The 288,358-nt window shown below is 36.7% G+C and overlaps 5 protein-coding genes, 4 non-coding genes and 3 pseudogenes across 11 annotated transcripts; 9 read left to right on the top strand and 3 right to left on the bottom strand.

Moving 5' to 3' along the window:
* Window positions 1-22,905: 22,905 nt before the first annotated feature.
* Window positions 22,906-23,008, top strand: LOC132620543 (U6 spliceosomal RNA). The gene has a single exon (XR_009574987.1). It is a non-coding gene; the product is annotated as a U6 spliceosomal RNA (small nuclear RNA).
* A 10,710-nt stretch (window positions 23,009-33,718) lies between these two features.
* Window positions 33,719-33,820, top strand: LOC132620538 (U6 spliceosomal RNA). The gene has a single exon (XR_009574984.1). It is a non-coding gene; the product is annotated as a U6 spliceosomal RNA (small nuclear RNA).
* Window positions 33,821-37,575: 3,755 nt separating this feature from the next.
* On the top strand, window positions 37,576-37,681 carry LOC132620545 (U6 spliceosomal RNA). Its single transcript, XR_009574988.1, has one exon. It is a non-coding gene; the product is annotated as a U6 spliceosomal RNA (small nuclear RNA).
* An 831-nt stretch (window positions 37,682-38,512) lies between these two features.
* On the top strand, window positions 38,513-38,615 carry LOC132620549 (U6 spliceosomal RNA). Its single transcript, XR_009574993.1, has one exon. It is a non-coding gene; the product is annotated as a U6 spliceosomal RNA (small nuclear RNA).
* Window positions 38,616-50,352: 11,737 nt separating this feature from the next.
* LOC132620329 (uncharacterized) lies at window positions 50,353-57,132 on the top strand. 3 transcript variants are annotated; one of them, XM_060334995.1, is made up of 4 exons: window positions 50,353-50,754; window positions 51,943-53,791; window positions 55,020-56,169; window positions 56,269-57,132. In XM_060334995.1, exons 1-4 carry the CDS (start codon window positions 50,705-50,707, stop codon window positions 57,108-57,110), a joined length of 3,891 nt encoding a protein of 1,296 aa, XP_060190978.1. In that variant the 5' UTR covers window positions 50,353-50,704; the 3' UTR covers window positions 57,111-57,132. The 3 variants fall into 3 exon arrangements, with proteins under 3 accessions (XP_060190978.1, XP_060190979.1, XP_060190977.1); XM_060334996.1 differs by having other exon boundaries at window positions 50,354-50,754; window positions 52,037-53,791; window positions 55,020-57,132; XM_060334994.1 differs by having other exon boundaries at window positions 50,354-50,754; window positions 55,020-57,132.
* A 23,823-nt stretch (window positions 57,133-80,955) lies between these two features.
* On the top strand, window positions 80,956-81,828 carry LOC132620043 (uncharacterized). The gene has a single exon (XM_060334769.1). It carries the CDS (start codon window positions 80,956-80,958, stop codon window positions 81,826-81,828), a length of 873 nt encoding a protein of 290 aa, XP_060190752.1.
* A 25,821-nt stretch (window positions 81,829-107,649) lies between these two features.
* Window positions 107,650-109,146, bottom strand: LOC132617298 (uncharacterized). The gene is made up of 2 exons (XM_060332272.1): window positions 108,808-109,146; window positions 107,650-108,286 (listed from the first exon to the last, which is right to left on the bottom strand). The coding sequence occupies exons 1-2, from the start codon at window positions 109,083-109,085 to the stop codon at window positions 107,806-107,808; spliced, it is 759 nt and encodes a 252-aa protein (XP_060188255.1). The 5' UTR covers window positions 109,086-109,146; the 3' UTR covers window positions 107,650-107,805.
* Window positions 109,147-115,155: 6,009 nt separating this feature from the next.
* On the top strand, window positions 115,156-136,879 carry LOC132617672 (patatin-like protein 3; annotated as a pseudogene).
* Window positions 136,880-145,730: 8,851 nt separating this feature from the next.
* On the bottom strand, window positions 145,731-146,144 carry LOC132620041 (uncharacterized). The gene has a single exon (XM_060334768.1). It carries the CDS (start codon window positions 146,142-146,144, stop codon window positions 145,731-145,733), a length of 414 nt encoding a protein of 137 aa, XP_060190751.1.
* A 16,392-nt stretch (window positions 146,145-162,536) lies between these two features.
* Window positions 162,537-199,155, top strand: LOC132620040 (beta-glucosidase 13-like; annotated as a pseudogene).
* A 32,522-nt stretch (window positions 199,156-231,677) lies between these two features.
* LOC132618170 (methylesterase 10-like) lies at window positions 231,678-235,923 on the top strand. The gene is made up of 3 exons (XM_060333230.1): window positions 231,678-232,483; window positions 233,552-233,689; window positions 235,384-235,923. Exons 1-3 carry the CDS (start codon window positions 232,115-232,117, stop codon window positions 235,666-235,668), a joined length of 792 nt encoding a protein of 263 aa, XP_060189213.1. The 5' UTR covers window positions 231,678-232,114; the 3' UTR covers window positions 235,669-235,923.
* Window positions 235,924-241,013: 5,090 nt separating this feature from the next.
* On the bottom strand, window positions 241,014-248,933 carry LOC132618722 (methyl jasmonate esterase 1-like; annotated as a pseudogene).
* Window positions 248,934-288,358: the final 39,425 nt, after the last annotated feature.

Here is a 288,358-nt window from a genome sequence, read left to right as displayed (position 1 = left end):
CCAAAATAAGATACATAAGTCAGTGTTTTGCACTCACAAAGCACTGAAACCAGAGCTTAGAAGTTTGTGCCTTCCAAAGCACCCTTAAAGCATTGCATTTCGGCTTGAATATGAAGGGTTATTATTTTCCTAGACTTTGTCACAACATATAAAAATTTCCTAACCTAATTTTGAAGAGGTCGTGTTCTATTTTGTAACCTTTTTTTCCCCTTTGATAATAAAGTGTCAGTCGTTATCTGTTGATGTAGGATCACATTAATTCAAACCACGTTAATTATTGTATCTTTTTGTCATTTTCTCACTAGCAATTTGTGTCAGAAGCTTCGGAACATGAAGTTGCTGCAGGGAAAAGGATTATTCTTTGCCTTGGACAACTTGTATCCTGAAGATGCGAAAGAGGCTGAGAAGAAGAAGACCCCAATGTGTTAAGGGCGATTCACCAATCCTTATCGGGCAATGTGCTACGTAAAGTCAAACCCAGAAGCTACCTCATGAGGGGAGGATTGCTTAAGACCATATAAGGAGATAAATTTCCCATTTGCCCACCCATGTGCGACTCAACACCGCTGCACATCCAGGACTAGACATTTGGAGCGTGGACAATATAATACGAAGGGCCCAACATAAAAAATAATGAACTATCAACATAAAAAAATACGAACTAGGCTGGGTCTGGCTCTGATAGCATGATAAAGAAATGGACCTTGGGCCTAGCTTAACTCCAAAAGTTATCTCATGAGGGGAGGATTGTTTCACGACCCAAACTGGAGGGCCATGATGGGCACCCGGGCCCTACCTATCGAGCACCGCTAAACAGGCTTTCCTACCATGATCATAAACAAGAGTGGACCTCAGGGTCACCAGATGAAAATTTGCTAAATCATAAAGGAGATATGCTAAAAAAGGAATGAGCCCCAAAAGATACGCTATATAACTAACCGGACAAAAAATATGCAAGCCGACAAGGCCAATGTGCAATACTATACAACAAAAATGTGGGCCGAAGGGCCATATAAAATCTAGCTATACATGACTGTCTACAAGACTCTACTGGAGTATCTGACATAAAGAGGTCGAGACAGGGCCCGCCATACCTGTATATACACAAAATAATAATGTACCAAAAGTACAACAACAACTCCGAAATAAGAGGAGTGCTCCACTATCAGCTGAACAGCAACCTGCAGGGAGGGGGAGGGGGGATTGGGGGGAATCGTCAACCTATCTATCTGTACCTGTGGACATAAAATGCAGCGCCCCCAGAAAGGGACGTCAGTACGGACAAAGTACTGAGTACGTAAGGAGTGAAAATAACATGAAAGAGACATAAGAGAACATAAGATGAAATAAATACAACTTGTATGTCTGAACTGCATCTGTGGGCTAATAATGTACATAAATACTGTGTATGTATGCATAAGGTTCATACATACATATGCCTAAATAACGCCTGTCAAGCCTCTGTGGGGACCCCATCGTATCATACCGGCCTCTGTGGGCATCATCATCATGTGACCAGCTGATCAGGTGGTAGTGTGTATATAACGCCTTCACCTTCCCCATACCCCATGCATACATATAATACATAATATACGCGTATATAACGCCTGAGGATATATATATATATATATGAAATGCAATGCAATGCGAGAATGTGATAAGAGTACATCCTGAGTCTGTCGGAGTGACGAAAAGTCATTACACCTCCGAACATCGTTATGAGTTGGCATTTTCATCAAATAGTGACTCTATGAATCGTACTGAATCTGAAGAACTTATTGAGAATGCTATTCTAGAACATGAATCAATATGGAACATCCCTAGCTACTAAGAATTGAATTCATTATGGAGTAATGTTACGTTTACATTCCGTTCATAAGGATCATGCCAAAAAGAAGGAAAGTTAGCCTTAACATATCTCAAGTCATCCAAGTAATCCAACAACAAGCTTATCACCACTAGAGCGCCAATCCTATAACAAAGGAATACATATACAACTTAGATAGCGCTAGTATATCACGTATATCAATGGTAACTCGATTCTAAAGTGAAACAGGCAGCATTTCCCCTATTTCTAAATCATCACCACAAAGTCCACAACCAACAATTAACATAACAACCTCCTATGATCTTCTTTAAACGCATATTCACAACATTTAAGGATATACAATTGAGCAGCCCCATATATGCTTGTATACAACACTTTCTTCTTTCAAATACACTAAGTACAACAACCCCATCACATCATCAACATTAACTATTATCCCCCATAACAAGATTTTGCTCAAAACACACTAGCAATCATTTCTCAAGTTAGATTGCAGCTCAAAATAATATCAAGACCATGTTTGAACCTTTCCTCCAATTTCTTTCTCTCAAACCCTAACATAATATCACGGCCCATTTTCACTAAGTCGTGCGGGTACCTACCTTTCTAACCTCGGTAGGCGAATCCTTATCCCAACGATCATAAAAACATAAGTAAAGCAGAAGAAAATAGAATAACATAAGTCTAAATTCAATAATAATATAAAAGTGCGGAAGTACTGAATTACAACCCCCAGTATCATGATCTGGTCATACAAGAGCTCTACTAAGTACTACAAGTCTAAATAATACATAAGTATCAACATAATGTCTCGGAATAGAAATAAGACGTGACAATAAAGAGGAGTCTTCTGGCATCAGTCGTTACCATGCTCACCCTGAATAGGCTCGGTAGCAATCTCGGGAATCCGCGAGGCGAAGACATAGATCCAACATGATACTCTGCATCCATAAAAGAATCCAGCAAGTGCATGTCAGTACAAACAACACGTACTGGTAGGTATCATAGGCCGACTATGATTAGCTAGCATATATAAAGACGAGTAAAGCAGGATAGACACACAAACCCAGAGTACAAGTAATCATCATCCAAGTATCCAGAAAAATCAAGCAGTACCGATCTCAGCCTGTGTTATAGCATCTACACCTAATTGTGCCAAGTCTCAGAATATCAATCACGGATCCAACCTATGGTTATAGAAACTAAACCCAACTGTACCAAGTTCAAGATTATCAATCACAGATCCAACCTATGGTTATAGCATCTAAGCCCAACTGTGCCAAGTCTCAGAGATATCAATCACAAATTCATATCATAATCAACCAAGAGAGAGATAATATAATGCAATGCAAGATGTATAGCATCTAAGCCCGACCGTGCCAAGTCTCAGAGATATCAATCAACAGTATATAAGAACCATATTACAGAAAACCAAGAGGTATAATCCAATGCAATAATGTATGAATGATGAATGCAATGCATATGCACCGTACACATGTACTCCGATGATAGAACATCACATCTCGGCAGCACAACCCATGGGGGACCTGCAAAGTTCATGTACCAGTCACTTGGTGCACAGCCCAGAGATGACTGCATATCCAAATATAAGTCATTCCACATACATTCCAGATATGACTCGATATACAAAGTCTCAGCATAGTACCGATCACTCTGCACACAACCCAGAGATGACTCGTATCAAATGTGTCTCAATGCATCTATATTTCCTTCTCACTTTCCATCCTCAGTACCATGACAAGGCAATATCAATGTATCATGGAAATTAGTATGAATACGATGCAATGCAATATCAAATAACCAATTCAATCCCAAACAGTACCAAACATGGCACACAAGTAATATCAATAATAAGGCTACACAATAAGCCACAATGGAATCACAATTCTCATCTCAATATCAAATCAAAGTAAGGCACTGGAATATCATAATCATGATCTATCACTAATCACCAAAATCCAATGTCTCAACGTGGCAATGAGCCAATAAATAAATAGAACAAGATAAGTCAACAACGAGCCACAAAAGAATGCAACAAGTGCAGGTCAGTACAAACAACAAGTACTGGTAGGTATCATAAGCCGACTAAGACTAGCTAACGTATATAGAGACAACAAAGCAAGATAAACACATAAACCAACAAGTATGAGTCAACACGAATCTATATCCACAGAACAAGTCGTCTCCTATGTTATAGCATCTAAACCCAACTGTGTCAAGTCTCACCATAATCAATCCGAACCAGTATATCATAATAGTATCACAATGAGTCATCACCTATGTTATAGCTTCTAAGCCCAACTGTGCCAAGTCTCAACATACTCAACACCGAATTCATATATCACAATGGTATCATAATAAATCACAGAAAGCCAAATGATACAATGCAATGCAATAATGTATGAAGTGTGAATGCAATACATATGCACTGTACCCATATACTCCGATGATGGAACATCACATCTCGGCAACACAACCCATGGGGGACCCACGAAGTCCATGTACCCTCACAATTCCGAGAAAGACCTAGGAAATCGCTACCAGTACTCATACCTCGATTCCGGGATAAACATCGGACATTGGTCCTCACGACACTCGCATCCAACTAAGCGCAGATCGTAACAGTGTTTCCTTGTATATAATCAATGTATCAACAGTATATTATAAAGGATGAGAATGCGTGCAATATATGAGTTCAATGTCAATAATCAAATCAATCTCAACAATACCGCACATGGCACACAAGTAATATCAATAGCAAGGCTACACAATAAGCCACAATGGAATGACAATACTCATCTTAATATCAACCAAGTAAAGTACCGCAATATGAAAGCCATGATATATCTCTAATCACCAATCTCTGATGTCTCAACGTGGAAACGAGCCAATCAGTAAATAAAACAAGATAAGTCAACAACGCAATGGGGTTACTAGCCCCAGAATCACACAACAAGGCCCAACCTAAGAAAATATCCAACCCAACTTCATATCCAAAGGTTTACATGAATTCTCCGACAATAGCATCTAAACATACGCTTCGCTAATCGAAGTCTCACCATAAGGTAAACCGTAACCTACCTGGAAAGCCGAACAATAAAGTCTTCAATAGCCAAACCTTAGTCTTTCCCTTCCTTGGTGCCTCATGATAATGAAAGTCTAATCATATCCAAATTAGGAAATTAGAATCAAGAAGAAACATCATTCAAACCTTACGTCTACTCAAGACCCAAATCCCAAACTATGGAATGAGGTTTATGAACTAGAAAGAGGAAATTAGGAATCTACAAGTCCCATCATGAAATTAATACTCTAGGTGATCAATCTCCATCAATTATAAGCTAGAAGAACTCATAAATTACTCAAATTCGGATTCTAGGTAAAACCCTAACTTTAAATATCACAAATTGGTCACTAATAATGAAGGAATCATGTTTATATAGCTACTACTCATAAATTCCATACTTAATCAAGCTTAATCCACCAACCAATCAAGGTTTTATAATTAATAACTTATTCAAAAAAGAAACCCAAAAACCCTCTCTTATCCTTCCAAGTTCTATGGATTTAATACCATGAATTCTAACTTAGAAAAGGTAAATAAAAGAGATTAAGATTAGGGAACTTACCGTCTTGAGAATTTGACCAAACCCTCCTCAAATAGCCTCCAAGATGCTAAGGAAATGTAATATAAGGAATGGGAGGAATAAGGGCTTTCACAAGGCTTTTAAATAAGAATCTGGTCCGTCAGTCGCTTCCGCGGTCAAGCCACCGCTTTAGCGGTCACCCCACTGGCTTAGCGGTCACCAGACACTAGAAATTTCTCGTGTCTTCCAAACTTAGAATCGACACCCGGAACCATCCCGGAACCTCCCGGACACAAACCAAATATGCAGATATACATAAAAACGCGCTACAAACCCACTCATGGCCTCAAAATTCCCATCGGAGGTTTCGTTGACCGAGTTAACCCCCGATACCTCAAAACTAACTTTCCAACCCAAGTCCCAAAATGCACCCGATGCTTTGGGAACGAAGCCGAATATACACACGAGTTCTAAAAGATCATTCCGACCTCTCGAAATCAACGAATTCTTGAAAAAGGACCATTTACCAAAAAGTCAACTTTGAGTCAACTCTTTTTCGCTTTAAGCCCAAATTTCACAAAACCCAACCTATTTCTCATCCGATGACCTCGAAAATTGTATCCCCCATCCCCGTGGGTCAAATATACGTTGATATAGCCCAGGAAAGGGTCAACGGGGTCAAACTAGCCGTAACGACCAAACGGGTCGTTACACATAACTACCACATAAACTCACAAACATGGAAATAAAATGAAATCTTACCTCAAGAACTCAAGAACACTTCAATTCCAAGATCACTTCACCTTGAAGTATCCTCCAAAGCTTCTACAAGAAGAAGAGACAAGCTTCAACAAGACTTTGAAAACCTTAGGCACTTGATTCTTACTTTGATCTTTGGTTTTTGCTTGGGGAAGTGATTGAATATGATGAGAGAGGTTTCTAGAGCTTTTATGAACTTAGGTTTGGGTTAAAATGACTTAAGAATGAGGAGAGGTCGTAATATATAAAATCATCAAAATCCACCGCCATAGAGATACGATCCGTATAAAATTATACGGCCAACATACTGGCCATATAATTTTATACAGACCGTATAATGGTCCGTATTTCACCACCTCAAAATTTGCCTTCTCTGTTAAATTTTCAAATACTTAAATGCTACCAGTAATTCAAGATAGGGTCCATATCCTAAAAATATGGTCCGTATAGAATAATTTCAGAATGAAACTTGTCGAGACGTATTCTCTTCAATTCACTTATTCTCTAATCCTTCCATAACTTACCAAACATGAACTTAAACCCTTATAAACATAAGATAGGCATGTCCAACCTCGTATAACCTCGGAGACATCCCTGCTGTCCAAGACTAGGGCAACTAACATACGACGAATCTCAACGTATAAAACTACGAGGTGTAACAGATTGCCCAAGACCATATAAGGAGACCAAATTACTATTTTCCCACCGATGTGCGACATAACAATACCAAAGAAACGACTGCGGATTTGTGGAAGAAATTTGTACCAGAATTAATTTGTAACAACTAGAATGTTATTAAGGTAGCATGTGCACACTTTCAAGATTAATGTAGGTAGAACTTTACAAGATCATATCCAAAAGCTAGCTCATGAGGGGAGGAATACCCAAGACCATACAAGGAGACCAAATTACCATATGCCCACCGATGTGCGATTTAACAGTACCAAAGAAACGACTGCGGATTCGTGGAGGAAACTTGAAAATTTGTGCCAGAATTAATTTGTAACAACTAGAATGTTATTAAAGTAGCATGTGCACACTTTCAAGATTAATGTAGGTACAACTTTACAGGATCATATTAACGCTTTCAATAAATTGGTTGTGGATCTTATTCATGCAGATATTGAAGTGGGAGATGGAGAAAGTAGCGTGCACTCTACTATTTTTATTCTCATCAACTTATAAAGACGTAGTTAATTCAATGATATATAGTAAAAAGTGATTACGTTACTGATGATACCATGCATTGAATTTGAATGAATTGAGTAATCATATTAACATCGGTGATAAATAAGACCAAAGTATGCACATCCCAAAGAGAACTTTAAGGAGGGAATAGAAATTGTGAGGAAGGTAACAGAGATTTTTGTAACATTTGATATTGACGATGTTATAAGGTTTGGCGGGCCTTTAATTTTTTCGAACGTTTGACAATGATGGGATATTTATAAAAAAAATATTTTTGTTAAAAAGTAATTTAATTTTAATACTTGTAACATATTAAGAACTGCATTAGTGGTCGAAACATAAATAAATCTTATTAAAATTGAAATTATTGGGCCCGTGCATTCGTTCATCTAGTTCATCCATTGAAGGCGTTACTGTCAATTTACTTACGTAGCTAAGTAGCTGACTCAAGCAAAAGCGGCGCTTGCCCTTCTTGACAAAAGGACTTTGTAGTATAATAACCTGTGTGGTCCTTAGTTGCCAAGTCTGGAACAATATATACGTTAATTATTAGGTCCCCATATTATGCCACGAATTTCTATCCCCAAATTAATTACACTCACTCATCTTATATTTTTATGATGATTTAATTTAATGGCAAACGATTCTTGATATCCATCCATCTAAAAATAATATATTATACTCCCTACGTTCATTTTTACTTATCGATAATGGATCTGGCACATCTCTTAAAAAATAATAAAAGAAATGCGTATTTTATCATGATACCCTAATTGGTGTATAGTCTTAATGAACTTGAAAAATAATTTGGAATGACAATTTAATGCAAAGGGCGAAACAGGAAATAATAATTATATTTAGACGATATCCAATCATTTTGACCTCAATAAACAAGTCATTATACGGCAATCCATATTGATCATTCACAAAAATTATTGTCACGACCCAAATCACCACGTCATGATGGCACTAGTCCCACCGTACTAGTAAGCCAACACAAACCATTAACATCCCAAAATATAAGGAAATACAAAAAAGGGGAATTAAATCATACAATTCAATTTTAAGTAACAATCTTAAATAGAAATACTTAGAAATTGTTACAAATCTTCCCAAAATCTGACGTCACCGAACACAAGGACTACTAAGGAGTACAAATAGTCTGAAAATACATAAATAGAACTGTCTCAAATGAAGAAAGACAGAGGGTAAATGATAGAGGAGAGTCCGAAGCCATCCAGAACCATGTTGCTCACCCCGATATCTCAGCAAAGGCTATGGCGGGCAGCCTAATAGTCACGAGCTCTATTGGTACTGGGGACCGAATCTGCACACAAAAAGGTGTAGCAAGTGTAGCGTGAGTACAATAAACAAGGGGTACTCAGCAGCATCGTTGACCGACCTTTTTCGGAACAAAGGGGTTGGTTCACGATACCACAACCACACTAGTCTGCCATTAGTTCATAATACAAGATAATCATATTAACAACTAAACTCACATAACAGATGAATTTCAAGATAAGACAAGTCAGATGCCAATAATTACAACAGTATAAAGTATGTATCGGAGGCAAATGCAATGCAAGGCCTATTTCCACTTCCAGATATACACACGTTCGAATGTCAATGAATTGTGACCCATGAGGGGCTCATCAGCCCCATATATCACCGCTCCGGTAAATCCTCGGATCACGGTCTCATCATATCATATCTCAATAACCTGTCACTTAGCCGACTGATCTATTGACAACGGAACGTGCTAACGCATCATCACTCGTCCGGAACAAGATCCCATTAGATTCACAATCATATCCTCAAATCGTATGCATTAATACATATAAAGTATGAATATGGCATACATCAAGTCAAAAACGAGCATATAAGCTTGAAATCCATCATTATGTTCTCAATATCATAAAGGCTTCACCTTTTACTCCCTTTTCATTTCAACTAGGATATATGAGTGATATGCACACAAACAGATATGACAGATAATAATAAGAAGAGACATAAAGTATGGGCATCGGACCCCAAACACATATCCAAAGGATTGTACTATTCTATCAGCTAGTACCCAAAGCATGACATTCATATCAACTATAGAATTGAAATTGCCCAAATACCCATAACATGATGATCAGTATCTGAAACTAGTGCTCGTCACCTCACGAGTATATGAATCCCCTTAATTACCCCATAATCCTGTCATTAGATATATTTTAGCCAACCACACATTCAAGAAAGAGTGCAAGGTCTTAACTTTCCTGGAATACCGATTATCGAATCACAATGCCCTCTTGCTAAGCCGAACAATCTCCGAACGATCAAAGTCTAGTCAAATAGGATTATACGTTAGAATACGAGTCTATCAACACCCATATTGCTACATAAATCTAAATCCCCAATTTAAGCCCTAACATTAGGATTCCGAACCCAAAAGGGAAAAACAGTAAATTGGACCTAGAATCATGATCCTCATACTTAGTATAACTCATATATAAAAAATCATCCATAAATAATCATTAATTCATGCTCAATTACCAAAATCTCCAATTCTTAGGTTAGGTTCCAAACTCTTCCATTTCCCCTTTAATCCAAACATTCTAAGCATAGGTTATGAACCTAAATCTTGGGAATAATAAAAATACCAAGTTAGAAGTCTTACCCAATAGTCTCCTTGAAATCTCTTCAATCTTCTCCAAAATTGCTCTCAAGACTTAAGGGTTTAGAATGAATTGTCTAAGGATGGAAGACACTAAAGGCACATTCTGTTAAGCGATTCGTGCACCTGCGCACTAAAGCTCGCAGCAGCGAACACGCACTGGCGGAACCCCTCAAAATATCCCATGTCCATAGCGGCGGAGCTTCGCTCGCAGCTGCGTACTCGCTTTTGCTGGAAAATCTTCGCAGAAGCGGACCAAGGTCGAACCACCAGTCCTTCAATCCTGTGGGCCCCCTTTTGCTGGAGCGCGTCCGCAGGGGCGGGACCTCATTCGCGCCTGCGCGAACACTAGAAACAGCAAAAAAAAATAGTTTCTGACTCCCATCACCCGAAATCCCGAGACTCTCTCGGAACCTCCCCGATACAAACCAAATATGTAGACACATGTAAAAATGCACTACAAACTCGCTCGTGCCCTCGAAATTTCCAAAAGAGATCTCGTTGACCAGGTCAACAGCAAACGGGCACAAACCAACTTTCCAACCAAATGACCAAAATGTCCCTAAGACCCTCGGGAACTGAACCAACAAATGACCTCTCCACTAAACCTTCACTGGAGAAATTTACTTGGATCTCAACTTGCAAATCTGCCAGTCTAAGATAGCAACCGGCTCCTCCTCATTACACGGGTTCTGATCAAGCATCACCGAATCCCACCTAATCACATGAGAACCATCTCAAACATACTTTTTGAGCATAGAAACATGGAACACCGGATGAACATTTGACAAATCAGGAGGTAATGCTAACTCATACGCAACATCCCCAACTCTCTGAATAATCTCAAAAGGGCCAATGTAACGAGGACTCAACTTTTCTTTCTTTCTAAACCGCATTACACCCTTCATCGGTGAAACCTTAAGCACAACCCGATCACCTACCATAAACACTGAATCACGAACTCTCTGGTCCACATAACTCTTTTGCCGACTCTAAGCGGTGAGAAGCCTCTTCTGAATAATCTTCACTTTATCCAACAAATCTCTAAGCAAGCCCATACCCCAAGGCCTCATCTCAAAGGAATCAAACCATCCAATAGGAGATCGATACCTCCTACTATACAAGGCCTCAAATGGTGCCATCTCGATACTCGAATGATAGTTGTTATTGTAAGGGAACTCGGCCAATGGCACGAGTTGGTCCCAATGACCACCAAAATCAATCACGCATGCTCTCAACATATTTTTCAAAACCTGGATAGTACGCTCAGATTGACTATCAATCTTAGGATGAAATGTTGTGCTCAACTCAACCCGAGTACCCAACTCCCTTTACAAATTCTTCCAAAAGTAAGAGGTGAACTGAGTCCCTCTATCAGAAATGATGGAAACGAGCACTCCATGCAAATGAAAAATCTCACAAATGTAGATCTTAGCCAGCTTCTCAGAAGTATAAGTCATCTGAATAGGAATGAAATGAGCTGACTTAGTCAAACGATCCACAGTCACCCAAACCGAATCAAACTTACCCAAGGTCCCTGACAACCCTACCACAAAGTCCATGGCAATCCTTTCCCACTTCCACTCAGGAATGGGCATTCTCTGAAAAATCCTATTAGGCTTTTGGTGCTCATACTTCACTTGTTGACAATTCAAGCACCGAGACACAAACTTCACAATATCCTTGTTCATGCTATACCACCAGTAGTGTTGCTTCAAATCTCGATACATCTTCATAACTCATGGGTGAATAAAATACCTCGAGCTGTAGGTCTCCTCCATAATCAATCTAGTCAAGTCTAAAATCCGAGGCACACACACTCGTCCCTTGATCCTCAAAATCTCTTCTTCATCAAATCTTGCTTCACGAGCCTTTCCTTTCAACACTTTATCACTAATTTTACTCAACTTTGGGTCATCAAACTGTTGAACTCGAATCTACTCCAATAAAGAAGATCGTGCCTCCACACAAGCCAGAATCCTTTCAGGTTTAGATATATTAAGCCTAACTAAGGAGTTTGCCAAACTCTGGATCTCTCTATCCAAAGGTCTCTCCCCAATCTGAAGACATGCAAGGCTACCCATACTAACTGCTTTCTAACTCAAGGTATCCGCAACAACATTTGCCTTGCCCAGATGGTAAAGAATAGATATATCATAATCCTTGAGTAACTCCAACCACCTTCGCTACCACATGTTAAGATCTTTCTAATTGAATATGTGCTGAAGACTCTTATAATCGGTGAAAACCTCACAATGCACACCATAGAGATAGTGCCTCCAAATCTTCAAAGCAAACACTACCGCCGCTAACTCGAAGTCATGAACGGGGTAGTTCTTCTCGTGCACCTTCAATTTCATTTCCTAGAAGCATAGGATATGACTTTACATGGTAAAACCCAACCTCGATAGGTCACAATACATGGTAAAACCCTCTCCCTCCATGAGAAGAGTCAAAATGGGAGCTGAAGTCAAGGCTTTGAGCTTTCCGAAGTTCGCCTCACACTCATCCGACCACTTAAAAGGAAAAACCTTTTGGGTCAATTCGGTCATAGGAGACGCTATAGTAGAAAATTCCTCAACGAATCACTGACAGTCACTAGCCAAACCAACAAAACTACGAACCTCTAAAACTGTTATAGGCCAGCCTCAATCATGAATAACCTCAATCTTCTGTGGATCAACCATAATACCATTCTTGGACACCACGTGTCACAAAAGCGCCACAGAACTAAGCCAGAATTTTCTCTTGGAGAAATTAGCATAAAGCCTCTTTTCCTTCAGAATCCCAATAACAATCCTTAAATACCTCTCCTGCTCCTTATTACTCCTAGAGTAGATCAAGATATCATCGATGAATACAATCATAAAAGAGTCCAAATGCGGTCGGAAGACATCATTCATCAACTCCATAAATTTTGCAGGGGCATTACTCAACCCAAATGACATAACTAAAAACTCATAATGACCTTAACGAGTCTGAAATGCTGTCTTGGGAATATCCTTTATCCGGATCTTAAGCTGATGATACCCGGATGTTGAGTCAATCTTGGAAAATACTGACGCTCCCTAAAGCTAGTCAAACAGGTCAACAATTTTGGGAATGGGATACTTGTTCTTAATTGACCTTGTTCAACTGTCTATAATTCATGCACATCCTCATGATCCGTCCTTTTTCTTCACAAATAACACTGGTGCACCCCACGGGGACACACAAGGACGAATAAACGTTTTGCTCAATATATCCTACCACTGTTCATTCAATTCGTTCAACTCTGCAGGGGCCATCCGATAGGGAGGGATCGAAATAGGCCTGGTGCCCGGTCCTACATCGATACAGAAATTATTATCCTGGTTCGGCGGGACACCCAGAAGATAAGCATGGAAAACCTCTGGAAACTCTCTTACAACCCGTACCGACTCAAATGGAGGATTCTCGGCACTAGTATCATGAACATAAGCAAGATAGGCTAGACACCCTTTCTCTACCATCCGTCGAGCCTTAAGAAATGACATAATCCGCTTAGGCTCGTGGGTAACCGTACCCTTCCATTCTAACTTAGGAATCCTAGGCATGGCTAAAGTAACCGTCTTGGCATGACAATCTAAGATTGCGTGGTACGGGGATAGCCAACTCATGCCTAAAATAACATCGAAGTCTGTCATATCTAAAATCATCCGGTCAACCCAAGTCTCATAACCCATAAAAGTAACCACACAGGATTGGTACACCCGATCCACCACTACGGACTCTCCCATCGGAGTAGAAACATAAATAGGAACATCAAGAGACTCACACAATATATCTAGACCCGACGCAAAGTAAGTGTCACGCCCCAAAACCCATCCTAAGCGTAATAAGCATCTGATGCTACAAACAACACTGGAAGCACCTTATAAAATCAATAAACGTCTAATATCTTTCAATAATCTTTTAATAAATACGAAAACCAGTCATTAATAAATTGGATAAAAGAACAATCATACTTTGAGATAATCCAGCGGAAGTCAAATAAAAAACTTAGTAAATAAACGTGGCAAAATGCCGAACAAGTCACACAAGACTTCAACACACTACCCACAATATGTCAACTATTTATAGAACTTCTAAGATAATAAAGAGTATCTAAAAACAATAGGACGCAACCCGAAACTAAAATACTAAAAGTAAAGATAGAATGGTGCCCCTGGAACAATCAAGTGGGCTCACCGAATAGTCTCGAAAGCAGCAAGTTTTCTTAAGTCGTAGGCATATCACGCACCTGCTCCTCAACGATACCTAACATACCATCAAAAATAACAATGGTACGCCTGAGTACTGGGTACTCAGTGAGTGTCTAAGGGGAAATAGTTAACAAAACAAAATATGATGAATAAAATCAATAAATTGATATTAATGAAAATAACAATTCAAACCCAAGAATAAAGTAATTCAACAACATTAAAGAGTCATCAGAGAATCCATTAACGAAGAACACATTAACTTAACTCCTTACCATTTACCATGCCAAGTATCTCACTTACAAAATTAATATCACCACAAGCCACTCACAGGCAACAAAATATCAATTACCCAATACTCCGACTAAGAAGACATGGAGGATACTTGTCCTCTGGACTAGTACATCAACAAATGCACGGAAAGATATACCTCAGAGGTAAATCGTCCTCTGGACTTACACAACAATAGATACTTCGGGCTAGGAATCAACGGAGGTCAATCATCCTCTGGACTGACACAGCAATACTCGTATCGATACATTAGGATCCTTAACGGCTAATCATCCCCTGGACTAGCACAGCTTTCCCATACAGGCCCAAACACAAACAAAATATATATCATGCTATATTAACCGAATCAGCAATCATGGCTTAGAGCCAAATTCACTTCTTAAGTCATCATCTCAAAATCAACCGATGTAGAAATCTTATTCAAATCTCTTATTCAATTTCAAGTTTCATTCAACAAAAAAAACAAGTTTAAGGCCCAACCTTTAGAAAAAATGAGTTCAATCATCTAATAATGGGAAAAATGAGTTTCACAAAGTAGCATAGTTCGTATAAGATTCGATGAGGGCTTGACCCTATACACGCATGACCTTGTCTAAAAGAAATCATCTTTAATCCCAAAAGAACTTTCACCAAACAAGATCTATAATCATGTTCATATTCCAGAGGATGATTTCAAGTCACAAACTATCATCCACACATTTCAAACAAGATAACATACTTCAAAAAGAAGGGTTTTGAAAAGTAGACATACTTCAAGAAAGATTTTTGGAAATCTAGACATGCCTCAAATCCCGCTCAATTGTACTTCTCAAGATTCAATAGTCACACTACAATGGTTTTAGATGATAAATATTAGAACTTGAATCGTTTCTTCAAGTTTTCTTGGAATTTCAAAAACTAGGGTTTTTCGTAAGCCTTAAATATTTTTCTTGAATCTTATGAAAATCATTGGTGAATTCTAACCTCTTGATTTATTCTATACTACTTCAAACATCAATAATAATCTCATAAAAATCAGAAGTCTTATCTCTTAGACGAATTCCACACGCTCTTATCTCCTTTTTCTTGAGGTTTCAAGAACTTAGGATTTTAGAGAGATGATTACTATCTAGAGTGGATGAATATGGTGTGGGAATGATCAAGAACTTACCTTATATGTTTTGGGGAAGTTTTAGGGTTGTTTCCCCACAAAAGGTCAGCCAAAACGAAGTGGGAATGAATATAACGAAGTAAGGCTTTTATAAAATTTTGGAAAAATCTCTTCAGGCCTTCTGGTGCGCTGCCCAGGGCGACACACACAGTATATCTATTTTGAAGGCATCAAAATTTTGAGTTTCTTGAAAAATTGGCCTAGGGCGCCGCCCAAGCAAACAGCCAGGGCGCCCCGCACGCCTAATTTTTACACTGCACCAATGATGTTCAGTAAAATTAGTATAACTCATAGCAAAGAGCTCTGTTGGATCTAGGAGACCTACATTTGGAAAGGTATTTCAAAGAACTATAACTTTCATGAAGGAAGTTTTCACAAATTCCTAGCGGATTGTCACAAAACAGGCTTAGAAGTCAGACCTACTGCAATTTAGACGAGTTTGAGAACTCTTACGAACTTCTCTATTTGGTTTGACTTCAAAACGACTGCTTATCACCCAAATTCATCCTAAATTGACTAATATAGCTAAAGTATCATCTTAATACTAGTTTTTACACATACACACCTAACTCAGGTTTACGGGATGTTACATTATCCCCCCCCCCCCCCCCCTTTAGGATCTTCGTCCTTGAATGAAAGTTATGGCCTAAGATTTTCACTAAACCACAAGTCTTCAAAATTCTCGCTAGTGTTCCTTTGCATTGCAAGCTATCTCAAACAAAACTCATAAAATACTCTAATAATAACCATATGGTCCTCACAGAGACTCCCACAACTACACCAGACATGCTTAAGCATGGAATAAGGGATACACATGTAGTCTACCTCGAGATTTGACGATATTACTCTTCCAATCGTTAACGGGTTCATCTAGAACTATAAGCCTAACTATTTCTTATTGGCAATCTAGAATTGGATAACACTTGGAAAGGTAGTCTACCCCAAAAATTACATCAAAGTTTGTTATTTCTAATTCAATCGAACCAGCAGTAGTCTCACGATCCTTAACCACACCATATACTCTTATATATCCTAGAGTTAATGTCGAGGACACTAGCATGGGTATAAAAAGATAGTTTTAACAATTGTTTGGGTTGCACACGAAAATCAAGGGCAAAATATGGTGTCACATATGAGAGATTTGAGCCCGGATAATTCAACAAATATGCATCAAAAGAGCAAATAGTTAGAATACTTACCTTGAAACATCAACAATCACACCCTACAATCACCACCAACACCTAATACAGGATTCCAAGCGACTCTGTTCCATCTATCAAAGTGTACATGACAAACAACATACCCTTCGTAGCACTATTGTTCACTAAGTTGGAAACTGCAACACGAATTAATTCCATCTCCACGAGGAACAAATTGACGAACACGTCAGAATGATCCTAAAGGAAATTCAAGTTCTATAGCACAATCTCGAATAAAGAAGAATGAGAAACACTTATAAATGCCCTGGTAGTCTTTCGATCATGCAGGTGATCAGGCTACACAAGGAAGACTCCACTAGACACAGCTCCACAGACACAGACACATCCTAGGACACGTCTAAATCTAGGCTCTGATACCAATCTTGTCACGCCCCAAAACCCAACCTAGGCGTAACAAGTATCTGATGCTATGAACAACACCGGAAGCACCTTATAAAATCAATAAACATCTAATCTCTTTCGATAATGTTTTACCAAATACGAAACCAGTCATTAATAAATTGGATAAAAGAACGATCATACTTTGACATAATCGAGCGGAAGTCAAATCAGAAACTTAGTAAATAAACGTGGTAAAATGCCCAACAAGTCACACAAGACTCCAACACACTACCCACAATCTGACAACTGCCTATGGAGCTTCTACGATAATAAAGAGTTTCTAAAAATATCAGGACGCAGCCCAGAACTAAAATACGAAAAGTAAAGATAGAATGGTGCCCCACGAACAATCATGTGGGCTCACTGAATAGTATCGAAAGCAACAAGTTCTCTTAAGTCATAGGTGTATCACGAACCTGCTCCTCAACGATACCTAACATACCATCAAAACAACAATGGTACGCCTAAGTACATGGTACTCAATGAGTATCTAAGGGGAAATAGTTAACAAAACAAGATATGATGAATAAAATCAATAAACTGATATCAATGAAAATAACAGTTCAAACCCAGGAATAAAGTAAGTCAGCAACATTAAAGAGTCATCAGAGAATCCAACAACGAAGAACACATTAACTTATCTCCTTACCATTTACCATGCCAAGTATTTCACTTACGAATTCAATATCACCACAAGCAACTCATAGGCAACAAAATATCAATCACTCAATACTCCAGCTAAGAAGACATGGAGGCTAATCATCATATGGACTAGCACAGCAACAGATGCACCGGGCAACATGCCTCGGAGGTTAATCGTCCTCTGGACTGACACAACAATAGATACTCTGGGCTAGGAAGCAATGGAGGTCAATTATCCTCTAGACTGACACAGCAATACTCCAATCGATGCGTTAGGATCCTTAACGGCTAATCGTCCTATGGACTAGCACAACTTGCCCATACAGGCCCAAACACAAACACAATACAGATCATGCCATATTAACTGAATCAGCAATCATGGCTTAGATCCGAATTTCACTCTTAAGTCATCATCTCAAGATAAAGGCATTTCAAGACATAACCGATTTAGAAATCTTATTCAAATCCCATATTCAATTTCAAGTTCAAGAAACCCATTCAACAACAAAACAAGTTTAAGGTGCAACGTTTAGAAAAAATGAGTTCAATCATCCCATAATGGGAAAAATGAGTTTCGCAAAGTAGTATATTTCGTATAAGGTTCGATGCGGTCTTGACCCTACACACGCATGACTTTGTCTAAAAGAAATCATCTTTAATTCCAAAAGAGCTTCCACCAAACAAGAGTTATAATCATGTTCATATTCCAGTGGAGGATTTCAAGTCAAACAGTCATCCAAAGTATACATACTTCAAGAAAGAATTTTGGAAATCTAAACATACCTCAAATCCCACTCAAACGTACTTCCCAAGATTCAATAATCATACTACAATGGTTTTAGATAATAAAGATTAGAACTTGAATCGTTTCTTGAAGTTTTATTGGAATTTCGGAAACTAGGGTTTTTCGTAAGCCTTAAATCTTGTTCTTGAATCGTATGAAAATCAATGGTGGATGCTAACCTCTTGATTTATTATATACTACTTTAAACATCAATAATAATCTCACAAAAATCACAAGTCTTATCTCTTAGACGAATTCCACACGCCCTTATCTCCCTTTTCTTGAGTTTTCAAGAACTTAGGATTTTAGATAGATGATTACTATCAAGAGTGGATGAATATGGCGTGGGAATGATCAAGAACTTAGCTTATATGTTTTGGGGAAGTTCTAGGGTTGTTTCCCTCAAACAGTCGGCCAAAACAAAATGGGAATGAATATAACGAAATTAGGCTTTTATAAAATTCGAGAAAAATCGCTTCAGGCATAAAATGGCCGGGTGCGCCACCCAGGGTGACGCGCACAGTATATCTATTTTGACAGTATATCTAAGTCTACAGCTTTATCTTGTCAAACTTGTCCGACCTCGTCTGCTCATCAACAATCATAGTAGGATGAACCGCTAGCCGTATAACAATACCTAGAAGAGCTATACCCAGAGTAACAACACCTGAAGTAGGGACTCGAAGAGCTAGAGGAGCCACGGTGGCGGCTGGCCGCGCTCTTCGAATCCTAAAACCTACGATTGCCTACTAAAGGGTCGGTGCTCCTTCCTAAGTCTTGGATCCCTCAGACAGAGCCGGTATCATGCCTGCCTGAGACATCCAATCAAAGTAGCTCAGAAGGTGGGCCCTAGCATCCTGGGGAAACTCGGTAGGAGGGTGAATTGGGGGATCCTGACCCGGTACCTCCACGGGCTCCTCACCTTCGACCTGGTCACCCTCTGGATCGGGAGATACCTCACGAACAAGATCATAAGTGGCTACGGGAGCTAGTGCTCGACCCTGATCACCTACTACGACTGACCGTGTTCTCACCATCTGTGAGAGAATAAAACGAGGAAGTCTTAGAATACATTATAAGTAAATAAACACAATAACGAATAAAAGACTAGAGTTTTCCTAAATATACTATAGCCTCTCGAAGATAACGGAGCGCTTCATACCCATCCACGAGACTCTAATAAACAGTGTCCTTATATTGGTGAGATCGATGAACCTAGCGCTCTGATATCAATTTGTCATGACCCAAATTACAACGTCGTGATGGCACTAGTCCCACCGTACTAGTAAGCCAACACAAACCATTAATATCCCAAAATATAAGGAAATACTAAAAGCTGAATTAAATCATACAAGTCAATTTCAAGTCTTAACAATCTTAAATAGAAATACTTAGAAATCATTACATATCTTCCAAAAATCTGATGTCACAGAACACAAGGACTACTAAGGTGTACAAATAGTCTGAAAATACATAAATAGAACTATCTGAGTGAAGAAAGACAAAGGGTAAATGATAGAGGAGAGTCCGATGCCGTCCAGAACCATAGTGCTCACCCCGATCTCTAAGCAAAGGCTCTAGCGGGCAGCGTGATAGTCACTAGCTCTACGGGTACTGGGGACCGATTCTGCACATATAAAGGTGCAGCAAGTGTAGCGTGAGTACAATAAACAACGGGTACTTAGCAGCATCGTTGACCGACCTTTCCGGAATGGAGATGGGGGTTGGTCACGATACCACAACCACACTAGTCTGCCATTAGTCCATAATAAAAGATAATCATATTAACAGTTTACCCCACATAATAGATGAAATTCAAGATAAGACAAGTCAGATACCAACAATTACAAAAACGGTATAAAGTATGTATGGGATGCAAATGCAAGGCCTATTTCCACTTCCCGATATACACACGTTTGAGTGTCAACGAATCGTGACCCATGGGGAGCTCATGAGGCCCATATATCACCGTTCCATTAAATCCTCGGATCACAGTCTCATCATATCATATTCAGTAACCTGTCACTTAGCTGACCGGACCCATTGTTAACAGAACGCGCCAAAGTATCATCCCATCGGACTCATAATAATATCCTTAAATCATATGCATGAATACATATAAAGTTTGAATATAGCATAAACCAAGTCAAGAACGAGCATATAAGCATGAAATCCACCATTATGTTCTCAATATCATAAAGGCTTCGCCTTTTACTGCCTTTTCATTTCAACGAAGATATATGAGTGATATGCCCAGAAACAGATAAGTCAGCCAATAATAATAAGAGACATAAAGTACGGGCATTGGACCCCAACCAAATATCCAAAGGATCGTACTATTCTATCAGCTAGTGCCCAAAGCATGGCAGTCAGACAAACTATACAATTGAAATTGCACAAATACCTATAACATGATGATCGGCATCCGATACTAGTGCTCGTCACCTCACGAGTATCGGAACCCCATTAAATACCCCAAAACCCTCTCATTAGATTTATTTTAGCCAACCATACGTTCAAGAAAGAGTCCTAGGTCTCTACTTTCCTGGAATGTCGATTATCGAAGCACAACGCCCTCTTACCAAGCCAAATAATTTTCGAACGATCAAAGTCTAGTCAAATAGGTATTATACATTAGAATTCGAGTCTATCAACACCCATATTGCTACATAAATCCAAATCCCAAATTTAAGCTTAGGATTCCGAACCCAAAAGAGCAAAACAGGAAATTGGACCTAGAATCATGATCTTCATACTTAATATAACTCATATACGAAAAATCATCCATAAATAATCACTAATTCATGCTCAATTATCAAAACCCTCAATTCTTAGGTTAGGTTCCAAAACCCTTCCATTTCCTCTTTAATCCAAACTTCTAAACATGGGTTATGAACCTAAATCATGGAAACAATCAAAATACCAAGCTAGAAGACTCACCTAATCATTTTTTCTTTGAAATCTCTTCAATATTCTCCAAAATTGCTCTCAAGTCTTAAGGGTTTAAAATGAATTGTCTATGGATGGAAGGCACTAAAGGCACATATTGTTCAGCGATCGTACACCTGTGCACTAAAGCTCGCACCAGTGAACACGCACTGGCGGACAATTCCTCGCCGAGGTAGAACCCTAATATCCCATGTCCGCAGTGACGGAGCTTCTCTCGCCGCTGCGTACTCGCTCCTGTTGGAAAATCTTCATAGAGGCAGACGAAGGTCAAACCAGCAGTCTTTCACTCTTGCAGGCCTCCTCTCGCTGGAGCGCGTCTGCAGGGGTGGGACCTCCTTCGAGCCTGCGCGAATACCAGAAACAGCAAAAAATCTAGTTTTTAACTCTCATCACTCTAAATATTGAGACTCTCCCGAAATCTCCCCGAGACAAACCAAATATGCAGACACATGTAAAAATGCCCTACGAACTTGCTCGTGTACTCAAAAATTCCAAAAGAGGTCTCGTTGACCAAGTCTACCCCGAACAGGCAAAAACCAACTTTCCAATCAAATGGCTAAAATGCCCCCAAGACTCTCAGGAATAGAAAAAAATACTCAAACAGCCTATATTCGATGTTTTGAAGATAATGGAACCGACAAAATTTCAAAAAATGACACAAGTACCCCCGATGATGCCTAAAGTCAACCTAATTCCTAAAGATTCTTCAACTTAACAGCTTTCCAACTTAAGATATTTCGATTATCTCGGGAGTTGTGCCAACCATACCCACTACACAATAGTCAAAAACAAGCAAAGGGGTGGGTTCACAAGGGAAAAATGGGCAAAAACGAGAAAACAGCCAAAACGGCCTAATGGGTCGTTACAATTATACACTATCCTTTATTTATAATATTTACTGAAAATATTATTTAATAACATTAATATTATTTTATAATATATATTACATGACTCGGAATACCCGTGCAACGCACATGTCGAGGAACTAGTTCTTTTAAAAAAGAATTCTGAAAGTTGAAATTTAGACATGTGATGAGTAAATTCGAGGAAATATTTGATAAAATTGGAACGGTATAGCAAAGATTAACGTGGTTCTTTCCTAAAGATGACACACAAATCAATAAATAGTTCAAAACAAGTGATGAGATATCTGTGATCATAAATAACGTGACATTAAATAAAAAAGAAACAATTTTGAAAGTTGTAATTAAAACATGTGATGAGTTTCTTTGGAGACATCCAACATATTTGAAACGACATAAAGAAGATTAGCGTCATCCTTGCTTAAGAATGATCGACACAAATCGAGAAACAGTGGAAAACTTATGACGAGATATATGTGGCAATAAATAATGTGACATTAAAGATAAAAGAGAAGTTTTAGTGTGTTTTTGCATCTGTCCTGCCTAATTTTTGTCTAAATTTTTTATCTTTCCGGCAAATGATGATTTGTATTCGATCTTTTTGCGTAAGTGTAATGACCCGTTAGATCGTTTTGGTTGTTTTCTCATTTTTGCCTAATTTTCCCTTATGAATCCGCCCCTTTGCTTGTTTTGGATTGCTGTATAGTGGGTGTGATTGGCACAACTTTCTAGTTAGCCGAAATAGATTAAGTTGGAAAGTTCCTAAGTTGAAGAATCTTTAAGTATTAGGTTGACTTTAGTCATCATTGGGGGTATTTGTGTCATTTTAGGGATTTTGTCAGTTCTATTAGCTTCGGAACGCCGAATATAGGCTGTTTGAGTGTTTAGTCAGTTCCCAAGGGTCTTGGGGGAATTTTGGTTATTTGGTTGGAAAGTTGGTTTTGCCCGTTCGGGGTTGACTTGGTCAACGAGACCTCTTTTGGGATTTCAAAGTGGACGAGTGAGTTCGTAACGCGTTTGTATGTGTGTCTGCATATTTAGTTTGTATCGGGGAGGTTTTGGGAGAGTCTCGTAGGCGAGAGGTTGCGGATGCGCTCCAGTGAGAGGAGGCCCTTAGGAGCGAGAATCTTGTGCTGCAAAGATTTTCCCATAGCTGGAGGTCACATCGGCGAGGAATCCTCCGCTGCTATGAACCTGGGATATTTCTGGTCGTTGCGCCTCGGCGAGGAATTGTCCGCTGGTGTGTGTCCACTGGTGTGAGCCTTGGTGCGCGGGTGCACGAATCAGTGAACAGAATGTGCCTTTAGTGTCTTCCATCTTTAGACAATTCATTCTAAACCCTTAAGTCTTAAGAGCGAATTTGGAGAATATTGAAGAGATTTCAAGAAGAAAACCATTGGGTAAGTCTTCTAACTTGATATTTTGATTATTCCCATGATCTAGGTTCATAACCCATGCTTAGAATGTTTGGATTAAAGAGAAAATGGAAGGGTTTTGGAACCTAACCTAAGAATTGGGGTTTCCGGATAATTGAGCATGAATTAGTGATTATCTATGGATGATTTTTGGTATATGAGTTATATTGAGTATGAGGATCATGATTCCAGGTCAAATTTACTGTTTTGCCCTCTTGGGTTCAGAATCCTAATTTTAGGGCTTAATTTGGGGATTTAGATTTATGTAGCAATATGGGTATGGATATACTCATATTCTAACGTATAATTCCTATTTGACTAGACTTTGATCGTTCGGAGATTGTTCGTCTTGGAAAAAGGGCGTTGTGATTCGGTTATCGGCATTCCAGGAAAGTTGAGACCTTGCACTCTTTCTTGGACGTGCGGTTGGCTAAAATGAATCTTATATGAGAGTTATGGGGTAATTAAGGGGTTTCTGATACTCGTGAGGTGACGAGCACTAGTATCGGATACTGGTCATCATGTTATGGGTATTTGCGCAATTTTAATTGTATAGTTGGTCTAAATGCCATGCTTTAGGCACTAGCTGATAGAATAATATGATCCCCTGGATATGTGATTGGGGTCCGATGCCTGTACTTTATCTCTCTTATTATTATTGCCTTTCTTGTCTTATTGTATGCATATCATTCATATATCTTCGTTGAAATGAAAAAGGAAGTAAAAGGTGAAGCCTTTATAATGATGGATTTCATGCTTATATACTTGTTCTTGACTTGTGGTATGCCATATTAATACATTATATTTATTCACGCAAACGATTTGAGGATATGATTGTGAGTCCGATGGGATCTTGTTCCGGACGAGTGATGATGCTTTAGCTCATTCCGTTGACAAATGGGTCCGGTCGACTAAGAGACATGTTATTGAGATATGATATGATGAGACCGTGATCCGAGGATTTACTGAAGCAGTGATATATGGGCCTCATGAGCCCCCCACGGGTCATGATTTGTTGACATTCGAACGTGTGTATATCGGGAAGTGGAAATAGGCCTTGCAATGCATTCGCATCTCATTCATCCATACTTATATACTGTTTTTGTGATTATTGGTATTTAACTTATCTTGAAATATGTTTGTTATGTGGGTTTAGCTGTTAATTTGATTATCTTTTATTATGGACTAATGGCAGACTAGTGTGGTTGTCGTATCGTAAGCCAACCCTCGTCTCCGTTCCGAAAAGGGTCGGTCAATGATGCTGATGAATACCCATTTTTTGTTGTACTCGCGCTACACTTGTTATACCTTTTTGTGTGTAGATTCGGTCCCCAGTACCGGTGGAGCTCGTAACTATCAGGCTGACCACTAGAGCCTTTGCTGAGAGACCGGGGTGAGCACCATGATTCTGGACGGCTCCGGACTCTCCTCTATAATTTACCTTCTGTCTTCTTCATTTAAGATAGTCCTATTATGTATTTTTCAGACTATTTGTCACGACCCAAATTACAATCGTGCGGGGACCTACCATATTACTTTTCGATAGGCGAACCCTTACCAACCCAACCCCTTCGTAACATTGTTTTAAAAATGAATGCAACAAGTAATTGTGAATGGAATAAACATTACAAGGGCATTTCTTTAATAATATAAAAACAGTTTAACTTTCCCAAGGATCTACTCTAAACTGGTACAAGAGATTCTAAATTACAGGGGGATAACAAACAAAAGATACAGCTTTCGCCTTCGGAATGAAATGTACAGAAGGTGTAGGAAGACATCCGTCGATGCGCTAATGAAACCTTCAAGCAACAACCTGAAACATACCTACACCCCAAAAGATGTAGCAAGAGTAGTATCAGTACACCACATGAACTAGTAAGCATCATAGGTCGACTAAGATTATTTTACGCATCACGATATAAAATCAAACAGAATAAACAGATGAGTATAGTCGCAACACCCGTTATATCCTACTCAGAACTACACTGTTTTGACTTAACATGCTTATAACTCACTACCACGCCAACAACATTAGGAAGTAGGGACCAACGGTCAACAATGATCATATTAAAGAAGGACTCCTAAGCCAATTTAACTACATTAATTCATACAGAACAGAACTCAACCTTCCTACCAACCAACACCCGGTGGGACCACTAACTCTTTACCTTATTTCCCTTACTTTAACACACTCGAAGTTCAACAACTAGACTCATTCAAACACTTATTCCACAATGGATACCAGACTCAACCCACTCATCAAATATCAAGTAAGAACCATAAATCATTGCAGTCAATGATAACAAATCAAAATACTCCCCAACCACTTAGCCACGCTAATGTGGTTAACTCAACCTACCTTCTTTTATTTATCACCGGACTATGAGTTTAATTGTAAATGCCTCATCTCCACTATCATGGGAAAGTCAATTGTACTTACCAGGATAATCATGGCTATATGCCATAAGACCGACTCCGCTCTGCAACAATACAATTATGAACACACAAGTATAATGTAATCAATGTTAATATTGTATCCGTACACACATGCTAAATTGTAATGTTTGACCTATTAACCGTGACCTGCAGAGGACCCATGGTGTCCATGTACCACTCGCTCCGGAACTAACCTCGGATCACGATCCCATAACTTGGCGACATCCTCACCCCCGTCAAATGTGCCTTTTCATACTTATATTATCTTTCTCATCACAATGTATTTCCATTCCACAATAAATAAGGAATGTGAACAATTAATTTATCAACATCAAGAATACAAGTCACCCTATCACGAGTCACAACAAGCCTTAAGAAATCACCCTCCTAACAATGAGGATACTCTACGAAGATGCATATAGTAAGAACACACGTCATCATGCAACAGCCATACCCAGACTCAGACTCGACTCGTCAGTAATACGAATAAGGAATCACCCAGAATCAAACAAGAAGTAAATGCTAACGATTCTCGCATGCTCAGTACATAGAATAATGACAACATGAATACTCAAAGAGGACACCCACAATTTAGGAATAGGTCTCCCCCACCCACGGTACAATAAGACCCTAGTTGGCCAATTTGCTAATTGCACATACCCGCCCTCTAACTGTATCAATAATAATCCATAACCACTACTTGATCCCCTTTCGGCATTCAACCACGCATCCTATTTCACTTATTTACTTAATGGCACATCGCCCACAGAGATCAGCATTCATCTTAGCCTAAACAATGTCCGTTCGAACTCCATGTTCGAAGATCTCATCATGCTTTCTCCCGTCAATTGTATAACATATATACGATTTACTAATCAAAGTCTAACTCAAGTAAACCCTAACCTACCTTGTTTCCGAGCAGCTATCATAAACGTTCATGGAGTATCCACCATCCCGCCTTGGAGCCTATAACCGTGATAGAGAATTATTTAATGAAGATGCCCGAAGGATGTTTGGAGAGTCACCTTTCCCTAGTCCCGAAGTGTGTTACTTTGGGAATACCCTAATAATGATTTAGAAGAGGGGTTTGTGGATAAAAGTTGTAAAATCCCGAAATAAGATTATTAAACGCGGGTTTTGGTCCGCACATACCATTGCAGCGGACTGATCCTCTACTACAGCGGGATCGCTATGGCGGTCAGTTACCCGCTGCAGCGAGAACATACTCTCCGAGCCCATAACTCTTTAGCTCCTAACTAATTTCAACTACGAGTAAATATTACACTTAAAGCTTCCCCGAGGACTATTCTTATGACGATACCTTGGATTTTCGTACAAGGGCTGCGCAAAGCCTAATAACGACCAGGCGGGTCGTTACACTATTTATACTCCTTAGTAGTCCTTGTGTTTGGTGACATCAGATTTTGGGAAGATTTGTAATAACTTCGAAGTATCTCTATTTAAGATTGTTAAGACTTAAAATGGACTTGTATGATTTAATTCCGCTTTTAGTATTTCCTTATATTTTGGGCTATTAATGGTTTGTGTTAGCTTACTAGTATGGTGGGACTAGTGCCATCACAACTTGGTAAATTGGGTCGTGACAGTAAGATATTAATATGTATTAGTAATTTCTTCAGGAAAGTGTTTCACCATGGTGAAACATTCTGTTTTATGATGGTTTTGTTCTATAACATCGTTATTCTAGTTAAAAGTGGACCATGTTCAATAAGGGGACTGCAAAACCAAGTAGGATGTGATGCATGTATGTCCTACATTAAATAAAAAAGAAATTTATTTGAAAGTTAGTAATTAAAACACGTGATGAGTTCCTTTGAAATTTTCATGATAATATTCATTTGATGTCCCATGTATTCCTGCCACTTTATGTCATTTACGTTAAAGAGTAATTTTAACATACATATGTTATCACACAACTATGACTTTATTCGAAGATTTTACTTAAAAGAATGGTGAAAATTTTAAAAATATAAAATAAGTAATTAACACTTGACTTTTGTCATGTTAGTGTTTTAATCTGCAACCAAGCATGTGTCCTTCTAAAAATATTTGGCCTTAACCCCATCAAATTGTGATGATAAATAAAACACAGGGTCAAACACTTCCTCATGTTGGATCGCATTTACCACACATATTTCTCACATGACCAACTATGTTACACTTTGAAGAGTGATATCAATCTTGATAGGAAGAGTCTAAGTCAGGACAAAACAACCGAAATAAGTGAAAGGAATATACAACATGAATATCATCTGTAAGGAAGTAGTAGGTGAGGTACGCTTCATTACATATTTGTACTTCATATACAAAATTAAAACAAATAAACTTCACATGAGTGTGATTACTTTTTGATTGTTCATCTTTGTAGATTTAGACGATATCCAATCATTTTGACATCGGCAAACAAGTCACTGTATGACAATCCATATTAATCATTTACAATTGTACTCTATCCTTTATTTATAAGTTTTACTCAAAATCTTTTTTTAATAATATTAATATTATTTTACAAAATCACATATTAAATGACTTATAATATAGGTGCAAAACGCGTGCCGAGAAACTAGTTCTTAAACAAAATAGAAAGAATTTTGAAAGTTGAAATTAAAACATCTGACGAGTTCATTCGAGGAAACATTAGAACGATATAGCAAAAATTATTGTGGTTCTTGCTTAAAGATGACACACAAAAATCGAGAAGCAGTTCAAACGTGATGAGATATGCGAGCATAAATAACGTGAAATTAAATAAAAAAGAAATAGTTTCGAAAGTTAGAAGTAAAACATGCGATGAGTTCCTTTGGAGACTTCAAACAACTTTGGAACGACATAGAGTGTAGCGACCCATTTGGCCGTTACCGAGCTTTCCTTAATTCGTATCCTAAAACCACCTTGATCAGTTGTGCCGTTAGTTTTACGTGGGGGATTTCTGTTTAAGTTGACCCGCAGTCGAAAAGAAAATTAAAAATCGTGTAGGGCCACTGGGCCCAGTACTTCGGTACAGCGAGGGGTGGACCGCTGCAGCGGGTCTGCCCCAGTGAATAGTTGCTCGCTATAGCGGGCTGCTCATGACTAAAGCTTTCCACTATAGCGGATCTCACTCCCGCCATAGCGGAAGAGTCGGACTTCCTCGATTTCGCCCCTGCGGTCGATTGTTCGCCAAAGCAGTGGCTCGCTATAGTGGTTGATTGTTCACCACAGCGGATGACGCTGGGAAGACCTAGTATTTAAAGTTCATTTCGGGATTTGACCTCATTTTTCACCCATTTCTCAATCCAAACCTCCATTTGGGGCATTTTCAGAGCAAATCTTATGGAACCTTGGGAAAGGTAACATCCAGACCTTATTTATTTCATCTCCCTTGAATATTTTCCTTCATTTACTAAGTTTTGATTATAGGGTTTAATAAAAATGGTGATTTCCTAACTTGCAAAAACCCTAGGAAGGTAAAATGGGTTTTTATTACTTAAAATCATGGAATTTTCGAAGGAACTCTTACATTCCTATTCTAGTTTAATTAACCAACCCCAAATCCTATTCTTCCTCTATTTTTGCAAATGGGTTAAGTCTTGGGCTTCTTGAAATTGGGGATTTAAAAGAAGAATGCTATTTATAACTTGTTTTGGAGTAGATAACCATGAAATCTAGTTTATTAGTCAATGAAAACTTAGAAACCCTAATTTGAGAAAAAGTTTCGATTTTACCCTTGTGGGCCCAGAGTGTATTTAGATTCTCTAGATTCTTAATGGGTATGAATACCTTAATCCTTGACACTTTCTCACTCGGACTCCTTGCTATCCCTAGACCTCTCCGTCTCGGCTTCATTTTCAGAAATGGAAGATGAAGATCAAGTGGATGTTCGCGGCACCTGCTCGGCCTCGAGGTAGGTTACGGCCTCGGACTCTAGGTAGGTTACGGCTTACTTGAATTTTATGGCTTACTTGAATTAGACTCCGATTTGGATTTCATACATGTGCAGTAGAGATTGATGGAGAAAGCATGCCTAGGTCTCCGGAGATGGTGTTGGGATGGATAGTCCTAGGTTGGGACTGTTATGTGTGGCTTATTGCCTCGTGATTCTTGTTGGGTGTCTTATTGGTTGTGAGGGTTATTGATTGTTTAGCATGACTAAGTATGTACCACATTGTTGAGTTCTATTGATGATTTTAGTTTACCTTATGGTTAGACTTCGGTCAGCGAAGCATATGTCGGGTTAGTGATTGTTGGAGAAAGCATGTTACGCCTTCGGGTATGTAGTTGGAATGGATTACCTAGGTTGGTATTGTTGTTTGATTTTCTCTTGTTGCCTTATTGTGATCTATTGGCTTGTTGTCATGTGTGTGTTACAAAACTTGATCCTTGGTTGCCTTACCATGATTGTAAAACCGTATCTCTCATTTATTGGGTATTATATTATTCACGCATTCATACTCATGTATTTACATCGGGTTGCACGCCGCAACACATATATACATGTATTTGGACCGGGTCCTACGTTTCGCAACATATAGTGGATCGGGTTCCATGTTCCGCAACACATATTGGATCGGGTTGCACGCCGCAACGTATATTCGCCATTGCATATGTAACGACTCGTCTCGTCGTTACTGTGATTCCCAAGAAATTCGCAGCCTTGAATCTTAAAATACCTTCGGATCGTTATGCTCTTAAAAATCACAGACTTGATAGGGCCAGTAGTGCGAATCGCGTGTAAAATATTGACTTTGGTCCACTGGGCCTAGTGAGGCCGTTATAACATTAGCATTTCAGCCCCAGCGCTTGCACAACAGCGGTAGTGTGCTCCGCTCTGTGTAATTTCTAAAGGACTGCCCCAGCAATGCTCTTACCGCTAGAGCGGTACCGCTGAAGCGGATCCCAGACCACAAAAGCAGCGACGAGTAGTTATTTTCGTATTTAAAAGCTCATTACAGGATTTGACCCCATTTTTCTTAAAACCCTAAAGTTCAGCCGCCTCTAGAGTCTCTTTGGAGCACAAACCTGGATCTTCTTGGTAAAGGTAACCCTCCTAATTCCTCACTTTTCATTTCTCTTCACATTGTTGATTTGTTTTTAAATCCCCATCAAGAAGCTAATAAAAATGGAGGATGCCAATACATGAACTTAGGTGAATAAATGGATAGCCCATACTCTAGTAGCTATATTGTTGATTATAGCTCTCATGCTTATGAGTCTAGAAGGATTAATAACCTAGATTTCTCATAGATGTCCTCAAATTGTAGATGGGTTTCCTCCTTTAATCTTGAAATTGGAACTTCTATAAAATGGACTAAAACTGGTGACTTGAATAAGCTAGTACCTCCTAGTGGTGAGTATTAATTATAGTTTTAAGGAAAAGGAATCACTTAGCATTAAACGTCTAGGAAAATCTAGTTGAATCTTATTTGCAATTCGTTCTTGTTAAATTTGAAATCTTATATGACCAACCTTAAATGGTGATTCTTATCTCGTTGGGGTCTCTTGACGTTCCAAGGCCTTTCGTTGCGGAGTATGACATGAAGTACGGGTTGAAGGTCAACGGATGTTTGTGGCACCCGCTCGACCTCGAGGTAGGTTACGGCTTTCCCCTTTTGGTAGACTCCGGTTAGACTTTCATATACTGATATAGATGAAATGGAGAAAGCATGTAAGAAATTCAATTAATTTAAACCCCTCAATTATAGCCAAACACAATTAATTAACCAATTAATCAAACAAATAGGCACGGCTAATTATGTAAATGACTTAAATTTGTGATTCTAACCTCAATTGACTTTAAACCATGAAATTGGTTATTTCAATTACAGCCATATTTGACTAAAAATTGATTATTTCAATTGTAGCGGCAATTAATTGCATAATAAACAATTTATAAATATAACCACAATTAAACATTTAATTAATTATGATTAATCTAAAAATTGTAATAAAATTCATATTGATTAAAATTTTGAGAGATGATGATTATTTATTTAATTAAATTTCTTGAATTAAAGGGAGTAAAATACTTGCTAATTAAATCTTCAACAATTCTCCACCATTGATTGAATAATTATTTTAAATTATTTCCTGATTTAACCTTAGCAAATGCTTTATATAAATAATAAAAAAATATGTAAATTATTATCAAATGATTTATGTCATATATTTGAAATTATTTTTCAAATGAAAATGCCAAAATATTATCGAATTTTTTTTTATTTTATTTTTTGCAAAATCAACTGGATTTATAAAAATACATATTTCATTCCGTTTGAGATTCAAGAACCCTGGGTAATTAGAATAAATTATTGGAGGTCAAAAATTAGGTGTCAATAACAAGTTGATATCCGAGATTCCATTAGCTTCCGGGGATCTCATCGAGTTCATTACAAGATTTCTATGATTTCTCATTCCAATAGAAGTTGAACTTAGTTTGAGGTTGTATTTCATCTCAAGTTGTAATTTTAGAATGCTCTTGTACAAGTCTAGACCCTGTTTTAGAATTGGTGTATCTATAAAAGTATTTTCTTGTTATTTTATGTTCTTTTAATATAAGTGTTTGAAACTTATTGTTTCTTTAGGACTGTGAATTTAGAGGGCTCAGTTGGAAAGGGGTTCGCCTACTAGGTGGGGTTGTGTAGGTGCCCGCATGGCCCGTGATTTGGGTCGTGACATTTTCTCACATGACCAACTATGTTACACTTTTAAGAGGGATATCAATGTTGACAACAAAAGTCTTGGTTAGGACAAAACAACCAAAATGAATGAAAGGAATATACAACATGAATATTAACTGTAAGGAAGTATTAGGTGAGGTAAGCTTCATTACATATTTGTACTTCATATATAAATTTAAAATAAATAAAAAAGTTTCACATGTGTCTAATTACTTTTTGATTGTTCATCTTTGAAGATTTAGACAATATCCAATCTTTTTTACCTCGACAAATAAGTCATTATACGACCATCCAAATGTATAATTCACAAAAATTGTACTTTATCCTTTATTTAAAAAATTTAATCAAAATTTTATAAAATACATATTACACGACTCGTAATATACGTGCAACGCACATACGGCAAAACTAGTTCTTTTAAAAAAAAATCTGAAAGTTTAAATTCAAACATGTGATGACTTAATTCGAGGAAACATTGGATAAAATTAGAACGGTATAGAAAAGATTAATGTGGTTCTTGCCTAAAGATGACACATAAATTGAGAAGTAGTTCAAAACACGTGACGATATATCTGTATCATATATAATGTGACATTAAATAAAAAAGAGAAATTTGAAAGTTGTAATTAAAATATGTGATGAGTTTCTTTGGAGACATCAAAAAATTTGGAACGACATAGAGAAGATTAGTGTGATCCTTGCTTAAGGATGATAGACAGAAATCGAGAAACGGAGCAAAACATGTGATGAATATTTGTGGTTATAAATAATACTCCCTCCGTTCCAATTTATGTGAACCCATTTGACTGGGCACGATATTTAAGAAAGAGAGAAGACTTTTGAAACTTATAGTTCAAAATAAGTCTTGAATATTTCTGTGGCCGTAAATCATTTATAAAGTGAATTTGTTTTCAAATTAGGAAAGAGGTCATTTATTTTGGCACGGACTAAAAAGGAAATAGGTTCACATAAATTGAAACAGAAGGAGTATGACATTAAGATAAAAAGTGAAGTTTTAGTGTGTTTTTGCATCTGCACTGCCTAATTGATGTTTAAAGGTTTTTGTCTTTTCTGGAAATGATGATTTAGGTTCTATTATTTTTACATCAGCTATTAATTTGTATTAGTAATTTATTAGGAGAGTGTTACACCATGTTGAAGCATTTTGTTCTATGATGGTTCTTTTCCATTTCATCGTTATTCTCGCTGAAGGTGAACCATGTTCAATGAAGTAGCTGCAAAACCGAGCAGAATATGATGCATGTATGTCCTACAAACCCAACGAGAAGGATGGCAGTAGTGGGGATTTTCACCCGATTTCGTTCTTGAGAATTCCGTCCGTCGTCAGAGTCTTGATAGCGTGTGTTAACGTACAGACTTATTTTGCTTTCCTCCAAGATTACGTAGTTTTTGTGTGAAGAGAAGAACGCCCAATCACAAGTGGAAGAAGTTTGTGGTCAATCCAATGTTGCTTTGCCTATAGAATCGGATGAAGAGAATACAAAAATCAGTAGGTCATTCAGCTCTTGCATTTTCAAGTGCTTAGGTGGAAGAACAATTTCATGCTATCTGAGTTACCAGAAGCGTTACAGTGAATTGTCTTGTGGTCATATAAGAAGTAATATAGTAAATGGTGTTTCTCTTGGTGGAGGGCCTTTGTATGATGATAAATAGCAAAAATTAAACCAAAAGCAGAAGGGGAGTGTTACATCTCAGAAATCTCGGATTGTTGCCTTGTGAGTAGACTAATGCGAACTTAAGGTGAATAAGAAGTACTTATGAGATTAAGGAAAGTATTAGATAACTTAAAGTGCATATCATAAGATTTTGAAGTCATATAAATATGGGAGATTATGTTCGTTGAAGGAAGTGACATGTAAGTCATGTTTGGGAAGGTCTCACTATGATTGAGCTAATATTTATTTAGTAATATCTTGAGGGGCTGCTATAGGGCTTATTGTATGGTTAATGAAGTGTTATATAAGTGCCAAGAAGGTTCAACGAGGATTGGAAGTCAAACGAATCAACGAGAGGGAGTTTCGAAAATAGTGGGTTATACGACCACTTATACGGTCCGTATAACTTTATACAGTCCATATAATGGTCCATATAACCCTTCCAGAGAAGGCCAATCCCTGTTGGGATTATACGGTCACTTATACGGACCGTATAAAGTTATACGGACCGTATAAGTGTCCGTATAATCTCGCCGGGCAACTTTATTTTTTTGTTATAAATAGATGACCCAAGTTCTATTTTTCATTTCCCATATTCTCCACAATTCTTGAGAGCTCTAGAATATTCCTCACACCATATCAACACAAATCCAAGAGAAATCAACGAACAAGAGGCAAGAATCAAGATATACATGTGTTGGAAGACTTGCTAGGGTTAGTAGACTTCAAGAATTGCTTGGCTATCGAAGCTAGGGTTTTCATACAAGTTGATAACTTGCTGCAAAGCTCATTCCTTTGAGATAAAAGGTTAGTTTTCATGCTTATTCCATGTTACTAAGAATGCCTAGTTGTTGAATAACTTGTGTGAAAGGAGAGTGTAGAAGATGAGACCTAAATGTAGATTTCATGATATTTTTAAGTAGTAAACTAACTTGAGTCATGATTCTTAGTATGCTATAGATATAATCTTTCTATGAAGCGTATTAATGATGACAAGGGAGTGTTGTATAAAAATTGCACAAAGGGTGGATGTGAAGTTGTTGATGTAAGTGGAATGTGAGAATTAATTTTGAGACTTAATTGAATATGACTACTTGATTATGATATTGTGGATGTTATTATGGTTGTTTGGGAGTTGTTTTGCGACATGGTGGAAGTCGATGAAATAGGGGAAATGTTGCCCAATTTTTGTTGGCTCATGAGTTATTCTAGTTTGAATTTAAGAGTGTCCTTAGAACTTAACCTTGGCATGGCTCCTTTTAAATGTAGATTTCTCAAGCCTTGACGGTGAACGTTAGACAGTTGAGAAGACAAAGAGATATGTAAGGCTAACCCTTCTTTCTTAAGGCATGATCCCATCATTGTATACCTTCATGTGAATTCCATAATGTCTTCCAAGATGACTTCATTCATAGAATCACTAAGGCTCATGAATCTTAATGATCTCATGATACCATTGGTCTCATCCTATAATTAAGAACACCGAGCTTATATGGCCGGGTATGATATCTATCGCACGTACACCACTGCAGTTGGGTACAGATAACACTGAGCCTTGGTGGGGCCGGGTATGTATAACACCGAACCTTGTCATGGTCGGGTATGTAAGACACCGAACCTCTATGGTCGGTTATGATACTACTATATGTATAAATGTATGAAATGGAAGGTTCCCATTAGAAAAAGGGTAAGTAAATACGATGAACGTCGCTAGAGGTATAAATGGCTCTATCCTCCCATGACTTTGCTATCTTATGTTATTTCTCATGCTTTCATTATGTTATAGATTATGCTTTACATACTCGGTACATTATTCGTACTGACGTCCTTTTGTTTGTGGATGCTGCGTCATGCCCGCAAGTGGACAGGGAGATAAACTTGATCCCTAGGCTGCTTATCCAGAGATTGCTTAGAGGAGCTCCATTTGATCCGGAGCTGCAGTTGTGGGTACTATTCTTTTGTGTATATATGGGCATGGCAAGGCACTGTCCCGTCCTTATGATGATGTTTCACACTCTTCTTAGAGGCTCGTAGACATTCATGTATAGTAGATATCCTTTGCCTTGTCGGCTCATGTTTTGGTATATTATTTTGTTAGCCTCGTCGGCTTGTGTATATGTATATGAGCATAGTTGTTGACATTGATATAAAGGCGTTTTAGCCATTGAAATTGGCACTATTGAGGCATAGAATTGTTAATAGGTCATATGGCTCACCTAGATATGAATGTGAATGTACGATGAGAGGTGCTCGGTGGGTTAGCTCCGGGTGCCCGTCATGGCCCTCCGGTTGGGTCGTGACAGGGAGACAGTCAATTTGAAGTTTGTTGACGACATATATTGTCTCCCATGACCAACTATGTTACACGTTGAAGAGGGATATCAAAGTTGACAACAAGAGTCTTGTTAGGCAAAACAATCAAAATGAATAAAAGGATATACATCAGGAATATCATCTGTAAGGAAGTATTAGATGAGGTACATTTTATTACATGTGTGTACTTTATATATAAAGTTAAAATTAATATAAAAGTTTCACATGTGTCTAATTACTTTTTGATTGCTCATCTTCATAGATTTAGATGGTATCCAATCATTTTGACCACAATAAATAGTTATACGGCTATCCATATTGATCATTCACAAAAATTGTATGTTATCCTTTATTTATAAATCTTACTCAAAATTCTACTTTAATAATATTAATATTAATATTATTTTACAAAAAAAAACATATTACATGATTCGAAAACACGTGCCGAGGAACTAGTTCTTTAAATAAAAATGAAAGAATTTTGAAAGTTGAAATTAAAACATGTGATGAGTTCATTCAAGGAAACATTGGATAAAATTGGAAAGATATAGAAAAGATTACCATAGTTCTTGCTTAAAGATGGCACACACAAGTCGAGAATCAGTTCAAAACACGTGCTGAGATGTCCGTGATCATATATAATGTGACATTAAATATGGTATCTCTTTTGGTGGAGCGCATTTGTATAATGATAAATATCAAAACTGAAACCAAAAGTAGAAGACGAGACAAACAATTTGAAGTTTGTTGACGACACATATTTTCTCACATGACCAGCTATGTTACACGTTTAAGAGGGATATCAATCTTAACAACAAGAGTCTTGTTCGGACAAAAGAACCGAAATGAATGAAAGGATATACATCAGGAATATCACCTGTAAGGAAGTATTAAATGAGGTACACTTCATTACATATGTGTACTTCATATATAAGTTAAAATAATTATTAAAGTTTCACATATGTCTAATTACTTTTTGATTGTTCATCTTCGTAGATTTAGACGATATACCAATCATTTTGACCTCGACAACCAAATCATTATACGACAATCCATATTGATCATTCACAAAAATTGTATGTTGTCCTTTATTTATAAATCTTACTCAAAATTCTACTTTAATAATATTAATATTATTTTACCAAAAACAAAACATATTTCATGATTCAGAATACACGTGCAACACACGTGCCAAGGAACTAGTTCTTTAAAAATGAAAGAATTTTGAAAGTTGAAATTAAAACATGTGATGAGTTCATTCAAGGAAACATTGGATAAAATCGAAACGGTATAGAAAAGATTAACGTGGTTTTTGCTTAAAGCTGACACAGATGACTAATTGAGAAGCAATTCAAAACACGTGATTAGATATCCATGATCACAAATAATGTGACGTTAAATTTAAAAAAAAAAACAATTTTGAAAGTTGTAATTCAAACATGTGATGAATTCCTTTGGAGACATCCGACATATTTGGAACGACATAGAGAAAATTAATGTGATCCTTGCTTAAGGATGAAACACACATCGAGAAACGGTGCAAAATATGTGATAAGATGTATGTGCTCTAAATAACGTGACACCAAAGATAAAAGAGAAGTTTAAGCTTAAATTATTTTCAAATAAAAAAATGTATTCTCTTTTTAATGGACTCAAAAACAGAGTACCTGATATGACAATGTCTAACCGAAGACGAAACTTAAGAAAAAAAGAATGACTTTTAACACATGCCAAAATACCATTAGAACCTATCGTCTTAAATATATCATGATAACTTTAATGACTATAAGAACATTTTATTAATCGCTAAATGAGAAAAAGTTAAACTTAATGAGTTTCCAAATATAAATATGTGTGAATTTTTTCGAAATAGATCAAAAGAGAAAGATGAATAAAATAGAAGAATAACATACTACATAAGTAGTTTTTAGTTATTAGTTAGCGCACAATAATTGTATCAAATTTAATTTGATCTTTTACAAACTTTAATTTGATCTGCGTAATAAGAAACTTGTAACAAGAAACATAACAAGTGATACCCGCAGTTAATTAACACATGTAAGTGACTATTCAATGACTATTTGGACGAACGGAAAATGTTTCTACTTTTACCAACCAAGCTACCAGTTCTTAATGTCAAGCCAAATTAAGCTAATTCGTATCACTTCTCACTTTAGGAGTAGTATCATATGACTAATAAATGCAGGACCCACTAGGCATGCCATTTTCTTTACTCTTAATTAAATATTGATGAATAGTTGACTTTTACCATCCATTTCTAATTAAGCTCATGGCCATAAGAAAAGATACAAATTAAGAGCTACTAGTATACTTGGTGAATTCTAAAAGAGTTTGGTCTGATAATTCTAAAGAAGTAAAAAAGGTCATGAAAAAAAGTGCATTTGCTATGCGTTTGTTCGAATCTGATAGTTTTTTGTTTATATTATGTATATCAAACTAGTATAGAAATAAATTTTGACGGTAGTAAATCAGATAAATTATGATAAGATTTTGAATTTACATTCACAAAATTTAAATTCTAAATTTACCTCTGTAGAAAATATTGAAATTTCAAATTTATCAAAAATAAAAGATTATATATATTTTTCTTTTGATTTATTTAAACTTTGTCGAATAGAGTAATACTTGTAACAATTAAAGGCACCAATATGGGTTGCAGTGGGATGGTTGGGATCCCTCCCCCTTAATCAGAGGTTGAATGGAAAAGATTTTGTTGGAAGTAGTACGATATTCATATTTAATCGGGCTCCAATATAGGTACCAAACACCGGATGGAAAACTAAAAAACAATTAAAGGCAAGAAATACGGATAGATAAGTCTAAAAATGCACAAACTTGTTCAAATACCAAAATTACAAGGAAAAAAAAAAAGAATATACTCCCACCGTTTCACAAACAGTGGTGTTTTTACATTTTTATTTTATTTCAAAATAAGTGATGTTTCACAAAATCAACTCAGAAGGTATTAATTTTTCTTCCAACTTTAAATAAGTAGAGTTTTACATAACCAAGAAGCCATTAAAGATCTACTTAGAGCCCGTTTGGATTGACTTATAAGTTGCTTATAAGCTGTTTTTAGCTTTTTTGAGTGTTTGGCTGGCCAGCTTAAAGTCATTTTGTGCTTAAAATAAGCTCAAAAAAATAATTGGGCCCGTTTGACTTAGCTTATCTAAAGCAGCTTATAAGCTGAAAACAGCTTATAAGCCAAAAAAAATAAGTTAGACTACCCCAATTTATTTTTTTTAGCTTATAAGCTACAAATAGCTTATAGGCATAAGCCCATCCAAACAGGCTCTTATTTTTCAAGACAGTTTGATTAAGGATAAGTTAGTAAAAACTTCTTACTTTTAAAGTGTATAAGTTTCTTAAGAGGTGTGTTCACGCTACAAATATTATAACCTTCGTCTCAATTTATGTGACACTCTTTTCTTTTTGGTCAATCCAAAAAAGAATACATATTTACATATTTAGTAACTATTTAACTCTAAATTTCCATTTTACCCCCAATCTAGCCACACAAATGTATATTGCTTATTTTGGACCATAAATGTTAAAAGTTTTTTATCTCATTCTTAAATTTCGTGCTAAGTCAAACACTTTCATATAAATTGAGACGGAGGAGTAATAAAAAGATTGAGGAATTCAAGATAAAAATTGAGAGATGTTTCCAACTATCCCCTTAGCATTAAAGAAGTAGTTACCTCTAATATTGCTCAATTCTAAAACAACATTTAATAAAGAGGGATGATTTAGTATACTCTACATTTTATTTATTAGGGCCTGTTTGGAAAGCCACCTGGTAATTGGAATTGGTGTAATTACTAGGGTAGTAATTACACAGCCTAGTAATTACACAGTAGTGTAATTACAACGACCTGTTTGTTTGTCATAACGTAATTACAGTGTAATTACAAGCGTGCTGTTTGGTTGCACAAGTGTAATTACACAGTCAGTTTAATTTTAAAATAAAATTTAATTATAAAAAATTTAAAATTAATATTTAAAAAATATTGCCTTTATAAATAATATTAAATTAGTTATTTAATAACACATTGTTTCTTGAAAATATATTAATTAATAATCATATATTTGTAACTAATATTGTAACAAAAATAATTGATATATATATTTTTCAAATTAATATTGAATTATAAAACTTAAAAGAAGACTTTTTTTGTGAGAACGTCATGGATTGGACGTTTGACAAAAAATTAATATTAATAAATATAATGCCATAACATCATTCAGATGTTTGACACAAAAAATCCATCAAATGTAAGTGAAAAATAAACAACATGCAATGTGAAAGCAAATAACTTAAAATTGAAAATATAACCTAAATTCAAAATCCAAAAGAAAAAGTTTAACATAATACTCTTATGTCAAATTCCAACATTACATAAGTAAGTTCCAATGTAGCTTAAGTAAATAATTCAAAAGAAAGAAAAAATATAAGTCTATAACCCCATTCACAATGAAATTATACTTTAATAACGTCACATGTTATATGTCAAGTTTGTTAATAACTCATTCTTTCCAATATTAAGAGGTGTAGTTTCAAATATTAGAATAATAACACGGTTATGCTAAATGAATAAAATAAAATAAAAAATACGAGCAATTACATGGAATCACAAGAAGTAAAGGTTGGGAATGAAAAGAAAGAAAATGAAAAATAAATAATATAAAAAGAAAAATACATTTTAAAAAATAAAAATAATAAAAAAGTAAAAATAAAAAAGAAATAAAAAAATATTTAAAATAATAGAAATAAAATAAATTAAAAATAAAAATGAATTAAAGTAAAAAAATAAACAGACTAAAAAGTAACCCTGTAATTACAGGGTGTAATTACACCCAATTCTCAGCCCCCCCCCCCCCCCCCCCCTTGAGAATTGGAGAGTGTAATTACACCCTGTCAATTACACCCAATTCCCACCTAACTGTGTAATTACCTGGTCAAACAAACAGGCCAAACTGTGTAATTACACCCAATTCCAATTACCTGGGTGGCTTTCCAAACAGACCCTTAATTTTTTGATGAGCGTGTTTTTTTCTGAGTAACATTTATTTTAGGATGGAGGGGGTATGAAAGAAGGAAGTGTTTACATATAACATGTGAATCCACCTTAGTTGATAGAGAGCATTACGTTGCACCACTCATTTCCGTGCTACTTGTTCTTGATTAATTAATTAATTACTACTACTACTACAAGTGTAGCCCTATGTTTATCTCCCATTTTGCCCTCCAAAAGTTATTCTCTTTTGCCCTTCACAAATTCTTGAACGCCACTTTTGGTTGGGTGGGTCCCTATGCACAGCTGTCATTAAACCGTTTCCTCAAAGTAGCCGTACACTAAAAGGGCACGACCTCATAAAAATAGATTCGCGCTTCAATGTCCCTACGTATCTTCAAAAAGGTCTTAAATCATTTTTTATTATTATTTTAAGACTTCAAATATTGTGTTTATTGTCTATTTTTATTGTTGTTTTTAAGCTCTCATTTGGTCATAGATTTTGAGAGCATATTTAAAGATTTGTTTTTAAATCTTTGTTTGATCATAAAATTTTGACATATTTTGAAAATAAATCTTCAAATCCCAAATTTGGCTCAAATCTGTTTTTGGGCCAATATTTATGTTTTGGCCTTTTCAAAACTTTTAAAAACTATTCCAAACTTTTATATTTTATAAAAAAATCTCATCTATTTATGATTCAATTAATTCTATCTACCATGTTTCTCCATTAAAGTCGTATTTACCATATTTTCAATTAAAGTAGTCTTTTTTATAAAGTGAACGAGCTAAGCTGTGTCTAAACGGTAGAAGAAGAAACCTTAGGGAAAATTGCTCTGCCAATTGTAGAAATTCATTGCGAAGATAAAAAAAATTGAAGGTAATTTGATGATCTTCTCGGTCATCTGACCTGGAAATGCATGTTCATCGTGAAGAGATTGTTCGTACAATAGATTATATTAAAGAATAGCTAGTTTCTACCGATTTTTTTCTTGCACGGATGGATCTTTGTTTTGTAATTTAAATTGTAGTAGCTAGTAACTGTGTTATTAGCAGTTGTTATTAAAATATCATGTTCTACATATATAATTTGAGATTAGCAAGTAGGTATGGTTGAGTATTCTTGATAGTTTTTAGAACTTATAAGTAATGTTTCATGTTTTCCAAAACAAAAAGTGAAATATGTTTTTGAAAAACTATGGCCAAACACACTTTCAAAACTTTCAAAACTTCACCCAAATCAAGTTTTTCAATTTTTTTTGGGGAATCTATGGTCAAACGCCAGCTAAGAATTAAAAATTCTATATTCGAATTCATTCCAAAAACTAATTAAGATGTTTATCTTTGAACACCCCCCCCCCCCCCCCCCCCCCCCCGTTTTAGGGGTCATTTAGTTGGAAATAAGTTATCCCGGTATAACTCTTCTGGAATTAGTTATTCCATCCTCTCATATGGATAAAATAATATTATAATTCAGGGATAAATAATCTCGGGATTAGTTATATTGCGATTTTATCCCAACCAAACGTGGAATAAGCTCATCTCAAATATAATCCCGAGATTATTTATTCATATCTCTTGTACCAAACTAGCCCTTAGTGTCTCATTGTTTAGTGCTTCACCTTTTAGAAGAATAGACATCAATCTTCGCGTACTAAGCAACAGTGATATTATTATTATTATTATTATTATTATTATTATTATTATTGCAACAACATACCCAGTGAAATTTCACAAAGTGAGGTTTGGGGAGGATAGAGTGTACGCAGACCTTATCTTTACCTTGAGAGGCAGAGAGGTTGCTCCGATAGACCCTCGACATAAGGACAAATAGTGCAAACAGTATGAAAAAGAAATAACGGGCGCGAATAAACCATGACAAAATACTATACAAGCATGAATAAAGTAGTCTGAAAAAAGAGCAGTAACTACCAAACTAAACGATAAACGAAGTACAAGCAATAATAGATAGTAGCAAAAATTGAAGGGCAAGAAACTACAAGAGTAAGGCAACTCCTAGTATGAAAAGTCTAAGCGCGACAACGCTCAACGGCTACTAACTTTCTACCCTAATCTGTGTCCTCCATAACCTCCTATCTAAGGTCATGTCCTCGATAAGCTGGAATTGCGTCAGGTCTTGTCTAATGACCTCTCCCCAATACTTCTTCGGCCTACCTCTACCTCTACCTCTCCTGAAACTCTCTATAGGCAACCTCTCACACCTCCACACTGGGGCATCCATGCCTCTCATCTTCATATGTCCAAACCATCTCAACTTCGCTTTTGCATCTTGTCCTCCACCGAGGCCACTCCCATCTTGTCCCTGATAACTTCAATCCTAGTTCTCTCGATCCTAGTTTTCCCACACATCTATCGCAACATCCTCATTTTCGCAACTTTCATCTTTTGAACATGAGAGTTCTTGACTGGCCAACACTTCACCCCATACAACATAGTTGGCTTAACCACTACCCTTAAAACTTGCCTTTGAGTTTCGGTGGCACCTTTTTATCACACAAGACTCCTGAAGTGAGCTTCCATTTCATCCAACCTGCACCAATACAATGTGTGACTATTATTATTATTATTTGAAATTAGATACAAAACATTCTTTACCTTTTTGAAGATATTTTAAATTAATTATAAAATTATGCATATAAAAATTATGCATTTGTATATACATATATATATCGGAAAAGGGCCTAAAATACCCTCGAACTATTGAAAATGGAGCAAAAATACCCTTCATCCACCTTTCAGCCCCCAAATACCCTTACCATCCACCTATTGGGTCTAAAATACCCCTATTGCTAACAGAATATTCAGGTCAAACACGTGGCATTTTTTTATTGGTTGACTTATAAAATTAATTAAACTAATTGACCAGATAACCCAAGTGCCCCCCACCCCCCCGACCCCCCACCCCCCGGTGAATTTTTTTTTTTTTTTTGAAAAACAAGTTGACATTTTTTTTGCACCCCACCCCGCACCCCTACCCCCCCCCCCGACGCAAAAAAAAAAAATATTTTTGAAAAAAAAAGTTTTGACATTTTTTTTGGGTTTTTTTAGCTGGGAGGGGAGGGGGGCGTAGGGGGAGGGTGCGGGGTGAAAAAAAAGTCAACTTGTGCCTTTTAGATTTTTGGGGGGTGGGGGGGTGCAGGGGAGGTGTAGGGTGCGGGGTGGGGTGCAAAAAAAATATTGTAGTCTACACTTGTGCCTTTTAGATTTTTGGTTGAAAATATACCATGTTTTTTAGGGTGAGATTTTTTTTTTTTTAGTAACTCAATTACATTAGACATTTTAATTTATCAAGACATTTCACAGTACTTGTGCTTTTTACTAGGAAGTTGAGAAGCGTAACAATATTTGTTTTGCACCCCACACCGCACCCTACACCTCCCCCCCCCCTCCCAGCTGAAAAAAAAAGTTGACTTTGCACCCCACCCCGCACCCTCCCCCTTCCCCCACCCCCCAAACCCCGCACCCTACGCCCCCCTCCCCTCCCAGCTAAAAAAACCCAAAATAAAACGTCAAAACTTTTTTTTTCAAAAATATTAATTTTTTTTGCTTCGGGGGGGGGGGGGGGGGGTAGGGGTAGGGTGTGGGGTGGGGTGCAAAAAAAAATGTCAACTTTTTTTTCAAAATTTTGTTTTTTTTCACGGGGGGGGGGGGGGGGGGGGGGTCGGGTCGGGGGTGGGGGGCACTATCTGGTCAAAATTGCAAAAGTTAATTAGTTTAATTAATTTTATAATCCAACCAATAGAAAAATGACACGTGTTTAATGAAAAGATTTTGTTAGTGATAAGGGTATTTTAGACCCAATAGGTGGTGATAAGGGTATTTTAGACCCAATAGGTGGATGATAAGGGTATTTGGGGGCTGAAAGGTGGATGGAGGGTATTTTTGCTCCATTTTCAATAGTTGGAGGGTATTTTAGGCCCTTTTCCGTATATATTTATATATATATATATATATAGATGTTAAAAATGAAAATAATATTCACATATTAACGAGTAGTATTTTGACCTGGAGGTCACGGGTTCAAGCCGTGGAAACAGCCTATTGCAGAAATGCAAAATAAGGCTGCGTACAATAAACCCTTGTGGTCCAGCTCTTCCCCGGAGCCCGCGCATAGCAAAAAGTGTACCAGGCTGCCCTTTTTATTATACGGAAAAGGGCCAAATATACCCCTCATTATACTTTGGGTTCAAATATACCCCTGCCGTTATACTATTGGATCAAATATACCCCTCATCTGTTAAAGTTGTCAAAGGTGGACATCCAGGCCTACATGACATTGACATTTGCTGAGGTGGATGCCACGTGTCATTGCGACCTCATCACCCCTAACCCATTTTACTCCTCTTCTCTATTTATTTTTCCACCACTAAAATTCTGTTCCCCTCCACCACCATTACCATCACTATCACGAGTCCGGAACCAAAATGACCCAATAAAAAACGAATTGAACCAAAATACCCCAAGAAAAAAAAATGTTACCAAAGTACCTTTAACGCATCTTTTTTATGCGTTATGTAAAAATGTGTTAACGTTTCCCGTTTATATCCGTTACTCGAGCTTTAAAAAAAATTAAAAAAAAAAGAAAAATAATTACATAATGCATCATTTTGCTGCGCTATGCTGACACATAATTTATTCGTTTACGAATAGGTTGTGTTATGATAATCAACCAAACTTGTCTACTTCTATTCTAACTTTCACTTTTTTAGTTTTACTTTTAATATCCTATAGAATTTTATTAAATTTAATATTCTAAATATTAGTTAAAGTTTTAAATGTTACTACAGTTTTATCCAACAATGAAATACATTTTCAAGAAAAAATTTAATTTTCAAAGGGCATAAAAGGCGATCAACATTTTGAGGATATTTTTGTCGTTCAATATTTAGCGTTTCAACACTCATGTTAATTAGTTTTAGAAATTTTTATAAAATAAAAGAAAGTAAGCCACTTAAGTTGGTGTGGAGGGGATATTATTTTTCTTAAGCATAAGCTAAATCTTATATATATATATATATATATATTTTTTTTTTTTTTAAATAATTATAATTATTTTCTATAAAAGAAAGTAATAAACTTAAATTGATACTGAAGAGATATTGTTTTTCCTAACCATAAGCTAGGTATTATATTTTTGTTGTCTTATAAATGATTATAATTATTTATAAATACTATATTTTCGGTTGTCTTAAAATATAATTATAATTATTTTCTAAAAAGAAAAGTAAGACACTTAAATTGATACGAAGGGATATTATCTTTCGTAAGCATGATCTAAGTCTTATATTTTTGGTAGTCTTATATTTTTGGTTGTCTTAGAAAATGATTATTATTATTTAAAAAAAATGTAAGACACTTAAATTGATACGAAGATGATATTATTTCCTTAAGCATAAGCTGAAACTTACATGTTTGGTTATCTTAAAAATAATTATAATTATATTTTATCTGAAAAGTAAGACACTTAAATTGACACCGAGAGATATTCTTTTTTCGAATCATATGCTTAGTCAGATATTGTTTTTCTGAAGCTTATGCTAAGTGTTATATTTTTCTTGTCTTAGAAAATGATTATAATTATTTTCTGAATATTATTTTTGGTTGCCTTAAAAAATAATTATATTTATTTTCTAAAAAAGAAAGTAAGACACTTAATTTGATATGAAGGGGATATTATTTTTCGTAAGCATAAGCTATGTCTTATATTTTTGGTTGTCTTAGAAAATGATTAGTGTCTTACTTTGTTACGAAAATATAACAACAAAAATATAACACTTAGCTTATGCTTTGAAAAAATAATATCTCTCGGTGTCAATTTAAGTGTCTTACTTTTCTTATAAAAAATAATTATAGTTATTTTTTAAGATAACCAAACATGTAGTTTTAGCTTATGCTTAAGAAAATAATATCATATTCGTATCAATTTAAGTGTCTTACATTTTTTTTTAAATAATCATAATCATTTTCTAAGACAACCAAAAATATAAGACTTAGATCATGCTTACGAAAGATAATATCCCCTTCGTATCAATTTAAGTGTCTTACTTTTTCTTTTAGAAAATAATTATAATTATATTTTAAGGCAACCGAAAATATAGTATTTATCAATAATTATAATCATTTCTGAGACAACAAAAATATAATACCTAGCTTATGCTTAGGAACAACAATATCTCTTCGGTATCAATTTAAGTGTATTACTTTCTTTTATAGAAAATAATTATAATTATTTAATATATATATAAGACTTAGCTTATGCTTAAGAAAAATAATATCCCCCCACACCAATTTAAGTGTCTTACCTTCTTTTATTTTACAATTTTGTCGAAACGCTAAATATTGAACGATAAAAATATCCTCAAAATGTTGATCACTTTTTATGCCCTTTGAAAATTAAATTTTTTCTTGAAAATGTATTTCAATGTTGGATAAAATTGTAGTAACATTTAAAACCTTAACTAATATTTTAGAATATTAAATTTAACAAAATTCTATAGGATATTAAAAATAAAACTAAAAAAGTGAAAGTTAGAATAGAAGTAGACAAGTTTGGTTAATTATCATAACACAATCTATTCTTAAAGCACTAAATTATGTGGCAGCATAGCGCAGCAAAATGCTGCGTTATGTGATTTTTTTTTTTTAAAAGCTCGGGTAACGGATGTAAATGGGCAACGTTAACACATTTTTACATAACGCATAAAAAACATGCGTTAAAGGTACTTTGGTAATATTTTTTTTTTCTTGGATTATTTTGATTCAATTCGTTTTTTATTGGGTCATTTAGATTCCGGACTCCGCTATCACTACAGCCAAACACGTGAAACATAGTTGGTTGACCAAACCCAGCCTTTTGTACCATAATGAATTGCATGAACTGCTCCCATCGAAAACTCAGAGCAAAATAACATACTATTTCAGTTTGCTATCTGGAAATGTACGCAGCCTGCAATCTGGAAATGTACTACAGCTAGCCACCAACCCCAAATCCATCATCGATTGAGGAAAAAAGGGAAAAGAAAAGGTCCACATACAATGGCACTTCATTATCATAAACTAAGCTTCAAACCAAGGTAACACAACACTGAACTAGATTTCATTAACAGCCCCGTAAATTAATATGCATACTTCAGAACGACTCTACGAGTATACGCAAATTATTCAAGAAAAATAAAACATAAATTGAAAATAAAAATGAAAAAGAGTCGCAATAATAAAAAGGCGGAGAAACTGACTGGAGTTGGAAAAGAGCGATTGGGAGGAGGGGTTAGGGGTGATGAGGTGGCAATGCCACATGGCATCCACCTCATCAAATTTCAGTGCCATGTAGGCTTGAATGTCCATTGTGGATAACTTTAACGGAGGAGAGGCATACACTACTAAAAAACAGGCAAAAATCGACGGCCAAAACCGACGGACTACATCGGTTTTTCGGTGAAACGGACGCAAACGGTCCGTCGCTTTTCGAAAACCGAGGGACTCTGTCGGTTATGTAAAAAAAAATGAAAATAAAATAATGAAATATAGCAACTTGGAATTGAACCCGGGTATGTCCCGTTGCATTAAAGGGCTCTACCATAAGACCACTCATATTCTTTGATCAAATAGTTACATTGATTTAATTTATACTATTTTTTTGCTCAAAACCGACGAACTCCGCCGGTTTTTTAATTAAAAAAAAAACCGACGGATTTTAGAAAATAATATAAAAAATAATTATATTTTTCGAGCATTTTTGGGCTAAAAATAACCGACGCAGTCCGTCGGTTTTCTTAAAAAAAAAAAAGATTTCAAAAAATTGTCGAAAAACCGACGGATTCCGTCGATTTTTTCCATTTGTTTTTCGTCGATTTTTGCTAGTTTTTTAGTAGTGGTATTTGATCCAATAGTATAACGGCAGAAGATTATATTTGAACTCAAAGTAGAATGAGAGGTTATATTTGACCCTTTTCTGATAGTACAGGGGTATATTTGGCCCTTTTCCGTTTATTATATTAGCCTTTAAAAAAACTAGTATTCTATTATTATTATTATTATTATTATTAGTTTTTGAAAGTTTGATAAACTTTTTTTATACCATTTTTAAAAAAAGTTACTAATTCATTTGTGGAGTTTCGGGATATAAATTTTGATGTTTAAAATGAGAAAACTAAATCTTCAAGTTAATTAATATATATACTACCGCTAAATGCCCTACACCTTGCTCCATTCTATCGTCCTATATAGTATAGTGGGGTAATTAAGTAATTTAGTCCATGAAGTGTCATTTTCTCTCTGTTTTTTCAGTTTATTTTCCTCTTTTCCTCTCTTCGTTGTTCGAGGCCATTCATTCGGGTGTGTGTTATCAGGTGTTTGTGTTACCCTGAACCTTCATCCAGTTCTTTTGTTTTTCTGCTCCAATAAAATAGAAAATACACTCTCTCCCTTTTTAATTTGGGCCTAAAAAAACATCCAATCCGCAAAAAGCCCTAGCCATAGTCATAGCCACCATCAACAAAAAATCAATTATCAGATAAATTAGCAAAACAGATTTTATTTTATTTTAGTTTTTCACTGATTATGTTCTTTTTCTCTCTTCGTCAATGAATTATCAAACCCTAATGATCGGAGCTCCACGTCAGCTATCCCTCCGGTAACTCCTCGATGCTATATTTTCCGTTCGTTTGATTTTTTTAGAGTTAATAATCAAAAACACACCTAAACTATTACTTTTCCGTGAGTTAAAATTTCATAACTCAACTATTCATTATTCTCTTTACTTACCTAAACTATCACTCCCTTTGTATTAAAACACACCTCGATGCTAGTTTAATAGATAGTTGGCCAACTTTGCATCGCGGTGTGTTTTTGATACGATGAGAGTGATAGTTTAGATAAGGTAAAGAGAACAATGAGTAGTTGAGTTATGAAATTCGCAAAGTAATAGTTTAGGTTTGAGGCCAACTCAGCATCGAGGTTGTAATACAAAGAGTGTGATAGTTTAGATAGGTAACTGAACAATGGATAGTTGAGGTATGAAACTCGCAAAAAAAAAAAAAAAAACTGACAGTCTAGGTAGATAAATGGAATGATGAATAGTTGAGGTATGAAGCTCGTGAAAAAAGCAATAGTTTAGATAGGTTAAATGGATATTTGAAACTCGCAAAAAGGTGATAGTTTAGGTAGGTATATGGAACAATGATAGTTGAGGTATGAAAATCGCTAAAAATATAGTTTAGGTGTGTTTTTTGACCATTAATTCTTTGCTCTATGAAGGACTCTGCAAAATTGTTTGCTTTATGATTTTTCATATTAATGCTTTTATTGTGTTTTTCTTCTTATTTTGGAGCTCCGAATGCCTATTTATGTATATTTGCTCAATGAACTATTTACTTTTTTTTTTTCAACTTAGCTACTGCTCCTACTTAATGAGCAATGGTTTTACTTGCGTATTTAATGCGATAGCTGAAGTATGAGGCCTTAGATCATATATTGGTAGTTTTTTGTCTGGGAGACATTGTAAATCGTCATCTTTTATCTGTTTTGCTATTTTTAGATTGTTTGTTTGTCTCTTATGCTACTTCTCTTTTCATTCCCAAAATTAGTACTTGTTTTTTCATTGAAATGATGGACTCCTACAAGTTTTCGATTGAGGTATAGTTGTACTGTTGCTGTTGTTGTTGTGGTGGTAGTCGAGGTGTTTTTATCTTCCCAATGTTTTAGTGTGCGTTTGCATGTGCCCTGCCTAATAACTGTATAAAGTTTTCGTCTTTCCTGTAAATGATGATTGATGTTCTATTTTATTTACGTCACTATTAATCTGTATTAGTAATTTCTTCAGGAGAATGTTTCACCATGGTGAAGCATTCTGCTTTATGATGGTTCTGTTGCATATCATCGTTATACTGGCTAAAGGTGAACCATGTTCAATGAAGGGACTGCAAAACGAAGCAGAGTATGATGCATGTATGTCATACAAGCCAAATGAGGAGGATGGCTTTAGTGGGGATTTGTCATCCGGTTCCGTTCTTGAGAATCCTGTCTCTCGTCAGAGTCTTGAAAATGTGTGTTCAGATACAGACTTGTTTTGCTTTCCTCCGAGATTGCGTGGTTTTTTGTTTGAAGAGAAGAGTGCCCAATCACAAGTGGAAGAAGTTTCTGGGGTTCAATCCGATGTTGCTTTGCCTATAAGATCAGATGAAGAGAATACAAATATTAGTAGGTCATCCGATTCTTGTATTTTCAAGTTCTTAGGTGGAAGAACAATTTCATGCTATCTGAGTTACCAGGATTGTTACAGTGAATTTCCTTGTGGTTGTATAAGAAGGAATCGAGTAAATGGTGTTTCTTCTGGTGGAGGGCCTTTGTCTGATGATAAATACCAAAATTTGAAACCAAAAGCAGAAGAGGAGACAGACAGTTCCAAGTTTTTGGGTGGTTCTTCCCCTCATGTAGAAATCAATCCCCCATTGCTTGACTGGGGGGAGAAGTATTTATATTTTCCTTCATTAGCTTTTCTAAATGTTAAAAATACGCATAGAGACAGCATACTGACTGTATTTGAACCTTATGGAACCAATTCTCAGTTTTACCCATGCAATTTCAGCGAAACGTCGTTGGCACCTGGTGAAACTGCATCGATTTGTTTTGTGTTTTTGCCTACATGGTTGGGTCTCTCTTCAGCGCAGTTTGTTTTGCAGACAAGCTCTGGTGGTTTCTTGGTTCAGGCTAAGGGCTTTGCTGTTGAATCCCCATATCGCATACAGCCGTTAGTCAGTCTTGATATTTCCTCCAGAGGAAGGCGGAGTAAGAATCTTTCTTTGTATAATCCTTACAATGAAGCCCTCTATGTGGAGGAGGTAACTATTTGGACGTCTATTTCTTCGGGAGATAATACCCGTTATGCAAAGGCAATTTGTAATTTAAATAAAGGTGAAGATTCAAACAATAATTTCAGTTTGCTTGGTGTTAAGGAGTGGTTGGATGTCAAGGGTGATGAGGTTGGTATCCCTCTAGTTGCAATTAGACCCCATAGGAATTGGGAAATTGATCCTGACAAAACTGAGACCATCATAGAATTAGATTTCCCTAGTCATACTGGGGGTGAGATATTCGGTGCATTTTCTCTGCAGTTGCTTAGCTCTTCCAAAGGAAAAGCTGATACAATTGTTGTCCCTCTCAAAGCAGAACTGGGCATGACATCTGCTTACAGTGAGCTCGCAGATCCACTTTCTTTGTCTATTCAAACCGTAGGACCATGTGCTGCTGATGGTACTAGTGTTGTTGCTCTGTCAGTGAGAAATGATTCTCCTTACATATTGAGCATTGTCAAGGTAAGTGAGGCTGGAGAGAACACCAAGCATTTTCGTGTCAGATATGTTGAGGGATTATTACTCTTCCCCGGAACTGTTACGCAAGTGGCTGTGGTCACTTATATTTTCCCAGCTGTTCAGTTGCTTGATCCTGTGGTGCAATCTCATGAAATGAGCATGAACTGTAAATTGCTCGTATCAACTAATGACTCGAGAACGTCTGAGATTGAAGTTGCTTGCAGGGATGTAGTCAGCATTTGTTCAGGAGTTAAATATGACTCTTCTATTGGTCATGGAGAACACTCTGATGAAGTAGAACTTGGAAATACAAGAGACATCACTTCCAGCGGCAGCATGTGGTCACCATTAGAAATCAAGGTATTGTAATTTTGATATTGGTTCTTATTATCTCTCATTTTGTGGGTTTGCTGATATGGTGAAAAATGAGTAAAAATAATTTGCCAATCTTCTAGAAGTTTCCGGGTTTTAAGAATTGAGAATTTAAGTTTTTATGTGTTTTTCCTATTTTTTGAGGAACTTTTGCAAGCAACTGGAATTTATCTGAAACTAATATTGTAGCAGGAAACTCCAACTAAGTCCTTAAAAGGATCTGTGCGTGTAGATTATAGAAGTCCTTAATTATCAGCATAAAGTAAGATTGTACCCTATAACATGTGAAAGGTGGAGACATACAATACCATATCATGTACAATGCAGCGGCTCTTCTTCTCTATTTGATCTGTATAGGATGTATGCTCTTATACTTAACGAATCAGAAACACCGGTTTCATGTATAGCTGGCATGGGTGTTCATTGTATCTCTAGAAGTTTCCTTGCCCATCACCTTGTTTTCCATTCTTTGTTTTTGGACTGGAAACCACTTTGTTACTCGTAAGGATGTAATTTCTAGTTTGGACTTTTATGATATTTGATAACCAAAGTCATCTTCAGTGGAATTCTTCTGCGAATATACTCGTACAATAACTTCTTTTTTTGATGAAATAAGATGTTGTATTAGGAAGGCATCAAGTAGATGCATGTTACATACACAAAAGAATCATGGTTAACTCCTGAGAACAAAAACTTCTATTTTAAATCAGGGAGTTAACCAGAAAACAAAAATATGGTCTCTAAGCCATATTGATGGAGCTAATGAGGTCAAAAAGGGGTAATATGTCATTTACAGGGGCTAGATTGCTCCAACTGAAAAGATTAAAAAGAGAGATTTTAGACTACTGCTTGGAGTTGAGATACCATCAAAACATCTGCGATTCCTTTCCTTCCAAATACTCCAATAACTTCTAATGATTACTAATAGCTATACTTCTGATTTATTAATGCTTGAACGAGTGTAACTCTCACAGAATTTAGCAGAAATGATAGGGAATGTCCATAATGAGCTGTGTTTACTACTAATTCAGCAGATTTGTACTTATGAGCCGAATTTATGTCATGTGAAGCTTCACTTTTTCTTAGCTTTTCTTAATCTGAATGTTTTTGTAGTGGAGAGAGCTCTCATTATTGAATTAGTCATATGCCCTGTTTAGTACAGATGTATATAGAATTAGCTCCTGATTGATGATTTGTCTATCTATTTAATCTGAAGGCCTTGGATACAACAGTGGCAGATGAGTTGGTATTGAAGAACTGGAAATCTCATGCTACTGCAAATGGCATGTCCATACTGGATGAAAGTGAAGTTGTGTTTCCAGTGATTCAAGTCGGAAGTCATCACTCTCAGTGGATCACAGTAGAAAACCCAAGTCAAAAACCAATCTTGGTGCAGCTTGTTCTGAACTCGTGGGAAATTATTGATGAGTGCAAGACTTCAGGAAGCCATTTGCAGCCTTCTCTATCCAGTAGAATAGTTGGTAACTATTCTATTGCTCCAAAGAGATATGGTTTTTCGCTAGCAGAGAATGCAGTAACTGAAGCTCTTCTTCACCCTTTTGGTCGAGCATTGTTTGGTCCAGTTTTATTTCAACCTGCAGCTCGATGTCAGTGGAGAAGTTCAGCTTTGGTCAGAAACAATCTTTCTGGTGTGGAGTGGTTAACTCTCAAAGGATCTGGTGGGTTGCTTTCTTTGGTCTTGCTTGATGAGTCTGAACCTGTACAGAACCTGGATTTCAAATTAAACATGCCAACCCCTCTTAATCTCTCTTCTTCGGGTGTGTTATATAACATGAAGGATAAATCTCATGCATGTTCTCTGTCAATGTCAAAGGAGCTTCATGCAAAGAACGTGGGCGACTTTCCCCTGGAGGTAAAAAAAATTGAAATCTCTGGAACGGAGTGTGGAACGGATGGGTTCGTAATAAATGGTTGTAAAGGTTTTTCTCTTGAACCTGAGGAGTCTATAAAGCTTGTGATATCATATCATACTGATTTTTCCGTTGCCACTATACAGAGAGATCTTGAACTGGCTTTGGCAACTGGCATACTTGTTATACCAATGAAAGCTAGTCTTCCTATTTGTGTGCTTCATTTCTGCAAGAAGTCTTTGTTCTGGATGAAGGTGAAAAAATTGCTCGTCACAATTCTTCTTCTAGCTTCTTTGTTCTTTCTGGTTCTTTGGTGCATCATACCCCAAGTGGCAACCTTTGGCTCCCATGAGTGCTTGCCTAAGAGTGGAAAAAGCTATATGACATCTGTTAGTCGTGCTGGAAAATTGTCTCGCATGCATCCCACGGAGAAACAGATTGGCAAGTTCGTCTTCTCCTCTAAATTGAACGGTTTGCTTAGATCAATTGGGGAAGGTGAGTCACTGTCAGTTGAAAGTTTCGGTACGTGTGAAGATAGTCAGACTGTTTCCCAAAATCAAAGTGTATCTGATCAGAATCTGAATCATTGTGCAGGATATAACTCTGTAATAGATACCCAAAATGGAACGGAAGTGTCATCCTCTACAAAGTCAGTAGGAATTCAGAGTTCTGATACAAATGATACCTCAAAAACTGGTAATCTCACTGTCAAAATTGGAAAAGAAAAAGGGAGGCGGCGGAAGAAGAAAAAGAATTCTGCAACTGCTTTGGTTGGAGGTTTTGATGTTTCAAGTAGTCATAGTGGCAATTCTACACCATCATCACCCTTGTCTCCTACGTCAAGTTCAACACCTAGTCGGCCATCTCCACAGTCTGCTGATGTGGATCGATCTGTTAAGCTCAGCAATCCCTTTGCTGATGTTGGTAACCATCAATGTAAAAAAGGTATACACTCCGAATTTGCATGTGAAAGGAATGTCTTGCAGACAGAGGCAACACCCACGTATGTTGGCAAAAATGCTCCTCCTCCTCCTCAAGAGAAGCCTGCTGCACCTAAAAGATCAGCCAGCAAACCTGTTCTTCTGCCTTCAGCAACCTTCCCTTGTGCTGATAAATCTTCTCCTCGCTTGATGTGTCATCAACCAGTATTGGCTTCAAGTTCTATTATTGCTCCACACTTGCGAGCGCCTGGATCTAAACCTCCAAATCAGATGGCAGTTAAAACTGATGAAAAGACGGGGATGGAAGAAGAGTTTACTTATGATATTTGGGGTGACCATCTTTCAAATCTTCCCCTAGTAGGTAGGTCAAGGGAGGTATTGGAGATGCCTCCGCGTGCTATAGAAAACAGTTCCAGTAGCTTCTTTCTAAGGGGTCCACAGACCCTTATTACCAACTACCAACAAATAACTGTAAGTTCTGACCGTGAAGGTTAATGATAATTTAGTTAAAATCTAATCTGCTGTGTATGTTACCTCATATATAACTTTTACAAAAAATGTGCATAACCACGTTTTGATAAAAGACAAAGTAGGACACAACTATTTGCAACTATAAAACAGATCAATAACCGTTTGATAATTGGGATGTAGAACTATAGACACACCTGCAAAATATCAAGTTACACGAGGTTTTTTAGTCATTTTGGAAAAATGATTAAAACTATGTTCGTGTCTTGTGCAAATGTTTGATTATGTTTCATACTTAGCAGTCTTGATATACTAATCTATAGTTTTGAGTATAATAATTGCACCATATTACATGACAAATTACTTTAATGAAGTTTTGGATCTTCTTATCATTTAATGCTAGATCATCATGTGATAGGGCGTGTTTTGTTGTGTACTCTAACGACTCCCTAATGGTTGAATTGGCATCTTTCATTGGACTAATAGATCAGTTACATGGATTGTTCACCCTTTACTTCTTTGCTGAGTAAACAATAGGAACAAGTTAACATTCAATTGAAAAACGGACAATGGTGATTTCAAAGAAGTCATACAAGGCAAGTGACAAAACCAATCACAGAAACTGGAAAAACTTTATTTTGTGCTGACACAACTGGTAATAGTTGTGTGTCTTCTTTTTGTCTCTCAAGTAGTTGGACTCAAATCCTACACTTTTGGGTCCACGTTCACCAACTTGTGAGATAAAAGGAAGCCTCACACGACTATTGTTAGTTCTGTCAGCACAAAATAAATTTTCTCCAGAAACAGCAACCTAGAAATTTCCCCCACTAGGAAGAGACTTTTAAATTTATTTAACAGACTTGAATTTCTTTTAGAATACCCATTTCCATTTCTCATTGTTTTTCTTTCTTATTGTTTTTCTAGTGTGTCTTAATCATCTGTATTCTCAAGAATAACTTCAGTTTTCTCTTTTGCATTGAAATAAGTAGGCAATTAATGCCTCTGTAAAAATAGTCTTTTCTAATGCCACTAACTCTCATAGACTACTCCTATGCATATGAGTTGTGGCAATCCATATTCTCTTCAGAACTGGCATGTCTCAACAGGGGGGAGGCGGGTTGTGGGTGGTGGGTGTCCTTATGCTTCCAAGTTACAGAGTAAATCATGCATTGTGATGATTTTAGTGTAAATATATTTCCAGTTATGTATCTGTTTGACTTTATTGAACAAGGTGGGTTAGAAGTGTAACTTTTCCTTTTTAGCATTCTGTGTAAACTTATTTCCCGTTGTGAAAACGGTCGGGGTTATTTAAGATACGTGAATTTTTCTTAATTATGTAATGGCAAGGAGTTTTTCTGGGAACTGATGGTTGAGCACTATGTTGCTTGGATCCTAAAAATTTGCCGGCACACCCATGACGGATCCTCCAAATATACATAATATTTGTGTTTTTGGAGGATCTGACATGAATGTAGCGGCAATTTTTAGAGTATCTGAGCATCATAGCTTGTACATAAGTTTGAGTCCTATTGGCTGAAGAAACCTGTCCAAGGCATATATGCATTCTGTTCAGGGATGTCTCCCTGCTATGGGCAGTCAATCACGAGGCATCTCCATGGAAGATAACTAACCATAGGAAAGTATTTGTTATATGGCTTCTTTGCTACCCTACAGCTCTAGTGACATTGTATCAATCATTCCCTTAGCCATATTGATTAATCCAGGGGCGGAGCCAAGATTCCGACGAAGGGTGTTCATATTTTAGGACAGGGGACGTGTGAGCGATAGTTTGCACACCCTTAGCCGCTAGGCTATCCTTCGTTTCTATGTCAAGGTTGTTCATTACTAGTATATATCCATAAAATTCTATATTTAACATAGGCATTCGATAATTTTTTTCGACGAAGGGTGTTCATATGAACACCCTTCAATGGGTGTGGCTCCGCCACTGGATTAATCGGACTATCTCAGGGGAATCCGGTACAACAACAACAATAACAACAGCCCAGTGAAATCCCACATCTTGGATGGCTGTTTCCGAGAGACCCTCGGCTCAATAGAAGCATAAAAAGGGGGTCAGATAAGGTTAAAAGATTTAAAACGATATTGCAATGAAATAATGCAAGCGACACAGTAAAATAGGAACGCTGGTTTTGTGTGGTGACAAGAACTAACAAAAGAAATCAGGATTAATCCCACTTTTTGTTTAACATTTCAGTCTCTTCCCTATGAAGGTATTGAAATATTCAGCTTGTCCATGTTAATTACGTTATGACATTTGTTGATGTGTATTAGAAGGTTTTGTTCTGTAGGGAACATGTCTCTTGTTACCACAACTTATTTTCCTTGTTTGATTGGTTGGTAAACTGGCAAATGCATGTATAATTCAGAAGATGGAGCCTTTCTCTAGCTTGAAGGCAGGCTGGGTTTTCCCAGCAGTACTCTTTGTTGTTTGATACTATATCCTGGAACTGAGAACGTTGTTTCGGTCAGAAACTTGGTGTTCTTGCTACCAATAAGATTTGCATATAAACGCACATTGAGTATTAATGTCTAATCGAGAGAAGCACAGTTTTCACAGGTTTACGTACATCAGGTTTTTTTTCTTTTTTTTTCTTTTCAAGAACATTGATTAAGATACATCTTAATAAAGCACCCTTTTGTGTTTATTGTGAAAATTAGACTCCCTGAGATCACGGGATCTACATGCAATCTACGAGAAAGGGAAGTGCCAATGCATGTGCGTAACTAGTGCTACCAGTCAGGGGCGAAGCTAGAAGTTTGGATACAGATTCAGTTGAATCCAACAGTTTTTGCTCAAATAATATACAGAAAAGGGTTAAGTATGTGAAATAAGCAGAAATGTCCTCTGTAAATAGCGCACTCATGCTCTTATTGTTGGGATCGAAATAATATTGCGTCATGCAGGAGCTATAAAAACAAACCTTGAACGATGATAAATAAAACAAACCTTGAACGACGATAAATAGAACGACAAAGAAAAGTATACTAAAAGAATATAATATTCTAATTGGGTTTGGTCAATTGACCTGCATATGAAAGACTAATAGTATAAAAAAAAGCATAAAACCTATTGATAGAATAAATCTCCCCTTAAGTAAAACTCTGTAAAGGATTATATTGTGGATACTTTTATGTGTTGTGTATGAGAAGATCTAATTCTCTATTTATAGAATGCCAAAACTTCTCTAAGAAATAGGATATATATATATATATATATATATATATATATATATATATATATATATATATATATAGAGAGAGAGAGAGAGAGAGAGAGAGAGAGAGAGAGAGAGAGTAGAGTCAATTTTCATATAGAAAACTTTTTCTATCCAGAAATCTTTTTTGGAGCAAATCACAATTATGGTAGAATTCAAATAAGGTAGGAAATTCAAAGCAAATCTTAACAAATCTTCCCTTGGCCTGAATTTTCTGACAAAATAGCCTCAATTTTGCATCTTCACATAATCTTCATCATTGTTGTTTGTCATGGTTAAAAATAAGGTTAAAAATATTATGGGTTAAAAATTGTTTTAAAAAATATTTTAAATTTATTTTTACAGATGCATCAGGATGTTGAAAATATGGTTGAAAATTCTTCTCTACATGTACTCTGGACAAAATCTTCATTATCGTGAAATTGGTTGCAGCTTGATTTGAACTGGTCGCATTGAACATGTCCTCAACCCATTGAACCATTGGCTAAACCATTGACTCGAATACCACTTGTTGGGATCGAAATAATATCGCGTCATCTGGAAGCTATCAAAACAAACCTTGAACGACGATAAATAAAACGATAAAGAAAAATACTAAAAAGATATAATATTTTAGTACGGTTTGGTCAATTGACTTACATATGAAAAACTAATACTATAAAAAACGTAAAACCTATTGAGAGAATAAATCTCCCCTCAAGCAAAACTCTCTAAAGGATTACATTATGGATACTTTTTTGAGTTGTATATGAGAAGATCAAATCCCTATTTATAGAAGACTAAAACTTCTCCTCTAAGAAATAGGATAGATATAGTAGTCTTTTTTCACAAAGAAAACCTTTTGTATCAAAAAATCCTTTTTGGAGTGAAACACAATTATGGTAAAATCTAAATAAGGTAGGAAATTCAAGGCAAACCTTAACAAATCTCCCCTTGGCCTGAATTTTCTGGCAAAATAATCTTAGTTCTGCATTTTCACATAATCTTCATCACTGTTGCTTGCCAAGGTTAAAAATATAATGGGTTAAAAATAGTTTTAAAAAATGTTTTAAATTTATTTTTAAAGATGTAGCAACAGAATGTTGAAAATATGATTGAAAATCCATCTCCACATGTACTCTGGACAAAATCTTCATTATCATGATATTGGTTGCAACTTGATTTGAAATGTTCACATTGAACATGTCTTCAACCTGTTGAACCATTGTAAACCACTGGCTTGGATACCACTTGTTTGGGATTGAAATAATATTGCGTAATGCGGAAGCTATCAAAACAAATCTTGAACGACGATAAATAAAATGACAAAGAAAAGTATATTAAAAAGAATATTCTAATAGGGTTTGGTCAATTGACTTACATATGAAAAACTAATACTATAAAAAAGCATAAAACCTATTAAGAAAATAAATCTTCCCTCAAGCAAAACTCTCTAAAGGATTACATTGTGGATACTTTTCAGTGTTGTGTATGAGAAGATCAAATTCCCTATTTATAGAAGATCAAATTCTCTATTTATAGAAGATCAAAATTTCTCCTCCAAGAAATAGGATATATATAGTAGAGTTAAGAAAACCTTTTCTACCAAGGAGTCTTTTTTGGAATAAAACACAATTATATTGGAACCCAAATAAAGTAGGAAATTCAGTACAAACCGTAACAAATCTCGCCTTAGCCTGAATTTTCACGCAAATTAATCTTAATTCTACATCTTCACATAATATTCATCACTGTTGCTCACCATGGTTAAAAATATTATGGGTTAAAAATAATTTACAAAATATTTTAAATTTATTTGTGAAGATGCAGCATGATGTTGAAAATATGGTTGAAAATCCATCTCCACATGCAGTACTCTGGACAAAATCTTCATTATCGTGAAAATAATTGTAGCTTGATTTGAACTGGTCGAATTGAACATGTCTTCAACCCGTTGAACCATTAGCTCAGATACCACTTGTTTGGGATCGAAATAATATTGCATCATGTGAAAGCTATCAAAACAAATCTTGAACGATGATAAATAAAACAACAAAGAAAAGTATACTAAAAAGACATAATATTCTAATAGGATTTGGTCAATTGATTTACATATGAAAAACTAATCTATATTATTTTAAAAGCATGAAATAAATGTTGGTTGACCAAAATAGCCTTTTGATATAACTATAATATTGGCTATAATTGTAATATACTATTTTCTTTTTTGTATTCGGATTGGTTTGGTTTAGGAGAAAAAGCGTGTTGTTCTAGGATTCTAATTTATTTGTTAGGCCAACATACATAATATCTGGGTGTAGGAAGATTATTAGGATTCAAAATAAAATTCTAGGAATTTTGTTCTATTTTTTTAAGGGGAAATTAAATAGGATACTTAGGAATTAAAGTAGAATAAAAAAAAAAGAGTTATCTAATTAATTCTATAAGGAGTCGAATAGCTTGTCAACTAATATTCGCACGGCTTTATTGATGTGAAATAACATCATGTTAATTTACTTGTCTAATAGTAAAATTTTCTATTAACAGAAACGTTAATTTAAGACACCAGTTAACACAACAATATAAAAATCTCGTGTAAACTAAAACACTTACATTAATGGAAATTAGGTAAAAGGTCTTTTTTTTTTCTAAATAATTTTAACGTAGTGATTAAAATTGGGCAAGAATCCCAGCTAAAACTAAACACGGTTGGTTTTTTTTTTTTTTTAATTATATATATATATATATATATATATATAAAAGTTTATTAGCCAAGGACCCTGATTATACATGAATTATTTGTCTTGGTGAGAGGGACGCTCTCCTTTTAATCGCTCGGAGAAAAATAAGTTTATTTTAATCAAATTCTTAAAATATTTTTGCTCATCTATAAAACACTTCATGACTATCTTATGAAAGCACACAATAAAATTTTAGCAATCTGCATTTTGTAGAATAGGGTATGAGTTTCCTTTTTCTATATCTGTTTTTGTGATTTGTTTAATTACATTAACTTATTCTTCATGAGGTTCAGATTCGTGAATTGATATATACTTATTTATGGATTGTTTGGATATACTACTTTTATATATGTATTTGGTGTTTTAAATAGAAAATATTATTATGTCTTACTTTGTGAACAACTTAAATTTTTTTAACTAAATATTCTTAAAACTAATTGATATTTTGATAATGTGATTATGTTTGGCAACGATTTTCAATACTTTTGTATTCGTAAATGGCAATAAATAAATAAATAAATATATGTTCACTTAGTCTCTAACATTGAATTATCTTAGTCATAACATATTTTTTATAAGGGAAAAAGAAAAAAAGGACAAATATTAACATCAATTTCAAAGGAGTATTAAGTAGATACAAGCCCAAAATATAGTAACAATATTAATGTAACTCATAAGATAAATGTATATAGTTACAAATAATATCTAATATCTATTTACTATGAGTGAGATCGATTGGAATAACGTGCAACTGCACGTTTATAGATACTAGTACTATAAAAAGGCATAAAAACTATTGAGAGAATAAATCTCCCCTCAAGTAAAACTCCCTAAAGGATTACATTGTGATACTTTTCTTGTGTATGAGAAGATCAAATTCCCTATTTATAGAACAAAACTTCTACCTCCAAGAAATATGATAGATATAGTAGAGTCCTTTTTCACAAAGAAAATATTTTCTACCAAGAAATCCTTTTTGGAGTAAAACATAATTATAGTAGACTTCCAAATAAGGTAGGAAATTCAGGGCAAACCCAAACACTTATCATGTAATAGTTGATCCAAATACGTCCTTAAGTAAACTGGAGCCCTCAATTAACCTTATTAGTTGATTAATAAGCGAAAACGGTGAAATATGCCCCTAAAGTATGCGGCATTGAACAGATACGCCTTTGTGTGAAGAAATTCATTATATATACAAACAACAACAACAACATACCCAGTGTAATCGCACAAGTGAGGTCTGAGAATAATAGAGTGTACACACACTTTACCCCTACCTCGCGCATAGAGGGGCTGTTTTCAAAAGACTCTCGACTCTAGTGTCGCAAATCAAACTAGTTATGAGAAAAGAAATACAGAATGAAGGTAATATGTCAACTAATAAGAAAAAACAGGACAAAGCATTAAAATGTGATATTCGAAACACAATAAACTAAATATGTTCAATACCAAATTTATAATCTAGATTACAACTTGAAGTCGTCATTCTAAAATCTAGAGCCCTTAAAGTTGGAACCTGACTTCGCCTACTGAATTTTATCACAAATACATTATTTCAAATGTGATCTCACGGGCGTTCTCTTTCTTGGTTTTGTTCGTAGACTATAACTCAGCTTCATTTTCTTCAACAGTTTCCCTCTTGCAGAGACCAAGCTTTAGTCCCATAATCTGCAACATACACAGACGACGTTAGTCACAACAATGTTGTATTTTAATTATTTAATGTTAACTTAGTTTCGATTACGAACTTCAAAGGAATCATTAGGATAAAAGTAAAACAATTCTCTTTACAACAGTCTAATCTCTCTCTATAAGAATCATTCTCTATAATAACATTTCACTATAACAGTAAAAAATACTCGAACAATTGACGTCGTTATAAAGAGGTTTAACTGTACTTACTTTACAAGAAATCGAGCAAAATTGATACTCTTCATTCTTTATTTTCCCTTGGCATATGACACACTTTGGAGCTCCGCCATTTCTTTCTTTTTGTTTCAGGAGAATAACCGTATGGCCGTTTGCTCTATAGGGTTGAATATCAGTAACATCTACCTCTCTTTCAATATCAGCTATTCGAACGGATGCTTTCCGACAAACTATATATATATATATATCTACCCATTAAAAAAAAAACAACAACGAATCAACTACTATAGTATTAAGACAAGATGTTGCAAATATAACATAAACAAAAAATAAACACTTTTCTTTTCAAAACAACTCAAATTTTTAAATGATGTACGTAGTCAACAACAACAACAACATACCCAATGAGATCTATTACAAGTGGGGCCCTGAGAGGATGGTGTGTTTGCAGACCTTACTCCTACCTTGTGTGAGATAGAGAAGTTGTTTCCAATAGACCTTCGACTCAAGAAAAACTTTTTAAAAAAATAGGTTTGACAAGTACAAGAGTAAAGGTTATGATGAAAACATGGTAGAAAAGAAAAGTACTAAGGAAAAATAATATCGATAACCCAAGTAAAAGGAACAACCATATTAATGCTATTAGAGAATAATATAATTCATTATGGTATTAAGCAGGCAGGTTCTATGTTCAAATTTAGCTACCCAAAATAAAAATCTCGACTTTAGATTAAGGTGGTAAGAGGCGGATGGACCTTAGTTTATTGGGTTCAACTGAATTTAATAATTTTTACACAAAAAGCGTGTTTGTGTACCCAGAAATAAATATACAAAGAAGTAAAAAAGATTCAACACACACATACTAACCCGCAAAGTTTGATGACCTTCATGTTCAGCTTCTATAGCATCCTTCCAACATAATTCACAAAAAGGTTTGGTTGTGCAATTCTTACAAAAACGGATACAATACTGATTATGTGCCTCACATGTACCATTATGTCCATAAAAATCAGCACTTATTAGAGGTTCTAGCCATGACGATGGACAAAGTTCGTTACTCCTCTCCATATCTAAGACTATCTGAACAAAAAATCTTATAGAAAGGCTTTGGCAACAAAAAGAGAAACAAAACTTATCACGTATAGTAGCATAAATATTCCAAATTAACTAGACGCTAAAATATATATAGGCATGTAACGCTTTAATCCTAATTTGTATAGGACTTTGAATCCGGGTCAAAAAAAGAAACACTAGTGTTGTTCCTTGTAGTATGTGGAAAAGGAATAAATTTAGAAAGTCTCATAACTCCCAACCAAGATGATTTTGGAAACTTTTTTTTTTTATGCTTGCAGTTAGGGGTGTACAAAGTAAACCGACAAACCGCACCAAACCGATAAACTGAGTCAAACCGAGAAAAAAACCCGACTAGCGGTTTGGTGTTGAAAAAAAAAAGGGACCATAATTGGTTTGGTTTGGTTTTAACTAAAAAAAGTCAAACCGAACCAAACCTATCCGATATTACATGTATTCATTTTTTAAAATATTTTATACATAAAAATATTTATTTGTAATGTAATTTATAAATATTTCTAAAATTTTTTAATGTTTTTTTTTATCTATTATCATATTATTCAAGTTTGAACTTAGAATTTTGAATGTCAATAAGTTTTATATCCTATGGATGTTAGTAACTCAAATAAAGTCAAAACCAAAGCCAACTCAACACAAATGCTAACAAAAGAAATTCAATTGACCACTAGGAATGACAATAATGTTGGATATCTATTCTTTAGTTTTGCATAATTGATTTAGAGAGAAAATAAATAACTTAAGTTTTTTTTTCGCTGTCATGTAATTAATACTTATTACTTATTTTAGCATGACTTATTAGTATTTTTACATTATGGTCATTTTCTTTATGACTTGTTAATTAGCAATATTTATTTTAACCGATGTTATTAGCTTTTGTTGAATATTTTAATACAATGTCATCACTCTTCTCACATTTTGTGTTATTTTCTTAAGAAACACCTTAATTATATGATTGTATCTTACTAGGACTAAAGAAATATTTGAAGTAAAAGTTATATGTTTTGTATCAAGACTATTCCGAAAAAAAAACTCGAAAAACCCAAGAAAACCGAATAACCCGAGGTTGAAAAACCCGAATTTTGTTGGTTTGGTTTAGTGTATAAATTTAAAAATCCGAAGCAATTGATGTTTAAAAAATCTTAACTAACCCGGTCCATGTACACCCCTACTTGCAGTGTCTACACTAATTTACAGTCACCTCAACTAAGTAATCAAAAACTTGTTATCTTCTACCAACATTAGAGGTGTTTATAATTTATAAAAAAATCGAATTACTGACCCGAAAATTTTGATTATTCGATATTAGTAATTCAATAATTCAATTTGATCTTCGAACTTCTTGAAATTTGTAAAATGAACTGAAATATTTATACAAAATACAATTATATATACGTGAATTTATATATGAACATACAAATTACTTTAAATATTTAAGAATTGGGAAAAGGGTCAAAAATATCCCTCTACTTTCATAAAAATTGGCTACTTTTACCCTCCGTTACAGGTTGGGGCCAAATCTACCCCTACCGTTCGCAAAGTTTCAAAAATACCACTTATTTCTAACATATTCCCACATAAGCAAGCCTAGTCATTGGAATTGGGTGACATGGATGTCACATGGCATTTAACTTATTCTATGTGGTGCCTACGAGACAATTTGTTTAAAAACAATATGGAAAATTGATTTTTTTTAAAAAAATCTGGAAAAAATGGCTTTTATTAAAAATTTGAAACTTTTTTGATTTTATAAAACCCATTTTAAAAAAAAAAATATTCTCGAAAAATGGATTTTTTAATTAACAAATCTGGAAAATGATTTTTTTAATCTGGATTAATACTGCAAAGCATTTTTTTTAAAAAGGTGTCCTAAAAATCATTTTTTTTAAAAATATGTATTAATTGTTAAAAAAAATCTGAAAAACTGATTTAAGAATAAAATCATTTTCTAGATTTTTTAATTAAAAAAAAATCTAATTTTCCAGATTTTTTTAAGAAGCGGGTTTTATAAAATCAAAAAAATTTCAGATTATTAATAAAAACAATTTTTTCTAAATCTGTTTTTAGAAAAATCAATTGTCCAGATTGTTTTTAAAAAGTTTGTCACGTAGGCACCACATATAATAAGTTAAATGCCATGTGACGTGGGTCACCTAATTCCAATGAGTAGATTTGCTTATGTGGGAATATGTTAGAAATGAGGATATTTTTGAAACATTACTAACGATAGGGGTATATTTGACTCCAACTTGTAACGGGAAGGGTAGATTTAGACCCAACTTGTAATGGAGGGTAAAAGTAGACAATTTATGAAAGTATAGGGGTATTTTTGACCCTTTACCCTTAAGAATTTTATAATTCTTTGAGTTTGTGTATTATATAATTAATAATTGTATCACTTGAAAATAATATGTTAATAATTACATGCGCATTTTGAGAAAGCTCAATTAAGTCAAATCGACTAAACCGAACCAAACTAACCAAACCAACTCGATTTTATCTGGCTCGGCTTCGGGGAAAACCAAAAGATCCAATCAAAATATGATAAAATTGAGTTGATTGAATTGATGAACACCCTTAAAGTTGTTGAAGTTTTAAAAAACACCACTTTTGTCTTTAAAACATACACCCAAACCTTGGGCGAAAAGTCATTAATAAAATAGGAAGATACCTCTTTTCACCTCGACCCTTAGATGAAATCTGAGATGGATCCCATAAGTTTGAATGAATGCAGTCAAGTACTGGTTCTGTTCTTGTCCGTGCCAAAACTGACTCTTTTTTGCTTTCCAAGGAGACAACATGTCATGACCCAATTCACGGATCATGATGGCACCTACACTATCCCCCGATAGGCGAACCATCCCAAACTATCAATCATTTGTAACAAAAGGAAGTGCGAAAATTAAGTGAATCAATGCTATTTAATAGTCTTGATAGTATAAATAAGTGTGGTGAAATAACTTAGTCTTTACAATCCCCAAAACCTGGTCTAACTCATACAAGAGCTTCTAAATACAGTACAAGTCTGAAATACAAGATAGAAAATTGTCTGAAAGTCTAAGTAGACGGAATCATAAGATAGGAGGAGATCTAGAGCTGCGGAAGTGTTTGATAGCTCACCCTGTAAACTTGAAATGGACCACCTCGGGATTAGTATCTGCACCCAAAGAAAGTGCAGCAAGTGTAGTATAAGTAAAACCACTAGTATTCGTAGGTATCATAGGTTGACAACCACTACAAACAAATGGGTAATTTGCGGAGGTTGAAAGAAAACCTCCGCGATTTACTAAAAGAGGCTAAAACCTCTGCGAATTACAACTTTCAACCTCCGCGAATTGCAACTTTCAACTTCCGCAAATTACCTTTTTTTTTTGTAGTGAACGAATGAATCATGAATACATAATATAAAGATTCAAGTCAAACACTCAATCAACTTAGCTTCACCACTTTGCCCAGTTGAATCACATACTATAGCAAAATAACCAAGCACATGTCATATTACTATATATAATAAGTGGCAATGTAATGAATTTTGTAGGCCTTAGTTAGTTCTCAACTTTCTTGTTGGAGAGTTTCCTAACCAAATGGTTTGCAATTTCAATTTTACCCTTGTATTTGATATTTATTGCATATATATTAAAGTATATTTTCAATAAATCTAGACACTTCCAAACTTATTTTGGTAATACATGATCCCTCAAATTAACTTTTTGTTACTATTATATATAAGAGCAAATGTGGGGATTTTTGTAGTCCTCACAATAATTTTTAAATTTTTTAAAAACTTTTTAATTAACTACTTTTAGGTCCTAATCTTATTTATTTAAGTCAATTTTTTTGCTTTTTATTTTTAAGGTCTACTTTTCAAAAGCTATCGAACCTGGAGACTTTTGTAGTCCTCACAATAATTTTCAAAATTTTTAAAACTTTTTAATTAATTACTTTTAGGTCCTAATCTTATTTATGTAAGTCAATTTTTTTGTTTTTTGTTTTTAAGGTCTACTTTTCAAAAGCTATCGAACCTCCTACCTCGTTTTTCATGTTCTTTGATTTTCTGGTTGGTGCTTGATATCCGCATTTGAGCCCAATTAATCCAAATAATTCGCACTGTATCGCACTTATTCGGGAGGAGCCTTCCTCCAAAGATTTTTTCCATATCCATGTTCGAACCCCTAATTCCTAATTAAGAGAGAAGCAGCTCCATCCGCTGCAAAAGTTAAAGTATGTATTTGTCTTCAAAGTTCATTAACTATGTATAGATTATTTATTTGGAACTAAATAACTTCAGAAAATTAGGATACATAAGTTATAAATGTCAAATTCTGGCTCCACATTTGATTTGAAGTAAATAATTTCATCAAAATGGAAGTTAAAGTATTAAAGGAGTGGAATGAAAATTTTGCTTTCATATAACTACCCACTTGCGGGACTACAATGGGTATATGGTGGTTGTTGTTGTTGTTGTTGTTGTACACTTGTATTAACACAAATTATATTTCTTTAGTTAAAATATCTACTTTTATATCCCGGGCCTCACATAACTAGTAAGGAAAATAAAAGACAAATGGATATATTAATACATGAATGCAATGCATTGGACAATGTCAAACCTGGTACACACACGGTTGTGGTCATTCCGTCTAGTCGTGACCCATGGGGGACTTGCGAGGTCCAGATACATGTCACTGTACCGCCTGAGGTCTTTTCCCTTTAGACTGTGACCACTCATTATACCATTCGACTTTATTGCCGAACTGTGAGACACTCATTGTACCGCTCGACTTTACCCCTGAACTATGAGATACTCACCGTACCACCCGAATTTACTGCCGGACTGTGAGAACAATAACCTTACCTCATTCCGATCCTTATACCATCTCGTATGATTCCCTTGCCATATTTCATCAAAATTTGTAGTAAATGGGAGACAAATGCAACAACATAATATCTTATGTTAACAACACTACGAATTTCAAGTATGAGTATGCTTTGTCAAACTAGGTACATATGCCAACCAATAAAACTCGGAATGGGTACCCTAAACTCACCCGGAACCCCCCGGACACAATCAAATGTGCATCTCAGTCATAAAACACGCTACGAACTCGCTCAAGTACTTGGATTTTCCAAAAGAGGTTGTCTTGACAGGTTTTGACCACGATCAACTCCTAAATGTCCAAAATCTATAATTTCATTCAATGATCCAAATCACACCTGAACTCCTCAGGACCCAAACCAAAAGCTCTACTAAGTCATAAATGACGTTCTATACCTAGTGGAATCGACAAAAATTTGAAAATAACAAAAATACCCCCGATGTTGACTTTGATCAATCTTTTTTCGTTCCTTTAACTTAGAATATCTAAAACCCACCAAAACAAATCCAAACTCACCCGATTACCTCGGGAACCGCGCCATCCATCCTTGTAAGTCCTAAACATCGAAATGAAACCACAGAAAGGGCAATTTTGGGGGAAAATTGAAAAAATCCTAAAACGACCAAACGGGTCGTTACACAATGCTAGAGCGACTTCTAACCATCAAATCCTCACCATGCAATTTAGGGGTGGGTACAATTTGGGCCAAACCAAAATCCGAACTTTTTAAATATTTGGTTTGTACATTTGGATTATGGATTGGACTTCGAATTTTATTTTTAAAATTTATGGATTTCGGATTGGATATGGATTAAGTACATATCCAAAAATCCGAAATTTTTATACCTTATATCTACCCCTACCTATATCATATGTGCCCAGTACTAATAAGTCTAGTTTCTAAAGGTTCAATAGATTAGTACCTAAGACCCTACCCATTAAAATATTAAGTTCCATATACAATTCTCTACTAAATCAAATATAATATAGGGTTTTCTTACTTCTCAAGTCTCACGTTAGTGTCACCCACGTCAGAGTTTTTTGTTATTTTTTCGATGACTACTTAGAATTTATTTTATTCATTTTCACTTTTCTAGAATGCTTTTATTTGGTATGGATTTACTATGTTGGACATGACTTGGATTTGTTAATCCTAATTTGAACTGGAAAACTTTTTTCACTGAGCAATTAAGATTTAGATTTACTATTGTGGAACTAACAAGTGAATTTCGTTCCTAATAAGTTTGCCTTAAGTCTCAAGAGTCAAATCCAAAAATCCGAAATATTCAAACCGAATAATTCAAAACCGAACTTAAATATCCAATCCAATCTGAACTTATTTGGATTGGATTTGGATTGTAATTTCTTCAATCCGAAAATCGAATATCCAAACCGAAAATTTCATATCCAATCCGATGGCCGGAATTCCCACGACCTTCTTTCTCACCGTTGTTGATATGATTTCTCATCTCATCATATTATACGAAAAGTGAGAAGCTCTTATCTTCAAAGTTAGATTACCATTTTGCCCCTACACTAAATTAACTAACTAAATAAAGTAATATCATTTTTCCCCTACACTAAATTAAAATCTAATTAATTAAATAGTAGTAATACTTTAATTACATAAAGGTGGAATTAGAAGTTGCACTTTAATTCTCCACACTTAACTCCCCTAAAACGTTATGCATTCATTACGTTCTGAGATTTTTCATTTATTCTTTGTTGTTTGCTTCATCTTCCATGTAACGTTTCACAGCCTTTTACACTATTTAATTATAGCAAATTAATTTCCTAGCTATTATTAGTATTAACTGTTTCTATCATTCATCTTCCCCATATTAACTTTTTCTCGATAACCTTAAGATAATTAAAAAAAAGGCTTTTCACAATAGTTAATGAAAGAAAATCAAAATCATTGAACCGGAGAATAGGTGAATAATAGTTCATCTGCCAGTAATTAATGTTTAGGATAATCCTATCCAATCAGATTCAAAATCAAAGGATGGTTTAACCTTATCACAACAACCTTGAGGATAACTCAATCTAATGTAGTCACTTATCTCTTGTAACATCCTTTATTTTGTACCTATAAATACATGTAAACTAAGTCATGTAAATACAAGTTAAGAATTATTCCTCTCTGAAACTCTTTATGGTATCAGGGTAGTGATCCAAATTGTTTCTGAATAATCCCTATTTTTTCTCTCTCTTTCTCATGACATCCTCTAGCACAAATAATCTTCCTCTAGCACAAAACGTTGATTTCCATCAATGGCTCTCAACTTCCTTTGAAGCTCAATGCTCAAAACTACCCCACCTAGAGAGCTCAAATTACTCCTTTACTTGGTGGTCACAATCTTATGGGCTATGTCATTGGTGCCAGCAAATCACCTTCGACCACCATTGAAAAAGATGGTAAACAAGTCTCTAATCCTGATTATGAATTTTGGGACTGTCAAGATCAGTTAATTTTGGCAGCCATTATTGCTTCTATATCCTTTTCAGTGATGACTATCATCGCTGATGCCAAAACCTCAGCGGAGGCATGGACCAAGTTGCAAATGGCGTTTGCAAACAAATCAGCTACGCGGATCTTATCCTTGGGTGACAAATTGTCTAGAGCAAAGAGAGATTCACGTCCAGTTGCTGAATATCTTCAATTTATCAAATCAATTGCCGATGAAATCTCTTTGTGTGGAAGTCCTGTTACTGATGTAGATCCTGTAGTTCACGTTTTTAGTGGTGTTGGCCCTGAATTTCGAGATATTGCTGCAGCTATTCATGCTAGAGATACAATCATATCATTCGATGAACTCCAAGACAAGTTGTTGGCTCATGAATTATATTTGAAACAAATAGATCCCACCTTTGACGTCACTCCAATCACAACAAATCATGTGCGCAAAGGTACAAATACTAGAACTCCCTATCAGCAAAAACAAAGTAATTCAGTGAAAACAAATCAATACGAAAATGCCAATGTTGGTTTTCCAACGCACTCCTCATCATATAAGTCTCAGAATTCTGCACCAAGACAACATTCTTGAGGCACGGGATCTCAAGCCAAAGTTCAATGTCAATTTTGTGACAAAATGGGGCATCATGTCAAACAGTGTTTTCGAGCACGTGACTATTTCAGGAACTTGTTTTCACATAATCCTCAAGCACACTACTCTAATGCTAATTCAGGATCCGATCAACAATGGTTGCTAGACACTGGTGCATCTTATCACATCACTAATGACCTGAACAACCTTTCTCTTCATTCACCATATGACGGTAGTGACGAATTGCACCAAACTAATGGCTCAGGTTTGTCTGTATCACATGTTGGTTCTGGTACTATCTCTCTCACTACCAAAAAGTTCCATCTTTCTAATGTTTTGTGTGTCCCCTCTGCTAAAGCCAATCTCATATCTGTATCTCAGTTTTGTAAATCTAACCACGTGTCAATTGAATTCTTCTTTAACTATTTTCTTCTGAAGGATCAGTTCACGGGGGAGATTTAGTTCAAAGGCCTACTTGATCAATCCTTGTACAAGTTTATATCATCTGTAGTTCCGAATAAGCCTGTCTGCTTCAACATTCGACTTTCATCAGAGTCCTGACATCAACGCCTTGGCCATCTTCATTCTAGGATCTTTAATTTTATTTTGTCCAAGTTTAAATTACCAGCATCTTCTGTTAAAGCATCCCTTTGTAATCCCTGCCAATGCAATAAAAGTCATCGTCAGTCCTTTGGTGTTTGTTCTCTAACAAGCAGTAGACCTCTTGAGTTATTATATTCTGATTTATGGGGTCCTGCCCCTGTGCAATCAATTGATGTATTTTGTTATTATATCATATTTGTAGACCATTACATAAAATATATCTGGTTCTTTCCTTTAAAAGCAAAATCAGATGTGTATACTATTTTTCCACCATTTCAAAAACTTGTCAAAAATACTTTTGATGTCAGGATAAAATCAATTTACACCGACGGGGGTAGAGAATATGTTGCACTCAAAAAGTATTTTCAATCTTGTGGAATAAATCATCTGCAAACACCGCCTCACACTCCATAACACAATGGGGCTGCGGAACATCGCCATCGTTACTTAGTTGAAACTGGCCTTACGTAATTGCAAACAGCGTCCCTGCCTTCTTCCTTTTGGTCCTTTGCCTTCAAAACAACCACATGCCTTGTTAATCGTCTCCCCACACCGCTTCTCCTTATCAAAAACTTTTTAACTGTTCGCCCAATTATCAATCCTTGCGCGTCTTTGGTTGCCTTTGTTATCCTTGCCTGCGTCCTTACACTAAGTCCAAATTTGATCTCAAGTCTGTCCCCTGCACCTTTCTTGGTTACTCTTTGCATCAGAGTGCATATGTTTGTTATGATTTTAAGTCTAAGAGGTACATTACTTCCCGCCATGTTGTCTTCCTTGAAAATATTTTTCCATATCAAATCCATCCTTTAGATTCCCTGTCTAATTCTAATTGGTATGATATCTCTTCTACCGAATCTTCTCACACTATAATTCCTTTCCAGTCTACTTCTTTTCCTACTAGATCTTCGTCTTCTAGTCATTCCGTTGAAAAATTGTCGTTACCTTGTAATACTTCTCCTTCAACAGAGAACACTGATCCTTCTCCTCCAACAGACAATGCTGATTCTTCTCCTTCAACACAAAATAATATTCTTTCATCTTCACATCAAAACTCTCACCCCATGGTCACTCGTTCTAAAAATAACATTTACAAACCTAAATCTGTCAACCATGTCACTAAACATCCTCTACCTGACGTACCGGAACCAACGACAGTTGCACAAGCTTTGTCCCATCCTGACTGGCGCTCTGCAATGTCTGATGAATTCATTGCACTAATAAAAAATGGTACTTGGATTCTTGTCCCTCCTAATTCCAATCAGAATTTAGTTGGTTGTAAGTGGATTTTCAGGGTCAAAAGAAATGCAGATGGTTCACTTCTAAAATACAAGGCTAGGTTAGTTGCGAAAGGATACAACTAGCGACCTGGAATTGATTTTGGTGAGACATTCAGCCCAGTTGTCAAGCCGGTGACAATTCGTGTAGTTCTTACTTTAGTTGTTACACATCCCTGGCCTCTCATTCAATTGGATGTGAACAACGCCTTCTTACACAGTCCGTTAGAAGAAGATGTGTTTATGAAACAAACCACCAGGATTCACTGATCCAGCCAAACACGCCATGTCTGTAAATTGGTCAAGGCTCTTCACGGACTCAAGCAAGCCCCGAGGGCTTGGTACCAAGCACTACGCTCATTTACCTTGAAGTTTGGCTTTCGGCAGTCACAAAGTGATCACACTCTTTTCATATATTTTCAAGGTACCACTTGTTGCTATTTCTTGGTCTATGTGGATGATCTCATTGTTATAAGTAGCAACTCATCCTTCATCAAGTGTTTCATTGAAGCCCTTGGAGCGCAATTCTCATTAAAGGATCCCCATGAGTTGTCTCTCTTTCTTGGTGTTGATGTTCATAAAACTTCAAAAGGAATTTTCATTTCTCAGCATCATTATGTTAGAAAGATTCTTCAGCATGCAAACATGGAGGGTGCTAAAGAGGTGTCTACTCCGACTGCTACAACATATTCTTTACTTAAGTCACGTTGCATCAAAGAGGCTCTTGAACCCACTCGTTATCGGCAACTGGTTGGAAGTTGCAATATTTAAATCTTACGAGGACTGCTGTAGCCTTTACTGTTAACAAACTCTCCCAATTCATGCATTGTCCTAATCATCATCATTGGTTGGCTCTCAAGTGTTTGCTATGATATCTGAAGTCTACTATTGCCTTTGGTCTCCATATTACTACACAATCTCCTTTGAAGTTTCATGCTTTCTCTGATGCCGATTGGGCCGGTCATCCGTCGGATAGAACATCAGCTTCTGGGTTCTTCTTATATTTTGGCCATGTTCCAATCAGTTGGAGTTCCAAGAAGCAAAAAACAGTTGCTAGATCATCCACTGAAGCTGAATATAGGGCCGTTGCTGGAACAGCTGCCGAGATTCAATGGGTTAAATCTCTTTTTCAGGCACTTGGTTACTCGGTTCCACCTCCCACAATATACTGCGACAATATCTCTACCATATATAAATGTCAAAATCCAGTTCTTCATTCGAAAATGAAGCATCTAGAAATTGACATCCATTTTGTCAGAGATTTGGTTCAAAAAGATGCTCTTCGAATATCTCACATCTCCTCCAAGGATCAGATTGCTGACCTTCTTACAAAGTCCTTGACCAAGAATCAGTTTCAGCTCAACAGATCCAAGATTGGTCTCCTGGATGGATCCTCAATCTTGCGGGGGAGTGTTAAGGATAATCCTATTCAATCAGATTCAAAATCAAAGGATGGTTTAGCCTTATCACAACAACCTTGAGGATAACTCAATCTAATGCAGTCACTTATCTCTTATAACATCCTTTATTCTGTACCTATAAATACATGTAAACTAAGTCATGTAAATACAAGTAAAGAATTATTCCTCTTTGAAACTCTTTAATTAATGTAGGCTGTATCTATGCATATTTTCCTTAGCATGCACATCCTAGCTTTTGTTGGTTAAGTCCTCTATGTTTTTACGGTTATTCCTACTCTATAAAAGTTGACATCAAAGTGTCAAATCACTTTTGCCCATTTTTCCTTTCTTTTGTCAGAAACAATATTTGTTGTGCATGTTTCCTTTTCTTTTATATTTAATTCTTTATTGAAATAGAGTTCATAATTTTCTGTAAGTTCATTTTGGAATCTGATAAATAATATTATTTTTTTTGTTCTTCTGCTCTAATGTTTAATAACTGAGCGAATATATCCTTTAATAATATATTAAGTTTTGATAAAGTTTTTGTACCTTTGCAGTTGGAATAATCCTTTGCAGATTAATTGTGTTGAGATTTTTGGCCTATCAAAGATGCTTCAGCTATAGTTTTGTCTTGACCCAATTATATCTGCTTAAGCATAACCAAAATAGTAGCATAAAGCAATTCACAATAAATTTATCATCTTTTAAGATCAACAACAGGAAAAAAAATTTAAAAGCACTGATAATTAAATAAATAAAAAATCACTGTCAGTTCAACGTTTGCTCAGCCTTTCAAATGAATTTTTAATGGTACATAATATAATCTCACACAGAAAAATGGATGAAGGCGGAATAGTAGGTATACAATTACCTCTAACACACATAATTGATTTAGGTATATTTGAATTGTATGTTTCCTATTTTTGCTATCACAAATAGCAAAAGAATGATTTATGATTTTGTAGGAAAATACAGATCTAGGTAAGGATGTTTCTATCTGTATGTCTCTTACTTTCGTGATTTTAAATATTATAGATTACTCTCTTCTTTTTTAATTTAATAACATATAACTTTTGTTTTTTTAGTGGTCATAGAAAGGATTATTCAAGAAAAACTAAAGTTTTTAAGAAAACATCAAACTAAAGAAAGAACTCAACATGTGCTTTGGGTTGAGAATGATTGTAAGAAATTGTTTTTGACAGAACACGCCATGCTCCTCACTCACCCTATCCTAAGTCTGTTTTTTATTGATAATTTTTATTATATTGATCATTTAAACATAAATTGCTTCAGCTTGTCCTTTCTCTTTTCAAATTTTCAATTACTCATTACACGCATGTTATAATATTATATATACCATTCTAAAAAATCTATACCGATTGATTTGGGAGACACGTGCAATGCATGTGTCTAGGAACTAGTTTGAATTTAACACATGTCTTACCATCTGTAACATGACAACTTTGTATACGGTAAAAATCGGATAGACTTGTATCCGAGGGAAACCGGAGCAAAGGATAGAACCAAGGGGTCTCGAACATAATCAACTCTGCTTCAACACCGAGGGTATTTCACCGGACACGGTGAATCCGAGCCTAAATAACACGCTCTACATGGGTCCGGAAAATCTGTTATGGAGCAGGCCACGCGTCACCCAACCGTGCTGCCACTTGCACTGACAATAGTACGGGTGTCAGACCGTACGGGCCAGCCTTATCCATTTTAGGGTTTTACTAGAAAGGCTTTTTAGCATTGTACTAAGGCCCATTGATTGTGGCCTATAAATAGAGGGCTATCCTTTCCTTTTTTAGGTTAGTTTTTATTATTCAAAAAATTGTAATCAAGCAGAAGATCATATTTATTTCTTCAAGTATTTTGGACCGGAGATAGGAAGTATTTCCAAGCCGGACCAATCCACTTCGTCGGCTAACTCTTCCTTTTCCGGTTTTGATCGTTACTGTTCAATAATATTTGCTATTACTCACTAGTGTACATTATATATATATATATATATATATATATATATATATATATATATATATTCTATAGGATCTCATATTATTAAAGCTTAGGCTCATCCACATATTCTATTCACCACTTACAAATTTAATCGTCACCCACAAACCAGGGTAAACAGTTTGGCGCCCACCGTGGGGCATAGGATAATAGTGGTGGTTTAATCTTTGCTACTTATTTTTTTCACTTGCTGTTTGAAGAATTTGCAGATTTGCATAGAAAACATATGAAATGGCCAGCAGTGGTCACTCCGGTCATGTGAACAACAATGAGATAGTTGCTAAAAATGAGAACAACAACGGGTTACGAAACCCACCTGCGGATCCAGCCGACCCAAATGCTGTCAACTCGAGAGAAGGCCTCAACTGGCAGCATACCGTCAATTAGGAGAATGCCTCCCTTCCGTCCACGAATCCTTTGAATACTCATAACTCAATTACTTTGTCTCGGGCTCAAGGCCGAAAAACACTGGATATGCCAGATGAGATTAACTTACGTTTAATATTTGAAATGTTGCAGGAACAAGGGACCGCCATAGTCGAAAAAGGGATTGCCATAGCTCAGCTTCAGAGCAAAGACGACAAAGTAGCTTCGGCAAAGCCAAAAGGGGTTACCGAACCAAGGCAGGACGAAGCACGGATAGTCGAGAGCAACGAATTCGGAGTCGGTTCATCTATCGAAGTTTTGAAGATGCTCGAGACTTTGGCAAAACGGGTTGATTCAATGGAGAAAAGAGTGGAAACATATAACTCTTATGTGGATCAAATCCTGGGAGCACCCCCATCTTGAAGGGACCGAATTCAAAGAGATACATTCAAAGGTATTTTCCTCCGAGTGCAGCCCCAAAGTTGATCCTGTAGAGGTGTCAAGATGCCGGATATTCCAAAGTATGATGGGACCATGGACCCGTAGGAGCACGTGACCTAGTACACTTGTGCCATAAAAGGCAACGACGTCGAGGAAGATGAAATAGAGTCGGTATTACTAAAAAAGTTTGGTGAAACATTGTCCGAAAGGGCATTAAATTGGTACGACCATCTGCCCGAGCACTCCATCACTTTCTTCGAAATGCTCACAGATGCGTTTATCAAGGCCCATGTCGGGGCCGCCCATACTGGGGCCAAGAAGGTACAGGCCAAAAAGGCGAATATTTTTAGGATCGCCCAAAGAGATAATGAGCTGCTACATGAATTCGTGAATCGGCTCCAAAGGGAACAGATGGAACTCCCCCGGTCCCGGAAGAATAGGCAGCATAAGCTTTCACTAAGGGGCTCAATCCCTGAAGCTCAACTGCCTCATTCAAATTAAAGAAAAATTGTTGGAATATGAGGCAGTAACTTGGGCAGATGCCCATAGCAGGTACGAGTCTAAGATTGGGGTAGAGGATGATCAACTTGAACTCCCCCCGGGTCCAGTGAATGGAAGCAGGAACTCGGAAAGGTCGAGGAGAAATTATGAACCGGAGACACGACCATAGAGAGAAAGATATCGACCATATTCTCAATCGAAGAAATCCAATTTTAGATCGGATAAAACAAGAAGCGGCCCTAGCCATCTCTCGAGTAAAGGCGATAAACGAGCCGATCGTGGGTCAAACAGTCAAGGGTTGTTATTTAGAAGTGATGCTGGTAGTTCGGTCAACAATGGAGATATACCAAGGTTATCAGACTACAACTTAAACATCAACACATCGGACCTTGTCTCGGCTATCGGTCGTATCACAGAAGCCATGTGGCCAAGACCGTTGAGATCCAATCCAGGTCAAAGGGATCCAAACGTGATGTGTGAATATCATGAGACTCATGGTCATAGGACCAAGGATTGTCGCCAACTAAGGGAAGAGGTGGCTCGGTTGCTGAAAAATGGCCATCTTCGAGAATTTCTGAGTGAACGAGCCAAAAACCACTATAAAGAAAGGGAAAATCACAAAAGGGCCGAGCCCGTGGAACCACAACATGTGATCAATATGATAATCGGAGGAACGAATGCACAACGAGGACCTGTGATGAAAAGAACAAAGGTCTCGATTGTACGAGAAAAACGGACCCGGGATTACACGCCTGAGGGTTCCATCTCCTTTAATAACGAGGATGCAGAAGGCATCATTCAGTCGCAAAATGATGCATTGGTAATTTCTATTCTTGTTTTTAAATCTCAGGTTAAACGTATTTTGATTGAACCAGGTAGTTCCGCCAACATTATCCGATGGAGAGTGGTAGAGCAACTGAAATTATTGGACCAGATCGTTCCGGTAGCTCGGGTGCTTAGTGGATTCAATATGGCGAGCGAAACTACGAAGGGAGAAATCTCTTTGCCGGTCAACATTGACGGGACTATACAGCAGACAGTATTCTACGTCATCGAGGGGGATATGAAATACAATGCTCTACTTAGTAGACCGTGGATTCATAGCATGAGGGCAGTACCATCGACATTACACCAGTTGTTGAAGTTTCCCACCCCGAAAGGGATAAAACTGTTCGTTGCGAGCAACCCGCAGCAAGGGAAATATTCGCGGTTGAAGAAGCTCATTTCGTTGCAAAGAAGCCGGTTCAAAGGGATAGCGAGCCAGTCAAAGATAAGAACGCCAAATAGCAATTGAAGCATGCGGGCTCGAATGAGGAGCAGAAGGAAACAGACCTGGGTAGTGAAAAGGATGATTTTGGTGTGCCGAGGTCGTTCGTATTACCGAATGACTCAGATACAACCAAATCTACAATGGAAGAGTTGGAGCAGATCATCTTGTTTGTGCATTTGCCACATAAAAAGGTATACCTTGGCATGGGGTTAACCTCGGAGCTCAGGAACAAGTTAATTAAATTTCTTCAAGCTAATGCCGATTGTTTTGCATGGTCCCATATAGACATGATAAGTGTACCACCAGAAGTAACAATACATAAGCTCAGCCTCGATAAACAATTTGTTCCGGTAAAATAGAAAAGAAGACCGATGGCCAAGGCCAAACATGCCTTCGTCAAAGATGAGGTAACGAAGCTTTTGAAAATTAGTTCCATCTGAGAGGTAAAATATCTGGACTGGCCAACTAATGTCGTTATGGTGCCGAAGAAAGGTAAAAAATTTAGAATGTGCGTTGATTATAAAGATCTAAACAAAGCATGCCTGAAGGATTCGTTCCCTATGCCTCACATCGATCGAATTATTGATGCGACTGCCGGGCATGAGATGTTATGTTTCCTCGATGCTTACTCCGGGTACAACCAGATCTGGATGAACCCGGAGGATCAAGAGAAAACTTCTTTTATTACTTGATATGGGACTTATTGTTACAATGTCATGCCATTCGGGTTAAAAAATGCCAGAGTAACTTACCAACGCTTAGTTAACCGAATGTTCGAAGAACAAATAGGTAAAACAACTGAGATTTACATTGATGATATGTTAGTCAAGTCCCTGGAAAAGAGGACTATTTAAAACATTTGCACGATACCTTAGATGTACTAACATGAAGTTGAACCCGGAGAATTGTGCCTTCGGAGTCCGATCCGACAAAGTTTTGGGCTTTATGGTATCAAACTGAGGGATTGAAATTAACCTGGACAAAATCAAAGCCATTGAGGACATTGAAGTGGTAAACAATGTCAAGGTAGCACAAAGACTGACTGGAAGGATAGCAGCGCTGAGCCGGTTCATCTCGAGATCATCAGATAAAAGTCACTATTTCTTCTCCCTGCTAAGAAAAAAGAATGACTTCGTTTAGACACTGGAATGCCAAAAGGCCTTGCAAGAACTGAAGCGGTACTTGTCCAGCTCGCCCTTGCTACACACACCGAAGGCAGATGAACGACTATTCCTATACGTAGTAGTATCCAAGGTGACGGTATTTCTGATCCGAGAGGAAACAGGTACACAATTCTCAATCTATTATGTGAGTAGGACATTAGGAGATGCGAAGACCTGTTATCCATACCTCGAAAAGTTATCTTTGGCATTGGTAAGTGCTTCGAGAAAGCTAAAACCTTACTTTCAATGCCATCCCATATGTGTAGTAACTACTTACTGATACGCTCAAATTACACCTATTAATGATGTAAAGCGGACGTTGTCAAATATAGTAACCCAACAAGGTTGGGGTTGAATCCCACAGGGAATATGGAGAGAAAAGAGTACTAATCGTATGCGATACTAGTATTTAAAAGCTTTAATCCTATTCCTGATAATTTGAAATAGTTGTTGAATAATGTAATTAAGTATTTTGACTGAAATTGTATTTAATGCGAAATAGAGACTAAGGTTGTGTTCCCCAATTTGATTAGATATTATGCTTCAGGTTTCAATGTGATATACTTCTAATGGTTGTTGTATGAATATGCACTTGGTCTCTTAAGAACTTCTTAATGTTTTCCAACAGTTAAGTCGTATTTCCTCTTTATGATTCTTCCGAATGTTAAAGAGTTGCAATCGAAGAATGACCAAAAATGCCAATTTAGACTTGTTCTCATCCCTAAGTTAGTCTATTAAACGAGGGTTAACGCCTCGAGTCATTGTCATTCAATGTTACCAATACTAATTTTATTTCCCAAGAAAAGTTAATATAATGGCTTAGGATAATGCTTGCAATCATCACCCAACGTTAAATCACAAAAACTGAATGAATACCAACAACCATTAAGCATATATCAATAATAGAAACCCATTCACATAATATCCACCATGGGACTCACAACCTTAGCTTTAAAATTAGCTACTCATAATCTTGACTAACAAAGAAAGCTTAAAAGTTGACATAATGTACTTACAATGCAATTACAAGGTGGAATGGAAGTGAAGTTGTTGCCTTAAATGCTCCAAAAACTTATAATATGAAAAACCTAGAGTTTATGTTCTCAAAAATGAATCTGGCTGCTGAATTAAAACCCTACATTAAGTATTTATAGAGCCAAAAATCGCGCCAAGTTTCTGGACAAAAATGCCCTTATGCCGCATCGTTACGGACCGTAACTCAGGTTACGGTCCATCATTCATTTCGTCATTTGTCCACTTGTTGTTACGGCCACCATGCGACGGACCGTAACCTGTGTTACGGTCCGTCCTTCAGAAGCGTAACTTGTGACAATTACTTGGCAACTCTCTGGAATTTTGGCTGATGTTACGGTGAGATGTTACGGACCGTAACATGGGTTACGGACCGTAACACGACATCGTAACACTGATGTTTCCATGAAAACTTTCTGGAAATTTGGCTCCTGTTACGGTTCAATGTTACGGACCGTAACATGAGTTACGGACCGTCATTTACCTCCAATTTGTCCATTTTTCAGCATTTCATCTCATTTCCGATTCTTAGTTAACCAACCCTATAAAACACAAAAATAACATAAGAAACAATGTAAAAACGCTTAAAAACAAGCAACACTTCTAGTTACAAAGGCATAAAATGTGCCGAAATTCACGGCACATTAACACCTCCAACTTAAGCTTTTGCTTGTCCTCATGCAACTACAATAAGATTCACTACTAACACACGACATTTTAGCAAAATAAGAATGACTACGGTGGTTTTGGCATGTGTTTCTAGCACGGACTCTTCAATCCAAGAAAAATATTAAGGCTCTTATCCATCTCCTATTTGTGACACAAGACGCACATTTCAGAATAATTTCAATTCACTATGCAACCTCAATTAATGACACAATCATAGTACGGGGGTCTCTATGCACATGAATTTCAACTTCCGGAAAGCCAGTTACTTTGAAACCTACAATCCTTACGCCCTCACATAGACGAATGTCCCAACACACATTTTCAACATAAATGGGACAGAAGACTAAAGAGACAGAAGAACACTCACACTCACAAAGAAATTTGCATACCATGCGTGCACATACCATAGGCTTGCCTTTATTTTCCATGCCTTCAACTTTGAACAATTTGATTGTGATCACATTAGGACTTTTTGGGCTTGTAACATTGGCTTAGGGACGGGTGGGATGAATATTTGGATATCGGTGACTCACCCTCCTCAACACTTCTTTTTGACTTCATTCACCATTCTTCCTATCATTTCCGACCCTCCATCTTCAGCGTGGATTTATTTAGAGCTTATATATATATATATATATATATATATATATATATATATATATATATATATATATATCCACGCTGAATTATGCCCCTTAATATTCACGATCACCCCCAACAGGCCTTTGACCTCATTTTCCGCATCTTTTACTTATTACCCCCAACTTAGGCTTTTAGCTTCATTTTCCGCATTTTCACTTGTCACCCCCAACTTAGGCTTTTAGCCTCATTTGCCATTCTTCAGTGTCAAGGAGGGACTTGGTGTCAAATGGGTCTATTCACAGAAGGGAAAGAAGTTAGTTCACGGTTAATCGAAGAAAAAGTCTATAGGCTCAAAATGGGAGACTAGGGATCATTTTCTGTACGGTCTAGGCTCATTTAAGATAAACAAGCTTTGGGTTTAATACAAAGAAAGCCTAAGATCACTTCACAATCAAACTTTCCTTAGAATTTACGCACGACCAACCGGGCAAGTTCTAGATTACAAGCATCATATGCAAATAGAAACTAAGAACTCACAACACAATGGCATAAGGATTGTTTAAATACTCTGACTTCATTTCCATTTGAAGATTTCACATGCATAAACACCCTTTCTTTGCAATGTCATTAAAAGAACCATACATGTCAATATCAACAACTCATTCTTGATGTACATCACAAATTATTTTTTTCGGAAGGATATCATTGAACTGTAAAAACCACTTTTATCTATGCTAGAAACACGGACCACCACCACTTAAGTCATCATTACTTTACTTCTATATTAAACATCCTAAACATGCCAGGTTCAACATACACATAGCGTTCTTCGGGAATAGAACACATAGCAAAGAATAGCCAAATAAGGTCATAACACATATTTAATAATAAAAACAATACCAACAAAAACACAAACAATAACAATTGTCCTAAACACATGCTTACTATCATAATTTGGGATAAAATACCCACTAAAAACAAAAACAATAAAAACAATATCCAGTATACTAAAACAGCAATCCCAATCAAACAATAGCAATTACCCACACCCCCAACTTAAATTCATGCATTGCCCTCAAGGCATCAATATAATGCATCAAAAGAACGGAGGGCCTCCCTGGAGCGCACTAGGCGCTCGGATCTGCAGCAGCATCACGAGGTGGAGCAGTGGTGGTGTCAGGCTGGCCAACACTGGAAGTCCCAGTCACAGTGGGTGGGGGAGAAGCATGGTGAGCTGGCTCAATGGGATGGGTTGAGCTAGTAGTAGCTCCTGCGGTGTCAGAACTCATCCGAGACTCTTGGCGGATCTTCTTCAAAGTACGCCGCTCCTCCTCCTCATTCTGTGGGCGCAAATCAGCAAATGGATCAAGGCTCTGGAGAATGGGGTCGAGGTTTTCATCATCTGGTGAGGCTCGCCTGCGCTTCCCTTTGGCCAAAGAGGGGATATCCTCTTCCAACTCCTCGTCGTGCTCTTCCTCAACCATGTCCTCGATGTCATCATCCCCTAGCAGGATCTGTACCGGCTGGTATGGGCTCTGTACCAACTCCGTGTGTACTTTAGGAAGCTGGTCCGTCGCCACAGCCACTTCCTGGGCCTTCAATTTCTGCACATCATCCTTGACAGACCGCAACTCACTTCGAATAGCGCCCAACTCCATAGCAGGGTGTGTCCTGGTCAGCTCAGTCATTCTGTTCTCAATACCATCTATCCAAGAGTGGATCCGTAGGTGGTCATCAGCCAGCTGTTCTTTGATTGGCCGCAACGCAACATCAATGGCTCTTTTAGTGTACAATTTCAGCTCAGTCATGAGCTGTTTGACCTGCCTATCTGTGCGATCTGCTTGCAGGACCACTGCCCTAAAATTCTCCCTATTGAACATCATTTTTCTCGCAAGCTCGGGTGGGACTCCCAGTATTGGCTGAGCCGATGCTGGGCTCGCTCCAATCGACGAGGTAGGACCACCCGAAGTAGGTGCGGCTGGAGCTGGCATGGGCTGTGTAGCATGAGCAGCCGGTGGAGCCTCAAAATCTGTGGGCTGACCCGCAGCAACTTCCTCAGCACCCATGATAGCCAAGGGGATAACATCTGATCCCGTTGGCCCCTCCGATGTCACGACCCAACCCCGTAGGCCGTGACTAGTGCCCGAGCTGGACACCCGTATGTACCTGTTAACTATATTCATCCATAACTAGCATAATACAGACTTATCAATACCAAGGCAAGACGTCATCTCAAAACTGTCGCATTATTTAGACGTATCACAACAACCTGCCTCCTGGGGAGTTACAACTTTTAACAGACATTATAGTACATAAGCCGACAAGGCTTTCATAATATATAAGGGAACATCCCCGCCATACACGAGCCGACAAGGCTATCATAACACATTACTTCTCAAAACATATATATATATATATATATATATATATATATATATATATATATATATATATATATATATATATATATATATATATATATCTACGCAAGCCGACAAGGCTGCCACTACGAATGGGAATGTCCCAAAACATAAGCCATATAGACACAACTGAACAACATCGATACACAACCCACACATATGTCTACAGACCTCTAAGAGTAACAACAATATCATATGACGGGATAGGGCCCTGCCGTACCCCTGGACAGAATACATATATACAACAACATGTTCTGTACCAAAATCTAGGCTCCGGAACAATAGAGCTCTCCAAGATAGCTGAATAGGACTCCTAAGCTGGCGGGTTACCAACGTGAGCATCTGTACCTGCGGGCATGAAGGCAGCCCCCCGAGGAAAGGGGGTCAGTACGGAATATGTACTGAGCATGTAAAGCATAAATACAATAAACAGGATCATACTGAAGTAAGGAGTACAGAAAAACCAGTACAATAACAAGAAACCACAAGGCTTACCTTTGAATCATAAGTCATGGTGTCAATATCAGACTTAACTCGTTATGAAACTTAATGTCATAATTAGATAATCATCTTATTCATATGCATATGTATAACGTGTCCCGGCCCTCTAGTGAGGGACTCGGTAAGTAAAATCATATCATTATCATGTATATATATAACGTGTCCCGGCCCTCTAGTGAGGGACTCGGTGAATAAATGATCATATGCCATCCTGGCCGCCATCCCCATATCATCATGTCATCATATCATCATATATATATATATATATATATATAACGTGTCCCGGCCCTCTAGTGAGGGACTCGGTGAATAATGTAGTGGATCTGTGCACGAAAACATGTCCTGGCCCGGGACTCAGTGAAGGATGAAACGGTAAGCACGAGCAGAGTGATAAGCAACCATATACATACAAATCATCTTTTGAGACTCAATAGATAAGTAGACTAATCAGCTCTCAAGTATCAGGATAACAATCATATTAAGTTGTTTCTAAATGTCATTACGAACTATAACAAGGAACGTTTCAGGGATCATGTACATGTATCAAATTAACATGAAATAACTTATGAAAGTCAAGGACACCTCTAATTATGGAATTCTTTAAGAATATAAACTTCTATACATCATATATTAGTCAATCATTTAATAGACTCGAGGCAATAGCTCGACTATCCTGAAAGTTCTAACATCAAGAAACGAATAAAAATCATGAGTCATGCTTGGAACTAGTGAGTAGAATTACCCCAAGGCTCATATTATATCTTACTTACATCTAGGACATGCCAAAAGAAAGAAGGGATAGGCTTTACATACCTATCAGCGACTATTCGTGAATCCTTTTCGCCTCGTCGCCCTTTTAGCCTATTTATATAAAAGTAACGTTATCGTTAATAACTATATTTTCTAGTCCACAATTCTATAACCCATTTCTTATTGAACATATATTTTAGTTTATATATCCTCGTTTAGGGTTTTCTATTATCTAAAAATCTAGCGAAAATCCGGCAGCACTTCCCATATACATTCGCCTATCCCAAATTTTCAATTGCTCTCCTGTTGACACAGAAATACCAACAACAACATATGGATACAATCATATCTTCAATTCCTTCAATTCAACGAAAACAACAACATATTCATATCAACAAAATTTCAACTTTAACTTTCTAATCCTTTCGCCATATAATCCATGATAACAACAACCATACTACTAATTAAACTTAATTTACCATAGCTAGTTTAAATTGGCCCCATACGACTCAAACTCCACTTCCATATCAACATACACAACTCTTGCAATTTCTTCCACACCCACCAATTCATACAAAGACTAATCATCTTCTAAAACATGTAGGAAAATATTAAACCTTACCTTAATAAATTTGGCTAAAAAAGTATACCTTGGCCGTGAGCTTCCTTCACTCTTTCTCCTCCAATTGTGATTGAAAATTGAACAATTTAATGGTGTAGGGTGGGGCTGGCCGTGAACAGTGCGCCGCCGTGAATAGTGGTGCCGTGAACAGTGCGCCGCCGTGAACAGTGCCCCCGTGAACTTCTCTCTCTTTGAGCTTGAGAGCCCCTCTCTCTAAGACCTAATTTGCAAGTTTAATTTTTAGTATAAGTGATGACTTAGTCATCCACTTATGCTTATATATTATCTTTACAAAGTGGACATGTGTCAATTTTCATGACATGTGTCCATCTTCCTTCAAGGCCAACCAAATCTCGCCACGTGTCGTGGGGCCCACTTTCGATAATTAGATTAATCATAGTTAATCACTAATCCCCACTTAATAATCTAATCATGGTAAATTAATCCCAAATCTCCACTAATATTTCCATGCTATTTGAAATTTATAAACAAATCGCGCCATGTTGATATCGGAGATTAAAAAGGTCCTTGTCGCATATTCGAAAATAATCTTGTCCTTGGATTTATGTCGATTGACTTACAAATAATCCGTCGTATAAAAATATGGGGTATAACATCCGGGACCTCAGAAGACGATGCAGATGGCATTGAACCCTGGCTCAACACATCATCCTTCCCCTTTGTGATGTCATAAATACTTCTGGCGATCACACTGTGATCGATATGGGGTAGGGGTTCTGGTTCTGCACGCAAGCATAATAGCATAAGTAGACATGGATGAATGAGTGAAGTGGCCGGCTGAGTGGCTCTCTCTCGGAGATCTGCTGCTATCAGTCGTTCGAAGTTGATCTTATACCGCGACATAATGGCAGTTACAAGAACAACCCTGTCCGGAGTCAAAACATTATTTGTCTGGGTAGGGTGGATGCGAAATAGAACAATCTGCCACCAAAAATTTGCCTCTAGCGTGAGGGTGTTTTTCCAAATTCGCGCGATGGCTGTCAACTTTGGCACCAAGGCCCATTCGGGATCTGTTGTTCGTGCAATAACTGAAGCTACCCATTTTCGGACGGAGATTGTATCTTTCTGTTCAATTTTGTATACAAACTCCCCTTCTTCCGCTGCTATAGGCTCTATATAATCCTCCCCGAATAGTATTTTATTGATAGCCGTCGGAGAGATGTCTATCTTCTTTTTCTGCATTATTACCTCGGTCATTGCCGGTACTTGACTTGCGCGCTGCCCCTTTTTTAGTGCTTTGAATACAGCAGCCCCGTACGAAGCGTAGAATTCCCGAACAAAAACCGGGATGTAAGACCCCACAGAGTTTTTCAGAAACTCTAACTTATGGAAGCGGATAGTGTCACGAATGCCTGGATAACCATCGAGCCTGTCGAAACTGATGGTCCTCTCCTCGAATATACTCCGCCTTGGGTCCTGCCCCTAATTCTTTACCAGCTCACACCCCTTGTTGTACAAATCTTCAGATCCCTGCACAGAAAACTAGAGGATCTTCTCATTCATAGCTTGCATCCGAATGTCAAGTTCTCTTCTTTCCTACTCGCGCTCTTTTTCGCGCTCCTCCGCAGTAGGCTATCTAATAGATGGTTGAAGTCGGTGGGGTGGGGTGGCAGCCTGCCGGGGTTCACTCTGGCTCGACGAACTCGACTCCTCAGCCGAGGAGGAACTTTCTGATGGTGGGTCTGGCCGGCTGGGTGCGACTGGTGGGCTGGCCTGGTAGGTGCGACTGGCCGCTTTGTAGTCCTGGCGTCCTTGATTAGATCGTCGTCGCGCAGCCTTGAGGTTACTTTGCTGGCAGCACGACCTTTTCCTTTTTCCGCAACCTTAGGTGAAGCCTTCTTTGCTTGCCATGGTTTACCCATACCTGTGTAAGGTAAAGTTAGATATAATACACGAGAAGCTATTCAATTACACAGTGTATTGGTTCAAATTATGGCTTCAATTAGCTCAGGCACCGTAACACAGTCGACGGACCGTCATACGCGTTACGGTCCGTATCATCAAACCGTAACTCAGTTTGTTCATTTCTAACACAGGGACCGTAACACAGTTGACGGTCCGTAACATAGGTTACGGTCCGTAACATCTCACCGTAACAGGACCAAAATTTCCAGAAAAGTTACTGGAAATTTGAGAGGTGTTACGGTATGATGTTACGGTCCGTCACTCGTGTTACGGTCCGTAACACCTCACCGTAACGTCTCTCAAAATTCCAGAAAGTTTTCATGGAAACCATCGATGTTACGGTGTGGTGTTACGGTCCGTAACATAGGGTACGGTCCGTAACATCCCACCGTAACATCAGCCAAATTTCCAGAATGTTTTCATGGAAATTATCGGTGTTACGGTGCGATGTTACGGTCCGTAACACACGTTACGGTCCGTAACACAGAATGACGGGCAACAGATTAACAAACAAATGGCTTGGCCAAATTTTTTCATTTTAAGCACGAGGCCAAGATTTTTGACTTAATGCTCTATGGGTATGTTGTAAAACAATGTTTTATCCCCTCACATGCCTCGGGTTACTCAGACTTCACCCGGTTTTACTAAAGTTTTCATTGGGGACTTTTATCGAACAGTTGGTGGGCAAACCGATTTAGTAATTTCACGAATGAAACTTTCAATCGGATTGCCCTCCAATTCAGTGGGAAACAATGTGCTTGTGCCCACGAATCTTGCAAATAGCACACATACCAATCCCAACCCCCATCCATTTTCAAACCCCGCACAATTAATCAATGGGAATTCAAACTAAATCAACACAGTCAAAACACTAATTTCAACACATATCATATGAATTCACGCATAAAGATCATAACATTCGTCTCGATAAAAGAAGAAAGAGAGTTAAGACATGGTGATACCTGATCGTTGGCGATGATTTGACGAAACTCGAAATGCAAAGACGGGATTTTGAACGATAACAAAGCAACTAGGTTGAGAAAGATATTAAGGAGAATGGGATATGTAGAGAGGGGGAGATTAAGAGAAGAAGAAAGGATTTAATGAGAGAAAGGGAGTTAAGAGGGAGAGGGAAAAAAAATATGAAGGAGGCAGTTCGTTTGGTTTTTAAAAAAAATTGTAACCGTCGGGTACGTATTTAAACATAACTGACGGTTACGTTCCCTGTTACGGACCGTAACATGAGATACGCACCGTATTACGTGTTACGGTCAACCATACGACCCCGTTTTATTTATTCATTAATGACCTGGCACTACAGCTGACGGACAGTAACTCGTGTTACGGTCCGTATCACCTGGCGTAACATGTTCAAAATTTCCAGTGAATGCCCAGATTTTGTATCAAAGTTATGATCAGGTGTTACGGCCCGTAATACGTACGACGGACCGTAACTCATACCGTAACACTCTTCCTCATCCTTCAGTGATTTTTTGATGATAACGTCTAAATCCACCCTATTAATTAGAATGAGCACGGTCGTATGCAAATATAATGTACCCAACTATGAGTCGGGGTCGAATCCCACAGAGAACAATATATAGGCGATTGGGAAAAGTATGAATTATCACCAATAATAGCTATGCCAAACAATAGATAATATTTTGGTTTTTTTTTCGGAGAAAATTATAACTAATGCAAAAATGTAAACTAACCTAGAAAGCAAGTAAAATGATCAATGGCCACAAGCATGGATGCAAGGGAAACTACGCTCAAGTAACGATCCAATGCACTTCATGATTTACAAATAATGGTGAGTTTATATTACTTAGCCTCGGATAATGAATCTAAATTAGCTTCTTCCGAAGACTAACTAGACTACCTAATTGAATATCCCCAAAGCAATTAGGAGCATTAAGAACACCCGAATATGGCTACAAGTGGTGTCGCCTATCCCTAGGTCGATTTCCATTGGATGAGGGTTAACGCCCCAAATTCTTGTTAATTAATCTTTCCCAATCCCGAGTTTGCCTCTTCCAAGTTTAAATCGAAATAAATGGGCAAGTCTTAGGGTTAGCTACTCCCTTAAGAATCATTCAAAATGAGATTAATTAAAGAAACAATAACCCACTTCATTAGGAATAAAATCATTCAACACATAAGCAAAACAAGAGATTCAATCCAAATTTAAACAATGTATACTTCCATAAACAAGGTTCAAGTATTGAAATGAAATACTACACACATAAATATTCAATACAAAACAAGGAATTGAAGAAAGGATTAATAAATATCTCATTAAAGTGCTTCCAATCTTCTCCTCCAATGGTATTAGTGATGAAACCCTAGCCTCCAAGTTTATGTGTTATGCCAAAGATGATAATGTTTTTGCCCTAAGCCTCTCTTTTATGCCCCATAATTCAGATTTGAAATTCTGCCCGTTTTTGCGAATCTGTCCCGTTTTTCCAAAACTGTCCAGTTTTGACAGTTTTGCAAATCTGTCCAATTTGGCCTCTTTTTGACTTTATTTTCACTTGGTTTCTTCCGATCACTTCTAAATCATATAAAACCTGTAAAATAGATGTAAATGATATTAAATGCACTATTTTCTCAAGCAAACATAGCAAAAATATAAGATTAAAGAAGAGATAAGTTGGTAAAATACCAACTTATCAAACCCCCAAACTTAAACTATTGCTTGTCCTCAAGCAATTCAAAACATACAATCTCTTTCTAAGGAATTGACTCAATAGTGCACCAACATCATACCAAGTTAAAAAGTCTACTTTAAGCACAAAAACATGACTTTTATTGGTACCAACAATTAATTCAAAACATATGAATCACCAACTTCTTCTTAGAAACTTCATTTTCCTTTCAAGTGCTCAAACACCAAGTTAATCAAAGTAGCAATCAAGTCATAACACTAAAGCTTCAAAATTTGCCTCCTTATCACAAAATAACTTTCTTTTGTTCATTCCTCTCAATTGGAAAATGGAACAATTTCACAACTTAAATTCTCATGTGCCCTCACACTTAAGAGAAAATCCCACACTTAGAAAATGTAATTCAAAACACAAATGGGATATTAAATAGAAAGAATTAACTCTCTTCTCTCACAAAGATGTTCAATTGCACATGTAGTACCATAAGCTTGCCCTTCATGTATTTCTCCACTAATATAGACACACTTGGTTCGAAATCAATTAGGACTTAAAGGGTTGTAATGTAGGCTTTTGGTTAAGGTAGGGACATAATTTGGAAATAGTGACGCAAAAACCTCCCTAAGCACTACAATTTTCAACAATCAAAGCACACTTCCTTTGAAAATTTTCCACCCCTTTCTTCATTTTTCATTTCACCACTTAGTCTTCCCATTATTCACACACTAGTTTTTTTTTTTTTTTTGCACCGTAACACCGTCGATGGCGTTACGGTCCGTATCTCCAACCGTAACTCAAGTTGTTCATTTATAGCACATGAATCATAACTCAAGTGACGGACCGTCACACCTGTTACGGTCCGTAACACCTCACCGTAACGTCATCCAAATTTCCAGAAAGTTTACATGGAAATCAATGGTGTTACGATGGGTGTTACGGTCCGTAACACACGTTACGGTCCGTAACACCTCACCGTAACGTCATCCAAATTTCCAGAAAGTTTACATGGAAATCAATGGAGTTACGATGGGTGTTACGGTCCGTAACACACGTTACGGCCCGGAACACTGAACGACGGGCAACCAGTTAACAATTTTTTTTCACCTCTTCGCCTTTAAAGTAACTCCCACATAACAACTTTTTTCAACCATCACCCCCAGACATAGGCTTTTCGCCTATGTTTGCACTTTCAACGCACTTAAGGAGGTAGGGTACCAAAAGATGGATCAATGAAGAACGACATAAAGCTTGTAACATGATTGTCAAAGAAAAGGTTACAGGCTCAAAAGGGGTTGACTAGGGAAAATATGCAAGGGTAGGATATTTAAAGCACAAAAACGGTTCAAGGAAGGCCTAACATCATTTTTCAAACCAAGTGTAGTCTAGAATTTCGCCTTGAAACTCATTCCGGGCAAGTTCTAGACCACAAATAATGCAAAAGAACTCACAAATAAACCTCATCACACATGGCTCATGAAAACTCAAGTAGAATATGTATCCAAGAACCAATTGAAACAAATGAACTAAAAAAGTCACTCATAGCCTAAAGAGACTAATTAGTGAAAGTAAGAGCCAAAAATTGAATCTAAAAGTCACAACAAGAAACCTTACTTCAATCATTTTTCTTTTTCAAAAATCAAGAATTCATATGCCAAGGTTTAAATAAGTTGGTACCAAGCAAGCCAAAAATTAGCCAAGGGGCAGAAAATCACATCCCAACACCATTTTTACTCCTAAACTACCTAACTAAGAACGGAAATAAAATAATAAAAGTGACTAATCTACAACATGCAAAAAGAACGAAATTTTCAAAAAATTTGATCAAGTTCCATTTGTAACGTTTATCCACAGACACACCAACAGTCACAAAATAAGCCCGGCAAGGGCACACAATCAAGCATAGCCAAAATATAACGTGGTACCACATGCCACCCCCAACTAAAAATATTGTAGTGTCCTCACTGCAAAATGACAACAAAGGACAGTTTTGCAGAAGCAAAAACTTAACAGTTTTTCAGAAACTGGACAGTTTTGCAGAAACAAAAACTGGACAGTTTTGCAGAAACTGGACAGTTTTACAGAAACTGGACAGTTTTGCAAAAACTGGACAGTTTCTGCAATTTTCAGCAGCTACTGGTTTGGGGCTGTCCGGAAATCCGACCTGCTCAAAACAACTCCAAAAATTTCGAAACTTTGCAGATTAGTCAAAAACCATAAGCTAAACCATTCCAAAAAATCAAATTTCAAAAATGATTTAAAATTTTTAAAACGATGGGTTGCCTCCCACCAAGCGCTTAAGTTAACGTCGCAGCACGCCGGTTACCTTTACCACTTTTCCCTCAATTTGGAAGATATGAATTTGCGCCCCAACTTTGAATCAAGATTATGATGACGCTCATGGGGCGGTGGTAGAAAAGCAAAGAGGCCAACTCTCGGGTGTCGCATTTTGCACTTCTTGGCCCTTAAGTGAGGCATGCCATTTTGTCTTCTTGGCATAGCAAACTTCAAAATAAAAACGCTTTCTTCTTTATCTCCAAAATTCTCCATTGGCTTGATTGGTTCAACTTCCATATCATCAACTAACCACAATGTTGAAAAATGGTTAGAATGTGGTCCAATGCGCTTCAATTTCAAATTAACTTCATTTTTGACATCCTCACCCAAAAATAAACTAGAGTCTTCAAAAACCATTTCATGAACTTTTTTATGCAACTCTAGTATCGTTTCTTCAATCTTGGCATCTTGCATTATTTTTCGATTGGTCGGTTGGCAATTGATCATTAGCTCTTGAAAATCAATATTGACCACTTTTTCATTGGAAACCAACTTAAAACTACTATCCATAGCCCTTTGATATTGAGCATCACATGACTCAATCTTTGCATTCAATTCGGCCTCCAATTTTTGGATAGCAATTTCAAGTAGCTCCACTTCTTGACTTTGCTCAACATGCATTTTTAGAAATTCTTCCATCATCCATGAAAAGCCTTCACGGTGATCCCCATAGACTTCAAGATGTTGAGCTTGATTCATTAGCCAATCTTGGCTCACAATATCCACTTTGTCAAGTTTTTCTTCATGGTGAGAATCGTCCAAAGCTTGTAAACATCCTAACATGGTGAAATCCGTGTTTTGGATAGTTTTATCATCTCCATTTTGAACTACTTCCCACCATTTGGCCACAATTTTCCCATATTTTTCATTTCTCCCCATAATGCCACTCAACATTTCCTCAATTTTCTCTTTTAGAGTATTGGAGATTTCTTCTTTATGATTTGGCTCATTTTTTCAAGTTGAACCACTTCTTCAATTTCACAACTCTTGTTGTGGTCACAAGAATTTTCGGGCTCATCTTGTAAATTTGAAATCTCTTCTTCAACTACTTCATTTTGAGGAATAGGCACATCCATGGAAATTGAAAATTTTTCATCCTTAAGTGATTTGTTCATTTCTAAAATGGATTGCCCGATGAGTTCTCGCTCTTCCTCCCTTTCCCGGTCAACGTATGCTTGGAGCAATTCCATGACACCTTCATATCCGGTACTTTGCTCTTCGTTTGCCATATCATTGTTCCTATCAAACTCAAAAGCACAACTAGTATTTTCATTAGAACAACTTGGGGGAGGGGAAGGAAAATAATTAGGACAATCACTCCAATGTCCATTTTGACCACCACATATATTCCAAATATTCCCATCATAGGGACGGTGCACACATCTCTCTCCCGGGAGCATTTTCACAATCTTGCCAAAAGTGAGGTCCTCCACAATATGGACATGGTCATCAAAGTATGAACAACTACCATCCAACCAATTTTCATTATATGATGCTATTTAAAAAAAAAAAAAAAAAAACTAGACAGTTTTGCAAAAACTGGACAGTTTTGCAGAAGCAAAAACTGGACAGTTCTGCAAAAACTGGACAGTTTTGCAGAAGCAGAAACTGTGCAGTTTTGCAGAAACTGTGCAGTTTAGCACAAACTGGTCAGTTTTGTTTTTTAAAGATAAAATAAAGCAAAGAAAGTTTGGACCAAAGCAAGTTAGCTTAAATCCCAAACTAACCCAAATACGCCAAATTGTTCCCCGGCAACGGCGCCAAAATTTGATACGCTCAAATTACACCTATTAATGATGTAAAGCGGACGTTGTCAAATATAGTAACCCAACAAGGTTGGGGTTGAATCCCACAGGGAATATGGAGAGAAAAGAGTACTAATCGTATGCGATACTAGTATTTAAAAGCTTTAATCCTATTCCTGATAATTTGAAATAGTTGTTGAATAATGTAATTAAGTATTTTGACTGAAATTGTATTTAATGCGAAATAGAGACTAAGGTTGTGTTCCCCAATTTGATTAGATATTATGCTTCAGGTTTCAATGTGATATACTTCTAATGGTTGTTGTATGAATATGCACTTGGTCTCTTAAGAACTTCTTAATGTTTTCCAACAGTTAAGTCGTATTTCCTCTTTATGATTCTTCCGAATGTAAAAGAGTTGCAATCGAAGAATGACCAAAAATGCCAATTTAGACTTGTTCTCATCCCTAAGTTAGTCTATTAAACGAGGGTTAACGCCTCGAGTCATTGTCATTCAATGTTACCAATACTAATTTTCTTTCCCAAGAAAAGTTAATATAATGGCTTAGGATAATGCTTGCAATCATCACCCAACGCTAAATCACAAAAACTGAATGAATACCAACAACCATTAAGCATATATCAATAATAGAAACCCATTCACATAATATCCACCATGGGACTCACAACCTTAGCTTTAAAATTAGCTACTCATAATCTTGACTAACAAAGAAAGCTTAAAAGTTGACATAATGTACTTACAATGCAATTACAATGTGGAATGGAAGTGAAGTAGTTGCCTTAAATGCTCCAAAAACTTCTAATATGAAAAACTTAGAGTTTATGTTCTCAAAAATGAATCTGGCTGCTGAATTAAAACCCTACATTAAGTATTTATAGAGCCAAAAATTGCACCAAGTTTCTGGACAAAAATGCCCTTACGCCGCATCGTTACGGACCGTAACTCAGGTTACGGTCCGTCCTTCATTTCGTCATTTGTCCACTTGTTGTTACGGCCACCATGCGACGGACCGTAACCTGTGTTACGGTCCGTCCTTCGGAAGCGTAACTTGTGACAATTACTTGGCAACTCTCTGGAATTTGGCTGATGTTACGGTGAGATGTTACGGACCGTAACATGGGTTACGGACCGTAACACGACATCGTAACACTAATGTTTCCATGAAAACTTTCTGGAAATTTGGCTCCTGTTACGGTTCAATGTTACGGACCATAACATGAGTTACGGATCCAGTTACGGTCCATAACATGAGTTACGGACCGTCATTTAGCTCCAATTTGTCCGTTTTTCAATATTTCATCTCATTTCCGATTCTTAGTTAACCAACCCTATAAAACACAAAAATAATATAAGAAACAGTGTAAAAACACTTAAAAACAAGCAACACTTCTAGTTACAAAGCCATAAAATGTGCCAAAATTCACGGCACATCACTTACCCGTTAAAAATGTCATGCATAAATCGGAGTTATCGGGTAGGTTGACCAAATGGGCCGTAAAAATTAGCGGTTATGATATCGAGTATAAGCCTAGAGCGACTATTAAATCTCAAATCTTAGCCTATTTTGTAGCAGACTTTACCCCCGTCATGATTCCCGAGGTAGAGAAAGAGCTTTTGTTAACCTCAAGAAAGGCTTTGGGTATCTGGTCCCTACATACAGACCGAGCATTGAACCTAAAAGGTACCAGGTTGGGCATTGTTCTCAAGGCCCTCACCGGTGACGTCATTAGACAATCAATCAGAACTATGAAATTGACTAACAATGAAGCCGAGTATGTGGCTATGATTGCAGGTTTAGAATTGACTTGGAGTTTGGGGACTGAAGTGATCGAACCAAAATGTGACTCTCTCCTGGTCGTGAACCAAGTCAATGGCCTCTTCGAGGTCAAGGATGAACGAATGCAAAGATACTTGGAAAAAACGCAAGTAATATTGCATCGGTTTAAAGAATGGACCATGCAACATATACCGAGGGAGCAGAACAACGAGGCGGATGCATTGGCCAGCTTAGGCTCTTCGGTTGAAGCGGAAGATTTCAATTCTAGCACGGTCGTCCAATTGATGAACCCGACAGTGGAAAATGGTCATGCCAAGATAAATGCAATGGGTCTGACATGGGATTGGCGCAACAAATACATCGACTACTTGCGCGATGAATAACTCCCAAATGACCCAAAAGAGTCGAGGTCTCTTCGAAACAAAGCGGCCCGATTCTGTTTGGTAGACGATCAGTTATATCACTGGTCTTTTTTCAGACCTCTAGTTAAATGCTTAGGACTCGGAGAAACAGAATATGTGATGCGAGAAGTCCACGAAGGAACATGGGGTAACCACTCCGGTGCCAAAGCCTTGGTACGGAAGATCATCAGTGCAGGGTATTATTGGAACCGGATGGAGGAGGGCACGAAAAGCTTTGTCCGAAAATGTGATGGGTGCCAAAAGCATAGGCCGATGATACACTAGCCGGGGGAGTTATTGCACCCGGTCTTGTCCCCTTGGCCATTTATGAAGTGGGGAATGGATATCGTCGGTCCACTGCCATGGGCCCCAAGTAAGGCTCGCTTTATTTTATTTATGACTGATTACTTTTCAAAATGGGTTGAAGCGCAGGCTTTTGAGAAAGTTAGAGAGAATGAGGTTATTAGCTTCATATGGGATCATATCATTTGTCGGTTCGGAATTCCAGCCGAGATAACTTGTGATAACGGTCCTTAGTTCATTGGCAATAAAGTTAATAACTTCCCCGAAGGGTTGAAGATCAAAAAGATTATGTCAAATCCGTATCACCCAAGTGCAAACGGAGAGGCGGAATCCACGAACAAAACTATAATTCAAAATCTAAGGAAACGGTTAGAGACGTCAAAGCAAAAATGGAAAGAAGTGTTACCAGAGGTATTATGGGCCTACAGAACGATATCAAAGTAAAGCACGAGAGAAACGCCATTTTTATTAATCTACGGGGTCGAGGCTCTAATCCTCGTAGAAGTTGGTGAACCGAGTCTACGGTTCCGGTACGCTACCAACGGGTCAAATGAAGAGGCTATGGCCGTAAAACTTGACTTAACGGACGAACTACGTGAAAATGCGTTGGTCCATTTAGCAGCTCAAAAGCAGCAAATGGAGAGGTACTACAACCGAAGTACAAACCTTCGACATTTCCAAGTAGGGGACTTAGTACTCCGAAAAATTACCCTGTACACTAAGAAACCCGATGATGGAAGATTGGGCCCGAACTGGGAAGGACCATATAAGGTAACCGGAATAACGGACAAGGGCCGTATCAGTTGGAAATTGTAGACGATCAACGACTGCATAACAACTGGAACATAGCGCATTTGAAGAAATACTATTGCTGAGGTATGGTCCGATAACCCTTGTGATTATTTTAAAATTTCTCACTTATCTTTTTTTGCAATAGTCATATCGAGATAAATTCCGAAGGTATTAGACCTAGGTCTGAAAATACGTGTTGCACTCTTTTCCTTAGCCCGGTTTTATCCCGAAGTGGGTTTTCCAGCAAGGTTTTTAACGAGGCAACAAGTACAACGTGTTACCCTATGAAGATGAGGCTAAGTGCCCGTAAGTCCGAGGTTAGATAAACACCGGAGACTGGATAGTGTTTCCCCGTTCATACTTCTCGAACAAACACTAAGGGACTAATATACCCCCACCAAGACCGAAGAAGAGCTCACTGAACAAAAACAAGAAATTAAATCAAGAGCCGAACACTTTTATTTTTTCTAAATACCCGAACCTTTCTGTATTAGGTTTCAATGTACGGGCCAAACAGTCGAACTAATGATGCCCCGGTAGTGTTGCTACGGTAAAAAACAGAAGGGATCGGGTGAAATCCGTAGTCTTGTATGAGATAAGCGTTTGAAATATGAAGACAAATACTTCCAAAAAAAGTATGTCCTAGATTTGTTCTTTTGATTAAATATAACCCTCAACTGGGGACTGTCGTCATAAGATTGACAAAGGCGAAAAGGTTGTAGTTAACTGAGCCCAATTCCCTTTATAACACAAGAGTAGGGACTGCCGTTACAAAATTGGTAAAGTCACAAAGGTTATGATACCCGAACCTAACCCACTAAAAGCAAAAAGTCGGAAGAGGGTCAAATAATTAAAGACCTCGACTTAAATGCCTGAGGTGATTCGGAGACATCCAAATTCACAAAACATAAAAAGGCCCCGCGGGCAAGCCATCTATAAGTCTTCGATCAAGAGGTAAACCAAACATAATAAAGCCCATAATTGATGAGTTAAAGATTGGCTCAATTCGGATAAAAGCTTAGGGCCAAGTTCCAGTCACTCATTTCAAAGCAAACGTACGAAGCAAATATCATAAATTATATTCGACTCAAAGATCGAAGAAAATAATGGCAAAAAGGAAATATGCATTTCATATATGGCATAGCAAACCGAAGCTTTACACTTAAGATTTTTTACATAATCAAAAACAAAAACAAAAGGGCTCGCACAGGCCCTATTTTACTCGGTATGAGATGAACCCGAGTTCTCAAAAACAGTCTCTTCGGAGCTATCCTGAAGAGCTTCCTTAGCCTTATCTTCGATCATCCTCGCATCGAGTATGCAAGCCGGGATATCTTCCATACCCCATTCAACTTGCTCGAGTGTAACCCTTCGGGATTTCCACCGCTCGTGTTCAACTAAAAGGGTAGAACGAGCCTCGGCGGCCTTTACATCTTTGCAAGCTTCCACCAGATCAACTTCGGCTTTCTTCAGTCTCTCATCTAACTTGGACTTCATGTTAATTAGAGTGATCCGAACCATATTGACAAATTCCAGTTCGTCTGAAGAGCATTGTTGGCTAGAATAGTGTCCTCGAGCTGACCCTTAAGCTCATCACTGATCTGGGCACGTGCCTCGGCCTTTTCTTCAAAAACCCTCAACTTCTCCTTCTCGCCGGCTCTCTTAGCCTCGAGCTGCCTGATTTTCTCTTTTTTTTTTTTTTCAGCATCGACCTTGACAGAATCGAGCCCTTCCCTTTGCTGGGCGATAGTAGCTTCAAACTCGCCAATTTTGGTGATAAAATCAACATTCTCTCGACTGAGATTTTTGTTATCCCCGTCCAGAAGCTTGTTCTTTTCCAAAATTGGCGAGTTTGAAGCTACTATCGCCCAGCAAAGGGAAGGGCTCGATTCTGTCAAGGTCGATGCTGAAAAAAAAAAAAAAGAGAAAATCAGGCAGCTCGAGGCTAAGAGAGCCGGCGAGAAGGAGAAGTTGAGGGTTTTTGAAGAAAAGGCCGAGGCACATGCCCAGATCAGTGATGAGCTTAAGGGTCAGCTCGAGGACACTATTCTAGCCAACAATGCTCTTCAGACGAACTGGAATTTGTCAATATGGTTCGGATCACTCTAATTAACATGAAGTCCAAGTTCAACCTTTAAATGAAGGTTCTCCCTTTTTGCCGCTTCAAGCTCGGATTGAAGATTCGGGGGAGCTGTGACCCGGCTCAGCTCATCCTCTTTTTCTCGCAAGAGAAGTTTGAACTTCTCGGTTTCCCGGCCCTAAGCATCCAGCTGGGCCTTCAAATCATCCACTAAGTGTTGGGCTCGGACGAAGCCTTCATTCACGAGCATAAAACTTTACAAAAGTGAAACAAAAAAAGTTATAAAAATCGATAAACGAAAATGAAGAATCATATGTCGGTGCTGTAAAAATGCTTACCTTATTGCCTGTATGCATGCCCTCGTTTATAAGGTATTGCCACGGGAGTCTTTCTATCTTCTCCTTGTCCGAATCTGAAACAAGAGATCTTAGATAACTAGCGACCCCCACGGGGTGAGATAAAAAACTGCAGTCCTCGGGGACGGTGACTTCGACCGACCTCGTCCTCCTCGGTTCTACACTCGGGGCAGGAAAAATATCAATAAGTTTCAATCTCAAACCTAACTCAGTAGACCGACTAGCAACCCTCGTGGTCCGAGGAATACAGAGGTGACCAAAACCTGAAGCTTCTCCCATAGCGGGAAGAGTATCGGCAAGCATATCATCGAGGTTCTCCTGTCCCGAAGAAGGAGTATGAGGAGAAACCGGAGCTGTGTCAGCCGTTGTCCTTTCCTCGGACGCAGTAGCTGGTTCGACACTAGGCGGCAGGTCGGTAGCAGTTGTAATCTCGACCTTTTGAGCCATTTCAACTCTTTGGGCTGTCTCGATCCCTGAAGTTGGGCTGGTCCTTCTAGGCTTTTTTACCTAGGGCGCTGCCTCGGGTGAGGCGTCACCTGAAATATCAATAAATTCAACGGACCTCAATGGAATCGGAGCTTGGATATACTCGGTTACTGGAGGAAAAGGAACCTTATCTTCCCCACCTATAATTGGAGTTGAAACCTCGACCGGAGCAGTCTCGAACCCGGTAGCAGCAACAACGAAGGGTCCTGATTCGACTCTTCGAATCATTATGTCTGGTTCAGTCTCGTCCTTCAGACCCCGAACATCTTCCCTCGACCTTTTATTCTTCTTTTGGCCCTTGGTTGAGGGTTTCCTCTTTTTCTTTTCAGCCGCAGCAATAAGCCAGGCTAACCCTGCTGTGTCGAAATCCTCACCCGGTGTTGCGGGCTCGTCCGCTAGTGCTAGTCGTGGTTCCACAGAACCTTTACCCAAGCTTGGGAATTGGAAGGTTAAATGAATAAAGGATGAGATAGGAAAAATATGACAAGGGTCGAAGGAAAGGAAAGATTACTGTGGTTTGCGCAACCCACCGGTCACTGGAAAAATCTACTCATGTCCGTTCTTCATGCAAATATTGACCGAAGATTGCTTCAATCCATTCGGCAAAACCCTAAATAGTGGATGAAAGCCATGCTTTGGCTGAAATATTGGAAAAAATAATTAAAAAAAAAACAAGGAGAGAGAAGAAAAAAAAAATGCTCGAAGGTACGTGGAAAAGGCAAATCTAAGAAACTTACGTTTGTTGTTCCACTTTTCAGGAAAAGGCATATAATCAGCCGGTATAATTTCCATGGTCCTAACCCGGACAAAACGCTCGAGCCAGCCTCTATCCCTGTCCTCATCAACACTGGAAAGAATTGGATTTTTGCCTCGTTTGGAGACCTTTATCACACCCCCGCGAAAGATTCACGGGCAATATAGCCGATGAAGTGTGCCAACGTGAATTCTTGGTTGACTTTATTTGCCAAAAAATGAAGACAGGCCACGACCCTCCAGATATTCGGGCCAATCTGGGCAAGGCACACATTATATGTTCGGCACATCTCGAGAATAACCGGATCAATCGAAGGCTTGAACTTGAGATTGAACGGATACGTATAAACGTATAAAAACCCTTCTTTGAAATCGGTGACATATTCGTCATCACCAGGAACAAAAATTTGTACAGGGCGGTTGTCCCAGCCACACTCAGCCCGAACTCGGGGAAGATGTTCTTCTGTGATCGACGAGGGGTAACTTCTTACATCGAAACCCAAGTCCGAAGTATGCACCGCTTGTTTTTCAACAAATTCGTGGTTGAAATTGGGCTTCCACGGTATTATGTCTTTAGCCGTCGGTTGAAAAAGTACTTTACCATGGGGTTTGGGAGCAGGTTCGGCATTTGGGGAAGAAACCGAGGATATGTTCTGGGAAGCAGAGTCGGTGTTCGTTGACACTTTGATCAAATATGAATGTATGAAGAGTAAATATGAAGTTTTGAAGGCTTGGGATGAATATTTGAAGGCTGGGCTTGAAGATATGAAGGCTTGGTTTAAAATAGATGAAGATTTGAAGACTTGATGGTTAAAGATAAGGAGATTTCGAGATCACGAAGCAGATAAAGAAAAGAAGCGAAGTTAAGAAAAGATGAAAATGAGAGGTGAAAAGTAAAAAATGCAACGGTAACTCTATTATATAGGCGAGTCACTGTGACGATTACCGAAGCCGACCAATCGAGAAAGGACACGTGTCTGAAAAATTTAATGAGATGTGATTGAAGCGACATGACCCTGAGGCAGTTACCGAAGTTGGCCATTCGAAATTAGACACGTGGCTGAAGTCAGAAGGACGTGGCGTGAATAGACGTTACGATTCCCGCTTATTTTCGAGGAAAGAATAAACTTACTGAAGAAATCTCTAGAAGAAAATTTTCCACTTCCCGTCACTTCGGTATAACTTTGGCCCGGAAAGTGTGGGGACTATCTATATACGGTAAAAATTGGATAGACTTGTATCCGAGGGAAAACGGAGAAAAGGATAGAACCCAGGGGTCTCGAACATAATCAACTCTGCTTCAACACCGAGGGTATTTCACCGGACACGGTGAATCCGGGCCTAAATAACACGCTCTACATGGGTTCGAAAAATCTGTTATGGAGCAAGCCACGCGTCACCCAACCGTTCCACCACTTGCGCTGACAATAGTATGGGTGTCAGACCGTACGGGCCAGCCTTATCCATTTTAGGGTGTTACTAGAAAGGCTTTTTAGCATTGTACTAAGGCCCATTGATTGTGGCCTATAAATAGTAGAATGCACACTAATTCTTCATCTCCCACTTTAATATATGCGGATCGTACCCAATTTGATTAAAAGCATCAATATGATCTTGTAAAGTTATATCTGTCTTCATCTTGAAGGTGTGCAAACGCTGTCTTTATAACATTCTAGTTGTTACAGATTTTTTTTGGGGGTACAAATTTCCAAGTTTCTTCCACAAATTTGTCGTTTCTTTGGTATTGACTTCACCTAACATATTTTTCGATAAAGATGGAGTCACACTTGACGGATTTGCCTCCCTCTTCTTCTCGGACTCTTTTGTATCATCAGGATACGAATTGTCCAAGACATAGAATGATCCTTCTCTTTGTGACCATGTAGTGATCTTGATCATGGATGCCATAGCTCCTGGCCTTCTAGATCTCAGGATCCGAAGGCTTTGAATACCAAATGTTAGCAGAAAAACAATAAAAAAATACAATAATTAATATGGTTCGGATTGATGTGATCCTACGTCCACAGAGAATGATCGACACTTTATTATCAAGGAAAAAGAAGTTACAAGATGGAACACCTCTTCAAAACTAGGTTAGAAACTTTTGATAAGCGGTAGAAAAAGTCTAGGACAAAATAACCCTTCGTCCCTTCCTATTTACGCGGGGGCTGTGACATTCGGTGCTATGGAGGTACTTCGTAGTGGAAAGGCACCAACTACTGAGATATGATTTCAGTGCTTTGCGAGTGCAAAACAGTGACTTCTGCAGTTTATTTTGGGTGCGTTCTGAGTGCTAATCCGTTTCGGTGTTTTCCAAAAATTTCTTCTCAACTTCACATGGCGGTAATTATTTGCTTCTTGATTTTGTATCTTGCCTCGGGCAATATATAATAACACCATAAATCTAAATCCAAGTTAACTATAAATAAAGCAAGACAGAAACCGAGTACTCTTTTAACAGATCAACAAAAGAATAACGAAAAAAGGATAGTACACACATTTGTACATTGAACAAGGGAAGTAACGTGTCATAAAATTGCATAAACCTCAATTATTTCACCGAGTATCTGGTGCTTTTCACCTGTACAAGTACCGAATAATTCTACTCAGATGAAAGTAACGTATTAAATATACTCCAACTCCTTAAGATTTTCTTCAGAAGCATCAATCGTTGGAAGTTTTATCCTAAGTTGTTCTACATTGCCATGATAGTTTCCAGAAGTGAAAACAACGTAATTGTCATCTTGGTAACTAGCCAAACTATAAAGTAGTTGTCCTGCTCCAAAGCCACCAAGAAGTTGATATGATCTTTCAGATTGATCCATAGTTACACAAATATCATCACCACAAGCAGCAAGTTCTAGCTGTGTTCTATATATGAAATCCAAAACTTCTGAAATTTCTTTTTCAAACTCATAAAATGGTCCATTTTCAAAGTTAAATTTTCTAAGCTTGCATAGCCCTTCTCCCAATTCCATCATTGCTCCTTTGTGATTTTGGTTGAAGAGGTGATGGAATCCTACTGCACATTGAAGAATTCCATGAAGTAGAGTTCGATTCGGTTCTTGGGATCGGTTCCAAAGAGCTTCAAGAACGTCGTGACATCTGCCAGAGGTGACAACACAAACTCATTTTTCAGTAACCTGTTTAATCTGTCTTAAGTTTAAACGGATTGTATTAAGGTTATTTGCATAAACTACAGTTTTCTGAAGACATTATTTAAATTCTGTTCCCATTAGTCTAGTTGACCAAATTTGTCTGCAATAAAAGATAAATTAATCCTATTACTTTTGAAGGCAAAATTTAGTCCACTGAACTAATGGGAACATATATAGTTTAATGAGTGACCTCAAAAGGGTCAACACAGGACTAAATAGCGTAACCTAACAGGTCATAATGCGATTCAAGTCCAGGCATATATTTCAAATTTGAAAATTGGGAATTGTGTAAGTTTAAAAGAAACTAAGCTAATAATTTACGAAAAATAGATTAACTTTCGCAATTTTTTCAAAAGCAAAAATAGAAATGGGAGAATGGAGACTGAACTAATTTTGACCTAAGCAAACTTTGAACACGTTATGTAACGAATTGTTTATTAATTTGACCCATCCATTTGTTACCTTTACCTGTAATAATCTCTGCTATTAAAAAGTGCCACAGCTTCTTGGAAACTATAATTTTCTGAGTTTAGTTCGTCTTCATCTTCGTCTTCCACAAAACTTCTTCGAGAAAAAAGACGGTAATTATACGATGTGGTGTTGGTCTCCTTGAATTGATGATAATATTGGTTATGGAAATCAACTTTTGAGTGTGGAAAATTAGAGAGTGAAGATAAGTTAGTGATTTTATTGAAGGATATTAGAGTGTGCTTGAATTTTGGGAGGTTGATGGAAATGTTAGCCATAGAAGGCGGCCTTGTTCCATCTTTTTCTTTGTTTCTCTATTTTATTGTGATAGTTTATTGTGGTTGACGTTTTCTTTCATTCCAAAAACCAGTACAGCCATATATTTCCAGATATTTCATTTAACAAAAATCTTCCAAGATTTCCCTTTAAATTTTCCTCTCTGTTTTGAGTCTTTTTATCAATAACCAAAAATTACTCTTGCTCCGACAAGATTAATGTAATTGCTTCTACACCGACTGGCAAAGATTAAAGGAAAAAACACTACTAAAAAAAAGGTGAATTTTTGATGGACGTTTCGTAAGAAATTGGCTAGTCGTTAAGGGATTTGCTAGGAAAAATCCATCAAAAACTTTTTCGAAGAGCTGATTTCTGACAAATTCAGTCGGAAATTTGTTTTTTTCTGAGAAGTTAAGACTAGCGGGGAAACCATGCATCAATAACCTAAAATGAATCTTTAAATTTTTGCATATAGATAAAAAAATCAGTGTGTGTGTGTAAACTATTGAATTCCTTAATTAAATATAGTATAAAGTATTTTGTTTTGAATTTCCTTAATAAATTTTCACATCCAGCACTTGAGGGCTATTATATTTTAGAAGCATAATAAATTATTAATGTGTTGGTATTTGACTTAGCACGAAATTTAAAAAAAAAATGATTTTTGAAATCTGTAATCTAAACATACCATAATACTTATGTGGCTATAAAAAGTCATTAAGCATTAATTTAAAAAGGTTTAAGTTAAAATTTTCACCAAATATAAAAATAACGGAAAAGGCTCAAATATGCCATCGAACTATCAGAAAAGGCTCATTCATGCCACTCGTTAATAGTTGGGCTCAAAAATGCCACCGCCGTTACCATTTTGGGTCATATATGCCATTATCACTAACAGAACTCTACTACTACCAGATTTTGCCACGTGGCATTATCTAAACCCTTCATTTTACGAGTGACATATATGAGCCATTTTGTAGTTCAATGGCATATTTGAGCCTTTTCCCAATTCCTATATAAACCTCAATCTTTTCTAATTTTATGTAACAAACTTATAAGGAAAAATTTTGTCCCTTATATTAATAACATTATTATTTAAATAGAAAAATTATGCTCTCTTATTTAATTAAATTGAATGGCTATAAAATTAGTGCAATAATCTTATATCATAGAAAGAAAGTTCTCCAAGTTTTACAACTTATCAAGTAAAAAGTTGATAAATAAAATATTCATGTAAAATTGGACAATCATTTTACTCTTCCAAGTGAACACACCTGTAAAATTAAATTTGTGTAACACTAATTAATAGGTATAAATTCTTTTATTACTAACCATCATTATACTCTTTAATGTAACATTAAATTCAAGAAATTCTTATGGCGATACTTAACAATTACATATCAAGTTTAAATAATCTAAATTTAGAAGAGATGAAGAGATTATTATCATAACCTTGTCATTTAATTTATTTTTAATAAGCTTATCACAAAAGAAAGAAGAACCGAACACCTTAAGTAGTTGGAGGCAGGCAAAGTCAAAAATCGCAATAAGACATCTAACAACTTATGTGGACAGAATTTTGTCATATAATTAGTTTTTTTATACCTTAAAATAGGATTACATTATATTTATATAATTCTATAAAAGTATGTTTATTAGCAAGGTATACACGTGTAACACACGTGCCCAGAAACTAGTTCAATTAAATAATAGAACACAGTTTTTCTATTTAATTAATAATATTATTAATATAAGGGACAAACTTGTCCTTATAAGCTTGTTACATAAAATTAAAAAAGATTGAGGTTTATATAGGAATTGGGAAAAGGCTCAAATATGTCACTGAACTACAAAATGGCTCATATATGCCACTCGTAAAATGAAGGGTTTAGATAATGCCACGTGGCAAAATCTGGTAGTAGTAGAGTTCTGTTAGTGATAATGGCATATATGACCCAAAATGGTAACGGCGGTGGCATTTTTGAGCCCAACTATTAACGAGTGGCATGAATGAGCCTTTTCTAATAGTTCGATGACATATTTGAGCCTTTTCCGTAAAAATAATATCGTTCTTTTTAACAAACTAAAAGAAAAAACCCATAAAATGTAAAGTAATATATGCACTTGGTCACGGTACTGCATGAATTGTGTATTTATATGCAGGCCAAATGCTAGAATAGGGCTCTCCATGACTCTCCATGACTCCATCTATTCCAACTTGTCATTCTTTCTGTCTTTCACTCTATTTCATTATCTAATTATTATATACTCCCCCCGTTTCAATTTATGTGAACCCATTTGACTGGCCACGACATTTAAGAAATAGTGAAGACTTTTGAAACTTGTGGTTCAAAATAAGTCTTGAATATTTGTGTGGCTGTAAATCATTTCATAAAGTGAATTTGTTTCCAAATTAAGAAAGAGGTCATTCATTTTGACATGGACTAAAAAGGAAATAGGTTCACATAAATTGAAACAGAGGGAGTATTTAGTTTACGTATACTGACTATTTAAATGTGTCTTTTAACATAATGTAATAGGCAAGTTATTTTGTTTTTAAGGTTACATATCTGACTTTTAATAACTGGTCATTGCAGTAAACTTTTAAGTAACTAATTAATTTTACAATATTATACTAGTATATAAAGTTACACAGGTTGATTATTCGTTTCTCCTTGGGGTGTCAGTCCAAACGACATGGCTATATATATCTTTGTGGATCATGGGCTGTTATATTTAATATTTTTCCTTTATTACCTCCTTCTTGGAGAATAATAGGTTTTTCTATAGACATTCTTTTCCCTAATGGTTTTATATTGTCTATAGGTTCTCCTGCTGTTCTAAAAACTCTTCTTCTAGGTACATTTCATGTGCTCGTGTCTACTGTGTATTGTTCTCCTGTTGTTCTTTGAAATGGACTAGAACTAGATGCACTAGATTCCATTAATTCTTTTTGGCTTATTATTGAGTCTAATTCTATTTCTTCATCACTATCTTGTATATCTTCTAATATTTTATCGAAAGCGTCTGATTTCTTTTGGTGTATATGTTCTATTCTATATCCCCAATGATCAGTTCTAGCTTCACATAATTTAAAGTGACTTATAGTTTCTTCTATTGTTAGATCTCCTAACTTACATCCTTTACATCTAAAATTTATATTTTTATTTTCTCTATGAAGTCTTTTTGCTTCTTCTATAGCTATGTCTACTTCAAATTCTTCTTGTATTAACTCTATGTTCATAAGGGTTGACTCAGTAGTTTCATTTTCATCTAGAGTACTTTCTTCTTCTATGTCTCTTTGTTATGTATAATTATAATTGGTAAATCTTATAGATGTCTCTCCTCTAGAATTAGTGTACATTAGGTGTGACTCTGGCCGTAGAATCTTTTTTCTACTAAAGTCTTCTAATTTCCATTCTAACCCTGCGTATTCTTCAGGTTTTATTTTTATAGGTTTAATTAAATTTATTCCTCTATTTCCCATTAATTCTACGACATCTTCTACTTTAATTTTAAACTTAGTATTACTATTATTCATCATTTTTCCTAAAAATCCTATGCACATTAATAAATTATTACCATTACACATTTCTTCGTATCCTTTAGTCTGTATTCCTATTTTTATATGTTTTCCAAATTCTGCTAAATTCGTTATAAAGTCTGGACTAATATAAAAAATTCCTCCATTATTTGTCATATCTACCTCTGTTATTCCGATTATTGACTTTTTCATGTCTGACTATCTATCATCGTAAATTACTATTAAGACTTTAGTTCCTAATTTTTTTCTAGTTAATCCTTTTAATCCTATTACTATTAATCCCATATGCATTAGTGTCCTTCCAGTATTTTTTATTTGTCTTAAAGCTTCTAGATTTATTAAATTTATAGTAGGAACTTTAGTTCCTATGGCTGACAACTGCTCTTCTCTATAATGTCTATATAATTGTGTTGTTCTTGAAAACTGTCCTATGTTGTATAAAGTCTTTGGATTTAATAGTTTTAATTGATTTTGTTGGAAAATCTGTATGTCTCGGTCTACATCTATTACCTCACTTAATTGTTGGTTGTTTTCCTCTGGTGTTCTTCTACTTAAAATTCTTGATAAGAAATTATTACCTACTCTATTATCTGAAAAACTTACTCTTGATCTTTCTTGCCTTTCTGATCCTCCTTAATATATATATATATATATATATATATATATATATATATATATATATATATATATATGTGTGGGTAATTTCACAAACAACCACTTAATTTTTATTTATTACATTGGAAATTACTAAATTATTCGTATAACTTAAATTTCACCTAATATTGCTTAAATATTACTGAAAGTCACTAAACTATTTTTTGTAATAAAAAATATTCAATTATACCTAAGTTCCACAGAATGTCACTAAATATTTTTGTGGAAACGAATTGTATTTCAACTTTACCCACGTATAATATAAAATGTCTGTTTTATTTCTTCTAATGACTTTCTGTGTTGCTTAAATACAGTTGAGTAATTATTTTTTATTACAAAAAGAATATAGTCTTCCTTTCGTGATATTTAGATAAATTAGGGTGTCTCTTTTTATATAATATATAATTTAATGATTTTTATACAATAAAAAATGAGAATTGAGTAGCCATCCATAAAAATAATATGACATTGTGCTTCAAACACGAATAATTGTCGGTATAGTCAAAATAGATACTTCTCCGGTCCCAAAGTAGTTGTCACATTTTGCTTCTCCAGGTACAATTTTAGAGTTAAACTAAATTATATTGAACTAAATTATATTAGTTCAATATTTTAAAATTAAAAGTTAGATATTTTAAAATTATTCGAAAATTACTACAAGTTGTAATTTTTTTTCATATTAATATGGTTAAACATATATCCTAAAATATTGATTAGAATTTATTTAATATAACTCTCGAGAAGCGAAAAGTGAGCAGCATTCTAAGATAGACCGAGTATATGATATTTAACGTCACCTATTAACAACGAATATAAATGCCACCATGAACCACGTCGTTTAACAACTTGTTATTTTTGTTTTCAATTATATCATTGATAACTGAACCAAAGGTAAGCAAGATAAGGAAATAGAGTATGAGCTTCTACCTACTTTTTAGAAAGACACTCTTTCGTGTACATGTCTAAAAGAGACTAGTCAAATGAATTCACTTTAATATGTGCCTTATAAAAATGTGGTAATGTATATATCAAACCAAAAAATAAGATCCAAAGGGCCCAGCATGCATAATCTCATCATATTTAAGCCAAAATTTACCCCTTGCGCCTTAAGACAATTATCCATAACATGCCATAGTCATAGGCGAATTTAGAATTTACAATTCAAATTTTAACTTTCTTAGCATTAAACTCATTGCATTTTTATATTACGAGCAGATATACAATTCATTGCAATTTTGATGGAATTTTTGTACATAAATTTATAATTCACGTCGAAAATAGTACTAATTTGGACTACTAAATTTCCGTCTGTCCTGGATGAGAAAATGAAAGTAAGTACATAGTCAAACTGAACTGTAAATTTTAAGGTGAGTGATAAGCAATGTGTACTCCAATCAAACCTATCATCACTCTTCTCCAGCGGCGGAGTCAGGATTTTCATTAACGGGGTTCAAATATGAAAAAGTAAATACACGAAGAAGTCAAAGGGGATTCAACATCTACTATATAATAAAATATAATTTTAATTATATATACACAGTGTAATTTTCCGTCGAAGGGTGTTCAAATTGCCCTTCCTCCCTCCACCTTGCTCCTCTCACAAAAGATTTTCCACCCCGTCTCATAAAGTAATAGATGTATGACATTTGCTTGTACATTGCATTTTAACACTTAGTCATGATTGGATAACATGCATCCTCACTTTTATAAATCACTCAACATAATACAATTAGACAGTTTAAACAACCGTTAACTATTTACCGTAGATAAAGTCAGATCAATTTTGGACAAGGAAAAAGACTGTCACGTGATAAAGTAAATCACGGGTATGGGTGGAAGATATTTAAAAATCAAGAGGACGACAAATTAAAATCACATCTGAAGAAGTCTGTGGTGGTAGCTATGCCATTAACTGTGCTCTCTTTCAATAGCACTTTGTTATATATAATGGGGAGGTTAACTTTCTTAGGTGCACTAACACTGTTAGTGACCCTTCAAGTTTTGCAATCTGGAAGAAGTGTTTGTGGTGGTAGCAATGGAAAGAAATTGGTGACAGTGTTGAGCATTGATGGAGGTGGAATTAGAGGCATTATTCCTGGAACCCTTCTTGCCTTTCTTGAATCCAAGCTCCAGGTACTTTATGACTTTTTTTTTGCTGCGCTAAGTACTTCCTCCGCCCAATTTATGTCATGATTTTTGACTGGATATAGAATTTAAACAACAAAATTAGGTAAACTTTTAAAACTCGCGTCCTAAAATATGTCATTAATATTTGTGTGACTATAAAATCATGTCATTAGGGATATAACATGAAGTTTCACTACTAGAAATAGAAGTTTTTCCCACCGAATGTCAATGGGAAATTTGTGCTACCAAATATGATTTTTCCACCGAACCAGCTCACGGGAAAACACATGGTGAGAAACAGATTCTCATTTAAACGGTGGGAAACTTCCTAATTTTTCATATGAAACGGTGGGAGTCAACACTGAACATTTTTCAGTGGGAAATTCAATGAAAAATAGAGATGTCTTAGTAGCGTTTTAGTTAATTATTTTTAAATAAAAGTTAGTCTTTTCTTTTTGGGACAAATTGGGCAAAGGAAGTACTTCTTTTCTCCTCAATTTTTGGCAAATTGTTTATAGTCTAAGGGTAAAACTTTACTGGCGCCGTGTTTACACCATATCATAGTTAAGTGTTTAGGTTCATATCACTTATAAGGCAATTAAATGTAAATTTTTATAATAAACATTAATTGATATTCTGAAAAAATGATAACTAGCTTGCTATAATAAGTTGTGGATTTTATTCACTGCAACTTAGGGCCTGTTTGGAAAGCCACCCAGGTAATTGGAATTGGGTGTAATTACACAGTTTGGCCTGTTTGTTTGACCAGGTAATTACACAGTTAGGTGGGAATTGAGTGTAATTGACAGGGTGTAATTACACTCTCCAATTCTCAGGGGGGGGGGGGGGGGGGGCTGAGAATTGGGTGTAATTACACCCTGTAATTACAGGGTTACTTTTTAGTCTGTTTATTTTTTACTTTAATTCATTTTTATTTTTAATTTATTTTATTTCTATTATTTTAATTTTTTTGATTTTAAATATTTTTTTATTTCTATTATTTTAATTTCTTTTTTATTTTTACTTTTTTAGTATTTTTATTTTTTAAAATGTATTTTTCTTTTTATATTATTTATTTTTCATTTTCTATCTTTTCATTCCCAACCTTTACTTCTTGTGATTCCATGTAGTTGCTCGTATTTTTTTTATTTTTTTATTTTATTCATTTAGCATAACCGTGTTATTGTTTTAATATTTGAAACTACACCTCTTAATATTGGAAAGAATGAGTTATTAACAAACTTGACATATAACATGTGACGTTATTAAAGTATAATTTCATTGTGAATGGGGTTATAGACTTATATTTTTCCTTTCTTTTGAATTATTTACTTAAGTTACGTTGGAACTTACTTATGTAATGTTGGAATTTGACATAAGAGTATTATGTTGAACTTTTTCTTTTGGATTTTGAATTTAGGTTATATTTTCAATTTTAAGTTATTTGCTTTCACATTGCATGTTGTTTATTTTTCACTTACATTTGATGGATTTTTTGTGTCAAACATCTGAATAATATTATGGCATTATATTTATTAATATTATTTTTTTGTCAAACATCCAATCTATGACGGTCTCACAAAAAAAGTCTTCTTTTAAGTTTTATAATTAATTAAAATTAAATATTAATTTGAAAAATATATATCAATTATTTTTGTTACAATATTAGTTACAAATATATGATTATTAATTAATATATTTTTAAGAAACAATGTGTTATTTAATAACTAATTTAATATCATTTATAAAGGCAATATTTTTTAAATATTAATTTTAAATTTTTTATAATTAAATTTTATTTTTAAATTAAACTGACTGTGTAATTACATTTGTGCAACCAAACAGTACACTTGTAATTACACTGTAATTACGTTATGACAAACAAACAGGTCGTTGTAATTACACTACTGTGTAATTACTAGGCTGTGTAATTACTACCCTAGTAATTACACCAATTCCAATTACCAGGTGGCTTTCCAAACAGGCCCTTAGTGAACATTTACACCAACCAGTGTACAATAACCTATGGTTGGAGATAGCATATTTTATTTTTTGATTACTTACTTTGTCACTATTAATGACGATCACCCGTAATTATTTTTTTAAGTAAAAATTGATAATGAAAAAACTATTTTTTGGTATAAGTGCATAAAAGCTAAACTGTAAATTCTTTTACATTATCATTGTATATAACTGAATTCATAGTCTAATGATCCTCAACATACTTGGATATGTTAGAAGCTTGATGGACCAAATGCAAGAATTGCAGATTATTTTGATGTAATTGCGGGAACAAGCACAGGTGGATTAATAACCAGTATGCTCGCAGCTCCAAACAGGGATAATCGCCCTTTATATGCAGCAAAAGATATTTCCAGCTTCTACATGGAGCACTGCCCTCACATCTTTCCTCAAAGACGGTAAACTACTATACTTATCCATGTTAAGGTAGTTGATAATCCCTTTTTTTAAAATCTCTTTGTTATGAATCAGAGGTGGATCTAGTCCAGTTTAGCGAGTTCAACTCAACAACATATTTTCGACTCCAATACTTAAACATATGCAAGAGAATTTATTAATAACATAAATATTAAGTATACCGTATCCATTTTGATATAGTTAATTCTAAAATCTGAGTTCGCCTATGCTTTGTGGGGTCTATTCATTTGATAGCTCTGGTAATAGGCATGCGTCTATGAAAATCTGTTGGCTGTAATAAAACAAATTTGCGGCTATCAAATTTTGCGTTGTTTTAGCTTTTCTTTTATGATTTTGGAAGCCAAGTTTGTTGAGGAAGTTTTCCTCAGTCGTAAACACACTAAAAATAGTGGGAAGCAAATTCAGCAGAGAGAGTAATCAACAAAACAAGATAATGTAAGAATATAATCTATGAGAAAAAATAGAAAGTGAGAGTACACACTGAGGTGCGTGAAATAAAACAGGGTCAAACCCATCGACAAACACCTGTGGTCGTCCACTTCTTTCACTTCAGCACCTAAAGTGGCCCTTGTTCCATTTAGACACTTCAGGTGGGTCATTCCTATTCCACTTAGACACTTTTTGCACCGTTATCGGAGCAAAACTAACACCAATCGTCTCTTACGTGGATTAAGTGACCAATTAAATTGTGCCAGCTCATTTAAATTGTGCCAACTCAATTAAATTGTGCCAACTCATTTTAATTGTAAATTCACTAATTTGCAAATTCGTGGAGTTTTGACCATTAAAAATTGGGGCTTTTGGGCTGGTTGGATGTGCAATGAGGTGGCGGCCCCTTTGGTGTTGGTTTTGCTCCGATAACGATGCAAAAAGTGTCTAAATGGAATAGGAATGACCCACCTGAAGTATTTAAATGAAACAAGGGTCACTTTAGGTGCTCAAGTGAAAGAAGTAGACGACCACAGGTGTCTGTCGATGGGTTTGGCCATAAAACATGGTTATTTCTTTTAAGTTTGCAGTAGTCTTTTGAGATTACCAAGTGTTAAATTTCTTATTATAGTGGTATTATATTGCTCAACTCGAATATTCTATTTTCCACACTAAAAGGAGTTGGTACCTTGTTACTCTCTTGTTCATGTTATTTTCCGTGGATATTATTACTGTGATTATCATTTCTCAACAACGTGGTATCAGAGTTATAATAAATAATGATCCACTGTCTTTTTAGTACCCCCGACTCACAATAAAAATGAGAAATGGGGGTCTGAGTATGAAAGTCATTCTTGACTCTCAAGATTGTGGAAAATTGTAGACAAAGAGTATACAAAACCCGATAACGAGAAAAATCTTCCCCAAAATGAAAAATATGTCTTGGCAAAGACAAGGAAGAAGGATCAACAAGCTCATTCTCATCCACCAATGCTTGGATGAAGCCATATTTGACAAGGTGGCAGATGCAACCACCTCAAAAAAAGTTTGGGAGATTTTACAAAATTCTTTCCAAAGAGTTCATAAAGTGAAGAAGATAAAACTTCAAATTCTAAGGACCGATTTTGAAGTTTTAAAAATTAAAGAACCGAAAATTCATTTTAAAGTATTGTTCAAAAGTGATGGCTGTTGTGAATAAATTAAGAAGGTACAGAGAGATGTATGCGTGGAACAAAAGATGCTTCAATCTTTAATACTTAAATTTGATTATGTGGTGTTTTCTATTGAAGAGTCTAAAGATTTAGACTATATGACTGTGGATCAATTGGAGCATTCTTAACAAGCCCAAGAAAAAACAATCAAGAGGAGACAAGAAGATCCACTAGAGCAACTTCTTGAAATCAAGGCATCCTTCAAAGGTTATTGAAGTGACAAGAGATATAGAGGGACCAAAAGAGGAAGAGGCCATGACGGTTGTGAAAGAGGAAGAAGTTATGTTAACTACTTCAACAATGAAGATCAAAGCTACCAAACATTCAGAGGTCGTTGACAAAGAGGAGAAGGAGGACGTGGTTACTTTCAAGAAATGAATGAAAGAAGGTATGCTCTAAATTTGAGTGTTATAATTACCATAAATTTGGTAATTACTCTTGGGAATGTCGTCACAAGGTTGAAGAAAACGCTAACCTTACTAACGATGAGAAAGAAGAAGATGAGTCAATACTGTTGCTAGCACTCAAGGAAAAAGACACGAATGATTTTTTTTCTCGTGGTATTTGGACAATGGATTAAGTAATTATATGTGTGGATGCAAAGACAGATTTGTGGAGATTAATATAATGGCGAGAGGTTATGTGTCTTTGGGAGAGAGATTCAAAATGGAGGGATCTGTTGTTATTAAATCTGTATTGCAAAAAATACTTTGAACCAGTAAGTTAGACTAATTCCTGAAACAGAAAACAGAATATGTCCAGTTTCTGCAAAACTGTAGAAAACGAAATTAACAGAAACTGAAAAATAATATGAACAGTATATGGAAAACCAAATCGAGCCCACTGAATTCACAGTGTGTCCTTAAGGAAATTATCCCCCCCAATGTACCTGTGGTATTGGAATCTTTCCTCCCAGGATAGAACGATTTACTCACCAAAATTGCGGTACAACAAATTCAGGTGACTACGAACCACTCGAAGGTAGTATATCACACGAGAGTTTTTAAGAAGTGCAGAGAAAGAAGAAGATGAATATCAGAAAATTTCGTAAGTAAAAATTCTGAGGATCAACAGAAATATATAGCCTGTTTGGGAAAAGGTTTGCAACCTTTCAGAAAAATTCCGTTGAAAAACGGAGGGAAATGTTTTAAATTAATCCGGGAAAGAAAGAAAACGGGTCGGGTCGCGGGTCAGGACTCTTTAATTAATTAAATAATTAAAATTAAAGGAAATTTGGTCCAAAAAGATTATCAATCAATCAGATCATTTGACCAAATCCGAAGTCGAGCCGAGCGACGACGACGGCGCGAGGGGGGACCCTCTTCTTGACCCTTTAGCAACACGAAGGAGTGCTTATACTTTTAAGTAGAAGAACTTTTCTTTCCACCACCTATGAGGGACAAATGCTTATTTCATAAAGCAAGAGGGAACAACTCATTTTTCCCTCCACTTCTTTTCCCTCCATTTTCCATTCAACCTATCTATTAAACCCAAAAATCCCCCACATGAATGGGGAATGGCTATAAGATAAAGGAGTGCACGGACAAGTGTGTGATAAACAAGCGAAGATTAATTGCATCTGGATAAGTAGGTTTCCCTTTAAACTTTCTGTAGTGAACTTATATCGGATATACTTGATCAATCGTTAGATGTGATATCTTTGAACCGTCGAACTTTGTTGTATAACTAGATAACATAAGTCACACAATTAACCCTCAACCATCTATGGTTCTCACGGTTGTGTTCGTTTCAGCCATGAACACCGCCTGGTTTCGTGAATGCATAGAGAATGGGCCTTTACCATCATTCCCCTTGAAGCGGCTTATACTTCACACTCACATAAGTGATTTCTAAACGTGTAGTCCTATAGACACACTATTCGGTCATGTTCTGCCAGACTTAGACAATCATTAAAAAACTTTAATGCTTTATTAACAGATTAAAAATCCTTAAGGTTTTATTCTTGTTTCTGAACATTGTCTTCATCACGAGAATGGGTTGAGTTATTTGACAATGTTGAACCGTCATTCATAACTTTGTTTGATCTCTTTGAACCTAGCTCCTGGGATCTCCAGTCTGCTAGGTAGAGTTACCGCCATGATGACTTGTCTAGGCCTTAACCCCATTCCCCTCGATAATCTTTCAACAGCCTCTCTAGATAGGCCTTTTGTTAGCGGATCCGATACATTATCTCTTGACTTTAGATAGTCAATAGTGATAGCACCACTAGAGAGTAATTGTCTAACGGTATTGTGTCGCCGTCGAATGTGATGCGATTTTTCGTTATACATAATGCTCCCTGCCCTACCTATTGCTGCTTGGCTATCACAATGTATACATATAGGTGCCAAAGGTTTGGGCCAAAATGGAATATCTTCCAAGAAATTTCGGAGCCATTCAGCTTCTTCACCAGCCTTGTCTAAAGCTATAAATTCAGATTCCATTGTAGAGCGGGCCATGCATGTTTGTTTTGATGATTTCTAAGACACTGCTCCTCCACCAATGGTGAAAACATATCCACTCGTGGATTTAAACTTCAGATGATCCGGTGATCCGGTTTGCATCACTATATCCCTCAATTACTGCGGGATATTTATTATAATGCAAAGCATAGTTTTGGGTGTGTTTCAAATACCCCAATACTCGTTTCATTGCCATCCAATGAGTTTGATTGGGATTACTCGTGAATCGACTCAGCTTGCTAATAGCACATGCTATGTCTGGTCGTGTACAATTCATAATATACATCAAACTTCCCAAGACTCGTGCATAGTCCAATTGTGAGTCACTTTCACCTTCATTCTTTTGAAGTGCAAAACTTACATCAATGGGAGTCTTTGCGACATTAAAATTTAAATAATTGAACTTGTCAAGTACCTTTTCAATATAATGTGACTGAGATAATGCTAGACCTTGTGGAGTTTTATGGATCCTAATTCCTAAGATCAAATCAGCAACTCCTAAGTCTTTCATGTCAAATTTGCTAGCAAGCATACGCTTCGTAGCATTTACATCGGCAATATCTCTGCTCATTATCAACATGTCATCAACATATAAACAAACAATGACTTCATGATTTGGAGTATTTTTAATGTAAACACATTTGTCACACTCATTAATCTTGAATCCATTTGCCAACATTGTTTGGTCAAATTTCGCATGCCATTATTTGGGTGCTTGTTTAAGTCCATAAAGTGACTTAACAAGTTTGCACACTTTCCTTTCTTTACCAGGAACCACAAAACCCTCAGGTTGTTCCATGTAAATTTCTTCCTCCAATTCTCCATTTAAGAAAGCTGTCTTGACATCCATTTGATGGATTTCAAGACCATATACGACTGCCAGTGCCACTAACACCCGAATATATGTTATCCTTGTTACCGGTGAATATGTGTCAAAGTAATCAAGGCCTTCTTTTTGTCTATAACCTTTGACCACAAGTCTTGCCTTATATTTGTCAATAGTGCCATCAGCTTTCATTTTCCTTTTAAAGATCCATTTTGATCCTAAAGGTTTATTTCCAGGAGGAAGATCAACCAATTCCCATGTATGGTTGTTTAAAATTGATTCAATCTCACAATTGACTGCCTTTTTTCAAAATGTTGAATCAGAAGAAGACATTGCTGCTTTAAATGTTTGAGGCTCATTTTCAAGCAAAAATGTCACAAAATCTGGTCCAAAGGAAGTAGATGTCCTTTGACGTTTGCTACGCCTTGGATCATCTTCACTTGGTTTACTTTCCTTTGGTTCTTCCCGCGGCCGTTTAGATCTTTCACTTGACGACTCACATTCAGTTTTATACGGATAAATGTTTTCAAAGAATTCAACATTGTCTGATTCAATTACCGTATTAACATGAATTTCGGGATTGTCCGATTTGTGAACCAAAAACCGACAAGCTTTGTTATTTGTAGCATAGCCAATAAAAACACAATCCACAATTTTTGGTCCGATTTTTACCCTTTTGGGCAAAGGAACTTGGACCTTTGCTAAACACCCCCACACTTTGAAATATTTCAAGTTGGGTTTTCTTCTTTTCCATAGTTCATATGGAATAGATTGTGAATAGATTGTGTTTTGATATGGGGCACCCTGTTGAGTATTCGATTAGTTGTAAGGATAGCTTCCCCCCACAAGCTCAGCGGTAAACCGAAACTTATTAATAAAGCATTCATCATTTCCTTTAATGTTCGATTTTTCCTTTCTGCAATTCCATTTGATTGTGGTATGTAGGGGGCAGTAGTTTGATGAATAATTCCATATTTTAAACATATCTCTGCAAAAGGAGATTCGTACTCTCCACCCCTATCACTTCTAATCATTTTTATCTTTTTATTCAATTGATTTTCCACTTCGTTCTTGTATTGCTTAAATGCATCAATTGCTTCATCCTTACTATTAAGCAAATACACATAACAATATCGAGTACAATCGTCAATAAAAGTTATAAAATACTTTTTCCCACCGCGAGATGGTATTGACTTCATATCACATATATCTGTGTGGATTAAGTCTAAAGGATTTGAACTCCTATCAATAGACTTATATGGATGTTTAACAAATTTAGATTCAACACAGATTTCACATTTTGATTTATTACACTTGAATTTAGGCAAGACTTCTAAATTAATCAATTTTCGCAAGAGTTTGTAGTTGACATATCCTAAATGAACATGCCATAAATCATTTGACTCCAATAAGTAAGACGAAGCTGAATTCTTATTAATACTGTCAACAACCATTACATTGAGTTTGAAAAGGCCTTCGGTGAGGTAGCCCTTTCCTATGAACATATCATTCTTACTTATTACTATTTTCTCACTAGCCAGCACGCATTTAAACCCGTTTTTGACGAGTAGTCCGACTGAAACTAAATTCTTCCTAATTGTTGGAACGTGCAGAACGTTGTTGAGAGTTAGCACCTTGCCGGAAGTCATCTTCAGAAGTATCTTCCCATATCCTTCAACCTTGGCTGTTGCAGTATTTCCCATAAACAGTTCCTCTTCGGGTCCAGCGGGAGCATAGGTTGCAAATGGTTCTTTTACAGCTCAAACATGTCGAGTGGCACCAGAATCAAGCCACCACTCCTTTAGGTTTCCAACCAAATTGCACTCCGATAGCATTGCACACAGATCATCCATGTCATCATTCTTCTCCACCATATTGGTTTGTCCCTTTCCCTTGTCCTTTTTAGGGAGACGACAATCTGGGTTTTGTGGCCAGCTTTCCCACAATTATAGCAATTGCCCTTGAATTTTTTCTTGTTCTGCTCCTTACTCTTTCCAAAAGGTTTCTTCCTTTTCTTATTCTTTGGTGCAACTCCTTCAACGATGTTCGCTCCCACAATCGTTGAATTTCCACGCGACTTCTTTTCAGTAAATTTATTATTTTCCTCAATCTTCAAGCGAATCACAAGATCTTCTAGCGACAGTGTCACACCCCGACTTTACTAGGGTGTGATGGGCACCCGACCCCATATTCAGAGCCGAGCGAACCCGCTGACTCACCTTACATAGATAATCCTTTGAACCTCTAAATCAGGTATATATAATAAAGCTTACTGAAGTATTTTCCCTTTTTTTTTTGCTACTCTTAAATCAAATAAAATCTGTAGCTGTGTAAAACTTATATCATAATACAAACTGACACATCGGCTGATGGAGCCGCTGACAGACTGACTCCCGATACCCACGACTCTGTCTGCAAAGTCTCTAACATCGACTCAGAAATTCTAGCACACAAGATCTGACTCGGCAACACTCCCAGGACCAAGTGGGATCTACCAACTTCACTGGAACCCCTTCTATACTAGCTTCTGCTCGTCTGGGTGTACCTGCGCGGCATGAAACGCAGCCCCCGAAGAAGAGGGGTCAGTACGAGCAATATACTGAGTATGTAAGGCATAAATAGAAACATAGTAAGAGATGAATATTAACTGTATGGAAGCATAGAACATATCATAAGGTAAAGGAATAACCTGTACATGTGAATATCATAAGATAAGGGAATAACCTGTACATGTGAGTGCCTCTGAGGGCGGATGCCATGCATGCTTATCTTTCCTTTGAAAGACATTTCTTGTTCATATATGTATGAAAATAGAACATGTCATGTTGCCGAGGCGTCGGCAGCCGATCCATTTAACCATAATTATTTATATATATCCCGCGTCCGGGCACCCCGCGTCCGGGATGATATCATGTCAAATACGGATACATGTACCGTGTGTATATCCCAGCGTCTATAGCGCTCTGCCCTTTTTCCCATCTTCCCCATATACATATATATACATATATCATATCATAACATGCAGGAGAGCCCAAAGAAAAACTACAACTCTATCGGAGTGACGTAAGGTCGGTAACCTCCGATTATATTATGGAATCATCATGGTCGTCACGTCTCACCTTGAAGGAACAATTATATAAGATGAGACTAATGGCAAATAACATAGGATAAGATCATAAATTTCATAAGACGTTGAATCATATGCTTTAAAGTTTTTGAAAGAAAATAGAATTGTTATCAAGGAGTAAAGTTGAGAATCAAGAAATAACTCAATATTCCCATATTCGTATCGAACCCATAACTTAGGATTTTCCAACATGGAACCATTCTTAACATACTCATCATAGACGTTTTCTCATATCTGGCATTATCATTGTCATTATAAGAATCATATTCGTCGTTCTAGTCATAAAAGTTTTCAACTTCTTAAAACTTGGTTTTTGGAAAAATATGGGTATTTTGGAAAACAGTTTGTAAACTATTAGGGAAATACTTATACCTTAGTGTCATAGGCTTCTAACTTTTGAAGATAAGGAAACAATGGAAACATTCGTAAACTTGCGACATAGAGATCATGCCAAAGAAGGAAGGGGTCGAGCCTTAACATACTTGTGTCGCGCCTTACTAGCTACGCCTATTCGTCCAACTTGTTTGTCTACATTCAAGAAGATTGACATAATCATTAGACTCAGCATCATACACTTGTCTTAATCCTTTAAATGAATTCATTTATAATCTGCCGAAATTTCGGCAGTATCTCCCCTGTAAATACACCATCCCCGAGATTCTAGCTCGGCTAATTTTAATCAACAACAATCCGGGAATTCAACCCGGCCAAACCAACAACAATACCAACAATTATTCCAACAATATCAACATCACAACACTATTATTCATACCAATATATTTCATAAACATCCCACACGATGTTTTTCAACATGCAACAACAATATGCACTTCCTTTCATCCCAATCAAGGAATATAATCTCACCAACACACCAACAATGTTAGATACCATTTTTATACGCATAAATCAGTTCATCCACACTACCACAACATGTTCAAAACAGTCCATAAACGCAACAACTACAACACGACACTTTATGACCCTTCCTCCATAACTATTTTCATTTTTAAAGCTTGCTAGACCTTCAAATAAATTCAAAATAAGAGCTGGAATAAATAACATACCTTAAACTTGAAGAAACTCAGCCACATCAACCTTTTTCCAACACCAAGCGTAAGCAAAAGCAAGAATAATCACCTTTCACGGACTAGTTTGGCGTAATCTTGCCAAATTCTTGATTTATTGGACTATAATATTTGGCAGAGGTGTAGAGAATTTTCTAGGAACTTTTAGAAGGTTAATTTGCTGAAAAGAACAGATTTATGGGGTATTTATAGGCCCCCTAGGTCGGTTTCACCGACCTCCCCTTGTAGGGCCCGCGGAGCTTCTCTTTGTTTTTTTTTGGCAGCTTAAGGTCCGGTTACTAAAATGGCCATAACTTTTGATCCCGATATGGTGTGAGGGCCCACGACCTATGGTTGGAAAGCTCTTTCAATTATCTACAACTTTTATTTCTTGGTGTTTTTCCAAATTCCAAACATATAATGCCGTTTTCGCCCCTCCAAGGCAGGTCATCCGAAAACGTTTTCTTAAATCGTCCTTTTGGAGGGCTTACACTCATTTTGGCTTATGGGTCCTTCTTAGGACTTGCTCAACCTCGCATGTACTACCCATATATCTCTTCATATGTATTTTATAAAGTCCCGATGTGTGGGCCCCACCTTAACTTATGGTTACGAGTGCTATCATCAAGTAACTTGTTAACCGATTTACCCCGTACGATCTCCAAATGTCATATATATACATTCTTATACTCAGATAATATAATCTTTATTCCTAATCCTTGTGTAACTTTGCTCTCCCTTGAGCTCATACTAAGTCGTCGACAGTCTTGGTAACACAAAAATTTTCGGGGTGTAACAGACAGTTCCTTACGCTTGTGTTTCAGATAGTTCTTGAAGTCTCTCAATGAAGGAGGCAACTTCTTAATCACAGCAGTTACTTGAAATGCCTCGTTGATCACCATACCTTCAGCAATAAGGTAATGGATAAGGACTTGGAGTTCTTGAACTTGGGTTCCAACAGTTTTACTGTCTGTCATCTTGTAGTCAAGCAACTTGGCAACCACAAATTTTTTCAAGCATGCATCTTCAGTTTTATACTTCTTTTCGAGTGCAAGCCATAATTCTTTTGAAGTTTTGGCAGAACTGTAGACATTATACAGATCATCATCTAGTGCACTAAGGATGTATCCTTTGCACAAAAAATCTGCATGCTTCCAAGCCTCAGTAATCATAAAGCGCTGGTTTTCAATCAAATAATTAAAATTAAAGGAAATTTGGTCCAAAAAGATTATCAATCAATCAGATCATTTGACCGAAGTCGAAGCCAAAGCCGAGCGACGATGACGGAGCGAGGAGAGACCCTCTTCTTGACCCTTTAGCAACACGAAGGAGTGCTTCTACTTTTAAGTAGGAGAACTTTTCTTTTCACCACCTATGAGTAGGGGTGTACATGGACCGGGTTGGTTCGGATTTTTTAAACACCAAACCAAACCAATTGCGTCGGGTTTTTAAATTTATACACCAAACCAAACCAATAAAATTCGGGTTTTTCAACCTCGGGTTTTCTCGGGTTATTCGGTTTTCTCGGGTTTTTCGGGTTTTTTTTCGGAATAGTCTTGATACAAAACATATAACTTTTACTTCAAATATTTCTTTAGTCCTAGTAAGGTACAACTATATAATTAAGGTGTTTCTTAAGAAAATAACACAAAATGTGAGAAGAGTGATGACATTGTATTAAAATATTTAACAAAAGCTAATAAAATCGGTTAACATAAATATTGCTAATTAACAAGCCATAAAGAAAATGACCATAATCTAAAAATATTAAGTCATGCTAAAATAAGTACGACAAATAAGTATCAATTACATGACAGAGAAAAAAAAACTTAAGTTATGTATTTTCACTCTCTAAATCAATTATGCAAAACTAAAGAATAGATATCCAACATCATTGTCATTCCTAATGGTAAATTGAATTTCTTTTGTTAGCATTAGTGTTGAGTTGGTTTGGTTTTGGATTTTATTTGAGTTACTAACATCCATAGGATATAAAACTTATTGACGTTTAAAATTCTAAGTTCAAGCTTGAATAATATGATAATAGATAAAAAACTACGAAAAATTTTAAGAAATATTTATAAATTACATTCCAAATAAATATTTTTATGTATAAAATATTTTAAAAATTGAATACATGTAATGTCGGGTTGGTTTGGTTCGGTTTGACTTTTTTTAGTTAAAACCAAACCAAACCAATTATGGTCGGGTTTTTTTTTTCAACACCAAACCAAGTCAAACCAAATCACTAGTCGGGTTTTTTTTTCGGTTTGACTCGGTTTATCGGTTTGGTGCGGTTTGTCGGTTTACTTTGTACACCCCTACCTATGAGGGACAAATGCTTATTTCATAAAGCAAGAGGGAACAACTCATTTTTCCCTCCACTTCTTTTCCCTCCATTTCCCATTCAACCTATCTATTAAACCCAACATCTATACGATTCTAATCTCCTCTAAAAATGGTGACCACAAGTTGATTAAATATGTTTATAATGTGCCAAAATTGAAAAATAATATTTTGAATTTGCTCTAACTTCTTGAAAAAAAGATACTATATTCATATGAAATATATGCATTTTTGGCTTAGAGATTCAACTAGCAATTTTATTGCTAGAGTGCATATGAAAAAGAATAGGTTGTATTTGTTTGAATATTAAGACCTTGATGCAAAGTGTTGAAGACTAATGTGAAAGATGAATCATGATATTCACACACGCAATTTGGGCACGTGAATTTTGAAGCACTCAAATTAATGGAAGAAGAGAATACGGTATAATGGATTCCTATAATTAACCATCTCAATCATTTCTCAGAAGCTTGTCTTCTTGAAAAACATGCAAGGAGGAGTTTTCAGAAGGAGATAGCGTCAAGAGTAACCAAGCCACTCCAGCTTGTTCATACCGATTCGTGTTAGCTAATCAATTCACATTCTTTTGGTAAAAGTAAATACTTCTTTCTCGTTAATGATGATTTCAGCAGAAAGACTTTGTTCTATTTTTTGAGGCAAAAATTGAAGCCTTTGTTGCATTTAAATTTTTTAAAGCACTTGTGGAAAAAGAAAGCATCTATAAAATAAAAGCTTTAAGGTCTGATAAAGGATGTGAATTCACTTCAAAAGAATTTAATGAATTTTGTCAGTCTCATGGAATCCACCTTCCTATAATAGTATCTTACTTACCACAACAAAATGGAGTTGCAAAGAAATAAGAATAGAACAATTCTTAATATGGCTAGATGTATGTTGAAAGTTAAGAGTATGCCCAAGGAATTTTTGGTCGAGGCTGTTTCTTATGCATTTTATTTGAGTAACAGGTCTCCAACAAGAAATGTGAGATCAAAGTCCTCAAGAAGCATGGAGTGGAAGAAAGTCAAGTGTCAAGTACTTAAGAATTTTGGAGAGCATAGTCTATGCTCACGTACCACAATAACGGAGAGCTAAATTTGATGATCGAAGTGTGAAGCATGTACTTATTAGCTATGTCACAAGTTCAAAAAGCTATAAATTATCAACCCAAGAAACAGTAAACTGGGTGTGAGTCAAGATGTTGAATTTGATAAATAAGCAGCATGCAATTCAGGGTCTTAGAAAGAAGGGACATATGTTTTTCTTCCATACTTTGGAGATGAAGAAGAACAAGAGACCATGCATGACACCTAAACAAGATGCAACCTCACATCCTTATTTAGAAAATTTGGCATCTCCTTCTACTCAAGAAAGTTCAAGTGAAAGGCCCCTGAGGATGAGGAATATTCAAGAGCTCTATGATGATACTAGAGAGATTACTACTTTTACTTTTTTGTATTGTCCCTTTGCTGATAGTGAATCAAAAAACTTAAATAAATATGTTACAGATAAAAGGTGTAGACGAGCTATGAAGCAAGAGATCAAGGCAATTGAAAATACAACACTTGGGAGCTAACAATTCTTCCTAAGGGTAATCATGCCATTAGAGTGAAGTGGATATACAAGAAAATAAGAATGCTAATGGAGAAGTAGAGAGATACGAGGAAATATTTGCGACTAAAGACTACAAGCAAAGGCATGACATTGACTATGAGGAAGTCTCTGTGCCTGTTGCCCGCATGGACACGATTCATTTTTTATATCTTTGGCGGCACAAATGAAATGGAAGATTCATCAACTAGATGTCAAGTCAGCATTCTTGAATGACTATCTTGGAGAGGAAGTCTATGTTGAGCAACCGTCAATCTTTGTGGTAAGTAATTATGATGATAAAGTGTTGAGGTTGAAGAAAGCTTTATATAGATTGAAGCAAGCTTCATGAGCATGGAGTAGTCGCATTGACAAGTGCTTTCAAGACAAAAGGTTTATTCATTGTCTATATGTTCTTTACATTAAAGTTCATTCTAATGGAGATAATTTGGTTGTCTTTCTTTGTGTTTATGATCTTAATTCTGTAGATGATAACCCAAGTTTATTTGAAGCTTTCAAGAAAACTATGTCTCGTGAGTTCTAGATGACGAACATAGGGCTCATGTTATATTGCTTGGGCCTAGAAGTGTAGCAAATGGAGGAAGGCATCTTGATGGAGAAAAAGTGGAGTTCACTCTTTTAAAAAGTCTTGTGGGAAGTTTGAGATATTTGACCTATGAAAGACCGGATATACTATTTGAAGCTGGAGTAGTAAATCGCTTCATAAAAGCTCCAACTTCTATTCACTTGAAGGTTGCTAGAAGAGTTCTTTAGTTACCTAAGAGAATTGACTTTAGGTTATTTTATTCTTCTTCTAATGATTTCAGCCTTGTGGGATTTTGCGATAGTGATTATGTGGCGGATATTGATGATAGAAAAAACACAACTGGCTTTTGTTTTTTCTTGGGTGATTGTGTAAACACACAAAAATTAGTGAGAAACAATATCGAGCATAGAGAGTGATCCACAGACACTGTAAGAAAATAATATGTGAAAAAATAGAAAGTGAGAGTAGCATATAGTGAGGTGTGTGAAATAAAAAACGGTTATTTCTTTTAAGTTTGTACTAGTCTTTGGATAGTACTAAGTGTTAAATTTCTCACCATAGATGTATTTCATTGCTCAACTCGAGTATTATATTTTTCACACTAAAAGCATTTGGTGCCTTGTTACTCTCTTGTTCTCATTATATGCCGTGAATATTATTCTTGTGAGTTATTATTTCCCAAAATTCTTTTGATGATCGACGTACTAAGGACAAGTTTTTTTTGAACATGTAAATATATATGTAATATGCAGGCGCAACAGCTTCGTGAATACGATCGCAAATTTCTTTGGGGGACCAAAGTATGATGGCAAGTACTTGAGATTATTAGTTGATTCAATATGAGGCAACCTTACTATAAAGCAGATGTTAACTCATACAGTCATTCCAACTTTTGATATCAAGCGCTTTCAACCCATTATCTTCACTACTGTTGATGTATAGTGCTATTTATCTAAAGGCACTTCTTTATAGTTCGTTTGGTTTGGTATGACAAGACTCATTTTTCATGAAAGCTGTTTCGCTTAGAAAAAAATATTTTTCATGGTTAGTGAGTGAATTTTTTTTTTTTAAATATAAAGTTGAATAAAGATATTAGCAAATTAAAGAGTGTTATTAAAGATCAATAATTATGTATAAGTACTACACTAATTGGAGTAAGTAATATTATGAAGTTAAAACTTAGGATAACTGTAAAGAAAAGACTTCCACTCATAAACGACAGAACTCAATTTCTACCGTTTGATCTGGTAATCAAACACTAGATATTGACTTCTTCACAAGAACTTTTTATGTTTCTACACATTGAACATGATGGTTATTGTTATTCAAATTTGTTTATAGGCCAGAGCGAATGTCTCAAAGGATGCTCTATTGTCCGACATTTGCCTCAGTACCTCTGCAGCCCCCACCTACTTCCCGGTACACTATTTCGAGACTAGGGATGCTGCAGGGAGACCGCACCCATTTGATCTTATTGATGGAGCTGTAGCTGCAAATAATCCAGTAAGTATCCATTTAGATAAAGGATTTAACTTATATACGGGTATTTTAACATGTTATAGGTAACTTTACTTGTTTTTCAGGTTACTAATTTTACTTTAAGTGAATGGTTATGATTATCTTTTAATTTAGGTGATAAATATAGTGTAAAGAATTATTTTATAATGTCAATTTGTAGAAATTAAACTCTTGGAAAAACGAATATAAGCACATGTTAAAAGTTTAACTTATATACACGAACAAAATAATGTTTTCTTTCGCTAATGGGTCATTCAAAAGATATTTATATTGCTTCGTAAAAAGTAGGATTTGATTTGTAATCATGAAGGTAAGACATATAACTTGCTATAATAGTAAATGTGACTTGATAGTGCAGATATATTACAAATGAATTGGTGCATTTAAGTTAAAACTCATATCAAAGGGTTTAAGTGATATTAGTGTAAATATTTTTTTTTTTAAGATATCAATGTGATCTATCATATATAGAAGGTTAGTTATACTATTTTACCATGTTCATGGAGATGTCAATATTTTTTAAGATATCAATGTAATTTTTTTTTTTTTTTAAGATACATGGGATGAACATGAGTGGATCTACCCATGTAAGCTACATGTTCACGTGAACTCAAATTATGTATATGTATTAAGAAGTTCACTAAATCTATAAATGTTTGAGTCAAATTCAATTATTGTCGTATTTTAACTTGAGATCATTGTAGGAACTCATAAATCTTAAATCCTAGAGCTCCCTCCGACCGATAACTAATGTTTATTATAGAAATTTAAATGTATTTATTTTATAAGTGATATGATTGTGTAAATATTCCTTACACTGTCGGTTGTCGGTGCATAAAACATAAACTCCATATCAATTACTTATGCTGAATCAATATCGACAGATTTCCATACTATACTACAAATTTATATAACTTTTTTGATAGACCCTGATGGCAATCACACACATTTCAAAAGAAATAATGATGACAAACTATCAGTATGAGGACATGGAAACAATGGACAGCAAGAAAATGTTGGTTCTATCATTAGGCACAGGTATTGGCAAGCACCACGAGAAGTATAACGCAGTGTCGGCTTCAAAGTGGAGCTCACTTGGTTGGATATACAACAATGGTGACACTCCAATAATAGATGTTTTTAGCGATGCAAGTGCTGATATGGTGGACATACATGTTTCAACAATGTTTCAAACCCTTCGCAATGAAAAGAATTACTTCAGGATTCAGGTGTAAGCACTATCTCATTGCAAGGTTCTATTTTATTTTGGTAACTGTATGTATATATTACCAGGGCAAAGTTTTGTACAAGTGAAGAGCAAAAATCCAAAAAACCTAACTGGTTAGGCTTCAGTAAAAAAAGAAACAACTAGCAATCATCTATCAACTAATGTAATTCCAGCCTATTACAACTGTTAGGAATGAGGATAGTAATCTAGTCCTCTCAGTATTCCTGCAGTTTTGACAAAGCAAGCACCTCTACTGTGAACTTCCTGGAAAATAGACCTGCCTAATTGCCTCATAGTACTCTTCTACCCTTGGAGCTGCCTTTGGTTCCTTTCAATCCTAAATGGTAAACATTGGCAAGCAGGATTAACTTATATATATTTGCTACTGCATTTTGGCCATTGGCATTAGTGACTTCCCAGTTCATCTCCTGTTGACAATCCATTGCTATTCTATGAATTCCCTGCCATCTGAGCAATGTTGTCCACAGTACACTAGAGAATGTGCATTCAAAAAGTAATGATCTATGGATTCATCCACATCCTCACACAAAGGGCACACCTTATTCTGTATTAATCCCCATTTGGCAAGCCTGTCTTTTGTATATATTCTTCTCAGAGCAACTAGTTGTAGGATGAATATGCTCTTTGGACAGCTACAATTGTTGCAAGTCATCCTCTTCACATTGACAAATACTTTCCTTAACTTGTTATAAACCTTCTTAATAGAGAATTGTTCCATGTTTAGAATCTCATCTTGTGAATAACCTGCATTTGCAAAAGTATCCCTGGCCTTAAAGATTTTCCCTACCACCCATGATGCCTGTTTGGGATGGAGATCCCATTTACTTTGCCCCTTGACATACTAAATATGGATCTATAGCCTGTCCTTTTTCCTGCACAGATTTCAGAAATGTTTGCATACTGCTGCTTTGTTTCGGGTAGCTATACACATCACATTAAAACCTCTCATGACTTTGGCAGGCAAACATTTTAAGAGAGCCTTCTTACATAGCTCATTCTCTCTAGTCCACAAGTACCTTCTACAGATACTTTCCACCTGCTTGATGATCTTCTTGGGTAAGATGAATATTTTACACCAGAATGTTTGCAGTGCAACTAAGATGCTTTTGATAAGCTGGAGCCTACCATCATATGACAGAAATTTAGCTGTCCAAGATGTGATTCTCCCCACCATCCTCTCTACTAGAGGCTGACACTGAATCAAAGAAATCCTCTTGTGCTTAAAGGTACCCTCAAGTACCTAACTGGTATTGACCCCTGCGGGATACCAAGTAATTCAAGTATCAGGTTCTGTTCCTCTACTGGAACTCCTCCAAAGAAAATTGAGCTGTTATAGGCTTCTTTAATGTTAGGCTAGAGGCATGAGAAAAGTGTTGAAAACAAGCAAATAGTAGGTTCACTGACACTAGAACTCCTCTACAGAACAAAAGCAGATCACTTATGCCCTTTCTCAACACATTTCTTTAGAAAAAGATTTCATTTTTCCCTATTTTCAGATGATAAATCTTTTTAATAACATGTATGGAATGTGAATCAAACCCATGTTTGAGTAGAAATTAAGATATCTGATGCAAATTCTTCCTTTCTTAATAAGGGTTTATTCAAGAAAGTCATAAAACAAAATTTTGGCGGCGGAAATTACAACTAAACTACTAGATAAGGCAAACTTGTCAAATAATTATTAGCACTATCAAATAGTTAATAGCACTACTACATCATCGGCACGTAGTTAAGTTCAACTTCCATATATTATGTTTGTTGATATATATTTCACCGTCCGATCTAACTAGGAGTAAGAATTGGTCGAAATATGAGTAAATGGGGGTAAATATCGGAAGCAACGACACATTTTCTATGGATTTGATGTTATTAATTTGACAATATAATCATATGTGGAGGTACTTTAATTGTAATTCTTGGAACCGGGTTGATGAATAGTTGTACTTTTTGGTTGTGAAATTTAGTTTTATTATCTACTTTGTTGTAGTCGACGCTTAGTTTGATGACGATTCATTAAATTAACCCTGTTATTTATATAATGGTCCCTGAACAGAAGCGGATCAAGGATTTGAAGTTTACGAATTCCTACTACGATCTCAAGTTAATATACAATGTATAATACTTGAGTTCACAGTAAAATATTTCTCGATATTTCGTAATGTTATTAATATATATACAAAATCTAGACAAAAGCTACTACCATGAGAACACACGCACTCCCTTCATGTTGACTTTCTATATATATTTTGGACAGGATGATAATTTGATTGGGGATGCTGCATCATTGGATATAGCAACCCCAAAAAACATGGAGACACTTGTGCAAATTGGTGAAAATCTATTGAAAAAGCCAGTGTCAAGGGTTAACCTGGAGACAGGCCAATATGAACCAGTTCATGGGGAGGGCACCAATGAAGAAGCTCTTATCCGTTTTGCTAACTTGCTTTCACTCGAAAAGAAACTAAGGAGTTGACTATATTAATTTACAGGGATGTATCATACCACCAACGGTGAGATTTATTTTAAGTTTTTTTGTTAGCTTCAATTATTATGTTCATGAATTGAAGGGTATTTATTGTAAAATCAGGATGAATCTCTCAAGAGATAAAATTTCTCGAGTTGTATAATCCCTGTTTATGTGCTAATATAAATGATTTATATACAAATAGTACAATAGAAGTAAATCATAATACAAGTTCATTATGGTTGTCTATGCACATTTTTTTGAATTTGAAATAGAACCCGGATTTAGTCTGACAAGAGCTCAATTTTCTGTCGAGTTCTCCCACCATAGACTACAATTCCCTTTATTGATTCTCCAAATCACATTGTTTCCATGCTTGGAAGTTGCCTGATGTCCAAGCTTCAATCACGGGATGGACTCTTATGCAATACTTAACTTGCATAACATCAACCCATAGAGACTTGTGTGGTCTGAAGTTTGAACCTCCATCATCTTTTGATGGCCAAAGTGTTGGAGATATCATCATCCTCCAATCTTCTAACAAACAGTACAATCTCTTGAAACAAGAGAGGGGGATTCAATCACTTCTTTCCTAGCAAAGAAATGAATAATGTCGAGAATATTAAGCAAGTAACCTAACAGCTTTGGTGAATACGTTTCAAAACCCAAAAATATTGGCGAGCAATACATAAAACTTATAACAAGAGTTTTTCACATGATCATCGAGAATAAAGAAGAAGAAATAAAATAGCCTCTCGATCATAGATAAGGAATAAAAAAGTGTCTCGATCATAAATAAGCAAATATTAAATTAGTGAATAGGAGAGATTAAACTAAAATAATTCCATCCCACAAGGTATTACCTTGAGGCCATAATTCAAATGGTCCTTTGTGTAGGTAATTTTAAGAACACAAAGATATGAGAAAACCAGAGAAGTATAGCAGTAGAAGAACTTAAATTTTATTTACTGCTGCAGGTTACATATATAAAACCTAGAAAACAAATGCAGTAAAAAAAGGAGACACAATCCTAGCAGATTCACAGAATCCTGATTTTAAGAACTATCTCGTAAATAATAGTAAAATATAGCTAACAACTACTTAACTAAGTCTTATTCAAAACTAAAGAAGTTAAAATAAATTTACTACAGTTCTAAAGCAAATTCCTAACACTCCTCCCTACTTTGGAAACTGCAAACTCCAGTTTTTTGTCTGAGAAGCTCGAATTTGCTGATTGGTAAAGGCTTAGTGAATATATCAGCCAATTGTTCTTCCGTCTTGCAGTAGACAAAAGTTATATCTCCATCTTTTTTCACTTATGTCAGGAAGAAAAACTTGATATTGAAGTGCTTAGTTTTCCCATGAAACATAGGATTGTGAGAATAGCTATTGGTGTTTGGTTGTTCACGAACACTTCAATGCTTCCTGTCAGTTCCATATGTAGATCAACCAAAATTTTCTTCAGCCACAATGCTTGATTTACTGCTGTTGTAGCTGCCAGAAACTCAGCTTCGGCAGTAGAATGAGCCACAATTTCCTGTTTCTTACAACTCCATGAGAAAATTCCCGAACCAAGACTAAAACAGTGCCCTGAAGTATCTTCAAATCATCTGTGTAACCACCCCAATCACTGTCAGAATACACAAAAAGCTTCATAGGTTTAGTCTTCTGAAACTTGACTCCATAGGCGATGGTTCCTTTGATGTACCGCACAATTCTTTTGGCTGTCTTCAAATGTACTTCACTCGCACAATGCATGAACCTTGATAGAACACTGGCCACATATAATATATTGGGTCTTGTTGCTGTAAGATACGTCAAACACCCAATGAGACTTCTGAAGTATGTTTCCTCCACCTTTTTAGCTCCATCATCTTTGCTTAGTTTCTCTTTTTGGTTCATGGGAGTAATCATCTCTTTGCCATTTTCCATGTTGAATTTCTTGAGATTTTCCTTCGCGTATTTTTTCTGGCAAAGAAAAAACTCATCTTTTCCTTGTGTAATCTCCATTCCAATGAAATAAGTCATAGACCAAGATCAGACATCTCAAAAGCTTGCATCATATCTAGCGTAAACTCATCAGTCAGCTTTGTACTGCTCCCTGTGATCAAAAGGTCATCGACATAAAGAGAAACAATAAGAATCTCACTGTTATTGTGTTTAACATACAGTGTGAATTCTGAAAGACTTCTTTCAAATAGGGGCCAAGCTAATAATCATCTATTCGACTATACCAAGCTCTTGGTGCTTGTTTTAGGCCATAAAGAGCTTTGTGTAGTCAGTAGACTTTCTCTTCTTTTCCTTCTATAACAAAGTTGTTATATCACGTATTTTTGAACGTCGGATTATTTGTAAGCTGAGGTGGGGCCCACAAGTCAAGATTTTTTTTCGGAACATGTGACAAGTTATATGAATCACATATGTAAAGTTAAACACAACTCATGAAGGACCCTTGGGCCAAATCAAAGTGGAAGCCCTCCAAACGAATAATTTTAAGAAAACGTTTTCGGGTGACCTGACTTCGAGGGGAAAAAACGGTATTATAAGTTTGGAATTTGGAAAAATACCAAGAAATAGAAGTTGTATATAATTGAATTATCGTTCCAACCATAGGTTGTGGGTTCCCAGGTGACGTCGGTACAAGGAGATATGAACGTTTTAAGGTCGAAAGGTCAGTGGGCTAGGCCCAACTCGGGGCCAACCGGGTTAGGCCCATGACAAAAAAAAAAAAGGAATGAGGCCCAAAAGAGAGAAGGGTGGCCGGCCATACAATGGCCCAAGCCCATGGATTTTATTAATTATCCATGTGATAATTAATATAAGGGACCATTAAATTGTCTTGAAACATATAGAAGTTTCAAGAAATAAGACAAGGAGAAAAACAAGAACAACAAGAGCTAAAGAAACAAGGCATTCGGCCATGCCCTTCAAATTTTAACCCTTTGAAATCTTCCTCCAAAAATTATCTTCTTGTGGTATTTCCACTAATTCAAGGGTCCTTTACAACTTGGTGTAGTTATTTTGGAAGAAAGGGCACTTGTTTCATCAAGTTGACAACTTGGTCAAGTGAAGAAGATTGGAGAAAAAGGTAAGAATCAATTCCTTTTTATTATGTTATGAAGGTTTGTTTATGTTGTAGTATGTAGAAATGAGTAGAAATTTTGGAAATATGAAAGTTTGCAAAGTGGGTGTGTATGTAAGTATGTAGCCGTGTGAGTGCATTATTGTGTAGTTAAGATGAGTTGAATTTTATGTTGTATTCTAGTTGTGGTTATGGTGGAATTTATATTGGAAATGGAAGTTGAATGAATTTGGTTGAAGTTGTAAAATGGACATGGAGCCGTGTGGTGTGGAGGAGAAAACTGGAAATGAACTAATTTTGTTTTGTATGTTAGTTGTGTTGTTGTGATCCTTATAATGTAAATGAAGGCTAAATGGTTTAATTTGGCATTGAAGTTGATTGTAGAAGAGTATGTCATTTTAGTATGATTTCATAATATTATGGAAATGAATTTGTTAAAGTATGGATTGTTGTTGTTGATTATGAATTTGAAAGTAGAAAATGTGTTGTGATGGTTTTGTTGCATATGTAGGAATTTTGGATGGAATATGGAATTGTTGAATATTGTATAGATTGCTTGGAATATTCTTGGCCTATGTTTGAATGATCTTAAATTAGTGTATAAACATGGAAATATTGATATTGATTTGAAAGTGCAAAGTTGGATTGGAAGTTGTTGCATTATTTGGAAAAGAAGACTATTTATATTAGAATGCGTTTCTAGTCGACTATTGATGTTATTGGTATTGTTGTTGGTATGGTTGCTGCTAATTTGGACGAATTTCAATCTCGGGGATGTTGTATGTATAAATGAGGTGCTGCCCAAATTTTTATAGACAAGTATTGGTTAAGATTGAATTCTTAAAGCCTTATGATTAATGTTTGGTAAATGTGACCAATTGTAGAATTTGGACAAAACGGGATTTGAATTTGAACAAGCGTAAAAGGCGAGTAAGGTATGTAAAGCTTTGCTTTTCATTCTCTTGGCATGTCCTAGGTATGATAGGCTTGAATACGAACCTTGGGGACGACTCTACTCTTAGAAATCCGCACCTAAATTTGCCCCTTTTTCATTCAGTAGAATTGAATTGAATACGTTATGAATAGTTGGAAAAAAATTGCCTAAACACCTAGAACTGCACAAATAGAACCCGACTACCTTAAAGCTCTCACAAGTGATGTTATGAAGTGTAACATACGTAAATTATGTACGCCACCTCATTTGACTCGAGGTGGGCCCACTATTCCCGGATTTTCTTATTTGTTCCGTTTGACTTATTTTGGAGTAGAATCTAAAGGAAACTCTTGGCTACTCTTCTAACTACTATATTACATTTGTTTGAATTATTTTGTTAAGTCCCATAATGTATTTTGAAACGTGAAAATGATTTCAGAAAGCGTACTTTGACATAAACCATTGTGACACCCGAAAAACATACACTACGATTACCACTTAATTTCTTTCATATGGTTTGTCATCTGAATTATGCTACTGAGTCTCCGTAAAGGTGTCATATTTTATATTGCATTAGTTTCTCACTACTCCATTCGTGGATGCCTCAATGCTTCCTTCACTGAGCCCGGGCCAGGATATGTTATCACGCGTATTCCACTGCATTGTTCGCCGTGCCTCGATGTGAGGGGGCAGGTATACATGTACATGGGTTGTGGAGTATGCTGTGCCATGTACACATATTCTGATATATGATGATATGATATGATATGACCATCTGATATGTTTGATATGTGCACATTCTGATATGATATGATATGTTACAGAGCTATTCCCCATTCTGGAGTATAATGTGTGGTGGCGCCAGTGACGGGGTGGCGACCACGTTCTGTTCACCGAGTCCCATAATGGGGTCGGATATGACATATGTTCTGACATGCATTACCTATGTTTTATGAGTAAGCATTTTTGATACTCCGGTTACTACACTTGTTTTCTGTATCCTCTGTTCAGATTATGATTCTATTTATTGTACCTTATGCTTTACATACTCAGTACATATTCCGTACTGACCCCCTTTTCTTCGAGGGCTGCGTTTCATGCCGCGCAGGTACACCCAGATGATGTGGAGTTATTATAGAGGCTGTTTCAGCAGAGTTGGCAAGCTCCAATTGCTCCTGGAGTGCTGCCGAGTCAGATTTTGTATGTGTGCTTCTTCGGGATTGATGTTAGAGACTTTGCAGACAGAGTCGTGGGTATAGTATGTCAATTGTGTATGCGGCTTCATCAGCGGATATATCATTCTGTATTATGTGTTAAATTCTGTATGATCTTAGATTTTGTTTGATTTGGAAAGCATCAAACAAGCATATTTTGAGAGTTTATTATGTACTTTATTTTTATTTGATTTAAAAAGTCTACTAAGATTATGTGTGTCCCAAAGGTCTGTGGGTTCGCTCGGCTTCGGATGTGGGGCCGGGTGCCCATCACACCCTAGTGAGACTGGGGTGTGACAAAAGCCTTCAGGTTGCTCGACACAAATCTCTTCTTCAAGAATCCCATTAAGAAATGTCGTTTTGATCTTTCACAGCCTTTGAGGGAAGTCTATTCTGTAGGAACACTACTATGTTTGTTGCCTCTACCCAAAACTTCTTCGACAGATTTTTCTCGTGCAACATACATCTTGTCATCTCCATTATAAACCTATTCCTTCTTTCACTAACTCCATTTTGTTCTAAAGTATAAGAAGCTGTAAGTTGACGTTCAATCCAGGCTTCCTCACAAAATAGACTGAACTGATGAAAAGTATACTCCTTGCCATTGTCAGATCTTAAAATATGAATTTTGCAACAACTTTCATTTTCCACTTTCACTTTTGTGACACCTCGTAAACTAAGCCATATTCATAATTTAGGACTTAGAAAATCAGTTGGGGAATGTTCGAGTTGGAAACTGCTTCAGTTCAGCAAAAATAAGGATTTATACGGCCAAAGATATTGGCCGTATTTGAGATACGGAACATACCTCTGGCCGTATCAAAACAGGTTCAGCATATTAACATTCTATTTTGGACAAGGTGGAAAAAAATCCTTAAATAAGGATCGTATCTAGAAATACAGCCCGTACTTCCAGATCGTATCGAAGCATGAAAAATTTAAAGTCATTGGAATTTGCCAACTTATTTAAATGCTTAAATATGAACCGTACTTGGTGGCCACATAAAGAAATACGGAGCGTAACGTGGTCCGTAATTATTGTTCGAGAAATTTCAGTTTCTGGAATTTTTGTCATTCTTAAATACAGTCAGTTTATACGGACAGTATATAAAAATATGGACCGTATAAATTGATCGTATAATCCCCTGACTGATTTAAGTATAGATACGGGACTTCAGTCTTTTATTCTATTTTTTCATACTCTCAAGTCCTAGTACGAAGGTTCTCTCTTCCCACCATTAAAATACACCAAGGTAAGCCTATTCCAATCATTCCTAGTGAATTCTAACATGCATCCATGATCACTAAATAAGAATTCATTATTCCTAACCTAGGGTTTTCAAGAAAACCTATCTAAGGGCTTCAAGATGAAGGCTTTTGAATTTCTTCTCCAATTTCAGATAATTGTTACAAGTTTTAGAGCGATTAAGGTATGTAGGGTTTCTATCTACGTAGGGAACATCATTGTTCTTCCCTACGTCATGTTCTTCCATGATTATAGAAAGTTTACCAAAACTAGGGTTTTAAACATGTTCATGATAACCCTAAGTATATGTACCATGATTCACTATGTTTGTATGATTAATTTGTTATTGTGTTCTTACTATTCCTATCTGGTTAATGAGAATCTATTCGTAATCCATGAAAAACCCATACTTTGCATTCCATGAATTCTTAAATGCAAGATATAAAGTTTTACGTATATTTCATGAAATTCCACATGCATCCGTGTTTTATACAAGTTATACTATGTACTTATATCCATGCTATACTATACTCATGAAATCATGTTTACAAGCCATGTTTATGAATCAAGTTTACAAGTCATGATTACAAGCCATGTTATACAGACCATTGGCCCAGATGCCAACTATATCCATGTTCATGTTTTGGGAGTAGTATAGGTTTATCGAGAAGGTTCAGATAGCCTGAAACTACGTATGCTAACGTAGGGAAGGGTCGATCCACCCAGATTCGGATGACACCTTTAGATAGTTGAATTGGATCCATTTTCATGTCATGCTTATGTCTCATACCCTCGCAAGATGTGGGGCTACTCTGCTGGTTGGGCCAAGTACCAGACTCCACGTACCTATGTGGTGATTTCATGTTGTCAGTTATACTATGGCTCTCCCACTACACACACACACACACACACACACATACGTTTTACTCACGTTATACATTTACTCATATCAGATGATGCTCATGTTCATGTTCAGCTTACAGTTTCAGTTTCAGTTCTATTATTTCATGTGCCATCTTTATTTCATTCAGTTGCTTTACATACCAGTACAATTCAAGTGTACTGACGTCCCCTTTATTTTCGTGGGGGCTTGCATTTCACGATGCAGATTTACAGGATGACGGATCAGCACGTTAGGACTCAGCACGTATCAGCTTTTGGTGAGCCCCATTCTATTCGGGGTTTTAGCTTACTTATGTTTATTTCAGTCGTGCAGGTAAAGTATGCTGGGGGCCTTGTCCCGGTAAACAGTTTAGTAGTCAGATTCATATCAGAGGTTTCATACTAGTCAGTTATTTTATATTAGATATTCAGAGTCGTCTATCCATTTTGGCTCATTATTATTATGTTTATTCAGACTATTCCGCATTATGATATTTTCAGACTTATGATTTATGGTCCCACGCTTTACTTAAATTATGAAAGTTCATAGTTTATTCCTCATCAGTTCATGCCCATGTTGAGTCAGCAAGCTATGTGGTTCGCTCGCTCACATGCAGTCAAGCATCGAGTGTCGTGTTACTCCCAGGTCGTGGTTCGGGGCGTGACAGGTTTGAACTTCCAGAAAATGCTCTTGACTTCTGATTTGAACTTTAGAAAATAAATCCAGCACATTCGGGTCAAATCGTCAATAAAAATGATGTAATAAAGACTGCAATTAAGTGAAGGAGTCCTTTGGGGTCCTCCAATATCTGTGTGAACCAGCAAAAACTTTCTTGTAGCTCTTCAAGTTACTTTTGGGAACGAAAGTCTACTTTGTTTCCCAAATTGATAAGCACAACAATTTGTAGAACTTACTCCCAAGTTAGGTAGGTTCTCCACCATCTTCATTTTTTGTATTTTGACAAGCCCTTGATAGTGATAGTGCCTGAGTCTCTTATGCCATAAGTCAACAACATTTTCTTTTGTTGAATACACCATCTGCTCTTCCTCAAATGGATCTAATAAGAAACATCTGCCTCTCATTTTGAATTTAAACAAGTCTTGTCTCGAGGGATCCTTGATAAAGCAGTATTTATCGTCGAAATTAAGTTTGAAACCATTTTCTAATAACTGACCAACACTTAACAAGTTCCGGTCCAAGTCAGGTACATAAAGAACATCAGATATTGTTTTAATACCCGATTGTGTCTTAACTGCAATGGTTCCCATTCCTTTTGCTGGCATGTGACCACCATGGCTTATTCTAATATATGCAACTCGAGTAGGCTTCAATTCCTTAAAAAGTTCTTTATCATAAGTCATGTGATTTTTGCATCTGCTATCGATCAGCCAAGACTCATTTGAAACATTGCTTGCAGAAGACGACACGACAAAAAGTAGATCTTCTTCCGGTTCATTAACAACCCGAGCATCTGCGTCATGCTGAGGTTTATTCTTGCAGATGATTGCTTCGCGCCAAAATTGGCTGCACTTAGCATCAGGTCTTTTCCAATACTTGTACGGCGCATGTCCATTCTTTCCATAATGCTAACAATGAGGGTAGTTTCCTTTGGAATTGCCTGCTTTGCTTTTGTTGTTGTTGCATGCTGCTCCTTCTCCATTTGATGGCTGGTTCTTCTTAATGTTTTTCTTTTTTTATCTTCCACTATCTTCATGTTTGGCTGGAAACGAACCCTCCCTAATTGCATCTTCTCTCATAACCCTTCTTTGTTCTTGTGTCATCAAGGAATTCAATAATTCTGCCAAAGTAATTTTGGACAGATCCTTGGTGTTTTCCAAAGTGGTTATGGTTGCTTCAATTCTTTTAGGTCCAGTAACCAGAAATTTTTCAATAATACGAGAGTCTTTAAACTCAGAACCAAGTAATCTTACTCTGTTTGTTATGTTCATAAGCCTATCAGAGTACTTCTTAATGGCTTCAGACTCTTTCATCTTCTGCAACTCAAAGTCTCTAATGAGATTCAACACCTGCATGCCTTTGATACGATCATCTTTTTCATATTCTGCCTTGAGATAATCCCAGATGGTTTTTGCTGATTTTAGAGACATGATACGAGTGAAAATTGTTGATGAGACTGCCGAAAAGAGACATGCCTTTGCCTTGGACTTTCTGTTTTTTTTTGTCCTTATGATTCTTGTATTCTAAAGGGAAATCGAACAAGAAGAGTACATCAACCTCAAGCAAGAATAGAGAAGAATAAACAAGTACGGAAAAAAAATGTCAATTCACATAGTAACAAAAAGTGCTATAGATGTGGGAAAATTGGGCACATCAAGAAAATGCCAAGAAAAACTTTCCAAAGCCAATGTCACGTGCACAAATGAAGAAGACGACCAACTTAAATGGGAGCAGTGTTTTAGCATTGAAGATGTTGAAAAAAAGTCAGCCCAAACTTTTGTCAATTATGCCAACAACAACAATAAGAAGGAACAGTGGATCGTTGATTTAGGGTACTCTCATCATGTAACTAGAGATGATTCTATATTCTCGGAGAAGTGAGAACATCATGGAGATCAAGTTATTATCAGAGCAGATAATTCAAATATCCAGTTGCAAGAGAAGGTGTTGTGACGATTGATGTCACTGGTGATAAATCCAAAAGTATCAAGTCGCTTGATGTTTATCATGTTCTAGGTTTGATGAAAAATCTAGTTTCAGTTCCTCAAATTACTGATTCTGGAAAATATGTATTATTGGTCCTAGAGCCTGTTTGGATGGGCTTAAAAAAAGTAGCTTATAAGCTAGAAACAACTTATAAGCCAAAAAAAAAAGTTGGGTAGTCTAACTTTTTTTTTTTTTGGCTTATAAGCTATTTTTAGCTTATAAGCTGCTTTAGATAAGCTAAGCCAAACGGGCCCAATTAATTTTTTGGGCCTATTTTAAGCACAAAATGGCTTTAAGCTGGCCAGCCAAATACTCAAAAAAGCTGAAAACAGCTTATAGACAACTTATAAGCCAATCCAAATGGGCTCCTAATGATGTAAAGGTGCTTAACAATATGAAAGAGATATTAGCTGATATTATTTTTACTAGCGAAAAGAAAGTTATCTTTTTTTTCTGTTAGCAGGAGAAGCTTATATAAAGAAAACAAGACAAGCCGATAATGCTGCAATTCGGCATACTCGGTTGGGTCATGTGGGCTAACAAATGTTGCAGCAGATTTCTTCAAAGAAGTTGGTAGATGGCTTACCAACTTTGAAGAATATACGTGGGGATGTGATTTATCAAGGCTGACAATATGACTAATCTCATTGTCTTCTTTTCAAAAGGTCATCAAATCAGAGATCCACGATGTTCGAATTGGTTCATACAGACTTGATGGGACCAACAAGAACACCAAGTTATAGTGGGCATCACTATGTTATGGTGTTGGTGGATGATCACTCAAGGTTCACTTGAGTGAATTTTTTTAAAGAAAAGAGCGAAGCATTATCCAAGTTTGTTGAGTTCAAAGATTCTATTTAAAATGAGTTCAGGAAGAAGATAAATGTCTTCGCAGTGACAATGGTAGAGAATATATGTCAAATGATTTCTTCACGTACTGTCATGACAATAGAATTCTTCATCAAATGACTTGTCCGGACACCCCTCAATAGAATGGAGTTGCCGAAAGAAAGCTTGGTTATCTTTCATCTATTTATCTTTCATGGTTGCATGAAAAGAATCTTCCTTGAGAGCTATGAGCAGAAGCTATTCAATTTGGATGCCATGTGACAAATAGGTTGCCTCCTTGACCAGGTACATAAAAATCCCCTTTCGAGATTTATATAGTCAAAAGCCAAATGCGAACTATTTTCAGATTTTTGGTTCCATTTGTTATGTTCATGCTCCCAAAACTAATGGAACCAAACTTGATCCGAAAGTAAGAAAATGTATATTTGTTGGCTATGTCTTTTATATGAAGGGTTGGAGATGCATGGATCAAAAGACACATAAGTTTACTACTTCTAGAGATGTGGTATTTGATGAAGTGTCATCCTTATTTTCTGCTCAAAATTTTGTCGCTCTTGGTGATGATCAGACAATTTGGAGCTATTATTTCCTGAAGTAAATGTGCAAATACCTTGTAACGAAGAGGGAAAAATTGTATCTCCAAATCAAAATATTTCAGAAATTGCATCTCTGAATCAGAACATTTCAAGAGAAGAAGATGGTGAACAACAAGCAACGAGAAGATCAACAAGGGAGTAAAAGCAGCCAAATTACCTCAAAGATTATAAGTTAAAAAACTTAACAATTATTCTGTGACTTCATGTTTCATTACAGGAGCATTAACTACGGAATAACCATTAAATTTTGAAGAAGCAAAGGGCTGTCCACATTGTAAACGAGCAATGCAAGAAGAGATTGATGCTTTAAACAAGAATGAAACTTGGGAATTGGTACCCAAACTAGAAAAGTGTGACCCAATCACTTACAAATGGGTATTCCGCCTGAAGAAAAAATCAGATGGCACCATTGACAGGTTTAAAACTCGTCTAGTTGCTAGTGGATTTTCTCAAAACTATGGATTGGACTATGAGGAGACATTTAGTCCAGTCGCGAAGATGGTGACACTAAGGTAAGTTATTTCCCTTGTTGCTTTCAAAGGCCGTAAACTGTGGCAGCTCGACGTAAAGAATGCATTTCTTTACGGAGGATTGGATCGAGAAGTATGTATTGAGCAACCTCAAGGCTTTGTCTCTAAGAAATTTCCTAGTCATGTTTGTCGTTTGAAGAAAGTGCTCTATGGCCTCAAGCAAGCAGCACCAGCTTGGTATGGTAAAGTTGCTCAATACTTAATCTTTTGTGGTTTTAGAGTTTTTTTATTCAGATTCTAGTTTATTTATATAATTAGAATCAAATGTGCATTTCCTTATATTACTATATGTTGATGATATGATAATAACTAGAGATAATGAATCAAAATTTTCTAATCTAAAGAATGACTTATCTGTTCGTTTTGAGATGAAAAATTTAGGGCATTTTGGATGTTTTCTTGGTCTAGAAGCAGAAAAATCAGATCAAGGTTTTTTTTTTTTTTCAAAAAGGCTATGCAGAGAGTCCGTTAGAGCATTTCGGTATGGGCGAGTCCAAAGAAAAGGCTACACCAATGGAGCTTAATCTTAAGTTGCCGAAAGATGAAGGCAAGGCTTTTAAGGATGCGATAAAGTTCCGACACCTATTGGAAGCTTAATTTATCTGACCATCACAATGCCAGAAATTTTGTACTATGTTGGTGTCGTTTCTCAATTTATGCATAATCCAACAACTTCTCATTTAGATGCCACAGAAAGGATTTTGCGTTATCTGAAAGGATCTTCTAGTCATGCACTTTGGTACAAGAAGTGTGCTGATTTTTTATTGAGTGGATTTACTGATGTAAATTGGGAAAGTGATACAAATGATCGTTGCTCAACTTCGGTATAATGTTTTAGCACTGGTTCGACAGTGGTTTCTTGGTTGAGCAAGAAGCAAGATGTTATTGCTTTGTCTAGCATCGAAGTTGAATATATTGCAACAACCATGGCTGCATAAGAGTGCATCTGGTTGAAAAGGTTGATCAAAGACCTGTCCCACGAAGTAGACTATAATGTGCAAATCAAGTGTGACAATGAAAGCTCCATCAAACTTACGTCAAATCCAGTTTTCCATGCCCGACCGCAGCATATTGAGATCCGCCATCACTTTGTTCGTGAGAAAGTTTTGAGTGAAGAGATTGAACTAAAACTGTTTGCACCAATGCTCAAGTGGCTGATATATTCACTAAAGCTTTGGAGAAGTCTAAGTTCCAATACTTTTGAGATGCTCTGGAGTCGTTGATCGTGAGCTTGCACTAAGGAGGAGTGTAACAAATTAGTGCAACTTACAGCATTATTTCTTTTACTGCATTTACCAAGGCAAAATAACTATTGAAGTGAGGTTTGATCGCCTTAGAAAGTGGCATGGGAGTTTAGGATTTTTAGGAGTAAGTTTAGGAGTTGGTTTAGTGGAATAAAACACTATAACTTAGGAACTATATTAGAAGTAGTAGACTATCAGTACAGAGTTTTTTCATACACTTCTTTTCTCCAGAATTCAGCTGTGGCATTTTCTATTCAATAGAAAAAAGTCTGGTTCCTTGCCTTACTGTTCCTGTTTTTTGTTTTATTGCTATTATATCTGAAATTGTAACATTTCCTATCTAAAATTTATGAAGCAACATGGAGAGTTGTTAGTTAGGTGCACCTTAACGATTTAAGAGGGGGAGGTGATTCGGGTTGTATCAAATTGCTGTCACCTCTTAAAATTTGCGTAACAAGACTATGGAACCTAGATCTTATAAATATTCAGTATAAACAACTAAAAATAGTAAAGTGTGGACTAGTATGACCACATAATTTAACGTGAAAAAACACTCCACTCAAAAGGTGGAAAAATCACGTCCTACTCCAGTAGGATTTAACTTCAAACTCCACTAAACAAAGTGATCCAAAAATTTTAACTTACAAACACTTAAAATCTAAGACTTGACTCTAAGCCTTAACATTTATCAAACCGCAACCTAACATTACATCTGAATAAGCAAATGGTTACAACTCAAAATCATATTACAAGTGGACTAGGATTTTACTTAATGAATCAAAACTATGACACAAGCACCAGAGTCTTTGGCCTGATTCTTCACACACTCTCAGATGATCAACCTTCACACAAGAAAGACATGGATTAGTAATGCATGGATTAATAATGTAAGAATTGTAAGCAGAATTATTTCTCCTAGAAAAGTTTAGTTTGATATGTTGCAAATTACTGTATTGAAAGCTCTAAACAGTTTGCACAATTTCTCAAAGTTTCTCAATGAGCAATACCCGCAAAGTAGTGTATATATGTGTGTGTGTGTGTCTTCATGCTTATCATTTCTAATTGATATTCTATGCCAAAGGCTTCAGTTTTGAGAGGCATTCAGTCGAGATTTTAGAACAAAGAGCACACAACTATATTGGGATGGTTCCAGCCATTCAACAATTACACAGAAATAAATTTTGTTCCTACAATCACAGCAAGGTGTAGGGGCCAATGCTTCAAATTCTTCCCAAAGATTTTTGAGTCTTGAACAATACACAGAAATAAAATTTGTTCCCTAATTTAAAACAACTATTTCTTTATGAATGTTAATGATTATGAACCATCATTTTAAAAAAATCTTTCATGTAATTCTTGTGATACTGCATGTGCATTCGAGGCATACATAATCCCTCGAAGTAAACTCTTAGAAACAAGTTCATTAGCCATGACTAAACAATAACATTCACACGCTCCCAGTGATTCCACATTTATTTAGGAAATTTTTCTTTATTACACAACCCATCTACAGACCTCAATTTGTTTCTACCCAATAAAGAAAATCTCATTAAATGAAATCAAATCACATAGTTTTCAATACCTGTCAGCTGGAAAGAGATGATTTGAATCCCACTAACAACTTATTGAGGCAGAAACAAGGGGTGATTGTAGCTAGTCAATTTCCGGAGCTTGATTCACACCTTGATTACCATCGGAACTGGTAGGGTTGACTGATCAATTTGTTCGCCATTGACATTCATTTTATTGTGTTCACGAAGCTTTAAAATCAAAATTGATTATGATTGTTCGTAGCAGAAGTGATTTTGAACTTGCAAACTAAACTCGTAGATGAATCTTTGATCGTTTCTCAGAGCTCTGATACCATGTTCTTAAACTGATCATCAGAACATGAGTGCACCACTAAAAAAAGAGAGAAGAAAAAAACGTATTAAGTGGGATTTGATCCCTAGTCCTCTAGGAAAATAACTCATCCTTCAACAAGTGCACCATTTAGCCTTCTTGTAACATAGGTACCAACATATAATATTATGGAGTACCAATTTTACAAAACATATACATGAAATACCTAATTTTACGGAAAGACCGTGACTTCATGTGCCGCGTAATGTAACATATAAATTTGCCCCAACCTTCATGCAAGAGGAAGAAAGAAGAAGATGAAAAGTAGAAAAGAAGAGGAAGCTCTAGACTTTTATTCATCAAGTCTCGAAATAAAAATTTAATATGCGTCCCAAGGTATAATTAATTAACGGATAATGCAACTTAGTATGAAATGACTGTTTTACCCCTTATGCCTGTCTCATTCTGCTTCTTTCTCAACAGCAACCTTAGCGCTTATTGCTTGTCCCGGCTCTTCTCCAATAGCACCATCAAAAGAAGAATCATAATTTTTTGTTTGTGTTAACTCTTGATTTGGTATAATGAGGCCTCACATTCTCATTGAATATAGAAGCTTTAGATTCTTTCCTCTTACCTGATTCATCCATGTGTTGTTGTATTCTATGGTAACATCTGGGTAAGTCCCGAAAGAGTTTTAGTTAACAAAAAGTGAGATTTAGGCTTGGAAAGATCATAGAATATGTATACAATTATATATGGCAATTTATTACTGGATAGATACCAAAATAAAGGATTTATGGTGCTGCAGAAGGCATACTTGTTCAGATATTAGTGGTTCATATATCTTTTCTCGCAAAACTTTTGCATTCCATTCTACACTGGATTCTGCTGTTATATCTTGCATTAACCATTGTCTATTTATAAGAGCAAAATTTATTGCCTTCTTGGACCTAGTTCTGCATAATGCATTCAAGGGTAACATTTTTCGTTCGACCAATTGCGTTCAAGAGTGGTATTTTGATTAAATTATATATTCCGGCTATGAAGTTACTTTTCAACTTGTTAGTTCTATGTTTCTATTTTTTCTCTAGTTTTATTTATTTATTTATTTATGTTATTCCTTCACCATATGAAGTAAGCTGTTGGAAACCTTTTGTCTATGTTTGTTACCGTTACTTCAAATTGTGTAGCCGTCACAATCACAACATTAATAACCAATTACAACAAGTATTAATAATCCATAGCTAACAGAGCTTAAGAGTTGAATAATCATCTTGATCGTGAAAGAAGTTAGATGTTTCTTTTCTTTTATTGACTTTTTTCAATTACTATTGATTTCAGGGAATGCGTAAAGAAATGAATATTATGTTTAACTCATGAGCCCCAATTGAAACGTAACTCGAGACAAGGATTGTCTAAACGGAAAAGGGCCTAAAACACCCTTGAACTATTAGATTAGGTGCAAAAATGTCCTCCATCCACCTTTGGGGCCTAAAATACCCATAACGTTAACTTTTGCGGCCTAAAATACCCCTGACGTTAACCTTTGGGGTCTAATTACCCTTATTTTTAACTGACCCTATTCAAAACTCAATCAACAATTTCATTTATTACGTGGTAGCCTCTCATTGGTTAATAATATAATTAACTTAAACTAATTAATCACCCCCATTTAACTGAATCCAACTAATAAGCCCGACCCCCAATTAAATCCACTTTTATCCATATCAAAAGAAACCCTTGAACCCATTCAAATAAGCCCGACCCTCGAACGCTGCTGAGATTTGGGTGGTGATTTTTCCTTCGGTAATTGTTGGTAATTGTTTATCACTGTTTTGATAGTAAACTGTTTCAGTGTCATGCACAACTAGCCAAAGGAAGTACTTACATTATTTTGTTCAAAGTGTTTAATTTATGTTAAGTGAATGATCTCAACTTTATTTCTTCTTAAAAATGTTATAGAAACTGGCTTTCTTTTGATATGGATAAAAGGGGATTTAATTGGGGCGGGCCGGACTTATTAGTTGGATCGAGTTAAATGGGGGATTAATTAGTTTAAGTTAATTATATTATTAACCAATATGAGGCTGCCACGTAATAAATGAAATTGTTCATTGGGTTTTGAAATGGGTCCGTTAGAAATAAGGGTATTTTAGGACCCAAAGGTGGATAGAGAATATTTTTGCACCAATTCTAATAGTTCAAGGGTAATTTCGGCCCTTTTTTTGTTGTGTAAATCATATCAAAGAGACCACTCATCCCTTAAAGGACATGCAAATGTGGGACTCTTCATACCCCTCACGTCATGATTAACTTAGTCAGGGTCGTTTGCACGATTACCCTTTAAAGGCAGTGGTCTTTAATTTTTGCACCTCAAATTGGTGGTCTTTAATATTTATCCCATGCTTAATACCTCGAGGTTCTGAGTACGAACTCAGGCTCAGTTAACAAAAATAAAAATTCGCAAGGCATAAGTTGGGATTTATAAGGCCTTAAGGCAAACCTCTGCCTTAAGGCATAAGTTGGACCCCAACTTATGTCTTACGAATTCCAACTTATGCTTTGTGATTTTTTTTTTTTAAATTTTTTGACTGAGCGGAGGTTCGAACCCGGAACCAAGAGGCTTTTAGCTAAGGGCAAAAATTAAAGACCACCAATTTGAGGAACGAAAATTCAAGACCAGTGCCTTTGAAGGCCATTCCGCCCGAAAAAAAAAAAAAAAAACTTAGTGACGCTTGATTTTGAAAAGCCCAAAAGATGGTTTAGCTCATTTTGCAATATTGGCTGTTGAAAGTGTTGAAAGTGTGTGTGTATATATACATATATATACTAGTCTCTATATTCGTGTTTTGCACGAAAATATCTTGTTTCCATTACTATGAAATTTGTACTAAGATAATAAATTTTAGATTGCAAATTCAAAAGTAAAAACTATTTCAATTTTTTTACCAATATCCTATAAATTTAATTAGTAGATTTATCCCTTAAAAGGAATTTGAATTTGAGTTGACTTCCTTCATACATAAGTCATAACATGGATGTGCTAGTTTTATTGTGAAAAGAAGAAGAAGAAGAAGAAGAAAGAATTGGAATAACCAACTTAATTAGAATTCTAACTAATTTCTGGATAAAATTTTAAGGAGAGAAAATAGGAGATTCAATTTGAAACTTGTATTCAAGAAAAAAATAAAAATATCAAAACTCACGCCTTATAACCATAAAATTAATTTCCGGAACTCCAATTAGGGCTATAATAGTTAAGTAGCATACTTCAGAGTCCTAGATATTAAAGAAATAGGTAGGACATGCAAAGTTGAAATTTGATTGTGATTAGAATTCATGGAAGTTAATATTAGGGGAAATATTAAATTAGAATTTTGTCTAATATAGAATTATATTTTGAAGAAATAATTCATCTTAAAGGGCATAAAAGTCGTTCAATATTTAAAACCAACATATATATATATATATATATATATATATATATATATATATATATGCTCCAATCCTTTGCCCAGTCAAAAACCTTTGTAATATAAACTCCTATTGTAAAATAGTATTAAATTATTAATACCTACCCCCTAGTGTGAAATAGTTTTTGGGATTCCCCGAAAGGGAAACCTCTCTCCTTCTTCAAACCATGTAAGTTTATTTACTATGTTTTCTGTACTAATCTCCTATTATGTAAATTATTTTGTGATTATATGAATATTATGTTTAAGTAATTTCCTTGTCATCATGAATTTGTTATTCTTAGTATATGGTTATTCTCTTAACTTCTTAATAACCTCGATGGATTAACCTGTAAATTCCTAGGTTTTAAAGAGGCCGTTTTAATGTCCAAATGATAAAGGACAATGTTGGCCGTGGTTACCGGGGTGTGGTTAAAGAAGGAGGTAATAAAGGAAAATATTAAATATAGCAGCTCATGATCCACAAAGATGGAATTTAGTAATAGACCTTTGGAAAGGAATAGTAGTAGCAGACTATATAAAAACTTATAATGATACAGATGCTGAAATTATGTATAAATACTTAGAGACATTTTTAGGAGAATCAGCTAAAGCTCTATGGGAAGCATATAAGGAAGACTTTCCAATGGAATTTCAATACTTAGTATCCATGGGAGCAAATCCATACAATTTTACTAATAAAATACATACTTTAATTACAGGAGAAGATCCAAATAGTGGATTAGTAATACTACAAAGAAATGCTTTAATTAAATTAGAGCAGTTAAGTATAAGTAGCTGGTTTCATATTAAAAAAATTTTAAATGATTATTTTTATTATTGTACAATTAGTGGAAATGCTTTTGACCAAGAACTAGGAAAGAAATTATTTAATAAACTACTAGGAGCTCTAGGAAGAGAAATATAAGACAGATGGAATAAAAGAGACAGAGTAGTACAAAATTCTAATTTAAAATGGTCAATCGGACATAGAATACAACATATAATGGGTATACTACAAGAAAAATGCACGCATATACAAATACAAAAACAATTAAAACAAAATGAGATGAATTTTTGTAAAAGCGTGGTATACACTACTCAGAGTTACGATAAAGACAATTATAAAAAGAAAATGTATAAGAAATATAGAACCCAATATAATAGAAACTACCCTCAATACAATAGAAACAAAAATACTATCTTAGAAAATCATCAGCCAGAAAACCCTATTTAGACAGAAATGTACATATAAGAAAATACAGAACAGATAGAAATTATAAAAATAAATTGGAATATTTTACTTGTGGAAGTGTAGAACACTTAGCAAATACATGTCCAAAAAGAATAAATAATAAGACACGAAATTCACAGCTAATTGAAGACTTTCAAGAAACCTTAATAAATGTAGATGAATATATGTCAAACACAGAAAGTACATACTCCATAGTAAGTGTAGATACTGAAGAAAAAATTATAACAGACTCATCAGACTCAGAAGCAGAAGAATTAGTTAATGAGATAGGATTAGAAAAATTAGACCTAGAACCAATTCAAATATATAATTTAGCAAATATATCAGAAGACTGTAGTCACGACTTCGAAAGAAATAAAGGTTTAGATAGTAATGCATGTTTCTCTTGTAAATGGTTTCCTAGTAGAGATAAAAGAGCAAAATGTAAAAATTGTTTTATAGAATGATGTATCATGTGTATAGAAAAAGAATTTAAGACAAATATACACAAAGAAGAAAGACATAAAAAAATAGAAGACCCTACTATTAGTATAAGAATAATGACATTAGAAACTAGAATGAACGAATTAGAAACCAGGTTATATAAATTAAAAAAGGAAAACAAAAAGAAGCAGATAGCGAAGATGAAGAAATAGGTTTACAACCGCTAAGAACAATACCAGAAGATTCAACAGCGGAACTAATGAGTATAGAAGACCATGGAGCCCTAGTATGTAATGAAGATAAAAAAATTAGGAACAATAAAGATACTTGCAAGAATTAAAATAGATGACTATGAAATAGAGACATTAGCATTAGTAGATTCGGGATGTACTAAATGTATAATAAATAAACGAATAGTTCCACCAAATTTAATAAAAGTTCTAGACAAACCAGTTGCAGCCATTCAAATGGATGGAACTCAAAATATATATAAACATTATGTTCATAAGGCATACATTAGCTTTATCAACACTTGTTAAGAATTTTATAAACCTAGTTATAAAATGGATAAAATATGGGTAAGAGACTTGAATATAAATATAGACTTTGTCATTGGATTAGACTTTATGTTACATAACAATGAAAGTTGCATAATTACAAGAGATGGAGTAATTTTAAATATATATAAACTTACATGGTTTGAAGAAGGAGAAAGGTTTCCCTTTCGGGGAACCCCAAAAACTATTTCACACTAGGGGGTAGGTATTAAAAATTTAATACTATTTTACAATAGGAGTTTATATTACAAAGGTTTTTGACTGGGCAAAGGATTGGAGCATTCGATGAAAGAGAAGAGGAATATGGAAGTTTTCTAGAGAGAGGTGGTTGGTGCTCTTGTTCGTGATGTCTTTGCTTCTCCACAAATGCTGCTATTTAGAGGCGTCTGGCGAACTTTAACTCCGGATTTCAAAATGTTGAAGAATCTTTTGAGTTCAACCGGGTGCTCTTTGGGTCCCATCGTCACGTGAACTTTTTCAAAAGAAAACTTTATTTACTTGTCTGTTAGCTGATCTGTCCATTTACTGTGGCTGCTTTATTAAGACTACTTTTAATAAAGCTCTCTTTTTCTGCAAATGTCTTCTAGCCGTTGCTTTTGTTCAACGAATCTTTCAGTCTTTTGTCTTATCATAACTATTTCCTCCACTACTTCTGTCTGATTATTTCCTTTACACACACACACACACATATATATACATGCATACATATATATATATATATATATATATATATATATATATATATATATATATATATATATATATATATATTTATGTGTCTAAATTATGTAGTGCAATAGAATCAAAACTCATTCCCGAATCGTCGTCGTTTGGGTCTTGTGAATCTTGAAATGCACTATTCTGGAAATTTACCATATCTCCTTCTTCTGAACTATGGACTGGTGACATCCTTGGACTTGGAGATAATTCCGGACTAGGGTTCTTGATTATATGCTTGTCTTGTTCTGCTTTTGTTTGGAAAAATCTTTCCAAAGTCTCTTTAACTATACTTTCTATGTTGCCAATTTTTTTCTTTTTTGCAAGTATGCTTTTCTTGGTAGAAGTAGCTCCTTGCGTCAGTGTCTTTGGTAGTCTTCGTCTTGTCTGGAGAGTTGAACATCCCTCATCTTCACTTTTTGGCAAAGTGACAGCCATCAACGGATTTGATGAGTCTTTACAGGCTACCGTTTGAACCGGACTAGCTGTATCTTTATCCGATACAGTGGATCTATTTGCATTCATTGGGGAATGCACACCCGTCTCATCCATTTTTGTCTAAGATGGAGAACTCTGGGATTGTACTAATTCGAACTTAACTGCTTATAGTCTTTGTTCTAACAGTCTTGCTTATTCCAAGAGTTTTATTTTTCTTGGATGAGTGTCTCTTTCTACTGGTTAAGTCTTCTGACGGTCTCAGTCATAGTAGAGCAGTGATCGCAAAAAATCACTTTGTCTGTGTCTTTTTGTATATTGTACTGAGGCGTTCTATCTGGATTTTTTCTGAGAGCTGGAGAAATATAGTAGTTTGGACCGAACACTCCTCTAGCATAGTCTAATGCCTCAGTGAAATCATTAAAGCCTTTAAAAAGAGATTTTCTTATATCTTTAATAGAATCTAAAACTTCTATCTAGGTCTAGAAAATACCATTAGTTCTACCATGGATTACAACATAAAATTTAAATTTCTTATCTAGATTTTTGTTTGTAAAATACTGACAAAGTGCATTTATAGTGGCTACAAAATGACTAGAGTCTTTTTTGTTATGTGATATCCACAAATTGTCTACTAAACATGTCTGTTGTTTGTCTATTACATGTTCTGGTAATGCCTTAAAAGTTAAATTAGATGGGGGAAAAATACTAAATTATTGGTTCCAAAATGGATTCTTTCTAAGGCGTTTTTGTCTAATGCAGATGTAGGTCTAAAATGAAGATTACCTAGTACCTTTTGTCTGTAAGTGTCTTGGGTTGAGGCTATGCCTTTTCCCTTGTCTGCTGTCTGAGAACTTGATGGTCTCATGCTATTCAAATAGAAAATCAGTTAGATGTGATTTTTAATCTACTTAATTGGTCTGCTAGGTTATTATCTTTTCCTTTTATATGTTTGAATGTTAAATTATAAATTGAAATAGTATCCATAAAGTTTAACCATCTTCGTCTACTGCTACTTTTATCATTAATTATTTGATAGAATTTGACTATAGCTTCACAGTCTGTTCTGACCAATATTTCTGGTTTATTTAGTATATATAGTCTAAAACTATTTAAGTCATATATTACAGCTAAAATTTCGGCGTCTATACTACTCATATTTCCTTTTTCTCGATACTTACCACTTTGATAAACACATATCTTTTCTTCACTTTTATTGCTATATTTATTTGGTTTTGCCTTTAATACTGCTCCCATCCTTCGAAGCTTCCATCTGTTTCTATAATTAAATAGTCTGTTTCTAGGGGCATATTTAAGTCTGGAATATTTTTTATTTTTTCTTTAATTTTTTGTACTAATCTAATATCTTCTGTATTAAAGTGTTTTTGACCATTTGATCCCGTTTTTGAATACAATGGCCCTGCTTTTATAAAACTTCTAGCATAATTTACTATTCCTAAGAATTTTTGTAATTCTTTAACATTATCTAGTTTATCTGGCATTTCTAAGGCCTTTTTAGCTATATGAGGTTGCAATTTTATTTTGCCATCTCCTAGCACTACTCCTAAAAAGTTTATATGGTTTTTACATAATTCCATCTTTTTCTTGCTAATTATTATTCCATTTTCTACGAATAATCTAAATACTGTCTGTAGGTGTCTTAAATGTTCTTTCATGTCTTTACTAAATACTAATCTATCATCTACATATACTAGGACAAATCTTTTATAGTCTCCAAATATACTATCCATTTTTCTTTGAAAAATTGGTGGAGCTGTCTTTAATCCAAATGACATTACTAACCATTCGAAATGTCCTTCAGGACAGGTAAATGCAGTCCATTCTATACTTTTTTCATGCATTCGTACCTGCCAATATCCTGATTTACAATCAAATTTACTAAAGATCTTTTTACTTTGTATTCTATTTATTAGTTCTGTTTTGTCTGGTAACTTATATCCATCTGTTCTGGTGTTATCATTAAGTCTTTTGTAATTTATTACCATTCTAGTTTTTCCTCTTACTATCTCACTATGATTTCTTACCATAAATGCGGCAGATCTATGTTTAGAAGTAGATCTTCTTATTACTCCTAAATTTAATAATTTTTTTATTTGTACTTTAAAGTCTTTCACATCTTGGTTAGTTGCTTCTATTGAGGCTGTTTTAATTATATATTCTGGATTTATTATGTTTAATTTACATACAATTTTTTTATTTTTTCAATGTTTTAAAGTTTTTTCTCCTATAATTTCTATCTCATCTAGTATTATTATTATATTATCTAAATCTTTTTGTTTTTTTATTACTCCTATCCTTTCTATCCCTGTTTTAAAATTATATAATTCTGTTTCTATGTCTATTAAAGTATAATTTTTTCCTATTAGATTATCGTCGTCTAGTATTTCTTCTTCTTCTAAAATTAAATTCTTTATTTCTCTTTTGCTTTTACAACATGTATTGTTGTCTTGACAATCCTTACAACAACTTTCTTCTTTCTTTTGCAGGTTTATTTGGTCTGGAGTAAAGATCTTCTTATGTCTGATTCTAGTTTCATCTCCTTCTTCTGAACTATGGACTGGTGAAATCCTTGGACTTGGAGATAATTCTGGACAAGGGTTCTTGATTATATGCTTGTCTTGTTATGCTTTTGTTTGGAAAAATCTTTCCAAAGTCTCTTTAACTATACTTTCTATGTTGTCAATTTTTTTCTTTTTTGCAAGTATGCTTTTCTTGCTAGAAGTAGCTCCTTGCGTCAGTGTCTTTGGTAGTCTTCGTCTTGTCCGGAGAGATGAACATCCCCCATCTTCACTTTTTGGCAAAGTGACAGCCATCAACGGATTTGATGAGTCTTTATCAGCTACCGTTTGAACCGGACTAACTGTATCTTTATCCGATACAGTGGATCTATTTGCATTCATTGGGGAATGCACACTCGTCTCATTCATTTTTGTCTAAGATGGAGAACTCTGGGATTGTACTAATTCGAACTTAACTGCTTGTAGTCTTTGTTCTAACAGTCTTGCTTGTTCCAAGAGTTTCATTTTTTCTTGGATGAGTGTCTCTTTCCCTGGTTAAGTCTTCTGACGGTCTCAGTCATAGTAGAGCAGTGATTGCAAAAAATCACCTTGTCTGTGTCTTTTTGTATATTGTACTGAGGCGTTCTATCTGGATTTTGTCTGAGAGCTGGAGAAATATAGTAGTTTGGACCCAAAACTTCTCTAGCATAGTCTAATGCCTCAGTGAAATCATTGAAGCCTTTAAAAAGAGATTTTCTTATATCTTTAATAGAATCTAAAACTTCTATCCAGGTCTAGAAAATACCATTAGTTCTACCATGGATTACAACATAAAATTTAAATTTCTTATCTAGATTTTTGTTTGAAAAATACTGACAAAGTGCATTTATAGTGGCTACAAAATGACTAGAGTCTTAGTGGCTATAAATGATACATATTATATACAAAAATGATACATACCTTAGTGATTCATATTTTATACAGTTTCTATACATTACAGATAGGTACTGATACATATTTTTATACACAAATGATACATATTATATACAAAAATTGCCTCAGTGTTTTTTGAAATATTTCTTACAAATATACACATATTATACATGTTTTGGGATATTTAAACTTTAGTGGCAACTTTTTTAGTTGCCACTAAAAAACCTGATTTTTCTGTAGCAGGCTTTTAATGGCGATTTTTCTGTAGCAGGCCTTGGAAAAGATCATAGAATATGTATACAATTATATATGGCAATTTATTACTGGATTAGATACCAAAACAAGGATTTATGGTGCTGCAGAAGGCATACTTGTTCAGATATTAGTGGTTCATATATCTTTTCTCGCAAGACTTTTGAATTCCATTCTACACCGGATTCTGCTGTTATATCTTGATTAACCATTGTTTATTTATAAGACCAAAATGTATTGCCTTCTTGGACCTAGTTCTGTATAATGCATTCAAGAGTAACATTTTTCGTTCGACCAATTGCGTTCAAGAGTGGTATTTTGATTAAATTATATATTCCGGCTGTGAAGTTACTTTTCAACTTGTTAGTTCTATGTTTCTATTATTTCTCTAGTTTTATTTATTTATTTATTTATTTATTTATTTATTTATTTATTTATTTATGTTATTCCTTAACCATATGAAGTAAGCTGTTGAAAACCTTTTGTGTACGTTTGTTACCGTTACTTCAAATTGTGTAGCCGTCACAATCACACCATTAATAACCAATTACAGCAAGTATTAATAATCCATAGCTAACAGAGCTTAAGATTTGAATAATCATCTTGATCGTGACAGAAGTTAGATGTTTCTTTTCTTTTATTGACTTTTTTCAATTACTATTGATTTCAGGGAATGCGTAACGAAATGAATATTATGTTTAACTCATGAGCCCCAATTGAAACGTAACTCGAGACGAGGATTGTCTAAACGGAAAAGGGCCTAAAACACCCTTGAACTATTAGATTAGGTGCAAAAATGCCATTCATCCATCTTTGGGGCCTAAAATACCCCTAACGTTAACCTTTGGGCCTTAAAATACCCCTGACGTTAACTTTTGAGGCCTTTTAAATCCAAGCGGGCTCTAAATATTTTGTTAAACAATAAGTATTTTTCTTACTTATTTTTTGTTGTTTGGTAAGTAAGCAAACATGAGAAAATTGAAAGATATTTTCTTAAAAATGACCCACTAAATATGAGAAAATTTGAAACATTCTTTGGAAAATGTTTTCCTTCATACCAAACACACACTTAATGTTTGTTATATTTCTACTTGTCTGCAGGAAGACATAAAACTAGCAAGATTTGAAGGACTGGATTCGTTTAGATTTTCTATCGCATGATCAAGAATTTTACCGCGTAAGATAGTAAATCAAATTGTATTCGACATCATCATGAATTCACAGCTGACAAACTTATTTCATAATATATTGCTTAAATCGCTTATTAAGATTGCAATAGTCAATTACGTTGCAACTGAAATCATGGTAAAACAGATACTAACTTTTGAAAGGAAATAGGTATACGGCACCATTTGGCCATAGATAATTTTCAGTTTTTTCAGGAATTTTAGTTCGCAATCATGTTTGGATATAGAGTCGTTATAAATTTTTGGAATTCAACTTTGAAGTTGAAATCCGAAATTCGAAAAACTCGAAATACTTGTTTTCAGATTTTCACTCCAGATCACTCACAAAAATTCAACATTTTTCCAAATTGTATTCATGTCAAAACACATCTCTATTTTTAAACACCATTTTTTTTTAACTTTTTTCCAAATACAACATTTTTCAAATTTCACATTTTTTATGTCTAAACGCCCACTAATAATTACTTGGATCCTTTGGTAGATTCTAAAGAAGTTTCAGTTGTGCTTTTCAGAGGGAAAGAAAGCTAAGTAAAGGAATAAATTGGGCGGGTATTAACTTCTACAATAGTGTCATCAATGAGACCATAGCACAAGCCCCCCCCCCCCCCCCCCCCCCCCCCTCTCTCCCTCTCCTAGTAGGAACAAGCTATGTAATAGTTTCCAGTAGTATATCAATATAATGATTTTATCACACACACACACAAAAATAGAAGCTAACATTTGATGTGTAGGTATAAAACCTATGGTGACACTTTTCCATTGGGATGTACCTCAAGTCCTAGAGGATGACTATCTCGGGTTTCTCAGTCCTAAAATTGTTTTAAGTAATTAACCTTCAAGTTCTTTATATTCCTCCGTCTCAATAACTGTCGTACTTTTTTATTTTGGTTTGTCCCAAAAAAAGTAAGACTCTCTTTCTATCTTTAGTAAGTTGACAATTCAAACACCCTACATGACATTCAAGTTTATAACCACATGATTCACAGGATATTTTAGTACATTATGCACATCTTTAATTTAGAATCACAAGATTCAAAAGTCTCTTTGCATTTCTTAAACCCTGTGCCTAGTCAAACTAAAACACTTAAATTTGGATGGAGGGGGAGCACTTCTGTTTTTGCCTACATATATTTTAAGGACAAAAACTAGTCCATCATTTGATTTCATTTGATTTATATTGTCAGGGATAATTACCTACAATTCGTGAACATATGCTTCAATATTTTGGAAATAGGGTTAAGCATTAGGTAACCATGAATGAACCATATATTGTCTCGACATATGGGTATGACACTGGCAAATTTGCACCCGGTCGTTGTTCAGCTTGGACGGATTATTGCTCTACTGGTAAGTGGTAACTCTGGCACTGAACCTTATTTAGTTGCACACAACATGCTTCTTGGCTCATGCTGCAGCCACCAAGTTATACAGGAAAAAGTACCAGGTCAGTTAAGGCGATGTTTGGCTTATGTTATGTTTAGATATCGGTATTGGCGGCCGGCCCATACGGGCACCTGGAGGGATTAGTGTGTGATACCGCATTCTACAAACTGACGTATGAGACTCACCCTTTATTTGAAAATAGAGAGGGGGAGCATAACATGTCGCAAGAGCGAGGCGAGCTAATTGGTACCCTACCACGAAAGGACGCCTCGTGAGCGGGGCGAGCAGCCCTTAAAAAAAAAAAAAAAAAAATAGTCTCTGATTTCCTTCGCCTTTTTTTTGTTTTTTGTTTTTTTGTTTTTTTAAGCATTATAAATCGAATGATTAGTTAAAACTAATTGGCTGTTAGTTTACAATTATATTCTTGCATGCGAATACATAGGGTCTTAATTATACGTTATCTTACTCCGGCCCCCATATATTCTAATTATAAACATGTCTATCTTTTTGTTATATGGGACGTTCCAAAATGTTTGACATTCTATTTTTAAAAAACTTAACAATTTAATTCGTGATATTGAATTATTTTACACTTTTAAACTTTGTATCTCATTTTTAACACTCTGTTGCTTTCATCCAAATCTAGGCTCACTTACAGTAACTAATATTAGTTTACGATAGTAAAAAATTAACTTTACTAATTATATATAAAAGTTTAGTTTTTTTTTTTTTTTTTTTGGGAAAACTGAAAATTTAGGAATTAGAAAAGAATTATTACTGTGTACATATGTAATGCTATTTTTATTAAAGAGTTTACTTTTACTCAGCGAAAATTGATGCCCCTTACTATAAAATAAGATGGACTTTATTTTAACTTTGACGGAATCTTCTTAAAATGTTAACTAGATACATACTTGTGCGAATATTATCTACGTGGACATGAAATGATAAACGAAGTCTTGTCTTAGTTAAGTAAACTATTCTATCAAACTTATTTTTTCTTACGGAAAAAATAAATGAAAATGATCATGTAAATTAATGTGTTATTTGCAAAGTTAGAATATATTATGCCAAGAAAAATGGCATTCAGTTGCCTTTCAAATTTACTTTCATCCCATTATCTAGAGAATTGAGATATAGACGGAAGAAGTGCCAGTTGGCACGATGAAAGCAAACACAAATACATAATTTTAACCTCTAACCCACACCCGCCCCGCCCCGCACCGCAAAGAATTTTAAAATAATTTATTTCAACCCACCCCGCATCCGCAAATGTCTATACCCACACCGCACCGCATATGTCTAAACCAGCCCCAGCCCGCACCCGTACCGCCCTGTTGCCATCCCTAGTGAAATAGGAATTGTACTTGTGTCTCATTGATTCGAGCCTTACTCCATGAAACCGAAGGATATTAGAGCTTCCAGAAGAGCTCTTGATTTTATGCTCGGATGGTAAGCATAATTTCTCAAAACAAGGTGCCATCACAATTTACAGGGCAAAGGTGCAAATATATTCCTTAACTTTGCGATTTAAAAGCACATATATTCCTCGTTAAAAAAGTGGTGCATGTATATTCATGCCGTTACACAAACAGTGCAAATATACCCTGTTCGCTGACGGAAGTTTCTTAAAAAATTATTTAGCTTATTTTTTATTAAAAAAATTTTCACGTGGCTTTAAGAAAATAAGTCTATCCATTTGTAGGAGACGTTTTTTTTCTCCAGAGCACGTGATAATTTTTTTTAATGGGTTGTCTAGTTCGTTTAAAAAAATATCTCAGTGACTTTAAAAAAAAGTCTATCCAGATTTTTAAAAGAATCAGACCAGACCCATAGGAAAAAAAAATTATCAAGCGGCTTTAAAAAATAAGTCTACTAAAAAAAATGGGTAGACTTATATTTTTAAAAGCCAATGGACATTTTTTTTAATTAAAAAGTAAGCTAAATAATTGTAAAAAAATTTTCATTAGCGAAAAGGGTATATTTGCGTGATTTGTGTAACAGCAAGAGTATATATGCACCATTTGTTTTAACAAGAGATATATCTGCTCTGAAACACAAAGTTGAGAGATATATTTGCACATTTTCTAATATTTAAATGTTATTTTTTATTCACCTCGAGTCTAATAGATTTTCTAATATTCTATCACTTGAAGAAATGATGAAAAATTGTAAATAGGTTTTTTCATCCGTTGGTTTAGGGTCCGTGGCATTTTGCACCCTTAATGTGTGCTCTTTTTTTCAACTTGCACCCTATCCTATTTTTGTTTATGATTTAAACCCCAATCTCTTTATTTCCTTGCAAAACAATAAATTCACCCTTTTTATAAATTTACCATGAGGGCAAAATAGGAATACAAATAATATATCTTTTTTTCCTTCAATTTATTTATTTTATTAGAACTGCAACAACAATAAATTTTATTTTCAAAGCTCTTTTTTTATTTTTTTATTTTAAGTGATATTTCTCTATCAATAGTTGCTAAACATTTGGAGTTCTTATTGTTACAAGTTTGTCGTTTTTCCTTTATAATTTAATTACTACTAATTTATAAAGGAAAAACGACAAACTTGTAACAATAAGAACTCCAAATGTTTAGCAACTATTGATAGAGAAATATCACTTAAAATAAAAAAATAAAAAAAAGAGCTTTGAAAATAAAATTTATTATTGTTGCAGTTCTAATAAAATAAATAAATTGAAGGAAAAAAAGATATATTATTTGTATTTCTATTTTGCCCTCATGATAAATTTATAAAAAGGGTGAATTTATTGTTTTGCAAAGAAATAAAGAGATTGAGGTTTAAATCATAAAAAAAAATAGAATAGGATGCAAGTTGAAAAAAAAAACACACATTAAGGGTGCAAAATGCGACGGACTCGTTAGTTTATGGTGATTATCCGCGAGACATGAACACACTCGTTCGGATGCGCTTACCCAAATTCACCACAAAGGAAAAAAAGTTGTTGAAAGGGTCCTTTGATTTCATTGGATTAAACTATTACACCTCAAATTACGCATCACATCTGTCTACCCCACCTAATCACGTGACCATTAGTGCCTCTGCTGATAAACTAGTTAACTTAACAAGTAAGTTTTTACTATAATATTTTAATCAAAATTTTTATACATACGTTCTACTTAATATTGGATTTGGATCTGTGTTGTAATTTTGACAACTACGTCGATGTGACTTTATGTTTCCATTTTAGTTAGCTTCGAGAAATGGAGAACTAATAGGCGATCCGGTATGTTTCCTCTTTGAATTGTACTTCAAGCAGTCTTTGTTGTTAAATATAAACTGAGCATTTTCATTTATCTTTCGGCAAAAAGTTACACGATTGTCTGAGGGGGTTGTACACTTTACAACCAAACCTTAATTACAGATGATTTGAACTAGTATCACCTAGTAATATAGAGAAAATTCTAAAGATACGCAGGTTATCCATGGATCTAACTAATTGAAATGCACCAAAAAGTCGTATGCAAGGAGGAGTATACAAAAGTAATGAAGGGTCGAACTGGATCAGGGACTTCTTCAATTTGCAAGCTCTTGTTGATGGCATTCCCCATCTATCAGTATTCATCAGTCCCTTAAGTTCCTTTGACAGCTCATTGAAGTTGAAAAAAGTTTAGTTTGATAGTATTCATGGCCTAAGTAAGAGAGTTTATCGGCGACTTGGTTACCCTCTCTGTAGACATGTTTAAGAATAAAATCATTTGATTCCATGCCTTTCCTGAGCTCAGCAACTTCTTTATAGATGTTCCAGGGAATGAGATTCACACCAATAGCACAGTCAGATCAACTTGAGTCACTCTCAGCTTCCATGTACTAAAAGTTATTCTCGAAACACCAAATGATACCACGTATTGCCTCAACCCAATTGCTAGTTCTTGATCTCAGGTTAAGGGTGTAAGCCTGTATACGGTAAAAACCGGATATGAGTCATATCCGGAGAAACTATGGATCGGAGGAAGAAAAGGGCCGGGAGTTCGCATGGGGGGCGTCGCACCTTCCCGGATAAGCGCTTTAATCGAAGCTGAGCAAAGGCGCCCTTTGGTCCGGTCTCTATGCCACCGATGGTTCGGGGACTCTTCCCGAGGGTTCATCACCGTTGATCCGGACACCGTTTGCCCGTGTATCCGTTGGTCCGTTGTGACCGTTGCTGAAGCGCACCAGTGGTGTCACGTCATGGTCGGCCACCAACTATGCGTGTGTCAGACGGCGCCGTTAGTCCAATCCCACCAAATCCGTGCAGGGGCTGTCCTTTTTATTGTTATTTTATCAATTCATATTGTATGAGGCCCATGGGCTCACTGCTATAAATAGGGCATATCCACCTCCCTTAAAGAGGTTGGGCTCTTCTTACTTTCCAAGAACATTTGTAATAGAGGAACTCTTGTATACTAATTCTTCCATCATTTAATTCGGCCAAGGCCGCCTGTCATTGTGATTAGTGCATTTCATCTATCAAGTATCATACATTGCTCACTAACCTCTATATATCGCTAACCTTCAAATATTTTATTTTCCTTGTCTAGTACACATTAAGAACAAAACACATATCCTATACCCACCTATAAATTAAATTGATTACCCGAATCCGGGGTAAACAGTTTGGCGCCCACCGTGGGGCTAGGATAATAGTGGTCTTTGGCCTTGATTTCTACCATATTCATCAAAGCCAAAAACGTCCCTACCCATCTCTGTGAAAACAGTCCAAATGGATGACGTCGAGCAATCCGGTCATGTCAATAATGCCGAGATCGTGGCGGAAAACGAAGGGAGCGGACTGCGGGCATTGCCGAACCCCGCTGATCCGAACCCCGTTGATTCAAGGGAAGGACTCAACCGGCAAAATACCGTAGATCAAGAGAACGCCGTCCCACCGGCAACCGACCCCCTAAACACTCATCATTCCGTTACATTGTCCCGGGATAGGGGCCGGAGAGAACCGGACGCACCAAACGATGGCATTAACCTGCGATTAATCTTTGAAATGTTGCAGGAACAAAGGGCGGCAATCGCCGAGCAAGGATTAGCGATTGCCCAACTGTAGAGCGGAAAGGGTGAAGCTGGGCCAGAAAAAGCTAAGGGTACAACGAAAATCGGAAGGAACGAGCCACGGGTGGTCGAGAGTAATGATTCTGGGGCCGGTTCCTCCACCGAGGTTCTGAGGATGCTCGAAACTTTGGCGCAGCGAGTGGATTCCACCGAAAAGAGGGTCGAGACGTACAACTCTCGGGTGGATCAGATACCGGGGGCTCCACCTTTGCTAAAAGGGCCAAACTCAAAAAGGTATATTCAAAGGCCTTTTCCTCCGAGTGCAACCCCCAAGTTGATCCCGAAGAGATTCAAGATGCCGGATATTCAGAAATACGACGGCACCACGGACCCGCATGAGCATGTGACCTTATACACCTGTGCTATAAAGGGCAACGATATAGAAGAAGATGAGATAGAGTCGGTATTGTTGAAAAAATTTGGAGAGACTCTATCGAAGGGGGCATTAACGTGGTACGACCATCTACCCGAGCATTCGATCACTTCTTTTGAAATGCTCGCCGACGCCTTCGGCAAAGCCCATGCCGGTGCCATAAAGGTGCAGGCCCGTAAGGCTGATATTTTCCGGATAACCCAAAGGGACAACGAGCTACTGCGGGAGTTCGTCACCCGGTTCCAGAGGGAGCAGATGGAACTCCCCCCGGTGCCAGAAGAGTGGGCCGCGCAGGCTTTCACAAAGGGCCTCAACATGCTAAGTTCGGTGGCTTCGGCCAAATTGAAAGAAAGTTTTCTAGAATACGAGGCCGTAACATGGGCCGACGTCCACAATCGGTATGAGTCAAAGATTCGGGTGGAGGATGATCAATTCGAGCTCCCACTGGTAAGGATCAAAGTAAATAGAGGTTTCGAGGCACCAATGAAGGGATACGAAACGAAGTCCGAATCATCGAAAGAAAGATTCAGGCCATATCCACATTCGGAGAGGCAAAATGTCAGGTCAGAAAAATTAGTCGAGAGTCCAAGCCATTTCTCTAGACGGGGCAGCAAGCGGGTTGAATGCCCGTCGAACAGTCGGGGACTCTCGTTTAGGAGCGATGCCGGAAGTTCCGCCAGTAATAAGGTTCCGCCAAAAATTTCGGAGTACAACTTCAACGTTAGTACTTCGGGACTTGTCTCGGCTATTGGGCGTGTCCCCGATGTAAGATGGCCTAAACCATTGAGGTCGGACCCGGGTCAGCGGGATCCGAGCGTAGTGTGTGAATATCACGGAACCCACGGTCATAGAACCGAGGATTGCCGCCAATTGAGAGAGGAGGTAGCCCGGTTATTGAAAAATGGCCACCTCCGAGATCTGCTGAGCGAGCGGGCCAAAAATCATTATAAGGAAAGAGAATCTTATCAAAGGCCCGAACCTGTCGAACCCCAACATACAATCAACATGATAGTGGGGGGGGGGGGATTGACGCCCCTCGAGGGCCGGTAATGAAGCGGACAAAGATTTCTATTGTTCGTGAGAAGCGCACTCGAGGTCATTCGACCGAGGGATCTATCTTCTTTAATGACGAAGACGCGGAGGGCGTCATCCAACCCCACAATGATGCGTTGGTAATTTCTGTACTTGTCTTTAAAACTAAGGTCAAATGTATTTTGGTTGACCCAGGTAGCTCGGCCAACATCATCCGATGAAGAGTGGTTGAACCGCTGGGACTGCTCGGTCAGATCGTACCAGTGGCCCGAGTGTTAAGCGGGTTCAATATGGCAAGTGAAACCACGAGGGGAGAGATCTCGTTTCCCGTAAACGTGGATGGCACCATTCAACAAATGATGTTCTATGTGATCGAAGGGGACATGAAATATAACGCGTTATTGGGCAGACCTTGGATACATGGTATGAAGGCGGTTCCCTCAACACCGCATCAGTTGTTGAAATTCCCCACTCCGGAGGGGGTGAAAACCATCCGGGGCGAGCAGCCCGCAGCAAAGGAAATGTTCGCAGTAAATGAGGCGGCTTCCTGTCCCGAGAAGCCGGTTCAGGAAGAGAAGGGTACAACCGGAGGGGAAGTCCCCCAATAGCAACTAAAGTACACTGGACCGGGTCCAGTGCACGAGGAGGACGACTTCGGGATGCTCAGATCCTTTGTCATGCCGGATGACTCGGACGCGACCAAGTCAACCGTGGAGGAGCTGGAGCAGATCATCTTGTTTGAGTTCTTACCGGACAGAAAGGTATACCTGGGCACGGGGCTCACCCCGGAGCTCAGGCGTAAGTTAATTGAATTTCTTCGAGCTAACGCCGATTGCTTTGCATGGTCGCATATAGATATGACAGGTATATCACCGGAAATAGCATCACACAAACTCAGCTTGGATGGGAAGTTTCCCCCGGTCAAGCAAAAAAGGAGGCCCATGTTAGAGCCAAAGCACACCTTCGTGAAAGACGAGGTAACGAAGCTTTTGAATATAGGTTCCATCCGGGAAGTGAAATACCCGGATTGGCTTGCTAACGTGGTGGTGGTGCCCAAAAAAGGTAATAAATTTCGAATGTGTGTCGATTATAAGGATTTAAACAAGGCATGCCCGAAGGATTCATTTCCATTGCCTCACATCGACAGAATGATCGATGCGACGGCCGGGCACGGAATGTTAAGTTTTCTCGATGCTTACTCCGGGTACAACCAGATCCGGATGCACCCGGAGGACCAAGAGAAAACATCCTTCATCACCCGTTATGGGACTTACTGTTATAACGTCATGCCTTTCGGATTAAAAAACGCCGGTGCAACTTACTAACACCTAGTTAATGGGATGTTCGAAGAACAAATAGGAAAAACGATGGAAGTTTATGTTGACGATATGGTTGTTAAGTCCCTGGAAACAGAGGACCATTTAAAGCATTTGCAGGAAACCTTCGATGTACTCCGAAGATACAACATGAAGCTCAACCCCGAGAAATGTGCCTTCGGCGTCAGGTCTGGTAAGTTCCTGGGATTCATGGTGTCAAACCGGGGAATTGAAATCAACCCGGATAAGATCAGGGCCATCGAGGACATCGAGGTCGTGAACAACATAAAGGGGGTACAGAAGCTCACCGGGCGGATAGCGGCGCTGAGTCGCTTCATTTCGAGGTCCTCGGACAGGAGTCACCGTTTCTTCTCTTTGCTCAGAAAGAAGAACGACTTCGTTTGGACGCCGGAGTGCCAAGAAGCCCTGTGGGAATTGAAGAAGTATTTATCCAGCCCCCCGTTGCTGCACACGCCGAAGTCCGATGAGCCACTCTTCCTCTATTTAGCAGTCTCCGAAATGGCGGTAAGCGGCGTTTTAGTCCGAGAAGAATCAGGTACGCAATTCCCTATCTATTATGTAAGTAGAACTTTGGGGGATGCGGAGACCCGTTATCACCATTTGGAAACACTGGCCTTAGCATTGGTAAGCGCTTCCAGAAAACTCAAACCTTATTTTCAATGCCACCCCATATGTGTGGTAACCACTTACCCTTTAAAAAGCATCATGCATAAACCTGAGTTATCCGGTAGGTTAACAAAATGGGCTATAGAAATTAGCGGTTACGATATCGAGTACAAGCCTCGGACGGCCATCAAATCCCAAATCTTGGCCGATTTCGTGGCAGATTTTACCCCGGCCATGTTCCTCGAGGTCGAGAAAGAACTTTTGCTGACCTCGGGAAAGACCGCGGGCATTTGGTCTCTACATACAGACGGGGCCTCGAATCTTAGAGGTTCCGGCCTTGGGGTTGTCCTTAGGACCCCGGCCGGGGAGGTCATCCGACAGTCCATTAGAACTGCTAGATTGACTAACAATGAATCCGAGTATGAGGCTATGATTGCAGGTTTAGAATTGGCTCGAAACATGGGAGCCGAAACAATAGAGGCAAAGTGCGACTCGCTTCTGGTCGTGAACCAGGTGAACGGCGTATTCGAGGTAAAGGACGAACGGATGAAGCGGTACCTCGAAAAAACGCAGGTGGTGCTTCATGAATTTAAAGAGTGGACCATGCAGCACATACCGAGGGAGCAGAACAGCGAAGCCGATGCATTAGCAAACTTGGGTTCCTCGGTTGAGGGGGAGGAAATCAACCTCGGGGCAACGGTGCACTTATCAAACACGGCCATAGAAACCGGGCACGCCGACATATACACAATGGGCTTGACCTGGGATTGGCGCAATAAGTACATCGACTACCTGCGTGAGGGGAAGCTCCCAAAGGACCCGAAGGAGTCACGATCGCTGCGGACCAAGGCTGGCCGCTTTTGCTTGGTGGATAGTCAACTGTATCGACGGTCATTCCTCGGCCCTTTAGCTAAGTGTTTGGGCCCCGGTGAAACGGAATATGTGATAATAGAGGTGCACGAGGGGACCTGCGGCAACCACTCCGGTGCAGAAGCTTTGGTTCGGAAAATTGTCAGGGCCGGTTATTACTGGAACCGGATGGACGAGGACACGAAAAATTTTGTCCAAAAATGTGACGGGTGTCAGAAGCATGCTCCGATGATTCATCGGCCTGGGGAGTTGCTGCATTCGGTCATCTCACCTTGGCCTTTCATGAAGTGGGGAATGGACATTGTTGGTCCGTTACCTTGGGCACCAGGTAAGGCCCGTTTCATTTTGTTTATGACTGACTATTTTTCTAAATGGGTTGAAGCCCAGGCCTTCGAAAAGATAAGAGAAAAGGAAGTCATCGACTTCATATGGGACCACATCATCTGCCGCTTCGGCATCCCGTCTGAAATAACCTGTGATAATGGCCCCCAGTTCGTGGGTGGCAAGGTCAACAGTTTCCTCGAAGGGTTGAAGATCAAGAAAATCATGTCAACCCCATATCACCCGTGTGCAAACGGGCAGGCAGAATCAACGAACAAAACGATAATCCAAAATCTGAGGAAGAGACTTGAGGCATCGAAGCATAATTGGAGGGAAATACTCCCGGAGGTGCTCTGGGCTTACAGAACCACATCCAAATCAAGCACGGGGGAAACCCCGTTCTCATTGGTTTACGGAGCCGAAGCCCTCATCCCCGTGGAGGTTGGCGAACCGACCCTCCGTTTCAGATATGCTATGGCCGTGAAGCTCGACCTCGCGGATGAGCTACGCGAATGAGTGTCGGTCCGCATAGCGGCACAAAAATAGAGGATGGAAAGGTATTACAACCGAAGAGCCAACTTTCGGCATTTCCAAGTGGGGGACTTGGTGCTTCGAAAAATCACATTACATACAAAGAACCCCAACGAGGGAAAGCTAGGACCGAACTGGGAAGGACCGTACAGGGTAACCGGTGTAACGGGCAAAGGATCATACCAGCTGGAGTCCATGGATGGGCGATGCCTGCGCAACAACTGGAACATAGCCCATCTAAAAAGATATTACTGCTAAGGTATGATCTTCCCACATGCTTTTTGTTAACCGTATCTTTCTTTTGCAGGAAATCAAGGACAGCACAAAATTAGAAATTTAGGACTGAAAGCACGTGTTGCACTCTTTTCCTTAGTGCGGGTTTTTCCCGAAATGGATTTTCCGACGAGGTTTTTAATGAGGCAACAAGTACAACGTGCTACACAACAAAGATAAAGGGCCAGCACTCGGACACACGAGGTCACACCTTCCGAGTGGGGGCTTGATAACACTCACCCGACCTCGAAGCTCGGATAAGTGTTAGGGGGGGCACAACACCCACATCGAAGCACGCCACGATAAAGAGAAACGAAGAAGCTCAGCATTTTCCACGACAAAAACGAAGGCTGACCACCGGCCATTGCCTTCGATGTAAGGACCAAACGATCATAATGAATCGTGTCCCATTCAGCATTTGCCACGGGAAAAATAAAGGCTGGCCACCGGTCATCGCCTTCGATGTAAGGACCAAACGATTATAATGAATCGTGTCCCATTTAGTGTTTGCTACGACAAAGATACAAGAAATAAAAATTCTCATATGTACGAACATTTACAATACAAAGACCATGGCATTGGTCGTATTTCGGCGTTGTTCAATTTATACGCCCTACACCAGGCACTGTGGTCGAAATTCGACAAGGTCAACGAGGTCATTACGAACCGATCACAAAAATACCGGTCCTAAAGAGGCGCCTATCACGGGCACGGAAAGATCCGAGGTCACAAAACATCTTAGTAGGCCGTACGGGCAGAATTAATCAATGACTACGGGTCATCTTGTCTGAAAAATGGACCGATAATTCAAAGCAAAATAAAAACGAGCACTCAAATGAAGAAACAAGAAAAGTGCAACTTTCATATATACAAAAGGTACTTTTACAAAGAACACTTTCACATCAAAGGTCAAAAATCCAGCAAAGGCAAAAGGCAAAAGGCAAGTAAAAATCCTATGTTAGATGACTGGAGGCAGAATGATCGGACTCGGTTCTCTCGGAATCGTCTTAATCGGACCCGAGGGCGTGGTTTGCCTCCTCCTCCATTCCTTTGGCCTGGTTTATCAGGGCCAGAAGATCGGAGAATCCGTGCTCGGCTTCTTCGAGGGTGAGCCGCCGAGACTTCCACTTCTCGTACTCGGCGACGATGGCAGTATGAGCCTCGGCCGCCTCCACGCCTTTCCAGGCTTCTTCTAAATCAGCCTCGGCTTTAGCTGACTTAGTCTCCAGCTCGGCCCGGTTCGCCACAACAATATTCCTCATGTGAACAGCAGCTTCTAGCTCAGCCTTAAGAATATCGTTGGCGCTCACCGCCTCCTCCAGCTCGGCTTTCAAGCCCTCACATATCCGAGACCGCTCCTCGGCTTTCCCTTCAAAAAATCTCATACGTTCTTTATACAGAGCGGTGTCGTATTCCAGTAGTCGGTTCCTCTCGGCTAGGCCCGCTGCATCGGCCTTCACCAAATCCAGTTCCCCCCGGAGTTGGGATACGGTGGTCTCCAACTCGTCCAGCCTCGACGAAAAATGGGCTTTGTCTCGGCTAAGGCCAATCTTCTCAGTCTCGAGGCTTCGGTTATAATCGGTCATGGCGACCAATTCGCTCTTCAAATGACGATTTTCGTCCTTGGCCGCATCGAGCTCGGGACGAAGGTTGGCAAGAACAGCTGCCCGACCCAACTCTTCCTCTCTTTCTCGGAGAAGATGCTTATATTTCTCCGTTTCTCGGCCTTGGGCATCTAGTTGGCCTCGAAGATCGTCCATCTCGTGTTGGGCACGGATGAAGGCCTCATTGACCAGTATCACACTCTGCAAGAAAAACAAACATGAAGAATCAAACAAAGTGAGCATAAAGTCTGATGATGTATAAGGGTGGCTGAGGGTCTTACCCGGTTGCCCGCGTGCATGCCTTCGTTCATAAGGCACTGCCAGGTGACCCCGGTCATTTTACGCTTGTCCAAGTCGGAGACAAGAGGCCGTAAGTAGCTTGCTACTCCCACCGGGCGCGATAGAAAGCCGCAATCCTCGGGGACGGTGATTACGGCCGATCTAGTCCTTCTTGGTTCTACGCTCGGGGCTGGGAAGATGGTCACCAGGTTATCTCTAGAGCCAGATTCTGACTGTCGGTTAGCCGGCCTCGTGGCCCGAGGAATTGGCAGATGTCCGAAACCCGCAGTTTCACCGGTAGCAGGAGGAGTGGTTGAAAACATATCTTCAAAATCTTCAGCTCTCGGAGCCAGGGTAGATGAACTTGGCGTGGACTCAATGTTTCTGGCAAAGACCGGGGGCTCCGCAGTGGAAACAGGTTCATGGTCGGGAGACGGATGTGCGTGAATGGGGGCTTCGGTCTCCGGGACTGGGGCAATCCTTTGATCGGCTGCAGTGACAGCCGTTGCCCCCGGTCCCTTCCTCCTCTGCAGGGGAGTATCTTCCGGAGAAGTTTCGCCTGAAATGTCGACAAAGTCAACCGACCGGAGAGGAGCCGGGGAAAGGATTTCTTCCGCACCTGAAGAAAAAACGGAAATCAAGAGACCTTCGTTGACCGAAGGCAAAGGCGGAACGGAGGCGGTCTCCTCGGGTACTGAAGCCATTGACGGAGCCGGGTCGACTCTCCGAACTATGATGTCGGGCTCCGCTCCTTCTCTCCGGGGCCGGGCAACACCTCTTGCCTTCTTCCGTTTGGGCGGCTCTCCCTTTTCGGAGGGCCGTTTCCTTTTGGCAGCTTCGGCAAGAACACGGGAAGAACCCGCCGTGTCGAACGCGGACGCCGGAGCAGGGGAAGCGACCCCCGACTCCGATCTGGATGCCACCGAGCCCTTCGGCAAACCTGAACGACAAAGGCATAGGCAGGGCTGAGAAAACTGACGACCGCGAATGGCTAAAGATGCAACAGAAACGAAGGAAAGTCAAATGTTACCATGATTTTGAGAAATCCATCGACCACGTGACAAATGGGCCCATGTTCGGTCCTCATAGGGAAGCTGGCCGAGGTGGCCCAGCGAGAATTCCTTCTCGGCTCTGTTGGCCAGCAGCCGGAGGCAAGCAACGACCCTCCAAACGATTGGGCCGATCTGTGCCAAAGTCACACCATAGGTCCGGCACATATCCAGTATGACCGGATCAATCGGGGGGTCGAGTTTAAGGGTAAAGGGATAAGAGTACACGTACAAGAACCCTTCCCGGTGGTCGGTAATGGATTCGTCCGGCCCGGGTGCAAAAACCCTCACTGGGCGTGTGTTCCACCCGTAGTCTGCCCGGACTGTGTCAAGCTTATCCTCGGTTATAAAAGAAGGATATCGCCTCACATCGTAACACGGGTCTGAGGCGGCAGAGGGCTTTTCCGCCTCGAGGTCTTTATTGAAGTTAAATTTGGCCGGTATAATATCCGAGGCCGTGGTCTCGGGGTTGCTCCTTTGTTTAGTCGGAGAAACAGTCTCGGCCCTCGGGGACTAAACTGAGGGAATTTCGGGAGAAGTGGTTTCAGACATATTGTAGGAATGAAGGGAAGGGAAATTCGGAAGATAATGCAAAGGAAACGGAGGAAATGGTGATTTGAAGAGCAACTGGAGCAAAAGGCAGTTGGCGAGAATGATGACAGAATTAATCTCCCTTTCGCGTAAAAATAAGCGAATATTTGGTAGTAGATTTGCTATAGAAAGGATGAAGGTAGAACGCAGAGGAGAGAAGAAACAAAAGAGAAGATCGTAAAAGTGAAAAAATGAGGAGATGAGGGGATTTATATAGGCATAAGGAGGGGAACGGTTATCGAGGAGGGCCAATCGGGGATCGCCACGTAACCCAAAATGACGTGCAAAAGGCGGTTGGCAGGAGCGGACCATCCGGAGCAGGACACGTGGCCGTCGAAGGAAAAGGCATGACGCAACAATTCCCGCCAAAATAAGGAGATAAGAGTAGGCCATCCGGGAGGTCGGTTGTATGATTCATCCACTTCCCGTTACTCCGATGGATCGTTGACCCGGGAAGTGTGGGGGCTATCTGTATACGGTAAAAACCGGATATGAGTCATATCCGGAGAAACTATGGATTGGAGGAAGAAAAGGGCCGGGAGTTCGCATAGGGGGCGTCGCACCTTCCCGGATAAGCGCTTTAATCGAAGCGGAGCAAAGGCGCCCTTTGGTCCGGTCTCTATGCCACCGATGGTTCGGGGACTCTTCCCGAGGGTTCATCACCGTTGATCCGGACACCGTTTGCCCGTGTATCCGTTGGTCCGTTATGACCGTTGCTGAAGCGCACCAGTGGTGTCACGTCATGGTCGGCCACCAACTATGCGTGTGTCAGACGGCACCGTCAGTCCAATCCCACCAAATCCGTGCAGGGGCTGTCCTTTTTATTGTTATTTTATCAATTCATATTGTATGAGGCCCATGGGCTCGCTGCTATAAGTAGGGCATATCCACCTCCCTTAAAGAGGTTGGGCTCTTCTTACTTTCCAAGAACATTTGTAATAGATGAACTCTTGTATACTAATTCTTCCATCATTTAATTCGGCCAAGGCCGCCTGTCATTGTGATTAGTGCATTTCATCTATCAAGTATCATACATTGCTCACTAACCTCTATATATCGCTAACCTTCAAATATTTTGTTTTCCTTGTCTAGTACACATCAAGAACAAAACACATATCCTATAACCACCTATAAATTAAATTGATTACCCGAATCCGGGGTAAACAAAGCCATCACCGGGTGACCTTCATTATCTCTAGTGACACCTCCTTTAGCACATTGACCAAATTTACCCATCAGAGTTGAGTTTGACAAAACTCGTGGATGGCTTCAGTCATTTGACAAAAACAGTCTTCTGGAATGAAATATGATTATCACAAAGTTCTATAATACCTTTCGGAGTGTGTTGAATATTAACTCTAGCAACCTGGTTTTCAAGCAAGTTGGTAACAGAAAAATAGATAAGAGCTAAAGATCTATTAACAGCGCTCTCATTTTCATATTTGGTACCACACTTAGCCTTTCACATTTTCCAAGTAGTTATAATTGTCACGACTCAAAAATCAATAGTTGTGAAGGCACCTAGCTATAATTGTCATGACTCAAAGATCAATAGTGGTGAAGGCACCTACCCCCACTCGGTAGGTAAGCCAAGAACAATTATCAACCAATTCAATTAAGCAAATGGTAGTGCACTACGCAATAATATTCAAATTACTAGCTGGAGACTCATAGACGCTACTAGTACAATGACTAGTCTAATCCCTTTTCTCTACGTGAACTTTTTCATATGTAAACTCGGTGTGTTATCTAAGTCTTTTAACTAGGCGCTTTCCAGAGGTGGAATCTTCTAGTTCTTCCTATTTGACCCGAAACCGATCGATCTAGCCATGAGCAGGTTGAAGAGAGCTGTAACAGGCCTTGGAGGACCGACCCACTGAAAGTAGTTCCGTCTTTCTAGGTCTTTCGGAGTCAAAATTTCCTCATCCAATAACATTCTTAGTTAGTACCATTCAACTAAGCCTTTTTTTGACGAGTGAAGCAGCTAGGCTACATGCTTAGCCTAGTATTCTCGGATTGGTTCTCGAAAGCGACTGAACCAGCCACCCAAATGAGACTCCCGTTGAAAAACTTTCTTTTTCCGACAAAACCTGCCACTAAGCTTTGACTTGAGCGCTCTTGCATCGAAGATGAACGGGGCTAAGCGATCTGCCAAAGGGATAGCGCTTATTCTCTTTCAATCAACAAAATGAGAAATTCAAAAAAGAGGCCTTTCTTGAAGAGGCTTTGCTTTTCATTTTGATAGGAGTAGGTGCTTGCAGCTCGCTCGCTGTCTACTAAATGAGCCTTCACTGCCCGTCTGGCCCCTATCTTTAATCTTAAGTATGTTCCCCTCTTAATATCAGCGCAAATCTGTACTAATTAGTCGAGAGTGATCTTTTTACTGTTGTCAATGAATCTCTTCGATGTTCGATTCTACTCTATGTTAGAACATTTTTGCACCCTTTGTTACTATTGGACAAATTTCTCCTTTAGTTTTCTTCTTGTTCTTTGCCATAACGCCTATTCTGGTATGAGTTGGGGTCTCATTATTCACGCAATTCTCCCATCCATCGATTGATCACACGAGTATGCATCCAGTCAGCGCATAGCGAATGAAAAAAACGTTATATACTTCTTTGGATTTTATCCGCTTCAGAGGTTAATCAATAGGGAAAATCACATTTTTTTTATCTTACTATTTTCTATTCTAATAGATTCCACTTCACTTTCTTGCACAACTTCCTCTTTGCTTAAAAAAAATGATGAGGAGATATGCAGAATGAAGATTTCCAAACTAAACTGCAAAATGTGTCTTTTACGTAACTTGGATAGCTGAGTGGTCAATCCTGCACCAATCGTTGAAGAAACACACTACTTTGTGTCAACAGACACTTATTTAAACCTTCTAAAAGAAAAAGAGTCGATGCACTCTTGAACTGTTCAATTGAGACTTTATAATGCAATCTCATTCTCTGGTTCAATTGCTGTTTTTCTTTCTCTTCTCAAATCGTCCATGATGGGACCCTTTATCTACATCGTCGAAGAGATGGTCTTGGGACCCCATTTCCCACAGTAGACATAAGAATTTTCTTATTCTAAGTCTTTTATGAAGAGACAAATGCAGAAATCCAAACACCACCTAAGACTGGTGTCATATGTACAAGAGCCACTAGGAAGATAAATACAAGTCTGAAATCTCTAATAGACTATCCGGAATGAAATAAAATATAGGAATACACAACGGGATGAAGGGAGAGAGGTGTTGCAGATCATCCAAGTAGCGCATCACAATCTCATGATATCAGTGCCTCAAACTAAAATAGCTCCGTGGGTCCCACTCGTATCTTGGAATCAAATTTGCACAAAAATAGTGTAGCAAGGGTAGTATGAGTACGGAAAGCACGTGTAATCAGTATATCTGATAGACCTACAATGAAGGGTAGTGACGAAGTTATTAAGAAAAATCTCATTTTATCATGATCTGGTTGACGTTACTCTGGAGTTTTTAATTAACATGGTCGAGGATACATCAAATGTCAAGTAAATTCAATACCAAATAATCATGTAAATTAGATAATCAGTTAAGGGTGTGCCATACAATGCAATACGATAAGATATCATTCAATGCAATTTCCTTTTCACAATCTATATGTCCATGGAGTTCCACGAGTCTGTATGAAGGACGTGACCCATGTGAGACTCATGTCCATATACTGTCAGAACCATTTCCCTTCGGCATACATGCATCCGCCGGAATCATTTTACTTCGGCACATCACAAATCCGTCGGAACCATTTACCTTCGGCATATCACTCCAACCAAATAGATCTTAAAGATCACATCAAGCCAACACTACGTGAACCATCATCAAATATGCATAAGGATGATCATATGAACTTGAATATCAAATGCATTTCATATATAATCATGAACTGTACACGAATACACCACTAGCTCAATTATTACTAGTAAACGGGTTTAATAGAGTGATATGTGCAAATCAAGTAAAATAACTACCGGCTAATGCCCACATGTTTTGGCATTCTCGGATTTTTATCCGTAACTACACAATTACATAATTTCTCATACATGGCACCAGTACTCGTACCAATGTCCGTTACATCACGGGTAAGAGACCCTTCTCTTTCATCTTTACCCCATATTATTGTCACTATTAGTCTTTACTTATCGAAAACGTCCCTCAAACGAAGTTTAAAAAGTCTTAACATACTTTAAGGTCGAGAAAACAAATCACGGAAGCGTCTTCCCCTTTTAAATACGCGATGTACGTAAGTAAATGAGTCCGTAGACACCCATATTCCTACATTAATATTCCGAGCCCAAAAAGTCAACGCAAAAGTCAAACCTGAGTCCTTAAGGGAAAAACTTAAATTCAGTTTGAAAATTGATCTACCCATAGCCCTAGGGTCTTACAACCAGAAAACCACTTGATTTTACCCACTAACTGAACCCCCATATCAATATTTTATCAATTCAACTTCTTAGGGGAAAAAATCCTAATCTTCCAACCCAAATCATGACCTAAAAGGGTTAAAAATATGACAATATATGAAATGCTGATAGGAGGGAGGTCAGGTTCTTACCTCCCAAGCTGAGCCATGAAGAACACTACCAAAATCGAAAACTGAGGTCCAATGCCCCTAAAATTGAATTATGAACTAAGAAACCTAATTGGAAAATAAAAGGTGAATCTGTCCAGCAAAGTCCCACCTGCAGAAATCCCATCTCAGATGTGATGCCGCACCTGTAGAAAATCCATTGCAGGTTACGGGATCCACAAATTTCCTAAATCCTGTAGATACGGAAAAAACCTCGCACATGTGACATGGCAGATATAGAGAATCTTCTGCAGGTGCAAACACGACCACCCCAACAAATCTCGCACCCGCGGTCCACCTTGCATAGGTGCAGCGCCGCAGGTGCGCTCCTACTTGCGTAAATGTACAAGCACCAAAACCAGCTGAGGTCAAAGCTATCACTATGTCACGCCCCCATCTCATCGTGGACGGACTACATTCTACGTGCATACTATAGGCATCTACTGAGAAACTGTAATTGTCTACATCATGTAGTAAATTAGTAACTTTGTTAGCATGAACTAAAAGATGCACTGTCCGTATAACTAAACATAAAACCCGTACATGACTGAACCCGACCACAGATGTTTATGGAGCCTCTACGAATATCTGACTAACATAACATAGTCGAGACATGGCCCCAACCTACCCATAGTCTTTATACGCTTAAGTACAAGAACTGACTCAACTCCAGGAAGAAGTGGAGCTTACACTATCTCGCTGAACATCAGTACCATCTAGAACACATTCCTACTACTCGATATACCTGAACCTGCAATGTGAGCATAAGCAAATGCAACGCCCCAGGCGAAGGGACGTCAGTACAGAAAGATTGTACCAAGTACGTAGGGAAGACATGAAACATAACAATAAGACATTATCAATGAAAGGAATAATAGTTAACCTGAAACTTCTGTATCGCTACTAAGGACCATGATATGCATAATGATTATACTTATGTATGATGCCACTCTACAGGGTTATATTATTTATATCGAGCTGTTTTTCGAAGCTAATATCCTCATCGTAACTCTAACTGCCTAACTGATCAGTGGTAACTGCCCGACCGGTCGTAGCTCGGTGGTAAATGTGTAACTGCCCCACCGGCCATAGCTCGGTGGTAAATGCGTAACTGCCCAACCGGCCATAGCTCGGTGGTAAAGTAGGAATACCATAGCCATGCCTTTATAGGTACTGTACATGCATATACAACGTCATCACTCGTTACAAATATAGATACAATATCTGAAGAGTCCTTTAGGATCATTAGAACATCTTTCGGAGTGACCTATAGTAGTTCAGCCTCCGATTATGTTATGAACTAACATCATCAACACATGTTCAGTAAGAATCAAGAATCAATGCCATGAATAAGAATTTACATTATAAGGGACAATGAACATAAGATTTCTATATTTACTAAGAATAGTATCACTTTTTAGTATCGTTCGTTCGTTTACATTCCGCTGTTGGAGTCAGGCCAAAAGAAGAAAAAAGAAGTGCCTCTCTGTGATACTTAATTAACACTAGAGGACGCTGTTACACCTCAGAAATTTTTGATTTGTTGCCTTGTGGATAGGCTAATGTGAGCTGAGGGTGGTTATGAAATCCTTACGAGATTAAGGGAAGTATTAGATATCCTAAAGTGCGTACTATAAGATTTTGAAGTCATACGAATATGTGAAATTTAGTTTGTTGAAGGAAGTGAAATATAAGTCGTGTTCGGAAAGGTTTTCACTATGATTGAGCTAATATTTATTTGGTGATGTCTTGAAAGGCTACTATAGGGCCTATAGTATGGTTAATGAAGTATTATGTAAGTGCCAAGAAGGTTCCACAAGGATTGGAAGTCAAACGAATCAACGAGAGGAAGTTTCGCATAACTGGGAGTTATACGGCCACTTATACGGTCTGTATAAGAAGGGTCTGTATAACATGACCTTCATAGAAAGGGTCATTTTCTTGGTGGTGTTATACGACCACTTATACGGTGCGTATAACTTTATACGGTCCATATAAAGGGGTCCGTATAACCTGACCTATTTCAGAAGGAGAATTTCCCATGGTGGTGTTATACAGTCCACTTATACGGACCGTATAATATTATACGGACCGTATAAGTGGTCCGTATAAGTCCATTGGGTAGATTTTTAACTTTTTGTATAAATGGAAGGTGTTGGTTCATTTATTTCATTTTTCATTTTCCACAAGTCTTGAGAGCTCAAAACCCTTCTCCAAGCATATTCCACCCCAATCCAAGAGAAAACAAAGATCAAGAGGCAAGAACCAAAGTGTTCATGTGTTAGAAGGCTTCCTAGGGTTAGTAGACTACAAGAGATTCTTGAGTATTGAAGCTAGGGTTTTCACCTAAGTTGATAGCTGCTCCAAAGCTCATTCCCATGAGATAAAAGGTTAGTTTTCATATTTATTTCATGTTATCATGAATGCTTGGTTGTTGAAGAACTTGGGTAGAAGAAGAAAGTAGAAAATGAGGGTTGAGTGAAACTTTTATGATGTTTTTGAGTAATAAGCTAACTTGAGTCATGATTCTTAGTATAATATGGATATAATCTTGTTATGGAAGGTAGTAATAGTGATAAGGAAGCATTGTATGAAAATGTGCTACACTGGGTGTGAGGTTGTTGGTATAAGTTGAACACAAGGATGAATTTTGAAGGCTTAATGGAATGTGATTACTCGATTATGATATTGTGGTTGTTAGGTGTTGTTTTGTAATATGGTGGAAATTGACTAAAAAGGGGAAATGCTGCCCAATTTTCATTAGATCATGAATTATTCTAGTTTGAATTTAAGAGTATCATTGAGGCTTAACCACGATATGAACTCTTCTAAATGTAGATTGTTCAAGTTTCGACGGTGAACGTTAAGTAGTTAATAAGAAAAAGAGGTATGTAAGGCTAACCCTTCTTTCTTTAAGGCATGGTTCCTTTGTTATATATATATATATATATATATATATGTATATCCTTTCATAAGTTCCATAATGTCTTCCAAATGACTCTATCTCTAAGACTACCGAAGTTCATGATTCTCGATACTTTCACAATTGTAGTACCTCATTTATATGATAGTTGATCCTCTAAGGATAGATGTAACGAAAACGATGATGGCAATGATGTTGATGATACTTATGGACTTTTATGTATACGTGTCTAAGTATGTATGACTATTATGTAACACCGAGCTTATATGGCCGTGTATGATACCTATCGCGCGCGCACCTCTGCAGTTGGGTATGGCTAACACTGGGAATTGGTAGGGCCAGGTATGTATAATCACCAAGCCTTGTCATGGCCGGTATGTGAATCACCGAACGTTGTGGTCGGGCACGGTATAAATACGAATACGAATATGTATATGTATGTTTATATGCATGAGTAAGCATTGGAAATGGAAGGCCCCTATGAAAGACCAGTAAGTAAATATGATGATGGACACTAGAGGTACAAAGGGCTCTATTGCCTCCTGATTCTTCTATCTTATGCTATTCCTTATGCTACTTCTTACGCTATTTCTTATGCTCCTATTAAGATGTTGATTATGCTTTACATACTCAGTACATTATTTGTACTGACATCCTTTTGTTTGTGGACGTTGCATCATGCCCGCAGGTGGACAGGGAGACAGGCTTGGTCCATAGATTTCTTATTAAGGTACTGCATAGAGGAGCTCCATTTCATCCGGAGTTACAACTTTTGGGTATTATTCTTTTACATATGGGCATGGCGGGGTCCTGTCCCGCCTGTATGATGTTACCTACTCTTCTTAGAGGCTCGTAGACAGTTGTGTATGGTTAGATGTCTTGCAGCCTTGTCGGCTCATATTTTGTATATCATTTGATAGCCTCTTCGGCTTGTGTATATGGATATGGGCATTGTTGCCGATGATGTTATGAATATGTTGTTGCCCAATGAGTTTAGCATTATTAACGTATAGAAATCATGCGTAGGCCATGTGGTCTACCTAGATGTGAATATGAACGTACGATAAGAGGTGCCCGGGTGGGCTAGCACCGGGTGCCCATCATGGCCCTTCGGTTGGGTCGTGACAGACGCTCTATGACTCAATTGAGCAACTTGGTTTCTGTTAACCTGTTCTCCTTACGTTACACTCTATATCCCATGACAACCTCTTAGACCTCTGTCACATACTATCGTTTATCTTAAGCCTTTTTCATATTTGACAACGCACTATTACCTCTTTCATTATGCTTCGTATACCACTCACATCTTCATACTTAGGTGAAACTATAATTCCATCATAACAACTTGGAACTTGAATCTATGAGTAAAAGCTTGAGTGCACTGAATCTGGACATATACCATTTCTTAAGAGGCTCACTGGACTTATAATATAAAAGCAACGCATTCATCAGCTCAAGACACTCATGATCGATATAAGAAATAAACAACACACGTCATGCCATAGCGGCTAGTCAAGGAATAGCCTTACGTACCTTAATCTCCATCCTTGGATGCTGTTGAATAACCAATCCTTCCTCCATAGCCATGCTACAATTAGAAAACATTACTACTATTAACAAGAAAGTATAATAACTTAGCCAACTATTGGCAATCATTCTATACGTGGTTCTACGGCGTACATCGTTTTCTAACCCTTGTAATATCATCAACAACACATGACTACTAACTTATCAACATCTCCAGTCCACTTAGACCACAAGAACAACCTCATCATTCTTTACAACACATTTTACAACTTCAACTAAATTTTCTAGTTATTCAACTTACAATTTACAACTTCTAAGCATAATCAAACCATCAAACTAACTCATACACCATATGCATATACTTCCAGAATCTAAACATGACATGAACAACCCATAACTTGTCAAAACAACGACAATAGAACTATCATCAACAAAAACAAAAAAACTAGGACATGACGTATTGAGCAACAAGCTCACTTTACGGCGAATCGCACAACATCTCCCCTTTTTCTTTTACATATCCCAAGTTCATAACATCACAGAAACACAAAAAACATCACCAACAACAAATAATCACACGTGCATCCCTTCAACAACACAAGAACAGTCCCAACAACCCACCACAACAATATTCAACACTAATTTATAACTTGTAGTTGTTATTCCACATATTTTTCCATGGAGATAACATAACTATAACTAGCAGCAGCTCATATACATCAAGGGAAAATAATTTCTTACCTTCAACAAAACCAAAGAAACTCAGATTATATCTTGCTTCAACTTGGAATAGCTTCCAAAATAGTCCAATATACTACAACAACTCAAAAACGATTTGCAACTTTTATTTCACAGGTTTTCAATCACACAAGCTAGGTATGACTTCTTCAAGCTCAAGTAAATGAACGAGAGATGTATTCTTACCTTTAACAGCAAGGAAAACTCGAAATCTGAGTTTACATCACCTTGAAGAATTCTCCAATTCAACTACAATAGAAGAAGAAACAATCTACAAGCACCACGGGATTCCCTACGGTTGATTTGCATTGTTTTCTTTAGATTTCACTTTTGGATGATTGGGGATCTCTTAGAGAGCATTTGGTAACTCTTAGGAACTATGTGGAAGTGAAAAATAACGAGCTACAAGGGCTGGAATACTGAATTAACATGATAAAGTCGGCCACCGCCTCAAGTGGGTCCCAAGCTGGCTGCCTACGTAGTCTCACAAAAATACAAATATCTCTCTACTGCAATGTTTTATCGATGAACGATTTAATTCGTTGGAAACTAGACTCGTATATCTTCAATTTGGTGGGTGGATCACCTCGTAACTCCAAGTATATTGGGAGAAAACCTCTGTGCCATTGAACTCAAATTTCAGTAAACTTATGAACGTAACTTGCAACAACTTTTGCTGACTTTTGACGAACTTGTTTCCTTCGATTCGTTTAGCCCCGAAACCTTAAGACACTTTAAAACCATCATTATCCTTCTAAATACCTCCAACCTTTCATGTTCATTTTAACTGACTTACGACGAATTCTAATACGAAAGTTTGGAGCATTTCATCCTTCCCCACTTAGAAACATTTGTCCTCGAATGTTGGAGAGAAACTGAAGACTTTAATAGGCTACACACGTAGCTGAGACATACATGGTTGAGTGAAGACTTTACCTTGCTCGTAGAGAACTTACACAATTATGTGTCACTTTTGTCACCGGGACGACTTTTTAAGACTTTGCTCTACTTACACGATCTGAGAAGTGAAAGAAAGGTAATTGTCCTGTAGCTTCCCAATTATAAGTGTGGCGCGCAATACGCCCATAAGTGAGACTCTACTAGACATGGCTTCATAGACTCTCTAGGGCTAAACTGCTTTGATACCACTCTGTCAAGCCCCCGTCTCGTCGGGGACAGACTATATTCTACATGCATACTATAGGCATCTACTGAGAAACTGTAATTGTCTACATTACGTAGTAAATCAGTAACTTTGTTAGCATAAACTAAAATATGCTCTGTCTGTATAACTAAACATAAAACCCGTACATAATTGAACCTGACCATAGATATCTATGAAGCCTCCACGAACATCTGACCGTCACGACCCAAAATCTCAAGTCGTGATGGCACTAGCCCCGCTGTCCTAGTAAGCCAACACAAGCCATTAACGTACCCCTTTTTAAGCGGAAAACTAAATGTGGAATTAAATCATACAAGCCAATTTTCAAGTCTTAAACAATCTTAAATAAAATACTTAGAAATTTATCACACTTATCCCAAAATCTGATATCGCCCGCATACAAGGACTACTAAAGAGTAAAAATAGTCTGAAATACATCAATGGAACTATCTGAAATAAGGAAAGACATAAAGTAATAAATAGAAGAGAGTCTAGAGTTGTCCAAAACCATGGTTCTCACCCCGATCTCTCAGGAAACCTCCTAACGGGTAGCCTAGTAGTCTCAGAACCATAGTGCTCACCACTAGTACTGAGGACCAAATTTGCACACAAAAAGGTGCAACTAGTGTAGCGTGAGTACAATAATCAGCGGGTACTCAGCAGCATCGTTGACCGACCCAGTCTAGAACGGAGACGAGGGTTGATTTTCAATACCACAACCACACTAGTCTGCCATTAGTTGGAGATATAGGATAATTATATTTCAATAGCTAAACTCACATAGCAGGTAGATATCAAGATAAGACAAGTCAATACGAGTATTCACAACAAACATCATAAGGAATGAATGGATGCTATGTAATGCAAGGCCTTTATTCCACTTCTAGATATACATACGTTCGAATGTCAACGAATAGTGATCCATGGGGGGCTCATGAGGCCCATATATCACCGCTCCAGAAAGTTTTCGAATCACGGCCCTCTCCGGTAACACCCTCGGATCACGATTTTCTGCATATCATGTTTCTAGAACCTGTCACTTAGCCGACCAGACCCATTTGTCAACGAAATGCGCTAAAGCATTATCACTCGTTCGGAACTAGATCCCCTTAGACTCACAATCATATCCTCAAATAGTATGCATGAAATACACGTAAAGTATGAATATGGCATACATCAAATCAAGGGCAAATATATACACATGAAATCCATTCTTAGGTTCTCATTATGGCTTCAGCTTTTAGTTTCTTTATCATTCTCAACGAGGATATATGAGTGATGTGCATACAAAAAAATAAGACAGGCAATAATAAGAGACATAAAGTACGGGCATCAGACCCCAATCACAGATCCAAAGGATCGTACTAATCTATCAGTTAGTGCCCAAAGAATGGCATTCAGACCAACTATACAATTGAAACTGCACAAATACCGTTAACATGAAGATCGGTATTCGATACTGGTGGTCGTCACCTCACAAGTATCGGAACCCCCTTAATTAACCCATAACCCTTTTATTAGATTCATTTTTAGTCAACTACACGTTCAAGAAAGAGTGTTAGGTCTCAACTTGCCTGGAATGCCGAATCTCGAATTACAAAGCCCGCTTGCCATTCCGAATGATCAAAGTCTAGTCAAATATGGATTATACGTTAGAATATGAATCCATTAACACCCATATTGCTACATAAATCCAAATCCCCAAATTAAGCCCTAAAATTAGGATTCCGAACCCAAAAGGGAAATATAGTAAATTGAACCTAAAGTTATATTCCTCATGCTTAATACTACACATAAACCAAGAATCATCCATTAATAATCACTAAATCATGCTCAAATAACAGAACCCCCAATTCTTAGGTTAGGTTCTAAAACCACTCAATTTTCCTCTTTAATTCTAGCATTCTAAGCATGGATTATGAATCTAAATCATGAGAATAATCATAATATCAAGTTTAGAAGACTTACCCAATAGCTTCTCCTTGAAATATCCTTCATCACCTCCACCGCTTTCAAGACTTAAGGGTTTTGAATGATAGGTCTAAGTGTAAAGGGATACTAAATAGTATTCTGTTCAGCGATTTCTCGCTCCTGCGTCCTTATTATCGCACCTTTGCACTCGCTTCGGCGGAAGAAACCTCGCCAAGGCATTAATTGATTAAACACTCTGGTTCCGTAGCAGCAAAAAATTCCTCGAAGCAGCGACATCGCTTCTGCGGAATAATCTTCGCAGAAGCGGGGACAGACTGAATCACCCAACCCTTGATCCCACGGGCTTCCTCTCACAGGAGCGGTCCCGCAGGGGCAGAAATCCCTTTGCCGAAGCGAAAACGCCAGAACCAGCCAAAACTGGTTTTGACTCTCACACCCCAAAATCCCGAGACTCTCCCGGAACCTCCCCAATACAAACCGAATGTGCAGATATATGTAGAAATATGCTAGGAACTCACTTACGCACTTGGAATTCCAAAAAGAGGTCTTGTTGACCAAGTCAACCTCGAATGGCCAAGAACCAGCTTTCTAACCAAATGACCAAAATGCCCCGAAGTCCCTCGGGAGCCGGTTCAAATACACAACCAGTCTATATTTGACGTTTCGGAGCTAATGGAACTGACAAAATTCCTAAAATCACAAATACCCCGAATGATGCCTAAAGTCAACTTAACACTTAAAGATTTTTCAACTTAGCAAATTTCCAACTTAAGATATTTTGACCCCCTCGGGAATTGTGCCACCCACGCCCGCCACACAACAAACCAAAATAAGCAAATGGGCGGGTCCACAAGGGAAAAATATGCAAAAAATAAGAAAATAACTAAAACGACCTAACGGGTCGTTATACTAACTGCCATAACATAGTCTGGACATGGCCCCGACCTAACCATAATCTCTATACGTATATGTACAAGACCTGACTCAACTCCAAGAAGAAGTGGAGCTTACTCCATCTCGCTGAACATCAGTACCAGCTAGTACGCATGCCTGCTACTCGGTATACCTGAACCGTCAATATGAACATAAACAAGTGCAGCGCCTCCGACCAATGGACGTCAGTACAGAAAGATTGTACCGAGTACGTAAGGCATACATGAAGCATAACAATAAGACATTATCAATGAAAGGAACAACAATTAACCTGAAACCTCTGTATCACCATTGAGGGCCATGATATGCATAATAATTATACTTATGTATGATGCCACTTTACACGGCTATATTATTTATATCAAGCTGCTCCTCGGAGCTAATATCAACATCATAACACTAAATGCCCAACTGATCAATGGTAACTGCCTGACCGGTCGTAGCTCGGGGGTAAATGCATAACTGCCCAATCGGTCGTAGCTCGGTGGTAAACGCGTAACTGCCCAGCCGACCGTAGGTTGGTAGTAAATGCGCTATAGGTACTGTATAAGTGTATATAACATCATCACTCGTTACAAATATAGATACAATATCTGAAGAGTCGTTCAGGATCATTAGAATATCTTTCGGAGTGACCTATAGTCGTTCAACCTCCGATTATATTATGAACTAACATCATCAAAGTTCAATAAGAATCAAGAATCAATGCCATGAATCAGAATTTACATTATAAAGAACAATGAACATAAGCTTTCTATGTTTACTAAAAGAGTATCATTTTTTAGTATCGTTTGATCGTTTACGTTCTGTCGTTGGAGTCATGCCAAAAGAAGAAAAAAGAAGTGCCTCTCTATGATACCTAATTTACACTAGAGGACGCTCTACAACTCAATTGAGCAACTTTGGTTCTCTTAACCTGTTCTCATTACGTTACACTCTATGTCCCATGACAACCTTTTGGACCTCAGTCACATACTATCGTTTATCTTAAGTGACTTTCATATTTGACAACGCTCTATGACCATCTTCATTATACTTCGTATACCATCCACATTTTCATACTTAAGGGAAAATCTAATTATATTATAACAATTTGGAACTTGACTCTATGAATAAACTCTTGGCTGCATCGAATCCGGACGTATACCATTTCTTAAGAGGCTCACAGGACTTACAATATAAAAGCAACACAGTTTTTAGCTCTAGACACTTATGATCGATATAAGAAACAAATAGACACGTCATGCCATAGCGGAGAGTCAAGAAATAGCCTTACGTCCTTAATCTTAATCCTTGGATGCTGATGAAGAACCATCCTTCCTCCATAGCCATGCTACAATAAGAAAACATTACCACTATCAACAAGAAAGTATAATAACTTAGCCAACTATCGACAATCGTTCTATACGTGGTTCTACAGCGTAAATCTTTTTCTAACTCCTTTCTAACCCTTGTAATATCATCAACAACACACAACTACTAACTTATCAACATCTCCAGTCCCCTTAAACCACAAGAACAACCTCATCATTCTTTACAACACATTTTACAACTTCAACTAAATTTTCTAGTTATTCAACTTACAATTTACAACTTCTAAGCATAATCAAACCATCAAACTAACTCATACACCATATGCTTACACTTCCAGAATCTAAACATGACATGAACAACCCATAACTTGTCACAACAACGACAATAGAACTATCATCAACTAAAACAGAAAACTAGGACATGATGTATTGAGCAACAAGCTTGCTTTACGGCGAATCGCACAACATCTCCCCTTTTTCTTTTACATATCCCAAGTTCATAACATCACAACAACAAAAAAAAAAAACATCATCAACAACAAACAATCACACATTCAGCCCTTTAACAACACAAAAACAGTCCCAACAACCCACCACAACAACATTCAACACTAATTTATAACTTGTAGTTGCTATTGCACATATTTTACCATGGAGATAACACAACTATAACTAGCACCAGCTCATATATATCAAGGGAAAAGGATTTCTTACCTTCAATAAAACAATTTTTTTTCTTCAAATTATAGCTTGCTTCAACTTGGAACAGCTTCCAAAACAGTCCAATATACTACAACAACTCAAAAATGATTTCCGACTTTTATTTCACGGGTTTTCAATTGTACAAGTTAGCTATGACTTCTACAAGCTCAAATACATGAATGAGAGATATATTCTTACCTTTAGCAACAAGGAAAATTTCAAATCTGAGGTTACTTGACCTTGAAGAATTCTCCAACTCAACCACAAGAGAAGAGGAAATAATCTACAAGCACCACGAGATTCTCTACGTTTGATTTGCGTTGTTTTCTTTAGATTTCACTCTTGGATGATTGGGGATCTCTTAGAGAGAATTTGGAAACTCTTAGGAACTATGTGGAAGTTAAAATGATGAGATACAAGGGCTGGTGCACTTATCTCTCTACTCCGATGTCGTCTCGACGAACGGTTTAATGCGTTGGAAACTAGACTCGTAGACCTTCAATTGGGTGGGTGGATCACTCCATTAAGCCAAGTATATTGGGAGAAAAACTTAGTGACATTGGACCCAAATTTCAGTAAACTTATGAACATAACTTGCGACAACTTTTGCCGACTTTTGGCGAACTTGTTTCTTTCGATTCGTTTAGCCCCGAAACCTTACGACACTTACTTAAAATTAATTTTAAACTATCATTATCCTTCTTAATGCCTTCAACCTTTCATGTTCATCTTAACTTACTCACGATGAATTCTAATACGAAAGTTCGGGGAGTTTCACTCTAATTTTGGGATTTAACCATCTAAACTCATTCGCAATCTCTCGAATAAAAACTAAAGATGAATTTCAGTCATATAACACATTACGAACCTACTCGCACACTCAAAATACTGACCCAGGGTCGCCTTGGCTCGATGCTGACTGTGGTCAACTCTAACTTATAAACTTGGCTAGTTTCTCAACCAACGTTGCAAAACACCTCCGAGCCTTTAGGATGTATACCAACTACTCGACTAAGTTATAAATTACATTCCGGACCTAATGGAATCGGTGGAATTCCAATCCGAGTTCGTTTAACCTCCAATGTTGACTTTGGTCAAACTTTTCCATTTTCTTAACCTAAGAACTTCCAATTTAACTTTTTTCTTCTCCGATACACACCCGATTGCCTCAGAAATTGTGTAACCCATCTCCGCAAGTCATGAATACCATTTTAAAGTTACGGGAAGGGTATTTTGGGTGAAAAGAGTCCAAAAGCTCAAAATGACCCAGCGGATAGTTACATCATCTACCACTTAAATAAACGTTCGTCCCTCAAACAGTAAAGAAAATGAAGCAATTGAACTGTAAAAAAACTGAGGATATTTACTTCAGATGTCTGAAGTAGCCTCCTCGACCGGATTATTTCTTGATTGAACTTTCATCGAAGCTATCTCCTTTGATCTCAACTTCCAAACCTGCCGGTCTAGAATTGCCACCGGATCCTCCTCAAATACTAGATTTTGATCAAGTAACACAGAATCCGACTGAATCAAATGAGAACCATCCAGATGGTACTTCTTCAACATTGAAATATGAAATGCAGGATGAACATCCAATAAACCAAGTGGCAAAGCCAACTCATAAACCACCTCCCGAATATGCTGAACAATTTCCAATTGTACAATATATCTCGGGTTCAACTTGCTCTTCTTTCTAAACCTCATCACACCATTCATGGGTGAAACCTTCAATCACAAACAAACAAACAAACAAAAAAGGAGGAAAAAAAAACAACTTAAGCATGATGAATGGAGTTTATTAGGTGAAGGGGCAAGAGAGTAGAGAACAATCATGAAAAATTGAGAAGAAATTAAATACTTAGGGAAGAGAACTTGTTGGCACTTTCAACAGAAATCACTACTATTGGAATGGAGAAAAAACATTAACTACAGTTCAAGGTTACAGATGAAAACATAGTTTCATAAGAGATACTGAAGTGCTAGCCTTTAATAGTTCACCAATACTTGATTAGCTTGTTCTTCAAGCCAAAAAAATGAAAACTTTGTTAACAATCATTAGCTCAACCTCCATGAATTTGGTTAGCAATATAAAAGAAGTATCACCATAACAATATATATCTTCACCGAATATTTTCAAATACTGAAGATATGTCTCTTAATAAAACTGATGTACTATTTATAAGCCAAAATTCACATAAAATCATCTAGAATATTGAAGAGTCAAACTTTAGAAAATAAGAAAGTTAACTCAAAAAACATAAAAATTTACATACATCCATAAGAAAAACATTAATTGCACAACTACTAAATGCAAGTTAATTGGTCTCTTCAATTACTCTCATGTTCATGTTCAGATCAAATAATGAAATCATATATTTATATTTTCACTACAAAATTTGAAATTAGCTAGGAATTCGTCGCTAAATTGTTTGTAATTAACAAATTTTAGATAATATGTTGTTAAATAGGATTATTGGCGAGTTTTGTTGTTTAGCTACAGAATTTATCGGTCGCTAATTTCCTGTTTTTAGTAGTGTTTGGTGATCAGTATCTTCTCAATTTAAATAGTTTAAAGAATACAATAATGATAGATAATGGAAAAGACTTAAAGGCATTATTTGTATATAATGGTTTTACATTTTTTGTATATAAATGTTGAAAATATAATTTGGTTTCAGGGGTAGCGTTTAATTAAATGAAGCGTAAAATGATCGTTAAACTTTTGATAGGTGTCCTGGTAATTCAATTTTGACATTTATACTTCCTACTTTTAGGATAATATAGAGTATACATTACGGTAAAACTTAATAATTTAATTCTTTAATATGAAGTAAAATTTCAATTTTCTAAATTTATTGACGTATAATTTAACTAAAATAATTACGAGCGTGAAACTCAAAGTGAAAATGATAAAAATGATTCCTTAAGTATACTTATGAACAATTTTTGGTCTTTCAGGTGTGCCAAAAATGAGCACTTTTGAAATCCGTTATTTAAAAAAACTTTGATTTGTTAGATTTAACATTTTATTTACAACAACAATAACATACGTAGTAATATCTCACAAGTGGGGTCTGTGGAGGGTGATGTGTACGCAACATTGTCCCTACCTAGTGAAGATAGAGAGTATGTCTTCAATAGACCTTCGGCTTAAGTAAAGAATATTAAAATCAGATATGAAAAGAAAATATAGTAGTAAATAATTCATTTTGAATATAAAGGAAAAGATAATAATAACAACTACAATAACACGGTAATCGAACCAAAGAAAACAATATGTAATAATAAAATCAATGAATAAGATTGTAGGAGATTAATAATAACAATATACTGAAAAGGGAAACTAAATGACGCTCAACTTTCTACTAACCTTCTACCCTAATCATCAACCTTCATATTCTCCTATTTAGGGTCATGTCCTTGGTAAGCTGAGGGTGTGTCATGTTTTGTATAACCACCTCTCTCCAACACTTCTTTGTTCTACCTCGACCTCTTATAATACTCACCATAGCCAACCTCTCATACCCCTTTATTGGGACATCTGTACATCTCATTTTCACGTGTATAGATTTAACATTTTATCCATTTGATCTAATAGCCTAGAACGTGTATAGCTTGCCATTATGATGCTAATAGCTCATTAGGATTTAAGTCATTGAAACTATAACAAATAGGTAAAATAACAAAATAAACATAAAAATACAAATATATACAAAGTGTTCGCACGCGTGTGTCTATTTTATGTTTTCTCATCAAGAGTTTAAATTCAATTATTTGCAGACTGGTTCAAGTACCTTAGTTATTGTTCCATGGGGACTTCAAAAGCTTCTTATTTTCATAAAGCATCGTTACAAGAATCCAATTGTTTACATCACTGAATGTGGTAAGCCAATTAATTATTGAGGAATTTACATCCAAATGAAATTTTAACTACGTATTGAATAGGTTAGAGTATATATCGGCAATTTGACCTAAAATTTTATTTTTATAATGTTTTGGATTGCTATTACGTTATCAGGAATGACTGAGTTAAATGTTACCAAAATTGAAGAGGGTGTCAATGATATTCAGAGGGTTGATTTCTATAAATCTCATATTTTCGCGATCTATCAGGCAATCAAGTGAGAACCTCTACTTTGTTTTTTCAATAGGACCTTGTAAATTGATACTCACTATTTCATTAATTTAAATTTGAGAAATATTTATTTAAGACATTCATTGGGATACAATTAATATATTCTTCCTTTTTTTGGCTTTTTTTCTTTTTACTTTTTTTTTCAAGCATGGAGTAAATGTTAAAGCTTTCTAAGCATGGTCATTTCTAGATAATTTTCAATGGAGTGGCGGGTATAGCCAGAGATTTGGCATCAACTTTATAGACTATGCGGATAATCTCAAAAGATACCCAAAGAGTTCCGTCATTTGGATCAAGGAATTCCTTTTAGTCTAAATAAAATCTAGGTGTTGTTGCTTTTTATTAACTGTTCTTCTTAATATCAAAATGCTTTTACCATATGTACTATCTTCTGATATATATCTTGTATAGGAAGGAGCTCGGGACTTTTTTAACCCAAAAAATAACTTTTATAACCAAACTAACCCTTTAAAAAAAGAAAGAATCAAAGTAGGTTTCACGCACAGAATTTGTGCGTGAACCGGACTGTAACTTCTTCAGGTTGGTCCTTTCACGCACAGATTCTATGCGTGAAAGAGGGCACTTTTTTTCCCCTTTTTTTAAGCTATCAAAATCACGTTTTTTCCATGCTTTGGGCAAATATTCGTCATGTTTCAAAACTCTAAAATATCAATATTTTATATAGAACTTAATAGTTTTTTTGCGTACAATAACGTCGGCTCATTTTGTATCGTCGTTTTAGGGGTTGTAAAGTGTCCCGAAGTAAGTTTTGTTTGCTTGGAAACTTGTCATCTTTGTTCTTTGGAAATCAAACTCAAAATTAAGCTTTTTTTTGTACTTTGACTGAAGATTAGTCATGTTTCAAAACACCAAAATATAAATATTATATATAGAACTTCATATTTTTTTTAGCGTAAAATAATGTCGGCTCATTACATCAAATAAACATATATGTTTGGATCGTCGTTTTAGGGGTTGTAAAGTGCCTCGAAGTAAGTTTGGAAACTTGTTATCTTTAAGTTTTTTTTCGTACTTTGACCGAAGATTAGTCACGTTTCAAAACGTCGGAATATAAATATTTTATATAGAACTTAATATTTTTTTAGCATACAATAATATCGGCCCATTATATCAAGTATACATATGCCTCTTCACTCACGTAAATAAAAAATAAGGACAGGAGCATAGGTAGAAAACTAGTTGTAAATTGTTGAAAATTTAAATGGTCATAACTTTGCGCTCGGGTGTCCGATTTACGAGATTTCTTTTTTGACCCAGGGTATTTTTTCGAGATCTAGCGGGTCAAACTGCCGTAGGTGGTTTGGCCGGGTCAATTTTCCAAAAAACTCCCATTATCCCATTCAATTTGAATTTCCCCCAAATTGGTGCACAATTTCCATTCTTCTCTAGTAAAAATCTAATGATAAAAAATCTATTTCGAGATGCTAATCCCGTGGTAATGATGTTTTGAATGTCAATTTCGAGGTTCGAAATTCAATTTATGAAAACGAGTTAGATAGCATTAGTGAACAATAAAAAAAATAAAAAGTGTCTACTTTGTTGCATTCACCAATTTGGCTTGCTGGTTTAGCCTCTCTTTTTTACTTACTTCTTTTTTATGCCAACAACATGGGATTAAACCTTGGTGGGAGCATTGAATGAGATATATTATACCTTGGTTGAACCTCTCGTAGTGGATGAATTATTTTTTAATATAATATTTTTATTTCAAAACACTTAAATCAAAACCCTATAAAATATGACACTTAGATCTAAAGATGACAAGTTTCCAAGCAAACAAAACTTACTTCGGGGCACTTTACAACCCCTAAAACGACGATCCAAACATTTAGGTATATTTGATGTAATGAGCCGACGTTATTGTACGGAAAAAAATATATTAAGTTCTATATAAAATATTGATATTTTGGGTTTTTGAAACATGACTTATATTTGCCCAAAGTATGAAAAAAACGTGATTTTGATAACTTAAAAAAAGAAAGAAAAAAAAAGTACCCTCATTCTGTGCGTGAAGCCTACTTTGATTTTTTTTTTAAAGGATTAGTTTGGTTCCAAAAATTATTTTTTGGGTTAAAAAAGTTCTGGGTCTGTATAGGAAGGTAAGGTTTGATAGCCTTCATCTTTCGTATTTGTTTTTCGTCAATAAAATTACGCCACGCTACAGTGGAGTTTGTACCTTGAAACATGTTATTGATCTATCATGGCTATGAGGTTGCATGAGAATGCTATTTTCAGGGTGATGCAGGTCGGTTTTATTTTTCTTAATCTAAATTCATCCACCCAGGCTTTCACCTCCAGTTATGATGGGGATTTGGCATAGACCACTACCTCGTTATATATCATAAAAGAGATAATTATTGACAGGAGGAGGGGAACATAAATCAAAAACCTCTGAAGAAAACGAAAAACAAAAAACTGGAGACATGAAAACTAACATTTAGTTCGCATGTCTTACATACTAAGTATGCCGGGTGAATAATGTTTTTGTGACTTTTCGTCTTAAAGCAGGTACCTGCAGCCTATCCATTCGGTAAGGTGCTATCGCTGTCCTTGGAAGTTTACTGGATTGGTATATAATCTTGTCATGGATTGTGACTCCATTTGGATAAGGCATCCGCAATTTGGTTTGCTTCTCGGTAGCAATATTGAAATAAACATTGCTGAAGATACTTAATTCTTTGATCTTCCGGATGATATCATCTAGGTGCCATGGAGGTTTATTCTTATTGTAGATCATATCACTCACTAATTTGGAATCGCTTTCTAGCACAACCCTATGAGGACCATTATCATAGCACCATTTTAATCCAAAAAGTGCCGCATTTGCCTCAGCCAAGTTGTTAGAGCCATTTCCCAGCCCTTAGCGCAAATGCCATAATGAGTTCTCCCCTGTGATTCCGAACTATTCCACATGTTTCAATTGTTCCATCATCCAACCTACTACTGTCTGTGTTGATATTCACCCAACCAAACAAAGGATATTTCCATACCACAGTCATACAAACAATACAAGGGCGAGGGAGGTAAGAACATCACAGCTACCATTCCAAATATAGATTTCATCGATATTGATATTATGAGTTTGAATGACCCACCTGAGATAGGAGATGGTTAAGAATAAAATAATGAACTCTGGAAATATAGAATTTCTTAGCACCATACTTTGCAGCGCATCTTTCTTTCCATAGTTCCCATCATATAATAATGGGGTAATGCTCAAGATAGTCTGAAAAATATAATTTTGAGCTTTACAGCTCCACCAAGTGTTGAATAAAGAAAGAATGAGCCTACTGGAAGAAGCTACTTTATGGTGTCTTCCAAAATTGAGAATGACAGAATTCAACTTATAAGAGATATTAGGCGTTTCAAAAACACGGATTTCTCTGGCTTGTTTTGTGTTTGCACACCTGCGACTTTGGGCCAGTTTATAGCTGCACCGGATCTGTTCTCATCAATCAGTACATGGTAATAATCTGGATGGCTAGTACGTCGGATTTTAGCATGGCTATACCAGTAAACATCAGGCTCCATAAGGTGGCACATCTTGGTAGCTATCGTAGTACCTGGCAAGGTGTTTCCATCCTTGTCTGTCATGTTAGGATCAGTGTGATTTGCAGGGAGCAGACGTGTATGATGTCTCTTCTGCACTACCACAAGGGTTACTCATGACAGATACCCTTCTTCCAATGAATTGCATGCCTTGCGGATTGCATCCATTTCTTCCCTATCCCCCTTCATCAGATGTCATCAGATGCTTCTGAATTTCGTCACCTTTTTTTTTTTTTTTTTTTTTTTTTTTTTTACCTTCAAGGCCTCAATAAACCCCTTAACAATTTTAGTTCCACTTTCCATGATATTAGATATGTTTCTCTCCCCCTCATTTAGAGTCATCAAGGAGAAGGTCTACACAGGGCTCATAGAGTCTTTTGTCTATTCTAGAATGATCAATGGAAGTGGGGCTTACTAGACTCAGACTATTTTTGGGATCTGGTAATGATATGGTGGGGTTTAGATTCTGGCGAGTGAGGAAGGACGATTCAGATTTAAGATATGGTGATGTTTTTTGGCAAGATCTGAAGAACGAACGGTTTTCTTTTAAAGTCCAAAGAGGTTCAGAATGGACAAGCATTTAAAGGGCTTAATTTGGAATAGGAAGCAGAAGAGTCTTAATGACGTGGCATTCTAGACAGTTCGAGACATATTATGCACCAAAGAGACTACTAACCTGGGTCATAGTGACCAGGTCCCTTGACAATTTTGAAGACGAGACAAGAGCTCTGAGATGTGCAGTGTCACTTATGCTTGTGTTTTCCTGATCCTGCCACGCGAGTGTACCTGTAACGATAAAAGAGTGAGTTAGATGCCACTAAAAAACACCATTTAACATTGTACATTTTCTCCTAACATAGCCAAGCATGAGGAAATTTGAAGAAAGGCAACAAGTTGAGCTCGATCAAACCCATCTCATATCTTCCAAAGTGCTTCTTGTTCAACGTCATTTCAAAAGGACACACTCCCACTTGAAAGTCCTTGAATGAGGGGAATCATCCATTCTCTCAGTTATATACTTCTAGCAGTCTACTTTCATGTAACTTTTTGACTGCCCCTTCCCACTCAAGCCTGCAACTAGATTCACCCATTCGATCTTAGAACCCAAGGTATCTTAGATCTCATACAATCATAGAACAAGTGAGTTTAAGATTCTTTTATCTATGCAGGTAGCACCTTCTTCCTTTTATGGAAACTGGGTCAGTCAACTCTTGGCTTCTTCTAAATTTTTGACCAGTCCCAAATCCAGCCCCACAACTTTTCATAGGAACATAAGGTCAATCACTAAAAAACACCATTTAACATTGTACATTTGCTCCTAACATAGCCAAGCATGAGGAAATTGAAGAAAGGCAACAAGTTGATCTCGATCAAACCCATCTCATATCTTCCAAAGTGCTTCTTGTTAAACGTCATTTCAAAAAGACACGCTCCCACTTGAAAGTCCTTGAATGAGGGGAATCATCCATTCTCTCAGTTATATACTTCTAGCAGTCTACTTTCATGTAACTTTTTGACTGCCCCTTCCCACTCAAGCCTGCAACCAAATTCACCCATTCGATCTTGGAACCCAAGGTACCTTGGATCTCATACAATCATAGAACAAGTGAGTTTAAGCTTTTTTTGTCTATACAGGTAGCACCTTCTTCCTTTTATGGAAACTGGGTCAGTGAACTCTTGGCTTCTTCTAAATTTTTGACCAGTCCCAAATCCAACCCCACAACTTTTCATAGGAACATAAGGTCAATCACAAATGATGTCCCACAACTTAGATCCTCAGCCATGAAAAGTTATGCCTTCTCCCCTTCCACCATCCATGATATTCTCTGTTGGATCTTAGTGGTCTTGTGATAGATTCTCTTTTCTCCAGATTTGATGAAATAGCTGTGATGGAGATTCTTTCTAGGTCTTAGCCTTTTAGAAAGTACCTGCTCTGATACAAATTGTTGCAGGCTATAAGTCCACCAAATCATGTATGAGGGACCTGGTTGTGTACGAGTTCCCTCCTGCAGTATAGTATGAGAATCAACACAAGATTTTTACGTGGCAAACTCCTTGCTCAAGGGATTAAAAATCACGACCTACCCCAGTAGGATTTCAACTCTACTAACCGAGCAAACTTAGGTTACAACTCTATTGCAAGCTAGAAGTTAACTCCCATAACCCCTCACCCTTACAATAACGCTTATGCAACCCTTACACTTGACTACCCCTAGCCAAGCACACTAATACACCTAGACTAACTCTAGCCTATTGTACCACTCAATGTTCTTGTGAAGACACTCTTCCAACAAGCAACCTTTAAGAATTCAACTAATGCGCCTAGACTAACTCTAGCCTACCATACCACTCAAAGGCACCCATTGAGAATTCACCACAGTGACTAACACTAGCTACCCATACACTAATACAACTAAGCTAACTCTAGCCTAGTGTACCACTCAAAGGCTTGAGGAAACACACTTCCAACAAGCAACCTTTGAGACTTCAAAACACCTACAATCAACTTCTTTTTATGGAAGAGTAGGTTTATAGTTTAAGCACAAAAGAACAAAGACTCAACAATCCTATAACTCAACATATCTTCAGTTATAGAGAACAGGTCCTTGGATCTGCTAACGCCTTGTTCTTGTACACCCTTTAGAGAGTGGAGACTTGCAGTTGAGATCTACATTTTTGTAATAAGAGTAGGTCTTCTCTTGGAAGATGATGTCTTTATATGCAAGGGGAGAGAGAGAGTAGAGGTGACCGCTCATGAAATCTGGACCGTTAATCAATTGGCCTTGCTGAGGTGCTGCTGTATAGTTGCATTGTACTTTTCATTAGCACACTTTACAGCTATGGATTTGGACTTTCAACGCTTCAATGACCAGGACCTTTATCTAGAGGAACCTGGTCCCTCATATGTCCTTCGAACAAGTTGTAAGTGTTGGTTACACTGTCAGTAGCTCTACAGCTGCACCATTTGCTGAGCAGGCTGCAAACCTGATCCCATTTGGTTCTTCTGAATCAACATATCTGGTCTCTCATATATGAGCAAATCCTGCAGGCATCTGATCCTTCAAGGAGCATGTTAGAATAGCAGCATATGCGATATCATAAGGTTAACCAAGTTCACACAAGTGAACCTAATTGTATCTAGTTCCTTAAGATTTGTCATGTTATCAAAACATATCATTTCTTATCATGCTTGTTAGGGTTAATCAGGGTAACTTTTATAGCTAAAATTTAATGAAAGAATATTAAAGATAATAGAATCCTAATTGTACTCTAGTCAAATTAATTATTTTCCTTTTCTGACAGATGCATACGCTTACCTCACGGTGATTTAGGCATTACCTCATGATGATGCAGATGCGTACATTATGGTGATGCAAGCTAATCATCCTTATCCTTATTACCTTATTTAAATACATATATATATGGTGGTATAGGCACTTACCTCATGTACGTATGTAAATGTGAGTAAACAAGATGTGCTTCCTCTGAACTACATAAGTAGCATAAAAGCAAAACATTCCTTCCAATACTGAAACACCACAACTATTGGTGATGGGATCATGCTGTTGTTATTATCTTTTAGTAGGATTAGTCCCACATTGATGGATAAACATTTTTTCTTAGCATTGTAAACCTATGAAGAGGCCTTTAAGCCTTAATGTCAACCATCTTGTTTTGAGTAATAAACTTTTATATAAAGCTTTGTCCTTTAGTTTGCTTCTTTTATGAAATATTAGAATTATGGTGGATGTCCACAACTCCTAAAGGGTCGTTTGATAGTTGGTTAGGATTATGCAGGTATTAGTAATGCAGGTATTATTAATGTAGGTATTAGTTATGCAAGTATTAGTAATGCAGGTATTAGTTATACAAGTATTAGTTATGCATAGTTTAGTTATGCAAGGTTTAGTTATACATAAATTATTTCTACGGATGTTGGTTTGTTATATTAAAATGTTGGTTTGTTATATTAAAAGTTATTAAATATTATATTATCACGACCCAACCCGTCATGATGGCACCCACGTTAACCCCCCCCCCCCCCCGGTGGGCGAACCAACCCCTTAACTACATTCTCATTCATTTAGCCAATTATAAATCAATAACAATGAAGATAATCATAAAACTGTCTAGTCATGCCATAATAAAATAAAGTGCGGAATTCTAAACTATTACAACCCCAAAAGATCTGGAAGTCATCGTACAAGAACTCTAAATATAAAGTTGTCTAAAGAATAAGTTACAATCTGAAATAGCATAAATATCTAGAAATGAAATAGACATCAATAAGGAAAGATCTTCAGGCGGCATGGCATGGATAGGAGCTCACCCTCTGATCTGAACGGGAAATGTCCTCAGGCTAAATGTGAGGTTTGGACGAAGTCTCTAGCACACAATCTGCACTAAAAAAGGGTGCAGCAAGATAGTATCAATACAAACACTTTGTACCGGTAGATATCATAGGCCGATTAAGATTAGTATCATGCAGGCATTTGTAAAATCAACAAAATAGGCAGACAGGCACAACAACACATAACCAAATAAAATCAACAACAATCATCAACCAATCACAAGAATAAGATAAGATCCAATGCAATGAAATGCAACCAATGATAGTATCTTAACCGTACACACATGCTAAAGGCATTTTTGCACAATAGTCATGACTTGCAGGGGACCCATAGTGTCCATCTACCACTAGCTCCGGAACTGACCTCGGATCACTAGCCCATAACTAGGCCACATCCTCACCCTCTGTAAAATGTGCTGTAAACTAGGCCACATCCTCACTCCTTATCAAATGTGCCTTATATATATTTATGTATCTCATCAGAAGATGAATATCAACATACTTCCAGTTCAACACTCAATAGGAAACATGATCAGTCAATAATATCAATGTCAAGGAATACAGGGCACCATGTCACAAGTCACAACAAGACTCAAATAAATCAACTCAACATCAATATAAATGTATAAGTCATCTCAATCAACAAGAAGAGTATATATATCAACTCCTTCCTTCCCATATCACAATAAATACACCTCAGGTTTCGGAACAAAAAGTAATGGCGATAAGCCCACATAATCAGCAATCATACCAACCTAAGTAATCTCCAACCAGATGTCACGTCCGAAGACCTAATCATGCTTTCTCCCATAAATTCTACTATATATATAATGTTACATCCGACATTTTTGCTTATTCAAAAATTCAAGGTAAATTGACTTGCAATGAATAAGGCCACAATTGGACCTTACTTGGCATGAATGTGTAGGTAATGAATACAATGGTGTGGAATTACGAAAGGTGGCCAAGGCCAAAATTGGAATTTTGGAAATTTGCCTTATGGATTACAATATGTAGCCAACAAGTTGAACTTAAAAAAAAATAAGAAAACAAGGCCCAAAAGGGAAGGCCCAACCGGCCATGCTATGTAAAAAGGGCCCAAGTCCATGATTTAATTAGGTAATATTATATATGGTTATACATATTCATAGAATGTTCAAGAAAGCAAGAAAAAAATCAAGAAAAAAGAACAAGACCATTTCGGGTGAAGGAGAGAAAAAAGAAAGAAAAGAAAGAAAAATTTTTGAGCCTAATCCTTGAGTTTAAAATTCAATTCTTGTGGGAATACTACTAAGTGCAAAGTCCTCTACAACTTGGTACAATTAGTTTGGCAAGAGGACAAGTTTGGTGCCAAGTGAAAACTTGAAGGAGAGGTAAGAATTTTACCATTTCTATGCCATGAAATATATGTATGTATGTTGTAGTATGTGTGAATGAATGAAAAGCATGAAAATTTTGTGTGTTGGAATGAGAGGGGGTTGGCCGAATGTGTGCATGAAGTGTATGTTCATGATGGCTTGAATTCATGTTGTAATTTAGTTGTAGTATGGTGGAAATTGTATTAGAAATGAAAGTGGAATGAATTGTGGAAGTTGGAGAAACATAGGTTGTGGCCGTGTGGTATTGTTATGTGGTGATGGAGTATGAATTTAATCTTGTTAGCATGTTAAGTGTGTTATGGTGAAGTGAATGGAAAAATAACAATCTTTATTGTCATGGAAAAAAATGGTTATCAAGTTGTTGTAGGAAAACATGCAACTTTGTTATGATTTATGCAAAAATAGAAATTAAAGTATCAAGAGGCAAATTATGATTATTGTTGATGAATTTGGAAGATGGAAATGTATAATGAACTTGTATGTTGAAGGTTAGGAAAATTGGATAAGTAGTGGCTTAATGGAAAGTTTGAATGTTTACATATCTTGTGTATATTGTGTGAAAATGGTATGGATGCCTCCGATGTATGTTGTAATAAATTTGGTGGGTGATGAATATCAAAATAACAAGTTTGGTTTGGAAATGTAAGATTGAAACGAAAGATGTTTCGTTATGTCGAAAGATGGCTAGTGATGCCATAGTATGTGTTTTAATGTCTGTTGATTGTTTATGATGTTGTTTCTGGGTTGTTGTGTTAATGAATTGAGCCGAGCTAAGTCTCGGGGATGTCTTATATACAGAGGGAATGCTGCCGAAATTTCGGTAGGCAAGTCTGTGTTAAGTTGGATTATTGAAAAGTTTGAAACTAACAAATGGTAAACTTGACCATTTCTAGATTTTGGACGAACTTGGGATCGACGCCAAGCGAGCGTGAGGCGCTATCGAGGTATGTGAAGCCTTTCCCTTTGTTCTTAGGCATGTTCTGGATGTGATAGGCTCGGCCGCGAGCCTTAAGCATGACTCCGTTCCCCGGAATTCGAGACGGAAAACCGCTCCAATTCCTTCAGTACAATTGAAACTATTTCTTTACAAATTGCCTTTAAAGTGGATTTTTGTACAAAACTTCCCTAAACGGAGTCGGAACACTTCCAAACGATTATGAATGACCTCATAAGGTCTATTAGCGATAATTTACATATGTTGCCTCGAGTTGGTCCGAGGCGGGCCCACGAGGCCCGAAATCTTCTGTATAATTTTAAATACCTCCGTTTTGTCCGATTTTCTCTCAAACCCTCTGGACTATTATTTTGTTTATGATATGACCATTTTTATGCAATTCTTACAAAATGATTTCTGAACATCTGAGAATCTGATTCTGCTAATAATCTGTCGTGCCTTCCCAAGTAGGATATATGCATACTATCTGGATACTCTGATTTTGGCTCGCCGTTTGGCACCCTTCAGTCTGATTGAGTCTGTATGTGAGTCTATATCTATGTGGTTTCTCATTGATCTGTTCGTGGCTGTCTCAATGCATTCCTTCACTGCGTCCCGGGCCAGGTTCTGTTATCGTGCATATTCCTCTACATTGTTCACCGCGTCCCTCGGTGTGCGGGCCGGGATCTGTTATATCTGTATGATTATGATATTATGATCTGTGTATGGGGATGGCGGCCAGGATGGCATATGATATGATCTGATCTGATCTGATTCTGTCTGTCCACCGCGTCCCGTACTAAGAGGGCCAGGTTCTGTTTACCGCGCCCCCAGACAGGGCCGGGATTTGTATGTTTGTATGCATGTGCCATCAGTATTTATATAAGCACATGCCTCTGTATGATTCTGTATGATTCTGTATGATTCAGTATGATTCTGCACTACTCTGCATGCATAATTCTGTCTGGCATACTTCTGTCCGTCCGTCTGAATTACGACTATGTCTGTATGTCCGTATGGATTCTGATTCTGTATGTCCGTATGGATTCTGATTCTGTACGTCCGTATGGGTTCCGATTCTGTACGTCTGCATGGATACTGATTTTGCTCGTCTGTCCGGATTATGATCTCGCCTGTCTGTCCGAACCACGATTCTGTTTATCTGTATGGGCCACAATTCTGTATGTCTGTCTGGATCATGACTTCGTCCGTCCGTCTGATTTATGGTTCTGTCCGTTATATTTCTGTGACTCCGGTTCGGACTATGATTATATCTGTTATGTTTCTGCTTTACATACTCGGTACATTTTTCGTACTGACCCCCGTTCTTCGGGGGCTGCGCTACATGCCCGCAGGTACAGACGCACCAGGTGATACGCCGCCAGCGTAGGTTTCTGACTCTGCTGTTTGAAGAGATCCTTTGATCCGAAGCGTACACTTTTGGTATACATCTTCTGTTTTCCGCATATCCTGTATGTATGGAAATTCTGGGTACGGCGGGGCCCTGTCCCGTCATATGATTCTGTATGTCTGTAGAGGCCTGTAGATAGATGTGTGGCTTACGGGTTTCGTCTGTATGTTAGCCTTATCGACTTATCTGTAAATGTCTGCATGTTCAGGTATATATATATATATGTTTGCGCGCGTGCCGTATCTGTATCGGCCTACTTCTGTAACATCTGTTTGAAAAAAAAAATCTGTATGATACGAAATTCGGTCATACCAACCTAAGTAATCTCCAACCAGATGTCACGTCCGAAGACCTAATCATGCTTTCTCCCATAAATTCTACTATATATATAATCAACTAATCAAAGTCTAACTCAAGTAAACTATTACCTACCTCAGATGCAGAACTGGAACAAATGCAAGCTACTTCGCTAAAGCTTTCCCCTTTCGTAATGCCTTGGAACACTCAAAGTCTAGCAATGTAATGCTAAGTAAGCAATAGACCATCTAATCAGCATAGAAATCAACAGTGGGAAAGAATACCCCAAACCACCCATAACCATTCGAATGGGCGAAACCTGTATTTTAGGGTGAATTTATCCTACCCTCGGTCCCAACAATCATAATCCTCTAATTAATAGGTTTCTAATCAATTTAACCCTTTCAAATAAGATTTTAGGCAAAAATCCCCATTTTGGGTGGAACCCTAAGTCTTAAGACATAATTCTCACCATAGTTGAACAATTTCCATCCTAGAAAGTGATAACCTACACTTCTAGATGATATAAACAGTGATGTAAAAAATATTCCACAATTTCCCATAAGGGTTTCATGCATTTAAGGTTCTAGAACTTCCATCCATCATTAATGAACCTTAAAACTAACAATGGGAACTTAAAAGAGAAGGGTAAAGGAATGAAATGATAGTTTAGAACTTACCCTTAAGGATGATTCCACCAAGCTATTGAATAATTGCCTCTTCTTTCTTGGGAACTGTTTTTTGGAGTTATATGACTAATGACTCGTAATCAGAAATATAAAAGTGGGTTTCTGCCTCTCGTCGACCACTGTAGCGGTCATTATACGATGCAGCGATCTCACTGTAGTAGCCTGACCCACCGCTACGGCGGACCTCATTAAACGTTCCAACTCGCCATAGCGGTTAAGACCGCGCCATAAAGATCCCGCTATGGCGGGCTCTCCCCAAGACCCAATTACCAGCTGTGGCGCCTAGCGCCGCGCTGCAGCGTCCCTATGCCCGCTGTGGCGGTCACACCAGAACCAGAATCCTCTGGTTTTTCACCAAGTTTTCTCAAAATCCCGACATCAATCCGAGGCCTCACATACACAAATTAGATATGCACACATATGTAAAAACACACTACGGACGCACCCTTGGCCTTGAAATTCCCAACGAAGGTCTAATTTACTACGTCAACCCCCAAACAGAATAAAAGAAGTCATCAAACAAGTGCACAAAATAAAATCAATTGCCTTCGTTTTAGAATTCTAAATCTTTAAGTTTCACTAGGCTCATTGTTAGTGTCAAGTTTTAATGATAACAATTTTAATTGTGTAGGTATGGAAATCAAACTAAGTACAAGAAGCAAGGACATCAAGGAAGTTGACTACATGTGTGGACCACGGAATGAAAAAGCCCGCAGATCCAGTAAGAAGCCCAACAGACGCATGGGCTTACACAAGGAATCTTCCTCAGACCCCTCAACAAGGCACAAATATATGGTGTATATTTAGTGGCTAAAAGAGATACTTACAGCTAAGGAAAGCAGTACTAATCAAGTTCAAGAAAGGAAAGATTAGTATAGGATCTGACGCATTTAAGGAGAAATATTCAATCAAGTGTAACAATATTCTTGATTGAAGATACAACTTCATCACACAAGGAAAGACCATCAAGAAGTATCAAGACGCACCAATCAGCTCTAACCTTATTCTTGGAAATAGGATCACCAATTCCTTTTCCAAGGATCAAGTCCCTTGGGTTGATATCTCTGCGTGAAGAGCCTAAACACTATAAAAGGCGGCTTCAAAAAACAAGACAAAATATACCTTAGTCTCATTCTCTCAAGCTCTCTACTTTACTTTTAATAAACATTGTATTTCTGAGTGATCTATAGTGTAAACAAAAAAGAAAGGAGAGACATAGTATAGTGTGTGAGGCATTGTATCAAAAAGATTATGAGTGCTTTGAGTGTAGACGTAGGAGCTTCATTCAAATCACCCTTGTACGAAACACTTTCCAAAGAGCTGCAGAGAACATCCTTGCGACCCAAGGGGACTGGACTAGGATTCACATTGAATCTGAACCAGTATAAAAATATCTGGTGTCATTTATTTACTACATTTCACCTTAGTAGTCACTGCGTTAATAATCGACTACCAGTATCACTTAGTTGACTAATAAATCGAAAAAGTTACAATTCACCCCCCCCCCCCCCCCCTCCCCCCTTGCACTTTCAATTGGTATCAGAGCAGGGTCTCGCATTTTATTGCTTAATTGCAAGTGAGAAAAGATCAAATGGCTGGATATCATATTCCTGGAGCAATCTTGCAAGATGGGCACTCTACAACAAGACCACCATATTTCAATGGTGAAAACTACTGTCACTGGAAGGAAATATTTAAGATCTTTGTGCAGTCAACAGACTATCAATCATGGATTGTGATCAAGAAAGGGCCTAAACCTATTCCAAATGCAGACACAACAAAGATTGATTTGGAATCACATGATGTTACTAAAGAGCAACAAGAAACACTAATAATAAATGCTAGAGCAATAGCCTTGCTTTACTCTGTAGTTAGTGGAGAAGAATATGCTAAAATATCCAACTATGACACTGCTAAAGAAATGTGGGATAAGCTTAAAGTCACCTAAGAAGGAACATCAAAAGTGAGGGAAACTAAAATTGATGCTCTAAGACATGATTATGAAGCCTTTATAATGAAGGATGATGAGAACATTGAATCAATGTTCACCAGATTTAGCAAAATCCCTTGGAGTAACTTACACCAATACTCAACAGGTTAGAAAGCTTGTTAGAAGTCTACCAAAAACTTGGGAAACCAAAGCAATTTTCTTGGAAGATGGAAATCTGGATAAATCTACTTATGATGAATTAAGAGGAAACCTGATAGCTTTTGAAAAGAATCACATTCAAAGATATCAAAAGGATGAAAAGAAAAAGGTAGTTGGATTCAAGGCTCAAGTTGAAGAATCTGATGATGACTTTAAAGAAGAAGAAATTGCCATGATTTCTAGACATGTGGTAGAAGCCATGAAAAGATCAAGAAATAATAGAAAAGGAAGTTCAAATTTTAGAAAAGGTAAGACTTCTACTGGTTAGCAAAAGAATGATGGAAAATGTTATGAATGTGGAAAATATGGCCATGTCGCATCTGAATGTCCTGAGACAACAAGAAAGCCAACTAGAAGCTATCAAAAGCAACGGGCCTTCAGTAGTTGGAGTGAAGATGAAATATCAGATGAAGAACCTGAAGAAATTGAAGATGTGTGCTTCATGGCTCTTGAAGAAAGTAATAAGGTAAGTTCCTATTCTTGCTCCAAATGTGAAGAAACTCAAGATTTATTAGATCAAACTCTTATAGACATGAATAACATTTTTGATGAATATAGGAAGCTAAAAAGGGAGAAAAAAGAATTGGAATCAAAATTGGAAGTTTGTGAAAAGGAAAAGAATTCTTTTCAAAATGAGATTTATAATTTACGGTCTAAAATGAATATGTTTGACCAACCCTCAAGTCATAGTCATATCAAGCCTAACCAGTCAACTTATACAAGTAAGTCAACTGGGAAAAAGCCCATGTCTATGACAAATAATTTTAAAGGTAATCCAACCGCTCATTTAAAGACAGATCAGTCGACAAAAGTTTTTAAGTCAACTAAAAGGAAGTCTAAAACAAATAGACATGTGAACAAGTCAACCAACCTGTGTAATTTTGAGGGAAAATTCTCTCAAACATGCTTTTGCTGTCAAAAAATTGGTCATAACTATTATAACTGTAGATTTCGCTTTTCAACCGCTCCTGGTTGGGTATGGAAACCCAAGAAAACTATATGTATTGAAACTAACCATTAAGTACCCAAGAACCCTTGGGTACCGAAACAAAAGTAAACAATTTACCTTGCAGGAACACCACAAGAAAAGAAAAAATGGAAAATGGTATCTAGATAGTGCGTGTTCAAGACATATGACAGGCGACAAAAGCTAGTACAAATCAGTCGCTGACTTTGATGGAGGATTAGTAACATTTAGTGATAACTCGACTAGAACGGTAATTGGTATTGGTACTATTTCTTTCGATAACTCTTGTGATATTTCTAATGTTTGGCTAGTAAAGGGACTCAAGTATAATCTCTTAAGTGTAAGTCAACTGTGCCACTCAGAACTTGAGGTAAGGTTTAGAAAAACAGGCTGTATCATAGAAGACTCTACTGGGACAAAAATTCTTCCTAGAAGTAGAAGCAAAAACGTGTACACCTTGGACTCTATGAAAAATCCAACATGTCATATATGCTTGGCTTCAATGGGAGAAGATCCATGGATGTGGCACAAGAAGCTTGGTCATGCTAGTATGCGATTAATAGAAAACTTGGCAAGACATGATCTGGTAGTTGGACAGCTAAAACTCAAACTATACCAAAGATCATATTTGTGACTCATGTCAAAAAAGTAAGCAAACCATAAACTCTTTTAATTCTAAAGAGATTGTGTCTACCTCAAAATCCTTGCAGTTACTTCATATGGATCTTGTTGGTCCTACTAGAACAGCTAGCATTGGAGGAAAAAGGTATGCTTTTGTTATAATAGATGATTTCTCTCGTTTTACATGGGTAATATTTCTTGCTCATAAAGATGATACTCTAAAGAATTTCAAGGCTTTTTGTGAGAATGTTCAGCGTGAAAAAGGATATTACATCACCTCTATCAGAAGTGACCATGGAGGAGAATTTGAAAACAAAGCCTTTGAGGAATTTTGCAATGACCAAGGATATACTCATAAATTTTCCTCACCTAGATGTCCTTACCAAAATGGAGTGGTTGAACGAAATAACAGAACCCTTCAAGATATGGCAAGGACAATGATCGTAGAAACAAACTTACCACATCATTTTTGGGCTGAAGCAGTAAGTACAGCTTGTCATATTTTAAACAGATGCCTGATCAGACCAATCCTTAAGAAAACTCCTTATGAGTTATGGACTGGTAAGAAACCAAATGTTAGTTACTTTCATCCATTTGGATGTAAATGCTTTGTTCACAACAATGGAAAAGACAATATTGGTAAGTTTGATCCTCGAAGTGATGAAGGTATATTTCTTAGTTACTCTCCAACTAGTAGATCTTATAGAATCTTTAATAAACGAACTCTATCTATTGAAGAATCTATCCATGTTGTATTTAATGATACTAATCACATGGCTGAGAAAGGAAAAACTGCGGATGAAGAAGATAGTCAACTGCCAGCTACTGTTGTCGCAAGATCTAGTGAACAAAATGAATCGGCTGAGTCGACTGATGAGACATCCAAGTCAACTGATGTTACTATTGGGATAGTTCCAAACAAATGGAGAAGCGAACCTGATTATCCAAAGAAATTTGTCATTAGAGACATCAATGAAGGAATGAAAACTAGAGCATCTAGAAAAAATAACGTAAACTTGGCTCTTATTTCTCAATATGAACCAAAGAAGCTCGTTGATGCCATAAAAGATGAAAGCTGGGTAAAAGCTATGAAAGAAGAACTTGATCAGTTTGAAAGAATAAAATTTGGAATCTAGTTCCCAAACCTGAAAATACCTCAATCATTGGAACAAAATGGGTATTTAGAAATAAGTTAAATGCCGGAGAAGTGGTTAGAAACAAAGCTAGACTTGTTGCTCAAGGCTACTCACAACAGGAAGGAGTCGACTACGATGAAACCTTTGCACCTGTTGCCCGGTTAGAATCTATTCGAATTTTGCTTGCTTATGCTTCATTTAAAAAATTCAAACTTTTTCAAATGGACGTCAAAAGTGCTTTTCTAAATGGTTTCATTGAAGAAGAAGTGTATGTTACTGGGTTTGAAAACCCAAAATTTCCTTATCATGTTTTTAAATTGAGTAAAGCCTTATATGGTCTTAAACAAGCTCAGAGGGCATGGTATGATCGCTTATGCTCTTTCTTAGTATATCATGGTTTCTCACGAGGAAAAATTGATACTAATTTTTTATCAAACGATCCTCTATGGGAAATCTCATTATTCAGATTTATGTTGATGATATTATCTTTGAAAGTTATAACCCTTCTATGTGCAAGGAATTTTCTGATCTTATGCAAACTGAGTTCGAAATGAGCATGATGGGAGAATTAAAGTTCTTCTTGGGACTACAAATTCATCAAACGGACAGTGGAATATTCGTATGTCAAGCCAAGTGTGCTAAGGAACTTGTTCAAAAATTCGGAATGGCTGACTCAAAAGCTATGGGTACTCCAATGAGTGCTACATGTACTCTTGGTAAGGATGAGGCAGGAAAACCTGTTAATGAAACTATGTATCGTGATATGATTGGATCATTACTTTACTTAACTGCCAGTCGACCAGATATTATGTTTAGTGTATGCAGGTGCGCTAGATTCCAAGCTGCTCCAAACGAATCTCATCTTACTGTTGTCAAGCACATTATTAGATACCTTCATGTAACAACTAAGTACGGCTTATGGTATCCAAACACTAACAATTTTACACTTAAAGTTTTTTCAGATGCAGATTTTGCAGGTGACAAGGATGATATGAAAAGTACCAGTGGTACTTGCCAGTTCCTAGGAAAATCCCTTATTTCATGGAATAGCAAAAACCAGGGATTAGTCTCTCTCTACTACTGAGGCTGAATATATTATTGTCTGTCAATGATGCACACAATTAATTTGGATGTCTTATCAATTAAGTGATTACGACTTGTCTTTTAAACCTATCAAATTTTCTATGATAATTCAAGTGCTATTTGTCTGTCTAAAAACCTGTGCATCATTCTAGAGCTAAGCACACACACACACACACACACACACACACACTATATATATATATATATATATATATATATATATATATATATATATATATATATATATATATATATCAGAAATCATTTCATCAGAAATCATGTTGCTCAAGGGGACTTTGAAATAGTTTACGTGAACACAGAAAATCAGCTCGCTGATATTTTTACTAATCCCCTTCTTGAAGAATGTTTTTGCATGCTAAGAACATCCTTGGGTATTATTGGTAAATTTGTCTAAATTATTTTTTTTCCTTATCTGTGTTTATTCGAATTTGCCTGATTAACTCGTGTAGGAATCCGTGCCTAATTTGTTTCTCCATTCTAAATTCTTGCCATAATTACTTTCACATCTCTTAAATGTCTGACACAATTCTCAATCTTTTTACTTCATCCCTTTCCCTTCCCCATAAAACCTTTTCCCTTTTTCATACACACTCCCTCCTTTCTACTTCGTCTCCTCCAATCTCTATCAACATCCTCTTGGCCGCCTTCCCTCTCTCCACCACCATGGCAAAAAATCAAAAATCCCAAGTTCTTTCTACGCGTCAAAGTTCAAGGCTTAAGGGTAATGGTAAAAACCCCTCTTCTGTTCCCCAGAACTCGGAAAACTCCAGCAACTCCTCTTCATCAGACGCCTCTGACTCAGTTCTTCTCTGCAATCTTGGTAAGCGTGCTTTTTCTGATGCTTCATGCTCTGATTCCTCAAAGAAACTCAAAACTATGTGTGAAAAACCTCTTAACCTTCGCAAAAAATTTTGGGATGATAAACACCGAGATCTTTTCATGTCTCTTGAAGAAAAAACAATTGTCTCTGGTAGGATTGTTGATCTTGATCATATGCTGTCTCTTTGCTGTAAAGTTAAACATATGTTTGTTTATCAAGGTTGGGAAATTTTTTTCAAAACCCCTGCTCATGTGTATGAAACCCATGTTCGTAAGTTCTAAGCTAATCTTCGTTCCCCTAAACTTGATGAACTTGAAACCATGGTCCTTGGTACTCACATTGTGTTAAACTGCTTTATTCTTAACTCTATTCTTGGTTGCACTTGCTCTGATTTTTCTGAATTACCCAAAATTTTTTGGCCTGAGTCTCTTGAAATGTCGTTTGATGATGTTAAGAAAACTCTCTCAAATTCCTCCTCTGTTCCTGCTCAAATTGGTCCTTCAAACATCTCTTTTGAAGCTCGGGTGCTAGCCCATATGGTTGCCACTACCATTATTCCTCGTGCTGGGTCCTACTCTACTATCTCTCAACGAGATGCCATCTTTGCTTTCTGTCTTCTCTCCAAAAAGAAATCAATTTGTCCTCCATTGTTATCAACTACATGATTGAGTGTGCTTCAAATCCCTCTAGCCTTCCTTATGGTATGCTCATCTCTCGCATAATTGAAGTCCACAAAATTGACCTTGTTGACCTTCCCGTTACTCCTGTTAAGCAGTGTTACAACTCTCGGGCATTTGGTAGCATGGGTTATGTCTTGAGCAATGAATCATGGCTGCTCAAAGAAGGCTGTGATGAATCTAACCCTGGTCCCTCTACCAAAGTAAAAAAATCAGATTCCTCTGTCATTTCTGCTGAGTGTTATGCTGACCTTCTCTCCAAACTTTCCGCTATGGATGACAAAATTGAATCCATCAAAGACTTAATAGCATCTACATTATTTCAAGTAGAGAAGATTCGTGAGTCGACTAAGGAAACTGGTGCTGATATTTCTAGGCTGCAGGTTAAGTTGTATGCTGTAGTTAAGGAGGCTGTCAAACTGTCCGCAAAACTCCAAGCTAGCGTTGGTGCCATTCCTGGCAGTCTTACTACAGCGTTGACTGATATGAAAGATGCTATTGTTAATACTTTGTCCTATTTTCTTCGTCGTCCAGTGTTCAAGCGCCAGGAGTAGATCCTTTTTTTTTTTTTTTGGTGTTTTGGCCTGTTTAAACAATATGTTTTGTGGGACCTAAGTCCTTTTGTGTGACCATGTCTTTTGCTACTCTTGTGCTGCTATCGTCAGCATCTTAATTGCTAGTTATATATCTATATCTCCTTTGCCATTTATGTGTTTGCCTGTTTTTTTTTTTCTTGAGTAATGCCAAAGGGGGGGGGGGGATAACAGCAGTCAACTAAGTCGAAGGACAAGTCAACTATTCAAGGGGAGCATCCACCTAGTCAGGAGGAGCATCCACCATGTTAACTGGGAAGTTGACTACTTGATGAACAGCAGTCAAGTCAACTATTCAGGGGGAGTGTCCACCTAGTCAGGGGGAGCATCCGCCATGTTAACAGGGAAGTTGACTACATGATTGATTGCATCTTATCTAAAATTATCATCCTCAAAAAGGGGGAGATTGTTAGTGTCAAGTTTTAATGATAACAATTTTAATTGTGTAGGTATGGAAATCAAACTAAGTATAAGAAGCAAGGACATCAAGGAAGTTGACTACATGTGTGGACCACGGAATGAAGAAGCCCACAGATCCAGTAAGAATCCCAACAGACGCATGGGCCTAAACAAGGAATCTTCCTCAGACCCCTCAACAAGGCACAAATATATGGTGTATAATTCGTGGCTAAAAGAGATACTTATAGCTAAGAAAGCAGTACAAATCAAGTTCAAGAAAGGAAAGATTAGTCTAGGATCTGCCGCATTTACGGAGAAATATTCAATCAAGTGTAACAATCTTCTTGATTGAAGATAAAATTTCATCACACAAGGAAAGATCATCAAGAAGTATCAAGATGCACCAATCAGCTCTAACCTTATTCTTGGAAATAGGATCACCAATTCCTTTTCTAAGGATCAAGTCCCTTGGGTTGATATCTCTGCATGAAGAGCCTAAACACTGTAAAAGGCGGCTACACAAAACAAGACAAAATATACCTTAGTCTCATTCTCTCAAGCTCTTTACTTTACTTTTACTAAACATTGTATTTCTGAGTGATCTATAGTGTAAACAAAAAAGAAAGGAGATACATAGTATAGTGTGTGAGGCATTGTATCAAAAAGATTACGAGTGCTTTGAGTGTAGACGTAGGAGCTTCATTCAAATCACCCTTGTAAGAAACACTTTTCAAAGAGCTGCAGAGAACACCCTTGCAACCCAAGGGGACTGGACTAGGATTCACATTGAATCTGAACCAGTATAAAAATATCTGGTGTCATTTATTTACTGCATTTCACTTTAGAAGTCACTGGGTTAATAGTCGACTACCAGTATCACTTAGTCGACTAATAAATCAAAAAAGTTACAATTCACCCCTCCCCCCGCACTTTCAACTCCTAGTCTCGGAATGAACCGGCAGGGATAAAATTGTCAAAACGCACATAACGTCCTAGCGGGTCGTTACATATTTACTTCTCGAATTAAATTAAAATATTATTTATTTGAAAAATATTAAAATATTATATTAAAAAACTATATAAAAATTTGGTTTAGAAAAGAAAAGTATTTAAGTGGGGAATGATAAGGGTAATATTGTCATTTCAACTTCTTATTCATGCATTAGTTATCCGTGTATTAGCTATTCCATCTTATACCCTGCATAAAATAATACATAGATTCCCTCATAATTTATTCATGTATTAGTTATGCAGGTTTCTATATTATAAACCAAACGTCATACTAATTTTATACATGAACAACTTATTCCTAACTAGCTACCAAACGCTGTATAAGTATGCAGAAATTAATATAGAAATAAAATGCTCTTTACTAGCTACCAAACATAATATAAGTTAATGCAGAAATTAATACATGAATAACTTGTCTCTTATCCAGCTACCAAACGACCCCTAAGAAGTTACTCTCTTAAAAGAGGAAAACTAACTCTCTTAAAAACTTCAAGAGAGTAACTTTAATGTATCATGATTAAGTGATAAAAACTTCAAGAATATATTATTTTTTCAGTCTCAATTATGTGATATATTATCCTTTAATTGTTTTAAAGAATACCAATATTCTTTTATATTTAGAAATAGTTTAGTTTTAAAATTTTGATTTTATTTTAAATGAGAAATTACGTTCTATGTCTATTGCGAGAAAATATTTCATCATGTAGTCCATATTTTGAGTTTATTACCTAGTTTAGCTCATATTTGTGTATAAATACATTTTATACACTTTTATACAAGGTTGATACATTATGTATAATGCTTCCCGAAGTATAATATTGTGTATTGCGCTACGTGCCTAATATTTTATGTTGGGCTTTATATTTTTGAAAATTTCCCTTATATACATATATATACACACACACTAGCTATGTTAGTCCCGTGCTAAGCCCGGGCCCAAACTCAAAATATAAAAGCAGTAAAAATTTAATTAAAAAAGTATAGTTTGTATCATATTTTATCGTATAATTAATATAATCCAGTGGCACGTTCAATATTTACTGTTGATAAAGAAAATTTGGTAGAAGAATTATCAAAATACCACAGGAACACGAGCGACTCGACATTATGTGAAGTAACATGATTCAAATAATGTAAAATTTTCATAAATTTTAAACATTTGTCATTTTTATGAATTTGTGAGCATATATTTTATGTATTTATAGATAGAAATATTTATTTTTGGTACTTATTAAGTTTTAATTTCACTCATTGTAATATTTCATGTAGCAAGGGTTTATGTTAGTTAAATGTGGTGATTTAATCTTAATTTTAGACAAAATTCAGCAAAAAAAAAAAAAAACGAAATTTATTAAAGGAACATCAAGAATCAATTTTAGTTCTTCATATATAGTTTAATCAAATTTTAATTTAACATTTTCAGTTGATCTAATTCAATTTAACTGCAAAGTTTAGTCAAATTGACTCTCGGAAAACTAAAAGTGCCACACAAATTGGAATCAAGACCAAGAGTGATTAGCAAGATCTACTAAAATTCTCTAGTTGGAAATGAAAATTTAGTTCCAAAGTTGCTTAAAATTTGTCAAAATATATAATGACAAATAATGTAAAAGGTATTTTAATAGTCGACTCGGTCCATATTCTCTTGGGCACGCCTCTTAAGAAAGCACTTATCCTTAGAAAGTAAGAAGCATTTCACTAATCCCCTTAATTAAAGAGTGCCAATTTAATACGGTTTTTTATTTGTGTAAAAATTCACTTATCTAAATAATGATAAATTTGATATATAAAACTAGTAATACCTTCTTAATTACTATTTTAAAAAATATTTATTTGGACTAAATATGAAAGCTAAAAGTATCATATAGTATGAACCAGCGGAAGTAAGGAGCAAAAACAGATTCACAAAAAGTTACTCACTCTGTTCAAAATGTTTTTCTGGTTTTGTCTTGGCAAGTTAAGTTGGACTAAATATGAAAACTAAAAGTACCATATAATATGAACCAGAGGAAGTAAGGGGCAAAAAAGATTCACAAAAAGTTATTCACCCTATTTCAAAATGTTTGTCTAGGTTGATTTGGCAAGAAGTTAAACTGAATATGAAAATTAAAAGTACTATATAATATGACCCGGAGAAAGTAAGAGGCAAACAAAGATTCACAAGAAGTTACTCATTCTGTTTTAAAATGTTTGTCTGGTTTTGGCTTGGTAAGAAGTTTAAGAAATTAGAAAAGACTTTTGAATCTTGTGTAAATTAAAGATATGTAGAATATACCAAAATGTCTTTTAATTTTATGATCTTAAACATATCATGTAGAAAGTTAAAATTAAAGAGTTGCTGAAAAAGAAGAAAAACATTCTTTTCTTTAAATGGACTAAAATAAAAAGTAGGACAAACATTTTAAAACGGGAGAGTACTATAATATCACTATACACTAATTATATGGGCCCTGAGTGAACAAATGAGAATATGCTAGTTAAAGTCAAAAGAGAAGCCACGTATCGTAGCATAAGTGGATCAAATTCTTTGTGAGGACGACAAAATATTTGATCCTCCCTTATATAGTATGGAATAGTGTATATATATATATATATATATATATATATATATATATATATATATATATATATATATATATATATATATATATATATATATATATATATATATATATATATATATATATATATATATAAAATTAAAATTAGCTACGAACTTCATTACTAATTCATTGCTCAATTTGCTTCATAACCAATAATAAATTAGTTGTTGTTGTTTGTAGCTAACAATTATTTTGATAATCAAATGCTAATGACCACTACTATTTCAATTACTAATATTTTTTTGATAATTTGATACTAATAACCAATAAAATTTGTTCGTCGCTAATTTCTACTTTTTCAGTAGTGTAGATGATGCTAATGAACATTACTATTTCAATTAGTAAAATAAGATGGAGCATGGGAGGATTTAAGGGGCGAGAGATTCACACGAACCCCTTCGCACAAAACTATATATAAGATTAAAGTTATTTTTTTAATGTATATATAATAAATATTGAATCTTCTTAATTTTTTTGTGTTGTTATTATTATTATTATTATTCTTTTGTAATTTGCTTTCCGTTGATGAAATCCTGACTCTACCGTGAACGGGAGTTTTGATACAAATGAAGTAATTTGTGTGACCGAAATAGGTTGGATTGTCTTTTCGTTACAAAAGAAAGTAAATTGTGTCATAGAAGTAGATTGGATTATCGTTTCGGATTGTCAGCACAAGAATTTTTGTAGATGCTAATATTTGTGGCCATTGAATTATGGCACACTTGGCAATTAAGAAAAAACAGAGATAGAGGAAGAAATTGCATTAATCAGTTGACCCATCATTATTAATCAATACTTCCTTCGATTTATTTGTTTATTATTACTTCTTTTTTCTCAATTTATGTGACACATTTTCTTTTTTAGCTTATCTAAAAAATTATGTCACATTTTTATATATATATAAATAATTTAATTTTATGAGATGATTTATAATCATACAAATATCTAAAGTTTATTTTGGACCACAAATTTCAAAAGTCATTTTTTTCTGCTTAAACTCCATGTTTAGTCAAATGATGTCACTTAAATTGGGACGGAAAAAGTATCATATTTTTCAGATCTTTTTAAAAAATAGTATTAATTAAAAGATAATTTGAATAAATTAAATTATTATTATTAGATCTCAATTTAATACATGCTAATCTTTCTTTCATCACATTAAATTTTCTTCACATTTACTAAAGTATAACGATAAAAGCTTTTGTCCTTATTTTTTGAAATAAAAATATCTTGATCAATTTTTTATATAATCATGACAACTACAAAGGTAATGGGAATTAAGCCTTGTATGAACATAGAATAATCAGAAAGTGAATTGATCGCTTGGAAATATCTATGTTCCTACTTGGGGGGACCCAGCTACTTTTATGGAGGACGGGAGAAACGTGGGTCTCTTCGGCTTTCTAGAAACTAGGAGTTTGATGGTGATCAGAGATGGAATTAGAATTTTAATTGCAGATTGATCAATCAAATAATTTTGGTTATGAGATATGTATAAAATATTAATTTAGAACTTAATAAATTAGGAGAATTAAAATTTCAAACACATAAATTTTAATTTCGAATGACATTTTTGCTCGTGATAATAAATTAATAAGATGGTGACAATAAACGGACGAATCAGATTGGATATGAGTTTTTTTTTTTTTACCCATCCCCGGGAGCTCCTCTCTTTTACTCCCTTGGTGACTCGAATTCACAATTTTCGAGCTGGAAGTGGAGGGCGTTTATTATCTGAACAACCTCCTCTTGTCTAGAAAATGAGTTAACCAATGAATATATGAATATTCATATTATTCATGATTTCATGATTTCAGAAATAGACAGGTTCAAACATAAACTAAAAGTTAAAATGAGTTTAGATTCTCAAAAAGCAAGAACTGAAGAAACAACAAGCAAACATATGACTATTGTTAATATAGATATCCATATTATACATCTGAATATATTTTTTTTAGTGAATAATGTGAATAATCTCCAGATTTCATTCAGTTTTACATAGTTCGTTATTCAATGTATATTTAATGGAATCCGCAACTTAAGTAGTACAAAAAAAGAAAAGTTGAATCAAAGTAGTACAGAAAAAAAAAAAAAAAAAAAACACATAAATAGGATTCACGCACGAATTTCGTGCGTGAAAGGACCAAACTACAAAAAATAACAGTTTGGCCTTTCACGCACTAAATTAGTGCGTGAATGAGCAAACAAAAAGTCATCCTCTTTTCACCTTCTCAGCCAATGGCATTTGTTGTCATTAGCTGCCCACTTGCCTTCTCCTCTTCTTCTTAAGTTCTCATTGCACTGCACCTAAAGGAGCATGAGTCATATTGTCACGACCCAACCCCGTGGGCTGTGACTGGTATCCTAACTGGATACCCGTATTTAATTACCTACCAGAGTTGGCGTGCCCAAAAAAACTAATTCACATTAGCTGTACACGGATCCATAATAAAATAAAATACAGCGCACAAGAACATATACATACATAAGCATACTTAGACTTACACTTAAGTCGTTAAGGCTATCATAGCAGACAGAATAGCAAACTCGTACATACCTACCTGAACAGTGACAACCCATAACCCACATACATATCTACAGGCCTCTAATCGGACATACAGAATCAGATGACGGGACAGGGCCCCGCCGTACCCCAAGTTACCATACATACAGAATATATAGATGTCAGAAGATATATACCAAAAGTACACGCTCCGGATCAAAGGAGCTCTCCCAAAACAGCAGAATCAGTGTCCTAGACTGGCGGCGTATCACCGGGTGCGTCTGTACCTGCGGGCATGTAACGCAGCCCCCGAAGAACCGGGGGTCAGTACGAAAAATGTACCGAGTATGTAAAGCGAAAATATAACAAATATAATCATAGTCTGAACCAGAAGCACAGAAATATAGCGGACAGAATCATAATCCAAACGGACGGGCAGAAATGTACCGGACAGAATCATAATCCAGCCGGACAGACAGAATCATAATCCAGACGAACGGACGGAATCATAATCCAGACGGACGGACGGAATCATAATCCAGACGGACAGACAGAATCATAATCCAGACGGACGGACGGAACCATAATCCAGACGGACAAACAGAATCATAATCTAGACGGACGGACGGAACCATAATCCAGACGGACGGACGGAATCATAATCCACACGGACAGACAGAATCATGCATGCAGAGTCATACAGAGTCATATGCTTATACAGATGCAGATAGCATATACATACATACATACATACAGATCTCGGCCCTCTCATGAGGGACGCGGTAACAAAACCCGGCCCTCTTAGTACAATATACACGATAACAGAACCTGGCCCGGGCTCAGTGAAGGAAGCGTTGAGGCATCCACGAACAGATTAATGAGAAACCACATACATACAGATCATCATACAGACTCAATGGAACTGAAATAGGCCAAACGGCAGGTCAAATCAAAGTATTCGGACAGTATTCAAAATACGCGCCTATATATCACTTGGGATGGCACGACAGATTATTACCAGGATCAGATTTCCAGATGTCAAAAATATTTTGTCAGATTTATGAAAATAGTCATAACGCTTGCCATATAACGGATGGAATATTAGTCCAGATGTTGTCTGAGAAAATCGGACAGAAACAAAGTAGTTAAAGTTATACAAAAAGTATCGGGCTTTGTGGGCCCACCTCGGACCAACTCGAGGCGGCGTACGTAAATTACAGATAATAGACCTTATGAGGTCGTCCATAATCATTTAGAAGCATGCCGACTCCGTTTAGGAAAGTTGCATACATAAAGTTTACTTTAAGGGCAAGTTATAAGAAAACTGATTCAATCTTACTGAAGGAAATGGAGCGGATTTCAATCTCGAATTCCGAAGAACAGAGTCGTATCTAAGGCTCGCAGCCGAGCCTATTACGTCTAGAACATGCCTGAGAATGAAGGGGTAGACTTTACATACCTTATTCGCTCCTTACGCCTTTCCAAATTCAAATCTCGTTTCGTCCGAAATCTGCATTTGGTCATGTTTACCAAATATTAATCATAGGGCCTAAAGGTTCAATTTTTGCCAATACTTGTCTACGGAAATTTGGGCAGCATCTCCCCTATACATACAACATCCCCGAGATTCAACTCGGCTCAAATAGCAACAACCAACCCAATCAACAATGCCAACAATATCAACAATCCATTAGAAATGCATTCTAACATAAATTATCTTCTTTTTCAAATAATGCAACAACTTCCAAACCAACTTTACACTTTCAAGTCAATATCAACCTTCTCATATTCATTTACTAATCAAGATCATTACAATACAATTTGGAAATATTTCATATCATTTCCACAAAATATTCACAAGGTATACAAAATATACAAACTTTCCACCAAAGTCATAATTCATCCAAAACTTCTAATATTCAACCTACCTATCCATAACATATTTCCATCTTCCAATTTCATCAACCATAATCATAATTCACATCTTAACAACTTCATTTCCATAATATCACAAATTCATTCTAAAGTGACATAATCTTCTACATTCCAACTTCAACCAAAATTCATTCAACTTTCATTCCCAATATAATTTTCACCATAACCACAACTAAAATACAACATAAAATTAACTCATTTTGGCTATACAATATTCACATGCACACGACTACTTACACACATATAAACACCATACAAACTTCCATACTTTCATGAATTCTAACCATTTCTACATACTACAACATAAATAAACCCTTCATACCACATAAAAAGGGATTAATTCTTACCTTTTTCTCCTTACTTCTTCACTTGACCAAGGTGTGCATTTGATGAACCAATGGTTCTATCTTCCAAAATAATTACACCAAGTTGTAGAGGACCCTTGAATTAGTGGGTATACAACAAGAAAATAATTTTTAGAACAATATTTCATGGGGGGAAAATTCCCCCATCTTGGCCGAAATGGCCATGGAGTTTTCTCCTTGTTCTTTCTTTTCTTTCTCTCAAGTTTTCTTGAAACTTCTATGCTTTATGACTCATCCAAGGCTCTTATATTAATTAGCACATGGAAATTTAATTAAACTATGGGTTGGGCCTCACTTGGCCGGCCACCCCTTAAACATTGGGCCTAATATTTTTTTTTTCATTTTTTTTTGGGCCAACTCGGTTGGTCACGAGTTGGGCCTAGCCCACTGACCTTTCAATCTTAAAACGTCCATATCTCCTTGTACCGATGTCCCCTATAGGCCCACGACCTACCGTTGGAAAGCTATTTCAATTATCTACAACTTTTATTTCTGGGCGTTTTCCAAAATTCCAAACTTATAATGCCGATTTTGCCCCTCCAAGTCAGGTCATCCGAAAACATTTTCTTAAAAATATCCGTTTGGAGGGCTTCCACTTTGATTTGGCCCCAGGGCCCTTTACGAGTTGTGTTTAACTTTACTTATGCGATTCATATAACTTGTCACATGTCCCAAAAAAAATCTTGACGTGTGGGCCCCACCTCGACTTACAAATAATCCGACGTTCGAAAATACAGGATATAACACATATATTCCGCGGATCGGGCATCGCATGGAGTCCGGAATCAAAATGCCCCCAAAAAAATCACTTTGAACCAAAATATCCCAAATAAAAAAAAGTTATAAAACTACCTTTAGCGCAGTAAAATACTGCGTTATAGAAACAGTACCAAAAAGCAAAAAAAAATTGGCCAAACTTTATTTTTTGCAACACTTAGTGTTTTTTTTCCATACTTTGACCAACGATTAGTCGTGTGTCAAGATTCCGAAACGTCAATATTTTATATAGAACCTGATATTTTTTTCTGCGTACAATAATGTAGGCCCAATACATCAAGGATACGTAGACGTTCGGATCGTCATTTTAGGGGTTGAAAAGGTGCCCGAAGTAAGTTTTGTTTGAAAAAACTTAGTGTTTTTTCCATACTTTGACCAACGATTAGTCGTGGGTCAAGACTCCGAAACATCAATATTTTATATAGAACCTGATATTTTTTCTGCGTACAATAATGTAGGCCCAATACATCATGGATACGTAGATGTTCGGATCGTCATTTTAGGGGTTGAAAAGGTGCCCGAAGTAAGTTTTGTTTGAAAAAACTTAGTGTTTTTTTCATACTTTGACCAACGATTAGTCGTGGGTCAAGACTCCGAAACGTCAATATTTTATATAGAACCTGATATTTTTTCTGCGTACGATAATGTAGGCCCAATACATCAAGGATACGTAGACGTTCGGATCGTCGTTTTAGGGGTTGAAAAGGTGCCCGAAGTAAGTTTTGTTTGAAAAAACCTAGTGTTTTTTCCATACTTTGACCAACGATTAGTCATGGGTCAAGACTCCGAAACGTCAATATTTTATATAGAACCTGATATTTTTTCTGCGTACGATAATGTAGGCCCAATACATCAAGGATACGTAGACGTTCGGATAGTCATTTTAGGGGTTGAAAATGTACCAGAAGTAAGTTTTGTTTGAAAAAACTTAGTGTTTTTTCCATACTTTGACCAATGATTAGTCGTGGGTCAAGACTCCGAAACGTCAATATTTTATATAGAACCTGATATTTTTTTCTGCGTACAATAATGTAGGCCCAATACATCAAGGATACGTAGACGTTCGGATCGTCATTTTAGGGGTTGAAAAGGTGCCCGAAGTAGGTTTTGTTTGAAAAAACTTAGTGTTTTTTCCATACTTTGACCAACGATTAGTCGTGGGTCAAGACTCCGAAACGTCAATATTTTATATAGAACCTGATATTTTTTCTGCGTACGATAATGTAGGCCCAATACATCAAGGATACGTAGACGTTCGGATAGTCATTTTAGGGGTTGAAAATGTACCAGAAGTAAGTTTTGTTTGAAAACTTTAGGGTGTTTTATTTTTTAAGATTTTGATTTAAGCGTGTTATTTTTTAATCAAGACATAACTTTATTTTGAATATAAATATAATTCTAAAAAATATAGGGAGAAAAACTAGTTGTAAAGTCGTCAAACTTTAGATGGTCATAACTTATGGAGAAATTTTTTTTGCTTCTATAACGCAGTAAAATACTGCGCTAAAGCAGTTAACGGCTCCAATTTTTTTTGCTTTTTGGTACTGTTTCTATAACGCGGTATTTTACTGCGCTAAAGGTAGTTTTGTAATTATTTTTTTTTGTTGGGATATTTTGGTTCAAAGTAATTTTTTTTGGGGCATTTTGATTCTGGACTCCATGCGATGCAATGCAATGAGAACTTAAGAAGAAGAGGAGAAGGCAAGTGGGCAGCTAATGACAACAAATGTCATTGGCTGAAAAGGTGAAAAGAGGATGACTTTTTGTTTGCTCATTCACGCACTAATTTAGTGCGTGAAAGGCCAAACTGTTATTTTTTGCAGTTTGGTCCTTTCACGCACAAAATTCGTGCGTGAATCCTATTTATGTATTTTTTTTTTCTGTACTACTTTGGTTCAACTTTTCTTTTTTTATACTACTTAAGTCGCAGATTCATATTTAATGGCCAAATTTGGATGATTGCATATTTTTATTAACCATTTGACTAGGTCTGGAATAATTACGCGTACGGCATGTATATCATGGTTTATAGTGTACTTTAGCTGAGATTTGCTACCGTACTACGTTATGCCGACAAAAATGATTCACGTGGGCATGCTATTTTTTTGCACCACACCAAAAAGGAGTATTTCCTGCCTAAAATGTTTCATACAAATAATTCGGCAAAAGTTTTGACCGAACAACACAAAAGGAAGAGAAGAAAATATGGCCAACTTTGAGGAAAAGTGATAAAAACTGCCTCTTATATTAAAGGATATGTTTAAAATAGTCCCTTAAATATGGACTGAGCAGTTTCAATAACCTTGTCGAAAGTTGATACTTTGAATCTCTGTTATAATCTGTATTTTTTTTGGTTCGTTTATCACATTATTTCAGTGTTTTTTTTTCTTTTTTTTTCTTAATGTTATGTACTGCTTTCCGTATTAGTTGTCATGTCTCCTTTATTTTCGTATTTTCTCATTCAAACTGCTTTGAAATACTTTACTTGAGCCGAGGGTCGACCGGAAACAACATCTCTATTTGCATGAGGTAATGATTAGGTCTGCGTACACTCTATCTTCCTTAGAACCCCCCCCCCCCCCCCCCCCCCACTCCCAACCTATAGCTAGCATTGCATTGAATATATTGTTGTTGTTGTTGTGAACTTGACAGAAACAGTGTAAAAAAAATACTTTAACTCCAACTTCCATCAAATCTTAACTAATGCGACACAAAAAAAAAAAAAAAAAAAAATTACAGCACCACATATAGCAAGACGATATAAAAAATAACAGAAATTGTACCTCAAATATCTGCATCAGATTATAGAAATTTAAAAAAAATAACAAAAATTACAATAATTGTACCTCTTCCGCTAATTTCCTCACTTTTTTAATAGCTTCCGTTAAATCAAACAAACATAGTATGGTAATTACTAGATGGAGACTAGAAATGTTAACTTTGAAGACCAAAACCATACAGTGGACCATAGGGACCATGGTGGCTTTTAAATAGCCTTCTCTGTCCCCCTTAAAACTAGTAAATATTACTTGAGAAAGAGTTGTGATATGGAGAAAATTTTAAAGAAGCATTTTATTCTAGTTCATGGATTTTGCCTTGGTGCTTGGTGTTGGTACAAACTTATCACACTTCTTGAAAAATCAGGTCACAAAGTTACTGCTTTAGACCTTGGTGCTTGTGGGATCAATATGAAACAACTCAAGGAAATTGGTTCAATATCTGATTATGTTCAACCATTGATGGATTTTATGGTCTCTTTGCCAAATGATGAAAAGGTTATTTTGGTAGGTCATAGCTATGGTGGCCTTTGCATTTCTCTTGCCATGGAAGCCTTTCCTCAGAAAATTTCAGCAGCAATTTTCATCTCTGCTTATATGCCCAATCATATAGATCCTCCTGCATTTCTTATTCAAGAGGTATTTTGCATTCATTTGGATTTTAATTTTTACATGATGAGATCATTAAAAATAGTCTCATTTTGAAGGTGTTTGATAGGGCATGTAGGTTAAGAAAAGGCAAATTGTGATCTGAATTAAATCTTTAAAATTTCCATGTCTATAAATTTGAAGTTAAATGTTAGTAATACTAAATACGAAGCATATTATTTTGTTTAGACAGATTGAAAAGGAAAGAGCGTCACATAAATTGAGACCCAAAAAAAAAATAGTAATAGTTAACCATCAGTACCATACATAATAAATGGGATAAGCGTCAAACTGAAGGGAAAAATATTTGGCCTCAGTATATTAATGTTGTGGAACAACTTTTACACTCTCAGATCACCTTAAAGATAATTAAATATGTAAATGTAGTCATTTATGATAAGAGAAAGTAATGAAAAATAAGTTGTACCTTCAATAACAGATTAAAATGCACTCACAAAAAGGTCTTTACACTACTAGAATTTATAAGTTAAATTTGAAAAGCAGTGTAGATAACTTACAACAATTGACTAAAATACAGTTTGGCCAAGCTTTCAAAATCTACTTACGTTTTCAACAAGTATTTTTGGAGAGTAGCAATTTATGCTTGATTAATCAATTTCATAATCAATTTCAAAGTACTTTTGTCAATACTAGAGCAGGATCATGTGTTTGACCATTGTTCCAAAAATGTTTATTGAAAAAAGTTACCTTTTTAGCTTTTGATCAAAGGCAGCTTGTCCTCCTGTTAAAAAAATACTTATTTTATCTATAAAAGTTTGGACAAATACCTCAATATATATTTAAGATACACGTTTGACTTCCCAAAAGCTTGCCAAACATGCTGTAAATTGGTGTATAAATTTTTTATACTCATGGTATATATAAGTGATTAAATATTGTTTACCATTGTCAAAGGTCAAAAAAATAAGTGATTAAATCCATTTTGCATGGCTGTTGTCTCTTAATAGGAGAGGATTTTCATGCAGATTCTTTCCTATCTATGTAATGGATGAATACCAAAGTTCTTTTGTCCCTTCAAATTTTGTGGTTGCATTGCAGTACTTCAGGAGAACTTCAATGGAGTCGCTCATGGATTGTCAATTTACATTCGATAAAGGAATGGAAAATAAACCAACATCAGCTATTTTTGGCTCACATTACATGCAAGCTAATCTTTACACGCATTGCCAAGCTGAGGTTATTACTTTAAATTTTTACAACGAATATAAATTTGCTTTACAAGGACTGGATGCGTGTCTTCTAAAACATAATAGAGTATTCAATATTGGATAATGCATTAGCACTAGAAAACACGTGGCTCTTAGTTATGCGTTACCAGTAGAGCTGGCAATTGTAACTCATTTTATATTAACCCGTACAAATATGTCTATATTTATGCAATAATTGATATTTATATAAAATATATGTGACTCATTTAACGTCATAAGTTTAAAAATCTTTTCTATTTTATTAAAGTCTATGTCCAGTTAAATGAGTTCACATAAACCGAAACGGATGGTTTATTCAATAACGCATATTTAAACCGCTAAACAATGGATAAACCCGATTCCAAATAATTTTAACTCAAACGGTGGCATTTATTTAGTAGTACTTTGTGAGTTGTACAGACTTTATTTGTTTTGTCTTTTGATTGATTACTGTTAATAAAATGGCCCTAGGCGATGAAAAGCCTCGTGACCTTTGAATTTATTTATTTTTCAAAAAAAGAGTACTCCTTTTGTAAGGCGCCAATGTTTAATCACAATAATGGAAGTGACACGTAAGGAGTTCATGATAATATGTACCAATATTCTGTTGAAATTAGGAAGATACTGACAAGTTCACCAATTCCCTTGTGTCCCAAAGGTCCTGAAAATATTCCAACGAACTCAGCAGCTATTACTTTGCAATTTTTATCTCTTTTTTTTTTTTTTACATAAATTAAGAACTTTATCAATTACTATAATTATAAGATCCATTAAACTTAATAATAAATTAATAATAAATCTCCATTATCTTTTCACATAAATTACATTACATAACTTACATTCTAACACTTATACACTATCATCCTTAAATTAAAAGTGGAGGTGATTTACATATATATCACTAATTTATCCATTTTTATATGATTCATAATTAATTTTATTTTTACTTGGTGGATGAATTTTGTGTTATCTTTTAAAAGAAGTTATATTTCACATATAATTTTGTAAGGAATTTGGAGAAAGATAGCCTTCCTCACATAATTATTTTTTTGTGAATGCGTTGGTTTTATGACTTGTTTTATTTGTTTGTTAGTTTACTTTTTGATAGAAAACACTCTTAGGATAAAAACTTATCACACGCAAAACAATTGCTCACAAAAATAGATGTGTTTTATGTCCAGAGGGATCTAAATGATAGTAAAGAAAGAATTATTTTGGTAAATGAGAACATCAGTAATAAATGATATAGAAACAAACATGCAGGTTGATCACTAGCTTTAATTTCCGAAGCGATTCAGAATCATGGATAGCTATCCTATTAACTGTTTATTTGCTCAAAAAATTAAATGAACGGGCTATAATTGTAATATCTGAAATTTTAGGGTTTTTGCTGAAATGGAAAAATTGAAATCATAGGTCAAAACACTATATATGATTGGTATGAGCTCCCTATACAAGAATTCTTGAACAATAAACAACAGGTTCATATATTCTTGATTCAACCCAATTTATTCTGCCTTTTTTTTGGAATTAGTTCTTGTTTGTACATCGTTATTCTAAATTATATTTAACTGCTATTTGTAATTCTTGCGCAACTACTTATTTATGTAGGAGCTATAAATATTTTAATCATTTTTACTATGTAAGAATCTAAAAGTTTCCTGGGACATATAATTTTGTTAGGACTTGGAATTGGCAAAGATATTGATAAGACCAGGCAAGTTTTTCACAGAAGACATGTCAAAGGAAGGGCTGTTGACACAAGAAAAGTATGGGTCGGTAAAAAGAGTTTATGTGGTGTGCCAAGATGATCTAGTCATGGAAGAAGAATTCCAAATGTATAATATACAGAAGAGCCCTCCTGATGAAGTCAAATTGATTGCCGAATCTGGCCATATGGTCATGATATCCCAAGCTCAGAAGCTTTTCCTCAGTCTGCAGGAAATTGCTAGCAATAATGATCATTGAATTAAGTACATAAATAAATAAATGGCTTAATATATCCGCATGTATAACCTCTTAAACTTGAAAGTAAATTTCATTTGAACACTCGAATACAACTTGTTCTAATTGAGCACATGAAAACAGGATAAGTGTTCCTAGTAGTAGTAGATACTAACATATTTTGAAAAAACTTTTGCGCATGATCTCAAGTGTCCATTACGTAGATAAGTTAACCATATAAAATATGTCATCCCTTTAATTATACACATCATCATCAATTGAAACATGCCAGAGGTTTTACGACTTACTGAGATTGATCCATATTTTAAGTCGTTAATGTATATATACGCAATAGACATTTGAGAACACGCGCAAAAAAATTCAAACTTTTAACGTGTCTAGTTAGGAACATTATATCACATGTTTAGGTGCTCAATTGAAACAAGCAGTAGTTTGAGTGTCTAAATAAAATTTATTGACAAGCTTGAGGGGTTGTCGATGTATCAACCTCAATAAATTGATATGAGCTTTTATAGAGTGACATGACCATATAATTGATCTCAATTTTCTTACGATTTAGATATAGTTATTATAGTATTGTTGAATTTAATGGCCGGTTGTTCATATTAGAACAAAAACAAGAATTTAAAAACAATATCGTTTAGTCTCAACTCTCGATCTCCTTCGTTTATCTTTTTTTTTCAAAAGAAAATCAAGGGTCCACTAGCTCATATGAAAGCAACATGAACACTCTGCAAAGAATAGAAAGAAAATGTGGAATCGCTTTCAAAAAATAATGCAAGGTCGTGGAAAAGATATCTATGGCATTCTCTCTAGTGTTGGACCAAAAGTTTCTTGTCTAGGGGATTTTATTGTGATGTTCTTGCCTTGTCACTAGCCATCAGTAACTTTTTTTTTATTTTTTTATAAGCCATCACCTTTAGGTTGTGAGCCTAGGGCGCAGGGGGTTTGGTTTGACCCCTACCATGTTAATTAATGTAAGGAAGTTACGATGATTAGAGGGGGACATGGAACCTTGCCTCTAATCTACAAAAGAAGATTGACAAAACAATCTGAAGGAAAGAGTAGCCTATACGATGCTCTTTCCATAATACCGGAAAGTGTATTAGCTAACAAAAAAATTACACTTTTCAAACCTTCTTCTAGAGCAAGGTAGTTGTCATTTATCAAGTTGAACTAGTCCCGTTTCTTCTCTAGGTAAACTATGGTGAGAAAGATATAAGGTCCTAGTTCTACTTGAAGAAGCTTGTTTGGCCATATAATCAGCAACAGAATTTGATTCTCTAAAGCAGTGAGAGAATTGAGCAGAGATACCATCAACAGAGTTGAGGATTTTGGTGATGATCTGTTTAAGCTTCAAGTTTTCTGTGCCCTTTTTGATGAGCATGTTGGCTATTATTTGAGAGTCCATTTCAACCAAGATATTATCTATACCATTTAGTCTACACCAGTTTAAACCATACTCAACAGCTAGAGCTTCAGCAGTGTTATGACTATCACACTCAATCGTAATAGAAAATGCCATAATATAATCTTCTTCTTCATTTCTGAGAATTCCTCCAATTCCAGCTTTTTTTGTGTCCTTGCAGTAACTCCCATCTGTGTTGAGTTTCACCTTTCCCAGTGCAGTTATGGTCCAGCTAATAGTAGTGCATTTAAGGACAGGCCTTGCCACGTCAGCGTTTAGGGGATAAAATATTACGATTTTAAATAGTTTAGGAGGGTGATAGGACAAAAAATTAGGTAAGGTGTGTCGTAGCAAAAACGCTACTAGGTGAGGGGGGTAATGATGCCTTATCCCATCAAATTAATGGATGAACTTTGTTCTACTTGGTGTTAGGAAGCTTCCTTTCATATTTGGGTTTGTTTGGATCACATTTGAGGAACTTGGTGTGATTTTTTTTTTTTTTCCAACTCCTAATGAAGATGATGATGATGTTGATGAAGATGAAGGAGAATTGGGTATGGGTTTTCGGATCCTCATACTGAAAATGGAGTATGGAAAATTGAGAGTTTTTTTTTTTTTTTTGAAGAAGAAGAGTAGATAGATGGAGGAAGGGGGGAAATTAATAAAAAATGAGGGGAAATTAAAGATGTGGCACGTGGGCCAGGTACGTGTGGACAAACGTCAGTTAATATTAACTTGGGAGTTGTCATATTGGACTGCCACATCAGCAAAAAATGGTATTTTAATACTGAAAAAAATTGTCCAGGGGGTAATAGGACCAACGCAAATGTTAGGTGTGTAGTTGGAATTTTGGTCAAACGTTGAGGGGTATTTTGAGTATGTTTTTTTTTTTTTTTTTTTTTTGGTATCTACGGACAAACGCGCCTAAGAAAGCTTCAACTAACTTTAAGATTTTCCAATTTGAAGCCATGTGTATACTTTTTTCTTTATAAAAATAAGATTTAGGTAATTTTATGATATTTACAAAAGATACTTAGGCAGTAAAATATTTTGTAAAATTTCCTTTAGGACCTGAAAGAATGATAAAAAATATTTGAGCATATCAGGCATGATCTTATGATTCAAATGTTATGCAGAAGCAGCATACATGGACTTGTATATATGCACATAATCAATTTTGCATTGATTATAATTTTGTTGTAAGTAATAATTATTAGTTTTTTATTTTATCCTTAATGTGATAATTTACTACAACATAAATATATAACTTATGTTAAATCACAAGTTTAAATATTAAATCAACACTGCTTAAAAAAAATAAATTTTTGAATACATGTTGGGCCCATGCATAACACGGTTTTTTCTCACTAGTTTTAACTATATAGAAGCATGGGTTTAGACATGCTTCGTCGTCCGTCCATTCAAAAAAAAAAAAAGTGGTCCCATACTAAACAACACCAAGCAATATAAAAAAAATGGACTCCATATTAATAAAATCAAGCAATATAAAAAAGAGTGAACCCTATATTAAAAAAACAAATAATGTTAAAAAAAAAAAAGTACAGACTTTGTATTCGTAGCAAACACTAATATAATAAAATTTTAAATACGGAGTACAAAGTAACAATGTTATATTAATCGTTTTTTGAACATAGTATATATATGCATAAAAACAGTGCAAACTAATAATGTCAAAAAAAAAGGTGGGCCCCATACTAAACAACACCAAGCAATATAAAAAATAAAAAAAGTGGACCCCATATTAACAAAATCAAGCAATATAAAATATAAAAAAAATAAACCCCATATTAAAAAAAAAACAATGTTAAAAAAAAAGTGCAGACTTTGTATTCGTAGCAAACACTAATATAATAAAATTTTAGATACGGAATACAAACTACAATGTTATATTAATCGTGTTTTGAACATAGTATATATATATATATATATATATATATATATATGCATAAAAACAGTGCAAACTAATAATGTCCCGAAAAAAAATAGTGCACCCTATATTAAAAAATCAAACAATATTCATGTAATTTTAAAAGTATCCCATTAAGTCAATAATGATGGATTCATTGCCACATGCGTATCAATCCATTAGTGGGAACAAATGAAATTATTGTACAACAAAAAATATGGACCCTATATTATTGCTTTTCTTCAAAAGGTTAAGTAGCCAAACCATACAATTTTCTTTTTTCTTTTATATTAGCTTGAGATCTAATCTAAATATTGAACTGTTGTATTTGCTATTCCGCCATGTCATTTATTTGTTATGTTTACTAAAATAAATATACTTAAAATATTTATATTTCAAAATAAGATAGAATTTAATTACTTTTTCATTTTTATTCTTACTCTAATAAATGTGAAAAGAGATTAACGTCGTAAAAAAAAATCAAATGGAGATCAAATAATGAATAAGGTAAATTAGTCAAATTATAATTCTAATCGACGTTTTCTTAAAAAACCATGCAAAAGACAACATAACAAGTAAAATGAGCTAAACAGAGAATATTTACCAAAAATTAAAAAATAGTATTTCTTCGTTTAAATAGAAAATCAATTTCTACTTTGTTTCGTTTTAAATATGTAAAATTAATTTAATAATTTGAATTAGAATTATTCAAATCAAAATTTGATAAAAAAATAATAAGTATTTTACACCTTTAAATTAATCGAATTAAAATTGAAAGTATCAACTGATGCTTAAACATTGTTATTGTTTTATCTCAAAGAGAGGAAAGTAGTTTCCTTTTAAACAAGTCTTCTCTTTTAAAAATATTAATAAATTGTTGCCGATTTTATATTCGTAGCAAACACTAATATAATAAAGTTTTAAATACGAAGATAAACTATAATATTATATTAATCATATTTTAAATATAATATATATATATATATATATATAGATATATTATAATTTAAATTTTAGCCCGTGCTGCGCCGTCTAGTATATAAGAAGTGGGAGTGAGCTGCCGAAGCAGCCACCACTTCGTTGACATGCCAGCTTACAGTAAGGATAGTTTGTCATTTATCAGGGTCATTTTGTTGAAAAGGCTTGTCCGTGCTGATTCTTATTGCGACACGTTGAAAGTTGAAAAATTTGAGGATCCCTTTTTGTTTCACTCCACAATTAGCGGATGTCACTACTGCACATTCTGTTTTTATATTATATATTATATAATATATATATCTTACTTTTCAAATCAAAATACTTAAACAATTTATTTTATTTCTAAATTTGAATAAAGACCTATGGAGGAAAAATAATAGAATAACGAAAAAAGTTTTTTACGCTTTTGCTTGAATACACAATATTTAAGATAGAGAGAAACGGCTTTCAATTTAAATTGTTCAAAAAAATAAGAAAATTATATCAAATCAAAAGAAAATTTTAAATCTGTCATTTGATTTATAGACCAGCACATTATTCAGAAGCAGCTAACACATGAATTTCTACATATGCACAACATAAATTTGCATTGATTATGATTATTATTGTTGTTCATAATAATATTTTTACTCATGTTAATAATATTTATCAGCTATTCATTTTACTCTTAATGAGATGATTCACTATCATACAAATATATACTAATTTATTTTAGCCCCTAAATTTAAAGATGATTTAATCAATATCAGTTAAAAAAATTAAATTGGGTCATTTGCACGATTGCCCTTCAAAGGCACTGGTCTTTAACTTCTGCCCCTCAAATTGGTGGTCTTTAATTTTTGTGCTTCGCTAAAAATTCTTTGGTTTGGAGTTTAAATTCCCGCTCAGTCAAAAAATTTAAAAAACAATCGCAAGGTAGAGTCTGAATTCGCAAGACAGAGTTTCAAATCTTAAACTCTGCCTTCTGAAATTCCTTCTTTTCTTTTACTGAGCTAGGTTGCAAACCCAGAATCTCGGGGTATTAGGCGAAGGACAAAAATTAAAGACCACCAATTTGAGGGGTAAAAATTAAAGACCAGTGCCTTTGAAGGACAATCCGCACAAAAAAAATTGTGATTACATATTGGGCCTGTGCACGGGCACGGGCTTCTTATCGCTAGTGTAGTAACAAGGTGAAAGAATCAGTGATATTTATGTGAAATCATAACAAGACAAAAACATAACTCCCGAGGTTTGGAGAACATGACCATGTGATCTGCATCGTTAATCAGCTCGACCACATCCGGTGGATTATTCTTAATTAACAACCTTTGAAATTGTTCTTCCTTCAACACATTGTCTTTGTCGCATACAACGTAAACACGATGTACAGAACCATATTTCTCTTTGGAAAGTGTAGTTTCTTCAATAGGGCTGACTCATCGAATAATGGTACAGGTCGAACCAAATACGTTGCAAGAGTTGAGTCCTGTAGAGTCCCATAGACAACAAAAACATAAAATGGTACAATAATTTTGTATGATGTTGCAATAATTGAATTTTGCTCATTGTAATAGTAATACTCCATCAGTTTCAATTTATTTGTCTTATTTACTATTTGGACAGTCAAACAATATTATCTTTGAGCATAATATTTTCAAATACTTACTAAATGTTTTGAATTGTTAACTGTTATGACCTCTAGTACTTTTTATTAGCTTCTAGATATGTTAATTTTAATTAAAAAAAAATGAAGATTCTATGTCCAAATTTACATCGAACATTAGTTAGTTTGACCCTCTTACTTTGAGTCAAACCACATAAAATTGAAAACGAGGGAGTGTTACAAAATTACTTTATGTTATATTTGAGTAATTGAATCACTACAAAATAACATATAGAATTAGCTATCATATTCGTCACTGCAAGTGGATCAGGCTTGGTGACTCAAATAATAAATAATTTTCAGCTATTATGAAGGAGAGTGCTTTGAGAAAACAAATATCTAAGCTCACAACTTTGAATGGAAATATACTAACTGATCCTGAGGAAATTAACTTGGAAATCATTGCTTTCTACAAATCCCTTAATTATGAGGTCTTCAGCAAAGGTGTTGCCTGCTATTGATAAAAGGAAAATGTCACATGGCCCAACTTTGACACATCGGCAAAAATTGGACTTATGTGCTCCTATCCTTGATCAGGATATTCTTGATAGCCTTAGTGCTATTGGAGATGATAAAGCTTATGGATTAGTGCTATTGGAGATGATAAGCTCATGGATGGCTACAATGTTGTCTTTTTCAAAAGAGCCTGGCCCATTAGGCAAGATGATGTACTAGCAGCTGTCAAAGATTTCTTTATCTGAGGAAAACTTTACAAATCTATCAACTGCTCCACCATCACACTTATCCCTAAGGTTGATAAACCTGCTACAGTCAATGACTTCAGGCCCATTGCTTGTTGTACCACAATGTACAAAATGATATAAAAGCTACTGGTAAACAGATTATATAAGGTTATGAGTGCAATTATTTGTGAGGTACAGGCAGGATTCATTCTTGGGAAGAAGATTGGTGATAATATTATTCTAGCTCATGAACTAGTGGAGTCTTACTCCAGAAAACACCTTCCCCCTAGATGCATGATTCAAATAAACCTTCATATAATGCCTATGATTCAGTGGAATGGATTTTCTTACAACATGTTCTGGAGGAAATTGGGCTCCCAAATCAGTTCATTTCTTGGATCATGGAATGTGTCAAGAGAGTAAACTACACCGTTCTTATTAACGGTGAGACTACTGTTCTTTTGATGCTGCTAAAGGCTTAAGATAAGGGGACCCACTCCCCTTTCCTCTTTGCAATATCTATGAAATATCTGAGCAGATGCCTAGCTGGACTGATAGAGAACAAAGAGTTTCATTTCGATCCCAAATGTGCTAAGGTGGTAATCCCCCACATTAGCTTTGCTGATGACCTCTTGCTCTTCACCAGAGGAGACCTGGCATCAGTTATGGCCCTATACTCTTGTTTTACTGATTTCTCCAAGTCTTCTGGGTTGCAAGCAAATCTTGGGAAGTGTTCAATGTATTTTGGAGGGGTTCCCCAATCAGTACAAAATGATATTTTGCAACACTTAGGCTCTGGTAACGGGGAACTTCCTTTCAACTACCTTGGAATCCCATTGTCCAGCAAAAAGGTGTCAATTATGCAATGGAAGCCTCTTATTAACAAGATCAATGCAAGGATTTCATCATGGACAGCCAAAAAGCTATCCTATGCTAGTAGAGTACAGCTGGTCCAGACTGTCATATTTGGAATTCAAGCTTACTGGGCACAACTATCCATCATCCCAACAAAGATACTTAAGTTGATTGATGGGTATTGTAGAAGCTATGTTTGGTCAGGGGAAAATGAGATTACTAAGAAATCTTTGGTAGCTTGGGCAAGGGATTGTATGCCCAAATCTACTGGTGGTCTGAATTTGGTAAACCTACATTTGTAGAATAAAGCTGCAATTACTGAAACAGGTTCGAACTTGTCCTACAAACAGAACAAACACTGGATAAGATGGATCCATTCTTACTACACAAAGGGAGCTATGATTCAAGATATTTCAACTCCTAAGCAAGCCTGTTGGATGGTGAGAATCATCTTTGCTGCCAGAGACACTCTAACTTATTTAATGAACCATATCAAGCCTGAGAAGAACATCATCAGAAAAATCTACCTGCAGCTGTTAGGAGATAACTCTACTATAAGTTGGAAGAGTTTAATGGTTAATAACTATGCACGACCAAAGGCAATCTTTACTATGTGGCTGCACCTTCATAAAGGCCAACCTGAGAGCGAGGCAAGCCGGGAAAGGGCTGAGACATACAGTCGAAAACCAAGTCAGAGACTACTAGACATCTCGCAGAGTGACTCTCAATGAGAATGTTAAGACTGTTCGAAAAAAAAAATTGGCTTAATCCGCCTTTAATCTCCTAACTTTTGAAGACTAATCAAATAGGATATCAAGGTGGATCCAATTTGTTCTTTGTACCAACAGTCTCATGAAAATAAAGTTCATCTGTTTGTTGGTTGTTGTTATACAAAACATGTGTGGAAGAAAGTCCTAGGTTGGATTCAACGGGATACTATCAGCTGGGCCAATTAGGATCAATATCAACAGTGGGTTGTTTCTTGGCCTAAAGGAAGAACACAGAAAGCTGGTGTGCTCAGACTGGTTTTTGCTGAAGTTGTGTACTCAGTTTGGACAGAAAGGAACTTGAGAACTTTTGAGAAAAGATTTCGGGATTGTGACATCATTGTAAGGGAGATGGCCTACGTTTCAAGTTTAAGGCTCCAACTGGGATGCAGCAACTGATGCATAGCTATAATTTTTAAGCTTCTGCTGAATAGTTACTGTGTAGGTATCCCTTTCTTTTGTTTACTGATAGAGCTAGATAGCGAGCAGTGTCTGTTGTGCTATGGCTTTGTAATGACTTTACTTGGTCATTAATACACACGGTCCGTTACCACAAAAAAAAAAAAAAAAAAACTTCATCACTGCTATGTCGCTAAATCAGTCATAGGTAATAGAGCTTTTTTTTTTTAATAATATATCGCTAATATGTTGCTATAGGTTTAACTACGGACTTTGCCATTTAGCTATAAAATTTATCTGTTGCTAATTCTTGTTGTTTTAGCAGTGGATTATCCGCTACAAATATAAATGACAAAAAATATCAAATATTTGCCGAAATTAATATAAATGACCAAAAAGTCAAACTTTCGGCTTATGAACTACTACAGATTATGGGTGTGTTAGGTATGGAGGAAAAATTTTTCTAAGAAAAATGTTTTCCTGCAAAATGTGTTCTTGCAAAATAAGTGAATTTTTACTTATTTTCTCATGTTCGGTTGGGTAGTGAAAAATAAGTGAATTTCTTACTTATTTTCTCATGTTCAGTTGATTGGTAGAAAACATTTTTCAGAAAATACCACCCATGTCCCACAAACCCCAACCCCACCACCCCATCCCACACCAACCCCTACACCCACCCCACCCTAACCACCCACCCCAAGCAGCCACCCTCTACCACCCACCCCCAACCAAATCCCAACCCTTCCCAACCATCACCTTCTAACTGACTTCATCTTCACTCACCCCCTACCCCACACACCACCCACCCCAACCCCCACCCCACACCACCGCTCTATTTAACCCTCCCACCCACCTCCAACTACAACCCACCACCCACCCCACACCAAATTTAGCGACGCAAGCTTTCCATTTTTATAAAGGTAAAATCAAATATGAAGTAGAAAATACAGAGGGTGGGGGGTGGTGGGGTATTGTAGAAAACCAAAATAAAAAAAAAATTCAACACCATTTTTTTTTTTTAAAACAATTACTCCTTCTGTCCCAATTTGTTTGACACTTTTCGCTTTTCTAGAGTCAAACTTCATAGCTTCGACCGTGTGTTTGAACATAGAATCTTTAATTTTTTTGAAATAAAATTTACATATTTGGAAACTACGTAAAAAGTACTATAAGTCACCATAATTAATAATTTAAAAGATTTAAATGACATATGAAAAAATTACAGTCAAAGAATAACTCGTTTGACTCTCGAAAAGTGAAAAGTGTCAAATAAATTGGGACGGAGGGAGTGATTTTTTTGGAGGGGGTTGGGATGGGTTGTGTGGTGGGGTGTCTTAGAAAACCAAAATTAAAAAAAAAAAACTTTTCAATTTTTTTGGAGGGAGTGGGTGGTGTAAAAAACCAAACAATAAAACATTTTAATTTTTTTTTTAAGAAAAAAATAATATTTTTTGGAGGAGGCGGGGTGGGTGGTGTAGAACCCCCCCCCCCCCCCCCCCCCCCAAAAAAAAAAAAAATTGTGGGGGAGGTGTGTTGAGTTGTGGGAGTTGTTGGGGTTTGGTGGTTGGGGGTGGATTGGGTGGTTGATGAAATGTCATTTGTGGACTTGTTTTCTCTACTTTGATTAAGGAAGCCATTTTCCTGAAAAAAATGTTTTTGCAAAAATTTTGACTAAACGAACATGAGAAAATTAGAACATTTTCTTCATACCGAACACACCCTATGAAGAAAAAAGACTCCATGTAAACATTTAAACTACTCATAAGCATTTAACTGACACCAAAAGAAGAAGAAAAACGATTAACGCACCCCAGGAATTGAACATTTCAATTATTTGTATTTTTTGAACAATTCACTTATAGTTCAGTTACTTTATAACGTGACAAAATATTTGGTGACTTTACGTTAATATAGTTACTGAAATTTAGTTTTTCTAACGTAATAATGTTTTACCTATATTGTATGGCGGGTAAAAAGTTCAGTAAGTACGGGTGAAATTAACACACACAAATATAAAGACATGATAGTCGGGGAAAATCAGTTCATAGTTGATACATACCTCAGGAGGGGAGAGTTGATAAAAGTTGGTTGCTAAAACTTTAGGGCCTAACAAGAGGGAAGTTGGGCCTTTCCCCTGTCCGTTGTTGTACACATATTCAGTATCCATATGTGATTCCACTTGTTGATTATACTACCAATTTCCAAACAAACAGTGCTCACTGTTTAGTATATCAGCACTGTTTAGTATATCAGCAATATAATAGTAATACATATACACGTAATTATCTTGAAATAGGTGGTATATCGATCCCCACTTGTTCCATGGGCTAATCTTCAAAATTAAAAGTCAAAACTTACTAAAACTGAAGTTTTATCCATAAGACTTAGCAGAGTCCATAGTTTAAGACTTAATCAAGACCATCCACCTCTAAGGCATTCTCGTAAATCACCTTATATAATAGTAGTACCTGTATGTTATGCACCAAAACTAGGGGTGTACGTCCAACCAATTGAGTAAGAGTTAAACTTATACACACATTAATAGTACCAAAAAGAATTTGCACTAATATCAACGAATCCGGTATGTAATAGATAATTTACGTCATTCTCTAGGTTGTTAATCCACTCTTTATGCACAATTATCGGTGATTAACTATTTTTCATGTGACCTGATAGTATGAAGTAATTGATAGTGCAATATATTCCTGCGCACTGTCAAATCAGGTGAAACTTTACTAAATATAATTGTATATAAAAAAAAATGAATTACTTGTAACCTACAAAATGATAAAGGTTATCTGCTACACACTAAGGGGTCGTTTGGTTTGAACACAAGTTATGATGAGATTAATTATATTAGGATAAGTTGTACTGAGATTATTTATGTTGGGATTAGGTATCCTGATATTATTTCTTATTGATTGTTTGGTTTGTTGTATTAAAAGTAACATGCATTGCATAACTTTTAAGAAAAAGTTATTTGTTTACAAAAATATCCTCCGCCTTATGTAGTAGAAAAAGGGTTTTGAGAACCTCAGGGCAATTTAAGTGAATTTCACTGTTTTATCCTGGGATAAGTTATCCCAGGATAATTATTCTACCCTATGATGGGTATAAGTTATCCTAGCACTATTTTTAATCCTGGATAACTTATCCCACGATTAGTAACCAAACAAAGGATAAGATGGTACTAAATTTTTATTCCATCACTCTTTTTGCTTATCCATCATACCAAACCATCCCTAACAGTGTACAAATAACTATTAGGTGATATACATATATAACTGTTTATAAAAAGTAGATTAATAGATAACCTGAAAAATAAAACAAGTTATCTATTACAACAAGATAAATGCATCGATAAAGTTTTTTTACACCGTTAGGGCTCGTTTGAGAGGTAGAGGGAAGTGAGATTGAGATGATTCAGGCATGTGAAGAGGAGTGTGTGGACGCGCCAGTATGGAGGCGTGTGAAGTTGGCTATAGCAGAGTTAGGTGAGGTAGAGGTATGCTGAAGAAGAATTGGGGGAGGTGGTAAAACAAGAAATGACATAGTTTCAACTTACTGAGGACATGACCCTAAATAGGAAGTGTGGAGGTCAAGAATCAGGGTAAAAGGTTAGTAGGTAGCCGTGTGTTCTCCTTACTAGTAGTGTTAGTAGTAACCTTAGTTTAGTTTCTTCAATGTGTCTTATTATTTGTTGCACCATTTGCTTTTAATCTTAATATTTTGTTGTCGTATTTTTCTTGATATCATGCTTCAAATTCTTTTTCTTTTCTTTTGAACAAAGGATCTATTGGAAACAACATCTCCACCCTACAAAGGTTGGGGTAAGGTCTACCTACATCACACCCTCCCCAGATCCCACTTGTGGTACTACACTGTGTATGTTGTTGTCGTTATGGCTCATTTGGTTGCGGATTAGGAAGTAAATAATTTAGGTACTAAAATCAGCATAAATAGAACCATATTTGACAGCATGTTAATTGCAATGTATAAAATTCAACACACCAAGAAAAACAATCCTGCATAACTAAAACATAAGTTATGAATCAATCTATTTATTATTTTATGTAAGGTAGAAGATGGCATAAGTAATACATACCATACATAACTACTCTATATTATACCTGCATAACTCTAACAAGTAACAAAACAACCCTTAGGTGCATGTATAGAAATTAAATTCATTTGAGCAAACCTGTTGGCTAATGGCTACAAGATTGAGGTCAGGACCAGGCATGAAAGCAGCGACAAACACAGCAACAGCAATCTTCTGAGTAAAAACTTCCATAGCAAGAGATATGTTGATGCCACCCATGCTATGTCCCACCAAAATAACCCTTTCTTCTTGTGGCAAAGAATTCATAAATTCCATCAATGGCTCATTGTATTCAGCCATGGAATTGAGCTCTTCAGTAGATTTTGGATGAATTCCAGAGGCAGCCATGTCAAGAACACTAACTTTGTGACCTTCATCTCTAAGAATTGTCACCACTTTGTACCAACACCATGCACCATGACAAGCTCCATGAACTAGCACAAAGTGATTTTTATCCTTTTCCATTTTTCCACTTTAATTTCTTGAAGACTTGTATAAATGACGCTCTTTAATTATTGCGAGGTATTTATAGTGAAAGTAGAGGGTCAAAATGATTACTTAGCTATACATTATTTTAAAAGGGGTGGTTGTGCTTTGTCCTTAATTATTCTTAAATTTTGACTTTGATCCTTGTGTCATTCCTTGTTATTATTGTTGTCTTTTCATCCCTCCTTGAGTCAAAAATATATTAAAAATAGCCTCTCTATCGTCACAGGGTAGGGGTAAGGTCTGCGTATACTCTACCCTCTTCAGACACCAATTGGTGAGATTATACTGGGTATGTTGTTGTTGTTGTTGATTTTAGTCCTTGTGATACTCCGATACGCAAATTTAACCTTGAATTGACGCATGTTGTTGGTCCCTTTACGTAGGAAAAATGCACATTTTATTATTATTTCTAAATGTTACATAACATATAAGTAATTATAGGGTTTAATAATTAATAGCCCCTTTGTTTCAAATTATGTGGCAATATTACTAATTGGAGTCAAATAAGTTCTTATTTGATCACACTTTTTTAAGTCTTTTTTTAGATATTTTTAATTATTAGCTATTATGCCTTAAATATTTGTTATGTAATTTTAAATACATAAATTTTATTTCTAAAATTTGAAGAAGTTATATTCGAATACATACCGAAAATTAAACATTTTGATTCTTGTACTTCAAACCTTGCCACATAAAGTGGATTTGAAGGAATAGTTCATTACATTTGTAAAGATTCACAAGTAAAAGAATCAGAAATAAACAATATACTTGAATGTGCTTATCAGAAATAAACAATACACTTGAATGTGCTTATATAAATATTGCAAGGATTAAAAAAAAATTATCAACATTTAAGGGACTATAAGGCAAACTCAATGGAAAACACGTTTAAATGGATGAAACGACAGGAAAAGATATTAAGCCCCGGCGAGGGGTACAATCTAACCATCGATTCTGTCCCTAAACAGATATGTTTGTCTCTTACCATCCTAGCACCTCGATTTGTCAACATCCATTGCCTTCCAAACTTTACACTTGGAAATAATCGACATATCAACATCCATTGCCTTCCAAACTTTACACTTGGAAATAATAGACATATCCAAGGTACTTTATTTTATTTTGTATATTCTGCCTTAGGTTAATCCACGTAGCAGTGAAAATGCAACAAAATCTTAAGGGCGGAATAGTTCAGAACCTTTCTAATTGGAGTTAACACCTAAAACCTTCTAAACTATTTATATTTTGTAAGTTAGTATTTAAACTAGCTAATTTGACCACGTTCTGCGAGGTTACAATTTTTTTTTATTGAATTTATGAATTATTCTTTTTTAAATACCTAAAATATTTAAAGTGCTGCAAAGATTCTTTTTAGTCTGCAAATTGAAATGCACTCACAATGGGGTTGAATTTGCTCTCTCCAGCTGGATTCATTGGATAATCAAGATGGAACGTCATTCCAAGTAGCAAAACTCCTCATCTGTCGCTTCCTTTTCTTTTACTTTTACTTCTATATTTTCCTATGTTTCAAGTTGCTCCTCTGGCTAAGCCATAATTTATTGATTCTTTAAAGACTTTTACTGTTACATACTATCATAATTTTGAACTTTTTTGTTTCACATAATTATTATAAGAATAAGAAAAATCTGATAATGTACAACCTTGAAATTTGATAATACAATTTTTGAATGTATTCCTTATAGACAATTGCATACGGTGAAAACCGAGGTAATCCGCATACAGTGAAAAACGAAGTAAATGTCGCGGCTATCCGGTACGAGGTCAAAGTAGAACGAGATCATTAGCCTCGGGTAAGATCGAAGGGGTCGAGGGCCAAGGAGTTGTGAGTTTTTCCATAATGTCAGAAACCGAGGGTATGTTAATAGGTACGGAGACTCCAAGCCCAAGGGGAAGACACTCGACACAGGTTCCGAGTATCCGTTACGAGCTAGGTCACACGTCGCCAAACCGCTCCGTGATTTGCGCTGACATCCGTACAGAATCTTTGACATCCGTACCGAGCACCGTTTTATGTATTTTAGGGTTTTCTTAAAGGGCCTTTTTAGGGTTGTACAAAGGCCCATCTACTATTTGCTATAAATAGGGGTGAACCCCCTTCATTTTAGGGCTAGTCATTCATACACACTCACACTTGTAATCTGAAAATTATATATTGAAGCTTTCTTACTGATTGGCCCGAGATAGAGGCGTTACTTGCCAAACTGGACCAAATTCACAGAGACGAATATCTTGATTTAAGCTATTTTCTTTCTTATTCACTAATATATTGCTTCTTATTGCGTATTGTTACACTTAAATCACTAATCAAACCACATATCCTATAAATGACGTATAAATTTAATTGTTACCATTTAAGGAAAAACAGTTTGTCGCCCACCGTAGGGCCTATGATAATAGTGATGATTAATTTACAACTCTATATTTCACTTGTTCTTTGAAAGCTTGTGATTCCAGGTAAGTTCGAGATGGCAAGCAACGGCCAATCGGTGCACATGAACAACAACAAACTGATGAGTCATCACGACGAAAACAACAACAGCGGGTTGCCAAGTCACAACGCTCCCCCCGTTGATCCAGTCGATCCAAATGATGTCAACTCGACCGAGGCTTTCAACCAGAACACTGGTAGCATTCTGGCCACAAATCCTTCAAATAGCAATAATTCAGCAGCTTTGCCTCAGACACCATCCCGAAAAACACCGAGCGACGCCGTAGAGGAAATTAACTTACGTTTGATATTTGATATGTTGCAGGAACAATAGGTGGCTTTAGCTCAGCTCCAAAAGAAAGACAGCAGAACAGTATCGGCAGAGCCAAGTCGGGCTACTGAGCCAAACCGAGAGGAAGATCGGGTTGCTGATAGTGGTAATGGATTGGGGTCTGGTGCATCTGCCAAGGTCCTGAAAACGCTCGAAGCACTAGCTAAATGGATTGAATCTAATGAGAAAAAAGTAGAAACTTACAACTCTCGAGTGGACCAGATCCCGGGGTCCCCTCCGATCTTGAAAGGACCGGACTCAAAAAGATATATTCAAAGGCCTTTTCCTTTGAGTGCGGGCCCGAAACTAGGGCTGGGCATAAATACCAAAAACTGAACCGAATCGAACCGAACCGAACTAGTTTGGTGTCCACTTTCAAAAAATCGAAACCGAAATAGCCGAACCGAAGTTTGATAAAACCGAACCGAAAAACCGAACACACACCGAAATTTAATACATTACCCAAAAAAATTAAAATAGTCCAAGCCCATTAAGTTTAAAGCCAAAAAAACCCAATTGTAACAAGCCCTCTTTTACATTTGTATCCCTAATTTTCTACTTCAGTTGAGAAAATCAGATATGTTAAGGAAGGCAACTAGGATGTGTCTTTAGGATTAATGTATGTCCTTTATGTGTTTTCTTAATTATTCTTACGGTATGTATATAACACCTAGTAATCCTATATCATGGTTATAGTTTTCTATTCTTGTATATCCTGTTTGTTTGATTTTGATTTTAATTTATCAATTTTATGTTTTATTGCTTTTGAGAATATGAATTAGTGTCAAGGGAATCTCTTCTAATATCATATCAAAAAAACCGAATTGAAAAAACCGAAATCGAACCGAACCGAGCTTTAAAAAACTGAAATCGAAAGAACCGAACCGAACTAGTTTGGTTCGGTGTTCGGTGTCCACCTTCAAACCCAAAATATCCAAACCGAAGTTTGATAAAACCGAACCGAAAAATCGAACACTCACCCCTACCCGAAACTGATCCCGAAGAGGTTTAAAATGCCCGATATTCCAAAGTATAATAAATTGAAGGACCCTCAGGAACATGTGACTTCGTATACTTGTGCCATAAAGGGAAACGATGTTGAAGAAGATGAAATCGAATCGGTGCTACTAAAAAAGTTATGTGAAACGCTGTCTAAAAGGGGCATTAATCTGGTACGACCATCTGCCCGAGCATTCCATCACTTCTTTTGAGATGCTCGCAGATGCGTTTATTAAAGCCCATGCTGGAGCGAAGAAGGTACAGGCAAGGAAAGCGGACATCTTCAGAATCGCCTAAAGAGATAACGAATTACTCCGAGAATTCGTGAATAGGTTCCAAAAGGAACGAATGGAACTCCCCCCGATCCCGGAAGAATGGGCCGCCCAAGCCTGTACCAAGGGTCTCAACCCTCGAAGCTCTACTGCCTCATTTAAGTTGAAAGGAAAATATGTTGGAGTACGAGGCAGTGACTTGGGCCGATGTCCATAACAGGTATGAATGCAAAATTCGGATAGAGGATGATCAACTTGAACTTCCCCCAGGTCCGATCGGTGGAAGTAAGAATTCTGAAAGGTCAAGGAGGACGTTCAAAGCTGAGGCAAGGCCGTCGAAGGATAGATACCGACCTTATGTTCAACCAGAGAAATCCAGCTTTAGGTTGGATAGAGGAAGAAAAGGTTCTAGTCATCATTTGAGCAGGAGTGGCAGGCGAATTGATAGTGGTTCGAGCAGTCGCGGTTTGCAGTTTAGAAGTGATACCTGCAGGTCGGCTAATAATATGGACAACCCGAGGTTATCCGAGTACAACTTCAATATTAATGCCACAGATCTTGTCTAGGCCATTGATCATTATAGGATGCAAGGTGGTCGAGGCCACTAAGATTCGATCTAGCTCAAAGAGATCCAAGTATGATGTGTGAATATCACGGTACTCATGGTCATCGGATAGAGGATTGTCGTCAACTGAGAGAAGAGGTGGCTCGATTATTGAAAAATGGTGACCTTCATGAATTCTTAAGTGATCGAACCAAAGGACATTACAAAGGCAGGGAAAATCACAAACAGGTTGAGCCCATAGAGCCTCAGCACGTGATCAATATGATAATCGGTTGAAATTCCACGAGGTCTGATGATGAAGAGGACAAAATTTTCGGTTGTTCGTGAGAAACGAACCAGGGATTATGTACTCGAAGGATCTATTTCCTTCAACAATGAGGATGCAGAAGGCATCATTCAGCCCCACAATGATGCTTTGGTAATTTCTATCCTCATTTTTAAATCTCAAGTTAAACGTATTTTGATTGATCCAGGTAGTTCGACCAATATTATCCGATGAAGAGTGGTTGAACAACTTGGGCTGTTGGACCAAATTATGCCAGCGGCTCGGGTTGTCAGTGGATTCAACATGGCAAGCGAAACTACTAAGGGAGAAATCTCTTTGCCAGTAAACATCACCGGAACTTTTCAGTAAATAGTGTTCTTTGTCATCGAAGGTGAGATGAAATATAACGCGTTGCTCGGTAGACCATGGATTCATAGTATGAGGGTTGTACCCTCGACCTTATATTAAATGTTGAGGTTTCCAACCTCGGAAGGGATAAAGACGGTCTGTGGCAAGCAACCCATGGTAAGGGAGATGTTTGCAGTTGAAGAAACACCCTCTACTCAAAGGGATCCGCCCCTAAAGGCTGCTGAACCAACCAAAGGCCAAGATGCCAAATAGCAATTGCAGGATAGAGGCTCGGTCAGCTCGAGGGAAGAAAAGGAAGAGATGATCCTAAACTTCAAAGAGGACGATTTCGGTATACCCAGGTCGTTCGTGCTACCTGATGAGTCGGATGCAACCAAGTTAACCTTAGAAGAACTGGAACAGATTATCTTATTCGTGCATCTGTTGGACAGAAAGGTATACCTGGACACGGGGTTAACCCCAGAGCTCAGACATAAATTAATTGAATTTTTACAAGCTAACGCCGATTATTTTGCATAATTCCATTCGGATATGACAGATGTCCCATCGGAGGTAATGACGAACAAGTTAAGCCTCGATCAAAAAAATTTCGGGGTGAAACAGAAAAGGAGGATCGATGGCCAAAGTCAAGCATACTTTCGTCAAAGAAGAAGTAACAAAGCTTTCAAAAATAGGTTCCATCCGGGAGGTCAAATACCCAGACTGGTTAGCTAATGTTGTGGTCGTGCCAAAGAAAGGTAATAAATTCAGAATGTACGTTGATTATAAGGATTTGAACAAAGCATGCCCGAAGGATTCATTCCCTATGCCTCACATTGATTGAATGATTGATGCGACGACCGAGCATGAGCTGTTATGTTTTCTCAATGCCTACTCCGGGTACAACCAGATTTAGATGGACCCGGAGGATCAAGAGAAAACTTCTTTTATAACTAGATATGGGACTTATTGCTATAGTGTAATGCCAATTGGATTGAAAAACGCCGACGTAACTTACCAACACCTAGTTAACAAAATGTTCAAAGGGCAGATAGGTAAAACGATGGAGGTTTATATTGATGACATGCCAGTTAATTCCTTGAAAATAGAGGACCATTTGAAGCATTTACAGGAAGCTTTCTACATACTTTGCAAAGACAATATGAAGTTGAGCTCGGAGAAGTGTGCCTTTGGAGTTAGATTGGGTAAGTTCTTTGGTTTCATGGTGTCAAACTGAGGAATTGAAATCAACCTGAACAAAATTAAGGCCATTGAAGACACCGAAGTGGTCTATAACGTGAAGGCGGTGCAAAGGTTAACCGGAAGGATTGTGACCTGAGCAGATTCATCTCGAGGTCTTTGGATAAAAGTCACCGGTTCTTTTCGCTGCTGAGGAAGAAGAATGACTTCATATGGAGACTGGAATGCGAAAAAGCTTTGGAAGGCTTACAACGATACTTGTCGAGTTCGCTTTTGTTGCACACACCGAAAGCAGATGAACAACTATTCTTATATTTGGCAGTATTCGAGGTCGCGTTAAGTGGCGTGTTGGTCCGAGAAGAAGAAGGTACGCAATTCCCTATCTATTATGTGAGTAGAGCGTTAGGGGATGCAGATACACGTTATCCTCACATAGAAAAATTAGCTTTAACTTTGGTAAGTGCTTCTAGGAAACTGAAACCTTATTTCCAATGCCACCCCATATGTGTAGTAACCACGTACCCATTAAAAAATATCATGCATAAACCGGAGCTGCCAGGAAGATTGACAAGTGGGCCATAGAAATAGGCGGTTATGACATTGAATATAAACCTAGAACGACTATTAAATCCTAAATTTTAGTCGACTTCACAGTGGACTTTACACCCGCAATGGTTCCCTGGGTAGAAAAAGAACTTTTGTTAACCTCGGGGATCTGGACCTTGTACACGGATGAAGCATCGAACGTGAAAAGGTCTGGACTGGGAATTGTTTTAAAACCCCCGCAGGCGATATTATTCGACAATTAATCCGGACTTTAAAATTGACTAACAATGAAGCCGAGTATAAGGCTATGCTTGCAGGTTTGGAATTGGCTCGAAGCTTAGGGGCTGAAATCATCGAAGTAAAGTGAGACTCTCTTCTTGTTGTGAATCAGGTCAACGGTGTTTTCGAAGTCAAAGATGAACGAATGCAGAGATACCTGGAAAAGGTTCAAGTAATTTTACACCGGTTCAAAGAATAGACTATGCAACATGTACCGAGGGAACAAAACAATGAAACAGTTGCATTGGCCAACTTAGGTTCGTCAGTCGGAGCGGAGGAATTCAATTTTGGCACGGTCGTTTAGTTGATGAATTCGGCAGTGGAAAATGGTCACGCCCAGATAAATGCAATGAGCTTGACATGGAACTGGATCAATAAGTACATAGACTACTTATAAGATGGGAAACTCCTAGCGGACTCTAAGGTTTCAAGGTCTCTTTGAACCAAGGCAGCGAGATTCTGCTTGGTCAATGGCCAGTTGTATCCTCGATCTTTTTAGGGGCCTTTAGCTAAATGTTTGGGGCTCGGAAAAACAGATTGGCTAAATGTTTGGGGCTTAGAGAAACAGATTATGTGATGCAGGAAATCCACGAAGGGACTTGCGGCAACCATTCGGAAGCGAAGCTTTGGTCCGAAAGATAATCAGAGCAGGATAGTATTGGAACCAGATCGAGGAAGACGCGAATAATTTTGTCTAAAAATGTGATGAGTGACAAAGGCACGCACCGATGATCCATCAACCGGGGGAATTGCTGCATCTGATTCTATCTCCTAGGTCATTCATGAAATGGGGGATGGACATTGTCAGGCCTTTGCCCTGGGGTCCCGGTAAGGTTCGGTTCATTTTGTTTATGAATGACTATTTTTCTAAATGAGTTAAGGCACAGGCCTTCGAGAAAGGTAGGGAGAAGTAAGTCATTAATTTCATTTGGGACCACATCATTTGTCGATTTTGTACTCCTTCCGAGATAACTTCTGGCAACAGTCGACGGTTCATTGGTAATAAGGTCAATGACTTCCTCGAAGGATTGAAGATGAAGAAGATTCTGTCGACTCCATGTCACCCAAGTGCAAATGGACAAACAGAGTCGACAAATAAAATCATAATTCAAAATCTAAGAAAGCAACTAGAGGAGTCGAAACATAAGTGGAAGGAAGTTTTGCCGGAAGTACTATAGGGATACAGAACGGCATCGAAGTCAAGTACTGGAGAAACACCGTTTTCTCTGGTTTATGGTGCGGAAGCCTTAATTCCTGTGAAAGTTGGAGAACCGAGCCTAAGATTCCAATATGCGACAAACGAGTCAAATGAAGAGGCTATGGTCGTAAAGCTTGACTTGGCGGACGAACTTCGTGAGAATGCGTTGGTCCGTTTAGCAGCTTAAAAACAACGAATGGGAAGATATTACAATCAAAGAACGAATCTTCGACATTTCCAAGTTGGGGACTTAGTTCTTCAAAAAATTACCCTTCACTAAGAATTCCGATGATGGAAAATTGGGCCCGAATTAGGAAGGACCATATAAGATTACCGGAATAGCCGGCAAAGGGTCCTATCAATTGAAAACTGCAGATGGCTAGCAAATGCACAACAATTGGAACGAGGAACACTTTAAAAAAATATTATTGCTAAGGTACGAGCTGCTAAACCTTTATGAATTTCAGAAGTTCTCACTTTTTCCTTACAGGTTCGAACTGGAGCAAAATTCGAAGAAAGTAGAATTAGGTCTGAAAACACATGTTGCACTCTTTTTTTCTTAGCTCGGTTTTATCCCGAAGTGAATTTTCCGGCAAGGTTTTTAACGAAGCAATGACGTGTAACGTGTTACTTTTCTCATTTAAAAACCGGGCTAAGTGCCGGGGACTCGAAGACCAACTAAGTGATGGGCACTGGGGAGTCAACAACATCATTTTCTATAGTGTTCCTCTGATCATGCTTCATATACAAACACTAGGAGACTATGATACCCTCGCCAAGAATGGAAAGCTCGAGAAAACTTAAAATAACGAAGTAAGAAGTAAAGTCGAAGTCGAAACATTTTTGTTTTGTTTCTGTATTTATCGAACCTTCTGCATTAGGATTCGTTGTATGGGCTAACAATCAAATGAATCGTGCTCAAATAGTTTGGTACGACAAAAGGTAGAATGAGTCAGATGAAGTCCTTAGCTTCTTGTATGAGACAATTATTTGAAATATAAAGAAAAATGCTTCGGTCAAAATCCACATCAAATATGCTCTCTTGCAAAAGTACTCGGGAGAAACTAATTGTTAAAGCCTATGGGCTACCCTCGACCGAGGACTGCCGTCACAAACAAAATAGATGAAGGCACCCAGGTAATAATAAACCGAGCCCAATTTGCAAAGACTTCAAACAGTCGAAAAAGAGTTGATTAATTAAAACCTCGACTCATATGCTCGAAGTGATTCAGAGACATCCGAATTCACAAACGTAAAAAGGCCCACGCATACGAGCCTTTATTAAGATATCGGATAAAAATGAACCGGTATAAGTGGAGTCTAAAACTCCTAAGATAAGTTGGCTTGATTTTTCATTAAAAATGAAGTTATTAATTACTCGTCTGATAAGATAAAATTTGTTGAGGACTCAAGGTTGAGCCTAAGTCATTTTCGAACGAAACAACATCACAAACACTATCTGACTCAAGGATCTGTTCGTTTAGCTTGATTATTATATAACTAAGTATTAAAGATGATCAAAAGAAATACTGGCCGAAGAAAGTCGAAACAAAGACCTGACCTTGAAAAGATTACAAAAAATTGAAACAAAATATAAAGGCTCCCTAAGCCTATCTATTCTGCCGAAGAAGAGTCTGAGCCTCCAGAGTCGGATTCTTCGGGAGTCTTCTCAGAACCATCATCGAGTGCTCTTTTAGCTTGATCCTCGAGTTCCCTCACCTCAAAAATCCTGGCAGAAATATCCTTAATGCCACGCTGAGCCGCTTCTAGGGTATACTTCCGAGACTTCCACTTCTCATGCTCTTCTAAAAGGATGGATCGAGCCTCAGTAGCTTCAACTTTATCATGGGCTCGATCCAGATCAGCCTAAGCCTTTTTCAGTTTGATCTCCAACTCGGCCCTCATTTTACTTAGAGTCTTGAGAACATGGTAAGAAGCTTGGAGCTCGGTCTGAAGTCCATAATTTTCTCGAATAGCAGCATCAAGCTCACTCTGGACTTTCTCATTAGCCTGGGACCGACTTTTGGCCTTTTCTTGGGGAACCCTTAAGGCTTGCTTCTCGACGGACTTTTCGGATTCGAGCTGAGTGAACTGCTCTTTCAAGTTCGCGGCCTCGCAATTAATAGAGTCTAGTTCCTACCTCAGTTGGGCTATGGTGGCCTCTAGCTCCCCGAGCTTTGTGATGTTTTCGGAGTTCCCCTGACTGAGCTGCTTATTGTCCTCCTCCAGGACTTTATTCTTTTGGACCGAATCTTCGAGGTCATTTTTCAACAGAAGGTTCTCCGTCTCGGCTGCTTGAAATTCGGCTTGGAGGGTCGAAGGATCAACGATTTGACTCAGCTGATCTTCTTTTTGCTGAAAAGAAGTTTGAACTTCTCAGTTTTTGGCTTTGGGCATCTAACTGGGCTCGTAGATCATCCACCTCTTGATGAGCTCGGAGAAAACCTTCGTTCTTGAGCCCGAAAGACTGCGAAGAAGGAAACAATGTTGGAAATCAACAATTATTGTAGATTCATTACTCCAAATAAATCAAGTCTGTTGGAAGGGAAAAGGGTTTACCCGGTTGCCAGCATGCATACTTTCATTAAGAAGGAATTGCCACGAGAGTCCGGTCATCTTCTTTTTATCAGATTCCAACAAAAGAGGACGATGATAACTGGCCACCCCTACGGGGCGAGATAGAAAGCTGTAGTCTTCAGGGATAGTGATAGTAACCGACCTAGTCCTCCTCAGCTCTACACTTGGCGCCGGGAAGATATCAACAATTCGAGACCTTAAGCCATACTCTGTAGTCTGGGTAGCCCTCCTCGATACTTACAGAATAGGGAAGTGGCTGAACCCGGAGGCATCCGCAGTTGTAGCGGGGCTATTGGCAGCCCCTTCCTCAGAGAACATATGATCAAATCTCTCCTACTCCAAGGTTAGAGCAGGGGGAGGAGGAGAAGTTATTTCGGCCCATCTAGCCCTTTTGGCCATAGGCTCCACTTCGGGGGAGGTGTTATCTGCGACTCGATCATCTCAACGGCCTTTAAAAGGAGCGGAGCTTGAAGAAATTCTGTTGACGGGACTAAAGAGGTCTTAGCCTCTCCACCTATAGCAGAACCGGTCAGATTGATTACGGTGCTCCCCTCTGGAACATCCACCGGAGTAGTCTCTGCCTCGGTAGCAGCAGCGATAGAGGGGTCCGAACTAATCCTCGCGACCCATACATCATTAGCAGGGTGATCCCTTAAACCCCGAACTTCGGTTGCACGTGCTGCATCCTTCAAACTTTTTCTCCTTCTATGGCCCCCTGAGGATAGTTTTAGGGTATTGGAAGACCTGAATTTCCTTTTCTTCTTTTCAGCCTCGACGATAAGCCGTGTTGATTCTGAAGCATCAAACTCTGAACTTGGCGTGGAGGGTTCATCTGCCGGTGTAGGCCGAGAAGTCAAACAACCTCTAGGAAAACCTAAGTATCGAAGAGGTTAGTTCAAAAAGGAGTTGAACGGAAGGAAACAACGCGAAGCAAAGGAAAAAGAAGAATACCATAATTTTGTGCCGTCCACCTCTCATGGGACAGATCTTTCCATATCCACTCTTGATGCAGATGTTGGCTTATGATATTTTCGATCCATTTAGAAAAGCGAGGTATCGCTTCTGGAACCCATCCGACGGCTGAAACACCAAAAATAGTTTGAGGAATGGTTAAGAAGAATTGTCAAAAGCATATAAAAGGGGAATAAGCTTTTATAAAACTTACGTTTGTTGTTCCACTTTTCGGGGAAGGGCATGAACTCCGCCAGTATGATATCCGTGGTTCTAACCCAAGAAAAATGCTCAGACCAGCCTCGATCTCCATTCTCATCGATGCTGGAAAGAATGGGGTTCGTCCTTCATTTTGCATTCTTTATTACTCCGCCATGAAATATCATTGAACAGTATAGCCGGATCAGATTGTGTAGGGTAAAATCAGCATTCACGTTATTGGCCAGAAAGCGGAGGCAGGTCAATCCTCTAAACGTTCGGACCAATTTGTGCAAGGCGCACATTATATATCCGGCACATTTCGAGGATGATCGGGTCTATCTGAGGTTCGGGGTTAAAAGTAAAAAGGTAGGTGTAGATATTCGATTACCCCTCCTTGAAGTCGGTGATTTCATCGTTATCACCGGGGGAAATGATCTCTATAGGGCGGCCATCCCTGCCGCAGTCAGTTCAGACTTTAAGGAGGTGTGTCGCTTTGATCGATGAAGGATAGCGCCTGACGTCGTAGCCCGTGTCGACCTTTTTTTACAATCATCTAAACGATGAACTCATTATTAAAGTTATATTTTGAAGGTGTTATATCCTTAGCCTGTTCGAAGGAACTAGCTTGAGCTTCGACCTAGGGGCTAGCGATGACCTCGATATTCGGGTGAGGGGAAGACACCGTAGGAGCATCTTTGGAAGTTGAATCGGTGTTCGTTGCCATTTTTGAAGATTTGAAGATCAATATGAAGATTTGAAGATAAATATGAAGCTTTGAATATCAAAATATGAAGATATCAAGATTTGAAGATCAAAAAGATGAAGTTATGAAGGTTTGAAGGAAATTTTCCTGGAAACTAAGAAGATTTTGGAACCTCGGGTGAAGTTTCTCGAAAAATATTGAAGATTCAGAATTTTGAAAGAAAATCTAATGAGAACCAAGACCAGATCAAGATGAGTAAAACAATCGAGTGGTGAAAAGTAAAAAACTAAAAAATGAGAGGGATCGGCCTTTTATAGGGAAGGAGATGATAAATTTTGAGGCAATAATTGAAGGGGCGTGCAACCAAGAGAAGACGCGTGTCCGAAATTAGAGAGACGTGACATGAAAAGGCATCCCATTTCCAGCCTGTTTCTAAAGGGAAGCTTTCTAATGAAGTCACCTAGGTTATCGTTTCACTTCCTTTTACTTTGGTAAACTTCGATCTGTGAAGTGTGGGGACTATCCGTATATGGTGAAAATCGAGGTAATCCGCATACGATTAAAAATGAATTAAATGTTGCGGCTATCCGGTACGAGGTCGAAGTAGAACGAGATCATTAGCCTCGGGTAAGATCGAAAGGGTCGAGGGCCAAGGAGTTGTGAGTTTTTCCTACTAGATGTTAAAAATCGAGGGTATGTTAATAGGCACGGAGACTTCGACCCTGAGGGGAAGACACTAGACACAGGTTCGGAGTATTCGTTATGAGCTAGGTCACACGTCGCCAAATTGCTCCGGATTTATGTTGACATCTGTAAGGAATCTCTGACATCCGTACGGGGCGCCGTTTTATATATTTTAGGGTTTTCTTAAAGGGACTTTAGGGTTGTACAAGGGCCCATCTACTATTTGCTATAAATAGGGGTGAACCCCCCTTCATTTTAGGGCTAGTCTTTCATACTCACTCACACTTGTAATCCGAAAATTATGTATTGAAGCTGTCTTACTAATTGGCTGGGGATAGAAGCGTTTATTCCAAAGCTAGACCAAATTCATAGAGACAAATATCTTGATTTCTTAAGCTAATTTCTTTCTTATTCACTAATATATTGCTTATTATTGCGTATTGTTACACATAAATCACTAATCAAATCACATATTCTATAAACCGCATATAAATTTAATTGTTACCATTTTAAGGGAAAACAACAATATTTGGATTAACTATCGGATTTATAAAGATGACAAAAGTGTTAAACATGAAGCCGCTGATTGATACTTCACTGGTGTAACGACCCGTTCGGTCATTTAGTCATTTTATCTCTTTTTACCTATGTTAATCCTTCCCCTAACTTCTTTGGAGTGTATTTGACTTGTGGGGAATGGGTGGCGTGGTCCTGTAGAGATCAGGGTGAGTTTTGGTTGGTGTTGAGAATATTAGAGTTTTCTAAGTTGAATAAGTGAAAATTGTTGACCAAGAGTTGACTTTTGGTAAATGAGTCTTTTCGAAAATTTCATCAGTACCGTTAGGTCTGAAGGGTCACTTATGACTTGGTAGAATGGTCGGTTCGATTCCCGAGGGACTTGGGGGTATTGTGGTCTTTGGGTTGATGTTCTACTTTAAGGGTGTTTGGCGGGTTAATCGGGTCAAGATGACCTCTTTTAGAAATTTTGAGGGAGCGATTGAGTTCATGGAATGTTTTAGGAGTAGTGTTTATGTTTGGTGTCCTGGAGGTCACAGATGAGTTTCGGGCATCAGGTTGAAGATGGGTGAAATCAGATTTTTCTGGTTTCTGGTTAAGACGCATTTACGAGATTCTAACCGCACATACGGGTCTGTATATGCAGATATTGTTCTATAGGCCCGGTGATGAATTGGTCAAGGCGGATCCGCACTTGCAAGGGATTTCCGCAAGCGCGGGGCCGCACATGCGAGCAAGACTCCACATCTTGGCTTTTGAGTACTTTAAGTGGAGACCGTTCTTCCGTAGGTGCGATCCCGCATCTGCGAGGGATTATCTGCAGAAGCGGGATCACTTGGTCAGAAAAATCTCTTTTAATCCTCTCATTTCCCAATTCGAACTTCCTTCTCGCAAAATCATCCTTAGACCTAAATAGCTCGGTATAAGGGGATTTTAAAGGGTTTCTCAAGGATTCTCAATGGGGAAAGCTTCTTAACATTGTATTATGATTTTATCTTTGATTGGTTAGGGATTTTTACGATAGGAATCTTGTTTTGGATGAGGGTTTTTATGGCTTATAAACCCCAGGTTGGAAATGGATTTTATTACTAATCATGGATGGTTTTGGAAAGATTTCTTAGTTTTTAGCTTGATAAAGCTTGGGTAAGCTATTTCTAACTCTAATTTCGGTTTCAAAACGGATTTTCAAACAGATTGATTTATGGGTTTTGACTTAAAGGGGGATTTTTGATAAATTAGTGGAATTGAAGGTCAATTTGCGGTTAGATTTCCATGAAGCTTAGGATTATGAGTATTTAGACCTTAGGTAGCATGTTTTCAACTTGAAATTTTGATTTTGACCTTGTGGACTCAGGGTCACTTTTTGAGGTCGTTTGATTTGGAAATATGGAAGTATGGGTATTCTTAGATTCGTAATCTAACGTAGAGTATTTATTTATAGACTTTAATCATTTTGAGGCGATAAGGAAGAAGAAGGCTCAAGTTGGATAGTTCTTGGCGCCTGTTTGGGACTATGGTTGGTTACGACTTACTTAAATGTTTAGACTCTGCTTAGAGAAACGTATGTAGATGGTAGTTATTGACGGGGAAAGCATGATAGGCCTTTAGGAATGGTGGTGGTGATGAATCCACTAGTTTGGTATGGATGTTGTTATATGGGCTTACCGCCATACTTGTTGATATGTTGTGATTACTGATTGAATCACTTATCATTGATATCTCACTTATTTCATGAAAAGGGAAGGATTACAAATTTATGACTTGGTTGAGTTTGGCATTAATGATATTCATTATTTGGTTCCATGATCTGAGACGTTGTTGAAATTGATGCATGCATTTACATGTCACCCTTCCACATGTATGCATGGTTACAATGGAAATAATGAAAATCTGTGTGGGCCCAAGTGGCAATGGTAACAATAAAAATCTGTGTGGGCCCAAGTGGCATTCTGTGTGGGTACATGGACTTCACGGGTCATAACTTTGATGCATTACCCTTAGCATGTGTGTCCGTGATCGGAGAGGAGGCCTGGGGGGCACTGCATAGCATGACATTGCATTGTATTACATTCATTTGATTACTCGTGACTGCTTATTGACATCTTGTGCATTCCGTCTGACATTATACTTGAACATGCTTTTGTGACTAAACTTGACTGCTTATCTACTTATTTGTTAATTTCTTTCTATTTACATGCGTGACCTAATCTTCGTTGGCCTATGATGCCTACGTGTGCTAGTGTTGTACTCATACTACTGTTGTTGCACTTTTTATTAAGTGCAGAGTGCGAGTCAGGATCTAGTTCACGACTCGAGAGTGATCCCGAGGCCTTTCTTCTGAGGAATTTAGGTAAGCCACTTGCCGGATCTGCCGTCCTGTATTCCCTCTTGATATCTGTCTATTTGATTCCTTAGACAATTATTTTTGTGTACTTTGAGACTTGTAATAAGTTTTCAGACTGTATATTTTGTAGTGCTCTTGTGCGAGTCCAAAAAAGATTTTGGGATTGTAGATGATAGTATTTCCGTACTGGTATTATTTTTATATCTATTATGACTTGGTTTAATTACTATCTTTAAGTTCTGCATGTTTCCTTAAAATTGAATCTGTTTGAAGGAAAGGGTTCGCCCATCGCGCGAGGGGGGGGGGGGGGGAGGGGGGAGGTGGGTGGGTTAGAAAACGTGGGTGCCCTCATGACCTCGTATTTGGGTCGTGACAAGTTGGTATCAGAGCTCTAGGTTCATCGATGTTACGAGTACAAGAGCAATGTCTAGTAGAGTCTTGCGGATCGGTACAATGAGCTTCGTACCTATCTTCGAGAAGATATAGGATATTTAGGTAACTTCCATTCTTTCACTCCTTTCATGCTACTTTTTTCAAATTGATATTTAGATGATTCAAATTAGTATCTGACTTCAATTCCTATTCTCTCACAGATGGTGACACGTGCGACAGTCGCAAGAGAAGAGGTACAAGTACCTGCTACTAGAGGCTGAGGCCGAGCTAGAGGCCGTGGTAGAGGTAGAGATCGTGGGGCAGCACCGGCCAGGGGTAGAGTACCCGTGGTTGGCCAGGCCTGAGCCAGATCATTATCGCCCGGGCAGAGTTTCAGCATGAGGACGAGCCCATGGAAGAGGAGGAGCTTGGACCAGCATAGGTTCAGCTAGAGGTTATTTCTACACCAGTACTCCAGGATTCTATGTTACGCATTTTTGATACCTAATTTTTGACCTTCCATAATTTATTTTAATTAACCAGAGTCCTTGAATATTAAGCGGAGTGAAATATGTATTTTTTGATGTCAAAATGTTTTTATAAAAATTATTTAGATAATATTTTACCATTCTTATTTGGTAAAATAATTTCTATAATGTTATAAATCATTTGAAAATTAATTTACAACAATTATGATACATTCGCTAATTTTAATCAATAAAAGCAGTTTCTAACAATTATTTATTTGATTGTTGGAATGACCAATTAGCAAGCATTTTACTCTGTTTTAATTCAAGGAATCTGATTAATTGAATGAACTAATCATTTACCCCTCAATTCTTTATTTTGCTAATTCAACGTGTATTTATACAATTCACTAGAATTGATCATAATTAATTACATGTTTAATTATGCTTAAATTCCATAAATTGTTTACCATGGGTGTTAATAGTGGCTACAATTGAAATAATCAATTGATGGTTTAATTCTGGCCTTGTTTGAAATAGTCAAATTCTAGGGTTTAAATCAATGGGGTCATTATTATAATTTAGCCCTTGGTTGTTTAATTGAGCCAAAGTGGCCATAATTGAAATGACCAGATTTCATGGTTTAAATTCATTTAAGGCTACGTTTGCAATTCGAGTCCAGTTGCAAGATAAATCACGCTTGTTAGTTTGTTTAATTGGTTAATTAGTTATGTTTTTGCCATATATGAGGGGTTTAAATTAATTGAATCACTTAAATTGTGGCCATTTTATTAAAGAATTGCGTGTGGCCCCTGCGTATACACGTGTATACACAAGTTTAAATCCCCTCCCCCTTAATTCTCTTGGCCAGGACGAGTCCGTCACGGACTGACCCGACCCGCATTCGGATTAAGTAAAGGAGGGGTATACCCCTCTCCTTTCTCATTTTTTTCCAAGCACCAAACGACCCCTATTCATTTTTCCTCTCAAGCAAACCCTAGCCGCCATGGGGTGATACCACCTCTCTCCTACGTCATGCATCCTTTTTGGCAAGCTTGCAAGCGTACGATGCCTCTCCCAGGTCTAGTATAACTAGATCAAGCAATGCATTAATTGTTCCAACCCCTTTTCACCAAACGCAGCCCAAACACGGTATGTCTTACTACTTTGCTTTGCTTTTTATGCGATTCAGCGGTAAAATGACTGAAAATCTTTAATGGTTTTTGTTCTTACTCAGTTTGAATACTTGTTTTCCATTGGTTCATGAAGGACCAAGTGGATTGCCATGATTGGGGTCAAATCTGGCCCTTGGTGTAGTTATACATTTAAATCCTAGCCTTTGATGGCAGGGTAAGAGTTTTATTTTCAAAAATTGATGAAGTCCCACATCAGTTGAGTTAGGGTTTCTCAATTTTTTTGCCAATTTGCTTTTTAAGGAGGCCAGCAATTAAAAAATATCACTTGCACATTAAAAAAATCGAAATACCTAGGGTTTTGACAATGTTGCTTATGAACCTTTAATTTTTCGATTTTAGTATAAGTTTTAAAGTTTGTTGTTCTTTTGTGTGTGGCTGAGTTTGAGGAGGAAGCTAAAGATCTTCCAAGCTCAGATCTCGACAATAGGTTGCACATACAAGAGGTAATCTTCCTCCCTTTTAGTTTTTTTTTTTTTGGCATTTCTTGTTTGCTTCCTGCTTTTATATGCTGAATTGATCGTATAGCTATGTTAGTTTCTAGTCTAATATATGATTATGTGTGTCAATTTCCATTCTTGTTTAGTTATGTTTGGTAGTAGTTTCAAGCATGTTTATGTGTGTTAGTTTCTTAGCATTGGCTATGGTTCAGCCCTACTGTGTTATTTAGCTGGTAATTTAGTATCTGTCATGTCACTAGCTCAGCTTTGTTATGCCTTTAGCTTGATTTAATCCATGTTTAAGTACTGCTGCTTTGTCAGACTTAGTCCATGCTCTTAAATAATTCATGTGACCTAATCACAAGATCATTTCCAATCTTTTTATTGCATTAGTTGACTAGTACATGATTAGTTGGATCAAATGTTTAGTTGAATGGATAACAAGTTATTAAAGATCAGTACATGGTCTGTCTTGTTGATTACTTAGTAAATCTAACATGTATTATAATGTGAATAAGAGAGGCCCTTGTCTGAATTTAGAATAAGCTTAAAATTTTATTAGTGATAACTATAGATGGTGTGTTTTGAACTATGACAAAATCATGTGTATTTAAGAGTTAAAAAATGGGACTTAAGCATTCTAAACTTTGTTTAACATCATCGAAGAAGCTATGGTGTACTGTTTGGCTTTAAATTGTTTAAGTTGGTTATAGGATAGTCTGATAAATATGCTTTAGGTTAGGACCCTGAGATTGTTGATATGAGAACTTAGTGTATATGTCTAAAACTGAGTTAAATATGTTGTCTCAAGCTAGTCCCCTGTGTTGAATATGGTATGGGTCTTTGAATTTGTTAAATGCTTCTGTCTGTGGCAAAGAGATTCGTATACAATGACACTGCCTTGTTTAAGTTTATGTTAAGTCTAAAATAGTCCTGGTGTTCTTGATAGGCCCTGCTATTTGTTTTTACCTGAATAAGTCACATGAGAGTAGCCATTTGTCCCCACTTGTTGTCTGAATATAGGTCAGCTTGAACTCTAGACTTGTTGCTTTAATCTTCTGTGAACCTTATATTCAGTCTTTGAGTATGAGTAAAAATGTATAACTGTCAAGAATCTTTGCATATCCTAAATTTGTGCCTCCTCATAAATCTTACATGTATCATGAGACTCATTATTTCTTAATTAATGTTAAAAATGTTAGCTGCATCTTGACATGCTAGCCCTCTACTGTACCTGAGCCTGTTTTCCCATTTCTGTATACTTGTTGTCCTTGAAAGTATCACATGAATTCACAGAAGTTAATATCAAAACACAGTATGCAATCAAAATTTTTGGTGCTTGCTGGTATTTTATATAGAATGGTTCACTCTATTCTTTACATGAGGTTGTCATTAAGAATGAATTAGCTAGGGCATATATCTACTTTGTTAAACAAGTTCAAGAATCTTGTCTTGTATCTTTGTTATGTTCATATCTAGTTAGCTGTGTCTGAAGCCTATAGCTATGACTAACTCATGAAACCCTGCAGCATTGTTTCTCTGTGATCCTGTGTTGTTTTTCTGAGCATATGTACTTAGCATGAATCAAGTTAAGGACCTGCATGATGTATACTAGGGTAATAAGATGATATTGTGACATACCTAAGAGGCTGTCACTTAGGGTTTGATTGACCATAGGTGTGACTTACCTAGAGCCAGGAGGAAAGCGGATAAGGCTTCGAGTTTCTAGTGTTGACACCTAATTTTTGACCTCCCGTAATTTATTTTAAGTACTCGGAGTCCTTGGATAATAAATAAAATAAGTTGTGAATCTTAAAGGGTCTAAATAATTTTTTAAAATTATTCAGGACAACATTTCACCTCTTTAAATTGATGAAGAGATTTTCAGGGGCATTATAAATTATTTAGAAATTAAATGATATTTTATGACGTTTATGAAACATTTTATTAGAATTAATCAAAAGCAAAAAAATTTGAATAATTATTTACTTAATTGTTGAATCAAGGAAAAATCATATTATCAAATAATTTATTCTATTTTTATCCAAGGTAATTGAATAATTAAAGGAATTGGCCATTTTACCCCTTAATCTTTAATTTCTATGTGTTTGCATAATGGTTTAAAATTAATAAATTGTTTTAGTAATTAATTTGGTTAATTAGAGGGGTCGTTTTTGCAAATTTGGTTTTGATTATTTAATTGTTTTACAAAATGACCACATTAAATTAACCAACTCACGGTTTGAGATGATTGGGGTCATTTTTGCAAATCTAGCCTCCTAATGGTTTTAATTGAGATGTCCAAATCCATTGGAAAATCAATTGAAGTCATTAGCGCAAAATAGCTTTAATTGGTTAACTAATACCAAGATAAGTCTATATTTGAAGTAATTGATCGGATTAAGATTAGTTAAGGATGTTTTTGCAATTGGCTAGATAAAGGCTATAATTGCAACAATCATTTAATTTTGAAAGCCAATTGAGGCCATGTTTGCAAAATGAATCTAATAGTAGCAATTTAAGTTAATTACATCCTAATTTGACCACGATTTAATTAATTACGCTCATAATTAGTTATTTTAAGTAATTGTCTAAATTAATAAAATGGTCGTTTTACCCCTACATATATATATATATATACACCTAATATACGCTAGTATATACATATGATATACGAAAAGGGGGCCATGTCCATATCTTTCTTGCTTTGGACCGAGCCCGGTCCAATGACAGAACCAGGCCCTGCCCAAGAAGCAGATAATAGGGAAATGCGCCCTACCTTCCCTCTTTATTCACAACACTCAGGCCCTAGGGGCCTCTAAGAAAAAGAGAGACTGAGGAGGCGGCTAGGGGCAAAACCCTAGCGCCGCTTTCACTCCACTGTACCCCCTCCTCTTCTCACCTCCTGTCCCATCGGAAATGGATGTAAAGCATGAGATTTTCAGAGGAGAGGACGAAACATTAATGGCTTTATCCTTTTCCACCTTTTTCTTTCACAAATTTCGTCCAAACGCGCCTTTAAGGTACAATCCTTGTATTTTTTTAATATTTCAGTGATTTACAGTTGTTACGATGCAAACAAAGCCATTGATTACGATGTTCCTTTGATCTTGACCGTTTAAAGTTTAGATCTGAGTGAGACTTGTGAAAATCACAAGTCCCACATCGTTTGTTTAAGCTTTGGGTTGTATTTTTGGGGTTCTATTTTGGAAAAAAAAAAGGGAAGAGAAGGGTTTGAGAATCCAAAACCTTGAGATTTGAACCTAAAAAATTCAAAAAAAAAAAAAAACACTCAAGTATCAAGTATAATTTTAGGCTTTAAACTCAAAATTAAAGTCTCATAGTTTTAAATTTTGTTTTGCTTTATATCTTTATTGGTGTTTGTGGCTCGAGTTAGAGGAATTGGAAGCACAAAAGGTTCCAAATCCATTTGTCACGACCCAACCCACCATGACTGGCACCCACACAAACTCCTAGTGGGTGAACCAACACACGTGTCATCTATTCATTCAAGTCCGTTTTTATATTAACCAAATTAGTCAGTTATTACCCATTCAAGTATAAGATAACCAAAATAAGTCATGGCATAAAAATATTGAAGTAAATGCGGAAGTTCTAACTATTACAAAATCCCCAAAATCTGAAAGTCATCGTACGAGGACTCTAATCTAGAACATGTCTAAAGAATGAAATCTATCTAACAAATAACCATAATGTCCAGAATAGGAAATAGACATCATAAGAGGAAGATCTTCGGGCGGCCTGGCGTGGATGGAAACTCACCCTAAATCTGTCAGCAACGTCCTCAACGCTAGATGTGAGGGCAGGTAGCAATCTCTGTATCACAATCTGCACTCAAAAGAATGCAGCAAGGTAGTATCAGTACAAACACCATGTACTGGTAGATATCATAGGCTGACTAAGATTAGTATCATGCATATCTCACAAAATCAATAAAATAAACAAGCCGGCCAACAGACATGAAATAAATAAACCATGACAAGTCAACCAAGGACAATCACCAATCGAGTCACCCAAATATCAAGAACTCAGTCAATAGAAAACCACAAAACGGAAATAAGTCTACCGCAAATACCATAATCACTGTACACACATGCTAACTGATGTCATTGCTCAGTAGTCATGACTTGCAGGGGACCCATGGTGTCCATGTATCACTCGTTCCAGTTACTCATTGGACCCGAGCATAAACCTCGACTCCGAAAAGAACCTCGAACGCGGGTCACCTTAATGTCCCTCTCGTTTTCGGAACGAACCTCAGACCACGAGCCCATAGTCAATGTCACAATTGTGCCTTTTCATTTATCCTCGCATAAAATTATTTCTTGCTCCCTTATTATCAATGCTCAAATCATCATATCGTATCATAATTTCATCGAGAAGATCATATTAACTTCTCATGAAAACACATCAACTGTAGATTCAACACACATGAATAGTGGCACGAAGCCTACACAGTCACTCAATCAATTGCACATAGGAGTTTTGTCACGACCCAAATCGATGAGTCATGACGAGTGCCTGATCTCTAGTGACCAAACACCCCTATACTCGTATTTGAATAACATTAAATAACAAGGGCCCACAAATAGCTCAAAACGAACTTATATTAACTCATGAAAGGATGTCATCATGAACTCTGCATAATCTGTACATATACAAGCTGGAAAGAACAATGTAAGCCGACTAGGCCATTACATATGCTGTGCAACAAAATAAGAGTCGTCAAGGCTACATAACATCCCAACTATGCACAACTGTCTACAGACCTCTAATGGAGTACAAACTGTAGAGAGGACGAGGCAGGGCTCCCGTCATACCCATATATACAAGTCAAAATAGCATACCAAAATGAACTGCAGCCCTGAAACAAGTGGAGCGCACTGACTACTGCTGGGTGGAAGTCCTACTGAGCCGGACCGCCTCTCTGTCTACCTGAACCTGCGGGCATGAACGCAGCCCCCCTCCCCCCCCCCCCCCCCCCGAGCAATAGGGGAGTCAGTACGGATAATGTACCGAGTATGTAAGGCATAAGAACAACAAATACATAAGAATCATAAGTGACATCTGAAGCATGAGAGCTAATCTTGATATCTGAATGCATCAGTGACTAACATCTGAGAATATCCGCATAACTCTGTATAACTGAAAGCGCCTCCGAGGGCGTATGATATGCATGCTCTCAATGAAAATCATGTATCTCTCTCTCTCTCTCTCTCTCTATATATATATATATATATATATATATATATATATATATATATATATATATATATATTGTAGGTCATAGCGCTGACGAACGTTCAGCCCGATCCATATCTCATATCCCATCGGCCTCTCTACGGCCATTATCATTATCATCATCTCTGTATACCAGCTGATCAGGTGGTTATGCGTATATGACGCCTATCCCGCTTTCCCCATACCCCATATACATATAATATACGCGTATAACACCTTCTTTCACGGGTCAATATGCATATATGTAAATGAATGAAGTACATATGTAAAATGAAATAATAAAATTCTCGGAATAATATGATGTCACACTAACTCTGGTGGAAAACTGCTGGGCTAACATTACTAATACATGAAATCTCGAGACCCATGAATAGAAGGAACATAATAACAGGGCTACAGGATCATCAAAGACTGAAGTACTCCTAGTGCTTCTAAGAGTAGAGTAATATGAAAGCTCGTTTACTCGCTTGTTCGTTCATATCATAGGATCATGCCAAAAAAGAAAGAAGGGACAGCCTCAACATACCTTTTTGTTCTCCTTAACTACTTAACGCTTATCCTCTCAAGCTCAAAAATCTACATTAAAGAGAATTCATATCATTGTTAGTCTTATCTTCATATGCTTGTCTTAAGCCTTCGAATTAAATCTTTTTAGAATCTACCGAAATTCGGGCAGCATCTCCCTTGTTTATACCCCTAGCCCGAAATCACAATACCAACAACCAACAACAACAACCACAATTGTAACATCAACAACATCATCATCAATACAAAAATACTCCATAAAACATCCCACATGATGTTTATCCGATTTCTCAACCAACTAATTAATTATATGACCATTTAATAGCTTTATCTTCGTAAGTAAACCTAAAGCAATATCAATAAGGAGAGATTCATACCTTGTTCTTACTAGAACATAAATATCTTCAATATTCACCTTGAATCCAAGCCAAGATCCATTGCAATACGATACTAGAATCACAACTATATGCTATCCGACCCTAAACTAATACTCCGCAACATGAAAATCACTCACAATCCTCAATTTATGATATACTCACACCCTTATATGTTTTCCGAGTTTTGGAAAATATTTGGGGTGAAAATGAGGGGTCTTGACCCTTATATAGGGTGTTGAAGTCGGTGGTAACCGACTTAAAATTAACCCTTCGCGAACGCGATGGTTTGGGAATTCCATGGCCATCGCGAACGCGAGGCTATGTCACGACAACGTAGGGCAATTCTGGCCAGTTCGTCCAAATGTTCGTTTTTTGCCCGCTCGACCTTCAATCCTTCCGATACTTCTCATACATGATCTTAAACCCTCATAACCATAAGATAGGCACATATAATCTCATATATCCTAGAAGATAACTCCAGTGTCTGTAATTAAAACAACTAACACCTAACGGACCTCAACGTCCAAAACTACGAGGTGTAACAAGTTCAACCACACAATATCATGCATGAAGACTAGACATGTTTTCTACTAATGAATTCACAACACATACAATCAACTAATCAAAGTCTAACTCAAGTAGACCGTAACCTACCTCAACGTAGAGCTGGAACAACTCGAGTAAATCTGCTACAGCCTTTCCCTTCCGTAAAGCCTCGGAATGTTCAAAGTCTAGCAATTAGAATGCTCAATGAATCACAATTATTCTAGTTACAAAATCAATGCAAGACACCCTTCCCTTTAGCCCCATTTCAATGGGTGAGATAATTTCTAGGTGTAACATAACCTACAATGGCCTTAGTAACCACTAACTATCAATTTACAACATTATATGATCAACACATCACTTAAAAGCAGTTTCCATGGTCAAGCTACCATTTTTATGGAACCCTAGGTCTCAATTCACTTAGTTTATATCTCTAAAGGTTCAATTCATGATTAAGAGGAGTTAACCCAAGCCATTAGATGATAAAGAAGTGATAACCATCATAACCCATCAAGAATAGAAGGTTTATTAATTCCTAGGGTTACTTTTACTAATTTCACCATTGAAGACCCACAAAAGGGTTGATAATCATGAAGATGATGCAGAATGATTGGAAGGGATGGATGAGACTTACCTCTCAAGAGTATTCTTGCCCTAGCTTGGAATTTCACCCTAGGTGCTTGTGGGGAACTATGTTGGAGTATTATGAATAAAGAATGTGGGACTAAGTGTTTAAAACACGACATTCTGCCCCCCGTCGACCATTGCGGCGGTCAAATCACCGCTGCAGCGGTCTCGCTATAGCGGCCAAGTTAAAGGAAAGTCACATCCGCCATGGTGGGCACGATCCGGCTATAGCGGCATCGGTATAGCGGTTCTTCGCTCACCACATCGGATCTTGGGATCATCAATCAACCGCTGGCAGCGGGAAGCTCACCGCTATAGCGGTTCCGTCGTAGTGGTAACGCTTCTGCTACAGCGGTATCATTGGACCAGTGAGCTTATTATTTTTCCCAGTTTTTCACTCTATCACCCAACATTTCATTCGAGGCCTCACAGACACAATCAAAACATGCACATATACATAAAAATATCATACGAATCCACCGTGGCCTCAGAATTCCCAACGGAGTTCTAATTTTCTACGTCACCCCTCGACATACTCAACAAGATTAAACAACAATCACAAACAAGTTAAGTTTTCAGTTCTTAGACTTATAAAATCGAGTCTCTATTAGCTCGTTCTACCGTTGGGAAGCTTTCATTTGGTGGGGTGATCCTACATTTCTCATAATGACTGGAAGGGTCGTTACACCATTCTTGAACACGACTGCACACACAAAAGGTAATATTTTATTTTGCTATTAATCTTTTCTGCATTTGTTCTTTGTTTAATTCATATTGAGAGAAAATCTGCTTAGTTTGGTTATTGTATTATTAGTTCCTTGCTTTGCTTAGTAAATTGTTAATGATGGGCTGTTCTAGTTGCTAATTTCTGCTGATGTTACTGTTTAGTCAAAGTTATCTGATAATCCTTGTTTAGTTGAATATATGAGTTGCTAATTACATGTGCTTTAAGTTTGAGGTGGTTTTATGATATCATTATATTGGTTTGGGTTCATTTGTCGTGAATCTGCGATCATGATTAGTTAGAAATATTTGATTGAGTCATGACAATGAGATTTTACCCTGTTTTGAGTTCATAAATGTAAGTAAATTGATCTTCATCCATTTGTCTTGCTTAAGTAGGGTTGTATAAGAAAATTGAGATATGATAATGTGAGGATGAATTTTGAATGGTGTAGCCCTAAATTTATAGACTAGAATTATGGTATGGTTACTGACAATGGAATTAAGTGATGCATTCTTGAAGTCTAGTAGAGTCAAATGTATAATGATTGCTATTTTAATTATTATTTTTTCAACATAATCCTCTCTATATGATCAGTTAAGTATCTAAACTAACCTTCTCTAATGGTCATGAGTAATGCTAAGCTATACTAGGTCGTTTATATTTGAATTGATATGAACAACCCTCTATGACTGAATTTAGTGGAACTGGAGCAATTTTTGTCCAAAGCCCATCCCATGAACTCTTTTTTTTTTGTTAATTTGTTTTCTCCTGTGTCAAAATTTAAAGTTAGAATGCAGTCATTATGTCACGACCCAAACCGGAGGGCCACGACTAACATCCAAGACCCTACTCGGCTGAGTGCCAGATTACCATTCTATTCACAAGTCAGAACTTTTTATGAATCATTAAATTATGAAATGATGCCTCTGTCAAGTAAAACATGAAAACTTTTTAATAGAACTCTTTCATCATGTCAGGGACTTCTCCCTTATCGTTAAGTCAAAGAAAACCTTTAGTCGCAATAAAATCTTTAAATCAATGCACATGAACACATCGACCTATGTGGCCGCCTTACACAACTGTCGACATCTCGACACACTATGCACAGGACACTGTCTGCAAAAGTCTCTAATGCATCTAACTCGGGGACATACATAAGTACTCTGACTCGGCAACACTCCGAATAAAAATAGAGTTCACCAATCCAGCTGATAGCCCGGGAACATCCTATGGCAAGTGTCCTCTACTCAACTGTCTGCACCTGTGTGGCATGAAACACAGCGCCTCCAGGCAAAGGGACGTTAGTACGAATTATGTACCGAGTATGTAAGGCAGAACTGAAATAATATATCTTGACTCGAATGATGAAAATAGTAACAGGCTCAATCTGAACCTGTAACCAACACTGATAATCGTGTATGTGCATATGAATTTTTACAACATCATGTGTGTTTATGTATATATATATATATATATATATATATATATATATATATATATATATATATATATATATATATATATATATATATATATATATATATATATATATATATATATATAATGCATACATTTGCCCTGCTCGCAGCACCTTCGGGCATAATAGCATAATGGCCCCGTCGGGCAGCCACTTCGGGCATCATAATCATCGTACACTAGCTGATCAGGTGGTTTGCGTATATAACTCCATATCCCTTCCCCTTCCCCATAAAATCATGTCATACATATATATATGTGTGTAAATACATGATAATCTTTGTAAAACATCAAATGACTCCCTTCAGAGCAACCTTTAGTTCAATATGGGAACTTCTTCCCCTTTTTCATTTGTCTCCTTCGCGACTTAAAAATCAAATATGAAATTCATATGAATAAAGAAGCCTTATGAATATCCCCTTCGGGATTTAGACATCATTATGAAAACGTACAACTTATGGATACCCCTTCGGGACTTAAGAAGTCAAGGAACTCAGGATATCAACAACACCAATACCAACATAAGAACATGAACTGCTGCATCTAGGAGTGGATTCATTATAGATATCATTACGTTTCGCACTTGTCATAGATCATGCCAAAATAAAAGAAGGAATAACCTTAACATACTCGGAAGCTTATTTCTCGACTTTTCAACTTACTTCCCGCCTTGCAATCTACATATAAAACCAGTCATACTATTGTTAGGCTTATCATCATATACTTGTCTTAAGCCTTCAAATTAAATCCCCTTAAAATCTGTCGAAATTCGGGCACCATCTCCCCTGTTTATATACCTAGCCTGAAATCACAATACTAACAACCAACACAACAACAACAACACTAACACCAACAACATCATCATCAATACCAAAATACTCCATAAAACATCCCACACGATGTTTATCAATATACAATAATAATATGCAGTTCCTTTCTTCCCAATCAAGGAGCATAATCTCATCAACACACCAACAACATTAGATACCATCTATATACCTGGAAATTAGCCCAACAACACAGTCACAACATGCTCAAAATTGTCCATGAACTCAACAACTACAACACAACACTTTATGACCTTTCCTCCATAACTATTTTCACTTTTAAGACTTGTTAAACCTTCAAATCAACTAAACATAAGAGATAGGATGAAGAACATACCTTATACTTGAAGAAATTTAGCCACACAAACGTTTTTCAAGACCAAACTCACCACAACATCAAGTAGAAACAAGAACAATCACTTTTCATGAACTAGTTTGGTGTAATCTTGTTGGATTCTTGATTTAAGAGGTTATAAGTGTTTAAAAGAAGTGTGTGGATGTTTCTAGAACTCACAAGAAGTGTAAATGATGAAAAAAGGGGAATAATAGGGTATTTATACCCCTTAAGAGTCGGTTCCACTGACTTTCCAAGTGGAGCCCGCGGGGAGCCATTCGGCAGCTTGGAGGCTTATTTTGAAATGCCCATAACTCCCTACTCCGATGTTTTTTTTGACGAACGGTTTGTTGAATTGGAAACTAGACTTCCTGAACTTCAATGTAGTCTTTTGTTTCACTTCAAAACTCCTGATATACTGGAGATATACTTCTCTAAAGTTGAATCAGAATTTCTGTCCAAAATTCTGCCGAATTTTTCAAATATTCGACATACTTATTTGCTTGGTCCCGGAATCTTTCAAAACTCTTGGTAAATGATATCTATCATTAATCATAATTGATAATGATCGTATCCTTTGGTTCCAAGATTGTCCTCCCGGTTACGACTTACGAGATCATACTTCATCCTTTACTTTATTGCTACGTACTTCCCATGGCTTGTACCTTTCAAAACTTCATGGGATGTCTCCAATACTCCATTAATACGGTGAAATACATGGCGTGCACATGCTCTAAAAGTGCGAGGTGTAACATATTAGATTAGACCTGAGGCTTAATAATGTTGTTTGGTCCCTCAGTGATCACTTTTGCATTGAATGTGGTTTTGTGTCATTGCATCCCAAGTCTCTATTTGTTAGTTGAAGCCTATCTAGCCTGCATGAAACCTCATGTTGATAACCATTTACTGCTTCTATACTTCAAAATGCTCTGCTTTGAATGATCATGGGTAGTATGCATGAATCACAATACTGTGAGCTATTATTTTCCGTAATTTACTTCCCTCCCTTATTTGATCAATGACTTGAGATTTGGAGTAACCTATCCTATAAGTGCATATTTGAGTTGATCTTTGTTCAGTTGATTAAATGATTAAATGAAAATATGGCATGATTGATTGAGTGTTGATATAATTCACATGTAGATATTGGTAGGGTGTATGGGGATTTAAGTAACTCTGAAAGATGTACAACATGAATCACTAACTGATCATTGCTTGCTTAATGTTTCAACACCTAGTTGTAGATTAAATGGCCTAGATAACCTCTGATTATGCTTGGTTTGACCATAAGGCCTTAAGGGTTTAAGAAAGACCTAGTGAGGTCAACTATGGTAGAATTATGATAATGCCAAGTTATTCTAAACCCTCCCAAGGCTCTTAGTGTCTATCACTGGGGTATGGAAATGAAATCAGAAGAAGGGAGGGTCTTGGGAGAGTAAAAGGTGAGCCTGGGCATTAACTGGAGGTAATGACTAGTGGAACCCAGGATCCCTTTTTACTGAAAGCAGGATCTAGGAAAAATACCCTGAGCAGACGATTAATAAAATAATTTAGGCACAGTTTTATAAATACTAATAAAGGGACGAAAAGGATTTACAAAAAGGGGTTTCAATATTCACAAGTATTATGACACTTTTATCTCAAATCAGCCCCTTTAAACAAACCTTACAAAGGTTTAAAAATTGAATTTTAAATTGGACTAAAGTTTTGGTATTCAAAAAAGGTTTAATGAGATAAAAAGAGATTTTGGGTTGAGGCCCACTTAAATCAAAAGTGGTTTGAAAAGTGAAATTTTCAGAAAAACTTAGAGTTCTCTTTGGGCCAAGGCTGGACAGACTTTCTTGTTGTCATAAGGCAAATGTTATAATTTTGTGGTTAAATTCAAGACCGAGCCTTATAGTTTGTAATAATAAAATGTACACTTTCTTAAAAACAAATACGCTTCAAACAAAGCATTCGTATATACAAGTTCTTAGATAAGGCGTTCCAAACGTATTAAACGGATCAACCCAAACCAAGTATGAGTTAAGTATGCACAAAATTATGTATACTTAAACGTAACAATTTTACATCTTTTCCTTATAAATAAAATGTATAAAAGGATGACAAAATATTTATACTCTCTTGACAAACAACATATACGATCCTTGTATATAAAATGAAACTATTTACATTCGGATATTATAAATCCGAACTATAATACCCTATATATAAAGGGGATATATTCAAATTATTTTTTCTCAAAATGATATGCCAAAGGATGTCAGATTTTTAAATGCGAGAATAAATACTAAATAAACAGTTCACGCAAATACTCATAGTAACGGTTCACATTTTTGCGGGCGGGGTTAGCGCTCGGAAAAAGCAACTTCGTAATCGTTGGTGCTCTTTCAGACTTTGTTTTAAAAGAGTCGCCATTGTTTTAAAAGACTCGCCACCTAATTTTTAGGAAATTAGGAAAACTAGTTTTGAAGGGTTTATTCATACGCCGTGAAAAATCCTTCTTAATCTGAAGTTCTTGGTAAGGGTTCTGATGATCTCCTAGGGAAGATGTTAGGCACCCTAGTATTAAGGATCTGTACTATACGGTTGACCTTCGAATTCCAATGTCTGAGTATTTGCATGAACTGTTTACTTAGTGTTTATTTTCCGCAAAAGCCTGTTATGCTGCATATCATTTTATGAAAAGAAATTAATATATTCCCCTTACATATAGCGTATTTAGGTACGGATTTATAATATCCGGGTATAATTAGTTACTTTTATATATAACGATAGTAGTTTTTCTATAGAGAAGGATAGAAAGTTTATTTAAATTTTTACAGTCTGGATGAATAGGTTTTATTCATGCTTTACTCACACACGGACCGGGTCAATCTGTTTAATACATTTCTAGAACATCCATACCTAAATTTTTATAATTATAGGCGTAATAATTGGACCGTTTTTAATTTTACAAGAAAAGGGATTCTTTATTTTTTGTACTTTTTATCCTTAACAAGTGAATTGAATTTATGGTCAAATAACCAACATATATATATATATATATATATATATATATATATATATTCCCCTTAAAAAATGTGCTCACTACATATATCTATTTTGACTAAAGTCCCAGATTTATTTCAAAAGCAAGATTTTGACTTTAAAATTTATGTCGTTTTTAGGCCCAAAAACACTTTACTTCATTTATTTAAAACGTTGGCCTTAGCCCAGAATTTTTCTAACCAAAGGTTTAAAAGAATCAGATGGGCTTTAACCAAAAGAAGGTTTATGTTATTGCTTTCTTTTTTAAAAAAATGAAACTGCATGGGTTCTAGTCTAATAAATGCCTTATTTTAGCTATTAAACAGGGGCGTCAACCATGTTTTCTTATCTACAAATTTGTAAAAAAGAGTCAAGCGGATTCTTTAGCCCAAGTGATAACTTACATCGTTTTGTTTTTCAAAAGACCAAATTGGATGGGTTCTGGCCCGATTTTTTTTTTTTTTGAAATGTCTGCTTTTCTTTAAGAAAGGACTCAGGTGGGCTCTGGCCCAAAATATCACATTTTTATCAACTCAAAACCCAGAAAACGTATTTCAATAATTGAAAAGGATTTCTTGTCTAATTTTTACTCATTCTCTTAATTTTGAACAATATGATACACTATCTTGTATTTCCAAAAACTTTTTAGTTTGTTACTTATTAGGACAAACACAGTTGCTTTCCATTTTTTAATTTCAAAATCAGTACGTGTTTTTCTAGATTTTTCAAAAGAAGTTTTTAGGAGCTAGAGTCAATCTAAATGGCATATGCACCATTTTGCCTAAGATACCTAATTCGCAACATAAATGATTCCAATAATGTTTGTGGGTTTTTACAAATATGAATACAATACATGAAACACTTTAAGCAAATAAAGAAGGCATAAATATAATAAGGAAGGTAAACTGGGGTGTACCAAACCCCAACCATTTTCACCCATGGTTGGGCCTTCATGTCATTTTTACCCATGACCGGGCCTTCAATATATTGGCTTCGCTTTCTTCTCTTTTAGAATCAACGAGCTTGAAAGAATTTCCCTAGTGGGCTTTTGACCCAATAGGGTGGCTGGACCTTGGCCCAAGTGGCCATGCAGTAGAGAGGGGAAAGAAACAAAGACCCTGATAGTTTATGTTTTTACTGTTTTTATCATACATATAACTATACACACATACATACAGTGTCCTATTCTTTTACAACTCCTATTCTATACACAAGTATACACACGTACAAGCAATATATCCTATTTATTCACAAGCTCACATAATGTGCATATGTATTTCCATGCCTTTAAACTCAAACCCCAAACCTAGGTGGTGGGAAGGCCAAGTCATCACCCCCCTTATTCCTGATGCCGCACAAGTTCCAAGAGGCTTCATGAATGTTATAGCCCGTATTTTGTGCGTTCAGATATTTCGAGATGGTCGTGGTAAGTTAAGGGCAAGGCCATTTTAAAAAATTATTTTAATGTACAAGTTGTTATGAATATCATTTATGAATATTATTAGTAAGGAAATATTGGGAAAGGCTAAGGGAAAAAAGGGAAATTCGCAAAGTGGCTCATGGTAATATTGTGGAAGGCTAGAGGCAAAATGGGAATTTCACAAATAATTCAAGAAAGTTCTTGAATGAACAATGGTAGCCGTCCAAGCAAAGGGTGGGCTTGTCCAACATGGCTAATTAATTAGGCTTATATATATGACTTGCTAGTCATATTTCTCATACAAAAAAACTCTAGAAACTTGGAGAGAAAAAAAAAAAGATAAGAAGAAAGAAAGTTGAAGGCATTCGGCCATGAATGGCCAAATTCGACCCCATGGAAAACTTATCAAAAAAATTATTTCTTCTAGTATTCCAACCAATTGGAAGGTCCTTGTTAACATGGAGGAGTTATTGGAGCAATCAGACCACTCGTTTGTGCAATATATGCCCCTAGCCGAGTGAAGAGATAAAGGGAAAAAGGTATGTGTTCAACCTTCTCTTACATGTTTTATGGATGATTTGTGAGTATTGTAGAAGGTAGAAATGGATAAAATTTATGTAACATGGATATAGGGGTCATGTCTGAATGTAGAGCATGTTGTGGATGTGATGAATTGATTTTTATTTAGTAGTTTGATTGTTGTGTTGGGGATTCCATGATGTAAAATGAAGATTTGATGGTTTGAAATGAAGTTGTGATCATTGTGGGATTATTGAAGGAGCTAACGTGACACTAGCATGAAATCTTATGCTTGTAGGAATAATGTTGTCAATGTGTAGTTATGGGTATAATGCATGAATTTGGAAGGGAGAAATGTGTTGATTTTATTGAGTTTGGAAGGTTGTAAATTGGTTGTTGTGATTGAATTGAACATAATAAAAGTGTTGTCGAATTATGTAAAAGAAATTACTAACGTTAGAATGTAATTTGAATTGATTGACAAAGTTGTTAATATGTAGATTGTTGGTGTAGTTCATGAATTGGAAGAAAACAATGTGGTTATTGTCCTTGCTAAGTTTGGAAGATGTCGGATTATTGTTGATAAATTGGCCGAGTTGTATTCTCGGATTTGTTGTTGATAAATTGGCCGAGTTAGATTCTTGGGGATGGTGTATTTACAGGGGAAATGCTGCCGAAATTTCGGCAGATTATAAGTGAAATTATTGAGAAGCTAAGGCAAGTGAATGACAATGAATCTAATGATTATGTGAATTCTTTTATATGTAGACTAGCAAGCTTGGATAAATAAGCGTAGCTAATAGGACGTGGAGCAGGTATGTAAGGCTTACCCTTTCTTTCTTTTGGCATGTCCTAGAGCTCAGTAAGGTATGACATGACACGCACCTTGGGGTAACTCTACTCTTTGATTCCGAGCTTGGTTATGATGCTTATTCTCTTTTGTCATGAGCATGTTTCATATGGTTGAGTCTATTGTATGATTAATAAATGAATAAGCTACTTCATATGGTTTGGATATGTATCCATGATTCCGATGCTCCGTTTGATATGTTTCCGAGTTTGTCTATGATTCTTATTCACTTTTGATATGAGTACGCTCGATATAGTTGAGCTTATTATATGATTGGATAACGAGACGAGCATAAAGAATTCTGTTTCTAAATGAGTTTTGTAAGTCTTAATGTCCCTAACTTTCGTAAAAGATCTTGGATTTGCTTTGAAACGTTCGTAAAAGTTCTGTGGTAAAAATGTCTGTAACTTTCTCATACTAACTCGGATTGACCCGAAACATGTTTATGATCCTTCAAATGTCAGTAAGTGTACGTATCTATCGAGTCTTGATTTATGTGCATATGGTTTCGCATTACTCTGTTCGTGCAAGTCTCAGTATGTCCTCCACTGCGTCCCGGGCCAGGGTATGTTCTCGTGCGTACTTCTCTGCATTGTTCACCGCGTCACTCTCACTTGCGGGCCGGGGTATGTTATATATGATATGATGACATTATGATATGATGACGGGGTGGTGGCCAGGATGGCATATGATGACTCTATTCACTGCGTCCCGCAAAAGAGGGCCGGGGCACGTTACATGCATATATGATACATGACATTGGCATACCTGACTTCATTCACCACGTCCCTCAATGGAGGGCCGGGGCACGTTATATGTAAATGTGATACATGATGATGACATACATGATTTCATTCACCGCGCCCCTCACTGGAGGGCCGGGGCACGTTATATGCGTACATGATATATGACTTACCGCGTCCCTCACTGGAGGGCCGGGGCACATTATATGCATATAAGATATATGATTCTGACATGCATGATCCGTGTTTGAAAAGTAAGCTCTTTTGGCACTCTGGATGATTCACTTATTTTCTGTACTTCTTCTGACATACGACATCGGTATACATGATTTGTGTCTGGAAGGTAAACATTTTGGTATTCTGGATAGTGTATTTACTCTGGTACTGGTTGTTTCGGTTATGGTTCTGCCTTCTGTATTTCATGCCTTACATACTCAGTACATATTCCGTACTGACCCCCTTTCTTCGGGGGCTGCGTTTCATGCCGCGCAGGTACACCCAGATGAGTTGAAGCTATTATAGAAGATGTTCCAGCGGAGTTGGCAGGCTCCACTTGTCCCAGGAGTGCTGCCGAGTCAGAGTATATGTGCTATGATGTCTGATCAATGTTAGAGACTTTGCAGACAGAGTCGTGGGTATTGGTTGTCAGTTCTGTAAGCGGCTCCATCAGCCGATGTGTCATTTGTGTTATGATATGAGTTTTATATGAGCACAAAATTTGTTTAACTTGAAAGCAACGAAAAAGAATATTTCTGAAAGTTGTGCTATGCGTTTCATCTTTATTTGATTTAAAAGTCCAAAAGATTATTTATGTAATAAGAGTCAGCGGGTTCGCTCGGCTCCGAGTATGGGGTCGGGTGCCCATCACACCCTAGCGGGATTAGGGTGTGACAATGAACCTCCGGCATGGCTGGTCACTAGGGGAAGGCTCAAACTAAGCCCCCCTCCCACCTAAACTGCCCCTCTCAACCAACAGTAACGATGGAAGACACAGATCCACATACACACACACATGGCTTGGAATAAATAGGATAGGTCCAATATACAAAGTTATAGAACTATTATAAGTTAACAGGAATAGATGAGAACAAGGAGATAAGAGGTGAATAGACTCAGCAAGCAGGTTACCCTTATGAACCAAGACCAAAGCACCAAGTATGATTTAAACATGGAAAAGAAAGTAATCTACATGGGCATTATATGGCCAACACTGAACTTAAACCAAGTAATCACTACACAGACAATCACATAGGAGTAGTACAGTTCCTGGCAATATTGATTCAAGTAGACATGGCAAAGTGTAAAGGCACATGAACATAAGGTAAACCATTTTCAAGACATGGTACAAAACAACAGAGAAGGGCAACAAATTTGGCATTCATAGAGTACATGTAGAATTATTTAAACAAAATCTTCAAATGAGCCTAGATGTCCTATGCATAGCCTAAGTAAAGGTTCTTGCCGTTCTTTAGGAATCATATTTTAAAATCTAGGTGATTCTCACAGAGAATACAGGAAATAAATAGAAGAGACCGAATTGTAATTCTAGCAGACATGATATGGACAAATCCCAATGGGTGAAATCAGAGTTCTTTTTGTTGAAACAACCATCTATTAGTGTGTAGTACACAAGGGAAGCATACTTGATCTCCTTAATTATTATTTATGATACTAACAGGAACAAGAAGCATAAATAGGTCCAATTAGGAAAAGGGAGTGCCATAAGAGCCATGACTTCATCAACCTTGACAAACACAGGTGTGGTGTTGTATTACTCTCAGCAGAATCCAGTTTAAGACACAGGCAAAAAATGAAATCCAAGCTAGGATCAATTGTAGGAAAATGCCAAAAGACTTTCAAGTCCTAATGGTTCTATGTAAAGTACACAACCTTAGGTATAAAAACTACATTTTCACACACAACTTAAGCAAGTAGAAGGGCCAAGAGTCCCATGGATGCACATAAGATTCACATTTTAAGCTTAGAGTTTGACTGGATGATTAGCAAATAGGATGTCATTTCTAATTATAACCACAAGCACACATTACAAGTAATCTATTCATGTTAATCTAAACTAACATGTAAACTGCCTCATCTCCTTTTAACAATACCTAGGAGTTGAGCAGAGGAAAATAAGTTGAACTTTACTACATTGGTTCTACTTAGGATTACAATTAACAAACTAACATGAATTCAAGAAGGAAGGAAAAGAAAAAATGATTTTTTTCAAGGTACTTCAACCACACCCCTTCACAGTAAGCATGGAACATTAGAATCACATGAGCAAACAAGCCAATAAGAAGCCTAAACAGCCTACTTTCTAATGAGTTTCAACATAAGATTCACATTGGTCCTACTGTGTTTGCCTCAAGTAAACCATAAGTTAAGCACATAACTAAATAGAGAAACCCTTAGCAATAAGAACCACCATTAGCAAGCATCAAACCACAATCAATTTAGCTAATGTAAATACACTTAGACTAGGCAAAATTCTAAATAACAAAATAAAACGAATTAAGAGTTACCTTTTGTGTGCGCAACTAAGAAAAGAATGAATTTGGGAGCTTTATGCTTCCAACCTCAACAACTCAGCCACGTGAAAAAACAAAGTAAAGCAAGAAAATATTTTAGAACTGAGAAAACCTCAACTATTTTCAGTCAAGGTATTGAAATTATTTACTAAGAAGTTTTTTTTTTAAAAAATCAAAATTTTCCAACTTCTTCAACTTTCAAAATTTTCCTCTATTTTTCTATCTCACTATTTTTCCCTTTTTTTTTTTTTTTTTTTTTTTTTTTTTTTTTTTTTTCTGACCTCTGTTTTTGTGAGAGTGAAAAGTTCAACCAAGACTAACAATGAACAATGTGGGATAAACCCTCTTTCAAAACCAAATACTCAGTAAAAAAAAAATCAATGACCCACATCTAAAGGTGTAGCAAAACATGCGGTCAGATCTGACCCCTCTTGGGTCGATCTGTACCAACAACCACGAACCAATAGGAAAATGTGAAAAATAATAAATAACATAACTTAAAAGCAAAAGAAAATCATGATTTTGACTGAAAAATCTGAAAAATGAGTAAAACAAAGATTTATTACTGTGTTCGGATAAAAAGAACATGAAATCGGGTGAAACCTGTAATGCTTTCACCATAATAAGCATGAAGTAGCTGTATTTGTCAGTCATGCTCTGTAAGCTTGCCATTTTTGGCGGAGGGAGATGATGAGAAATCAAAGGCGGCGCTAGGGTTTTAGTAAAATGGAAGAGAGAGAGAGAGA

The sequence above is a fragment of the Lycium barbarum genome, chromosome 11 (genome assembly GCF_019175385.1).
Source record: "Lycium barbarum isolate Lr01 chromosome 11, ASM1917538v2, whole genome shotgun sequence".
NCBI classification, from domain to species: domain Eukaryota; kingdom Viridiplantae; phylum Streptophyta; class Magnoliopsida; order Solanales; family Solanaceae; genus Lycium; species Lycium barbarum.
Note: the sequence above shows the minus strand (reverse complement) of the source record. Positions and strands in the feature narration are given on the sequence as shown.

What these genes read in the sequence shown, in the direction of transcription:
- LOC132620329 (XM_060334994.1), top strand. Translation starts at nt 50,705, where the DNA reads ATGAATTATCAAACCCTAATGATCGGAGCTCCACGTCAGCTATCCCTC. An exon ending in CCACGTCAGCTATCCCTCCG is followed by an intron (nt 50,755 to 51,942) that starts GTAACTCCTCGA and finishes TAATTTCTTCAG; the next exon opens with GAGAATGTTTCACCATGGTG. An exon ending in GGTCACCATTAGAAATCAAG is followed by an intron (nt 53,792 to 55,019) that starts GTATTGTAATTT and finishes TTTAATCTGAAG; the next exon opens with GCCTTGGATACAACAGTGGC.
- LOC132620043 (XM_060334769.1), top strand. Translation starts at nt 80,956, where the DNA reads ATGTGGCCAAGACCGTTGAGATCCAATCCAGGTCAAAGGGATCCAAAC.
- LOC132617298 (XM_060332272.1), bottom strand. Translation starts at nt 109,085, where the DNA reads ATGGCTAACATTTCCATCAACCTCCCAAAATTCAAGCACACTCTAATA. An exon ending in AATAGCAGAGATTATTACAG is followed by an intron (nt 108,287 to 108,807) that starts GTAAAGGTAACA and finishes CACCTCTGGCAG; the next exon opens with ATGTCACGACGTTCTTGAAG.
- LOC132620041 (XM_060334768.1), bottom strand. Translation starts at nt 146,144, where the DNA reads ATGTCTCTAAAATCAGCAAAAACCATCTGGGATTATCTCAAGGCAGAA.
- LOC132618170 (XM_060333230.1), top strand. Translation starts at nt 232,115, where the DNA reads ATGGAGAAAATTTTAAAGAAGCATTTTATTCTAGTTCATGGATTTTGC. An exon ending in CTGCATTTCTTATTCAAGAG is followed by an intron (nt 232,484 to 233,551) that starts GTATTTTGCATT and finishes GTTGCATTGCAG; the next exon opens with TACTTCAGGAGAACTTCAAT. An exon ending in ACACGCATTGCCAAGCTGAG is followed by an intron (nt 233,690 to 235,383) that starts GTTATTACTTTA and finishes TAATTTTGTTAG; the next exon opens with GACTTGGAATTGGCAAAGAT.